At 46.6% G+C, this 243,793-nt stretch overlaps 8 protein-coding genes across 15 annotated transcripts; 2 read left to right on the top strand and 6 right to left on the bottom strand.

Annotated features, from left to right (window-relative positions):
• Positions 1–227: 227 nt before the first annotated feature.
• LSG1 (large 60S subunit nuclear export GTPase 1) lies at positions 228–11,198 on the bottom strand. The gene is made up of 14 exons (XM_018912963.3): positions 11,103–11,198; positions 10,902–11,019; positions 10,538–10,658; positions 9,884–9,970; positions 8,939–9,025; positions 6,824–6,884; positions 5,950–6,126; positions 5,382–5,795; positions 4,971–5,072; positions 3,968–4,111; positions 3,557–3,680; positions 2,880–2,959; positions 2,082–2,255; positions 228–770 (listed from the first exon to the last, which is right to left on the bottom strand). Exons 1-14 carry the CDS (start codon positions 11,181–11,183, stop codon positions 591–593), a joined length of 1,950 nt encoding a protein of 649 aa, XP_018768508.3. The 5' UTR covers positions 11,184–11,198; the 3' UTR covers positions 228–590.
• Positions 11,199–18,802: 7,604 nt separating this feature from the next.
• On the top strand, positions 18,803–20,884 carry FAM43A (family with sequence similarity 43 member A). Its single transcript, XM_009089156.4, has one exon. The coding sequence runs from the start codon at positions 18,867–18,869 to the stop codon at positions 19,953–19,955; it is 1,089 nt and encodes a 362-aa protein (XP_009087404.2). The 5' UTR covers positions 18,803–18,866; the 3' UTR covers positions 19,956–20,884.
• Positions 20,885–70,592: 49,708 nt separating this feature from the next.
• Positions 70,593–102,995, bottom strand: XXYLT1 (xyloside xylosyltransferase 1). Its single transcript, XM_018912966.2, has 4 exons — positions 102,585–102,995; positions 96,851–96,998; positions 83,723–83,855; positions 70,593–71,741 (listed from the first exon to the last, which is right to left on the bottom strand). The coding sequence occupies exons 1-4, from the start codon at positions 102,978–102,980 to the stop codon at positions 71,345–71,347; spliced, it is 1,074 nt and encodes a 357-aa protein (XP_018768511.2). The 5' UTR covers positions 102,981–102,995; the 3' UTR covers positions 70,593–71,344.
• Positions 102,996–106,683: 3,688 nt separating this feature from the next.
• Positions 106,684–166,849, bottom strand: ACAP2 (ArfGAP with coiled-coil, ankyrin repeat and PH domains 2). 4 transcript variants are annotated; one of them, XM_050977797.1, is made up of 24 exons: positions 166,696–166,849; positions 149,860–149,917; positions 147,265–147,384; positions 146,587–146,640; positions 143,045–143,103; positions 142,377–142,560; positions 140,150–140,194; positions 138,994–139,089; positions 134,761–134,835; positions 128,079–128,191; positions 124,567–124,587; positions 121,435–121,486; positions 120,072–120,172; positions 118,737–118,842; positions 118,103–118,311; positions 117,816–117,885; positions 116,500–116,594; positions 115,024–115,208; positions 114,107–114,199; positions 112,703–112,887; positions 112,267–112,376; positions 111,785–111,895; positions 111,499–111,560; positions 106,684–107,571 (listed from the first exon to the last, which is right to left on the bottom strand). In XM_050977797.1, exons 1-24 carry the CDS (start codon positions 166,746–166,748, stop codon positions 107,468–107,470), a joined length of 2,361 nt encoding a protein of 786 aa, XP_050833754.1. In that variant the 5' UTR covers positions 166,749–166,849; the 3' UTR covers positions 106,684–107,467. The 4 variants fall into 4 exon arrangements, with proteins under 4 accessions (XP_050833754.1, XP_050833752.1, XP_030082784.1 ...); XM_050977795.1 differs by having other exon boundaries at positions 112,703–112,890; XM_030226924.2 differs by lacking the exon at positions 124,567–124,587 and having other exon boundaries at positions 112,703–112,890.
• Positions 166,850–170,970: 4,121 nt separating this feature from the next.
• Positions 170,971–183,732, bottom strand: PPP1R2 (protein phosphatase 1 regulatory inhibitor subunit 2). 3 transcript variants are annotated; one of them, XR_003944719.2, is made up of 8 exons: positions 183,547–183,732; positions 178,868–178,975; positions 178,368–178,445; positions 177,960–178,063; positions 176,633–176,812; positions 175,227–175,434; positions 173,698–173,748; positions 170,971–172,417 (listed from the first exon to the last, which is right to left on the bottom strand). XR_003944719.2 is itself a non-coding variant. In XM_030227069.2 (7 exons), exons 1-6 carry the CDS (start codon positions 183,690–183,692, stop codon positions 173,744–173,746), a joined length of 621 nt encoding a protein of 206 aa, XP_030082929.1. In that variant the 5' UTR covers positions 183,693–183,732; the 3' UTR covers positions 170,971–172,417; positions 173,698–173,743. The 3 variants fall into 3 exon arrangements, 2 of the variants coding, with proteins under 2 accessions (XP_030082929.1, XP_030082928.1); XM_030227069.2 differs by lacking the exon at positions 175,227–175,434; XM_030227068.2 differs by lacking the exons at positions 173,698–173,748; positions 175,227–175,434.
• A 1,875-nt stretch (positions 183,733–185,607) lies between these two features.
• APOD (apolipoprotein D) lies at positions 185,608–191,469 on the bottom strand. Its single transcript, XM_009089161.4, has 5 exons — positions 191,320–191,469; positions 190,236–190,389; positions 189,857–189,978; positions 187,979–188,067; positions 185,608–186,792 (listed from the first exon to the last, which is right to left on the bottom strand). The coding sequence occupies exons 2-5, from the start codon at positions 190,356–190,358 to the stop codon at positions 186,557–186,559; spliced, it is 570 nt and encodes a 189-aa protein (XP_009087409.1). The 5' UTR covers positions 190,359–190,389; positions 191,320–191,469; the 3' UTR covers positions 185,608–186,556.
• A 10,164-nt stretch (positions 191,470–201,633) lies between these two features.
• Positions 201,634–218,676, bottom strand: LOC103815640 (D-beta-hydroxybutyrate dehydrogenase, mitochondrial-like). 2 transcript variants are annotated; one of them, XM_030227000.2, is made up of 5 exons: positions 218,456–218,675; positions 214,484–214,594; positions 208,966–209,107; positions 205,327–205,479; positions 201,634–203,792 (listed from the first exon to the last, which is right to left on the bottom strand). In XM_030227000.2, the coding sequence occupies exons 1-5, from the start codon at positions 218,555–218,557 to the stop codon at positions 203,311–203,313; spliced, it is 990 nt and encodes a 329-aa protein (XP_030082860.1). In that variant the 5' UTR covers positions 218,558–218,675; the 3' UTR covers positions 201,634–203,310. The 2 variants fall into 2 exon arrangements, with proteins under 2 accessions (XP_030082860.1, XP_030082861.1); XM_030227001.2 differs by lacking the exon at positions 205,327–205,479 and having other exon boundaries at positions 218,456–218,676.
• BDH1 (3-hydroxybutyrate dehydrogenase 1) lies at positions 218,534–231,928 on the top strand. 2 transcript variants are annotated; one of them, XM_050977954.1, is made up of 8 exons: positions 218,534–218,682; positions 219,882–220,013; positions 223,081–223,153; positions 224,550–224,660; positions 226,965–227,106; positions 228,601–228,753; positions 230,105–230,599; positions 230,883–231,928. In XM_050977954.1, exons 2-7 carry the CDS (start codon positions 219,931–219,933, stop codon positions 230,572–230,574), a joined length of 1,032 nt encoding a protein of 343 aa, XP_050833911.1. In that variant the 5' UTR covers positions 218,534–218,682; positions 219,882–219,930; the 3' UTR covers positions 230,575–230,599; positions 230,883–231,928. The 2 variants fall into 2 exon arrangements, with proteins under 2 accessions (XP_050833911.1, XP_030082859.1); XM_030226999.2 differs by having other exon boundaries at positions 230,105–231,928.
• Positions 231,929–243,793: the final 11,865 nt, after the last annotated feature.

Below are 243,793 nucleotides of genomic sequence, written 5' to 3' on the forward strand. Positions count from 1 at the left end.
CTTGCACGGTGTGCTGTGCTCTGCTCAAGATGGAAATAGGGAGTGGTTACAGATTCTACAGAATAGGACTGAGAATAGCACAGAAGGAATACGGCAATAAAGATCATTCTGCCTCATTTGTCAACACACTAAAGCATTTTGTCAAATCAACAAACAAGCCTTAAAGACCAGGAAAAAAAAAAATAGCGATAGTGTCTCAAAATGTAACAAACATCACTCATTGAAACTGAACTGTTTAAAGATTTTACTCAGTTTTACCAGGGCTTGCTTTGATTCCAACAGCTATAAAATACATCCTTTATGGAAGGAAAAAACATTCCTGCACAGCTCCATCTGCTCCCATTGAAAGGATGTTTCATCAGCAGTCAAATGTCTGGGCTGGCTTCCAGATAACACCAACAGCCAGGTCTCTTTTGTTCTCAGAAGGGATGAACTGAAGCCACCAGAGCTCACTCTCATCCCCTGCCAGGCCAATCCACTGCAGAGAGCTCCCAGGTGAGCTAGTGATGCCCACTTATCTGTTTCTCCCCCTCAATTAAGGCCTGTGAGTGCAGTCCCTGCCCTGAAAAGGCAAGATACTGTTGCCACAGCTAGGCCTCCAGATGCTTCGTGATCCTGCGGATTTTCTCCTTCTTGTTCCTGTTTCCGTGTTTTTTCCAGGGCTTTCCTACCACGTTGGCAGGGTTGGGTGCAGCCGCAGGCACGAGGCCGCTCCCAGGCCGGTAGCCCATGGCAGCCCGGACCCCTTTCATCAGGGCACGAACGTTCTCCTGGAAAAGCAGACACAACAGCCAGTGACCAAGGAGAAGATCCTCAACCACTGCAGTATGTCAGTAAAACCAGACACAGGCAAGCTCAAACCCAGCAGGGCTTGCCCAGCCCCTGCTCCAGAGCTGCAGGAAGGTCACGGCAGGCAGCCAAAGCCTGCCAGCAGCTCCAGCTCTGCCAAGCTGTGCTCGGTCCCCAGCGTCTGCCACTGACGTGACACCGTGCCCCAGCCAGCACCAGCTCCAGCACCAGGATGGATCCTCACAGCCTCTGCTCTGTGCACCACAAATTGTCTTCACAAATAAATCTGGCGCCCAGGAAAGCCACAGACCAAAATAAGTTGCTCAAGTCTGGAGCGTGGGCAGCACTGACAGGGCTCACAGCTTGTGCCAGCACTTTGGGCAGACAGAGCAACAGTCTGGTAATCCCAAAAATTCTTTTCAGGTCACAGTTTTCTGAAATAGCTCACTTTTTTTTTTTTTTGGAGAAGAGCCTGAGTTCTTGTTTTCAAAATGCATGATTATCTTAGCTGTGCTAAATAAATGGTGTTCACATTCAGCTAACCACACAGAGTGGAACATGCTATCTATGACCCATCCTGTTCACTGTTAAAAACCTGTTCTAATCCTTGTCAGGTATGCAGATCAGGTCAATTATGGATTTCATATTTCACTAGAAGTCATTAATACACTTTCTCAGTAGTGTAGAGGCAAAACAGATGCCTGTAGGATCTAACAAGACTCATACAGGTTAAGAAAAATTCCCATTTTCCACTTAATTTTGAGATTTCTTGACTGGATTTTAAATCAGTTTCTATTCTTTTCATCTGATTTCAGGTTCTGAATCAAAACCTCAAAATAATACTAAATCAATTCTCTTAAAAAAGCTTATCACATACTCTAAATACATCGGCTCAGGAAAGGAAAGTCACTTTGAAGGACCTGTTACTTCAAAACCATGTTCTGGGTCAGTTGACAACTCATTCCTCCTTGTCTTTCTTCCCAGTAACCCTCCTGTTTGCTCAAGATTGATGTCTGATTCCTAATGACAAGGGTCACCCTGCTGACCTCTGAAAAATCATCTGTGCACACCACAGTAGCAATCTTCCTGTCACCTAGGACATTCCCAGTGATTTAGGAGATAATAAAAAGAACAGAGCTCTCAGGTAGAAATTACTTACATGCAGATCCCACAGCATTAAACACCATTAACTCAACCCAGCACACCTCCATCCTCAAAGGTAGTTTTCCCCCAGCAACTACAGATGAGTGCTACAGCAAAAATTCCTAGAACAAATCTTTTCCAGAATTTACCTGATGGAAAAAATTTTTGTCCACCACATTTTCAATTTGTTTTGCTTTGGTATTTTTCTCAGGCTTCACCTGTCCAGTGGCCAGCACAGCTGTACTGTCAGGGCACCTTTGATGTTGGTGCTGAAAATCATTTGGGTCAATACCAGGAGGTGGGTGGCAATATAACAGCTTCCCCTGTGAAAGCAATGGGATTCAGTTATTACAAAAGAAACTCAGAGAGGAAAGAAAACAACTCCAAACCTAAAAAGGGCCTGAAGTTTAGGGGTTCATTCTGGCAGACTATCAGTACACTTTATTTCTTCTCCCAGGCAACAACTGGCTTGACTCCTAACTTACTGTTCCACCTCTACATCAAAGCACCATTTGCAGCGGCTGTGCCCAGCTGCAAACAACACAGAGCAAAACTCTCAGGAGCACCAGAGGATCCTATTAAGAAATTATCAACAATAAGTTGCCGAGAGGTGCTAAAGAAGCATGCAGTATTAAAAAACTAACAGCAACAGTCCTTAGTGCCAAATATTGGTCCAGTGGGTTCATTTCTTGAGTATCTGCTAGCTACTTTGGAGATATGATTATTTATTTAGCTGGCACCATATTTTTAAGCAATCACTTTTCTAAGATTAGGCAGCTTGAGAAATTCAATTTATTATTTTAAAACACAAAAGCAGCTCAATTTCAAGAGTATTTTGATACATGGTGATTTTATCCGGAGAAGCAGAACTGAGTTTATTGTACTCCAGTGCAACCTTTAATTCACCTCTGAGAAGAGAAAAAAACCCAGATGAAGGAAGCACTTACATTGACATAATCTTTTAACACATATCGAGCTGATCTCGGCTGGTCTGGCTGTCCATGAGATGTCATAAAGCCTCTCATATCTGGAAGAGAAATCCAAAGTATATTCTCTGTAAGTACAAGAAAATATTAATATATGTTCTCCTCTGCTGCCTAGCCACCCATTTGTATTCTTTCTCAAAAATATTCCCTTAGAAAGAGGCTTTTCTTGGGGAAAGCAGAGAAAAAAAAAGGAAGAACTTTGGTGACTGTAAAGGTACTGCAGAAGCATCCTGACCTGAAAAAATTGTAAGAGCTGACATCTTCCTACTAGCAGAAAACAGCTAGGGTTTTATTTTTGTTTTAAAGGCAGAGAATGATAATTCACTGCATTCTTCAAAGTCTAATTCAGACACAGATGGTAGGACGTATCTGAGAGGGTCAGAGCACCACACTATAGACTGGCAGGGCATCTCACCAATATCTTCCACAATATCACCACATCTGTCAGATGAGACTGGCAAAGCACCACTCCAACTCCCAGAGGAAATAAGTCATAAACAAAGAGCATTCCTGAGAGGAGGGCAAGTCCAATGCACAACAAACCCAAGCTGGGCCCAACTTTACAATGTTCTCCTAAGGCCATGTTCAGGACCATGCAGACAGTGGAGGTGACAGGTTTTAAAAGGATCATCACTCACATCCATATGCTGTTAGCAGCTCTTCAGCTGTTGGCTTTCGATCTGGGTCCTCATCTTCCCTCGGCCTTATGATATTTATTCCATAGGTTGCTTCCAAAATGTTGCGTGGGATATGCTGGCAAACATAAGCTAGTGAAGGAAACCACTTCACAGTTACAGAAGTAATTCTGCCCCTGTCACACAAAAGAATGACTTTTGGATTTTATTGCAAACCAGAAAAATAACACCAGTCTGACAACACGACTAAGTTGACATGAGATAGGAAAAGACCAACACAGCAGGAGTGTGTTATCCAGTATGTCCCACCTCCCTCAAAGTATGAGCACATGTGCTGCTAGCTGGAACATGCTACTTGGCATACTCCAGATCCAACCCTTGCATGCAGTCTCACAAGCCCCATGCAAAGGATATTAGAGAAACAGGTGGAACATGGTCCCTCATCTGATCTATAGGCAGAATTCCAGAACAAATCATTTCTGCCTTGGTAGAGACGAAAGATGGCATCACCAGACCGGGGCAATCACAAAGGCACAGGCCAGGCTCCACATACAGGGTCTACATGATAAATAACCCATTAGTTCACTAAGGCAACTCAGTGTCCACAGAGGAAAAAGGAACAAAAAAAAAAAAAAAAACCCAACACAATTACAACAACAAACAAACAAACAAAAAATCCAAATGCATAGATGAAACATGGATGCAAATGACAATAAGCAGAAATTCTACTAACACAGACACCTGCCCTGCTGGTTCCAGCCAATGAATTAAGCATATCAGATGCAGAATACAGCAACATTTTTTTAAGTTCCTAAATAAGGTGTCCAGATGGGGGCAGCAAGATCTTCAGCTCTCCAGTCTGATGGGAGAGGAGAAAGCACTCCAGAAACCTTTAAGTGTGTTGGACCTTCTGAAACAGCTAGGAGTTCAAAAAGTACAAATCCCAAAATGGTCCCACACTATAGCACTAGAGTTGCTACCTCAAAATCAAAGCTTGATCAGTTTGAAAATATCAACAAAACAACATTTATTCACAGCAATAATGTTGACAAGGAGAGCCTGAAGACTTGACCTTAAGCTACTTGGAGGAACACTCATGTTAAAAAGCTTCTCTTGTCATAACTGGTGCTGGAAAAAAAGGGACAAGGTAACTAAATAAAATCAGGAGATGGAAAACATGCTCCATTGCACAGCAGCTCTCACGAGTGACTCAAAATCGAGCACAAGTTTAGAAGCAAGAATTAAAGTTCTAAATTAAACACATCAAGACCACCCCTCTCCAACCTACTCTGCTGCCACAGTTCAGGGTGGCAGAGCTCTCAGTGAGTGCATGTGGTTGCAACTAGGTCATAATGAAGCTCTCTTCCACTGGGAAAAAGGAAATGATAAAAAGACTGATGTTATTTGTTAGCAATACCTGGAAGTGTTTTGTACGGCCTGGTGTAGCAGACACAGACACCTTCTTATTTCCAAGGATTGTGTTGATGGTTGAACTTTTGCCAACATTAGGGTAACCCACCTAGAAGACAAAGAAGTGAAATGTTATTAGGCAGGGTGATGCCAAAAGACTGACAAAGCTCTGACACAAAAGTTCTTTAACAAAATGTTCAAAAAAACCCCAAACCAACAAACTAAGGCAAGCAGGGGTGCACACTGAGCTTTAGGAGCTTCAGTATTAATCTTTGCACAAAACCCACAGTGGTTTGTGCTTGCCAGTTTTTATACCCTTATAGGAAGCCAGACGACAGGATGAATTTATCCCATGGAGGGCACATGGAATTAGAATTTAGATTAAGTAAGTTCCCTTTAAGCACAAAGTCCAACTTACCAGCCCAACATTTACTTCTCCATCCTTCACCCTTGGTCCATTGTGCATAGTTTTGAATATCTCCAGCAGCTCATTTCTCTGCACCAGATGGCTGAAGTTCCTGACGTTCCTGTTCTGTTCCTGCACTGCAGCACCATCAGTCCTGCTTTCCATCCTCTCTGGACCAAGAGCATTTATGTTGTCACCAGCTTCATCTTCAGAACAGGTTTGCCAGTCCTCCTCTTCATCATCTTCACAGTCTTCATATTCATCACTGCTGTTATCATCACTCTCCAGGACCTGGTTTGCACTTTGCCAAATGCTGCCTGTGGATGCTCCTTCTGCACTTCCTTGTGCTGTGCTGTCGTCTTCCTGACTGGAGCCTTCATCCTCAGAACCACTTAGGTGCTCCGCTCCCCCCTCAGAGCCCAGTTCCTGTGGGAACAGCACTTCAGAGGTGAAATGCAAAGACAACCCCAAGCCCTGATGCTGGCTCAGTGAGCTGTCATCAGCCAGATCCCAACTCAGCGCTTAGCTATTACCAGCTGCAGCCACCACACACCCAGTTTGAACTGGTCACCTGCAGTACCTTTGCTTCTCCGCCCAGCCGTTCACACTCTGCCAAAGCTGACCAGAACACCACCTTGACACCCTCATTCTCAAAGAACTGTGCCCAAGCAGCACGTTGCTCCTCACTCAGCAAATCGGATTTGTTGATCAAGATCATGTTCTCCTTGTCATTGCTGACTTCCTTAACGTAACTTTCCTAAAGAAAACAAGAGAAGGATCAGTTTCTACTCTGGTTTTGACTCCTTCCACCCCAAGACAACACAAGAGCAGCAAGACAAATTACTCCATGCAGCTCCACACGAGTGTAGCCAAGCTTATCATCTCTAGGTGGGTGGAAGTGCTGTTTCGCAGACAGCTACAAGAACAATTTGGAGCATGCAACTACCACAGTACAGCTTGTTGCTGGCCATGCGTGCAAACACCTTGTCTGCTTAGAGCTGTGACAAGAGATTAATCAGCACTCTGAAGCAGGAGCTCCTAAGATAACTATTTGAGCAATTTCATGTCTCCCTGATGCAGTGTTCTATAGCCCATCATTAAAAACTTGTCTCTTCAATAACTTTTGATCCTATGTAATCTCACCCACTTCTATTCCACTATGCTTTTACATAAGACAATTCCTTTATGTGAGGACACTTGTAATGGGGACTAAGGAATAAAATAGTATCTCCAATGTAACATCTGCAGAAGAGCCTCTAAATCCACAACATTCTGGGTGAAATACAAAAAGAAAAAAATTAATTTAATGCCAGAATACTTGCATCAATTAATCAGATATCCACTCGGGCACAACAGCAAAACAGCTTCAAGGTAGCTGAATGCATTGAGCAAAAAAATATATCACATAAAAAGATGTAAAATGAAGACAACATTCAAGAAAGTGGTTTACTTACCAGGTCTTGACATCTAAACAGAAGGGGGTTTCTGGCATCTACTATCTGGACTACAATATCACTGCAAAAGTAAAGGGAAGCCCATAAAGTACTCCTCTTCTTGTGTTGCCCCAAAGAAAGCAGTAAGACACAGCAATTATTCATTTTTAGGTTTTCCTTGGAATTTTAATATGTTTCAACTGTATTATCCTACTAAATATCTACTGAACAACAGAGCATCTCAGCAGTCACCTGCCCAACAGAGCCATGCTTGTGCTACAAGCCAGTACTGCCATACAGTGTCTCCTCCTCACTTGGTTCATTCTCCTGCACAACTGAACAGCCAGCAAGGAAGAAGAAAACATGCCAGTTTTGCCAACCCATCTACCCTTCAGAAATGCTCAGCAGGCAAGAACCACAATAGTGGTACTCCATCTTTTAGAATGGTACTAAAAACTGTGGTAACACAACTTTGTTTCTGTCTATTCTCATCCTCAGCTGTTGCAGGGTGGTTACAGAGGGAAAGAAGAGGTGGTTTTCCTACACAGCGAGATATTTTGGGACATTGTTGTCCCTCTTGCATGAAACAAGAGGTACAAAGCCTCCCATAAACAACATGCAAATTCTAAGTATTTGATATTGGGTATTTTCAAAAGTTCCTCGGTGCTTTTTGTCAGAAAAAGCATAAAAAAATGAAAAAATAGCCTTAGATTTCAGTAAATTATGTTGCTCCCTCATGCAAGCAAGACCTTGCAACATGCTTCTAGGAAACACCTTCCAAACCCAGAGACCAGGTTGCCACCACATGCACGAGCAGGACTCATTAGTTCCACAAAGCAATTAAATGCAATGGCTTCAGACCCCAAAGGCAGTCATGTTTCCTTTGTCAAAAGGAGGGGAAAATTTAACTACAACCTCTTCCACTAGAACATCTCCAGGCAAGTAATTTAAAATACTGCCAGGTATTATCACATGCTAATTCTATTTGTTTGACAGGGACTTCTGTTAAGTCAGGACAACTTCAGAACACCACAGGTCAAATGGAAGAATTTCAAGCTTCACTAGGCAGTTTGTTATGTGTTAAAAAAAAAAAAAATCAAAAACCTCCCCGCAAAGTGAATAATTTAATAAGCTCCATGGGTACAAAGAGGACTGCACAGTTACAGACATTCAAAGATCAATATGAGGGAAAGCTGACACCATCATACTGGGATGGGATGCAGAGAAGTTACTGAACCACACTGCTGGGAACTAGATTGAAGCAAATACATGGAAAAGGCTGATAACAGATCATATTTTCTAGAAAGGTTAGAGGACTGAGTAGCTTTTCCATTCACTTCTGAGACAGCATCCTCACTCTACATGAAATAAAAAGCTTCAACAGAAGCAGAAAACCTCAAAGGTTTTGAGGTGACATATTCCAGTCACCTTGTACACTCACACTGCACATCATGATGTGGATGCTCTTGACTAGCACTCTTACAGCCAAGAGCCCAGCAACACTCAGAACAAAGCCCCTTCTGTGAAAGGAGCAGCTCACCATGACCTCACTGGTGAAGTATTTTTCAATTTTAGGAAAGTGAAATGAGATGATCTTAAACCTAATTACTAGTGAAATTAAATGCCCCAGTTAGATTAATGTAGCAGATACCACTCTTATTGTATTACAGCTCAGCAGAGCAAACAAAGCTACTCCTGTGGTATGACAGGCTGTTGTCTTCTGTGCACTGCTGCAACTTCTCTGCGTGGCAAAGAGACAAGGACCAAGAGGTTCCTTCTTTCCCAACATTACTAAGTCCTTGCCTCCTGCTCCTGAACACCAGCTGCTGCAGTTTGGTTGGGAAGGAGGGGAAGGGGTTAATCTTGGCAAGAGACCTCAAAGGCACTTTCTCAAAGGAGGCCTCCAACACAGAGTTACTGTGGAAGGCCAAGAGTCTCACAGTGAACCTCTGCACATCACACTGTGGAGAGCTAGCAGGCACCACAAAAACAAAATCACTGCAGTGCTGATAATAAAACATTACTAATTTAAAAATTTTTCCTGTGCTGAGACATGTGAAGCTTGTGTCAAAAGCTGCAATTCATGGAAATACATTCAATATCACTTTTTAAAAAGTGGATAGCAAAATACTTTACCTTCTTTCAATGACTCTCCAAAGCTGACGCCAAAATTCCAAGTTTCTTTCAAATGGAGTTAGAATTAACTTTTTCTCTTCCTCGAGGCTAAGGCAAAACAGAAAAAACAACATCACATTTGGTCCATGGTAGGCTGTAAGCTCACTACCAGCTCTTCCCTAGACCCAGAAGGCTTTAGTTTTGCAGATAGTAATCAAACCAAACTCATATAGAGGTACTATTTCTGAAGTTTTTTCAAACAGATCAAGCCCTCAGGTACACTGCTGTCAGAGGCAGTGGTTTAATGGTGATACAATGGCTTCTGATCTTGTCAATGCAGAAGTGGTAAAAGATGGAAAGAGCAAGAACTCATCAAGAATCTGCCTGTGAAATTTGAGAGCCATGATAACAAATGAGAGAAGTTATCCTAAGTGCCACTAGTTTTTTCTTAATTGAGTACCACTTGGGAAAAAACCTGAAATTTGGGGATGGTACCTGAAATACCTCTATACAACCTTTAACTTGGTGTTATCACCACCTGAACAACTTTACTCAGGGGTAAGCACGGGTTTGCAGGGTGTGAGCAGATACCAGCCAAGTCTTCAAGCCAGCAGATGCAGCACCAGACCAGCACAGGCTGCTGAATGCAGCAGGCTGGCAGCATGGCCTTCTATTCAGAGCTCTTAGAAGACACATCCAGTAACCCTCTACTTCACAGCTGAATGAAGAACATCACATGCCATCCTGAATTCATTTAAAAGAACATGCACACACAAGACAGTTTTGCAGAGCTGACCACAAAGACATGGTGGACTGTGGCTGGGATGTCCAGCCTCCCAGGACAAGTACAGGGAGCTACTGAGTAGGCGTTAGTTTTATTGGTCCAAAAAGGATAAGTACAACCCACTGCTTCCTGTGTCACTATATGCCACCAGCTACTTACCCAGCCACAAGCAGCATACTCACAGGGCAAGCTGTCGCCTCCACTCAAGAAAGCTCTCTCTCTCTGCTTGCTTCAAGTCCTCTGCACTGGTTGTCCTATCCCAGTGTGGCCTATAACAAGCATATTTTGGAGTGAGTGGTCAGAAATAGCCAGTCCAGCTACATTACTTCAGTAAATAGAACATAAAAACCACACATTCAGCTATGCTGAAGCAATGGTTCAGATGTACAAGCTGCTTTCAGCAGCTTGAAGTACACCTTCTTTCCTTGTTCCGTTCAAACTCCATTAGCAGAGAGCAGGTACACCAGATACCACAAAGCTATTTTCTTGAGCTAAGTTTTTAGGGTCATTAAGATGGGGGTTAATCTCTCTGTTCACCGTTCCCAGAACTCTGAAAAGGCTTACACTAGGCAGCCTGGATGCACCTGCCTCAGCAGTGCCAAGCTTTGGGCAGGAAACCCACACCATCAGGCCAGAGAGGCTGGCACTGGCAGCACTCACATGGCAGACTGGCACCTGTACTGTGGGTTACAGCCCACTCATATAGGTTAGTTAGTGGCTTCTCCAAAAGGAGGGTATTGCCACCTGAGGGCTGTCCTCAGGTTTGCAGCCACGGAAGGATCAGCCCCGGAGCCCCAGTCAGCCAAGGGGCATCCAGGCAGCCCTGCAGAACTCACCTCCGTGGGATGCGCAGGAACTCCTGATTCTCCTGCTGCAGCTGCCGAACACGTTGGGCCTCCTGTGCTGTGAGCAGGCCCGTGCAGCTCTGGGCAGACACGATCTGAGCATTCAGACGCTCTGAAAGGAGAGAGTCATCCAAAGCCACCTGTCCCCAGCGCTGCTACCCCTGCCACCCCACCCTGGCCCTGCTGACCCCAGCCCTGGCTCAGGGCCTCACAGCCTGCCTCAGTTCCCGCCGGCCAGACCCACTGCCAGCTCCCATTCGCACTCACTCACCCCAGAACCGGCGTCGCCCCGCCCCGGGATCCCCTCCTCAGCCCCCGGCCCAGCCGCAGCCCCGGGCCCGTCCCAGCTGCTCACCGGCCACGAAGCGGGTGCCGGCCAGCTCGGCCGTGGCCAGGAACTCCTCCAGCGGGTTCTGCTCGGGCGCCGACCGCAGCTCCGGGCCGCGCTCGGCGACCACCTCGCTGGCGTGAAGCTACCGGGACAGGACACCACCGTCAGCCCGGGCCGCCCGGGCCGCCCCGACCTCCCTCCCGCCTCCCCGGCCCCCTGGTTTACCCATGAGGAGGCGCCGCGGCGCTCCAGCCCGCGCTGCCGCTGCAGGGAGCGCCCGAGGCCATCACTCCGCTTCTTGCCCATGTGCCACCGCCGCCCCGCCGACGGAAGGGGCGGGCGGACCGCCGCGTTCTACCGCCCGCTCCCACCGCCCCTTCCGCCGCCCGCCCCTTCCGCCGCCTCTGCCGCGCCCTCCCCGCCGCGCCCCGGCGTCTGCCACCAGGCGGTGCCACCGCACCGGCACCGGCACCGGCCCTCGCCGGCCAGCCAGGGCGATAGGACACAGCCTGAACCTGCACAAGGGGAGGTTTTGGTTGGACATTAGGAAGAATTTCTTAAATGGTGATTAAGCGTTGGAGTGGATGCGCAGGGAGCTGGTGGAGCCACCGTCCCTGGAGGTGTTTAAGAATGTGGTACTTAGTGCTATGGTCTAGTTGATAGGGTGTTGGTCTCGATATCAGAGGTCTTTTCCAACCCAATTGGTTCTCTGATCATCCATCCATCGGCAGCAGCCGTTGTGACTGGTCTAGGTCAAGATGGGAGAGCAGGTTAAATTAATAAACAACTTGACCTGTACTTGCTCACTGAACTGATTTATGAAGCATTTCTCCTTTATGGTTGTTGGGTTAAGGCCAGAAGATTTTCACTACAACTCTGTAATGTGTATCAGTTGTAACTGGGGAATAACCTGTGTAATCCCTGGAAAACAGAAGCAGACAAAGTTTAACTTCAGGAGTTTGCCACCAACAGCCTGGCAACATGCACAACCCCCTGGGCAGGAGCGGTCTTTTCTCTCTTTATTCTTTTTTCTTTTCTCTTGCTCCATGATAAACGCCCATTAGGAAGAAACAGCGTTTCTTTTCTACTTCTTTTCAAAGCCAGTAACTGCATGGCATAAATTTCCCAAGGACGTCTGATCCTTTGCCATGCTTATCCCAGGCTCTGCCGCCACCACCAGCCTGGTCTGGCCCCTCCTTTGCTTCCTAAAGGCAAATAAAAGAGATGAAAGGAGACTCAGCAGTCGCCTTTTTATTTAGGTGAGGTGCTTCAATGGAAGGGTGGTGGGCTGCAGACAGCAGGCAGACATTTAGTAAAATAATTTCTAATCAAGTAATCTTTAATAAAACCATCTCAGGTCTTTATGTGAGCACTGAAGCAGTAATATAAGTGCTCATTATTGTCTTTCTTTTGTACTTCAGTTAAAAGTTACCTTCCCTCCACAATGCTTAATCACCAGCCAGCCTGGCTGATCCCCACGCCTCAGGTCTGGCAGCACTTCTAACCCCAGAGCTGAGGCACGTGCAGTGCCATTCCCAGGCTGCCCAACCGCAGACAAAATGCTCTAATAATCCCATCGGCACAGCCCTGGCAGCACAGCCTCAGCACCACCAGGATCTGGAGACTGTCAGTGCAGAGTGCAGAGCTCAATGGATCTCCGTGGGACACTTGCAGCTGTGTTCATGGCATGAACTGGAAACAGACACTCAAGGACAGGCAGAAGTGCTGGTGCAGTGGGAAAAGGAGGCTTGCTCCACCACCTGCAACCCATCCTGGGGCAGGGAGGTTTGAGGATAACCTGAAGAACAAAGATCTCTGCATTTAGATTGGGATGTTTTTCCCACACATTGCCCTTCCCCCCACCTTTCCCGATTTCTAGACTGAAGTGCTTCAGGGGACAGTTAACTGCAGGTATTTTCTACTGCCTTTGTGGGACCTACTTAAGCAATGCCCAAATTGCCCTCATTGTTGCAACAGATACATTTCTGGGCCCTTCATAAACACCAAGGAATTATTTCTGTCTGGTGATGCCAGCAGCAGTACAAAGATTGCTTTGAGCAGAGCAGTGCTGAAAGGAGAAACAGACTGGGCCATCCAAGTGACAAAAACATCAGAGCTAGAGTAGTAATTGCATATTTCTAATTGCCATGTTTCTCATCCCTCTCCCATTGCTCTGCTGTGTCTACCTGAACAAGACAGGCTGCTGCTGGTCTCACCTGAACACGACAGCCTGCTGCTCCTAGAAGACATTTATGCATAGATTAATCACACACAGTGAAAAGGGAAACTGAGGTACAGATGCTGTCACAAGAGCTGCACAGAGGCAGCTTGGCATCAGAGTGTGAGCACAGCCAGGCAAGGAGAGCTTGGAGGAGAGGGGCACGCTGCTGTGAAGTGTGATAAAGCTGTTGATTTGCAGCCCGTTCCCATATAATGGAGTAGCTACCACTGCATGCAAAATGAACACAATTCTTGCTGTTGGGTTTTGTTTGTACAGCTCATCTCTTTAACAGAGATGGGCTGGACTGAGATGTTGTCCTGGGAGAGACAGCACCTCTGTGCATCACAAAACTTCTCACCACTCCTTTGAAAAGCACTGAGTGCCCAGCACTGTTGGCTCTTTGGAAACTGGCCACAGCTTTGGGAATTCTCACAAAACCATTGCATAGACAAAGTAAAATTTCCTGTCCTTCCAGCACATTGTAATCATTGTCTTGGGCTTCTCTCCCAACTTCTTCTGCCTTGGAGCCAAACCACTGCTCCAGTTTTTGATGCATATCCTGAGAATTATTTAGCAGCAGCAGCTCTTTTTAAAAAGCCTGTGATAACAGTGCATTTTTGCCTAAAGGAAACATCGTTCTTTCTGGACAATTTTTCCTCCATGTTCCTTTAAGGCAGCACTGGGAGATCTCAGGACTGTGTTTCTAAAATATTCATGTGATAGCTATTCATTATTCATGTAGGTTCACAATGCTCAATTCAGCGGTACTGCCAGCCTCAGCCTGACAAGCAGACCCATTAAGAAACCCTCCCCACAGCAGCTCTGAAAGAACACCAAGACAATTTTGCTCTGTGCACGACTGCAGCTGCTTGAGCCCCCTTCTTTCCAGCTGTACTCAGAAATGGACAGGCACTGTAGAAGAGTGGGAGCTTGTTCCACAAGCTTCCCATCTCTTGGTGAAGGTCTTGCTCCTCTTTAGAAAGAGCAGCATGCTGAAGAAACTCAGAAGCAGGGCTGCCTGGCCAAGGCTGAGACCTGAGAAGGCACCAACCCTACTGAGGCCCTCATGTGAGTTTTTTAGACTCCGTTTCTTCCACCAGCCCTATGAAGATAAAATCACCTCCTTGCCTGGCAGGGTGGGGGCAAGTTAATTAGAGAGAACTGTCTGCCTCTTTGAAGGCACAAAGCACCAGATGGGAAATCGATGGGATTTCTCCAGCTCCCATTGTGTCAGCTCTGCCTGGGAAGTCTCACCACGCTGCCCACTGCTGCCCCTCACCATGGACCCATGGTGGCAGCCCCCAGGATGGAGCACTGAGCAGGGGATGCTGTCCCAACACCACCTCTGTGCCCCTGGACTGGCAGCACGGTATGAAGACGGATGTCCAGCACCAGCCCAGCCAGCAAGCCGCCCCCAAGGGTGCCATGACACCCAAGGGAGGGCTGTGCTCCGTTGGACACCGGCTGCCCTGCTAATTATAGCAGGCGGTGCAGGAAGCGCTGGGCCGCCTGTGCAGGAAGCGGGGTGTGCCGCTCTGGGTGCCTGAAAAACAACCGCGGCAGAGGTGTGCCCGCACCACCACGGCCCTGCCAAGCAGCAGAGCCCCTGCTCCAGGGGTACGGCCAGTCTTCAGCACCCAGAGCAGCAGTGGCATCACCCTTGGTGTCCCAAGGGGATCCAGGCCTGCCTATGCATAGATCTCCCACAGCATTCACATGGCCCCAGCATCACCTGTGTTCCCAGCCCTGAGCCCCTGTGCCCTGCCAGGGCACACCCGCTCCAGGATGGGGTGCTGCTCCCCTTCAGAGAGGCTGCAGGGCAGCAGGGTTGGCATGAGACTTCCATTAAAGGCTCTTAAGGGCCATTCTCCCTGAGCAGGCCATGCTGTCCCCTGCTTTGCCAACTTGTCCCCACTGTTCCCGCTCCTGGCGACAGGCAGCCATCTGTACTTGCTGCTGGCTAGGCCTGGCTGACGCTGGTAAGACTGGGGGCCATGGCACCCTGTCTGCCACCACTGATGGCCTGTGAGGCTCAGGAGCCACTCAGTCTTTCCGCTTCATGGAAAAACCTGTCAGTTCAGCATTTCCTTTGTCCCGGTTTGGAACAAAGAGTCAAAACTTTGACATGTTGCATAGTTATAGAGATTCTGAAATACTTTGTTTTGGAACATACTGAAATGTTGGTTTGCAGTGTTTCACTTTGACTGTGTCACTTCAGCTGCGGTGACACAAGAAGTTCTATTGCTACCTGGAGGGAGGAAACCTGACATGTTTTCATACACTGACAAAATCAGTACATTCCCATGAATTATTTTGATCTTGTCATATCAACTTTCCCCAGCACCTTTTCCCACCACTCTCCCCAATGAGAGATCTGCATCAGCTCCAATTCCAGCTGCTGGGCACAAAAGCCATCCCTGAAGTGGGGCTGTTCCCTGCAGGGTTTCACCCTCTCCCATCAGACAGACCCTTGCATCTCTCCACACTGCACAGGGCAACCAGCATGGGCAGCCTGGCAGCTCCCTCCAACAGAGGTATTGGACAGCTGCCTGCCTGTCTGCACCTCAGAAACACCGTGCACCCCAGAACCTGGGGGCTCATGGTGGGGTGTGACTATGGGCTCCAGTGCAGACTGCAGTGGCCAGGGCAGGAGAGGGATGGAGTGTGGCAAGCAGTGGGGTCTGCCGAGGGCCAAGTGCAGCACTCACTGTGCTGCCGGCTCTGCGCCACAGGGCAGAGATGGTATCTTACAGATTTTCCCACGCCTTGCTCTGGATTTCCATGCATGCACGAAGGCAGGTGATGCTCGGTAGCTGCTGGAATATTGCATAAATAGAGAGCAGGCTGCTGCACTCCCCTCGGGCTGCAGCGCCATGCAGATAAGCCCCCAGCATGCAAGTCCTACACATCATGGGTGCTGCTGGCCTTGCAGGCCAGGAGGGAGCCTCATGCTCCCTGGGAAGCAGGCAGCATGCTTTGGCCACACAGGGCAGGCTCCCCTCTCATTGTGCCTCAGCTTCTCCTCCCAGCAATGAAATACAGACATCCAACACCACAGGAACAGCCTCAAGCATGGAGCAGGTGTCCCAAACTTAACTGGGCTGCTCCCTGCTGCCAGACTTCACCAAAAGGCTGTGGCACAGAACTCAGAGGATTTTGTGTAGGAATTGCTGTCACAGACCACCATGATTCGTAACTTGCTCTTCAGGTGCTGAAGCATGTGGCAATCATCCAGAAGTGAAGCAGTTACCACATAGCAGGAAAGATATGGTCCTGAATTAACTGGGCCCATTAATGAAGCAAAAAAAGCTACAATGGTCTGGCACACAGACTGGCGAGCAAGCATGGCAAGGAACTGAGCTGAGACAGATTCCATTCTTGAGGACTGTGACCACAAGACACCTTCCTTGCTGCTGCACTTCAAGGGGTACAGAGGCAGGTGTTCAGGGGTGCTGCTGCTCCCCAGCCACCATCTGGAACCCCCAGCGGGTCTCTGAGATGCCAATAATGAAACCTCTAGAACCTGAGAATGCAATGCAGAAATGGCAATGCTGCTGCCTTGGGACTGGAGAGGCCATGAGGAGGGCAAAGGAGTCAGATCTCCTCCTCACCTTACACACCACTGAGGTTTGCAGATAAATATGCCCAAGGGCTGCTGGAGAGCCATGGGGCTCAGAAGCCTGCATGAGCCATGCTGTGAAAATGTGAAGTCTACGTTCCTGAACACAGATCACTTTAATCAGGATGGCAGAGCCCAGCATGACTGCAAACAGCTCAGTGGGCATCATTATCAGAAGTTTCTGTGTACCAGCACCAGCCCCCCCAGCTCTAACCTCCCTCCAGAGGCAGCACTACAGGAAGGTATGTGGGTCTCCTTGCTTGCTCGATCCCACCTGGAGCAAACACCTGCCTGCTGAGCCACGAGCCAAAGGCTCAGAACAGGTTCCTCTGCCCAGAGCTGGAGGCAGGCAGGTTTTGGCAAAGCAACTCCCTCGTATGGAGAGACTGCCATGCCCACACATCTCGGAGGAGCAGACGGGGCTGCTCTCAGCACTGCAGCTCATAGGCACTGCTCAGGCAGTGGCAGCCACTGAGCACGGGGCAGGTGTTGGTCCAAGGAGCTGTGGTTCAGCAGGACACCTTGAGGGAGGAGGCAGATCTTTGGACACTTCAGGAGTACCACACCACACTTGGGTGTCAGATGTCACCTCAAGCCATTGGATTTATTTTATATGCACAGCAGCATCTTCTGTTTTCACCTTTCAAGACAAAGAAGACAAAAGAAAAGTACATTGAATGCTACTTGGAGATCAATCAGCTGAACAAATTAGTCTTTCCCTGCCATGCAGTGGGATGGTCCTGCAGGCTGGCAGGAGCTGTCTGCCATAGGCTGCAGCATAGCACACAGCCCCTCCTGTCCCCCCCACCAACAGCACCATGGGGCTCCCAGCGGGTGCCTGACACCCAGCCTGCATCAGGGCTCAGAGCAGAGAACCCGCAGCTGCTGCTGGGCACTGCAGTCAGGGCAGACCTCAGCCCCTCACCTGCCCTCTATGAGGGGGATTTTGGAAATATAAGCAATTAATAGTTTTTGATGCTAGTCACTGTGGTTACTTGCAATTCCCAAATAATCTGCTAGATGGCATTATGTAATAATAGTAATAATAGTAGTAATAATAACAATATAACATACCGGTTTAATTGATCCAAACTCTAGAAATTATTTGTGTAATAATTTTTGCAGGTGTTTACATATTTTACTGCAGGAGTACGTACTGCCCCCCTTTTGTTGAGCATTTATCCAAACCCTGATGAAGTACCATTATCTGCAATGCTGGAATTTCTATTCTTTTTGGCAAGAATCTGACACATGATACAAGAAGCTATAGTAACAACACAGAGACCAACTTTCTCATTATGTCTGTGAGTGTACCCCAACAAGAAATTACAAGACAGCTTCTTGTTCTTCAGGTGCTGAATACAAATAGAGAGCAAAGGATTATTCATACATAATAACTAGTATTTGCTGCAGGCCCTTCAGGTCTCAGAGCCGGACTAACCAAACCGAAGGAAAGATCATGTTGCAAGAGCGTGACTTGCCCATGGCACACCCTGGCCGTGCAGGCAGCTGAGGCTGGGGTTCTCCAGGCCGTAGAATCTCCCAGAGCCTGGGGTCCGGCAGTGGCCTTGGGACTTTTATCAGTTTAAGGGGATTTGGGCAGACGATCCCCCGCGGTGCCCTCTCCATTCGGCCCGCCCGTGCTGACGAGAGCTGCCGGAGAGCGCTGTGGCACCCACCCTCCGCACGTGGCCGTGGCGAGCGCGGTGGGGCGGGACGGGGGTCCCCGCTCTTCCCCGCGGCGGCACCAGCGGGCATCCCCCGCTGGAGGCCGCGCTCCGCTGCGAGCGGGTAGGGGATAGGGGCCGGCCGGCCGGGCTGGCACCGCCCCGTGCCCGCCCCGCGGCGCGGCGGGGCTGGAGCCGGGGCCGGGGCGCCGCGGCGGGCGGCGCAGAGCGGCGGCGGCGGGCGGGCGGCGAGCAGCGAGCCGCCGGCTCGGCGGGCCCGGGCAGCGGGCGCTCCGCCCTCGGTGCGCGGGGCCTCCCCTCTCCGCGCCCGCGGAGCGCGGCGCCCGCCTATATCTACGGCCGCGGCGGCCCGGCGCCCGCAAGGATGTGAGGCGGGCGGGCAGCCCAGCCGCCGCCGCCGTGGCATGCCCCCCCGCGCCCGGAGCCGTCGGCGCGGCGCCTAGCCGCGGCTCCGCGGGGCCATGCTGCCCTGGAAGCGGAGCAAGGTGGAGCTGGCGGCGGGCGAGGCACGGCGGCAGAGCAAGCCCAAGGGGTACGCGGTGAGCGTGCACTACTCGGCCCTCACCTCACTGGCCCGCGCCTGCCCCGAGAGCGCCCTGCACCGCGTGGGCAGCATGTTCCGCTCCAAGCGGCGGAAATTTCGCGTTACCAGCGAAGACCCCACGTATACTGTGCTCTACCTGGGCAACGCCACCACCATCCAGTCTAAAGGTGAGGGCTGCACCGACCTGGCCGTCTGCAAGATTTGGAGCAAGAGCGAGGCGGGCCGGCAGGGCACCAAGATGAAGCTGACCATCAGCGCGCAGGGCATCCGCATGGCCCACGCCGAGGACAAGGGGCTGCGCCGGCCCGGCCACCTCTACCTACTGCACCGGGTCACCTACTGCGTGGCCGACCCGCGCTTGCCCCGTGTTTTCGCCTGGATCTACCGGCACGAGCTGAAGCACAAGGCGGTGATGCTGCGCTGCCACGCCGTGCTGGTCTCCAAGCCCGAGAAGGCGAAGGCCATGGCCCTGTTGCTCTACCAGACTTCGGCCACAGCCCTGGCCGAGTTCCGCCGGCTGAAGAAGCGGGACGACGCGCGGCACCAGCAGCAGCAGCTGGTGGGCGAGCAGAGCATCCCGCTGGTGCCGCTGCGCAAGCTCCTCAACGGGCAGTGCTGCTACAAGCCGCCGGTAGAGCGGAGCCGCAGCGCGCCCAAGCTGGGCTCCATCACGGAGGACCTACTGGGCGAGGAGCAGGAAGAGAGGGCCATGCACTGCGACTGCGAAGACATCCTGGAAGGGCTGGGCGAGCCCGAGGGCGAGCTGCTGCGCCCCAGCACCGGCCGCGGCGAGAGCCCAGAGCTGGGCCAGCTCCTCCGCGACCTGGGCGAGCTCAGCCTGGGCAACGATCTGCGCTCGCTGCGCGCCGACCTGCGCGTCCGCCGCCTGCTTTCTGGGGAAAGCACGGGGAGCGAGTCCTCCCTGGAGAGCGGCGGCACGGACGGGGCCGCCCCGCCGGGCAGCGACGCCGAGCAGCCGCCCCCCGGCGACCCCGAGACCGGCTGAGCACTCGAGCCCATACGGGCGTGCGCGGTGCCGCCGGGGCGCACCGGGTTCACCCCGGGAATGCACGGCCCTGCCGGGGCGCACCGAGTTCCTTCTGACCCCTCCGGGAGTTCCCGGTCCCTGCCGGGAGTGCACGGCCCCAGCGGGGCGCACCGGGTTCCCTTCGGGAGTGCGCGGTCCCTTCCGGGCGTGAGCGGCTCCACAGGGGCGCACCGGGTTCCCTCCGGGAATGAGCGGCTCCGCCGGGGCGCTCCGGGTTCCTTCCGGCCTCTCCTGGAATGCACGGTCCCTTCCGGGCGTGCACGGCCCTACCGGGGCGCACCGAACCCCTCCGGCCCCACCGAGGCCCCTCGGGGAATTCGCGGTCCCCTCGGTTCCCCGCGGTGCCCCCGCGTCCCGCAGAGCATCCCGGGGAGCGGCCGCCCCTCCCGTGCCGGTGGCCGCCGGAGCCGGACCCCAACTCGCTGCGGCCCGAGGAGGGGAGGCGGCCGCGGGCTGTTTACCTCCGGCTCAGCCCTTGAAGATCTGCCAAATTCCTGGAATAGCTTTCCCCGGGGAGGGCGGCGGGAGGGAGGTGTTGCGCCTTGTTTACAGTCAGAAATCTCATATCCGAGAGGCCCCCCCGCCGTTTTCTCCATTAAAGTCACTCCATCGTGCTGTCGTGTCCAAGAGGTTTGCACTGTTGTGAAGTTGGGGTTTTTTTTTATTATTGTTTAAGTTAGACCTCTTTTTTTTTTGGGCCCCGGTCCTGTCCCCGGTCTCAATGCTCTAGATCTTTTGCTGTGCAAAAGAAGACTACTTGTGGCTGTTCACCTGTACATAGGGAAATGTATGCAAATACATTTTGTTATTTTTAAGAACACCACCGTTGCGATCTCCTCTGTTTGCACATATGTGAAGAAAATAAAGATGATGGTAACTTAAATGGGGTCACTGTGGCAATTTGGCCTCTGTGTGTGGATTCCTTTAAGAAGCTGGGTGGGGAGAGATCCCTTGGGAGGTGTTGTAGGTGTAGGAGAGCGCTGCACAAAAAAGCTGTTACAAGGATAAAACGTGATTCCCAAGCTCGCTGAAAATGTTACACTGCAGGGAAACACACTGTGCAGGGCACTTAAGGACTCATAAAAGACAAAGGGATGAGGTTTCCTCTCGACAGCCTCAAACGATGGGCAGGAAAGTGCGAGAAAGCTCTCGAGCTCTCGTCAGGGTGCTCTGGTTTGGATCCTAGTCTGGAGAAACCCAACTGTGGGGCCCTGGCACTGGAGATGCTGCACAGCATTAATGCCATCTGCATCCAGGTGCTGCAGCTGGTCCCTCACTGCTCACAGTGCCAGCCTGAGACAATTTTTAACCTCACTCAGGGTAAGCAGTGAAGTTGATTAGCCATGGGACTGCCATGGTATTTTTAGCTGTAAATCTGTTTGTAAGTGGCAGGCTCCCAGGGCAGGAGAGATGTTCCGGTTTCATTTGTCCCCAAGTGGAGGTATCAATTAAGAGATAATTAATCTGGCATTTCTGATGTCTAAATGTTTTCCACTGTGCCTGTGCTGCAATCGCTGGAGTCGCAGGAATGTCAATGAAAAGCCCAACCAGCTGCCAGGGCCAGGCCACACTCCCTGCCTCAGAACTTGTAAATACCTCATTAAAACCTATTGCAAAATCTGCCACCACAGCAGCGAGACCATTGTCTCAGTATGAGTTAGTCAGATGAGCAGTGCTGTGCCTTTCATGGGAGGGGGTAATGGGGAGAGGGGGGAATCCCCTCAGAGTGGGCACCTTCTTGCCCAGGCACCTTCTTGCCTTATGATGGGCAGTGAGATGCAGCAGGTGGTCACTGCTGGATTTGAGCAGGCTCAGGCCGGCACTGCAGAGGCACACCTTGCTAAAGAAATATTGTATCTTGCTGCTTTTTCTCAGCTAAAGCTTCTTTCTCCTTTCCTAGGGAGGGAAGGGGCACGAAGAGGAAATGAAACACCATGGAGAGCTTATTCCAAAGTGTTCATTCCAAGATGGGGCTTGCCAGAAGTGCCCTGGGCTGAGGTGAGCGCCCCAGGTCTATGCCCAGAGTTCTTTGTCACTGCTCTCTCCCGGGGCAGAGGGAGCAGGCAGTGCTTGGAGCAGGGACCAGTACAGCACCTGGGGAGCAGAGAGGACAGAGAGGGAGTCATGGGGGTTAGTTAACTAACCCGGGGTGTTGAATGACTGGTGGTGTTTGCTTTATATCCTCAGTGTGTGCTTAAAGGTGGTTAATGGCCTGAGCTCAGTCAATGCCTTTCCTCTCTCCAGAAGAGCCATCATGTCTGCAGCAGTGAGAAAAGGTTTTTATCGCATGCCAGAGCTAAAAGCACAATTCCCTGAGCAGCAGTAGCAGCAGCCAGGGCCTGAAGCATTTCCCCTTGAAGCCATTAGCAGGGCTACTGTGCAGTTTCCTTAGAGGCCTGCATAGATCGTTAGCTGTAGAGTCCAAATCCCTTTGTGCCTGGGATATTTTGGTACTAGAACCATAGAAAAAATTGTCATATGTATGTCTGCAGTGCTGGTGTGAGGTTATTTATGTGTGCTTAGCTGCCCTGCCCTCCCCACAGCAGCATGCCTGAGCTTGCAAGTGAGAGCAAGTGCATGTGAGGAGAAAAAGGTAATTTTATTTTCCGCACAGCAAATTTGAAGGAACATCCTCCTAGAAAAAGGAGAGGAGAGAGCTAGACCTTCTCTCCAATAGATTTGAGTAAAAAGCTGATCTGCTGCTGTTTTTTCCTTTTAAACAAGTAGCTGCTTGCAAAACTGAAAAGCCTACTGCTGACTGATGCGCTGGTTTGGGGAGGTGCAGCAGGGCTTTGGGAAAGGCCTGTTTCCATATGCAGAGGGTAAATTGTTCTATGGTCTGCTGGCTGACACGGCTGATGCCAGCCCCTGTGCCAGGACTGCTGCCCACTGACAGTGTCCCAGTGCTCGGGCTGTCAGCAGAGACACATTCCCTGTTGATTGGGCTCCATCCATCAGCACTAGGTCAGCCTTATATCTGGGCATGGTGAATCAGGCCCTGATGCTGCAGGGGTGGGAGGGCTGTGCAAGGAGCAGCACAGACTCTGAAACTGCTCCCCAGGAGCCCCATCCCACCTCTGCTTTCCCAGGGACAGGCAGGCAAAGGGAGAGCAAAGGCAGCCTGATAGCTCTGCCAGTAGGTTTGAACTCTGAGGGAAGAAGTCAAATGTGGGAACAAGTGTTTGCGGAATTTCATGCATTGCTATCTGCTCCTGGTGCAAATCACCTCCCTGCCCAGGCTCAGTGGGCTAGTCAAGGAGGTTTCCAGCACAGAAAGGTTGAACGCTGAGCTTCACACATCTCTGACCTAGCAGGCAGCGTGTGATGAATTGGCCAGAAAATACCCATAACAAACAGCACTAGGAAAGGCAATGATCCTGCTCTGAGCCTGACATGTGGAGCGATGCTTTGGCAAGTCAGCTTAGGTGCTGCACCAGGTGCCTGAGGTTCCCCAAGTCTGTTATGGCTAAATAGAGCATGTTATTATTCCAGCAACAATGATTGTCCCCAGAATATGAAGAGATTAAGGGGAAAAGAGCCCTTTTTGCTAATACTATTTATTGATTGTGTATTTGCTGGTGTACTACAGATTTTCTCCTGAAAATGAGGCTGAGCGGGGACATACAAATGTGTTGGCAGGATCCCATATACAACTTCTTGTTTTTCTCTGCCCTTAGCATGCCCTTGTCCCATCTTTAGATCTTCCTCATCCACAACAGGAAAAAATATCATGTGCAACCAGAAAAATTAGCCAGTAGTCAAGTGGAATGAGCCAAGACATGAAATGACTTTTAGCCCAGACTGTAGTACTGATTTAGATCCAGAATTATTTGCAGTTTAGTTTGGAGATGTGCCTTGCATGGGGCACATCTAGTTTTCCTGAACAGGGGGGACGATGTGGGAACTGTTGGCTGAGGGGCTGCTTTGGACTCCTGGATATGAAATCTTGTTGAATGGCACCAGGTCTGTGGTGAAAGCCTCTTCCTTTTGGGGACTACAGGCAGTACTCAATATCAAATACAACCCTGGGACAGTTGCAAGTCACCTTCAGCACACACACTGTGACTCTCAGAGAAGCAGGAAGGCGTCAGGATTTCCTCCTTGGCGGTGTGTTGGAGAAGAGCAGCTGACCTGTCCTACTGCTCTTAGTCATTCGCAAGGCATCACAACTGTCCCATTGCCCAGTTACTGGTCATCACACCAAACCCTCTATTATTCTGTGGGGGAAAGCTCCCCAGTTTCAGCCTGCGTGGAAGGCACAGGGCAGACAACCTACTGTCAAACTGTCCTAGGGGTTGTGCATGACAGCACTGCACAGCCCCTGGTTTTCTTGGGTGAGGGTGTGCAGGGTCCCACTGATGATGAAAACAACTGGTGTGCTGCAAGGAGGGTGCAGTGCCAGCCAGCTGTGCCTCACCTCCTGCTTCTCCTGGAGCTGGAAAGAAAAAAAACCTTCATTTTCAAGGTCAGCAGCAGCCCCAGCTCCCGCAGAGCTCATGTGCTGTGAAGGCGTCTCCCCCTCCTCACCCCAGCCGCTGGTAGCAGCAGGGGCTGTTTTCCTCAGCAACTGGAAGGAGATGATGTGCAAGGACAGGAATGTGAGGGCAGGCAGCCAGGGCAGTGCAGGGACAGCGTGGGGTCCCAGAGGCCAGGCCAGGTCGGTTCATCCGCGGGGCTCAAAGAGCCCCATGGAGGAACTGAGCTGACCTGGCCTCTGAGGTTCTGCTTCTCTCCATATCTCCATCTCCCACCCCAGACAAGGTGACACCTCCAGCTTGCTGCCTGGTGCCTTGTAGGGGCCTGAATCTTGGTTAATGCCTGGCAAGGTGCATGTGCTGGAGGGGGGGAACAGAACTGTCCGCTGCTACAGCCCAGCAGGAAACCAAAGCCATGCATTCAGAAAACCATGATATTCCCTCTTGCCAGTGGGGGCTCTGCCTGGTGGGAGGGCTGAGCGCTATGAAAACACTCAGAGAAACAGTTATATAATGAAGGACAAGGTCCCAATCCAGCTCTTGGCTTGACAAAGTGGCTCTGCAAGCAGCTGAGCTCCAGGCTGCAGCTGCCCAGCACCCTCCAAGATCCAGCCCTGGTCACTGCAGTCTGTGCTGCTGCTGAGGGGTGGAGGTAGGAGAAAGGCTGCAGAATGCTTTTTCCCAAGCTGGGAAATGTTCTGCATGCTTAGACTTGGTAAGCCAGAGCACAGCTCCCATCTGTGGGCTTAAATCAAGCTCCTTTGATGGTAGGAACTGGGCAAGGTCTGGGACAGGATAGCCCAGGACTGATGAAGGTCAGGGTCTGCTAGCTGCAGGCATCTTGGCTTTCATGCCGCTGCCCAGATATCTTGGACCCAGTGGTGGCACATCGTGGTATACATCATCTGACCCTATGCCCCAAAATAGGGGCATATGTCCTCAAACACATGTTCTCTGCTCTGTGGGAAGGACCCTGGAGAACTGGTCACAGTAAAGAGCTTTGCCTCCTCCCTTACTCTCCTGCTCCTCAAAGGAGGGCAGCTGGGCAGCCTGCCTCCTGCAGCTAGTCCTGCTGCCACCCCACAAAGAGGGGTGACATGCTTGGTGTCACATGCTGCTGTGGCCCAGGCAAGCAGTGGGGACACAAGGAAAAGGCTCTGGGATGGGATTCAGCACTCCTCCCGCAGCACCGTGAAGCTGCACGAGGTCTGCTCGGATGCATGAACAAGCTGAACCATGACATTAATTAGAGCTGACAGTGTTCCTGGAGGGAGTGGAGAGCAGCAGCACCAAAGCTGCTGCTGGCTCTGTGTGCAGAGCCAGGCTCTGCACCAGGCTGACCTGACTGTGCCATGGTCCTTGAATCTTGCCACACTGGGGTCTGTGCTCACTTCAACTCCAAAGATCAGTGGGAGGTACACCCTCAGCCCCAAGGGAGAGGAGAAGCAGTGCCTGAATCCAGCCCTGCTGAGCATCTGCCCAGCATTGCTCTGCTCCTTCCAACCAGCCCTAACTGCAGCTGAGCACTGCCTTTCCCAGTCCTGCACACATCCCTCTGGCTCTCCCCTTTTATTGTGGGTCTTTGCCCCCAAAGTGCTCTGCCCTCAGCACCACTGTTTCTTACAAGATCTTTTTCCATCCCAATTCCCTGCTGAGTAACAACTGCCACTTGCTGCTGTTTCACAAATGTCATTGAGGATTGCCTGCACTGGAACACAGTACAGGCAACCCACAGCAGTAAGGGTTCCTCCTCCACTGGGCAGGGAACAGTTAAGGGAATTAGGATAAAAAGTTGATATAAATAATTTGGTAGCTCCTCTAGGAAGATTGCAATTTAGCTTAATTATCATAATTACATTTTCAATCTCCCTGCTAATACTTATGAAACAATAGAGTCAAGTGTGAATGCAGCTGCCTGCATTTCCTACCAGTAACTTCTCCTTCTGCTGCTTAAAACAAGTCCATGGGGACACTGAACAAGGCAGCAGGGATGGCAGGTAGGAATATGGTATTTCCCAGCACCTTGTTTTGGGCATAGGGAAGGCTCATTCCCCTCTGCCTGCCACAGGGATTTTAACTTCAGCTCCAGGATTATGATTGTCTGAAACTAGCTCACTTTGGTGTAAAAACATCATCTCTTCTGCTGGAAGTGGAGGAAAATAGTCTGGAAATATTTCTTTCTGAGCAGGGAGACCCATACTTTCTCTGCCCAATCTGTGGTTGATAACCCCCCGAGGCAGCTCCATCTGTGCTTGTGGTGGCCCAGGAGATGAGACCAGTGCAAGCAGAGAGCCAGGCCTAGGCAGCTGCTGGCAGGAATGTTCATTTACAGCAGCTCATCAAAGTTGAGTGTTAGTGATGACTTCTGAACATGGCCAAGACCATGTCTGCCCTGCAGCCTGCTCCTGCCTTTTCTCACCTGGGAAGAAATGGATGCCTATCTCAGCAGCAGAGGCAGGACCTGGGGTCTGTGCCCTGCCAACTGCCTTATCTGGGGGTCCCAGGAGAGCCTGACCAGAAGGTGTCTTGCCAGTGCCCCAGCAGCAACAGGCACCATGGCCAGAAGGCAAATGAGCAAAGGGATGCAGCCACAGAGAGCTGAGTAAGTGCTGCCTCCGTCGTGCACAGACATCTGAGGAGCACCCAGGGCCACGGGAAATGCTTCCCCATCCCTGCATCTGCCTTCATTTGAGATGTAGCACACAATACACAGCCCTTGGCTCCGCAGCAGCAAGTCCATCCCACGTCCCAGTGTCCCCCCAGGCATCCCCAATACCTCCACACATCCAGTTCTGATCAGAGCAGGACTGAGGCAGCTGTATGAGTTCAGGCTCCCTCAGGGCAATCTGCCACTATCCTTGTCATCGTTTGGTGACACTGTGTCCTGTCCTGCCATAGTGTTCCGGCAAGTTGTGGGTTGGGAACAGAGCCGCTTATCTTTAGTGCTGCTCTGATCTAATTTTACTTTCTTAAGCAATCTCCAGGCTTTAGAGAGTGTTTTGTAATGCAAAGGCTCTGCATGGCAAGGAGGGGAGTCCCTAATACAGCAGTTATCCCACATGTACTGGTACAGCAGTTACCCCCACACCAGTACAGCAGTTACCCCCACACCAGTACAGCAGTTATCCCCACACCAGTACAGCAGTTACCCCCACACCAGTACAGCAGTTACCCCCACACCAGTACAGCAGTTATACCCACACCAGTACAGCAGTTACCCCCACACCAGTACAGCAGTTATCCCCACACCAGTACAGCAGTTATCCCCACACCAGTACAGCAGTTACCCCCACACCAGTACAGCAGTTATCCCCACACCAGTACAGCAGTTACCCCCGCACCAGTACTGCAGTTATTCCCCATGCATGACTTTGTTCTAAAACCCTCTGGCTGCAGGGCTCAGCAAATTTCCAGCAGAGCATACAGCATGGTACAGCTGTGCAGGAGACCTCAGATCCACCAGGGTCTGCTGGAGCTGGAAGTCACTGTGAGATCTGCCTTCTCTCTGTTTGGACTCCCAGTGCAATCCCATAAAGACCTCTTGGTTACTGCTGCTTTGAGTTAAGCTGTACCCCTGCCTCTGCACAGGTCTCAGTGTTGTTACCAAAGAGAGACCCACCAAGGAAATCACACCCTCCAGGCTGCCACCAGAGAGACAGAGGAGCAAGGACCATTACAGGCAAAGGATATTGCAAAGGCCTGGTGTGCAGCAATAGTAAGACCAAGAGTCCTTACTGCATCTCTAGGCTAACCTAGAGGTGAGGTTCATCAGCCAGGCCATTGATTTTCATTATTTCTGCTCCCCAGTCTGGGCTTCCAGGACTTGGGATGTGACCTGAACTCAGGTGCACTCCATGGCCATGCAGCCCCCTGTGAAAGCAGTTTCATGTACACTTGCACTCACGCTGCCCCATGGCACCTCTGTAAGTAAAGCTCTGCAGAAGGCTATTTCAGGACCCAACATGACTCTCCCTGATGTCAGGACCAATTAGTTATATCCTTCAAAGGAAAAAAAGTCTACTAAAGCCAGCTCTGGTGGGACAATGACATTAAGATGTTCCAGGTGCTCATCTGGATTCCCCAAGCAAACCAGGAGCTAAACATAGCCTTGGGAAAGTGACAGGAGGGGGTGGCTGCTGTCCTCTGCACTGAGGTCTCCTAGGGCAGTCATCTCCTGCGCGGGCCATCTCTTCTCTTTAGTGCCCTGACCTGCCCTTGCTCTGGCCCTGTGCAGAGCATAGCTCCTAGCTGAGATCAGTCTGAGCTCATCTTGGTGGGCTTGGTTCATGCTTTATCCCACTCAACCAGGCCATTAAATCTCACAGTCATTTTCCAAGGAGGAAATTTTTTCCTCTTCATTTGGAGGAAAAAGAGGAAAAAATAATTAGTCAAAATAGTGAGAGACAGAGAATTGTAGGCATTTCATATTCTCATTGTCCTCCCCCACAATGGTATTATCCTTCTCTAAATAGATGCTGAGCTGAAGACATAACAACACCCTACTTCCCCCAAATAGCTCGAGTGAAACAAATGCAGGAAGTTTGAAGGGGTTGGAGCTGTGGCCAGACAGGAGCCTGGGCACCCCCATGGGTTCCCTGGGGCCAAGGGGGCTTCACAGGACTGGCAGCTGAGCTGCAGTGAGCCAAGACCCAGGCTCTTGCCCTCATGAAGAGGGGCTGCTGCCCTTGCACTGCAAAAGAGGTATGGGAGGTTTGGGAGGTCCTGGCCCTCAGTCCCCATGTCTGGTCCTGGTGCTGTCCCTTTCCCTAAGAAAACACCAGCAGGACAGCTCTGAAGCATAGCAAAGGCAGCAGGAGAGACACAGACTCCACAGCCCATCACGTCTCGCTCCTAAAAGCTGGTGGTGGTGGGCTAGCCTGTCTGCCCCTGGCACAGCACAGCCCTGGGAGCACCTGCCAGCCAGAACAGCCCCAGTGCCAGCACCTCCATGGTGTGATGGGAAGGAAACCGGTGTCCCTGGCTGGGTGCAGCCGAGTTGTGCCGCTGGCACCGGTGCCTGCTGCGGTGTGGGGAGCCCTGCTGCTCCCACTATGCCATGCATGGGGTGATGGGGACACTACAGTCCTGAGCAGCTGCCACAGTAAGGTGCTTCATATGGGGGCTTGAGGTTCCCCTGTCACGCTGTGTGCTGTGGGGACAGCACTCCCTGCCCTCTTCCCAAAGCCGAGGTGACATTCTCTCTCCCTGGCAAGTGCCAAGCCTCACCAAGTACCTGGGGCTGCCTTGGGGCCCCAGCAGGAGCTGTTTTATCAGGACTGGGGGTATGACATGCGAAGGCAAAGCCCCTGGCAAGAGCTGCACTGGTTTATCCCTGGGGAAGAGGCAGCCCCTTCAGACAGCGCCTGCCTGCAATCCCTGCAAGCCTTGAGCAGGTTCAGCTCTAGAGCAAGGCTCAGTCACTACTGCGACTGAAGATGTTGGACTGAAGTCACAGTACTTCAGCAACTTTTCACAATTGTCTTTAATGGCAGAACCATCAGTAAGGCACTCGAGGTGCAGTTAAGACCTTCCCTCCCTGAGGAATGCTGTTGACTGAAACCAAAGCACAGAGGCAAGGAAATTGCTCGATGAAATAGTTTGGTAATTGTGAAAAAGAAGAACTTGTTTTCTTTGTCTTGCAACAGCAAATTGCACAACATGACCTGCAGTGGCTTCAGCTCAGCAGGTTTTCAGGAGGAGGTTGTGGGGTGATTTAAAGTCCACACTGTGAGGAGGGAAATGATTCCAAGACTGCTATGGATGGTATGGTATCCATAGGCAATGTGGCAGTGGCTGATTGAGGTGGCAGTGATTGTGTTTGGTTTCCTATTCTGGTGGCCTACCTGGGCATGGGTGAGGTCTCCTCTCCTGTTTGGTGGCCAGCTCAGAGAGGACCTGGCTCAGCCTCAGGGCTTGCCTGTGTTCTCAAGGTAAAGTGAGCTAAGGCCCACTGATGCATTGAGCAAGAGGAGCTTTTATGAGCTCATTTTGCTCGGTTGTTTTAAGAACCATTATGGTGATGATGACTTTTAGCCCTGTAACATAAAAATACTCTTTGTCAAGGTGAAGAGATGCTCTGCAAGTCAACCCAAGATAGAAGGAGAAGAAAAGTCACTAGGAGAGGTCAGTTATGATTAATTACTTATCCTGCTGTCATCCCTATGTACCCCAGGCCCAGACATGAGCTGGATGTGCTAGGTGCAGGACAAAAAAATAGAAGACAAAAATAGGTAGTGCTGAGAGGAATCAGCAGCAGATACCAGAAACAGCCCAGGCCGGAAGAGTAAACCCAATCTGAGGTCCCTATAGGTCCCTCTCCTTCCTCTCTTCAGATTCTTTCCCTCCCCAGGTGCTGCTGCCTCATCCTGGCTTTGTCATTCAGATGCAAACTGCAAACGGGATGCTCCAGCATGAGTCAATGGCCTGATACCTTACATTTAATTCAATTCACAGAAGTCTACCAGGTGCTAAGAGGAAAACAAAAAAAATAATCCCACAAAAATCTTCCATCTCTGTTTTGTCCCAGTTTTAAATGGTACAATCTGTGCTTTGTTCTTAGCTATTGTTGCAAAATTGAACCACTTTCAGCCTCTCACCTTACTGAACTGCAGGCTGCCTCCATGCAGAGCTGCTGAGTGCAGCATGGAATGAAAGCCCTTGCTTGGCCTAGAAACCTGGAATGTGTGAACCTCGTTAAAATGCACATGGGGAGCTGGGTTTTGAAGTGGAGTGAAGCCAAAAGCAGTGAGCTCCCAAAGGATGCTGTGTGGCTGTTCCCAAGATGAGGAGCACACCTCCAGCTGAGAGACACGCTGTACCTGCGAGTCCTGTAATGCCTCCCCATAACAGCCCTGGCCTAGAAATAACTCGGCACTAGAAGATGCTCTCAAGAGACTGATGAATGTTGCTGACTCTCTGCAGCATCCCAGCGGCTGCCTCCTGCCTGGTCAAGCCTTCCCTTGGCTCACCAGCACCAGGCCCTTCCTTGAGGACCTGCAGCACCCTTGTTTGACAAGCACTGCGTTTTGCTCAGCTGGGATGGAGTTAAAACATCTTTGGTTCTGTAAACATTGCAGGCATGTTAGCCTCCCCTGAGGCTCTGCCAGCCTGAGCAAATCCAGCATGCAGAGCTGCCAGGATAGTTTCCCTTACTTTTTGGAGACGTGACCCTGGGAAGACAATGAGCTCTGTCACCTCTTCCAGCTGGGAGAATGCCAGTGCTCAGCAGTGCCAGCTGGCGACTCCCTGGTATCACCATGTCCTCCTCAGCCATGGGCTGCACACTCCCCTGGACTCTGAGGGGCCAGGGATGCTGCAACAATGAGACCTGAGGCCACTCCAGCCCTCTAGATACCCTGGGACTGTGGCCACTCTGAGCTGGCTGTAGGGAGCTGCCCCCCAAGTCATCCCAGAACCTCCTTCATCCAGTGGCAGGTAGCTCCTGGAGAAGCCCTGGCCTCAGCCAGGAGAATATGGGACAGCAAAGGTAACTGCAATCTGCCCAGTTCTTCCGCCATGCAGCCAGATCCATGCTCTTGGCCGCTGTGCAGGATCTCTGTGCAAAGCTGAACAGCTGCTGCACTTCATTTCCCAAGTGGCCACTGAACAAAGTGAGCCCTTGCCCATTTGAGCAGCGCTCAGCAGCAATTCTGCACAGCCCAGAGACCTGCAGTGCTGGAGGGTCAAAGTTCAGAAAGCCATTCCCCTGTCCATCCATCCATCCATCCATCCATCCATCCATCCATCCATCCATCCATCCATCCATCCATCCTCTTTCTCTGCAGAGAAGGCAGGGATGCTCCTCCTCTCAGCAGGTAATGTAGGGAGGATAATTCACTTATGAAGTAATTTAGTGTAATTCTTAGTTATTAATACTGTGCTTTATATTTTTTTTAGGTTCTGTGTAATTGCTCTGCTGCTCTGACTCATGCTGTTCCAGGGAGTAAGAGCTGTGCACTGTATTAGCACTGCATGCAAGATGCATGAGCTCCTTAGCTCCTGCCTAGCCTGGCTGAGGGGATCCTCTCCCCTTCTTACCACACCAGACCCTGACCTGCCCCTGCAGTGCAGCAGGGACAGCTTGATATCTGTAACCTGCTCCAGCTCATGGCCCTGGGCTCCTGCAGCAGCACTGATTTCTCTGCAGTCACCCTAAAGGAGAAGCAAAAAGCTCCCTGGTATGTTTTATCTGTGTCTGTCTTAAGCACTGAAGAAAGGTGTTATTGGAGCTCAGCAGAAGGGTAATTTTTTTTCTTTTTACATGGTTGAAATGAGAGTTATATGTGCAAAGCCATAAACTGTATCTGATGCCCATCTGGTCTTGTTCACCCACAGTACCTTTCAAATAGTGTCCCAGATCAGCACCCTGGAGGCCTGATTTGCACCCAGAGGTCTCCAGAGGCCCCAGGCCTTCCCCCTCCCTGGTTTGCTGTCCACAAGGCCCATTGCATTGCTCCCAGAGGCTGTGTGTGAGCAGCCTGGTTTCTGACCCAGACTCCAGCTCCATGGCAGGGCTCCCAGCCTTAGCCCCCCATTCCAAGAGTTCATTGAGTGGCCTCAATCCAACCTCTCCCTCAAGGACAGGGCACGTTGCTCAGTCACAGCTCTCATATCCTCCCTACAGGTGATGTATCCCCTACTGTGGGGCCTGGGGGTGTGTTAGTTACACAGTAGCTCTCATCATGTGACATCTGCAGTGAGGAAAACGTTTCCACAGAGTCCAGCACAGCACGTTTGGCACACTGCTATAGGGCTGCCTCAGTTTCCCTTCTAGGTGGCTAAGCCAAGAGCTAGCAGCCACATTGCTCTGTGCTCCCTCCAGGGCAGTGCAGCAATGATCCTGCCCTCATTCACGTTCCCTTTGGCTCCTGGATTCCATCACCCTGTCTGTGGGTCAGGGAACCGTGACCCACACCAGCCACCCTTTGCAGAGCCAGCAGGATGTGCAGGGGTGTGTGGGGAGGCGTCTGACAGTGAGGCCAATGCCACTCTGCATTGGCACCCTCTGCCAGCCCTCTCCTTGGCAGGGCCTGGAGGCAAGGGATGCTCTGCCTGGGGCTGGCATGTGTGGCAGCTGGATATGTTCTAGGTAGCTGTCCAGAGGGTCTGCTGGGCAGCCAGGTTCCATGAGTTATTTATAAGCTCTGGGAGGGAAGCAGTGATAAATAATACATTGGCACTCTCACATTCTGCGTGCATGTGTCTACAGATAAATATTTCATTCTCAAGGAATACACACAGATGCCTGTTGATAAATAAAAATTGGAAAATGTTCTATTGGATGGTGTTAAATATGACTCTCCCCTTGCATCTGAAGAACACAGTGTACCTGGTGTACAGCACGAAGATGCTAATTTCCCTCAGCAGAGGCTGCCTAAAATGTATCACTGCAGCACACTGGGCACGGTGCCTAGTGTAGCACACACACCCCAGAAACATACAGCCCTGGCTTTTCCTTCCACACCATTATTTTAACATCACTTTTATAACAACACTATTCAAGCAGCTTTTCTAATTATACCTTGCACCGACTGGGCTCGGGACTCTGCAGTCAGCCTTCTAAATATTAGCAGAGAGACCCAGAAGGCAGCACATTTCTTCTTGTAAGTGTCATTGGAATTTGCAGTGTGCTCAGGCATGACTGGCAGTGCCAAGTTTGTTACTGCTGTTTAATTAGGCAGGTGGCTTCTCCCATTGGAAAAACATGAGATATTGAGTAGGATGTGAGAAAACCCATGGGTCCTACCAGCCCTGCCAGGAGCCAGGAGCTGCCTTGCATTGCTTCCTACAGCTCTTGGGGACACAGGGCATTCCTGGGCTTGAAGGCAGCTGGAGGGAGATGCAACCCTCTCTCCAGAGTACTTGCTCTCAGTGCTTGCTGCTTGGAAAGCCCAGAGCCCACGACTCAGCTTTGGCCTCTGCCAGCCCAGCACCAAGAACAGGTGAAGGAGTTGTTTTTTCCCTAAATATGTTTTCTAGAGCAGGTCACTACTGGCTGTCTCTGAATGAATGCAGTGCTGACGTGGATTTAGCAGGGTCATTGTTCAACTTGGCTTTCATAGAGAAGGTTGTGGGCTGCAGATGCACTGGCAGAAGCCTCTGGCACAGCCTGGGCAAGCAGCACACTACGTGCCTAGGCGGCTTCTTCACCAGGAATGCCGATGCAACATACTGGAATATTTGGAATTTTTCCAATGGCTGGAGTTGGCTGCACTGACTTGTGATTTTTTATGAGTAACCCTGTTTTGTGCTGTGCCATGCTGGCTCTGGTCCCAGCAGTCTGCAGGAAGCTCCCCGCATCCATGATACTATGCTTTGTGCCACCACCCAGAGCAACAACGAGGGATTTTCCACCTGGAAATCCCAGGGACTGGGCCAGGCTGCAGCAGCAGAGCTTGGCAGGGAGACTTTGATCATCAGCCAGGGCTTGTTCCCATCAGCGGTCCCAAGCAGGGATGCAGCACATCAAAGGGCAAGGAGGAATAGCTCCTGCTGAGCACAGCAAGGCTCCGTGCCACCAGAGACTGCCCCGGGCCCCTGGGAAAGGCAAGGCACACGGAGCCACTGCCCCAGGGAGGGGAGGCTCGGAGGAGCTGCAAGGCAGATCCAGGCTCAAGTAGAAAAAATAGGGAAGATGGTCCAAGGAAGGAAACAGCAAGGAGGCAGTGGTGGTAAAGCCAGTCAGGAGGCTGGGGGTGTGCTTCCAAACTTGTGTTTTCTAGAGTCATGAGGCACCAAGTCACCGGGGTTTGTCTTTAGCAACCCTTCTCATCCCCATCCTGATCCTCATCCTCAGCTGAGCTCCATCACTAACAAAGGTGTCCATCCAGCTGACAATGAAATTGTAGCCACGTTTCCCTCTCAGCATTCCCTGATGGGCATTTTATCCTGAGCTCCCCCAGGAAACTGCTCTGCCAGCCAGAGGAGTTAGAATACATGGAACTCCATATCGAGCAGGGAAGCCCTGAAAGGAGCAGCACTATTCCAAGAGGTGCTGCAACTCAGGTTTTGGAAACTGGACTGCCAAGGGGACACAACTGGCAGTGCACTGGGGGATGCACAAAGTGCCCCAAACCTGCAAAGAACCTGTGGATGTGGTGGTGCAGGATTGCACCTTGCAAAACACGACTTGGCAGGCGGTGGGGAGAAGTCCTTTGATGTCGTGTCAGCCAGGAATTTCAGCCCTGTCAACTCCTCCTTGAGGGAGATCTGCATCCTTGGGAGGAGGCTTTCAGACAGGAGGGCACCAATTGATACTAACAGGGGCTGTACTACCTGTTCTCTCTGAGCATGGACTGCCATTCCGGCTCATGCTGTACCTTTTTCCCCTGACACCTTCTCCCACTTGCCATGTGGCATCACTGCCAGCTGCCAGGAGAGGTTCCTTTTGTCCATCCTCCTCTTTGGCAAAGATTTTTTGTGTGGTAGCATCTTTTGCTTTTCCCCCACCTGGTACTTGCATGAAGCATGCAGAGAGATCATTTGTTAAGCCTAGGAAGTCTGAAGCCACAGTACATGTAACTAATGGAGGAAGTGTGGGAATTTTATTTCTAGTCTGATCTAATCCCTATGCTGCAGGTCTCCACTTCTTCCAGCTCCATTAGGAAATTCCCATGCTGAGTAATATGGCGATGAATTGACTCAGAAGGAAGATACATTGCACCCAAGCCTCATCTCACCCTACTTTATTATTGGCTTATCACACTGAGTAAACTGGAGTAATAGTGCAGAAAATGGCTCCATCCACATTATGCCCATCACACATGAGGATTTCCTGCTCTGAGTAAGTTGCTGTCACCAGTGGCCAGACCCACCTCTGGCAGCAGTTTCCTGGGAACACCAGGCAGTGTAAGTGTGCTATGGGGCCAGGGGCTTTACCCCCTGGGACAGCAGGGCAGGGCCTCACAGTGGGACAGAGCAGGACATGGGGGGCAGTCCCACTGCTGGGCTGCCCCAAGGCTGAGTTCAAGGTGGGAAGTCCACCTGCAAATCTGGACCAGAGGTACCCATGGCCAGGCAGACCATGTGGGTGCTCTCCTCTTTACTGCTGGTTTGGGGAGTGACGCCTTCGCAGTGGTGGAGCAGGGGCAAAACCAGCATCTCCCCAGGAATATGTGCCTCCTCTGACTAGTGTCTGCAGGCAGGGCAGGCTCTGACCAGTGCCCAAGCCTGGGGCTTTGCTCCCCACAGGACACTGACCCCACATCCTCTTCCTGCTGGTCCTGGCAGGGGAATGCTGGGATGGCAGGGACAGGCACAAGCAGGTCACAAGGACAAGTGACTGAAATGTCCTACATAACAGTGAGTGGGAGAAAATCCTCCACCCCAAAGACTCTTGAACTGCCTGTGACAACCAGAAAGGGAATAAAAATAGTGCCTATTGTTGTGTGCAGGCAGCAGGCTGCAGCAGGGTTGTGTAATGGTACCAGCCAGCATGGGCTGCCTCTCCCAGAGATAGCAGGGCTATGTGGGTCAGCTGGGCACAGCTCAAAATGGGGCCAGGTGCCAGTGGTCCCTGGTGGACAGGAAGGATGACCCAGCCACTCTTCTAATGCCCAGCTGTACACCCTCAAGATCTAGTCTGGGGCTGGTGCCAACAGCTGGCACAATTCTCTGCTGTGTTCCCCCAGCCTGCCCTTCCCTGGAGCAGACAAGGTCCTGCACCTCTCCTCTAGCCCTACCCCACATGCCAGCTCTCCTCTGGGTGCTATCCACTTTCCCAGCCTCCTCCTGCGTCAAAGATCCCAAAACCAGCCAGGAGGAGCCTCACCACTGCCCAGTGGAGGAGACACTCCCCACGGTGTCCAGCCCACACAAGGGATACATTTCCCTCCTAATCCTGGTCTGCAAAATTGTGAGATTAAGAAGGAGAAGAGCTTCCCAGCAGCCAGCATGGCATCAGCAGGAGCCAGGCCAGCCTCGCAGCTGTGCCAGGGCAGTCCTCACCCTGTGCACTGACAGATTCTGCAGCTGCTGTGCTTTGCTGATTGGCTCACAAATTGCTTTCCAACACCACAGTCCTGTTAAGTGTTTTAGCAAAGTCAAGATTTTGCGTTTTTATGGATTAAACACAGGTCTGTTGACACCAGCAGGAGCTGGTACCTGGCCAGAGGTGTGGCTGCAGGGTAAGTGGGTCAGGGAAGTGGCTTTCACAGACATCAGCCGGAGCTCGGAGCTGCCTGCCTGCTAGAGATCATGTCTGGCACTCTGCTGGCACTCCGAAATCACTTGCAGATGTGGCTCAGCACAGGCAAGTGCTAACTGCTAAGGTGTTAGTGGGGTTTGATGTACCAGTGTGTCTTAACCTGATCAGAACCCCCTGGCTGTCAGTGGGCTTGGGTGGGAGTCTGACAGGGTCCAGGAAAGGGAGCAGAGCAGGTGGGTGTGACAGTCTGATCCACTAAGTGCCAGTCTGACCTGCACTGGGGACTCAGGAGGGATGAGCACACACACCTGCAAGGCAAGGGCAGGTGGTCTCCCCAAGTCCCTGCAACCTGACACTGCATCTGAACCCTCTGCTCTCCTTAGTGGCAGCAGAAAGCAAAGGGGACAGGTGATAAAGGCAGAGACACCAGACATTCAGCCCAGCAGTAACCCCCACCTCATTGCTTCATGACACAACTTTTCATTCAGCCCTGGACACAACTTTTCTTATGAAGTGCCAGAGCAAGATGTTCTCATCTTGCTGTAAATCTTCCCTGTACTCACCAGCACTTGAAGTTTGTCCCTACTAAATCCCTGTGTGGCTCTCTCCCTCCATCTGGGGAACATGCAAATACTTTTGGAGTTGATAAGTTCTTTCTATGTCAACTTTCAGGTTTATTTATGCAGCAAAATATCGCTTCATTATACTGTAAATGAGGAATCCCTGGAAGAAGTCAAAGCAAGCAGGGAGGTTTGTTTGCACCCGTTTCATGTCAGGGATGAAAGGATCAGCTGGCAGTGCCAGCAGAACAGATTCTCATTAGGTGCAGCACTCCCCACGGCAGACACCAGTGTACTGTCCAGCCAGCTTGGCAGCTGTTGGGCTCTATTCAACCCTGCACCCAGCAGCCACCCGGCCCATTGCCCAACACCTAATGCTCACAGCCCCACACTTGGTCTTCTCATCCTGCTCCTGTGTCTCTATGGCCACTAAAGCAGCAAAGCCCTCTGAGCAGGTCACTGGTGCCCAGGAATTCAAGGGGCTGAGGGTTGTTGGTGCCTGTGCATATAGCAGGGCAAAAGAGTGGGCAGCATAACGGAGAAGGACAGTAGTGCAGCAGTGCCAGTGAAAGACCTGGCATGGGAGATCATGGTGCATGCCAAGCAGTCACCACAAACAGCAGATCACTACCTGTTCCCAGGGGAAGAGATGGGGATCATGGCTACCACTCCAGTGTGAGAGTGCCCAGGTCCCCTCTGGGTACCCCTAGAGTGTGTGGGGCATGGGGACAACATCCCCTCCTCAAAGGCTCTGCAGCCACAGGTACACCCTGCAGGTGTGGCAGCTGGTGTTGGTAAAGCAGGTTGGCCAGTAAAAGCAGGTTGCTAGCTGCAGCTGGGAAAGCAGGATGCTGTCCTGGGCAGGGAGGCAGGGCTGTGCCTGCAGCCTCAGACACCCATGGAACACTGAGGAAAGAGGACCTTTGCCCACCCTCTTTGTGAGCAGAGAGATGGGGCAGGATCCATGAGAGGCTGTGCTGTAGAGGGCTGGATATTTGCAGCTCAAGAGGAAAGTCTCTGGCATGGCTTAATCCAGCTGAAGCAACTGTGCTTAGATAGAGTCACTAGGTGCAAATGACACCTAGCACAGAATATCTTAGCACAGTTGCTTCAGCTGGATTATGAGGGAGTTTAGTTGGATGAATATTTCTAGATCAATTGCAGATTTGCTTGACAACACTGGCAGCCCAAATGGGTTTGAACTATCATTTATATGAGGAGCAGAGAGCTCAGTGCCTGGTGACAGTGCTCTTGGCCCAGCTCTCAGGGGGTGCCCTGTTCACATCCCCAGACAAAATGGGCTGATTTTCCCCAGAATCCGACTATCCCTGCTAGGGCGCCCACATAAGAAAGGTTCCTACCTAGGCAGCACCAAATATTTAGCTGAAAAGGGTTTTGGGACACATGTGTTCCCCTGCCCTAAAGGGGTTCACTCTTTGCTAATCCCTGGCACGAGTTTGACCTACTCTAAGTGCCTCCCTATAGGAAGATGCTGACATTGCAGAAATAGTCAACCTATTTTTAAAGGTTAGGAATGCTCCTAGCAAATTCTCCCCTGAGTTTTCTTCCCCCCAGCTTTTTCTCACCCTCTGCCTCTCCCTTGAGATAGCAATCAATGATACCGCAGGTTTAATTAATGTTTTTGACTTCCAGCACAGGGATGTGACTTCTCCTCTGTGCTTTTGCCAGGAGTGGTCTTATCCCGCCAAACAGGCAGGTAATCTGGGCAGGCAAGACTGGCTTCATACCTGCAGCTCTAACAAGGTTGTGCCTTTGGGATTTGTGGTAGTGCTGGCAAGGCGCAGAGCCCCAGTGCTTGCACCATGCATCTAGCTGTTGCTAGAAAAGCCATGAGCTGAGGCAGAGTAATGCCAGGACCTACACAGGGAGGGAAGAGAAGGCACAAGGGAAGCCAGGCTGGGTTTCTGCCCAAAAGGATGCCCTGGTGCAGGGAGGACAGCAGCCAGGATGCTGGCATGGTCACAGTCACAGTCACAGAACCAGTGCATTTAACTAAATAATCCTTGTTTTAAAGCAAAAGAAGCATCACCACTGGCCTTGCAAACCTCAAGCCCTGGCAACGACTTCTCCCCACAGCAAGGAGGGACAAGCTGTTCCACAGGACCCCAGCCCATCACTGCTTCAGCCCCTCAGTCCCCACTGCCAGTCTCTGCCATGATGCAGCACTGGCGTCAGCATGGGAACATCCAGAGAGTGCTGAGAGCAGCTGGCACATTGCTGCTGTCCAGGGCTGTTCTGGGGCCCTTCTAGTTTTGTCCGAGATACTCAGACTATATAAAATTAGATTTAGCCTTAGTGCTAAAAAAGAAGTGCTAATACCATTCAGCTGAGGGCTAAAGATGGGGCCACATCTATTAATAACCCTGTCATTTTCACTCTGGAGTGGCATTTCAAGCCAGCCTGCTCCAGCACAGCTGAAGATTCTGTTACTCGAGAGCCACCTTTAGCCGTGGCTCTGTTTCATGCAGAGTGGCAAGAACACTCCCTGCAGGTGCTCACTTCTCATTACTGGGATGCTTTTTCTCCCGGGGTGTTTAGTCAGTGCTGAGCAGCAGAGATATGCCATTAGAGCTGAGGCAATCTCTGCTGGTCAGTGTGGTCTGGAAGATGGTCAGGCAGCCCTGGGAGCAAGGCAGCAGTAAAGGCAGGAGGAACAGGGAGCTCAGGGCATGGGCTGCACTCAGCAGGCACAGGTTGGTCTGGCAGTAACAGAGACTTTCGGTCCCCAGGGATGTCAGTGTCAAGCTGGGAAGGCAATCTGTGCCAGCAACAGCTGGGAAAGGGAAGGAGGCCTGGACAATTCCCAGTGTCATGGGTCTCCTGTTGTCATGCAATGCATGTTGCAGATAGGGAAGGGAAAGTTCACTGCCACTGCTCCCCTCCCAGTGGCACCCGCCCTGTCTCAGTGGAGCAGGGAGATATGGGATAAGAGGAGGTGATGATCCTGTTTTTCCCGGTCCTGCCTGCATTCTCATGTTATTGTACTTCTGAGAGCCCCAGAAAAAAAACAAACTCCTGTGGTCCATGTGAGGGTTAAGTCTATTAATCAGCTATTAAACTAAAGTTTTGAGTTAAAAGCTTGCCAGAAAGGTGCCAACTGCATGCAAAGCAGGAGTTACCCAGTTCACATTTGGCTGAGCAGGAGTACAAAACATACCCCTTGCAGTGAAACAAAAAAGCCACGAGTGGATAACATACCCCGCAAGCAGAGCTTTGCCTCTTCCCAGGCATAAATCATCCATGAGTGGGCTGTGATGTTCTCTGTTGTGCCTGTTATCTGCTGTGTGAAGCTCCCTGCAAACATTCCCAGCTCTGCAGGCAGCTTGAGTGCTGCTTCTGGGATGAGCAGGCTGCACCCTGACTTGCTTATTTTACTGTCAACATCCCCAGGGTCCCTGGGCTACCACGGCCTCATGAAGCAGGACATCAGTATCCACCAGGCTGCCTCCATGCTGAGCCAAGGACAATTTTGCTTGTTCTGCCTCAAAGCATGTCCTAGGAACATAACAAACACCTTCTGCCTCCACAACAGCTACACCTCTTCCCCACAGACCCTCCACTGCTGCAATGCCCATAAAACCCCCAGTGGATTGCCCTCAGCTGCTTCCTGCCCCCTAAACCTGCTGGGCGGGGGGCTGCTAGTGCCCTGGGCAGTCTGTGCATGGTAAGTGAGTGCTGGGCACCTGCTGCAGCCCTGCCAGGTACAGAGACCCCCACAGTGCCTGCTCCTGCTGCTTCTGGGGCCCCAAAAAGAGGCATCCAAGCAGCCATGCCTGGAAGGGGAGATGACCAGACAGGCACCCATGGTTGCACAGCCCCTAGGTTCCTTAGGAAACCAGCACAACAGCAGCCCTACTTCTGCCTGAACAGGTGAAAGCAGGGATGGAGCTAGCGGGAGGAGACAAAGAGCAGTGCCAGAGACAGTCACTTGGTCCCCCAAGGAAGGACAGTCCTACTGTGGCAGCAAAGCCAAGCTCTGCAGGCTGGCAGTGGCCAGGCTTGGTCCTTGTGGATGCACCCAGGGAATGGCTGTCCTGCACTGCAACCCCTGCCTGCAAGAAAGGGGCTGGCTGCTTTTCCCAAAAGCAGCCATAAATGTTCTATTGTGCCAACAGCTCTGCTGCTCATTTACCCATCCCTGGTGCTGCTGGTGGCTACACTGAAGCACTGAGCACAGATGTGCTGTCCCCCAGCCAGCTTCACACTTCTGATGAGTAAAGAGCAGGAGGGATGGCAGGTTTCTCCATGCCACGTGTGCCTGGGCTGCTGGGAACCGTCAGCCTGACTGGGAGACTGCAGGTGGGGCTGCAGTGTGGCCAGGAGAATTTGTTAATTGCATGCTGTCAGATGCTATAGTTTGTATGAAGCTTAGGACAGAGACCTGCTCTAGGTCTCTAGACCTCTCAGGCACCTCTGCCTGGGCCATCAATGCACACCAACCTCGAGCTTGCTGCTGCTTGAGCAGGGAACCCAGCTTGGCTCTGCATGTTTCCTGTTGCTCACTGAACTATTTCTCTGGCAGCAGGGATGCTGCACTGGCAGGGGCACAGCCAGAGCTGTTGACAGCCAACAATCAGGTATGCTGGGGGCTGTGCAGTCTCCAGGCCCGAATGCATCAGGCCAATGCAAAACTTCAGGAGCATCCTTGACCCTTGCTTCTGTTGCTCCCTGCTCTTCCTGAGGACCTTCATGGACCCCAAAGGCAAGCTGATGGGCAGCTCCATCCACCCCCTTGCTCTCCAGCCACCAGAGAGTGGCTCTGGCTGGCTCCAGCCTCCCCATTCAGTCTGGCAGGGGGGCAGCAGAGCCATGCCACCAAGCACAAATCCCATTAAACGCTCCACAGCGCTGAGCTGCAGCTCCAAGCTCTGAGCCTCCCAAAGGACATAAGGCTGCTTAGGACACCCTAAGCTCTTCATGCAGATGAGTACTTGAGGCCATCAAAGAGGTCTTAAAAGCTTAAGGCAGGTAAATGTTTAAACTGCTCTAAGCCCTCAGTGTCACAGCCGGGCCAGAGGGAAGTCCCCAGCTAAAAGCCATCTCTGCATAGTCACCCTCTGCCACAGCACAGCAGCACTCAAAGGCCACCAAGCTCTCCCTTCCTCAGCTGCATTGCTCTCCCAAGTCCATCCTTCTGTCCCTGCCATCCTCCCCAAGCCACATCTTCACAGCAAAGGCTCAGGCTGCCATGTCTCTCCCACCATATTTATTTCCTGTCTAGACAGTGGTAGTTTGAATATGCAGCCCTCCAAATCCCAGCTGTGCATACTACTACCTCTCATCAGGAGAGTAATGAAATGAATGCTTTTTCGTGGGCAGTTACATACTTAATTCAAGCTTCTACCCCTGATAAGCCCGAATGAAATTGCATGGAGTATAGCAGGTGCCTCAGGAGTGTTTTCATAAATAAATCTGGAGGTTTTAGTGGGATCTTTAATACACGCTAAATAGGAGTCTGTCACAAACTTGCAGAGACACAGCAGAATATGTTTTATCCACAACAGCAGATCAATGCACACAGATTTTCCTCAAGTGCTTTCTTGGTGTCACTAATGACTTGTTCCTTCTGGTTGCAAAGAACTGTATTTGCACTAACGGGATACCACAAATTACTTCACTTGCTTCCAAGAGGCTGAAGCTGCCCTTAAGCTTAATACTGCGAGTTATTGCAGGTATCTGCCTCTTTCCTCCGAGGTATCATGAGAAAAGCCTTGCTGCTTGTCTCCTTCCCAGGTCTTGTGTTCCTACTTGTTTATTGTCAGTGTGGGAACAAACTCAGCTTTTCAGTTTGAACTGTGCATTTGCCCTAGAGAGGACCCTGGATGTGGAATGCTCACCAGCTGAGCTTCCATCCTGCACCTGCAGCCATTTCCCTCCCCAGGCTCTGTTAACTCAGGAAGTGCCACCAATGTAGCATTTCTAAACATACTCCCTCACAGCAGGAACACTGTGCCCCTTCTCAGAGCTGCCTGCCTTGGAGCAGGACTTGCTTTCAAACTACGTCTTCATGTTTAGGAATGTTTATTGTGCTTTGTTAATCATTGTACTTGATGGTCCTAGAGGTCTTTTCCATCCTAAATTATTTTATTCCTACATCATCAAGCTTAAGTTTGCTATTAACTGTGCTGGGATAGACACTATCTGCAGCACACATGCATTGCAAAATCAAAGCAAATCAATGTTTTATTTTAACACAAGAAACATCACATCCAGCCAAGAGGTCTGATGTGATACTTTTCAGCAAGCTCCCCAGCCCAAGCCACTTTCCCACCTTCCCATCTTCATCCCATCTAGTGCACAGCACTGCTGCTTCTCCTGTGGCCAATCTGGTCCCAGTCTAAAATGACCCCATAAAGGACACTTTGTGACCTTCCCAGCTTTTGCAAGAAGATGACACAAGGACCAGTTGTAACCAGTGCTACAATAAGCACCATTCCCTCTACACTTCAGTCATCCCCAGCCCTGCGCTGTGCGAGGGAGGGATGGATGGATGGATGGATGGATGGATGGATGGATGGATGGATGGATGGATGGATGGATGGATGGATGGATGGATGGATGGATGGATGGATAGCATGTGATGGATCACCACTTTTAGCCCTTTGACAGGCATGGGAATCTACTGTTGGATCTTTCATAGGTTTTATCTCTATGCAGAGCCATAAAGAAAGTGAAAAATGGAGCCAAGCACTTTGATGTGAATCAACACAGAGAGTTCCCAGTGTTCAGGCACCTCAGACTCCACAGATCACCAGAGGATGTTTTCTTCTCCCAGCTAAGGGCAGAGACCTCTGAGAAAACCCTGCTCCAGCCCCAGGAGCCTGGCATGTGTGAAAATATATTTGGAGGGAGGGGACAATTTCCATATGAAAGAAGGAATTGACTTGAGAAGAAATAGGGAGACTGCAGCATGACACTAACATGAAAAGCACACTCATGAATATGGACTGGGTAGGAGAGCCCAAAACACTCATTTCCACATTTGCAAATGCAGATTTATTTTTCATGCAGAACAAATGCTAAAGGGGCTCCAGGTCCTTACAGCAGAAACATGCAGCAGCATGCTTGGGATGCTCCTGAGCTGCTGCACCAAGCTCAGACCCTGTGCATGGGGACACACATGCAGGTCTCATCCTAAAAAGCACTGCATATGCCAGATCCCACTGTTGGGATAGGAATGAGGGATCTTCAACACACTGCTTGCAACACCACCTATTCCTCCTCTTCCCCTGCGTAAAACTTTGCTCCCTAACTCGCAGTCAGAGTCTGGGAGACCCCAGACCCCCAGCACAGCAAATAGTGGGATATTTATTTCATTAAGGCTGAGGTTCCCTTTCTGTTGAAGGATTCTCACATGTACTTCTCAGTTTTTTTAAAAAAAATTCAAGCCCGGTCCAGCAAATTAAATCTTTTACCATGGTGTTAGTTTTCATATCATTTCCAAACCTAAAAAAGCAATTTATTAAGATGCTATAACCATACCATTACATCATGAGACAGGAAAACAGTGAGAGAACGTCAAAAAAAAAAAAAAAAAAAAAAAAAAAAAAAAAAAAAAAAAAAAAAGAAGCTTACTCAGCTCTTAATGTAGCCCAAGTGATCATTCAGGCATCCTTGGAATGAGAATTTTGAATTAAGGGTGATGATAGCCTTAAATAATAACCTCCATACTGTCTACAAGGCTTTTATTCTATTAACTCCAGCATCTCAAGCAGGATGATAAATTCACTCACTAATGGTCAAATAGCACTTTTTCTTATTGCTTGTATTTTATTTTTTTTTTTTTTGGCAGATACCATATCTGCAATCCAGCCTGTGCCGGTGCTGACAGCACTTGCAAGAAGCCTTTCTATTCAACTGATTTTTAATGACTGAGCAGCTTTGCTGCTGGGGAAGTTTTGGTCTCTGGGATGAAAATAAATGGGACATGCCTTTATTTCTAACTACTCTGTGCTTTGCCAGTTCTTTTTTTTTACACAGAAATATCACCCGAGTCCCCAGGACATGAAGGAACACATTCACAACCCCAGCCCTCTGGTCTCTGCTGCCTGGTTCAGCTTCACTTCTCTCTCTAGGTTCACACACCTTCATATTTTTTAGAAGTTCAAGATTCTCCAAACTATCATTTATATTCCACATTTGGTCTGTTACTAAGTTTGTGTCAGAATTGGTGCAAGAGTGACAAGAACCCTGCCACTGCCGTGGGAATGCAGTGATTCAAACAAAGCCTTGCCTAAATACTATGTCTTGTCTATGGACAAGGCAAGCAGCAGCAAATAACTTTTTTGATTTATACTCAGGACACAGGTACAATAAACAATTCAGTAAATAACATGAAATGCCAGCTGGGTATGGCTGAGGCTCTCAGGGAATTTTCCTCTTCAGAAAAGCTGACTATTCAACAATTTGACATTTAATGTATCCTAAATTTCTTAAACTGGACTCATAACTGGAAAATGCAATGGTGGCTGTCACCTCTGCAGTGATGAAGGGGAAAATCCAAGTTGATTCCCCTGGCCCCTTCCCCTGCCTGGTATTTTTCCATGGCCTGGTTACCCTTTGGACACATCCCAAGTTCCTTCCTGTGGTGGTCTCTGAAATTCATTTAAATCAGGAAATTACTCTGCCTGTTTTTCTCCACAGACTACATGTGTACAGGCTGACAAATCACAGCAGGATGGATGTCAACCATGATTTAACCCTTCATATCCATGGCCAGGCCCTTCTGAAGGCTGCCTTTCCTGTCAGTTCAGTGTGCCACAGCTTCTGGAAAGGATCATTTTATTTACCCTTGACTGGATCCTCCTTGACTACAGTTCATCATCCTCAGGAGTGCTCACAGCCCCTGGTATTCAGGTGTTTGATGTAGGTGCAGCTTGGCTGCACAGTGCTGGCACTTGGCTGCCATCGGCACTGCAGGTGTGCAGGAACTGTTGGGATCCACGGCAGCGAGACCAGCACCCCTGGTGCCACAGACTGGGCATGAGGGAAGGAGCCACAAGGCTGTGCAGAGGCTGTTCCTCAAAGAGATCAGAGGTTTGCACTTGTTGCTACAGGATGGGACATGGCAGGGGCTGTTCTGTAGCCAAGCTTGGGGCAGCTGAGCAGGTCCCATCTCCCCCAGAGACACTTGTGAACCACAAGTGTCTTCAGTGATTAACATCAGCTCCTGACAGCTCCATCAGCCTTTCTGGGGAGGACCAGAGACTTTTCCAAGTCTGGAGCACTCCTGGCACAAATGTCTCTGCAATGACCTGGCAGAGGTGCCACCTGAGCTCTTGCAGTGAGCACTGGCAGGCGTGGAGGCCAGGCCTGCTTAACAAGGTCTCTTCTGCTTTTTTAAAGGACTTTCCCAATCCCCATGTGGGAACAGATCACAGCCACAGTGGGGCATGGCAGCTGCGGCAGATAGCCAGGCACAGATTTGAGGTTGACTGTAGCCTTTAAATTCATATTGGGAGTGATTTGGGGACCCCAGATCCTCATGCAGTGATGATTCATCTGGCAAGGTCATGTACATGGGAAACCTCCTAACGTGGAAGCATTATTCCAAGCAGGGCAAATAGATGGTGCCCAGTCTGATCACGAGCAAACTGCCCAGGCTGGTGCATCCTGCCTGGCACAGCTTTCTGCAGAGGATCAGGGTCAGGAGGAGGGAACTTAGAGAGATGGGCTACACCAAGGACAAGCCAGGCAAGATTCCCCTATCCTCCAGCTCAAACAGCCAAGTAGAGCCTGCTGCTAGAAGACAAGAAGTAGGAAAAGATGATTAATAGAGGCTTGGGAACAAAGTTGACTTGATTTCTTTTGAAATGGAGAGCAGTTCCTCAGACAGCAGCTGGCATGAGCCTGCATAGCTTCCAGTGGGAAGGGAGATAAACGCCTGCCTGGACACAGTCCAACCCAGTGTGAAAGGACACATTAAGGAAGCAAACAAACCTGCTGCTCTCAGTTCCAAGGCACTGAGATGGGCTTGTAAAATAGCTTGGGCAGGGGCCACCCCAGAGCATGCTGCCCTCTGCCATCACACCAGGAGGCAGTGCCAGGCAGTGTGGCAGGGTCACAGCCACTTATATACCCATCCCTGTGTGAGCAGAGCAGGGGCCAGCAGGAGACAAACCCTTCCATCAAAGGCAGCTGGACCAGGAGATGTGGGGAGCTGGTTTACAGCCCCTGGAAAAAGTTCCAGAAGTTGGCCAGAATGGATATCAGAGCTGCAGGTTGTTTCAAAGCCTACATTGCACTCACCCTATAAATCAAACAGGAAGATGCAGCAAACTCATCACAGTGACATAAAATGGATTTCTCACTGGTGTTATGCCAATGCCATGGAGCTTTGCTTCATCTCACTCATTTCCAGGGGTTTTAATTAAAAGCTTTTTCCCTGCACTGTTTGTGATGTGGGTAAACAAAGCACCAACTCCTGGCCAGAGTGACAGGGAAAGGAAGAATGAGCATCTGTGCTGCACAGCACCTTCTGCTAAATGGGGAACAGATTGGGGTAAGTACTCCAAACCCATGCGAGGGTAGGGCTCCAGTCCCCCTCATCCAGGAGGATTAAAAAAGACCTGCTGGTGTCCACTGAACTGTTCCAGCTTGTAGCTGTGGTAGGTAGTCCAGCCACAAACCTCGTAAGTGAAGGGAATTATTCTTTTAATTAGAAACAAGCCCCAGCTTTTGAGTAGCCTGCAATACCTAAAGGGCTGATGGTAAGGAAAATGTTTTATTTCCAGGGAGATGGCTCACTTATGATGGCTGTAAAACACATTAATGAGAGGATAAGGGTTCTAGAGCTGTTATAAAATCCACTGGTTCATTTCTTGCTTTAGTGCTGCTTACGATTCAATTTTCACACAGGATCATTTGTTTAGCAGACGTTAATGCAGCAAAGGTGAGTTAACTGCATCCAGCTCTCACTCACTCCCAAGGCACAGTCACATGCTCCCAAAAACCTGTCTGCATGACTTCTCTGCCAGGATGGGGCCAGCACACAGCCTCTCCCCACCACAAGCACTGGTGCACATGGTCCCAGTTCCCTGGGTCAGAGCAGGCAGCTGTCCCTCTCCAGCCTACCTCCACCCAGGGGTGCTCAGATGCCTGCCTGGGGCAGTTCTGCAGAGTCCCAGCATCATTCTCTGGGCTTTGCTCCTCATCTTCACAGTGCACAGAGTACCCTGCAAAAGCCAGCCCATGAAGATAGGTCCCTTCTTGGCAGCTACTTTCTTGTACAGGGCAGCCTGGACTATTTTATCACAGCAAATGGGAGTGGGAAGAATGGGAAGCTACCCATCCTGATGCTAATCCCTCTTCCATTGGGACAATTAAAAAATACATCCATTCCCATAGGAACACCACTCAGCTTTGCAACATTGAACAGAGAGTCTCTTAAACCAGACAGCCTCTCCTGTAGCTGGTTCTGTATAGTTTAATTAAATTCTACTGACAACTTCACCCCCCCAGCTTTAACAGGAAGGCAGAAAAACCCCACTGCAAAAGCTCCAGCAAAGTCACACCAGAGCAGAGACATGACCCCCAGTGGGGAGGAGACATCTGTGGCAGAGGGACTACTGGCAATGCCAGTCCTGGGCACCTTCTGTCACTGCTGCCCCCACGATGCTGAGCTGTGAGTGCAGCCTGTGCTGGCTGCTGCCTGCACTGAATTGCACTGCACTGTCTCCATTTATTTGATTTGTATCGCCTGAAGGAAAATGCTTTTGCTGTCTTCATGCACTCTAAGCATTTGGCTTCAAAACAAAAGCTCTGGGGACCTGTCATCACATGCTTTCCTTCCCATAAAGAAAAGGCAAGTTCCAGTCTTTTTGAGCTGAATTGCAGAAAAGTGCTCAAGCCCACCACTGCTGCTCCGCCTTGCTCAGGGATGACCTTGCAAAGGTTATTTTTGAAAGCTGCTGCTTCTTCCTGCTGCAGTCTGACATTGGAACTGTCACATCCTGCCTTCCTGCTTTACCTGGAGGACTTCAACAGCCTTTGAAGGAGTCAGAAAAGTAGCAGCATGGCTCAGGTTCTTCCCCCTGAGCAAATGCTCTCAATACTTGATCCTACATACCCACATGCATGAATGCCCACCGCTCTTCCACTGGCATCACATGGATGCCCATGTGCATGGCACAGCCCTGGGCCTCTGTGGGATGGGAACAGGTCATGATTGTTGGGTTTTTCCCCTCTGCATCCGGTGAGCTCTGGAAGGATTTCCTCCTCTCCAGACATGCAGAGGCCATGGGGGAGGCATGTGATGGTGTGTGTGCTTGTGTGCTGTGCTCAGTGCTGCTCCTCCTGCCCCATACACACATGCATGGCCCAGACCTCAGCTCCCAGGGACAGTGGTATGGATGTTAATGGTCTGGGTGAGTCCAAAATGAAAGCCCAGATCAGAGTTGTTGGGAAAGAATTTCTCTGCTTTTGGGAATAAGGAGAGGAAATTCAGTTCCCTGATTTCTCCCTGCACAGATACTGGTTCCTTTCTCACCTTAGACCCTTTTGTGCAGTACCCTTTCTGTAGTCCATTACACAGACACACAGACCATGGGGGATGTCACTGCTGGCAGGGATACCAGACAGCAGCAATGTGCTCTGGGCTCCACTTTCTTCCAGACATCTTCACACAGCTTCCTGGCATTTCTAGAACTACCCAGGCACCCACCCACAGGAGCACAGCTTCCCTGACAGCCCACCACCAGCCAGGCAGCTCATTCCTTACTCAAAGAGAAAGAAAAAGAAAGAATTTAATTATTTAATTTGCAATTTACTCTGCTCCCTCAGATCAAGACATTCAGTACAGCATGGCCAAAAAATCCCAACCATTGTTTTGCTCTAAAATATTTTGCTTGCTTCAACAACACTGGTACTGCAGTAGCAGATCTCACTCCTCCTGTCTCTCACTTTATCTTTGCCTCTCCTCCCTCCGCCTCCTGTTTTTCCCATCTGTGTTCGGAGCAGAGGAAGCGGAGATGAAAGACAGGCTGCTGACTCTTCCTGCGGGCTCTGGATTGCCCAAACCAATCGACTTTTTTCAGTCTCTGCCTTTCCCTGCCCACTTCTGACAAGCTCTGCAAAGATCACAATGTATTTACTCTTCTCCCAGCACAGTGAGGAAGATGAAGCATGAGTGCTCAGTGTGCTGGTACAGAAATTACAAACAAAGGCTCTGCAAACACAGTGGTCAGAGGATTCAGAAAGCTCTGACCTGACCCAGCACAGGGCCCTGGTTAAACGATTTGCTGAGAGCAGCCAAGAGGCTGTGCAAGCATCAAGCAATGTGCTGCTGGCTGCACAAACTACCTGCTTATTCCCTTTGAAAGGGTTTACACACACACACCATGCCTCTGAAGGAATAAAAAATGGCTCTTGAAAGCTCCTACTGATTCTGCAGTGAACTGTGACATTAAGGATGTGGAGGGAGGTGACCCAACCAGCTCACGGTTCATTCAGCAGCAGCTCGTGGGTGTTGCTCACTAGAGAGTGGAGCCGTCTCTGGCAGCTCCCTGCCCTACTTCTCTTTCAGAAATACATAATTGTGACATTGTGTTACATAATTTATCATGTTACATCGAGATTGGGGCCGTCCTTGTGCAGCTTATTCTTCTGGGTATTTGAGCTGCCAGGAAGGAGAGACAAAAAGTGCAACCCCACAAACAGCCACTACTTTAGAAAAAGCTTTTAGAGTTTGGAACAGTCTGAGACACCCCCATCCTTGAGCACACAGTCAAAAGGAGTTGTACAGGCAGAGTTTGGTCTGACCTGTGAGATGGCATCTCCCTGGCACACTGCTCTAACTTCAGGGTCTTTGAAAGGACCCCAGTACATCAACAGAGCTCTCCCCAGACAGCCTGCTCCTTTTCCAGGACTTCCTTCCATGCTGACCAAAGGCCCAATAAAAAGGCAGTTGTGAATGGGTGAAATCCCCCCCCACCACTGCCAACCTCACTGGCAGCACCTGCAAGGTGGGCTGTAGAGCCAAGCCAGCCAGTGTTTGCTGCACAAGCAGCCTCCCAGAGCAGGGTTACACACTCAGAGCCACAGCTAGGCTAAACTGGCCAGAAAACATCTGTGCAGAGCAGCAGGAACTGTGGTGCAAGGGCTCATCTCCCTGAAGGTGCTAATGCAAGCAGAGGCTCCAGGTGCCAGCATCCCCATAGTGGCTCCACACCTCCCACAGGACAAGCTTCTTGTGTGCTGTGTTTCCTCCTCCTCCTCTCACCAAAAGAATTAGGTTCAGCCTGTCCTAGGGACAGGCACTGCCTGCAGCCCTGTCTTTGCACTCCCAGTGCAGCCTGAGCTGCAGCTCCCTGTCCTGGGCATGAGGGATTTCACTGGTGTCCAACACTCCACCCTGGCAGCTGCCTCTCTCATCCCACCAGTGGCAGGATGGGCAGCTCCAGCCTTCATCCTCCCCATGCCAGAGTGGCAGGTGGGTGTCACCTGCTCAGGTGATGAGTTTTGTGGGCATAGCAACAATTCCTGCACCAACCAGCCAGCTGTTTAACCTGGAAATGAGTCTATGAACCCCAGGAATTATGACACTGCCCCATCTCTGGGGCCTCCAGCCTTCACCAAAGCAAAGCACATCCAGCTACAGGACCATCAAGAAGGGGATGCTGACCATGCCTGGGCCAGAGCATAGGTGCTGTGGACAGTCACTGCTCATGATACTTCTCCCAGTGCCACAGTGGTGGGCCTGTGTGGCCCTCCTCCCAATAGCCCAACAGCCAAGGCACAGTTAAGCACCTCATTGTCAAGAGAAAGAGGTTTGGAAAACAGAGCTGTTGTCCTTCTTTTCTGGAGAAGACCACAGCTTGTCCTGCCTGTCAGGCTGGGTTGATGCCTTGCAATCCACTTTCCTCAAGGGTTTTTAATGCCATCTGACACGAGTTAAAAACACTGCATACAAACAGATGCTCTGACCAAGTCTGAAGGGCAAAAGAGAATTAGAGATACCATTTGGCTATTACAAGCAGCTCCAAGGGGATCAGCTCTTGGTGTTGCATAATTTAATACTTTAACCAATTAACTAAATGACTAGAAAAGTCTTTCCTGGTAAGACAAGCAGATGACACAAGCTGGTGGTGCCATAAACAGCAAGAAGCACATGCTGCAAGTGCCAGTGATCTGAGTCACCCAGGGAACAAATACACCTTGAAACTGTGAGCACAAGGGCAGGCTGGGACCTGAGGGCACAAGTGTTGTGAACGATGAAACTCTGAACAGGGAAGCAATGGCTGAGGACGTGACCTAAGGACCACAGCTGATGGAAGCAACCAGGCTGCCCTGCAGTGATGAGGCCATTGACAAATCACTGTTCTGTGCTAGACACAGCACCCAGAGAAAAATAAAGGTTAGAAAAGATCTTTGGGGTACTCTGGTCCAACCTTTTGCTTGCATCAAGACTGTTGCAAACACTGGATCAATACATTTGAGTTTTGGAGATCTCCAAGAACAGAGACATTGCCCAGCACCCTCTCCCCCGGTGACCCCTCCAGTGACCTGGCCCAAGTCCACACCAAGCTCCTGGCACAAAAAAAAATGGGGGAGAGCTGTCTGACCAATAAAACAAGGCTTGAGAGTGAAGGGTATGAAGGATCAGATGTTCCAGGTATAGTTGGTGTACACAGACATGTCAGAGGAAGAAATGCATGTTCCATCACTGTTTGAAGCACCTCATGGCTAAAATGTAACACCTTACAAAAGTCACTTTAACAGCATTAGCAGTTTTTCTACAGTGAGATAGATCAGACACTGACAAACTTACTGCAAACCGGAGGAACCAACTGTTGCTGCAGGTCTCAAGCAGAAGGAAAAGCCACCCCTCCAGCATGAGCAGAGGGGTGTTTGTATCTGCGTACAACCGCCTAAACACCTGCAACCACCTAAACAGCCTCACCAGAAGCATCTGGGTGCATGAAGTCAGTGCAATGGATGGCCAATAACAAAAACCAGTGAGGGCAAAGTTCAGGTGTGCTGTGCCATGGGATTGGGCTGGGTGCCAGGAGAGTTGTCAGCCTTATGCAGCTGTCCTTCCAAGGTGGCAGCTGATGTGCAGCTGTGAGGAGTCCCTGTACCAGCTGAATCAGCCTTCCATACCTCTGTTAAGTCTTTTTGTGCTGCTCATACATACCTGTCATTGCATCTTCCCAGGGTGTGGGTGCAGGGCAGGGAGTGGGGAGCAGCTCCCTGTGCTCTGGGATGTTGTCCTTCCCGTGGCCATCTTCCTATTTCCTTCTCTCTTCTTGTGACTGAGCCAACACCTGTGCAATCCCAGAGTGACAACAGCAAACCAGGCACACGAGCTCTCACACAGGGCCTGCATCCCTGTGCAAATGTCCCAGGGCTGGGATAGCTGGGAACCCTTTTTGCTGTGGGGCAGCAAGGTGGGAGATAAGTGATGCTGGATCCACAGCTTGGGGACTCCCACACAATTTGGCCCCCGCACTGTGGATGTGCACCCCTTGGGTTGTAGCAAGCTCTGCTTCTGCATGCAGCTCTGCTCAGGAAGTGGAAAGAGGTATTAGGGATGCAGAGCAACCCATGCATTTGTTGGGGTGAGGGTGGCCAAGCAGGGCAGGTGTGAGGGGCTGCTGCAGGGTCACAGCCCAGGGATGCTTACATATAGCACAGCTGGAGACCTCATCATTCCCAGAAACCTAAAATAGCTGCCACCCAGCTCTTGGGTGATCCACAGGCAGAACTATGTCCCAGCCATGCAGTGACCTCCTTCAAACAGTGTACAATTTAAAAGCAAGTTTGTAATTTGATAATTTGTAGAGAGGAAATTAATTGCTAGCTGTATGTTGCCTGCCTGCTGTGATGACTGGGACACCTGCTGGCTCGGGAGCCCTTGGAAGCGTAATTACTGGGGAGGGATCCTCAGAATTGCAGCACAGTAATGGGAGATGCTGCTCACCTGACAACCTGAGCCTTGGCCATGCACACGTGTGCATCCAGCAGTGTTAGAGATATTCAGGATACAGCATCTATTCCCTGCAGCAGGGGCAGGACCTTCCTAGATGCCAAATGTGAGAGAGTCCCCTGTTCTGCCACAGCCCTTGTGGGCAATCACCAATCTGCTCCAGCTGTGCTCCTTTTAGGGAAAGTGGGAGTTGCACACGCCTTCAAAAGCAGGTTTCTTTGTGGAAACCTGTTCCACGTGTTCTAGTGGAACCAAACATGTTTTCTGCATAAGAGCCATCAGCAGAGCCAATGTCTTGCCAGGGAGGGGTGCATGGAGGGACCCCATCCCTGCAGAGCACAGCAGTGAGGAGCCACTTGCCTCATGGGGCTGCTCCTTTGGAGCACAGCCTTGCAGGGTGCCCACATTTCCACTCCCAGGAGAGCCCCCACCCTGTGCTTTGGGTGTTGGCTTTTGTGCTGTAAATCATGTGTGGGGGTAGCACAAAAGGCTTATCTGCCCCTCCTGAGATGAAAGGCAGTCACTGCACCCATCCTGCAGGAACCCGCCCAGACACCCACCTCTACCTCTGCTCTGCCTTGTGTAATGGCTGGAGAGCCCAAGGGGAGCAGCACCTGCTGGTCCATGCCCACACAGAGCAGGACAGCACCACAGCCCACTGGAGCAGCCAGAGGGGTGGAAATCTGGAAATCATTGCCCAGAACAGGGTGTGAAAATAGACACCCCAGAGCAGAGGCCAAGAACTGCACCAGCATGTGTTAGCCTAGCCCCCAAAACTGTGGCTAGAACAAGATACCAGTCTGCACATCTCATGGTAAAGGCAGTTGCAAAAATAAAGATCAGAATAAAAGGCATAAGTGTGACAAGCTGCATGAACATCACAAGACTGTTGAAGGAAGCAGTGAGCACAAGGAGAAATCTCTGCCCATACCAGAAAGGCAGAGGGTGACAAATCATGTAGGCAGCAACCCAGAAAAGGAGAGGTATTTGATAAATATTTCTCTTCAGCATTTGGGAGGCAAAAGCCAAACAATACAGCATGCTATAAAATAAAATATAATAAAACACTTTCCATCCTACGAGGGCTTCAGGAAGATGTTAAACAATAGCTACCGGGGTTAGATGTTTAAATCGGCAGGTCTGACACATCGGTGAACATATAAAGGAGATGGGAAAGGAGCACCTAATTAGCTCCTGTTGGTCCCTGGGACTTCCCCCGGGGTCCCAGCGCTGGCATGCTGCCCGTACCTCCATGGAGTAAACAGGATGTCCCAGGCCGCTCCGGCTGACATCAGTCCGGTGCCGAGAGCCGGAATGGCCCTGACCGGATTTGGTTGATAAAGGCTCGAAACGGGGAATTATCATTAGTGTCAATTAGCACCATTTTATGAAAAAGAGGTCTTGGCATATCTCTGTTCTTGCGATTGTCCCTATCAGTCAGGCTGGTGACGGCGCTGATGTAAACGGCTTGCGTAAGGCTTTTGGCAGCTCCAGCTGCTGGGAGCGAACGCGGAGTTTCTGCGCTGGAAAGCCGGGCTCTGCGGAGCGTCCCAGCCTCGCTGCAAACACCGCCCCGCCCTCAGCCAGGTGTTTCCGGGGGCCTCCAGTGGGGATTAATTCTCAGCCCTCCAGTATTTAACACCTCCTCGGTTTCCTAGCCAAGGTGGGAGCTGCCCGGGCTCTGGTAAAGCTATCCTGCCACAGGTACCAGGAGCGGGTTTGCTCTTCTCACCAGGGTGAGGAGGTGCGTCCTGGGTGGCTGGGGGGACAATTTCCCCCTAAAAAAAAAGGTGCCTCTGGTAGGGAAGGGACTGAACAGAGCTGTCCCAGAGAAATCTGAAGCCTCCTTGGGAGGCAAGCCCAGTGTGGGGACAACATCTCAGGAAGTAGGGAAACTGGAAAAAGCCCAAAGAAGAAGCTACGGATCAATGAAGGAATCAGAAGACAGACTTTTAATGGAGAGAAATTCCTGGAACACCATCAGTGTGGGCCAGAAAAAGAGGTTAAAGGGCTGACTTGATCCCAGCTTATTAAAGCTCTTTTTGATGTGATTAAATGTTTGGCAGTGCCTCTCTTTGGCAGACAAGAATGAGAGAAGGCTGTGGTTAGAAATAAGGCATGGATTCAGTGTGCGAGCACCTTCTGAAACACCCTGACAAAGCCTGGGTGAGTTCCCTATCCCTGGCAATGCTGTGACCAATGTGTGGGTAGGCTCAGTGTGACACAGCCCTGCAGCTTCACTATGGACAAAATCTGTGCTGACAGAGCAGCCCCCTGCCATGAGCCTTGTCCTTGTGCCAGCCCTGCTTGGTGGGATGCACCAGGGCTGCAGGCAGAGGGAGAAGCTGCTGATGAGCTTTCCTAACTATTGATATAACAACAGTTTCAGGCAGAGATCTGGATTTACAGCTGGCCTCTCCCTGCCTGGCTAAGCCCTGTCCTTCATCATTTACCTGGAGCAACAAATTATGCTCTCCATGGGCTTGTCACTTACTGGCTTTTGATGGACACCTCTCCTAGGCAATTCCAGTGAAGGTGACTGGCTGCTCCATTTTAGAAGATATTTGCTGCTGACAAGAAGCAGTGAAGAAAGCTTGGCTGATTGATATACTGTCTTTTTTGACACACATGCTAGAAATAGAGGAGTGGATAAAAAGGTGATGATAAGCAGTGTGATAACAGACCCACAAGGGAAATGAACATATACTTCAAACAGGAGACAGCAGAGCACAGCCCAAGCAACAATTAAAGATGGATTCTGCAATCTGTCCTTGTGTGGAGGCCACTGGCTTCCCTGTAATTTGGAGTGTCATTGGAGTAATTACTCAGAGCTCACCCTAAGGAGCATGGTGGAGCATAATTTTGGGTTGTTTCTCTCACTGGTGATGTGACAGCTCCTTGTAAATCACTCTGAAGTACCTGGGTGTGATGCTGAAGGAACTGGGCATAAGCTGTGCTGGCCCCTGTGTCCAGTCTATGAGAACAGAGCAAGAGTCCTTCAGCAGCAGAGGTAGTACTCAGAAATTAATTGCTGGGCAATTATTTAATTCATACTCCTCCTTCCCTCCTCAGTCCTCCCAATAAGCATTGCTTGGCAGGCTGGGCTGCCTGTAATCCCTTCACATTCAGAGCTGCATCTAATCCCTTCCAGCAGGCAGCTGCCTTTCCTGTTTTCTCCCCATCCCAGCCTCAGCACACCCCTCCTAAACAGCCCGCTGCCAGTGGCTGTCTCTTCCCTGGTGGCTCAGTGCAGCTGCAAACCATCCCTCAGTGGTGCAGTAATGATCGCTCACTTCAGTGAAGGTGTCACAAGCATGCCATGGTATGGTTATCATGGCAATCCCAGACACTGATCCATGGGCTGCTGCTGGCACTGACCACTCCCCAGACAAGCTCCATGGCTGCAGCAACTCTGTAGCATCCCCTACATTCCTGTCCCACCAAGACTGGGCACAGGAGCTGGCGAACCTCCCTGGCATCCCACCAGTGAGCCAGCTGGGGCTGAGGCACCTCCCAGCTGTGAGCCACAGGCAGACAGGCAAAGCAAAGAGGATGAAGCCACACACCCACCCAGGGAACACAGGACGTTTATTTGCCACCTTGGGAATATCAGCTGAGCAATGGGTTTTGCAGAGGACACTGAGCAGTGTGTGGCTACAAGGTGCCCACACCATGAAGCCAGTGGGACAGCAAAGCAGGGGCAGATGGACCTGTCCTGTCTCTCCATGTCCATTTCCAGCAAAGCCAAGAGCAGCACTGACAGGCATGAAGGTGTGGGGGAGCAGGAGGGTGCTGTATTTTGAAAGTCAAAGGGCAGAAGGCTTTGTGCTTCATGAGCAACAGGGCACAGACTGGCCCACAGCCCAGTTTCTGTGGCTCCTATTTCCAATGGAGGAGCTCAGCAGCACTGGAAATCAGACCGTGGCATTAGGCAAGACTGGCCATGGCTGCTTATTGCTTCTCAGAAGCCATGTAGTAATCCTGCTCCCTGCTCCCCAGAGTGTAACCTGGGAGAAGCAGGTGTGCTGCAGACCAGAGGGCCTCCTTCTCTAGTGCCATTGCTCTCAGGGAGCTTGGGACATCACACCCCAGCAGGCAGGGAGCCCACTCTGCAAGGTGCCCCCTTGGCTGGAGCTCCTGGTGCTTCCCAGCACCGGATCAAGAGCATAGTCATTTTTCCTGGCTGTGGCAGGGCTCTGCCAGGAGGTGTTGATTAGCTTGGCAGGTTGCTAATTGCCAGGAAGGGCCCAGCACAGAGGTCAGGGTGGCTGTTCTCTGGGAAGAGGGAGGTCGGGACACATTGGTTAAGTGCGTGGATGCTCAGAGAGAAGCGGCTGCACCAGTGCCAGAGCTGGAAAAGCCCTGCTGCTGATGCATGGCTCTCTTTTAAACTCCACTGGCTTTGAAAAAACACAGCCAAATGTCCATCTGTGTCTCACCTTGAATCAGCATCTCACATGCTGGAAGAAAACAAAGTCCACAATATCCAAAAAAGCTCCTCCAAGGTGCACTAAGACAGCTGGGCAACAACTGCGTGGTAAGCTTCTCCTTGCTCTGTGCTTAGTAACCAGCACCTCCCTCCTCAGTTTTAATGTCTTTTTAATTATTTTTACCCAAATCACCTGCAGCTCTGTTCTGAGGCTCCTGCCTCAGCTTATCGCAGCAAAACATGGAGCAAACATCCATGCTTCTGGTCTGCAGCACAGCCCCCTGTGCCTGTGTGCCAGGAAAAGCACCTTCTCATCCTCCTGTGGGACACTGCCCAGGATTCAGAGGCTGGAGAGGGTGGCATGAAGAACCACACATACTCACACACCCATGTACAAACTCACACTCAAATGCACTTGCCCTCCCTCAGATACTGGTTCCCCTCAGCCAAATGTTCCATCACCCAGACAAAAGGGACACCCGACATTTCTGGCCAGGTATTGAATGAAGCCAGTCTGTGAGATGGTGAGGGTGTTTAAAAGCTTTTGTTTATGATGTCTGCTAAAGATAAGCCTCCAAGAAAGATGAAAGATGCCCTTTGGAAGCAAGAGTAAGGCAGGTAGGAGTGCTAGCCTTAAATTACTGTGAAAGGTGACACTACCTTTTAACATTCAATGTGCAAAAAGCCTGTGTCCCACCACATCTTGAAAGAGGCCTCTTGGATTATGAGCATGACCAATAATGACTGGAGGTAATTCCTGCCTGCTCCTGGCAAGTGCATAAGCTGACAGCAGAAATTGTCTTCCACACTATTGCTTTTCCCTTGGAGGCAGAGGTTCACAATGTGTGAATATAAATCCATTCAGAAAGCCCAACTGATGTTCTAACATGGAATGAACAGTGGAGAAGAGGAGCCCTGACTACAGCAAGGTCTGGGAGCAAGGAATGGCCAAAGTTTAGGGCTTTCACCTGGGCAGGCAGAATAAAACATCACTTCTTGATCTATTTTACATTTTGGTTTATACTCACAGACTCTCGATGCAAAGCCTTCTGTGCAGCACACATGGTATATGTTTCTTCAGGGATGAAACTGTTTACTGGACTTATTACAATCAGCAGCAGGTTTTGGGTTTCCTCTCAGGTTCTCAAGGCTTTAAAGACAACACTGTTGATAGGTATTTCACCTGGCATCAGTCTGAAAGAAGAAAAATATCTGAGGCCTCCAAGATTAACTGTCCTTTCTGTGAGAAACATTTATCACTGTTCATTCTGCTCTCCTCTATCTTTATTTCTATCAAATGCCTGTGACCAAAGATCTTTGCCCTATCTGAAAGCATTTCTTCCCCATCAAACACAAATCATGAAACGCTCTCTCACACATACAAATTTCATGTTGCTAGAAAATTCCAGTTTAGATCAGCCAGGGAAGCACTTTTGCTGTCTCACTTTACTCTGTGGAACATGATGTGCTGTTGGCCTAGAGGGGAGGATGTGGGGGCCCTTAATAAGGGGTGATGCTTCCTTCCATTCTCATCCACAGAACCTTGAGAAGCCCAGCTCCAGGAGAAGGGGTCTCCAGTCCTGAGGACCTCCCCAGCATGTTCTCATCCTGGTTTGCAGCATTCCCCAGGCCAGGAGGGCATCAGGCCAGGAGAGCATCATGGACCTTCCCAGGTGTTGTTCCTGGGAACCAGGAGCCCACCCACTCCCTTTGCTAACAGCTCAGAGAGGTCCCACAGGCTTGGCACTGGCACCAGAAGACTGGGAATGAGTTAAGAGTCCTGAGATCAAATTTTCTCCTAAACCAGTAAAACACACTCTGGTTGTTTGCAAGGGGTATGGGACAGCTGTGACCCACAACTCTATCCTGCAGTGGGACATTGCAGAGGGGCAGGAAGCAACCCCACAGCCTTCCCCACTCTATTCCAGCCACAGGCAAAAGAATGAAAATGTGGGTGACCCCTCTGCTATAATGTGCTTTGTTTGATCAAGGAACTGCAGAGGAACTGCAGGAGAGCCATCCCAAACAGCACCAGGGACCTTGCACTGTGTGGGAGTTGGGCTGGGAAGCCCAAACCTTGCAGACAAGCCCAGCACAAACCCTGCTGGCAGTTTTCCTGCTATACTGAACAGGGAAATACAATGGCAGTGATCCATGTTTATCCATAACTATGGAAAAAACATTTTTCTGTCTCCACCAAAACCCCCTCCTCCAGCCCTCCCCCTAAACTGTCGCAGGGGTTTATCCAGGGGCTGGAAGGTAACAGGAAACCTGGTTTTGTATCAGTGCTGGGTATGGCTGTGAGCTTCCTGAAGGTTGTAGGAGACACCAGAGATGAGCAGCAGACAGAAGCTATGTGCTTTGGATACAACACCTTGGATCTTCTTTCATCCAGAAAATAAACTATTAAATATTTGCTTGCAAGGGGCATTTTCCTTGCCATTGATACTTCCAGCTGTAGAAATAACAACTTATTTCCAATGCTTGCTTGTTACAGCAGTTTACAAGGAAAAAAAAACATTGCCTGAATATTTCCAAGGCAGCAATTAACAATATTTGGTAATATAAAAAGTAAACTACAAGTAAATAGTTTGAACTTCAGCAATATTTGCAGCTGATAATGATAATGTTGAACTGGTAAGATGCTATCCTAATGACACAGTTACAGGAAATGAGGAGGAATATTTGCTTCCAGCTAATTGCTGAGCCCATATACCATGTAACACCACAAAGCACATTCTGAATAAATCATCATTTGATCTGGAAGGTTATGCAACAAAACTTTTCAATTGCCTTTTCTCATCATCAAAAGAATTTTGGGATTACAGGGGAGAATTCATTTTTTCAGCTCTAGGAGCATGGAGAAGCAGAGGTGTGCCCTGACAAGGCAGGTATCTATGTGCTTTGCCACCTGCAACGACCTGGGCATGGTTCCCAGCTCAGACATTTCCTCGTGTGGAAGGGCAGGGATGGTGGGACTGGGCAGAGAAGCTGCCAGCTCTGGAATCCCACTGGTGCTGCTGCCCAGCCCCTGCTAGGCACACTCCAGAGGCTGGGCAGGGGGAAGCAAAGCAGCCTTTGGCATCACCCCTAGCCCAGACACCCATTCACCCACCGGAGCTCCATGCAGCTCCAAAGACAACGAGGCAGGTGCAGATCCTGTGCCCCTGCCCCAGGGGGGCTCACGGGGCTGTGGGGCAGCAGTTCCTCCCTTCAGCACCCACTGCAGCCACCCCACTGCTGCTAAGCCCCGTGTGTGCCACCTTGGCATTGGGTCACTCCTGTTCTCTGCGAGCTCCTCATTTGCCCATTTATCTTTTCCAGCACAATCCATCATTTCAGCATAACTGCTATCTCACCTGGCTTTGCAGCTCTGTTTGTACCATCCAAAGCAGGTGTCCAGGGCAAAGGCTCCCCTCTCCTGGGGCCAGCACCTGCATCCTCTCCTGCCAAGCTGAGCCTCTTGGCTCTATACATGACTCAGCTTTCCCCACAATGCACCATATGCATTTTTTTACAAGGATGATTAAAAATATCACAGTTTGTTCTTCCTTATGCAAAAGACTGTGACATCTAAGGGAGAAATTAGAAGAAAGCAGGCAAACTTGGCTCTTAACTAAAACTGGACAGCAGCAGATCACAGCACTCTGCCAGGGGCCTCCTTCACAGCATCATGCTGCTCCCAGGGAGCTTCTGCAAGTGAAATTAATGGGCTCAGCTGCTCTCCCCACTTCTGGAATTTGGAGAAATTAGCATGCACCTTTTACTGTGTTTTACAGTCTGAGCCCAGATGGTGTGTAGGAGGAACGCTGAGAGCTCAGTGCGTGCCCATGTGATGGGCAGTATGCTCTGGACAGCCTGGTGGCAGTGATGGGACCCCAGGGTGTCACTGACATCCCAGCGCCCTCTCACACCTGACAACTGCAGAGGGTGTCTGCAGTGTGGGCTCCATGGAATAAATGCCTTCCCTGGGCCTGTGTGCATCAGCCACAAGCACCCCCTCCTTCAGCCCAGCCCTGCTGCTGGCCACAGCACTGATTTAGCTCTGGTCAGGTCCACCCTGCTCTGGCAGTACCAGAAGGTTGCTATTCTACAAGCAACTATAAAGGGCTCGAGCACTAGGACAGTATCATTTGTGGTTTTTCTGACAATGGTTCCACAAAAAGCAAAGTTATTTTGAGAAGGGTAAATGCAGCCTAGACCATTATATTTAATTCATGTCCGCCCATAGCCCTCCTGCTCTGCTGAGCACAGTGGCACTTCAAACTCTATGTCCTGCCCTAGATGTGACTTTGGGGACAGGGTAACTTCGCTTTCTAGTGTTGCTGTTCCTTCAGGAGGGATTCTGGTGGCAGGAGGTCTTCCCCACACATGCCCTGCCACCCTCCCATGCCACTTTGGGCACCCATGTGCACCCTGCCTGGTGCAGCCTCAGGCATGTCCCCTGCATCCTGCACCACATCCTGCCCAGCCTGCACAGGATGCTCTGGGCTCCTGCTGAGCTGCCCACACCAGCAGAGCAGGGTCAGCATCGCTGCCCTGTGAGGGATATGGAAGTGAAACCAGGAAAAAGACCCACATCACCTCTGGATACCTGGCACCAGGTCAGCCTCCCATACCCTCTAGTCTGGGACTTTTGGGTTTGGGAGCTGAAAGGATAGCCAGAAAATCTTGAAACACTTCCAGGCCCCATGTTGGACAGTGTTTTCTTAGCCTTTGCTTCTTTTTTGCTCCTAGAATCAGGACAATGTGGGGAGAGGGAGGCTTGGCTGAGCACAGGCTGCAGAAACTCTTGGGCAGGAGGAGATGCAGAACTGCAAACACCAGTAACTTCATACTGGACACCAGAGAGTCATTTTTCAGGATTTGTACATGATGCTACCAGCCCAAATCCACCTGACACATTTATTCATTAAGAACCTGGTACTGTGTTTTTATGACAAAGGTATGACTGCCTTGGCACTCGCTAGTCATCCCAGCATTATTTAAAGTCTTCACTTATTATGATTATTTGATAATGCAGCCTTTTACACACAGCTCTTCAGGGAAGGAGAGGATGAAACACTGTGCATTTTATATCCTCTTTGTTATTTGCTGGTAAAACTTCACCAGAGCAATGACTGATGAAAGAAATTTAGTGGCATCTGCTGAAAAATATTTGAGGTTTAAAAGTAAATGACTCATGATAGGATATTTCATTACATTTGCTTTAATAATGCTGACTTCTTCTATTTCCTATTTTTGCAACATTGGCTTCTTTAAAATGTGAAACACTGAGGTGTGTCAGCACAGGCAGGTTTGCTGGCCTCCAGTTTCTCTTCTACCACATGGAATTTTCTTCTAGATCTGCTCCTGAATCTTTTCCAGGTGAAATCTTTTTGACCTGGGAAATTTACTATCTGGTGAATCTTATGCTAGTTTTCCCATCCTTTTGCCTAATTTGGGAATCAGGCTGCTAACTTGGGGTTGCCAGCCTTCTCTGTTGACACTGGCACAGTGTTGGCATCCTCCTTGCCTTCTGCACAGGCGTTACAGTGAATTCCCATTATGTAACTGGAACACACTCCAGCCCTGCTGGACTCCAGGCACTGCTGTTTCCCTTATGCACAGTGCAGTGGTTTACAATGCCATGACATCTTTATGTCTACTCCAATTACTGAACACAAATTGCTGCTGGACACCTTTGCTTTTCTGTAGCACTAACAGTTGCCCAAACTGCTGAGCACAGATCCTGCAGAGTTGCAAGTTTTCTTTTGTTCCCAGGAGAGGGTGTGAACGCTACTGGATCCTCCTCAGCTGCATCACCCTTGTCCATAACCTGAAGGCTGCTTTAATCCCTGGGTGATTCCCCAGGGCTGATTCACAGCATCTGTCCCAGCTCCAGGGGGCTGATGGAGCACAGACCAGGGGTGGTTCAAGGCCAGAGCTGTGGCTCAGTAGGTGCAGGATGCAGTAGGCAGAGCACAGCCTGGCATTTTGGCCATGCAGCCCACCTGCCTGCTCTGCACCAGTGGTTCTCCTGCCCTGTGCCTACAGAACAGCTGCTCAAGTGGGTGCTCCTGGTGATCCCACGGGGGCATGGCTTGGCATGAGCAGCAGGGAGGGAGATCCCATCCTGGTCTCCCTCCCAGGTGGGTGCTTGGCTTCAGCAAGGAGGGGAACTGGGGGACGTGCTGCCTCCCAGATCATTTTCCTGCTTTCCTCAGCTCTTCTCTGTACCCTTGGTTATGCCCTTCTACATCTGCACTACCCAGCATCTACCAGTGATGAATTTTGTTCCCATTTTATTACCTACTGCTCCATATCAGCCACATTTTCTGCAGTTCTTCACATAGGCTCTACATTTCCCTCTCCTGAGCAGCTCAGCATCAGTGGCAGGTTCTGCCATGTCTCCATTATACTCTTTTTTCCAGATAATGGTTTTTATTGCAGGACCATAGGACCTGTCAGGTTAGCTGAGCATCCTTTACCTGGCCAGCTCTCCATGCCCCCATCCCAGAGCTGAGGGGCCCAATCTCACACGCCATTCCTTTTTTTCCCTTACTCCTGCTGGTGTTTTTAAGAATTCTGTATAAAACTCCCCTCTCCCTTGAGCTCAGCTGATTATGCTGGAAGGAGATGTCTTTGCTGTGTTCCCAAGGTAGCCAGAGAAGTCCTTCAGCACAGAAAAGAAATGAGTTTGAAAGGAAAAAGCATGTAGGGAAAAAAAATACACCTTTTTTTCCCTGACGCATTGCCTAGAGCCCCATGTGCCACAGGGCATCCACAAGTGATTTATTCCCTAAACTGATCCTGTCCTTAGGACCTGAAAGTGTCTGTTTATCCTGACCAGCTCCGAGGAGAGTATATGTTGTGACAAAGGCCACAAACATTTCAGCAGCTGCAAAATGCACTAAGAGCGAGAGGTCTGTAGGTGATAAATGGAGACTGTTCATGCAGTGCCTTCTGAGAACAGGGCTCTGCTGGCAGCCTGTGGCTTGCACAGCTTCAGGATTGTCCCCAGCAGGATCACAAATTGCTGCTAAACGATGGCTGACCAGGAGCAGGAGGAGAAGCTGGCACTGGAGCTGTGCTTGTGAAGACTGATACTGGGACAAGTGCCCTGCCAGGGCTGCATGGTGCCAAATCCATCAGGAATGAGCCAGGATAAAGAGCTCAAAGGTGCCCATCTGTTCTAAGGGGAGTTGGAACCCCAGGGCATGGTTTTCTACCTGCCACAATGGCAACATCTGTCCCACAAAAAAACACATCTGGCTCTCAGGAACACCCCACAAACGGCTGAGTGATCCCTCTTTGGTGGGCAATGCCAAAGCCTCCTGCAGGTCCAGACCTGCGGCTCACTCTGGCAGCTCCAGGCTCTGCTTTGTTACAGCTTTTTCTTCAGGTAGGCAAACTGTCTAAATTAACACTGAGACTTTCGGTACAATACAGCTAATGCCCATGAAATACCTCAGGAAGGTTATTTGCTCCAAGTGCTTCCCTTGTTAGCAGCTGATTAGTGAATAAATAATCTCCAGAGGAGAACTGGACAAAGCAAACCCTGCTGGCAATGAAAAGGCTACAGGACTGGGCAGCAATTTCTTTGCAATGAGCAATTAAATCTGCAGAGGCTCGTGAAGGTCAGAGATAAAACTACTGAAAACCTGGCTGAAATATCTACAGGTGCTGGGGAATGTGTCCCTCCATGGCTCTGCAAAGCTTTTGAGGAAATGCTCACAAAACATTGCAGTAAGCTAATAAAATCTGAATTAAAAGGAAAAGCAGGCAGTTGCTGACCCGTGTCCCAGGCTTACTGCTCTTTTTTTTGCCTTTTTCTGCATCCCTCAGGACAGATTTCATGCTGCCCATGGCTCTGTTGAAGGCAGAGGGGTGGTTCTGGCGCCTGCCTGCTCTGCTGCTGCCAGGCATTTCTCAGCAAAGGCAAAATAATAGGTTGGCCTTTTATTTTTTTGGTTTGTAAAGTCAGGAACTCCATCTTAGTGGTGCAGCCCGTTGTTAGGCTTTGTGTTATTCTTGGCACACTGACCGAAGTGCGCTCAGTTTGAATAGCAGAGCTGAAAAGTAAATACTGTATCCTCTGGGATCCGTGGGGAGGGAGGGTGGGGATATTCCTTAATGGAGCACCCAGCGCCTGTTTGGGTTAGGCTCACAGTAATTGCTCCCTAGGTGAGTTTATACTAACAATTGATTACTTCAAATGGGAAAGAAGTACAAATGAGTAAGAGAATAAACAATGATGGTGTTACGAAACACAGGAGAGGAGAGCAAAAATCTCATGCAGCTCCAGGACAGGGCTGGAAGCAAAGCTAGGCAGAAAATCATGAATACTGTTTTCTGTACATGCAATTTCTTATGAATGCTGAATGACATAGAAACTGAATTTTCCCCTAAAGCTTAAGCTAAAGAGATTTTTTCCAAAGCCCAATCTTCTACAAAGGAGACCTGTTTGCTCTCCCATCTCCTTCTCCACCATGGAAAAACATGGAGCTCTTGACATGAGCAGCACTTTGCTGTGAGCCAGCAGGTGAGAAGCCGAGGAGCAGGAATCTGTGATGGAGGAGCTCTGGGTTGAGTAACCTGAGGATAAAGCCTACCATGTCCTTGCAGAGACCCTGGCTGGTCCCACTGCAGCCCTCTCATGGGTTCCAACACATTGTGCCCCATCCCTTGCCACCAGCCTGTGCAGGTGGGACTGGTCTCCCACCCCCCACAGCTGTGTCCCCCCAGTGCTGTGTGTCACAGCAGCATGCCTGCACTTACCACTCACCAAGAGTGAGTCTTTAGCCCGCTGTAACTGCAGAGGGGCTCCAGCCAACCCATGCGCAGGCTTTAGAGACTGCAGATGCCCTTTGCTAGGCAGGGGAGCAGCGCTGGCCCAAGGACACGGTGCCAGCCCTCTGGAGGTGAGGAGCTGCCAGTCAGTCCCAGTGCTGCTGCTGCTGCAGGGTCACCACAGCAAATCCCCAGTGCCTGGGGCAAACTGGTGCTGTTTGATGGTTTCTGGGCATCTTTCACCATTATTGTACTGGCAGCTGCTAAGTGCTGGCTGTTCTGGCCTTGGGCCAGCATCACAGGGTATGCTCGGGTCTGAATTCGTGTGCCTGGAGCAACACCTGGCTGAGGATGGGCTGCAGCAGGAGGGTGCAAAAGGGCCAATAAGGGTTGGGAAGGAGAGTCCCCATTCTTCCAGGAACTGAAGGAAATGCAGCCGACCCGGCACTTAGCGCAGGAACGGCCTGTGGGGGTGAGGGCTCCTGGGTAGGTGGTGCCCTCAGGGACGAACAGCAAGCTCTGCTGCTGCCCCAGAGCACAGCCGGGGGCAGCACCCTTCCAAAGGCTGCACGAGTCAGCCCCAGGCCGCCACGGCCTCTCTGAGCTGAGCTCATTAGTGCTTGCAGTCAGCAGGGCATGAAGGGGAGATAATTACACAGGGAGTGCGGCTCGGCTACGTGCGGGCTCTATAAATAGCGCGGTGCGGCCCTCGCTGCCCGCCGCGCTCCCTCAGGGCCCCGGGACCGCGCGGCTCTGGATGGGCCGGCGGCGCCGCGTGGGGTGCTGGGCCGCGGGGCTTTCTGTGCTGCCTGGGGAAAAACAATAAAGCTCAATTAAATGTTTCATTTAACTGCGCTTTTGCTAGCTGAAAAAAAAAACTGCAGTGAGTTTCCCAGGGGACTCTGATTCTGAACCAAAAAAAAAGAATTGATTTTTGGAAAAATACCTAAGCAAAAGGTTTCAGCCTGGGGCGATAGTGGCCACGTGTAGGTGTTCCCCCACATAGACTGGGACTCCACAGAGAGGGAGAAGTGCTTCTAACCCTACAGAGAGCATCCCCTGGCTGCAGGTAGAGAGCACAATGCCTGGCCCAGCTGCAGGGATGGCTGTGGGGCAGGGAGGGAACATGGCCCCACACAACCCTATCTCCCAAGGTGTCACCCTGCAGCACCCATCGTGGTCCTTTTGGGCCAGCCCCGACACCCACAGCCACCCCAGAGCTGCTCAGTCCCCAGTAAAAGCCATGTTTGCTCATCACCCCACTCCTCCCCAGTGCTAGTGACACAAGCGGCCTGGCCTGTATTTCTGGCATGGCCATTTCCAAACTGATGGCAAGGTTCTGCCCTGGCATGTGAAACCCCATGTGTCACTGGTGCCACCAGTGTGCCCTGACCAGTAAACACCAGTAACACTACTCATCCTTCTGAGTGCATCATCACAGTGCATCAGCTGCCCCAAATCCTGCCCCGCTGCAGTCTCCAGCTAGGCTGGCTGCCTTGCCTTGCACAGTGAGGCTGGATCACCTTGTTTTTTGGTGAAAATGTGACTCTAACACAGCAAGGTACTGCATCTTTCCCTCAACTTTAATCACATCTTTGCTGCTCCTTCCCTGGGGATGAGAAAATATTTGAAGACAAGGTTTTGTGCTATTTGGAAATGGATTGGTTCAGCACATCAGAGAGGGCAGGGTTAAGGATGCAGCCCATACCACAGCCTGCTGTCTCTGCACATCAGTTCAAGGGAGGAGAGCCTCTCCCCCAGTAAGTTCATTCATGGGTACAGGGGAAGGAGCCCAGGACACTCCTGCCACATATATGCTGTGTTCTGTTATTAGGCTTAGCCACAATCAGCTCCTCATGCCTTTCTCTTTGCATGTGCACATCACACAGACGCACACAGGGGTGTGAAACAAGCTGGGCTGGAGGTGGTTAGTGAGCCATGCACGCCCCTGACACAGACCTGTGCAGCCAGCCAGGCTCACTGAGGCAGCATTTATTCAAGGAACAGCGTGCTCAGCCTGAAGCTCCCTCATTCATAGCACAGGCAGCTCCCAGCTCCCTCCAAACCAACCCTGGCTATGGTGGTGATGATCTTTAAAAATCCAGCTTGTTTATTTGCATCACTCCCATGGGACAGATGTGGGATAAGCTATGTGGGGCACCACACACTGCCCAGCAGATACTCATCAGCTACTTTTTAAACATGATAAGTGCAGGAAATCTCCTGTTGAACAGGACTTCAGTTGTGCCACAGAAAAACAGCCGAGCGTGTCTGATATCTGCAGCTTTATTTTTGTATGAAAGGTTAAAGGCAAAGCTAGAAAAATGCACCTATTGCTACACACTCACTGAACACTTCTAGGACAACATAGGGCAGTAAAGCTTTTATTGCTCAGAAGAACCAACAGAAGGCTTTAAAGCTTATCTAGCACACAATTTTTGTTTGTAAGTAACCCAACTTAAAGCAGCTTTTCAGTCTTTAAAGCCCTCTCGCTTTTCTGGAATGCTTCAGAAGGAAGATGACCTGAGGACAGTGTCTGCTCTCCAGAGGGACCAGACCAATTCTCTGCATGAGGTGCAGAAATGGGCCACCAAGGAATGACAAATGTAACCCAACTGCCTGCTGGGGACTCCTGCTGACCATCAGACAAGGCAAAGCTGCACAGCACCCAGGGAGCTGGACCCTGCCTAGTGCAAAAGCAGTGGTCTCTGATGGCCTCTAGGCTGTTCCCGTGCCCCAGCAGCTGAGGCACAGATGGGCACCATGGACTTGGCCAAGCAGAGCCAGGAGCTGAGCCCTGGATACAGTGGCTGTGGAGGTCCTGTTTCAATAACTGAACTGCCCTTCCTCTTGGACAGTAAGGCTACAGGCAGTGGGATATTGAATGCTCTTGGGATCCCTAGATTCCCCTGAATTATGCTGGATCAGAGCTGGTCACCCTTCCTGAGAGGCTGTTAGTGCAGCCACTATGGCTTTGCAGGCCCTGCTGCAGTCAGAGCTGCCCTTGGGGGCAGTGGGTGCCTTAGTCTTCAGGGATCGCAGTGTTGCAGTTGCCATGGTAAATTTTGACCTCCCCCTCACACTGGAAGTACTGGTCAAACACATCGCTGTATCCATGGTCCCTCCACCACGTGCAAAGCTGCCGGTTCCACGTGCAGTCAAGCACATGGAAAAGCTCTGGATGCTCCATCCCCACCATAGTGAAAAAATCCTGGTCCCCAAGGTGGCCCTTGAAGTGGTACTTCTCTGTCAGCTTCTGCACCATGGTGGGCTCCAGCAGCTGATTGTAGAGCTTGGATTGCCTCATGGCTTCCAGATTCAGGAGCAGAACACCACTGTTGAAGCCTGGCAGCCCATCAGGAGGGGGCTCCCCCACTTTGGTTTGGGGGTTCTCACGGCGATACTGCCAGAAGGTGTGCCTGGAAAGAGAGGAAGAACAGGCACAGGGATGTCAGGGAGGGCAGTCTGAAGAGCAGCCACCTCAGGTCTGGATCACAGCACAGGATCGACTACCTACCCAAGGGATCTCATCATGCTTGTCTTCTGTCTGGAGACACCCAGCCTCTCAGAACAGTCAGTGCTTCACAGGCTGCCTTTCTCTCCATCCCCCTGCACAGGATATTGCCCAGACTTCAAACCACGCTGCTTACCATCTCCCAAAGCCTCTTTTGTTTCTACCAGGATCATTCTAGAGAGACAAGTGGACACAGGATCGTGTGACTGCTCACACGGCTGTGCAGAGAGACAAAACCACATCCCCAGCGCCTTGGGTGAACCACCAGAAGTGTCCTAATTTCAATTACCTAAGCAAGCAGCCCAGAAATTTCTTTGGCTCCTTCCTCAGTCCTGTGTCAGAGAATATACTTCACTATACATACACTGGCTACTTGCAGACATTGAGTTAATCCCATGCTATTCCCCATGTAGCTGGATCTGCCCTCCAAAATTGTTCCCATTCAGTCTGAAAGTCTTCTCCCCTCAAACAGCATCCTCTGCTGCAAAGCTGAGCACCTGAGAGCAGTCTCAGCCTGTTGTATCAGAGGAGGGCAGGAGGGACCCATGACCCCCACCACTGTCTCACAGCCCAGGGCTGCCAGCACTGCTCTCTCCTTCAGCTCTCACACTTAACGTAAAGTTACAGAAGGGGTTTTTTACACCTTGCTGTGAAGATGTCCAGGAGAAACACTGTTAGAAAGAATAAGGCAAGTCTGCCACTGGTTCCTCTTCAAACCTGTCAGACACCACCCAAGTCTCCATGCAGCTCAAGGCAACAAGAACTTGGTAGATTTAATACCCGAATGTTTAAAGTAGTCCCATGCTTGGAAGCTGAAGCTGGACTCCCTCAGATGTAAAAAGATGCAGGGACATTTGCCCCTGGGACAGCTACAGAGGCGATGCTCTCTACTGCAAACATTTAATTTTTTTTTCTAAGAATCAAGAGCTCCCACAGGCTCTTGCTACAGGTTGTACAGGGAACAGACTATCAAATCCATCCTTCTGGCCCATGCTCTGGGTCCCCAGCACAGCGAGACTGGCCAAGGTGACAGCCAGGATTACACAGCAGAATTATTCCAGCAGAAATGGGATCTATTTTTTTTTTCTCAGCAAAAACATGGATCTGTTAATGATGTCAACTGTGACTATCTTCTTTATTTCCTGATCTGGAGAACCACAAGCATCATGCAAAACTTTCCATTAAAGCACGGATATTTCCCATTTCATTAAGGGTCTTTACACCACTCCCTTCCACCTGATTCAGAAGGGAAAGGGTTTTTCCCAGCACCAGTTTTCCATGGAAGGAGGGTTCAGTCTTGAAGCAGTCGTATCCATGCTTCCTAGGGAAGGGGAGTGGAGGACAGGCTGCCTTATCAGAGCTCTTGGGCAGCAGTGCTCATTGGATCTAAAAGGTGGCGAAAGGATAAAGGGCTCTGCCTCTGCAAAGGGCAGTTGAGTCTTGAGGACAGGCAAAGACAACTCATGGATGGGTTGCTCCTTGGAAAAGGGAGGCAAAACATTCTCCATGCAGCATTAGAGGGAAGCTCAACCTGTAAAGGCAAGCCCCAGCCATGTACCAATCAGCCCTCTGAAGTGCTCAGATCCTGGGAGTGGCTCAAATCCACCTCTGCTTCTCCCTGGCAGTGCCAAGAAAGCCATCCCCCTGCCCAGGACGTTATGCTGGAAGCTGATAGGAGGGAGAGGGTAAACAGTGCCACAGAGGGGAGCACATTTCCAGCTCCACAGCAGTGAAGCTGATTCCTTTCACGTTCTAACCTCCAAACACATGCTGCCCAAGCTAAGGGACAAGATTACAGCCACTGCAAGCAGCCAGGATAAGAAAATTGCAAGCACCCAGCCCCTCGGCATTGCCAGGCCATGGTGGGGCTAAAGCAAGTCTGTATAACATGACTCAGTTTTTCAGCAGTGCTGTGTCCCAGATGACTTGTGGATGGCTGATAATGTGCCCCTTTCTACAGGAAGAGGAGACAGCCTGACAAGCAGCAATTGTTCAGCCCTTCCTCCCAGTGCTGGCTGTGACAGGGCGGTCCTCCCCTGGCTGTGTGTGGGGTGTGGGGCTGGCAGGGAGGGCAGGGCCATCTGCAGGGAGTGATGCTGAGGTGAGATCCAGAATGTGATGAGCTGCAGGTGGCTCCCCAGTGCCCATGGTGTGGAATCCTGCTCACAGTTGAGCCCCACAGCCTTGCCCCTGCTGAGCTGAGGCCAACCAAGGGAAAGGTATCCTGGCAGGACCACTGGCAGCAGCTGTTTAGACAGGATTTTTCTTGGCTTTTGTCTTTCAAGTGGGTTTTGGTTCTGTCCTGTAGGGGCCAGGACAGAGAAGAGCATGGCTGAAAGGCACCTCCACCCAGTTAGAAGTGGAAGGAGTGACGAGTATGAGAGCATTGTTCTCTTCAGAGGACATGGGGCTGGCAAAGCACAACAACCAGCCAAACAGCTGACAGCCTGCACTCACTCCACTCTGTCCTGCCTCACATCACCCCTTGGCAACCACCTCAAATTTTGGCAAAACATAAGGGGAAAACTCCAGGGGCTGGATTAGCTTGCTGCCAGGATGTGCCCTTGAGATAATCATCAAGGAACTGAACCCCAGCTGAATGCAACGGAAATGTCTCCCTGACCCAAGCCCTGCAGTGACCTGGATCTCCCTAGGAACAGGCAGCTCAGGCAGGGCGGTGTGCCCTCCTCTCTGTGCCCCCAGGAGCAAAGGCCTGGGCAGGAAGGCAGCCCGGAGATGCTGGCACCACCAGGATGCACTGGAGCAGGAAGCTGTTAACCAGGAGAAAGGGAGGAGAAAGGAAGAGGAGGCATTTGGGGCTTTTGTTAACTGCTCTAACCCATCTAGATAGGAGGAGACAGAGGTGACCTGTGGCCCCAGACCCCGTGCCATGGTGCAGGGGAGCCGTGCAGGGCCTGCCGCGAGCGCCTGCCTGCAGCCCCAACAGGCTTTGCTTTGAGGAGCTGTTTATAAACAGAGCCGGCGTGTGCTAGGAAACATCTGGAGAAGAGCATTTCCAAGCATTCAAACGCCAGGCCCAGGCAGCCCAGATAAAAAACGCTGCTTCCAGCAGGACTTCCCTTGCTGGCCCAGCACAGGGCGCTGTGGCCGTGCCTCCCCTGCCTCGCAGCCCGGCAGTCACAGCTCACAAAGCTGCCATCACACCCTTCCAAACGCCTCGCTGGGGACAGCTGCCAGGCCAGGAGGGACCACTCCAACACCAGCTGTACTCTGTAGGGCCTTCTCCACAGCAAGGGGAAAACAAGTGGGGGAAATTTGTTCAAATCTGTGAACTTCCACTCATTTACTTCAGCTCTGGGTTATGGGACAACCTCACAGGATAAGCTGGAAACCTCTGGTAAAGCAGTTGGGTGCCCGAGCTGGCAGGAAAGGCAAGATGCAGGGGTTACTGCCAGCTGGGAGACCAGCAGCAAGCTCAAAGCACTTGCCCCACAAGCAGCAGACTGGGCTTGTGTGTCTATACCCATCTGATGTTCAAGAGGCTGCAACCCTGCCACACCAGCTGTGCAGCTGCCACTGGGCTTACTGCTGAGGATGTGGACCTACCCCATGAATCCACATCTCCAGGAATGCCTCCCCCCACAGGCATCTGGGGAATCAAGGAACCAAGTCAAAATGACATGAAGTGAAAAGAGATGCCAGGCCAGACCCATGGTGTCTGTGGTTAGAGGATGCTCCTGGAAGGTTGCAGGGTGCAGCCAGTGTGCACTGCATAAGCCTACTCAGCTGCATGGCCTCTCCCTCACCAAAGGGGAAACAAAGCCAACAGTCATGGAATAAAGCCACAAAAATAGGGAATCTGCAAGAGTCTGGATGCAGTAAACATCCCAGAAACTGTAAGCTCACTGATTTGCTCCTACCTATCACCAAGTGCTGCCAGAGTTTGGGCAGCTGTCTGGGAGAGCAGGATGGGCAGCAGCAGCAGGCCAGTACCTTGAGGATGCCTTTTGTTAGCAAGCCTCTCTCACAGGGGTCAGGGGACCTTGAGCCCCATCCAGCCAGGCATGAGGCTTCTGGAGCAGAAGGGAAGTACGGGCTGCCAGTCATCCCTCTCCGACAGCCACTCCAACAGCAGCCCTGCCAGCCCAAACACCAACTAAAACAAGCACATGCTCTCATACCTCCAAATACGTTGTTCAGTTCCTGAGCCAGAACACAGATGGCTGCCAGCGTTATCCCCAGCTGCAGGCACTTGCCCAGCTGGCAAACACTACTGCTCCTGTGCAATAAGCAGTGAGGCACAAGTGCACCTTGCTCCCTGCTCTGTGTGCTGCCAGGACTCCCCCAGGGTGGCAGGAGGACACAACACCTGGCTGTGGTCCCACCAAGCAATCCCTGGCTGAGCTGCTCACCTGGTGGTGCCTGGGACCTGCGGGGCCCCACAAAGCTGCTCAAAGAGGCAGATGGGAAGGGAGCCCCAATGTGAAGTATGCAGTGTCCCGATGGGGACAGGGCATGTGCTTGAAATGGGAGAGAGCAAAGGGGAGACCCTGATAGCAGCTTCTGTCCTGCCTGGAGGAGAGGGTGTGGGCAGTGGGGAGGGGAGAGTGATGGGAATGATGGCATGGTCCATTCAGGGGGTGATGGTGGCTTTCCCCCTTCATCCTTAGCACAAAGTAAGAACACAGCCAAGAAAATTCCCTGCGCCCTTCTCCTCTTGCTTAATCCTCACTGTGGAAGGCAGCTGTCAGATCCTTACCATCACTGTGCTCAACTGAGATTAACCCACAGGAAAAGGCCAGCTCCCCTTCCTCCCTCTCCTCCCACCTCCAGATGACATTGCTGCAATGAAGGTGGGCCCTTCCAAGTTTCTGCCACAGAAAGGGAGGCAACCATCCAGGGTAGCATCCAACTCAGCTCCCTCCTCCTGCCCTGGCAGCCAGACCTCGGCCTGGTGAGCTCAGCAGCTTCGCAACAAAGCAGCCCTTGTTTCTAATTGTTTATTTTCCATGTGCAATTGCTAAATCCCTTAAGGAGCCAGGGCAGCAGGTTCAGTACCAGCCCACACCACAGCACCTGAGCTGAGGCTGAACAGTTTGTGCAATCCAGGAAATCCCAGCTCCACACTTCTCAGGAGCACCATGTACCCAGTGATGTGCAGTGGCGCCACCAACACAGCAATACCCCTTGCCCTGCAGGGGAAAATGTCAGCCTGGGGCAAAACAATGATAATTTCCATCCCAGGACAAAGGGCAGGACGTGTTGGTGCGCACACCAGGACCACCTTACCCTTCTCTGATGGGTTCAGGGTAAAGGTTCAGCTCAGGCAAGACCTCCAGCCACCCCATGGAAAATAATGATGAAGCAACAAACTGAGCTCTTCAATGACGACATCAGTAATTCCTTAATAAAATTCTCACGTAATGCACAAATTATGTCTGTACAGTGCTGGTCTCTACCACAGCCCAGCTAACATGCCAAACTTTTAAAAGGCCTGTATTTAGAGCAGCAAATTGATTCTCGCTGATTACATTTCTGCGTGGACTTAGTCCAAAAGTGGGAACTCTTAAACAGATGACAAATGGCAACTTGTGAACACAGCTTGTGAACAAAACCTTTCTTTGGGACAGATTTTCAAGGGTGGCCCTCCTCACCATCAAACATTTGTACACCCCTTGCCAGTGCTAAAATCATTCTCCAAATACAGGTGGGACCATAAATCCCTCTCTGGGTCAGAGCGGTTTCCTTCCATCTACAGAACAAAAGGCACCGGTGGCAGTGCAGAGCAACGACCTGTGTGTGTGAGACCATCCTCTATCAGCACCAGTACAGGAAGGGGGGGCAACCCATCCACAGGGACACTGTAGAACACTGTGGCCCTAATTACTGCTAAAACAGCAGATTTCTATTAACAACTGTGAATAAATTCTGCTCTGGCAGTGTTCTCATGCATGCCTTGGAAGCACAGGCTGACTGCTCTGGGACACCCTTGCCTGTCAATGGAACTCTCAGGAACAGGGGATATGCTCTCCCTTCACAGAAGCTCACCTGCTGCTTAATATTATTATTATTTGTGATAATCAATGCACAGTTGTGGTTGTCAGATCTCATCCAATTTATTCATTGCTTTTAAATGACATTTCAAGTTGCATTGTAATGGGAATAAATTGGACAGGTCCCATATATTAATGACATTCACAGCTGTAAACAACACAACTCTTTACCTTGTTGGATAATTTTTTAAATCAGAGGTAAAGCTGCATTCCTCAAATTAATTCTGCTTCCAGTTCCTTGCAGGTTCTGTTTGTTCTGTAATTTTGGCTGCTTCTTGGCAGCCACTGCCAAACCAATTCCTAGAACAGTTTTCCCCATGCGTCGAACAGCAGCACTTGCTACAAATCAAGTCAAAGTCTTGAAATGGTTTAAAATCCAAAGTGCACATGGTTTGGGCTTGCAAGACTGTGGCAGGCAGCATTGAGATCACAACAGCAGAAATGGCAGGCACAAATTCTCCTGCCTTTACTCCTGAGGGGCCTGGGGAACAGAACCTTTGGTGGAAGCCAGCTCCCTGCTTCCTCAGGGCAAAAGCCCTTGGAAAAGAGTAAAGTCTCCAAGTCAGGGCCACCTGCCTGCATGAAAAGTTCACAAAACCAGGAAAACTCAGACAGGAGGACCTGCCTGCTGGAGATAGTTATCTCCAGTTCTGGAAAGCTCCATTGCAGGCAGCAGCCCACCTGCAGTGTTACATCTTACAACCACCAATGCTGCCTCAGCCAGGGAAAATCCAGCTGCTCCTTGCTCGCAGCTGTCAGCCGTACTTTGCGGTTTTTTTTAGATCCCAAGAGAAGGTACAGAACGTACCGTCTCAGCCCAGAGTCTCTGACAGCCTGGCCTGGCTATGGATTTAGCATTAGCCTGCTCACAGTCCAGGATAACTCCTTTCCTCTTCCAAACATCTGACAAAGTGACTTAGCACTGGTGCCGCTGAGCTCCCACAAACACCCAGCCCTGCAAGCGCCGCAGCTCCATGGCCAGAGCTGCACGGTCCTGCTTCCACCCACTAATGGGCTTCTCTGGCTTATTTCAGCAGCTCTCAAACAAACAAAACCCATGTCACTGAGCACACAGCACACTTACAGCAGCTCCCACATGATCACAAGCAGAAACAAAGCCTTTCCTTTCTGCAAAATAATGTCCTGTTTGAGTTCTTCCCAGGTTTTAGGCAGAGGCAAAGGCAAATGGCCTTGCAGCCACACAGGGACCCAAGTGTCGGCCCTTTGTAGTCTGTAGCTGCCCCTTTGATGTAGATATCCTTTCCTACTGGACAAACTTATAATTTCCAACACTGTGGATTCCCAAGATGCCTCAAGCTTTAATTAGCTTCTTGACATAGGGCACAGCAGTAAAGATTTCAGCAAATAGCAGAAGTGGAAACAGCAGCCACCCTTCCAGCCCCAGCTGTGTGCATTCCTGGACCTGTGAAGCTCTGGGACTTCTCCTGAGGCCCATCTTCACAGCAGGTATCTTCCTCCTACCTGGATGGGGTAAAAGCACCTATCTGAGGACCTGTGGGTTAAGTCCTCCCTGTTGCCAGCAGACCATTCCTTCCCAAGGAGACCTCCAAGGGGAGCATGATAGGGGCAGTGCTGAGGGCTCCAGGTGGTGCTGGCACACTGTGGGCACCCAGAGCCCACTGCCACTGGCAGTGCTAGCAGCAGCAGTGCTTAGGCAGAGAAGAGGCTGGGATGGCTGTGGGAATGGGAGCAGGGAGCATGGCGTGGCAGATGGGGTCAGGCTGAGGCTGCCGAGGGCAGCTGTGCAATCAATACCACTGCTCTGCTTCCCTTCACGTGCTACCAGTGTGACCAGACCGGTCTAGAACCAGGAAACACACTAAGAATGGGGTTTAAGCTCTGCCTTCAGTAATCTGAGAGCTTTCAGGACATTTTGGGGAGTGCCACAGTATTTCCTCACCCTGTTCCTTTCAACCACAGGGCTGCTTTGAAATGAGAAATCCTATCCTTTTGGCACCTGACAGTGCTGAGTTCATGTGTCTGGGAACAGGTGCTGAGCCAAACCAGGCTGGCAGGGAGGAACAGGTAGGTCTGGGCTGCACTGGTGTGAGGATGCCATTGTCATGCCTTGATGGAGACCCTGCTATGCCCCAAGTGCAGCCCCAGAGTTCACACCTGGCCAGCAGGCTAAGGGGCAGCAGGCCATGCTTCCCATGGCACAGCTACACTGCTGGGAGGATGGCTGAGCTGCTCTGCAGGGTCAGGCACGTACCCACTCACCCCCAGGGACAGTGCCCTGCTGCCCATCTGTTTGTTCCCATGCAGGCTGCATCTGCAATGCTTCTCTGCAGGTTTCTTAGCAGGGCTCAAGAGCACCAGAGAACCTGGACTTCTCAATTTGACCAAGATCTGGCATAGAACGCTCAGTGCAACCTAAATATTTATACAGACTATTATCACTCACTCTATGTAGCTTGGTGAGCAGGATTGGCCAGCACAGCTGAGCAGCTGAAATGCTGCAGGGGACAACAGGACTTTTAATTAAGGTTATGACTCTGAAGAAGCACCTCCTTGCATGGAAAGCCTTTTGGATGATGCAAACTTCAGATGCAGAGTCTAATCTTTACATCAAAATCACTCCCACTGAAGCCAGAGCTCCTGATCTTGGCCACAGTGTGAACCCTCTGCAGGCAGACACATAAGCAGGCATAAGCCAGCCTGGGAAGAGACTTCTCAGGCCAGTATCTAGGAGGCTACTGCACAGTACCAGTGTCCTCAACAACCGTCTCAAGGTGGCACCTTCTTGTGGGATGAAGTTTTGCCTGCTACCCTATCCACACAGGTGTTTACTGTAGCCCATGTCCCACACTGGATCCAAAAGCCACAGGAAGGACAACATGCCTGACACATGGACAGGGTGCCTCTTTTCTCTGCTGCGGCTGGAGAGATGGAAACCTGACGTGACGCAGGTGGCCTTGGACCTCAGATCCCTTCCTGCACATTACATGGGCTCCTGCCACCTCCCCCTCTGCATCCAGGACTCCCTGCCAGACACTGCAGAGCAATCCATGTCCAGCTTCAGCAGGAGCTACTGCTCTCCACAGGCCACTCCAATTCACCCTGAGTGGCCCCAAAGGACAGACCAACACCAGACTGTGCAACAGTTAAATCCCAGCACTGGCCTAGCGGGAGGGCCGGGAGATCCTGTTGCTCAGAGAAATGTGTTTGTCCAAGACAAACAGTGGCCGGGCATTGTTTCAGCATGAGTCAAGTGAGTGGAAACACTCCCGTGCCATCCTGTTTTGCTGTCTGGAGGTTTCCCCTACCTTCAGGATATGCAGACAGGCTCCGGGATGTTTCCGATTCGCTGTTCTCTTACTCCTCCGTTTCCTGGAATGTCTGTCTGTACCCAGCACTGCTCATTGCACCAGTGCAGCAGCCTGAGCCTCCTGCAGTCCCAACCTGTGCCTACAAAGTGCAGCCCACAGCCAGGCAGCCAACAGGTAGCTGATGGAAACAGATGGTGGATTGATCTCCATCCATCTTTCCCATTGCTACACAGCAGGAAAGATGGCACCCAGACCCTTTCTGGCCACTGGCTTACCCTGCCCCAGGGAACCAAGTCCACAGCTCCACGAGCACGCTCAGGACAGCTCTGCTAATTTGCCCCAGGTCCTCTGATGCTTTGGGGCAATGCTAGTGCTGCAGAGAGCTGTGTGAAATGGTGAGGAAAATGTGAGTGGTAACACAGAGACCCCACAATCACCCTGTAATCCTCCTCCCTCCCCACAACCCTTTTTCCAGCTGATGCTTCAAGTCAGCACACAAGGCAAACATGGCTGGAGCTGACACCTGTTGTTTCACACCTACAACATGTTTTTTATCTTTCTAAAAATATAAAAATAGTAAAGAATTTTTTCTTTTTACAAAGACATCCATGCTTTGTCAGCTCATGTTTGTGTCTGGAAACCCTTTTAGCAGTGAGGTGCGAGCCACACAGGGTGCAGGGCTTGGCAGGAGGGCAGGCTGGAGTTTGCACAGCTCGCCCCACAACGGGTGATCTGGCGACAAGAAGGATCAAGAACTTGTTTTCACATGAAGATCAAAACAACACAAGAAGAAAAGCACAACATAGCCCAAAGTGACCCAGAATGTCAAAACTGCAACAACAGAAAGTTCAGCCCAAAAATGCAGCCTGTGAGGGCTATTATTGCTTGGCATGTTTGTCCCCACTGCGGGTGGCAGGAGGGGGAGAACACAGCTATGGCTTGGGTCAGGTATTCAGTGCTCAGCCCCATGATCCCCTGCCTTGTCCCCTGCTATGCTGAAAGGCTCTCCAGCAGAGCACCCCAAACCTTAATTCATTCCCCTCCAGGCACACCCAGTCCCACAAACCACATTCAGGCAGCAGATCACCATCCCCACTCCCTAGTTATGCATTGAAATAATGCAAAACCCTGCAGAGACAAAAACAAAGTGATTCCACCCTGCACTAATTGCAGGCAAACGAGTGCTTGATTTACCCATTCCAGCACCACTAACGACAGGGATCTGCCCTGCTGGGCCGACTGAGGCCACAGCCTCACAGCCACTCTTGGCTGGGGCTCTTCCCTCCATCCCCCTTAAAGCTCTAACAATTGCATACAATAAACTGGATTTACCATTCTGGGCACCAAAATCCTGCCAGGATACCAAAGCAGATACAGGAGCCCTCTACTCTCCATGCATGGTGTCACCCTATAGAGACAAGACCTCAGCATCTGTGTTCCTCTAGTCCCAGCTCTTCCTGCCAAGAGTACAAATCAGGAGAGAGGCAACACTTATGCCACACACACAGAGATGTCTTTCTCCCAGCTCAGAAATAGTGGTGACTTCTGTAGTTCGAGTGATCACATTCTGTCATATGGTTTAGGCTTCCAGGAAGCAATTGGTGGTGACTAACAACCACCATTCCCCTGCTGATGAACTTCTGTCTCTACCCTCTTCCCATCTGGATGCACATGCAGCAAGAAAGGCTGGTCCAGATCTTTGCAGCTCAGCCTTTGCCCAAGAGTGCTGCTGGTCATGTCGTAAGAGGCTCAGTAGGAAAGTAGGCTTCCACCAGGGAAGGAAAAGACATACAGACCTCTTAAGCTTTTTTATCCTTCTCCAAGAACTTTTCCATTAGGATTAGCAAATCTAGCCAAGCCATCTCAGATGCTCAAACTCAGCTCTGCTGAGATCCATTAAGGCATCCTGGGATAATTACCTGATCTACCCTGGATTAAAAGAAAACCTGAAGTCCATCCTTAGAACGATGGCTTAACAAAACAAATTTCTCTAAGCACCTGGAAATATCCATGTCCCTGAATCCCACCAGTGGTGGGATTTGCATTATTTCCTATGAGTGGGAAGGACTGGGCCACCCCTTTGTGAGCAGTTTCCAGCACAGGTGGCAGTGGCTGGTGTACCAAGGGTCTGAAGAGCAAGAGACCACGGGGCCACCCTCATGCTTGCAAGCCCAGGTTAGCAAGAGTTGCCCATTCAGCTTTCCCTGGGGGAAGCAGAAAGTGCACTCCAGGGACCCAGAACCTCATTGTTGCCCAGACTCAATCCCTACTCTCTGCAATACTCTCAGCCAAAACTTCAGAGCGCCAACACACAAACAATTACAGCACCTCAGGCGGCATGGCTGGGCAAACACGCCTCTAGATGTACTAGAGTCCAGACGTGGATTTTGGCACTGCTGATCAAGAATTTGCCTTTGGAAGTCTTGTGATGTTGTGTGAGAACAAGCAAACAAACCACAGCAACACTATATGGTTTGCTCATACCAATTTACAAGTTTCAGATTAAGTCCCCTTGCAGGGATTAACGCAGCTACCAACCACCTGCTGCCCACTCCCTGCTCCCCACAGGGAGGGAGCTGTACCTGTACACTGGCTGCATTTCTCTGGCAATCCCAATGACTGCTCCCTCTGGGAAGTTGTCAAATTCATCAAACAGGTCTCGGATGTTGGTCTTGTACTTCAGGTCCAAGTCTACCTGGATGATCCGTGTTATTTCTGAAACACAAGGAGGAAAAGTCAGCAATATAAGACAAAAATGTAACTCGTGATTACCACCAGCTGCTGGAGGAGCTGAACCCAATGAGGATTGGTGCAGTCTACTCCATGGGCAACTCAGAGTAAACACAATCCAGCTGCAACCTCTGCATGAAGCAAACCAACTTCAACCATCATGAAGCATTAACCACTGTGCGTTTACTTCAGAAATAATTTCTGGTGACCTGCTGCTTCCATCCACTCCCTCCTTCTTTCCAGAGGACTGCTTTTCCATAGAACTGACAAAAGCAAGAGGTAGCTTCCACCCAGCCTCTCCCCCTTTCTGGAAGTGCCTGCTAAATTTCACGTTTACTTTCAGCTGCCAACTCCATGAGTGTTTCCCACCTCCAGCCCAGAGAGCATCCATCCCTGGCCCAACATACCAAAGCAATTCCCATCATGGATAGCATCAGTGTGCCATATGACACCTCCAGTATCACCTGCACAAACCCATTATCTCCCAGCAGCTTGCTATGGGCTACCCTGAGGAAGAGATTACAGAGATTACAGCCCTCTGCCTGCACAGAACTGCTGGTGATCTGCAGCAGCCTGGAAGACTATTACTGCTGGTGGTACCCTCTCAGAGGCAAGTGGGGTTCTAAAGACATGGAAGCATCTTCCACTTGCAGTGAGACACCAAGAGCAAGGAAAGGCTGGAGGACATCATTCCCAAGGCTGGGCCTGAGGTACTTAACAGGCTCAGGCCCCTGCCCAAATTTGTGCCAGTCTCCTCTGCAGCACGAGAATGACTGAAAGATGGAGATGCTCCTTGGGAGAGTGTGCAGGAGATGTGCCTTGACAAGACTGCTTGTCCCAGGTAGATCTGGGATCTCCCAGCAATAAGCAAAGCCATGGTAGTCTTCTGGCCAGGCCAGCTCAGCCCTTCTCAGGGACTGTCAGTGGAGCCATCCCCAGGGCATTATGTAATGCCCCCTCCATTTTTATGTTATAAAAACCAAGAGCAAATTGGCCAGGTTGCTTAGCACTCAGCAGTAATTGGATTGTAAGGCTGTGTCAATGTGTTTTGGTCCCACTCATCATGCACAGGTGCCCTTATAGCTCCCTGAAGGCAAGACCTGCCTGTCACCGCCACTTCCAGAGCAATTAGCAAACCAAGCCTTCATTCTTCCTCCTGCCCAGTACCTGCAGGCAGGAGGGCAAGCCCTGCCTGCCCTTACCTTCTGCTGCCTGCATCTGCTGTGCCTATGGGCAGGGCTTCCCATCAGACTGGTGTTGCTGGGGCAGTGCCACCCTGGTTCCTCATCCCCTCACCCTGTCGTGCTTGGGAGAGGCTGCTGGCTACTCCTGGCTGCTGAGAGCAGGAGGCAATGGTTCTGTGTTCAGCCCCCAAAGCCACCCAGAGGCACTGAGAGCAGCCAGGCACCAGCAGTTATCCCCCAGCACAGGAGTGCAGCTTTGCATTTTTAAGTGTGTTCATTGCTTGGTGTTTGTGTTTCAAGCAGATGCTGGGCTGTACAGCAGCTCTGAATTTTTTGCAGATCTTGCACTAATCTGGGACTCTTGGCAATTGGTCATACCTACCACATTGTCCTCATTTAAGAGCAAAAAGGCCCCGTGAGGTTAAGCACGAAATATACTGCTTACTCTGCGAAGAACCCAAGCAGAAACATAAATCAAGGAGAAACAGTATCTAAGCTACAACCTGGGCTGTATCTCAATTTATTTTTTTAACATCCATCATGCTCTATCTGCTAAAGGGAAAGGCCATGCTCCCTTCAGCTGTCAGTACGGCAATCCTCAGGCCTACCTAGTATTTACCATCACCATAATCCTCTGTTTGCAGAGATTTAAACCCCAGGCACAGTAAATCACCACAGGCTAAAGCAGGTCTTGACCTGAAAGCAATTTCCCCCAGCCTTCTGAACTGCCTCAAAAATGGCCAGTGCAACTCAAGCATATCAATCAGCAGAACAGTGGATTTCTGCAGTGAGGAACAAGACAAGTATCCCACGTGCACCCAACCTCTCCAGTGGCTCAAACTACAGTGGGGCAAACCCCCAAAGCCAAAACATTACCACACTTGACAATACCCAGGCTGGTCACAAAACTCTAGGACAAGAAGACCTTGCACTTACAAGCTCAGCTCCAGAGAAATGTGGGGAGCCTGATCCCTACAAGGCTGAGGCTGGGAAGAGGGCATGGGATTCCCAGGGGCATCCCAGCACCACTCACCCTGGTGCACAGCAGCCTCATCAGCTTTCAATTAAATCAACTGTGAGCCACGTCATCCGATTGTTCTCTAAAATTACAGCTGAACACCAACTGCAGTTAATCACAGCAGAGAATGAAAGCTGAGCTTGGAGGAAGCTCCAATCCCAACCCTGCCTGCCCCAGCACCTCAGTGGATGTAAGGCTCTGGAGGGTCCCTGTAGTCCAGCCAGCTGTCCCCAGAAGCCTCAGCTGATCAGGGAGCTGAGCTGAGCACAGCTGCAGTACCAGGCAGGGATGCCAGTGCCACAAGAGCCCAGCACGGAGACACACAGTTTATTTACACACACACCCTGGGTTCTCCATCCTGCTCCTCGTTAGAGGCTTCCCATGTTTGGCTCACCCCAGCACACTGGTCCATGCTGTGCCCTGTGCTTCCCCCAGGACATACTCACTAAGAAATTACACCCAGAAAGCACCAAGTACTTTTTTTGCTTTAATTTTTTGAAATTTAATATTTTTTTTTTTAATGCAAGCATGAACTGCAACACTGAGATGTGAGTGAGCACGGGTGACATTAAGCATCACTTTGCTAGATGCAGCTTGCATGCACAGATTAATGGCTGAGATGATTTCTCTGCCTGGGATTGGAGAGGGGCCAGGCTCAGTGTTTCTGATGTGTCATGCTCTTTCAGCCTTCGACCAAGCGCTTTGTCCTGGCTGCCACGTGGGGGTGGAGGAATCGGTGCTCTCTAAGGCACAAGCTGCTCAGAGGGATCCAGCTGGAAATGTGGGAAAAGGCTGAGTGTTCGGCTCAGCAGAGTTTTCTAACTTTGCCATACTGAGTAGAAGCCTCCACTCTGTTCTTCTCCAGCTCTTCTAGCCATGGCATGGAGATTGGAGCTGTGCAATTCAGAGATGGTCTCCATTAGCAGTGACAGCTTTATAGGACAGGTTGGCCCCATTTAAAGCTCGTAATCTTTTACTGCAGCCTTGTATCTGCAGCTACAGCAGGGCTGTGCTCCAGGCTTGGCTCAAAACTCCCCAGCCCTGCCCAGAGGTAAATGGCCAGGTTCAGAGATGCCTCATCCCACAACCTCATTCAGTGAGGGGGCAGAGGCAGGCAGAGGTCATGTGCCCTGTGCCCTGCTGCACCACATTTTCTGCCAGGACCCAGTGGGGCTACAACAGCACACAGATAGGCACCCCTTCAGTGTGCTGAGGGGCACAGCAGGTTGTCTGGATGCTGGGAAATGCACCTAGGAGTCCCTGTGGTAGCAGGCAGTTTCTGCAGCAAGTCCAGCAGCCCTTCCCAGGAAGCATGGACCCCAAAAACTGCCCCAGGGCACAGCAGGGATAGAGGAGGTATGCAGTGGGCCAGGTCACCCCACCACTGGAATGACACTTAGGAGCAAATTTGGTCTAGATGAGCAATCTGATTTACCAAGTGACACACCTGTCCACGGCATGGGGGCTGGATACAGATGAACTTCAGGGTTCCTTCCAACCCAAACCATTGTAAGACTCTATGAATTTGCTCTTCCCAGAAATGTCAGGCAGGATCATGAATGGCAGCAGGGGGCACAGGGAGGAGGTGAGCTGCTTTGGTGGACCTAGCCAGAGCTCTGGGGATGTCATGCAGCTTCATGCCAATGAGGAGAGACTCCTCCAACACAGAATCATGAAATTATTTAGACTGGAAAAGACCTTTAAGATCATCTAGCCCAACTGCTAACCTGGCACATATCAGATGGGAGCACCTTGACCTCCTCTGCATCACAGCAGTGACTTTTGGGACCAGAGGTGCTTCAAGAGGTCAGATCAACAAGGGCATTGCTGGCATTGATGCCCCAGCTGTGTGACCCAGGCACACCACTTTGCCTTTTCCTACAGAGGCAGCACCTGCCAGTCCTGCAACACAGGGAGGCAGGACCCCACTCCATCCTTCAGGAGGCAGCGCAGGGTGGTGGCTGGGTGATGGCCTCTACAGGGCTGGGATAGGGAGCTGCTGGAGGCAGAGCAGCTCAGTGAACCTTCTGCAGGGCCAGCAGCAGCTGCAGCCATGGGTGACACAGTGCAGCCAAGTGATGGGAGTATCCCCTGCTGGCTGCAGCTCTGGGTGTTGCAGGGCTGCAGTGGGCTGTGGGGAAGGGCTGTGGGGGGGGGCTGTTCATTTTGCCACTTGACTTGGACCACCAGAAAGAAGAGAGCCAAGCAACCAAAGCTCTCTGAGTTGGAGTCAGAAGAGCTGGGGATCTCTGGTCTGCTGGTCTACAAATGTTGAGCATACCTGGACAGCTGCCCCTCCACCTCTCTGAATCGCTTTGAGCAATGTTATTTTAGTCAGGTTTTTAGCTGTGCCCATTATGACAGGACAAGATCCCAAGAAAAGAAGGAGCTGTGAAGGACCAGCAGTAACTTTTAGATGGCTGCCTTGGGCCATCAACCTCCTGGAGCAGGGCAGCAGCCACCAGCTCCAGCGGGCAGCGTGCCTGCAGGAGCAACACGTGGATTGACAAAGTTGCCTGTGCTGGCTGTGAAATCAGAATCCTCCGCACTCACTGCCTCAGAGAGATGTGTGGCCAAGAAAAACTCCACTCCCACAACCAGCACCATGGCCAAGCATGGATGCAGAGTGGGTGACAGGCTCCAGAGATCCCTGTGTAACACAGAGAGTACTGCCCAGCAGCAGCAGCCAGCTGTCCCCAAAAGCCTCAGCTGCAGCAGGGCACGAGAACAGCTGCAGTGCCCGGCAGGGATGCCAGCACCTCAACAAGGCCTGTGTGGAGGCACACAGTTTATTTACACAAACATGCTGGGTTCTCCATCCTGCCCTTCATTAGAGGCTCCCCGGGTTTGGCTCACCCCCTGCACTGGCAGCTGCCCCTGGCCGCTCTCCCTGCTGCTGTCAGCAGGGTTGTGAGCAGCTTCCTCTCTGGCTGTGTGCTCCCCTGGCCAGGCCTTGTTTTCTCCATACACAGCCTCCCCTCTGCGCCCAGCATTAATCACTGCTGCCTGCCCAGCTGACCTCGGCAGCACCAGAGAGCCTCGCCCAGAGGAAGCAGCTAAGGCAGGGGCAAACGTGCACGTGTGCAAGCATGATGCTCCTTGGAGCTTGCTGCCACTAGGCTGGCAGCTGGGAGGGCTGCAGTCCCCCTTTCCAGGACATGGTGCTGCTCCAGAGCCCACCCTCCCCAAGAGAAGATGATGCTACAAAGCCCTGCACCAGCACAGCTTGCCAAGGTGCAGAGCAGCTTACCTTCCAGCTGTGTGCTTCAACACCGGTCCTCCCGTCTGCCATGCAGCCAAGGGTCCCCTCCACTCCTTGGGACAGCCCAGCAGCCTCCTCCCCATCAAACAGCCTCCCTCCCTGCACACAGAGCTCCAGGGAAGTGCAGGGGGTGATGTGCCCCAGCAGCCCGGCTGCTAACCAGCTTTCTGCAGCACTGATTAGGCACCAGCAGAGCAGAGCAGTGGCTGCAGCACAGCAGCTAATCAGCCTATCACCTAATTAAAAAATTAGGCTGTCTGCCAGAGATAGATGACAAATCATTGCTACCACCCATGCAGGGCAGGCAGCTGGGTGAGCTCAGGGGTCTGGAGCAGCAGCAATGTTCCCAGGTATTGACAGCAGCATCACTTTGATCGCCTTGCTCCACACCCCACAGCCATCTCCTGAGGGAAGGGGACGAGTCAGCAGGAGATGGATGTGTTTTGTTCCAGGAAATTAGTTTTTCCTGTGCATCCAAGTGTCCCCTTGTAATCCATCAAAGTCTGAGGGACTAATATTTAGCAGTACTCAACACCTTGGCTCTTACCTGGACTCAAAGGCAGCAACATCGCTAAGCATGCAATAGGTTTCAGGATAAAGGTAGAAATGATGTTTGCCTTGTATTTAATATTTGTTACTGCTGGGGGAGGAGTGTGAAAACACTTTTTGGAGCTGGAGGAAGAGCAGCAGGAAACCTTTTAATCGACAAAATAAGGTTTGATTCCAGGTTGCTATAAATTACAAAAGAGTGGATGGAAAGCTGTAAAATAACGAGCAGGTGAGATGGAAAGGGAAACCAAAAAGAGATACAGGAAAATAAAATTTCTGGGCTCAGATCCCAGTTAACTGCACACACTGGGGAAAGGGCTGCAGGCAGATTTTGTTCTTGTTTCTTCCTGCTAAACTCTAATGAGCTATGGCAGAGCAGGGGAGAGACAGTGGGGGAAAGCAGCCCTGGCATCAACACTGGGTGACCCCCAGCAGCTTTCCAACCTTTGGGAAGGGGGCAGCTGGTCTGGCTGGGGAGAGAGAAGGGCAGCACCCACCACATCACCGGGTGATGAGACCCTGCTGCTCCATGGGAGCGGGGGGAGCAGCCAGCGCTGGCCTGACAGATCTAGGACATCCAAAAATAATCAATGGTGACACTGCAGCAAGGGGCAGGCAGTGGAAATTATGAGAAGTGACAGTACCCCCAGGGGCTGCGGGCCACGTTGGCCCCAGAGGCAGCAGTGCCACAGGGAAGGGGTCTGTGCTGTGATGCAGCACTCAGGAGTCTTCCAGGCACTTGCTGAGCAGCAGCCACATCCCCCTCAACACAGCAGCCCTTCCTGGCACCTCCTCCACAACAGGGCTGGGGCCAAGGAGCTCTCCTGCCAGGACAGGCATATCCCACAGGCATAATCCCACAGATGGGATTAGCAGCTCACCTCAGCAAATGTGGACCCCTCTACAAAGCCACAGATTCCAGTGTTTACCTGGGGTGGGCTTATTCAGAGGTCTGTTGATGCCTGCTCCTGAAAAGCATCATGAAAACAGCTCTCTTAGCACAACAGACTCACCCCAGCAAGAAACAATGGCTGGCACAGCTACCCCTATTGCTCACAAAATGATCACTCCAGCGTCTTCCCTTCCCATCACAGGACCTGACATAAGTGCTTGCAGCTCAGAGAGAGGCTGGAAGGGAATCTGGCTGTTTTTCACATGCTTGTGGCACAAAGCAGGGAGGGAGGGAGGTTATGAGAGCACATCAGAAACTATTAACACTCCCTCCATCTCGGTAAAGATAGAAACATTTTTGCCAGAAAGCAAACCCTTCAGCTACTACAGCATCCCTTGGGAACTGGGGTTTGGGAGCACATGGCTGAGGGGCCAATTCCCGTGACTCTGCCACAGACCCCAGTTCTCTTCGCCTTTTCCCAACATCTCCCCGCTGGTAGCACACAATCAAGCCTGAAGCATGTGGGCCATGGACACTCTCCTCCCAGCCCTCTCCCAACAGCTGCATCTCTGCATTCCCTGATGTGGTGGGGCTCAGCAATGATGGCAGTGCTCAGCCAGCAGGAAAGGATCAGAAGTGACGCACTTTCAAAACGCTCACTTATTACAACTATTACAGTGATTTGCTGAGTTCTGTGGGCAGCTGCCCTGTGCACCAGGAATTGCTCTGCAGCTGACAGGAGGAAGAAGGGGGAGTGATGCCTCCCAATCTCCCTCTGCCAGGCTTTACTCCAGAGACCTCTGATGCCCTGTGTGACACAGGATGTGTGCAGTGCAGCTCTGCACGTGGGTGCTGTTGAGGGGACACACCACACGTGGGCACCTGGCACCCTACAGGCAAACAGAGACCAACCTGGGCAACCCCATGCTGTGGATTGAAACAGGGCAGAGGCAACGTTGAGTCCCCGTGCACACATCCCTACAAAAGCAATCAACAATGTGTTCAGGATGCCACCTGTGGAACAGCATTCCTTTCCAGAAGGACACTAGCAGAAGACAGTCACTGGTTGAGGCATTATTCCAGTACACAGACTGCTTTCCTGGTACCTCTGTGCTTAACCCTTCCCCCAGCTCCCAGGCCCTCCACCTCCACAGCCAGAGGCAGGAGTGTTCCAGGTGCCCGGCCTCAGCACAGGCAAAGTGCCCTGAGAAAGCACAGCACAGCTCATTGCCTGCTCCAACATGTCTCCTGGCTGGCCTTTGCCTTCCCTCCAGCACTGCTTGGTGGGAAAGGCATAAGCTGATGTTCACAGAGGCCTCTGTCTCCAGGCTGGTAATCCCAGAGCAGACAAAGCTGATATCAGTTTCGTGGGAGACCAAGCCGGAGCCAGCAGCTGGATCCTGCTGCAAGAAGCACAAGCCCCAAGCGACTGGGGCTTGGTCATTGTCAGGCTGCTTGGACAAACATTGCTATAATCTGGTCTCTGCTTAACAATCAGTACAGCTGTTGATAGTGGGCTGGAGAAATTGCCCTGTTCAGAGTCTGAAGCCAGGGAGACCACTGGACTTCCCATGGATCCTGATGTGTCACAGGTGCTGTCTGGATGCTCGCTATGAAGCCAAAGGCACAGCTCCCTCCTGGCAGTCCCTTCCCCAGACACAGTGCTGCTTATTCACCCACAGCAGCCACCCCTGCTTCCCCCAGCACCCACAGCTGTGTTCTCCTGACACTCTCCTGCACAGCTGGCAGCTCCAGGACACACCGGGGCTTGCTGTTCAACACACAGCAGCTGGCTGTGATTCCCTCGTCCATGAGGCAGCCCAGCACCTACAGCATCCTGCAGAAAGGAGCTCTACAGATCACCACACTCTGTTTTAAACATCCTTTTCATCAGCTTTGATATACCCCAGTTCCTGTACTTCTGTCTTGTATGGCTTGTGGTTTTATGGATGGACCACACCATAACTCCCTCGGCCAGCCCCCTCCAAGACTGGAGGGTCCCAGTCAGCCAGGCTTGTCCCACACAGAAGCCACTGCCCTCTCTAAACCTCTTTAATTTTTTACCAACAGACCATGTTGATATGCCATAAATTTTGGCAATACATAACAATTAGTTTCACTCAGTTTTCCTTCCTCATAGCTCCACATCCTTATTTAGTCCCACAGAGACTTACCCACTTCTCCCACTGCTGCTTAGCCCCCCTACAAGACCCCTGTGAACAGCCTTACCACCAACAGAACAAGCTCCTGAGTTTTCAGGCAGCAAGTACCCATTCTGCATCTTCCAGGTGCACCTGGAAGATGCAGAATGCTGCATGAGGGCTAACCTCACACCCTGCAGAGCCCAGGGGCCCTCTGCAGTCTATGCTCGTGTTCCCACCCTTTATCACAGTTTCTGCCTTCAGGCTGGGCTGGACAGTGAGAGAGAAACCTTGAGAACTCCCCTGCATGCTGCCAGGGGGGAGGAGATCACCACGCCCAGAGATGCTGCTACTCCCCATGGAGAGCCAGCTGTTTGCAGCAGCCAGGAAACTCTGCTACCTCCAATTTGTCAAATACTATCTTCAGTCAAGTTCTGCTAAATACCCTCACTCCATGTGAAGCACAGTACAGTCAGCCAGGTTTCTGAACCTCCCCTGAACTAATGGGACTCTGCTCCTCTGTCTAAATTGGCAGAGATAAGCCACAAAGCTGCTTCTGTGTCATGTCTCATTTTCCCTCTGCTCCTTATTCTCCCACAGGGCCATCCTGCTGCAGCACCATCAGTAACACCAATGGAGTTGAACACCAAATGGCAGTTTTCAAAGCTCTACCCAAGCTGCTGGATGCTATTGGCTCTCCCTTGGCCCACCAGCTCCTTAGGAAGAACACTTGTTAAACATTTTTTTCCTGAAAACTACCTTGGGCCAAGAATGGGTGTCAAAAATTCCCTGGGGAGCTCCCAGTTTTCCCAGGCTGTCCTTCTGTCACTTCAACTCCCCCTCCTCTCACCTGGGGCTCCAGGAGTCTGTCCCCAGACCTTGCCTGCCAGACAGACCTGCCCAGACATTACTACTTCATGTACCCACAGAAAGGTGATAAAAAGCTTGCTGGGCTGCCTGATTTCCACAACTAAAATGGCAAGTGATAGAGGGACCAAAGCCAGTCAGGAAGGAAGATGTCCCCTCTGGATGGGCATACTGAAAAGGAAAGTTAAGAGGTCTGGATCCTTGGTCTCCCTCCTCCTCTTTGCACTGCTCTGCGAGTCTCAAGACCATTTCATGCTGGCACTGTCCTCATCCTGGCTGCTCCTTCTAAGCCTGAACCTGCTTGTCCTCTCTATGTAACTTTCCCCTCACTTCCCCATTGCAGAACCATTCTGATGGACCAAGCACCGCTCCAGCTCCCCGGGCTTGGCCACACCACATTAAACTGGGATTTATGAGCCTCGAGCACAGACAAGAGTTATGCAGTCTGCACTTCTGCGGGCTGCATACCAACTCCCCAGCTGGTTTAAATCAGATTAACTCCACTGATGTAAGACATTTAAGGCAAGAGTGTTCCATGATTTACACCAGCTAAGAAGCTGTTATATTATAACTTGGCAGCTGCAGGTTTTAGATGTGAAGTTTTTTGGGCAAAGATCCTAAGCAACAGTTAATGACAGAGCAGCTGAGTGGCAAACCCCATTTAACCTCAGTGCAATGTGCATGCAGCCAGCACATGTCCCACAGAAGTCCCTAAAAAAATAAAAATAACCTGGTGCTCAGTTTTCAATGCCACCGGTCTGCAAAGTCAATGCCCTATTACAATCCATAGATTCCAAACAAATAACTAAATCATGATACTGTGGAAATGCCTCTCTTCAAAAAATGATATACTTGGTAAACTAAAGTCAGGCAATTTTAGTACAAAGCTCGCTTGCTACTGAAAAAAACCCTATAGACTGATTAATGCAAATGCAAATCAACACACCAGAGAGTTTAATATTCAGATCAGGGCCTTCATTTCTGCTAGAGGATGCTCAAGCTTCCAATCAAATCTTGATTCCACAAAAAAGTAGCACTAATGCTATGGAGCCAGATGTGCTTGGAGAGGTGCACAAAAAGACACACCACTCAGGGCAGAACACAGCATTCAAGGCAGAAGAAATGACAAAGAAATACATCAGGAAAAATGGTAATACTGCCTGAAAAAGAGGGTTTGGTCCTTTCTCCTCCAACTTAGCAAAGTGGCTTCTTCAGACCAGCAGATAGTGCTTGTCAGAGTCAGGAGGGCAGCAAGAGCCCAGTGCCATTCCCACATCACCTGCAAGCCTGCCAGTGGCAGCAGAGCTGCAGCCTTTCCTGGTGCCTCTCATTCCATGCTGGCTGCACAGGGAGGACGGCGGTGAGCCCCGCCAGCCCCATAAATCACCAGGCACCCAGCACAGCAAACCTGACCTCCCTTGCAAAGGAAATATAAATCAGCTTTACTAGCAGCTTCTGAAACAAAAACTAAACTCACGAAACTGTAAAAATGCCTCTTTAAACATCCTGTGCCCCGAATAGACCATTGAAAGCCTTGTCAGGCTGAGGGAGAGCAAACAAGCTTTCCAAGAGATGAGGGCTGATGAACTGAGAAAAGGCATTTCAGACTGAGCAGCTTCTTGCTGGCAGGCAGCACAACGGGGATATCTTTAGCACACACCAAAGACAGAGTAGAGAATCACGAGGAGTGAATTAGCCAGCATTAATACCATCATTTGTATGCAGTGTACTTCAAAGTGTTCGCAGTGCAGACAGCACCAGACACACACAAAATTACCCAAGTCTGGGGCAAAGCCATGTAGAGCACATTTGCCAGAGCCCACAGTAGGTAATGATCAGAGAGCTTGGATGGGACCCTCAGGGCCACCACTGCCCCACTGTTTAATGAGCTAGTGTGGGAAGGCCATGCCACAAGGACAGGGGCAAGTCCACAAAGGACAGAGGAAGTCTCATGAAGCAGAGCAGAGGTAGGAGCTCCTAAGTAGAGCCAAACTGGGACAGGACTCAGCAGGGCCACAGGGGAGGTGTATCTGCTCACATCTCAGCAACAGTGCACCTGAGATCCATGGTAGGAAGTCTGGAGGGAGTATTAGAGCTGGGCAGAGGCTCCAGATGCCAAGGAAGCTGCTGGTGCCAGCAGTGCTAGCCCTGGGAACATGCACACATATGGGAACAGGCCACCATTGCGTGACATCCACAAGCAGCTTTGAGAGGCTGGTCACCTCCTCCTGGGGCAGGTGTATGGCCAGGCAGGGTTCTGGGGCTCCTTGCCACCACTGCCACCTGCAGCCTGCCATGCCCAGGGAGGACATGTGACCAGCCCAGGAAGGGATGTGGCTATCACAGGTGCATCAGGCCAGCCAGGCAGCTGGCAGGGAGAGCCCAGGGACAAGCAGGGCTGCAGGAGCTCCAGTGAAGGGGTTTAGAGCCCAAGTACACAAAACCCTACTTGTGCAACCAAAGACTAGGCAGCATGCTGGTTCCATGAGAGGCAACTGCACACAGCCAGGGAGGAAAACGGCATCAGCTGAGCCAAGCCCCTTCTGCCAGCTGCCTTGTTTTCCTGAAGTTCTCCTTGTTTCTGCACTTGATAACAGCAGAGGCACAATAAGGAAACTTAAGTGATCAGTGGCTGCTAATCAGCAAAGCTTTCCAAAAGCTCCCTAAAGCCAAGAGGAAAGACTCAACAACTACTCCCTGCAGATACTCTAGAGTGCACAGCTACACCACAGACACGCAGTACCTATTTCTGCTGGCACCACAAGGGGAAGGGGGCTGTAAACACACACAGAACAGGCCTGCTTGCTCCTGTCTCACCTCTCCTATCATCTCAGGACATAAAGGGAGGGCCAGCTGCCATGTGACAAGGAGAACCTCCTGTCAGTCATGCCAGCAGAGACCTGGATGAGATCTTGGACTGGTAAGTCCATCACTCTGCAGAAAGAAGCAGAACCCTTGGAGTCCATCCCAAAAGTTTATTAACTTTGTATTTCAAATAGCACCAGATATCTCTGTGCAGAAGAGAAAGAGAGCCTGTGGTGCTGGAGGCAGCACAGCAGAGACCTACCTTTGGGCATGATGCGATGCATTGCAACTGACAGGAAGAAGATGGAGTCGCTGTAGTAGGTCCCTGATCCAGCACTGAAGTGTTTCTGCATGGCCTCAACGATGGGAAACAGCTTTTCTGTCAGCTCATTCACATCATGGACGATTACCTGGCAGAGACACCAGAAACACCACTCAGCCACTGCTCCTGGGGACAGGCCCAGCTCCAGCAGCCTCTGCCCAGCCCCCACCAGCACAGGGCGAGGGGGAGGTTGGTAAAGCACAAACAGTGCTGCTGGCACTGCAGCTGCACAAAGGGGCCTGCCTGCCCTGGCCCCTGCACATCCTCTTGATGTGCAAGAACTGGCTAAGTGCAGGGAAAGGAGAAGGACTTTCACAGCCATTTTGTAACTGTAAAGTGGGCAGAGACTTGAATCCCCTCACACAACCAAGTGTGTTCCATGTTTTGGACTGTTTCTCTGGTCTGTTCCCAGTGCCTGATGCAAGCATATATCTGGTCTCCCATATGGAGTCCATCAGAAGAGGCAACAGCTTGCTCCACGCTCTGGTGTGCTGCTGTTTAGAGCCAAGCCAGACCACATCACTTACCCTGAGGACCAAGGCTTGCTCCCTCCTATAGAAGCAGGCTGTGACAGGGCCAGGGACAGCCCAGATTTGTTGCTCCTCAGCCTGGCATGGAGGCAAGCTCTGCAGCACATCCCGTCGGGGCTGCAGGGGAAAAGGGAGGACAGGCCGCAGCACGCTGATGAAAATCCAAACATCAGGAGCTACAGCAGAGCGGAGCAACTTCTGTAGATGGATCTCAGCCTGTCTGTGCTGGAGTTTTGCTGGTGCTCAGCCAGTCCTGCTCTGCATCCCTCAGCCCTGCGGGAGTTCATGTACCAGCATGGGCCCTGGCACGCATGTGCCAGCTGTGGCTATGTCCCAGAAAAAGGAGCAACCCCAAATGCACCTTGCCAGCTACTGCATTTTACAAGCTTATCATTTATTTTGGTCAAAGTCCAACAGACAGGAACTTTCATGCAGCTCGTTATACCCACAGAAGGATATAGGTCACTGAATCACACAAGATAATGAGAAGGATTTTCAGGATAATTAAGAGAGATGAGGGATATGACCCTGGTGCAGATAAGGGGGAGTGCAGGAACTTGAGTGTGGAGACTTGGGGGTCGTGTTGCCTTCTTTGGGTCAGGGAAAGCAGGAAAAGCCCTGATGAAACTAAAGTCCAGCGAGGACATGGCATTGTAGCAGTACTTGAATTTTGTATAGAGGAACCTATCGCCCTTATTTGAGGGATACCAAGAAACTTCCACAAGCTGGCCCTGTCTTCAGCAGGGAACACAAACAATTTTGTAGGTTGCTTTCAAACTAAACTATTTCAACAGGTTGACAGTTTCACTTCTTTTCCCTACTAAAACTTCATCTGCTTAAGAACATGGGGCCCTGAACTATATACTTAAAACATGCAGGATAGAGCAATTGCTTTTTAATTTTTTTTAAATTAAAAGAAAACCTAAAACCTAAACCAAGCCAAATGCTTCGGAGAAGAATGCAGCCCTGGAGCCTGCGCTGGGTGCAATGACCATCCTCTCCATGGGGTGCACAGAGGGCTGCACTGGTGCTCAGCTGGTGCAGAGATTGAGGCAGTGAGCAGTTTGGAGCTTCTCCTTCCACAGCTTTTTGCAAAACACATTGTTCAGACCAATGCGCTCTCACGGCAGCGTGGAGCTCGCTGGAAGCAGAGTTGTGCTCGTGGCACCACGGTACTGAACATGCTGAGGTGAATGGCCTGTCCTGGCACTGGCCAGGATGGCTGAGCCCATGGCAGAGCAGTGCTGGAGGACAGGCACAGCTGAGGTCCCATGGCCCCGTCCTGGGGAGGGCACCCTAAACACCCTGGCCCTCGCCATCAGCCGGGTGCCACAGGAGCCCCTGCGCAGGCTCCGTGGCCAGCACGCCCTTGGCGGGGCGGCCCCGCTGCTGCTGTCCCGGCTGCTGGGCTCGGAGCCAAGGCCTGCAGCAGAACAGCAGGAAAAACACAGAACAATGCGTTCCAGGAAAGTGCATTGGGAGAGCTCATCGGCAGCCACACCTGGCTTTGGGTAGCACAGCACAGTCCCCAAGACACTGCAGGGGAGGAAACTCTGTTACCATTAGGCAGCACCTCACCCCGGCCCTGCTGAGCTACATGGTCGGTTGTGCCATCATAGTGACAGCGGCCAAAGGTGAACAAACAAGCAAACCACCACTACTCTCCAGGTGCAAAGGCACTGACAGCCTCTTCAGGAAACTGAGCACCACCAGCATGGGGATGTGTGATGCTCTGCTCCAAGCCCAGCTTGGCATGAGCAGCTTTGGGGTCTGGCTGGGCTGGAGAAGCATGGAAGAGAAATACAGCACCTGTAACCACCCTTCTGCATCCAGCAAAGGCAGCCTGAGGTGCACAGTACATAATAAAGAGGGAAAAACACCAAACCAATTCCAGTCAACTCTTAAGTGAGTACACTGCCAAGCTCCAGTGGACAAAACTTATAGGAGAAATACTCCTGAAACTCCAGACACAGCATCATCTGCCTTTCTACTCCTGCCAAAGAAAACAGGAAAAACATGTCTTTTACCCACTCTTTTGTACTTCTGCAAAGCAAACTCCTGAGCAGCTGAATTTTGCACCTGCAGCCACAGGACAAGCAGCCTCTCTGGGACTGTGAAGGCTTCTTCCCTCCTCATTGCTGACTTTAGCACAGCTTGCTGATCTGCTGCTAATTTTGTACTTTGTTATTTATTTGTGTAACAGCTCTTAGTAAATCCCTGCAGCTAAATCCGACCACGTTTGCTGAGGACATTAAGAAAAGTTCTAGGGGTTTCCTGTGCAAGCACAGTTTTATAAACACATGTCCCACACTGATGAAAGACCCTTTCTAGTGATTAACTAAGAAAAAACAACCTGCATTTCTTTTTCCTTTAACTTTCCCTCCTTCCCACGTCTATTATCGTTGCAAGTCTCCATAAGTAGATGGCAGCCCAGTTACATCCACCCCAGCAGCATCCTTCATGGGGCTCATCTGAACAGGAAACCAGGATAGCAGAAAGCCGAACGCGTAGTTCGTGTTGTTATGGCAGGGAAATGGAATCAGAGATAAAAATCGCACGAGGAGTTGCAGCACACAGCCTGGTGTGGCAGGAAACGGGGCGAACTGCAGCTCTGTGTAAGCACAGTGACGGCCGAGCTGGGCCAGGCTCGCTGCCGGGCACCTCCCGCTGGCCGGGGGTCGGGAGAGGCTACAGAGATCCCCCTGCCACCCGTGTGCGGGACTCGCGCTGTGCCTCTGCTGTCACAAGGCCCCGCACGGGCAGGACGGCCGCGGGCCGGGCCCTCCCTCCGCCTCCCGGCCGCACACGCGGAGCACGAGCTCCCTCTGCCGCCGCCCGGCCGCGCTCCCGGTGCACATCTGGGCCACATCTGCACGGCCACGGGAGCGGTGGCGCCACGCAGCGACGGCCCACGCCCCAAGAGCCCTGCCCTGCCGGGAGGGTCAAGCGCCTAAGCTGTTCCCACACACCCACTGCCTGCACCCCACAGCCCCTCTGCCCTCACTCTGCACAATGGCCCCGGGCTCCAGCCGGCTGCCTCCATCTCTAGGAGACTTTGAAAGTTACTGAATCTGCTCAGAGAGAGAGAAAAGCTGCCCACAACCTTCCCCAAAGGCTATGATCCATGTCTGACTCTGGGCTTCACTCTAACAGAGAAGCCAACTGATCCCAGCTTTGCTAGGATAGGAGGGCAAGGGCAGCTCCAAAAGCTGGGCCTGAATCACTTCCTCGTGAAGAAAAGGTAAAGTTCAGGGTCTTTTATCAGTCCAGCCTTAGTGGCTCCAGCTGCCCCCTGAGCACTTTATCAAGCTTATATCTGGGCCTGTGCTAGGAAAAGAGCATAAGAACCAGGAGAGTGTTCTGCACACACCAGAGGAGAAGCAGGAAATGAGAAGTCTCAGGATAGAGATGGGTTACTGCTGGAGCTAGCTGGATCAATCATCTTCAACATTTTAGCAGAAGCACCAGAAGTCCAAGCTAGGCATAAGTTTCCCACTGGTAAAGAAGAGGAAGGGGGTAGGCTACAACAAGAATAAAGAGGCACTGTCACCTGCTGGCGTTCCAGAAACTGGCACAGAATTAGGACAAGGCTGCATGCTTGAGAAGCAGAATAGCCTCTGCTCTGTACCTAAAAGCACAGAAATTGACTGGTCCAAAACACACTGGCAACCATAGGCTAGCCAGTGAAACCAGGGTATATCAGGCTCTGCCAGGAAAGAGAGAAGCAGCTGTCCCACTGAGGAGATCTCAGAGACACCTCACCTGAGGCCTCCAGATCATGCTGCCTGCCTACAGCCAGAAGACCAGTTCTGGTGCCAGACATACTCACCGAGCCATGAGCCAGGCTGCACTGTGACTCCACAGGCATCTACAGACAAGGGCCCAATCCACAACAGACAAATCACTTCGTGCCTCCAACTCCAGCTGCTCTGGAGAAATGAGGCTGGCAAGGGTGCCTGTTGAGAAGTTTGTTTCCCAGAGGGGGAGATGGCAGTAAGGCAGCCACCCACACAAAGGGGTGGGTGACTGCAAGGGATGTGCACCAGAGTGGCTTGGGGGTCCTCCCACTCCAGGAGACATAATACCACAAACCTGGGTTGGGCACCACATCAGCACTGCACCATCATGGGGCAGTCAGCCCATCCTGCTGTGGAGTGGAAGAATCCTCCTGAGGGAGCTGTACACACCCTCCAGACAGCCAAGTGCTGCTGCACAGTGTGGGTCTCCCATCATGGGTGCATGACTTGACTGAGGGCCAGCACTAGGAAAGGACTTGTTTAAAGAAAACCAGTAGTGAATTATTGACCAGGAAATTGTCTGCATGAAAAATGTTAAGGTTACACTTCTAGTTTCATCTAAGCAGAATTCAGCTGATATGAAATACAGGACTTATGAGCAATAAAAGTTACAGCAGGACTAGAGGACACTTCCAAGCAATGCTCTGCAGCAGCACCTCAGGACAGGAGAGTCAGGTTACCTGGAATCTCTGAACTAAACAGTCCTCCAGTGTTCAGACACCCATTTAATGAAAAGGAAAGCCTGACCTTGCATAATTTACACTGGCTGTGGATTTGGGAGAAAGAACCATTTCCCTGGCAGAAGGAACATTTGCACGTGGATGCACTCCAGCCCCTGCAGGCTCTCCATTCCTGCTCTCAAGAGCCACTAGAAGCAGGCCAACCTTCTCTCCTGATCGGGAACCCATCGAGATATAAGCACACGTGGTCCTTGTGCCGAAATGCTGAAAAGCAGGACCAACAGGGCCTGCAGGAGAGCAGCACTGCTTAGAGCAACTGCTCCTCTCGAGCAGAGGTGGAGTGCCGGAGGCGCTCCCAGGCCACGCTGCTGCCCATTCCCAGCTGAGAATCACCGGGCTGCACCAGGACACCTCCCCGCAGGCAGCAGCGGTGGGGACACAGAACAAGCCCCTCAAGACTCCCGAGACCGGGGAGCAGCGGGAGCAGCTCCAGCAGAGTGTGAGATGGAACCGCTCTGCTAGGAGCCGGCACATGGGCGGCGGGCTGAGGGAGCTCCTTCCCGCTGGCCCGCTGTTCCCAGAGTGCCACGGGAAGACCCCGCAGGACGCCCCGGCAGACCCCGCTCGCTCCCCGCGGGCTCGACCCGCCCCTCGGCCCCCCGCGCACCTGGTGGCGGAAGGCGGCGCCGCGCAGCAGGTCCCGCAGCAGCCCGAGGCCGATGTCGCGGCTGGCGCCCTCGGTGACGAGGTGGAGGTGCAGCACATCGGCAGGGCCCAGGCGGCCGTGCCGCAGCAGCGAGCGCAGCGCTGCCTGCGCCTTCTCGCGGAGCGCGGGGTTGCGCTCCGCCTTGGTGAACATGAACAGGAGGTGCAGCCCGCGGGACCCCGGGCCGGCCGGGGCGGGTGGCGTGGCGCGCAGGCGGCGGGTGGCACTGGAGAAGGTCTCGCCGCCGCCGCCCAGGTAGTAGAAGGCACAGACGGCCAGGGCCGCGGCCGCCGCCAGGGCCGCGGGCTGCGGGCAGCGCGGGCAGCCCCGGCGCGCCGAGCCCCGCAGCGCCGCCATGGCGGGGCGGCACCGCCCCCGGGCCGGCCCCGGCAGCGGGGCGGGGACAGCCGGGCCGGCCCTGGACAATGACACACTACACACGCTACAGTCAAGTTTTAGATACAAAGTCTACAGCCGTACATAACGCGTAGGAGGGCGGAGTATACAGTCTGTACAATTACAGCTTAAGGGGTGAAAGGGTTTTTTTACATTTCACTGCTGGAATGCTTAAAAAACACCGAGTACAGAGGAACGCGCGGAGGAAAAAAAAAAAAAGTTCATTACTTCCGAGAAAGTAACGTCTCTGCTTGAGGAAACGATGATTTCATGGCGATTTCTGTCAAAACATGGAAACTTAGGCTCCTAACAGAAAAGTGTGGAATTTTTCCTCCTCTGTCATCTGCTTCCATGGGAAGAGAAACAAGAAAATACTGTATGCAGAAAGATAAAGCAAGGATATGAAAGGGTATATACCAAAGTGGTACACTCATCCTTTTCCCCAGTAGTGCCTCTCCAGAGTTGTCCCTGTTTTAAAACTGTGCCTTTGTTAAGCACAGGAGCTAGGCATGTTAACTGTCAGAATGCACAAGACATGACCTCTAACTTGGGAAAAAGTGTCCATAATGAATGGGGCAAAGATTGTAGCCTGAAAAATTGATTCTCAAAATACTTTGTGTATTGAAGAATGAGAATAATCAGCTAAGTCCTTTTGACACTGTAAAAATATCACGTCCTTTGTACTTACATATTATTATTTGCAGTTTCATTAAAGGGTTGTTTCATAGTCACTGTGTTATTTGAGATTCTCAAGGTGAGCAGCAGAGGTAACATTCACAATTTAAAACAGATGGCTGCAGAGAAGCACCAAAGTCCTGTAAACATGACATCAACCCACCACTTGTTCTAGTTCTCACCTTTTTAGGTTAGTGCTACAAAGTTTATGCTCTATCCAGGAGACCTAGTAATTTGGATGACACGTGTGTACTGATGTCATAATGCAAAACAGGAGAAACTTCCTCTTGTACAGGGATTTGCTGACAGCAGTTGGAAGGTCTGGTTGCATTTTCTAAAACTATTTCAGCTCAGTATACAAACAGGTAAAATATAAAACCCCACAGAATGAAAAATGCAGTATTAATACAGGATCCTTTAGCACTGTAACATTAAAAGCCACAAATGGTACAATCCAAAATCTCCAAAATAAGTGGAAAGACTGCCACTGATATCAGTGACTTCTTGGATCAGCTCCTAATGGGCAGAGAGGCTGAAGTCCACAATGTACTAATGAGCACCTGGAACATGCATCTGTCTGATTGCAATGTGGGCTGTTTGTGAAAGCTCATAAATACCTCTGCAATCGAAATTCACCTTCACCCAAATTCATGTGAACAAATTCCAACTGTCTAATACAGGTAGTGGCATAATTCAGTATGATCATTCGGAAATTTAAGTTTATATGCACTGTACTGACTAACATAAAACATGAAATCTTATGAACAGTCAAAACAATTGATACCATTAATGAGCCACCACACACTAATTTAATCAACATGCCATGGACACACATTACACCTCTGAAATCAAGATGCATTAGAATGTAAGTTGAGTTCCAAGAGACTTTTGGAAGACATGATCTATAAATAGGAAAGATATTACACTATCCTTCAATGGGCTGTCTAATATAGAAAATTACTAAAAGTGTGAAAGATGGTTTTAATATGTGTTAGGAATCTTCTGCATTGTCCCTCACTACTATATTTCACACCTACAGAGAAACATAAACTGGAATTGAACCTTCCCATTGCCTGGTACGAAGTACAAGATGTTAACCTACAATGGAACCTTACTGTCTACTATTCCACTTAGATTCCCTTTGTAATATAAGTGGAAGTTTCCTAATATTACTGAGCAGAATATTAATATGAGTCAAAACTCGATATGGAATCCAGATCTTCAGAGCTGTGGTGATAATCACACTATTGAGGGCTGAATCCTCTGAGTCACAGAGGCTCTGGAGCACGGAGCCTGCCAGAGCCTGGTGAGCCATCAAACTTCATGGTACATTCACTTCTGCTGATAAGCAACATGTTACCATTGCCCCTGACCCGAAAAAGGCTTTAACTGAGTGCAGTTTATACTGGACATCCTATCAGACCCAAAAGGACAGGGGAACAAGGCTGAGGATCACAAGTGACACGCCTACTCCCTAATCCACTGAAACTCCAGAACTCCTGACAAGTCACACCACCTGTCAGTCAGGTGGGATTCATCCTTTATCACAGACAGACTGACACTGCTTCCCAGACAGATGAGAGTCAGGAACACAACAAATGGACATGTAGAGCTACAGGGAAGCAACTTCTCAGTCTAGAGAAATCATCTTGCAGAATTTGTCACAGAGGTTTTGTGGCCAGAGAGGAAGTCACCAGTGAAGATTTGAAATAAATCTCTCAGACCTGTTCTCCAGCAGCCTGGACTGGAAAGCAATTATGCCACTAAGCTTTAGGTAGCTTTACATTCCAGCCAATCACACTACACTGCCTGCCAGCCAGGCTGGGAAAGACAAACATTTAGAAAAAACTATGTCTAAAGTGTATATTATGCAGTCATATCTTACATTGTCCCATCGGTACACCAAGAATCTTACTTTCTCTAAGATCTACTAAAACACCCATTTGCTGGTAAATACTGCTGATTAGGAAGTATATTATCATTTCATAGGCAGCTATTTAAAAACCAACTTACTAAAAATTACTGCTTACAGGTGATTTCCTTAAGCTTCTTATTATTCAGACTAAATGTGCACTTTAAAGGGCAGAATCTGCTTTTCCTACCATAATTAGACCACATACAAAGCATGAATTTTCTTGTAAGATTATTCTGTTTGGAAATAAAATCTACCAGACAATTCTACAACACTACTAATTTTGTAGCAATAATAATATGCAGACTATTACACATTTGATGCAAAATTATAAATGTTTGAAATATCTTCTTAAAACCTAACATGCCAGAAAGTTTAACTTTACCATAGTTTACAGATTTCAATTTGTTTTACCCCAGTTTTGCTTATCTTTCCATGGAGAAAAGCCAATTCATTTCCTAAATACACTTAAACAGCAAGTTAACAATGCCACAGCTATTACGATTACTGAAAACTAACACTGATACTATGTCACCTAAAAACTCTGCTTAAGCTGTCTCCACAGGGTACACAAATAGAGGATAAAGAATTGCATCTGCTGGTTTCATGTTTAGGAGGATTATTATCTAGGTATAAATAACCTGATATATAAGGATATATCTTGTGATACCATTTATACATACACAAGGGCAGAGTGGGGCTCACTACTGCATTAAGCAAATGTCCTGCTGCCCTCACAACACAGTTGGAGACTGTGTTCATTCATTGCTTGGCAGAAATGTGCACTGAAATTCTAGTTTTTCCTGTGCTCACCTTAATTTAGACAACACAAACATACACATTATTGCAAATCATACAAGGGCTACTGCTTCCTGATAGAAGGGATTGATTGCCCTAAATTTAGAGTGGCTGCAAGACATAAGACTTTTCTACTGAGCTTAGAGCTTGTAGTGAGAACAGCAAAAAGCAGAAATAGCCTTTGTACAACTATTACACACAAACTTTGTTGGCTCAATATTTACTTTCATGTCTCAAATTTCAAGTTTTCATGTCAAAATACTACAAACAAAACCCACATCATGTCCAAAAGGATTAAGTTTATTTTTCATGAAAGGTTCCACATGCTCATTTAGAAGGATACTTGCTGCACTGAAAGTTTAATTTAAGAGGAAAAGAAAAAAAAAAGGAAAATGGACTGCTCTTAGGAATTTGGTCCCCAGGATATATCCCTTTGTGACTGACCTGCAGTCACCAGCATAAAGGCCAGCCTGGTGCTAGAGCTTCCACTGTGAAAGAGCTTGCAAAAGAGCAGGAGCTATCACATCTGTGAAGAATAGCCTACCTCTAACCAGAGTCACCGCAGGAACAAGAGAATCTGTTGATCTGCAGTCCCACAAATGGAAGGACAACTCAGTAAATCATTGCCCAAATTCCCTTCCAAACAGTCCCAGAAAATGCAACCCAGACCTTCTTGTCAGAGGCACATTCTTTATGGTGACAGGGGGACAGATGACAGTGACGGCCCTGGGTAGCAGAGCCGCTGTGAGCGCCCTGCAGCCGGAGCCCATGGCTCCAGCTGGGCTCTGCCAGCCCTGAGTGCGAGCTGCAAACGCTGGCCATGGAGCAGGGGCTGCTTTACACTCAGCTAGCAGGGACTCAGGGGCTTGAAACATCTTCAGCTGCTGAGGTATATGTACTGGAGAACATAAACCAACTCATACACTTCCCCAGCTACCACAATCTAAAGCTACATTGGAGTGGTCATTTTATCCAAACTATCTAACAAAATGCATACAATTCATTCTGTTAAAGTAAAAAAAGACTTGCACTATAAGCTTCAGGTTCTTTTCCTTCTTGACACTTAAGACTTCTGGGAATCTGACTGCTGGAAGCGGTTTAACTTCTCTGGATTATTTGATGCCATTTGAGAAAAATCACGAAAAATGTCCTGATAAATTTCATCTCCTAGGTAGAAAAGAAAAGAGAAACAGTTTTAAACATTTGCAATAGTCAACATCACCCACATCACCCACCATTGCACAAATGCCCTACTGTGCAACACTTAATTCATGTATGAATACTGCTTCTAGATGGAGTGATGCTGATGTGAACTCTGAGGGACTGGTTACTTGCATGCATGTTCTGTAGAAGCAAATTAAACAAAGCCAAACTATACCTGAAATAGTACCTCACAGGCAGCCACACAGAGGAAAGTTCAGAGTTAGAAAGGAAAAGTTAAAGCAACTTAAAAAGAAAAGAATATTTATTAGCCGTTAAAGAATAAAATCCTTGTTTTTGCAAGGAACTGCTAACCAAGATTGTCTACAGAACAAAAGAATGATGGCATAAATAAAGATTTACTTGGAAACAGATCAGAATTCTTACAGCCAAACAGAATTCTCCACGAAAGAAACAATCAGCAAACAATAATATATAAATATTAAAAAAGCAATCTTAAGTAGATAAATTATTGTTCATAAATTACTTTTGTCTATTACTTCAGCAAAAATAAAATTTCTACATTCATTTCATCTACATCTTTCATTACATTTTTCAGTTTGATATCTAAGAACAATGATACTTCCCCTAAAAATCTTTCCTTTTTTTTTTTTTTTTTTTTTTAAATCTTTACCCTTTGAGCCTAAACACAACCCCACTACTAGAACATATTCCAAAGTATGTTCTTCCCCCTCCCTGTCTACACAGGAAAACACATTCAGGACTGATTACTTCTTGAGTCATTGCCAAGTCATTCTTTTGCCACTTTAAAATGGACATTTTTTCATTCATTTTCACATTCTTTCATATTTTGGAGCATTTTGGGCCTTGAGCTCAAGTTCTGTTTTAAAACACTAACCATACCCTTTTGTCTTCAAAAGGAATTAAAACCATCAAACATTGGGTTGGGTCAGGAGCTATGTAGCCATCCAAATTTGAGAGTCTTCCCAACACAGATGGCTACACAGGACACAAGATCCCAGCACTACTGTTTCTTGCTGACAGCTTGATTAATAGCATGACGAAGAAATCAACCCAAAATCTCTCTCAACGTGTATATCGAATATGAAGATTTTTTTTTTCCCCCCTAACATGATTGTGGAAGAAAAGAATGTTTTTGTGCTTAAAAGTTTGTACTACTGGGAAAAGTTACATTGTTTTGTTTTTCAATTTTTTAATGCACATTTGCAATGTTAAAGCTATGATTCTTTTGGAGATGAGACTCCATTCTTTTAAAAACACTTTTCACAAATAATAACTGACCTTCCAGAAATATTTAACAGGCCAGTAACATAATTCTTCCCAGACTCTAAAAGATGAATACATTCAATACTGCTCTACTAGGAAAAGTCAGTTCTAGAGAAATTCCTTTTTGGTTTTCAGATTTAATTTCAAGTATGGTGTCCCTGCCCCTGGCAGGGGGGTTGGAACTAGATGATCTTTAAGGTCCCTTCCAACCCAAACCATTCAGTGATTCTGTGTTCTAGAGATGAAGCAGGCACAGGACAGGTTTTACTGTAACAGCTTGTGAGAACTTCTTGCTCTGGGAGACCAGCACAGAATGGAGCTGTAACATTCACCAAAAGAATAGCTATGAAGGGCAAAAGCAGAATTAGGCTTCTGTGATAAAAGTAATTATGCTTTTAATACAGAATTGGATTCCACTGGTGAACAAGAACTGCAGTTCAAGTTGCCACACTTGGTTCTTTCAAATTAACTTGAAAGAAGAAAAAGCTGTTTTTGAAAGATACATTGTGGCTCTGGCTTTGTCTCTATTACATAACAAAAATATTACATACAAAAATAGACTAAAATAAAGTGCCCCTTTAGTTTGTATGTTGCATTTATATGCTTAATACTGTAAACCTTATAATTTTAAAATTCTACTTTAAAATTGAATTCTGGAAGTTCTCTTTCCAAGCATGTTTTCCCTAAAGTGCAGATTATATGTACAAAAATACTGTAACACTGCTTTACCATTTCACACCAGAGTAACTCAAAAGGCACACATCATACATTCAAGAAAAGGTAGGAAGAAAAAGTAGCAATGCTAATATCAAAGAGTTAGCAAGACGTACTGTAGCACCAGGAGATGAGCACTCAAGTATTATACAGAAACAGCACTAAGGTGCATATGGCTTCTACCACCAGAAATAACTTTTTAAAGCTGGTTTTAGCTAGTTCCCATTCCAGGAATGTTGTGGAAGACCAACTGTACCTTGCAAAGCAATAAATTTGTTCACTCAGTAGCTCAAACCAGCCATATATACTTAAATTATAAATTTTGATGCTATTAGCTACATGAGCAATTGTTTATCAGCTGCATTGCTAGAGCTGAGAAGTAGGCAGTTGGCTTAACTCCGATGACAGCAAACTCATACAGTGATATTTACCCTCAGACAGCTACCAGCAAATATACAATTGTCTTGAAAATCCCTTTTTTCTTCTAGAATAATAATTTCAGAACACGGGAGTTCTAAAGTAAGGGCAGGGCAGATAATTTAACATGAATAAGGAGTGAAAAAGACCTGTATCCCTTAAAACCACAGAAAGCTGTGACACCTTGTGACAGCAGACAGGTTCTGTGCTTACACTGACACAACCCTTCTATAGCAGACAAAAACATTCAAAACACTCAAATATTGACTCCAACTTTTAAAAGAAATTGCACCAAGCACCAGAGTGAAGGGGGCAGAGCTGTGCTATCCAAAGACAGTAAGTTCTCTGGCTGGGACTCTGCTCCAGCTTGTGGCAATAATTTCAGAAGTTACTCTAATGAAAGCCTCTCCCTGATTTTTGGCAAGCTCTGCCTGTTGTGGCAAATCTACTCTTCACTGTCAATCTCACCTTACCAGCTGTAAAGTGTCAGGATCAGATTGCATCAGCTGCAGTCTCTAGATTCTACTGCTCCAATTTGGTAACATGTCCCCTGCCCAGTTCCTCAGTGGAAAACACATAAGGGCTTTATAGGACTCAACTGAGAGTACTCAGCACTCAACCTGAAAAATAAGGTTGACTTTTCACTTCTGCCAGGAACAGCAGGGTGTTTTTAGCTAACTTCATAATCAAGTGTGCCTTCATTATTGGTACTTGCATGATATGAAATTACCTTCCTATGGAAGCAAATATCACATCAGAACACGGTGTAAATTAGGTCTGAGTGCCTGAGAATAAAGTTGCACATATGCATTAAATATAATTTGTTACTTTCCCGCTGGAGTTGGCTCAAGTATCTGCCAGCTTCCATTTGTTTTTTAACCAAACAGAAAGAAACTCTGCATACAAAAATACATACTTAAGAATGACTGCTTTGTTTCTTATTAGTATCTTAATAAATAAAAATATTTTAAAATAAAATTTAAGGAAATAATACTTTCCTATTTTTGTCTGGAGGCAGTTTGAAATATTTCATGTACATTTTTTACATTGGTGTGCAAGGTTTTTTTTCTTTAAAAAAGAAAAAGGGGACCATTCCACAGGAAGGAGAATGGTGTCCTGGAATAAAATGAACTCTTCAAGTCTCTAAGCAAGCTGAGTCAGAAAGCTGCCACTGAATAATGTCAGGTAAATCCTAACATGACACAAATGTCAATGGAACAGCAATAGGAGAAAATTGTGGACAATTACCAGCGAAATAGGGTGGTCATGGCTGTAGTAACACACTGCTATAATGATGCTCTTTAAACAGTCTCCTTTTAGGTTCCCTAAGTACTCTGACAAAGTCACACCACTGAATTTCAATGAAGCTTTAGAATGTGTTGGTTTGTAAAAAACACTATTGTATGAAGCAATCTTAAATTTCCCTCAGACACTACGAATCTAATTGTAAACTGATAAATTCCTGTATACACTTCTTATACTGCATTTCAGTGTGGTTATTAGAAGAGTATTGACCTGGCTGCCCATAGAGTCCTTCTGATTCACGCATTTCTTCATTCATCCTTGCTAGACGCAACCTGCCATCCAGAAAACAAAAGAAACAATGTCATCTTTAAAGCACAAAAAGGACTACAATGCTCTCCTGAATCTCACATCAGAGAGGTCATCTACAGATACACTATTTTGATTTTTCCTTTGTTCCCCCTCTTTTTACGTACAGGAATTTCGACATTTATTTTAAACTTGTAACAGAATAGCAAAATCTAAGTTATCAAGTCAGAAAACAGAATGTACAACTTACAATGTAACAATATCTGCATTTGCAGCTTCCACTGCTATACTCAATGGATCTTTCCCATCTTCATCAGTGGCATGCTGGTTTGCTCCTCGTTTTAGGAATAAGCACACTTGTCTGTTTAGAAAAAAAAAATTGAAGAATACTTTTGACAATAAAGGAAAAAGGCTAATAAAATCATTTGGATGATTTAGATTAAATCATCAAAAGTCTCATATATATCAAAATAGTGCAATTCCTCTAGAACATGTTAGCAGAGTAGTAAGCAAACCATTTATTTAATCCACATTAGAAAACATGTGTGTTTTGCTAGTGGATTAGACTGCCAAATCAAAATACTATTTCCACTCTCACAACCAGAGCTTAAGAAAAACTTGTATCACCTGAAATAGCATTAAAATATCAGAATATCTGGGGCAATGATGAAGCTTCCCATGAACAACTATAGTAAAGGATGGGCATGTATAAATCATGGGGCAGTGAGTTACCCAGTGTGTCCTAGAACTGTGGCATGGTGCAGGGGCCCCCTTCCTTTCATGTCTCGGATGTTCACGTTGGCCCCATTCTGCAGCAAAAATTCACAAGTAACCAATGAACCCTACGGAATGAAAACAAAGAAACCGCTCAGCACCAGATCTCTAGAATCAAACCAAACCTCTTCTGCCTTCTCACCACTGAGCCACCCAGTAAAGGAAACTAAAGGGAGTTGTTTCCAACTTTAAACACTACTAGACATAGAATTCCAACAAAGCTTTAACAGGAAAAAATATTTCAGAAACAACTCTAAAAGAACACTCTAAGTATAACTTCAGCATCACATTATCATTCATTAGGGACGCAAGCAGCTCAAAAGGAACAGTGACACAGAAATATCATTATTTCCCTTGCTCTCCTCCCCCATCACCAGTGCTGTACATCACATACCCCTCGCACTGCCTGAATGAGTGGTGTGGCTTTGTTTTCTTCCACGTTGACCCAGTTTACTTCAGCTCCATGAGCCAATGCTTCTGCCATGTGAGGAAGATTTTTCTCAAAGGCAGCTTGATACAACTGCAATCCTGGACTAGGCTGCTTGGAGTCACAGAACACTGGAGACTCTTGCTTGTCTCCTTCTGAAAAAAAATAAAGAATTGCTTATCTTATTCCTCTTTTAACAAGGTACTTCTTGGAATTCTGATCAAAACATCATTTCTCTGGCAATAGGTAGCTCAGCTTTTGCAGAATGCTATGTATTGTTGCCCCATTCTGCCAGGGGAATTCACAAATGCCTTTAGCTCCAGTATTCAGGCACAGTCTCTTCAAAGAACTATTACTGCACAGAAAACATTCTCTCCACATTACTGGCACATGTGTATATACTTCAATCTACATATTCCATGTAATTTCTAAGAAATTGTTTAAGGTTTGGAGTGTGTTTAACTGTAAACTGCAAGACATGAATAAAATTCATTTTCTGCAAAGATGTAGTCATACAAATATATCTTTATCTGAAACACCTGAGTATAAGGCTATTACTGTTCTGACCTAATTTTTGTTAACAGACACCATTGTCATTTACCAATTACTTGCTGTGGCTATAATCTTTTGGACTAAAGCACAGTCTTTCTCTTCATCTCAGTAATGGTTATATGGAGTGAAGCCTGGGAGATAAAGATGTTGCTACATAGAAACTTTTGTGAGTTACAGCATCATAATTATTTCTACAACATAATAAAAAAAAATCCAAGCCACATGCTGCCTGTCTGCAAAAACATCTGTGAACTTCTGGATTTAAAATATACCTTAAAAGAGTGCTTTCATATAGAAGAATAGGTCTGCCTTATAAAGAAATGTTTTAGAAATTTTGAGAAGCCATACTCAATATATCTGTCAGAACAGCATGCTAAAATTAGCAAATAATTTCATTCATCAACTTATAGAACTTCTAAGTTGAAGGAATGATGTTTAAAGACTTGGTCGATTCCAAAAAAATAAGAAACAGAAAAATTAAGCAAGAATGCGCAAAAAACACGTAAAAGCCTACTATCTGTGACTCAAGAGGAATTCTATCTCTGTGGATTTATTTATTTATAAATGGATCATGCATTTGGGATCAGCCTCATCTGACTGGAAAAAAACATAGTTGTTTGAACCCATTTAGAAGGATTAAATGTCATTTTTGGTAGCAGGGCCAAAAGAAAGATCCCTCAGGCAAATTTTACCCTTGCCAAAGCATTTCAACCAGCATAGCAGACATGAATTGTATCACCAAGTATTAATCTTTTTTACAAAAAAAAACCTGCTGCTAAGTGATTAAATTTTCATCTTACAGTGCAAAGCCTAACACACCTGGTTCATACAAACTGTTGGCTGATATAGTAGAGGCAAGGTGTTCTCTGCTGTCATCAGTGCTCGGCTGGATCCCACTGTCACTGCTTCGGACTGTTTTGGGGGAGAAACTGCAATTACTATGCAGAGCTGAAGCTACCTGCTCCTCACAGATACCATGATAATAAAGCAAGCTCTTATACTTGGTCCTGAACATAACTTTAAAAAAATGGCTTGTTCTTGTTCAATATTCTTAATGTATCCATAGAAAAACATGAAGTCACATTTTGTAACCATAACATTTACAATAATGATAAAAAATGTCAAAGATAACTAGAAATGAAAAAAAATCAGGATAAGTAAAAAAGCTTAAATTATTTCATGAAAATATTAAGCAATGCAGCAGCCTGGAGACAACAGATTGAAGCAGGGAATGGCCACAACACACAATGGATCACTAGTGCAAACAGTGAACACGCCACAGCTGTAGTACTTACTACTACGGAGTTTTGAAGAGGTATCAAAGTAGGAGAAGAGTGAATCAAGCTCATCAGGACAGAACAGAGACTCCCGTCTCGCCTCGTCGCTACTTACAGCAACCGCTGGGACATGCAGGTTAGCAAAGCACAAAGCAGGCAGTAAGGAAGGGACAGGGCAGGAGAGAACGTTATTGGAAAAACCAAGAGGATGAAAATACCGAGGAGAGAAGGTGGTTAATATGATTCTGAGTTATAAGCATCCTCATTCCAAATCCTTCCCCGTGTAAAAAAACACATCTCTGAAGAAGTCTGTTCTTCCCTACACTCTACACTAGGCTACAACCCATTAAAAAACCAGATTCCATAGTCTCTGCACGAGGCAGAAGTCAATTAATATAAAAATATGTTACCTTAAAAAGAATATGGGCAATACAGCTAAGGAGAGAAGTGTGTAAATACCTTTTTGGGATGCTGCACCTTGTTCCCCTGCCAAAAGGGATTTTTCAGGGCCACTGTGCCTTTTGTCTTCCTGACTTGGAGGCAAAACTTTTGTTCCAGGCTCAGGCAGAGGTACTGATGCAGCTTGCTTCTCTACAAACTTTCTTTCCACATATTTTGCTCTGATGTATGCCTCCTTCTCTTGCCTGTCATATACAAAATTCCTGGAGTTAGTAAGCTAATATTTTAGTATTTTCATGTATTAAATGAATATCTATTTTGTACTAAAGTCAGTAACCAAAACTGTAGCTTGGTATTGCACATAAGACACACCTATAGCACATTGTCAGAAAGATGCAAAGCACACTGTCACTTTCTGGATTCATGATTAAATTTTGCATAAGGCTCAAAAGAAAGTAATTTTGTTAAGGTCACAAACATGTATATACTTTCAGACAGAGACTTTGGAAAGTGGTATGTGGAAGAAATAAGCATTAGTTTTTCTATGTTACCTGTATTAAACCTTTATACACATTTACATTGTTAATAACCTACTAATAAACAGATATTTAGTTTCTTACATAAATATAAATTGCAGCATTGTTACAGGAACATTAAGATTACACAAGAAAACAATAACAAGCCCTAGGTAGGCACAGCCATCAGTTCCATATCACATACTGAAGTATTTTTCCTTGTAACCTGAGGTTATCAGCTTAAAACACAACAGCAGCTGTGCCAAACTGATAAAAGGGGCTGTAATTATTGCATTGAAACTGCTGAAAAGCAGTTCCCACTAGAAGGAATATCTAGCAAATCTCCTACTTTGTTTATATTATCATCACTCTCTCCAAGTTGCCAACACTTCATAAAATGTAGTTTTCCATACTATAAAACTGCTGGGCAGCAAGCAGCACAGAACTGGAAAGGTAGTAAAAAGCAAGTTATAAGAGCCTATACAGCAGCACAAAGCATTGGGAGTCTACCCGCAAACACAGATTGGCATCAGAGAAATAGAAGACAGCAGTACAATGATTTGAAGGCTGCTTTTTCAGCAGCAGAGCTCATGTACAATGTAGGTAGGAGGATGAGAACATTCTGAGGAACAGGATAAAAAAGCCAAATGGAAGAACAAAGTCACTGTAAACAAAAGGAACAGCCACAGGCTCCTTCCAGGAGCACTCACACACCAAGTACAGCTGTCTGAGCTGGTACCCAGCAGAGAGGAAACAAAATCCACAAGTTCACAGTGATGCTCTAGACTTCTCATCAAAAGGAGGGAGTGAGATCATAAAAAAACCCCAAATGAACAGCAGAAGCAGAAGGGACCAACAGAAGGAATGCCCAATAAACAGAGACAGTGAGAAAAGGGAGAGATACAGGGAAATGAGTACTCTCCAGGAGTGTAACACAGTTAAGTGGCAGCATCTTTTACAGGGGGAGGCTAAGGGAAGCAACAATAAAAGGAAGCAACAGGCACTGCTGGTAAAATACTACCTTTGACTTCCAGATTGTGGCTTCTTTACTCCCACTTTTTCCAACTTTGCTTCATATATTCTATTTATAACGTCATTTCCCAATTCACACATAAGCTATAAAGCAAAATGAAAAAAACTCAAATATAATTGCAAAAGCTTCATCTACCCATTAATTTGTTTTTAACCTCACTCAGCCTATATTTACAACTTAGTGTTTTCACTGGTAAAAGTACACTAACAGAAATAAGCATGGGTTTCTATGATAATAAAGAAACAATCAGTGAATAGAGAGACCAAATTCTGAGTAAGGTAAGAAAAAAATCTAGTCACTCTTAAAGTGCCTGAAAAAACAACCATCAGAATGGCACCTGCAGGTCTCATTAACAAAGGTGCTTTTCCACCAGTTTTGCTGGGAGCTGTTCTTAGCCCATCAGCAAGAGACAATTCAATCAACTATATTCCACCTTACTCAAAGGATATAATCTGATACAACTACAGAAAAGGAACAGAGACAAAAGCCTCCTTATAGGAGAACTTAACTCTTTTGATTGCAATGAACAGATTTCTTGTTTCTAATACCAGGTAGAATATTTAGTTCTGATATTTACATGAACAGTACAAGAGGTACAGCTTTTTTTTTTGGAGTGGGCATGGGGGTTGGTTAGTTGTTTTCTCAGCATGAACACATTGATAAAAAATTATTTAACCACAAAGCACAGGGTCTTTTGATTGTTCAGAACAGAAAAGCAATTCCTAAGTGCCAGCACAGCTAAAAACAAATGTTTGCAGGAGTTATTCACTGGCACACATGCATCCATGCAAGAGTTCCTATTTCAGGATTTCAGTGTCACATGACTTTTTTAACCATGGATCAACTTAGAAATTTGGCACACAAAAGCAGTTGCATGAGTATTCTCCTATAGGCCAGAAGCATCTCACTGTTAAGAGCTGACATTCAAATTTTTGAGTATGATCATGCTTTAGGCTGATATATCACTTCCAAAATTTTCAGCCCACTGAAAGACATTATTGGTTTGTAAACAGATTTGCCTTTTTATATGTTGAAAGTATCAGATGAAACTTGCAACTCAGAGTGCACTTGGGAACCTGAAGGTGTTGTAAGTTGTTCTGAATTGCAAGTTTGTAGCACAAATTACTACAGAGTATAAGAAAGTATGAATTAAAATAAACCAACACACAAGTATAAACATTTTCTGCTCAAAACTGCAAGACACACTGGGTACAAACATGTTTCCTGCATTGAACTTTATGATGCAGAGGCTTTAGAACAACAATCTAAGTACCAAACAGAAGGCTGTTTCAAAAATACTGCACCTTTAGGAGTTCAGGTTCCCATGAATCCAACGTTAAAGATCTTACTTTTGAAAAGTGGACTCCCAGGCTCCTAAACAACATGGAAAAAACCATTAACCTGTAACTACATGTTATATCTTACCTCAGACAGATTTACCATTAATTTATGCAAATAAAGCAGTTACTTTAATTCTATTTACAAACAAGAGTCTCTAATTTTCTTTCAATATACCTTTGAAGAGGCAAACACCACCCTTGCTAATTAAGCCAATGCACAATTGAAATGCAGCTGTGAGGAGCTCCCCAACCTGTGTATCCCAGAGCACTCGATGCACAGTGTGATCCCCAGGTTGATACTGGCCCAGCGAGGATCTGCCAAACCACAGTCACAGCAGGCAGCATTACCAGCAATGCACTGCACTCGCTGCAGAGCACTCTCTCCTTTCAACAACTTCTCTTTTGTCTCACTCCCAGATTCTAGGCTCCCGGTAGAAGGGGATGATTTCTTTTCCTGTTTCTAAAAGAGAAAAGACACAAACAAACCCATTAAGAGACATGCTAAACTAAAGAAATAAAGTCCCACAGATACTGACTGAAATACAAGAAAAGTCTCTTCTACCAAGGCCAAGGAAAGCCACAGAATAGAAAAAAAAAAGCTTAGGTTTTTAGAAGATATATAAAACTGAATATAAGAATATCCTATGATTTTTAATCACACTACAGAGAAATCTCAAAAAAACCATACAGACCATAGTAATATTAACATGATGAAGAGAAAGACAGAACAGATATAATTCACAGCCTTCAAAATTTCATTGCATTTCTACTGGAAGACAAACAATGGATTGTTTCTTTCCTTCTCTCTCATTACAAGAGGCTTTATGCATTACAGATTTTCAGGATCTAAAGGGAGGTAGTTGTTTGGTGGATTGTTACACTCACCTCTGATTCATCCCCTTTTTCTCTATATGCTGTGGCAATACTGGTCTGAACAGCCTTAATCCACGCCTGCCGCAGCTTTTCCGAGTCAGCCTGAAGCATGCAGCTCCTGTGACAAATCACAAAGTACTCAGAGACAGTGCCCAAGCAGCTGACATCCAACAGTATGTTGCTCAGGGGCCTGTTTTTATGGAGCAAGTTTCTTGCTATCACAAGTTTAGTAGGCATCATCTAATAAACACATTTATTTTAAGATAACAAAGCAGCTGAGCCTTTGTGAGCTGCAAACTCCTTACTTCAAAATTATTTGCAGGTAATGCTAATATAGATACAGAAATGAGTCTTCCAAAAACACTGACAATTGTGGCTACAGACAATGGCTTAGCTTCCTATTCCTTTTCTTATTCCAAATTTTTCTTTTTTATGTCCTCAAATGCATTTTTTACACCTGTGACACAAGACACAGGTATCAGTCCTTGAAAACACACTTTCATTCACTGACCTCAAGAGAGTAACTTTAAAGCTCTATGACAAAGAATGAACTACTTTGCTCATCAACAGTAAAAGAAACACGTCATGAAGTATAAAACTGTTCCAACACTTATGAGTTGAAAAACCACAGGCAAGCAAGAGCAAAATGCATGTTATAGTGAACCACAACTGGGGATGCAAACATCAGGATGGACAGCAATCTACTCAAAAGAAAAATCTAAGGAGGAGTGGAAAGTGCAGATAACCTCCAAACCTAAAAGCAAGTTGACCTTGTATCAAAAACTTAAGTATGGTCACATCTCACAATCACTAATGAGGAATCCATGTCCTGCCCTTGCTGTGGCAGGATGCCAAAATTCTTAAGTACAGCCAATGCACTGCCGGAGCTGAAAATAATTTTATTTTTCATTTAGTAGTTTCATTTTTAGTAGTTTAATTTAGAGCATTCTGAAGTATAATTTAACATGACTGAGACAACAGCTTATTTAAGTGCTTCTCTCTCATTGCACCAATCAGAAATGTGGAGAAACTGAGACCTATTTTCTACATTACTAAGCAGCTGATAGTATCAGCTACTACACTAAGCAGCAGCAGAGCCCTGCACCACAAGCCATTTGTGCAAAAAGCACAAGAATGCATGTTTATTTTAGTGCCCAAAGTAAACTAAATACCAGGGACACTTCTCACAGCATCACTTACTCTCAGCCAAAATTTCAGAGAGCAGAATTTTTCAGATACTTTTCCTGTTTTGATCTATCCCAAGAGAAACATTAATCTTACATTTTAAAACAACTACATGTAATTATTTTTATTTTTAAATAAACATACTCCACTGCTTCTCCTTACTTTGTTGGAGAAACCACCTCAAAACAGAAACGTCTCTCTATGTCTTCACAGTGCTTAACTGTGCAGAGCCTCAAGTCTTCAACAACCACCGTGGGATTATCCTAAGAGACAAAAGTTAACAAGAGAGTCACAGGGAAAAAAATAATATAGTTGATAATAAGATAATAATTCAATCCTGAATTATTAATAACTGAGCTCTATTTTCCTGGTTACACTAATTTTTTCCTCCAAAAATAAAATTTGAACTCAGTGGGTTTGGAGATCTACAGTCCAATCGACTGAATAATCAACACCTTAAATTTAAACAACAGTATTCAAAGATACTCTAAGAAAGGAAATTAATCCACAATTAAATCAGAAAAGTTATATTTAAATCAGTAGTATTTTAAGTGCCTAATAAAAAAATCCCAGAAGTTGAATGCAGTGGTTTTGAAAATTTGTTGCAATTCATAAGAATTCCATTCTGAGCTATCAGCATTTTAAAGGTGCAGTTAAAAAAAGAGCAACGAGAATTCTCAAACACAGAATGCCCAACCAAACATGCTCAGACAAACTCAAATGTGTGCTTTCTTTCCAAACACAGAAATGAAGCTCCTTGATTTGATAGCATCAGATAGCAAGGAACAGCCTCTGATCCCAATCTGTTTGCAGTGATAAGGAATTAATTGCCATAAGCTCTTTCTTCTTTTTTCCCCCACCATCTCCAAACAACCTCTGTCTGTTCCCAACCTGAAGAACACCTACAGCTCCTTGGTGCAAAAACAGATTCCAGAACAGCAAACAAAGGGCCTCAAAATCTGACTGAAAAGGCTTCTATGGCTTGGGGCAGAGCTGAACTAGCTGATTTGATATAAAATGGCTGCCCTTCCCACCAGCAACAAGGCAGATACTGACTGCTGAACCACTGTGCATTTTCAACACTAAATACATGTATTTAGCAGCCCTGACTGCTTTGTAACAAGCTTTCATGCTTTTATCCCCCAGTTGCTAAATTGGGTGTTTGAACCAGTAAGTAACTGGAGGAGTAAGTCCTGAAAGAGTTAAACACAACTGCTCAGAGAACAGCATGGAATATTTGACTGCCAGCAAGTGAGCACAAGCCTTTTGGGACCAACAACTTTTAAAGCTCTAACTAGGTTACAAAACACACAGCACATAAAGCATGTGCTTACAATCAGTGCACAGGAATCTCAGAATCTATCAGTGTGGCTATTAGTCTCATTTTACAAAGGGAGAAACTAATTTAGAAGAAAACAGTAGGTTGTTGAAGATCACCCAGGATGCACATCAGCCATTCCCCCAATCAATCAGAAAAATCATCACCCAAACCCCAAATTATCCCAAGCCAGTTTTCAACTCCTACCTTAAACTTCTTCTGGTAGACAAGTTGGTTATTTTGTATTGAGAACCAGCGCCTATTCAAATGAAGAGACATCCAGAGAATACATAACTGATTTACAGTGCTTATGTGACTGAGATGTGCTAATACACAGTCTACAAAGAGACTGCATGAAAGAATTCAGGAAAGTAATACAATTTTGGCAAATATTTAATGAGAATAATGAAAAAAGGGAAAGCAGAGACGAAAACAGAAAAGAAAGCAAGGTTCAAATAATTTGAGTCATAAACAAACACATTCATGTTATGACATTAGTTAAGCTATCACACAAAACACTTTCATTTTAAAGAACATTTCCTTCTGTATTTCAGCAGCAGGTTACAATTTTAAGTATTTGTTTGATAACAAAAATTCACATAGTTTGAATTACAGAAATACTTAAACCCATGTAAACTAATCCTGAAATATTTCTGGGAGTAGAACTAACTTACTAAAGCACTAAAATACTTCAGTGTTGCTATCCCATGCAGGTTTAATATCTATCTACATTGGGCATGTCTGAAATAAAACCACTGCATATAAAGACTAAAAAAAAAAATCCAATGAAAACCATTTAAGTAAGATCTTAAATTAAGCCTCAGCTTTGAAAGAAAATCAAATAAACCACATAAATGCTTTGAAGAAGGCATCCAGTAAAATCCAAAAGATAATATAATGCCTAAAAACTCCTCTGAACTGTATCCTTTCTTGTCAAACTCACTGTTCACACAGGATACATCCCAGATAATGGAAAAGCACTCACATTTTGGAAAAAAAAACCCCTCAGATCTCTAACAATGATGTTTTATCAGACCACTGAATGAAAAAAAAAAACCAAACCCAAAATCAGTAGACATAACCATGCCTTTCTAGCTCTTCTGGGATGCAGAAAATAAAAGCAAACCAATAATCACAGTTTCATTTTCACTGACAAAAATGAAGGGAATGTACAAGACAATTCAGTGAAATTTACACCTTGTTTTGTTCAGGCTTATAATACAAATCTGTGTTTACCACAGCATCATTCCTCAATCATCTCCAATACCCCACCTTTACCACACAGCACTTTTTCCTGAACTACCAGTTAGTTTGAATGGTAACAGTACACAAAATACTGTGTTGCAACAGATCTAGTTATTCTCCACAGGCTGTTGAGCTTCAAGCTACAGTTTACTACAATTAGTAACAAGAGGGCCCCATGTATTTATTCAACCACCACAAGCCATTCCTGGAAAGAAGTGCACAAAGATGGTTAAGAAAAATTAATATATACAAAAAATGTTAGATCCCAAACAGAAAATCTAGTATTTGTTAGAAAGGTTAGTGTTTCATAGACAGATGAGATTCTACCTTTTAACAATCTTTTCAAATGTTGTGCAGATATATTTAACTTAAAAAGCAACAACAGGATCTCTTTCCATTCTTGACTTTTTAAATTTATTAACAGCAGTAGTTTTAGTCACTGATATTGAAAAGGGATCATCTTTACTATCTATTTACAGATGCAGTAAGTGTGCCCCAAATATAAGGCAGGCTTTTGCTAATATTCATATAGGAAACCTATCAAAAAGGCAGACTTGAAAAGGAAAAACTCACATCTTTTTAATGTGCTTTTTTTGAACATAACACAAAAGAGTGCAACATGAAAACCAGTGCCTAAGTGATAAAGGGAGTGGTAAAGGGAAAAACAAAGCAGCCTTGCCCCAAGACAACGAGCAATGGAGCAAATCCCTAGTAAGAGCCTTAGGAAGTGCAATTAACTTCACTAAAGCAATGCTTCACTTGTTCTACAGCTAAGTATTTAATGAGTTACTCTAGTAAACAAGCTCTAATCTCATCAGTTGGTAACAAGAGATGTTATAAATTGTAACACAAATTTGTACCATCTTTAAAACCTAGTCTGGAAGTTTTGAATGTATTTCAGTCCCTTTTTGTTCCTAGTAGAGAAATTAAATCTGTTAAAAAAAATTTCAGTCCAGCCACAAAGGGTGAAGGTTTTGGTGCTTTTCTAAAATAAACTTTTACTGAATGAGATCAACAATTTACAATTTTGGATAACTTGTAGATCACACTTAAGAAGTAGATGTCAGAGTTAATAGATTTTTTTTTTTTGTAATAAGATGAAAGTGTCAGGCTGCCCTCCAAGGTATCAGCACCACAGCAGTTTTATTCAGGCCAAAAACTTGGAGTTATTCCTCATTAACCAAATAACATCAACAAACTCTTCACTTTACTGTAGCAAACAGACTGCTGGGGGTCTACACCAGCATCAGCCAGGAACTTCTGAGGTACAATCTCTGTACTGAAGGTGCTGCCATAGGGTAACCCACATCTATCAGGTTCTAAGAAAAATTTAAAATGTTCAGGCATCATGTGTGCAATAAGTACTGATTATTACCAAAGTTTCCTTAAATGTGTTATTCTGTCAAAAGCAAGAGAGAAGCATGGTGAAGGAGAGAACCTTCTTTGGAATATTAAAGTAGTTTACACTGTCTCACTTCGTAGGGGTTAAATACAGTTGTTCCTGTTTAAAAACTCAATGTTTTCCATCATGTACACCTACACAACTCAATACTGTATTTATAAAATAGAAAACAATGAAAAATCTATAGAAAAAAAAAATCTAATTTCTGAGAACTGAGAGTAATACTGAAAAAAAAAATTTGAGTTTTACATAAAACAATGAATTGTGCTTTGTGATTCTCAGAAACCATATTTTCCTCTAGTTGCTAGCAGCACACAATTAGAACAGAAAAATTAGTAATGCACAACATTTAAAAGTACATGTCTATTCCCAATGCAGTTGATAAGAAAAAAAAATCTCATCAACTTCAATTGGAAAAAGGCAAGACATTGATCTTGTATGCTCAGAAGTTTGAGTGCAGAAACTTGGCTTTAATTCCTTTTTTAGCTAAAAACTAGCTTGATCTTTCTGAGTCTTTTAAAGGAATTGAGCAGCAGGTATACTGGCATCCCAGGCAGAATCCTTCTGTTATTTTCTTAGACTGAGTCACTTATACATCCATTGCAAGTAATCAAAATTAAATGCAGGGTTAATGAAGAGCTTTTTGCGTGCCAAGGAAACATTGGGAAGGTATAAAAGAAGCTGGTTGGTACCTGATGTGATCTGGCTTTTTCCTGTCATGTGAAAAAATGGGGTAGGATTAAAACATAAGGGAAAGGAGGAAAAGGGATGAAAATGCAAAATGAGCAAAATAAGAAAAGAACTAGCATGATCTGAAAATACAGCAGAATTAAAAAGGAAAACATCTATTGCACCCAACCTAAAACCTATTTGGAACATACTAGTGGTCTGACAAATGCTTATCTCCTTACATTTATTCTTTCTTTATGATATGGACTTATTTTTCATTTGAATTCCTGGGAACCAAAAGAGCTGTCCAGCTACTGCTCCATAATAAAGGCACCTGACTCTTGTTTTGATGCCTTAAGAAAACTGCTGTACAATAAGGTGTATCATTTACCAACAGACATACATTCTAAACACAGGTGTCCAAACCTGTTTTTCTAAGACTTAGCAGTACAAGGATATAATTTTGATTCCACTGAACTGCATTATCTGGAATACTTGTGTGCATTATGTCCTTTTAGTCACAACAAAAAGAGATTACAAAAGCTCCATCTCTTTCAAAACAGAGTGACACTGAACTGCAAACAGCTTGGGGTTTACTTTGCAGCCTGCTCAAACACTTATTTGTTTCCAGAGCCAATGTTACACAGAACTGTCCCAAGAACAGGAAACTTGATGCAAAAGCCCAAATAATTTAAGTCTTGAGACGATGAAACACAAGGTGCCAGGTGCCGCAGGAAGACATTTCATTATGCTAGCAAGACATTCGTTTGGACTGAAAACAAATTTTCATTCACCACAGCAGATTTGCCCCCCTTCAAAGGTCTGTATTATGCAGTCTTCTTTTCTTTTTCTTCCCCAGAAACCAGACTTTTCCCAGGATAATACCACTATGGGGTCCATGGATTCAGTGACCAAGACATGCACACAGAAGCATCACATTTCTCTCATATGTCAGCTAGAATCATTCTGCTGTGTCAAACCCACACAAAACCTATCATACCCTCATCTCTTACGCTTTTAATGTTGCCAAGTATCTGCTAATAGTAGCCATTAGGAAGGTTTTTGGTGCCTTTAATTCACTCTTGAAGGAGTCTTTAAAAGGTCTAGAACCAACATAAGAGCAAGTGAGACCAAGGAGGGTAAAAGAGAAGCCTCCATTTTAATACATATTACTACTGACAATGCATTTAGCAGTCAGCAAGGAAGACCAATGCTGTCACCTTTGGCTCAGAACAGCAGGAAATTCCAGTATTTCTAGGTAAATTCTTCTAGTTTTGTTTCAGCTGGTTGATCTTCCACCCACCTTCCCCAAAGATGAGGATATAATAAAGGAGCAAACTGCTAATCTGTAAGAACACTAAAAGTATCTTGTCTGTCTTGACTTTAGCTCAGAACTCCCTGAAATAAAACACATAATGCTCTAAATGTTTCCTCCTTTGATGTTTTGTAAAATTTCATACACAAAACAGTTTAATGCAATGACAAAATCCTTTCTTCTACTTTAAGTAGTGACTGGGAAAACCCTATAATCTCTAGTATATGATAAACTTCAATCACAGCTGAAACTGTAACACTACACAAGTAAAACTTTCCATCACAGGAAACTGGCAGTGACTACTTCCGTGCCTACAGTATAGCAGTCAATTACAAATGTATTCAGAAATAATAAAAATACTTCTTTATTTTTATTAAAACATAGCAAAAATGAGGGGCTAGATTCAGAAATTAAAAACTGTCTTCATTAAGGTCTTAAGTGTATATTCTTGTATGATAAAAGTAGTTTAATAGCAATTAGCAATGGCTTGTGAACATGTGGAATACAAAATTTAAATAAATGATTGATTCAATTTCAGAACTGTTATAGATAGCATCTCCAATCCTATTTTTTGTCTAAAAGCATCCAATTAGTCTATCTCAGTGAGATAAATTATCAAGAATCTAACACTAAAAAGATTACAGGTTTTGCTCTATTGAGTGCTCCTGTGATAAAGAGAAGAAAAAACTATAAGTAAAGATCAATTATGCAATAAAAGCAGGCAGCTCTGACTCATTAATGAGCTGTTTATGTTTGCCCTCTTAAATTATTCCTTGGATATACTTTTTATTATATTTGTTCAAATCTGTAACTTAATATAAAGGAATGTCATTGTGTATCTTGATTTAATTACACCTTCTCCTTATTTACTTTGTGTCCATTTAAATTACCAACACACAGATGTTAGTTTTAATCTCTAATCTCTAACCACTTTAAGGTAAGAGGCACGTACAGTATTCCTAGCAATGACAGCATGTGCAAACAGACACTCCTGTCCTGCTCCCTTCTGTCACCTCCCTTGCAGAGCAAGGCCTTCCTGCTATTCAAAAGAGGAACCCGGAGGCAGAGTCAGAGTTTCACCATCAGCAATGGCAAAAAGGACCTTTCAGCCTCTTGGGAATCCAATAAAGGACAATCTCTGCCCTGTTACTGAGATTTTTCTCAGTATGCTAACACTAACATTTTACCGCACACCAGGAAAGTGCTTTTGACACACATCTCCCAGTTTTCTCCCTTTACCATCCTTTGATGTTCAGATTTGTCTTGGAGAACTCTGAATTCTGCTTGCATGAATCTAACCCAGAAAGTACATTACAATTACAGATAAATAATCAATCAGGCCAAAGGACCAGACCAGAATCAGTCCAAAGCAAAATCCTTTGTACCTGTTTACCCATGACTTGTAAATATAGATACAGTCTTATTGACACAGGGGCCCTTGCATCAGTCTATAGATTTAATTGAAGTGATCCCAATTTCCTACAAGCTTGAGGTGTCCTGAGATGCTCAAGGAAGTACAGAATAATTAAGATTGGAAGGGGCCACCCACTCAAATGCACATTCTGTCCTTTGAAACACAGCAAATAGTTTAACAGAGGCACCACTGAAAAAATAGCAGAACATGGACAATAGAGAGCTCTTTATCACAACAAATTACATCTAAAATTCAAGAACTGTGTCCAGTTGTGCTGGAAATGCTCCAGCATATATATTGTCTTAAAAAAAACACACACCCTTGCAAATGCAAAAAAATCCTGTTCAGGAAGAAAAATATTTAAATAGTAGTAAAATATACATTGTTAATGATATATGACTAACAATATATTTTGAATTCCCAAAAGGGCAATCAAAACCACTAAGCAAAAGTCACTGCACAGGACAGGAATTTTAAAGGATAACAACTATATTGCTTATCTTTCAGGAAAAATAACTTGCATCTTTGACAGTGTTTCTCTGCTTCCAGTGGCTATAGAACTTCTATTTTACTCTGTCTTCTAACACTTTCCTAGCATATGCTTTCACAAGGGAAAGGTTTACAAACAACAAGTACAGAAAACAAGGAAAAAGGCTGTGAAGTGTCATCTCTAAATTAAGTAACAGAGTCACCCCAGTCTTCTGTCAAAACTATGGACTCAAGTTACAGAGATTATGAATCAGATGAGAATTAAGGTTAAAAAGCAGCATTTTTATTATCAGCAAATAGAGGTTCTGAATAATTACCTGTTCCAAGTCTTGAAGGCATTGCTGGCTCGCTTGAATAAATAACCTTCCATAACAATGCCATTGGCTGCATCTACATTGTATTCTAGTTTAGTATCATCACTGGAATAATCCTAGTACAAAGGAACAAGAAAAACACACTGCAGTTCAAATGAAACATCAAATATGAGCAGTACTGTTGTCAAAGAGTAAATATGTAGGAATAAGGTTTTGCTTGCAACACTTATTAGTCAAACAATGACTCTCAGCCCCTGATGGCTTTTTTAACAAAAGCAATTTTAAGCAATGAGAATGCTGAAGATTTGTACTTTACCTGCAACAAGGGGAATTTCTTGTTCAGGTATTGGTGACCTCTACAGCCAAATAGAGGGGGCAAACATTGCTGACAGAGCATCTGATGCTTCAACTGTCTGCTCAAATGGTCTCTCATATATTCCCAAGAATAGAAAAGCAGAGGAAAAGAAGCCATGAAAGTTAGGAGTCAAAACTGAGAAAGAGTTGCAGCCTGTTGCAGATATGTATAAAGTCAGTTGTGCTTGAGCATTTTCTGGAGCTCTGTCATGTCAACAGCTCAGCTGCATAGGAACTTTGAAGACAAGTAATCAAATAAAGATGATGCTATCAGTTAACTCTACAGTAAGGCAATCATGGTGCTGGCACTGATGACAAGACCTTAGCAGTAATTTTTTCTTTATGATCTTGGATAAGACTACAAAATTACAAGTAGGACAACGGAATATGCATTTCCATTAACCTAATAACAACTAAACCCAGCTAATAACAATTAATAGCAGCTTTCTGAGCTTTAGAAAGGCTGACTGCTTATCTTATTATCTCATCTTTAGCAAAGGTAAGTTAGACTAAGTAATAACACATGTGATGATCATTTGCTTTCACATCTCATTGAGAACAGCATGGGCTCTTCCCAGGGAGGTAGAGAGTTCAGATATGCAGAGAGTGGGAGGCTAACATCTACTAAAAAAATGGGTGCATGAAAAAGCACTCATGGAATGAGATCATTTTTCACAACTTTGTCCAGCGATGAAAATAATATACATGCTGTAATTTTATTTCACTGTTATTAAAATATATCCCCTTAAAGTAGACTAGCAACATATGGCTTCTTTCCCTTAACATGGGTGTAAGAGACACATTACTGAAAATTAAATTTCAGAAGAAGAAAACCAAACAAGTTAAATACTGAAAAGACAGAACATTTTGTATTATGATTTTCCTGAACCTTCAGTAGTTACTTTTCGTAAATGGCAAACATCAGCTTTGTGTGAAAAGTGTATCTGAAAGTCTCTGCTTTGTACTTTGCTTCTTAGGAATTTGTCTATACATAAAGGAAAAGAGGCAAGAAATAAATATTAAAAAAAGGAGCTTCAACAGCAACATGGTCATTATCCCCAGGTAATAGCCCAGGATGCACACAACTTTCGTGCTACACATGATGTTTACTCTTGTACATGCAGATGGTTTGGTCCAACCCAAGGTTAATTACACATGATAGTGAAATGGTTACAAATATTAAAATGGGCCCTTTAAGCTCCCCACTCAGAACAGCACAAATTCCTTAAAATTATTCACTGTTTTCATCTATTACTAATCTGAATAAATTACCTAATGTTGAAATGCTAAATCTAGATTTTTATTATTGAATTGACAGAAGATCAATGCAAGAGTTCTGAAAGAAAATGCAACTATCATATACACAGATCTGAATAAACATACTAGTCACAAAAGAAAGCTTCACCAAAAGAAAATAATTTTTAAAAATTTATTATTCAGCAATTAATAACTTTGATTTTCTGCCTGTTTTCTAGATTAGAACATACTGAACATAAAAGATTTCATGTAAGCTCTCAAAATAAAAAGAAGAAAAAACCACTATGCACAAACTTAGACATGCTGATGTCACATTCCCTACATTCCCCAAAAACTGGTAAATTACTCTAACTTACCAGCTCCCAAACATAATGAAATCTGCTAAAGATTTGCATCTTCCTGCCTCAGTGATGCCTGCAACTCCTTGTCTAGTTGAAGACAACATACATTTCCACAGTCTTTTCTGTCCAACCTACTATGTAATCACATTTTCCCCTGGGTTTGGAGAACTGCTGCAGAAAATGCAGCTGTCTTTTCCAATGACTCCAGATCTATGCTTTGAAGGTGTATATGGATCACTTACCATGCCACACTCTAAGTTAGAATTATCTAAAATACTGAGCCTTCTCATGAAATGCATTTAGTGTCATTCTTAATTACTTCCCTGTTTGAATTCCACTTTTACAGAGCAGAAAAAGACATAAAGAGTATAGAGGCAAATGTCAAATATCTCCTTAACTGAACATGGCAGACTACCAGCTGGAGGGGGGAAGGAATAAGGCTTCCATGTGCTTTAACCATAAAACTTCATTAATAAAGTTGTGACCAGGAAACACAATCAGAAAAAAAAGCCCCATTTCAATTCCATAGATAAAAGTAGAAAAAGAAACTAAATTAGCTGTGTTCTGATCTTAGTCTCTGCTATTCTACAAATAAAAAAAATAGGAGCAAACCAGTCACATTACAGTTTATTTTTATCTTGGTGCATGGAAAAGTTTAATGAATCATGAAAAATAATCTGGGGTGGAGAAAAATCCACCCATATCTTTCCAGTGTCCTGTATAAGAGAATCACATGTTAATAAACTCAGTCACTATATGTGATTCAGAATTGTGTATCCTCCCAGCAGGGACACAACTGATAAAGCCTTCATTTTAAACATAATTAAACTAATTAGGTGTCAGGACTAAAGTAGATTTCACCTAACCAGAACTAAGAAAATTTAGCTAGTATTATGTAATTTTCATTGAAGTGCTACATCACACATTTCATTCAGTTTTGAAAGAATAAACATCTATGGCTTCTATTCTGACACTGATTTTTCACGGTTGGCTGCTACTGGAAGAGAAACATGTAGAAATGGGTTATATAAGTGAAGCATACAGCATGCTTTCATGCCTTTTTTCCCCACCCTTTTTCTTTAAATGTCCATGGGGTACAGCAAACCAGCTGGCAATGGAAAAACAACTTTCATCTCCAGAAATAATACTAATCTGGTGTGTCACAGAACACTTAATATTCTTGATAGTGTTTCAGTAAATGCATTTTCATATGAACATATCAATTCATCACACATACTTGAGTCATTTCAGAGCATGTTTTCTGTTTCTGTGTATGATTTTCTTGTTCCCAAAACAAAATCCCCCATTAATTTTCAGTAGCAGAGCTTTTGATTTACTTTCAAAATTGCTATCAGGCCATGAAAGCTATTCAAACCATTTTACCAGTAAATCTTAGGAACTATATTTTAACATTTAATGTGTAACCTAAAGTATTTTTTTACTTTAGAGAATCAGCATTTTAAAAGTTTTTTAAAAAGACAGTAAATGGGAGAGCATAAGTACTAAAGAAAACAACAACCTGAAAAATTACGCCAGCATATACTAAACAGGAGACACTAATTGTGCAAGGCCCCTATTTATAAAGCTGCTCCTATTCCCTTTCCATTGGCAAGAGATGTTTGTCATGCTTAAGCTGAAAAGTCCCTTGAGGAAGGGCTTAGAACAACAGACACCACAAGTAACAAGGTTTACAGCCCAAGACAGAGTGAGAGAATGCAAGAGTGTCATTGAGCAAACAAGCCACTTGAAATACAAGCACATCTTTGGTTTTGGAGACAGGAGTTAGTCTGCACAGCTTCTCAATAGCAGCTCTGGTTTATGGCTGCTTTGTGATTGCAGTAGCAGCTGGTTTCCTATCACCTTGTTTACTCAATATGTTAATTTTCAAATCATTCTCACTCCAGCTGTTTCCTGAGCACTTCTTTGGAAGCAGATTTTTACTTTAATGGAAAAGGGATTTGAATACAACAAAAACTATTTGAAGTTCAATGCAAATATTTTTCCTATATCACCTCTCTCATTTTAGAACAAAATATTAGGTCTCACACAACACCAAAAAGCCATGAAGCTGTTTGCAGGTGACACTGATTTTTAAAATATTTCTTAATTACACGTGTTGCTACAGCAATGGGCTGCAAACTGCTCAGAAAACAAGAGTCATGTCTAATATACTGACACTGTGACACCACTCTCTTAATATTAATCTTTTCTCATAAAAATATATTACAAAAATTTCCCAGAATGATCATGAAATTTCTAGATTAATTCACAGCATGTGTTGCTCCAGTTTAATACAGAAAAAATAGTTTCTTACACTGAAAAAAACTAAAGTCAAGAAAAATGCTTCCTGCACATTTGCTGAGTAAATAGACCACAAAACTTATATATCAGCAATTAAAAAAAGTAAATCAGATTATCAGCTCTGCTAAAAAAGAAATCATACTGTATTGGTGACCAAGCCCTTCCATGACACTTTTAATAGCCTCTCCATCAATAGCCTAATTAAGTAGGACAATGATTATACAGAAAAGTGAGATGGGTTATTTAATTAGTGCAATTATTCTGCATGCATATGCACATATATGCAAACACAGGTAGTAGGTGGGTAGGTGTGTGCACGTATGCACTTACCTATACATTTCAGAAAAGGAACTGCTCTTTATCCACACAATGAAGGAAAGGCATCATTCTGAAGCATTAGATTAGAACTTCAGTATATTAAATACATATATACCTCATGGAATATTCAACACAATAAGCTTCAGAAGTTTCAGTTGTCAAAAAACATGGAAGGATTTGGCATTGGAAGATTTGGGAACATAGTGGAAAGCAACATGACAAGACATGAGAAGAGAACTTAATTAAGAGGGGAATTAAGTTGCCATCTGGGACAGGGTGACCAGATGACAAGTAGTGATAAAAAGATCCAGAGTCTAAAGCAGTTCTGAAATCCTGATGAGCTGGAAGCAAACTTGCTGTGAAGATTGGGAAAAGCAAGTAGGATGAGACAAAAACAGACAACATGATTTGAATAATGAATTAAGAATATGATTGGACAAGCTGTAAGAGGAATCTCCAATAAAGCACAATCTAGGCATTAGCAGCACAAAATGAAACAGTGACTTCACTGATAAGGACAGGAGACAACACAACTCAAGAACTTAAGAGCACAACATACAGTACATTCTGACTGCCCTGATTATATTTCAGAGACAACATTAAATTGTCAATTAAAGTAAGCAACAATAAAAGTAACATTATTGTGCTTGTCACTCCTACTAGAAATCAAGAATATTTATATTACACACAGATATGGCTTATCAAGTTTCATGCAGCTTAAAAGTTTCAGTAACAATTGAAACTCATAGAAATAGTTTACCTGTAAAGCAGCCTTAAGCAGCATTTGAAGAAAAAACAAAGACTGTAAACACCATAGGCAACAGCAGTGACCACAACTCATGGTAACTAATTATTATTTCTATGACAAATTAAAAGATAATTGCTCACAACTTACATCCTTCAGCAAGCACCACTGTTGTCTTAACAGAGATCCTCTCAACTACTCTCCATTCCTGAAACTGAGCCTTTAAGCCCAAAAAACTTAAAATTTGACCTTCAACATTAATTCTCAAGTTCCATCTTTCCCATTTTTCCCCTTTCTTCCCCTTCCTTGCCTGCAGTAATCTCCTGACTCCAAGCACAGCATGTCAGCTCTGCCCTCATCATCACATCTGCTCAATTTGACAGCAATCCTAATGCTTCCCACCAACTCCTAAAGGGATGACAGGATGCACCAATAAAAATGTTTACAGCAACCCAAGATGTTCTCTTTTCCCATGAGCATTAATGCAGCTACCCAATTTACAATCTCAGCATGTTTTAATTCCTGAATTTATTTATTTATCAGATTTAATTTCTGTTGGGTGTGATTTTTTAAAATTTATGCCACCTGAACAAATCCAGAACATATCTGAATGAGAGTAAGAAGTGTAGCATTACCTTTAAACTGGTATCTAATCCCTTTCAAAAGTGCCTGTAGCTCATTACCAGAGATCAGTGGAAATATTTTTAACTTCTAGCAGTATACCTGCAAAACCAATACTGATCTAGAGCTTCTGAAACATTAAAACAACAGAAGTCATTCCTCCAACATGAATTACCTGAATTTTTCTCAAGAAGTAAAAAGAATTATTGCACAAATCTTCCTCAAAAGGCCAATTAAAAGTTCTCAATTTCATATCTGTGCACAGTTGAACCAGTACATTAGACACTCCACAAAAGTTTACATTTGTTCTTCATATGCAACAGCAGCTGCTACACAAGCTCCAAGTGCTGCACTTGGATTTGGCACAATCCAAAGTGAAACTTATTGCTGTAGAGCTGTGCAGCACATACACCTCATGTACATACAGCATGGAAACACAAAAACCCCTGTACAACTTAATCAATGCAAGAGGTAACAGGAATTAGGAGTTCTACTGAAATGCTAGAATCTCAGCATTCAAATAAATTCTACTGTTCTATTTATGTTTCAGTAAAAACTAAGCATAATAATGTGTTCAGTAACACAAAATTAGAATTTGCAATCCAACCTGACACTTAATGACATGTCAGTCTGTCTCTCTGCACTAAAAATACCATCCCTTGTAGTTCTGATGCAGAGATGCTGGGGAGAGATGCTACAGATAAAAAAAAAAGTGTGTGCAGCCTGTCTTTTACATTCTGTCAAATACCTTTTGTTGAATAGTGGAGTGCTTTTGCTCCATATCTCTCTTCTCCTTTGCAGCATCTACAGCCAACTGATCCAGCTGTAAAGAGAAACAGAAAATTGGATCTTTAAATTATCATAAGAAATTTGGCTCAGTAGATTTCACAATGCTGACAAAAAAAAAAAAAAGAACAAACACATTATGTCTAGACATTGCAAGACGTTTATTTTATTTGCACAGTATAATTACTTCTTTGTCACAAATTGTTTACCTTGAATAACCACTGAAGCCTCGTTTAAAGCACTGCTCTGCCACCCTGAATTAACCTCTACCAAGGTGTACATTTCTTGTAAGCATTAGAAGAACTGTCTCAAAGAACAGCATGGTGCCAAGCATATGCGACTGTACCGCATTGGTGCTCAGTCTCCCAAGAGGATGACTCATGCTTTAGCTGCTCTTGCTGGCCTATGCAGCAGCACTGGCAGGAGCAGCAAAAACTAGAAGGAGCAAATGCTATGGATTTTTCCCTCCACAAAGTGGGAGAACTGTCTCAACCAGGATTTTGTGTCAATAGTTTTGATCAGCTGACCAGCAGTACTTGAGCAAGACTGCTTGAGATCTTAGGCAGAGACAACCGAATTAATTTTGGAAATAAAATTATGGCTTTGAAAATAACTGAGATTGTCACAGAGAATATTTAAGTTAGTATCCTTACAAAGTCTGTGATGATAAAAAGGATGCTAGCAAAAAATTTCCTTTTACAATTGTAATTAAAAAAAAAAAAAAAAAAAAGGGGAAATTTAAGATACCCTGTAAGAGAAAGTTTGATTGGGGTTTTCTTCTGTGGTTATTTGCTTGGTTTGGTTGCTTTTGTTTTACAGTTTTGATTCTTTTGGTTTTGTTGTTTGTTTGTTTTATCCAGGCCTTCATGTTTAAGTTAGAAATGCAGTGGAGAAGCAGATGTTGCCTGAAAGACCAGCTGGTTTGGTACTTGCAGCCTGTAACACAAGGCTGCCATTACGCAGCCGGAGCGTGGTCATGCCCAGCGGTGCAGACGCAGGGCTCAGCCAGCGGCTCCCCGTCTGTGGGACAGAGCTGCCTCTGCTGCAGGCCCACAGCCAGAACAGCAGGAGCAGCAGCACCAGCTCCCAGCTGGATCACTAACTTGGCAGAGGGCACAGTGACTAACAGATCCTCTGATCCACCCAGAGAGGATCCCCTCCACCCACTCTCAGAATCACAAGAGGCAGGCCTGCCAACTCTGGCTGTTTCCCCAGTCTTTCACTTGCCCTGCTTGACATGATATAAATAACAGAAAAGGGACAATAACAGGCCCTTACACCCTTGTGCTAGACATTCTCCAGTAATTATGGAGCCATCAGAAAGCTGAAACATCTGGACCCAATTCCATACTCCGTTACTTCTTTTAACTCTTCTCTGTCTTCTTCACTGACTCAAAAGGCCGTACCAGCACTTGCACACCTTCACAGGTATTTGTGAACAGGAACACAGTGAAGGCTGAAGTGTCCAAATGCCACATCTATGTAGCTTTAGCACTTAAAAATAACACAAGCCTCTAAAACAGACTGGGCTCAAAGATTGTTTTGCATCAAAAACCCTTGAGAAACCCTTTCTCTTGTGATAAAGATGAGAACTGGGTCAAGTGCGGTTCAAAATTTTATAGGAATCAAGTTTTTTGCTAAAACTTCAGCAATCTGCACATGGCCCCCAAGAAATTCTTCCTTCTACCCTATTAGATGAAACAGAAGGCAGTCACTCAGGGTAGGGCATTTACCTCTAATTTACCTTGAATACAAGTGTTTTACCACAGCCAAAAGAGAATTCTTAACAGCACCTCATTCCACCAGTTACTTTTTTTACTATGAAGACAGCATTGCACCATTCCTGTTTTCAAGCTCAAACCAGAGTTTCTTCCTTTTCACTCAGGTGAGCAGCACATCAATTGTCTTAGAAGAGACCAACAGCATATAACTATCAAAAGCTGTAGCAAATCACAACTAAACTATCAAAATCCTAGTCATTATAGCATTACTGGGTAATTTTCAGAAAATTAGGCTTTTCAAACCACTGCTTTTACTGGTAAATGTATTTTTAAAACCATAATGCTCTACCTGGCGTTCTGAGGAGAATTAAGTCAGACTAAAATACTTAGCTTTTTGAGTAGTCATCTCAATGAAAATTCAAATGTTTTCTTTTTAAGCTAATACTACATTTCATATGAAAAGAACCAAAAACCAGTTTCCATGCAAAAGCTCCTATTATGCTTGCACACTGTTAAAAATTACCACACAATGATCTGATTCCCAAGGAATCCTATCCTGAAGTATCCAGAAAGCAAAATTGCTTAATCCTATTCCATCACAATAAAACAGTTATTTTGAAAATACAGACAAAATTAATTCAAAACTATAACTACACTATTTAAGATCAATTTTATTACTTCAGATGCTGTTAACCCTTGTAATTAAGATCACACACAAAATTCACCTAGGAATGAAAACTCACTCACCAACAGAAGGAATCTAACAGCATTTTCACAAAAATCCAGCAAATCCCCGTTATGTCACAACATACTTTGTTAAAGGCACAAGCTTCAACCAGTACAAGCTGCAAAGCCATCAATTGTTAAAACTTTCAACGGTTATTTACAAATCTGCTTCTGTCATGAAAAATATCCATTACTTAAATGCCAAGGTCTGCTACAAAAGAACAATTGCGCAAGTTGTACAACTTTAGGGTCTTCAGTCCATCTTGCTCCAACTGCAATATATTTAAAACATTCTTAGCTATGGATTTTCTAAATTTAACTCCTTCAGTTGCTATGATACCAGCACCAAAATGAATGCTACACAGTGCTCCTTACCAGATCAAGCAAAAGCATGACCAGGCATTCAAAAATAACCTTGTGTTTTCTTGCTCCAATCACGTCAATGAAATGGAAACACTGAAGCCTGGCTGATGGCATAACCCACTATTAACTCCACAGTTTGTGTCTCCTTTCCCTATCCCCTCTTCCACTGAGTACAGGACACGTGTTACACAGCCAGACACTACAGTTCAACACTTACAGCCCAAACTAGAAGGATGTTGAAGAATAAAGTGCACAACTATGGAAGAGTAACACCTACCTGAACTGTTCAGGTGCTCCTATTATACCAAGACCTGACTCTACACATAATTAAGACCCAACTGGGGCTCAGTCTAGCAGATAAAATAACTATTCAGCCATTGGGTTGTTGGAGTTATTTTCTACAGCTCCCAATCTGCTCCACTGCACAGCTCAGAACAATTTAATCTCTTAGACATTCAATGACACATCTACTCAAGATGAATGTAAAAGCTTGCTGTCATTTATTTGCCTTTTCACCTGGACAGACACTTAAAAATTTGGTTGGCTCCTTTGTGGATCTGTTTGGGAAGTGGCAATAGAGGAGTTTGTATCAGAGCACTTGTTGCAAGGCCTCAGGTAGAGGCAAATAGAAAGTGCTCATATAACTTGCACTGAAAAGCAAGTCAAGACACTGCTCAGTCTTCTTCCTGCACCACAGACAGATCTTCATTCCAATAGTGTATGTTCCAATCTATTTGCAAAACCATTTTCAATGTTTCAGTTTTTGTCTCCTATGCACAGTTGGCAGTGGTCCATCAAAGCTTTTCATGAATCCCTCACTGTAAACCCAGAAGTATCAATTGTCTGTTCTTAAACAACAAAACTGGGTAAGAAGGATTCCATGCAGGAACTAAATTTTGCACTACTTATTAACATCATACTTTGATTTTATGGTTTAAGTTGCTAACATCAAATTTCTATTTACACACATCAAAATTTAATTATACAGACCGCATAATCTACACAGTAAATAAAGTATATGAGTAGAAGGAAAACCAGCCTAATCTACTTTTTATTATTAGATATGTTTACAAAAATGGGTCATATACAAAAGTTTTGAAATCCAAATAATCCAGTATCCTGAATATCACAATGTACCCCACAGAGCAGTACATGGCTATTTAGTATGTAAATCCTAAAGGTAGTATTCATTTTAGTAAACAGAAAACTTTCAGTTGGTAACTATTTTCATTCCTTTCATCACAGCATATTTTTTATGTTTTGCCTGTATCATACCACAGCTCCCTTTTTGTTGAATAAATCTATGAAGTACCTGATATGCAGGCATATATCAAGATTTCTTCCATTTCAGCATATAGTTATGCATTTTTAAAATAATTTGTTACCTGTGCACCAAGATCTTTCATGTAGGGTTCAAGTTCACTAAACAGATCATAGCCTTGATGGAAAAAAGCCAGATGTGCATACATAAACGATAACATCTAGAAAGAACAAAGTAAATATTTATTCTCTTAAAAGTGGTATCACATATCACATAAATGTGTCAATTCGCATAACCTACAATTTCAGGTTTAATTTCTCCTCTCATGTCCTGATAGTTTTACATCAATAAGTCACAGAACTTCCAATGTTGTAAAATAAACATGCAAAGTAAAGCAAGAACAGAACCAAGCCAAAAATTTCAGAAATCAGTTGATAGCATTAGCTCCATGAGCAAAACAAAAGAAATCTACTTAATGGCAGAAAACCGCTTCTAATTCATGTCACCTGAAATTTTTGTTATCTCTCTTTAACTGGGACATGTAAGGTACAGAGGGGCTATAGAATATTTTACTAATGATTCAAACACATAAGCTTTATAACATAGCTGAAAAGACTGTCTGGCCTTGAAAGAGAAACAAGCTGGGAAGGTGCAGAGCAGAATAGCAGGCAATTATAAACCAGCCCAAGTAAATTTCTGCTTTTTAAGGAATTAAGAAAACTATCGGAGAGTAACTTCAGACATTTGAAAGAACAGCAAACTGTTTAGTTTGCCACTCTCCATCTCAAACTTTTAACAGAGATAATGTGAAGTAGAAAAGGGAATACAATGTGAAGCAAACTGGCATGCAGGTATAGCTTTATATTAATTTAGCAGATACCATACTACTCATATTAAAATTTGCCCTGCTCTTAGAAAGAACAGAATTCATCTTAGAATAGATTATAAGTAGCACTTACTGTTTACAAAGTAATAAATCAGACCTAAACAGCAGAGTTCTCAGCAAACAAAGTGATTTTAACCATGGAACACTTACCAAAGGATCAAGACTAGTGAAAACCTACAAGTGTTCAAATCTGAACCAGAAGGATTATCAAAAATAGTTAAACATTATGCCCAGCTACAGTAAAGGCCAAACTTACAGTCACCAAACTGCCAAATGTATTGATAACATTTTGATCCATAAAATGACTACATTTTTAACATACTACTTTGTGGTCATATTTTTAATTTCAGACAGATTAAAATATTTGATATACAGAGGATAAAGTATACCTTACCGATTTTAGGATTTCTGCTCTCCTTTTAGATTGAAGAACATTGATCTAGGAGAAAAGAACAAGCAAGCAATTCCTTTTATTCTAAACTCATTTTATTTGCAATTTTCCCCAAATAATCACATCCAAGCTTAAAACATTGGAAGAAGACAGCTCAATATCAGACTTCCCAAAATACTTTTAAAAGAAGATGCACTCTAGTTCTGTCATGACATCAAGGTGATGCAATCAGAGAACACTTGCAAAGCTTGAGCTTCACGGTGATAGTTAAAATTTTCTTATACCAGTAGGGAAAATACAGGACACCACTTGCTTGCTAGAAGTAATATAATACACCTTTCAAGGAAAATTCGTTCTCATTTTCAAAAGATTGAATTCAAGACATTGCAAACAGATGAGCCAAGCCAACCCCCCAACTCCTTCCAGAAGTTGCACTGCTGCCAGGGCAGAGTGAAGAATGGGAACAGGGTTACTTTTCCCCTCCCTTTTCAGACTCACAGTATTTAAGTGTCCCAGGCAAGCAAGAACAGAATCGTTTCAATAAGTAACTTTCTGTGTATACCTGGGCTTTTAAACTAGCTGAAGTCACTGATTAAAGATGCTGTCCTAGAACTTAGGGAATTCCAATTATATAGGAAAAAATTACAAATGTTTCACATTCACCTAGTTCCCCCATCTTCTTTATCTAATCTTAAAAGGTTGCCATCCAGAACTACAGATTTTACTTTAAAAGACCTACTTAGCAGAAACAGGCATGATTTTGTAATTTAACACTTCTACGTCAGTTTAGAATCTCAGCAAAATAAACAAACTTGCTGAAGCTACAATCAAAACCAGATTCTACACTTATACTTAAGTGGTCATTATTTTGGAAAACTTTCTGCAGCAAAAATAATTGAGATTTGTTTGTATAGAATAAACCCTCAGCCTGTGAGGCAAAGAAAAATAAAAGGAAAGCAAAGGTTTTGTATTACAGTTTAGAGCAAATCTAGCTACAAGGAGACCATAGTTGTGAGACCATTTTCCCAGAAGAATCACTCAAGCAGACACAATTCCTAAAGCTGAATTGATTTTTGTCCACGTTGAGAGATGCTGAAACTGTTCCCAGTTACTCTAAATGCATCTTTATCCCAGGAACTGCTCATACTTTGAACATACAAATTCCAAGAGGCAAACAACCTGCAGTTCAAAGCACACACAACGAGGTGGCCTACTACAGTAGTGGCTGCCAGCTGCCCCCACCACTTAGTGCTAGTACAAATAATCCTGTGGGGAATAATTCACACCACTTTTTAAACATCAAAATGACCCTAGTGTTTAAAAAGCTGGAGTTCAGAGTCGACCACTGACTACCACGTCTGTGAACATGCCCAGGCTGACAGGCTCCATTTTACAACTCATAATGCAATTTATAGAGAAGTTAATTAAGCTTCAAATAACTGACTGGACTGTCACAAATCAAGATGATAATATCCTAAATAAAACCAGCTTAATTGTAAATAGTTGTTCTATTTTTGATCATAGGAGAAGCTCAGACCCATTTGGGAGCCCCCAACGTCTCACACCACCTGAGTTGCAATAATCCTGTTTTGCTGTAGTTGTGGGTAAGTATGAAGCAGATGAATTTAAGTATCAAAAGAATATTACTGAATACAAAGCAGCATGACAAAGAACACCTCTCAACACCCTATGGGAGAGCTTCACTAAAAAGGTAAAGAATAGTTAAGTTCTTGACTCCCCTTATAGCACAATGCCAAACTCTGAGGCATCTAGACAAGCTGAATACAACCCAAAGCAAACAGCTAAAATTGCAGAAATACCCAATGTCCTGTATTGGAATTATTCAGGTAATTTGCATTTCCTAGGCTAGATTACAGTTTTTACTTTGCATATATAAGAAACGGCAGCATTTTTAACTCATGGAACATTTAGGCAAGTATCAGGCAAATACTGGGTTTTTTCCAAAATTAATGTTCAACTTGAAAATTCAACTGTGTCATTGCAGCAAGGGTACTGAATACCACAGCATGAAAGCAATAGGAACACATCAATTAATTTTCCTCAGATTTTATTAAAAAATTAATTACTTGCAGATAAAGTTCTTCCTTTTTCCCTGAATCTCCACAGCTTCCAAGAAGCTCACAGAAAGAACTTCTAACATTGTAAAGGACATGTCTCCAACCATATGTATCAAATGGTTTTGAAAAGTAACTTTTATTGCTGTCCTTACCTGAAGAACGTAATCCAGAGCTATGTGTCGAAAACACTTCCGAGTTGCAGTCAAAATATTGGTTGCTTCCTCAACCTCGTGTTGCTTATTTCTCTGAACTTGGGCATTTTTCACCAGGGCATTCTCCTTTTCTTCACTCACTTTTTCAAATTGTTTCTTTGCATCTTTAAATTTCCTAATATCTCTATGGAAAAAGGAAATATAGTGACAAATTAATTCCAAAGCATGAAAGAGTTTAAAGGTACATCAGACAGACCAAGCTTGGGACTGCTATAGCTGGTGTCTTTTTCAAATTTTATATTCTTCAATACATGCTTGGGTCAAATGGAAATCCACAAATTATGACAGAAGCTTCTTGTCTTTCCAAGGGAAGGACAAAATTGAAATGTAAGTGAACACATCTAATGTCTACAGGGGAAAAGCTTTGTCCCCCAAGCTTAGACAATTACAATATGTAATTAGATCAGCAAGTCATCCTATTGCAACATTTCTGCAGCTGGATCTAAAGCCTCAGTGACTTGGGGAGATTTTTGACAAAGCCTTAAAACACACTTCTTAATTTATGGATGGCTATTTACAAGAAGGATGTTTCACTTGCCCATTCAAATCAGATTTTTTAAATTCCATTTTATGTATAATTTTCCCATTACAAGTGCAAATTAACTTACTCTTTAACGAAAGTCTGAAGCTGTGTTTTAATTGATCTTTGGATTTGGTCAAACAGAATCTGAAAGAAAACATTATTATGTAGGTCAGTAACTTGGAGGTATTCATACCTTCTGATTTCAGAAATACCAATGGTAATTATGCAGAATTAGATGAGAATTATTATTAAACCACTTTGTCTCTAAAATCAAAATATAAATCCCTTCCCAGTAGTTTTGAAATAAATAAAAGATGAGAAAGAAAATAGGGAAAATAACTCAAACCAAGCATCTTTTCCTGCTCTTTTCTTAAGACTGTGGTTATAAGGAGAGATAAGAGCTCCTGGCATCTTATTCTCTCATCCTGACATGTCTAGTTTCATAGAATATGTTTATTTATGTTAATTGTACAGTAATGTTCCTGAAGAAACAAGTTTGAATGTTAAGGAACCATTTTTTTTTCTTAGACTTTCACTATTTATCAACAATTAAAAGGCAAATTAAACCATAGAAAGAACATGCTCTTAACTTCTGGCAAAACCCCCAAAACCATCATTGAAATTAATGATGAAAATGCAGCATACATGGCTATTCAGTACCAACTCCTTTACATGAAATGTTTATAAAAAACCACCCACTGCTGGACTACTAAAAGGAATGCCTGATTCTTTTTAAGAATAAGTAATCTAAGCAATGGTTCCAAAATTAAGATTTGGGAAGGCTGGAGGCACAAAATATAATCAAATCATTAGAATTGTAAAATCTAAGATATTTGTTAAGTTTTTAAAGGCCGAAGCACAGCTGGATTTGAGACAATTTTTATGTTCTCTCATGACCCAAAAAAATTCTAACTGGAAAATGAAAACATACATTCCTCCAGCTTCACAACTGCCCTCTGAGTTTTAAGATGGAGTGGAACAGGTCAATGGCTACTGGACAAATCCTTTTGTCACTTCTTATTGCGCAGACAACAAATGTTGCCTTAATTTTCAACCCCTCTACACCTCCAATTCTGCATAATAGAAATGCAGAAGGCAGCATCACAAAAATAAAGTTGGCCCAGTTGAACAGAATCTCTCAAAAAAGGTAAAGATTGTGCAATATTAAATAATTTTCTTGAAAAAGCAAGTCAAAACCTCAAAGTTTAAGGTCAAAAAATGTTTTCTTTACAAGTTCTCAGTCTTAGATTCTTTATTAAGATTTGGAAATGGGAAGCTATGTAATGCCAAGTACTGACAGCAAAACCTTTACCAGCTCATCTCTCTTTTCTAGCAACACTGAAGGGAAACATGACTGAGTTAAAGCCACTCATTAGCAGTGGTACTGTACCTTGCACCCAGTCTCCATGCTAGGAGGTTTTCAAGACCAAAGCAACCTGCTCCAACCTCATATCTGAGCCTGATTTAGGCAGGCAGTCAAACCATCCACACTTCCCGAGGCCCCTTCCAACCAGAATTGTATCTACCAGTAACACATGGAAGAACCTGTTTGTATTCCCACTTTGGGAAACCAGAAAAGCAGACAACTAGAATAAAGAACTTCTTGACAAACTGGAAGTCAGGCTGGGACTACTCCCACTGCTGACATTTAAGCTTGCCAGTGCCTGGGGAGTGCACCAATCAAGATCAATACCAAAAGATAAAACCAGATGGAAACTCAAATGTTTAGAGGACTCCCAGAAATATGAGCCTTGCATTCTGCTTACAGTAATGAAGAGAAAAAATGTAGACATCAGTTTAAGCCAGAAAAAAGTGCCCAGACCATGATCTGATTAGATTTACAGCCTTGTCAACATACTACCTTCATACACTCCAAGTCTAAGAAAGCTGCTATTTGCCATAAGCTGTCACAGCTACTCCCCCACTGCTGAATCAGTGAAGATGCTGCATTAGTCTGGTCCCGGCCTTATCTGTAGCAAAGCCTCACAAGAGAAAACTGACAGTCATCCAGAACTCAGTGGGAGCATCTCCTACTCCTTCCATCCTTCCTTTCCTCTTTCTTCCTCTAGCTTCTCCCTCCTGCTAGCTCTGTCACCTTGGTCAGCAACAGACCTGTCACTCTGGGCCAGGAAGCCCTGTTGAACTCAGCAGATTCACAAAAAGCAACACAGGACCACAACATGTCTGGCAAAGCAATTGTGCCTCACTCCTGATGTTTGTGCATTTGGTAAAGGCCACTTTGTCCTCACTATGTCTAAGCACAGCAAGGGCATGGAGGGGAAAAAAAAAGCAGGGCAGAAGCCAGATGGGTCCCACTTAGATCTGAAAAGAAATCTTCTTTAATATGGTTTGTTCTTTGCTTTCTGCCTCCAAACTGCCCAAAGGGAAGAGTTTTACCAAACCAGTGCAAGGACCATCACGTAGAATAACAGCAGCAATAACACAGGACCTCTGTCAGAAGTGTCCAAAAGAGCAAACCATAGATAAAAGGCATGGTTAAGAGGGATTCCAGCAGCAAGACGTGTGATGAAGAGGGACAGCCTGAGTTATCTGCTCCATCTAATCTGTGGAAATTGTTGACATGAAAGTAATACTGCTCCAGTACTACTGCTTTGAACCTTGGCACTCCCTTCTCTCTCCAACCCAAGAACCACTGTTCACTTTCTCCCTTCTTTACAGTTTTCATTAGACTAGGTGCAGATATGAACACTTTATATAATGGAAAGAAAATCAATCACAATGCTATTAACCTGCTTTGCTTTGCTTCCCTTCCACTCTAAAAGCATGCATTAAAAAAAAAAAAAGCCTAATCAGACACTTTTAGATAGCTAAGTTAAAGCTAGCAAACTTCCATTCCATTCTATCTTGTCAATATTTATACTCTCAATGGTATGAAAAACCCACATTTTAAGTGTCCTGCATATTTTCAGCACTTTGGAGACACTTCAGTTTGTTTCCAGCAATTTGCTGGGAAATTAACAAAGAGCAGTTGGGCCAATGAAAGAGAAAAAAAACAGAAAAAAAACCTTCTGAATAAAAGACCAAACTCTTTAAAGGAAAAATAACAAATTAGTTTTCAACCCATGGAAAACTGAAGTTTCTGATTAAATCTGACATGCTAAAAGTTACAATTAGTCCTAAATCCTAGCATTTTCTCCTTTCTCCACACTTACCTAAATCTGCTATCCCTCCAAAAAGAAAACTATATGCAAATCATAGGTGCTTCATTTTGTTTGTTATAAAGGACAGGGGAGAAAGTAGCAATTATGGAAAAGACAATAATTATTTCAGACCAGAAAAGGTATAAGCTCATAGCCTGTAACTGTTACCATCAGTTGGATTCAAAAAGATGAAACTATCCAGTATTTACTGTCTTAGACACCAAAGCTTACAAATTCCAAATGAAAAATAAACCAAGATGGAAATCTGCAGAAAAGGGGATATTTATAAATACCTTGTAAACAAAACATTATTAAAATAGTTTTAAGTATAAAATGAGAGTTATTTAACACCACTTAAACCATTAGTTTGCAAAAACTATCAACAAGAAAGGCTTTACCATTAATCTTTTATCAAAAATAACTGAAGGTGAGCTATCAGTGCCATGTTGCTGCTAGAAATACTCACATTATGATAATTGATCATTTCCTGTAAAGTGTCAGAGAACTTCATCAAACTGGTCTGTAAAGAAAAAATAAAAGTGATTTAAGTTAAGCCCTATTAAAAACACAGCACAAAAGCATCAGTTCAGAGGTTTACAGCTTTTCAGTAAAGAACTTGGAAATTCATTTTCCTTATAGCACTATTATGAGACTAAATCACTAGGCTAGAAGGAGAACATGGCTGTAATAGCAAATAAATCTATTAAAGATACAAGCAACAAAAATATTACTTCTGTCTGCCTGTATATAAAGCACCAAAATGAAGAAAAGCAGGAAAAATTAAAATTGACTAAAGATATGGGAAACATATCTTACATAATCTAAAACATTAATTTACAGTATTTAATATTACACTAATTAATATTTTTCACATTTAATACTCTTACTCAAAAAAACAGATTAACGTGTTACAATCACTAGTGCACACACTAATCTAACACGTTTTCTGAAATTTGGCAGACCCATGTCACTGCTGAAACTAAACACACAGCTGGAAAACCCCCACTCTAAAAGAGATAGCCAAGAAAAAGGAGCAAAAAGGCAAATAATTCTAAAAACTTCAACTACTTCTCTTGCCATCTGTTATGTTGTACTATTTTAAGATTATGTTTCTCTCACTCCCCTTTCACCTCAAAGAACTTACCTCAACCAATGAATCTTTACAGGAATATTGTGCAAGGTCTCGAATTCCATTCATGAACTGTTTGTTGGCTGTACAAAATGCTTTCCCAGTGTCAATCATTGCAATACAAAGCTTCACCAGCTAAAACAGCATAAAAAAAGAGAGAAAGAGGAAGGCTCATTTTGATTTGGTTTTTATACCATCATATAAATCATGAAAACACTGAGCTTAGATAAGGCTACAAAACCAAAATTTCAAAAGTTACATTCTTAGATTCTATGAAAAGCTTTCTATTGTGTAGTACCAGCTATAAAAATACTACTCTAGGTCAATATATATGCTACTGGGAAAGCTACCACTCTATAAACTTTTAAAATTAGTTTTTACTTGATTTATTGTTAACTGACATGTTGCACATATTTCAAGAGAGAGTTTTACACGGGCAAAAAGTACAGCAACTAAAACATAACTGGTTAGAACCCAAGTAAATGATGAGGTTATTGTGGTTTCTGAGGAAAAACACCTCAAAACAAACAAACAAACAAACAAAAAACCCCCCTAAACCTACACCAGTTGTTTAATCCTGAGACACTCAAAATACAAGAACAGGAAAGCAAAAGGCCCTATACACAAAGCAGAGCTGAAGAGCCATGGTTACATCTCAGGAGGTGAAATCAATCATGTTTCCACTCACAAACAGACTAATCTCTGATAGCTTTCCATCCCTACCACTCACTGCTTCAGTTAGCACCTCAGGCCTCACGGAAGTGCAGTCTGATAAGAAGGTCCTCAGTATCTTGTGATGGATATTTCCCACTTCTTGAACCATTTATGCACTGGGCCATTAATGTAAGAAGCAGTGGTTACTGCAATTGCCATGAAGCTCTCTTGAGATAGGGCACATTAGGATTGAGTTCCCCCACCCTAAGCCAAGCTGAGAATAAAACCAGAAGATTGAACTTTCATCTCCGAAAGATTTTTCAAGGATGGTACATAAATCTTCATGAAAAGCAACACAGAAGCACTTGGTCCTATGTTGGGGCAAAGAAACCATCTTAGCATCCTTCCTGCCTCAGTTACCCAGTAATTTTTAGGTTGACTCAGACCTTAGGGAAAATGGAAAGCTAAATGTGATCTCCCACATTCTGGTGAATGTCCAAGATGCTTGAACAATGGACAGAAAAAAACCCCACTATCAACATTAACCTTTTTTCTTTACCTTTGCTTATAATAAGTTCACAAGCCTGAACTGGGCTTGCTTTCTTCCAGAGAGCACAAAACTGCAGACAATGTAGCCCAAAGTCAAAATTGTGAGACAATAAAACCAAGTTTAGTATGAACAACTAATCAGAAAAAGTTACCAACCAAGCTTGGACAAATAATTACCCTCAGGCCATAGTTGCTTCAGCTCACCCAAGAAGCTTGGCTTTCAACTTTAGTATTGTACTGCAAGACCCCGAGTAATGCCATTTAAGGAATATGAGAATTCTTTTCCCCAAAAACTTTCAGACTGGTGAAAAAGCCAAACTTACAAGTTTGAGTTTTCAGATCTTTTAAATACTTACACTGTTTGATCTACCAAAACCGATTCCACATATCTATAGTAAAAATGTATGTTATACCCAAAAGTTTCACCAAGATTCACACCAAAACAAAATTAAGGATCCTGAATTTATTTTGCAAGAGCAAGTTGCTAGATTATTAGCTACTAAAAACTAGAAATACTATTACAAGTAGTAAAGAACAAGTCTTCAGGCTTGACACCATCTTTATTTGTTTCCAGCTTTCTGCAGCCAGCTCAACAGCTCCAGGAAAAAAAGGCTGAATTCAAAAAGCAGTTAAGGAGGTGAACAAATGACATCTGCCTGCCATGTGAAAACACAGATAAAAATAATTTAAAACATTTAGCACAAATGCAAAGGCAATAAGACTTTATACAGATGAAAACCAAAAATAAGCCATCCTCAACACACTAGCAAAGAAATAACACAAGTTCCAAAGGTGACGAAACCAATAAACAGGTATTAAGGAGCTGAAAAGATGCTACATATATTTTTTCATACACATGCACAAAGTATGACACAACACAGGATGAATTTTACAGCAGTCAAGTCCTCCACACAACAGTGAAGGATATTTATATATATATATATATATATATATATATATATATATATATATATATACACACACACACCTGGCTGCTGTGCCTCAGTGACAAACAGCATGGATTTTAAACCTCCAAGCCAGAGAGTACCCAGATCCCAGATATCCCCAGTGCATGCTGGCGTGATCACCAGGCTCTTGGTGCAGCAGTGACCAAACCCTGGCTTTTATCTCAGTGAGAGCTGAAGGAGTTTGCAGCAGCTCCCCGGGCTGAGTCACAGGGGCGCAGTGAGGGCCACTCGGGAGGGAATTGCACAAGCGAAGCCTGCCTGGGGCTGCTTTGCTCCAGCCTGGCCTCCCAGGCAGCTGTGAGCTCCACCTGGATCCCTTTCCTCTGCAGAGCAGGGTGCTTGGTCGGCCACTGACACTTCCCAAATGGGAACTTTAAAATAAAACTGAAACACACTTTCTGATGTTTCTGAGACAAACATTTTTGAATTAAAAGCTTACCTTGTCAAGTTTCAGTTCCAGCTCTGTCACATCTCCTTCTACCTCTTCTAAAGCTGCCCTGCATGCATAAAAGAGGTTTTCCTTTAAAATTTTACACAAAAATACTCTGAGTCTGGGAAGAAGGGGCAGACAGGCATTCATGTAACTCATTCATTGCCATCACAGTTTTACTTAAATTTCAGCTATAAAATAGCATCGATTTTTAAAGAATCACAAGAATTACAGGAAATTTGACGGTACAAAGAAGAAAAACTACATCACTGCTAAAATACGGTCTATTGATAAAGATTTGCAATCCAATTTTATCAATCCTAATATCTGTCACACCAAAATAGGTTTCTTCTGTTCTTGTATAGACAAAAGTCTATATGTTTGAACCTAACAACAAAGGAAAGAAACTGAAACTTGGAGGAAATTTTCTTAACTCTTTTGGTGACCTCCTGGCTCAAACCTGCAAATAGGGCAGCTATTTCATTAATAACCTTGCAATGAGGTTAGAAAAAAATACAGCACTTGCCATGTGTCAACCTGCAAGGAGTTCAGATGGCATACTTGATTAGATCATTTGCCTCTGGTCTACACTGGTGAAATCTTCCAGGCCAGTCAAATTTAACTTGCCAGTAAAAGCTGCTTTTATGCAGCATTGTTAAAGCACAGCTCTTTTTTTTTTTCTTTTTTTTTTTTTCCTTTTTTTTTTTATTTTTTTTTTTTCTTTTTTTTTTTTTTTTGCTTCTAAGCTCATGTTTCTTTGGATACCTCCTTCCTTATTGCTACCTGAAAAAAACAGGAGAATGAGGATGGATGACTCTTTTGTTCAGAGTCCATCAACATTGCTGCTTCATCAGGCTATTGCCTTGAGAGCCAAATGGACTCATTTCTGGCACAGAGAGCCCCTGCTGCCATCACAGGGTGCCCATTCTTTCAGTCATTCCAGCATAACTGCTCATGGAACCACACTGTTTACCAGCAGTACCCTGCCTTGGGGAAAAAAAGGTAATAGGAAGTTTTCTGAAATGCTTTTTGGAAAATTGGATCAGACATTTCACATTTCAGTCCTACAGAAAAATCCAGCTCTTCCTGGAAAAAGTTATATAGGCAGGGAAGAATGATTTGGAGCAGGAATTTCTTAAGCCAATTTTATACCACTGAGGAGAGACTACACGCAACCACAGCTTTACTGTCTCTTGCTAATTCCATTCTAGTTCACATGAGTACAAGCCAAGAACACAAAAAAAAAAAAAAAGACTGGATCAGGCCCCAAGTTCAGGAAAAGCAGTTTTTTTTACAAGAACAGTTTTGAAAAGTACTGCCAATTGCTTGCAGATCTCGAACACTGAGCATGACATTCCCAGCTTTTGCAGATTTCACTACACATAGCTGCATTCCAATTCTTGTACCTCAATGCATTCCCACAGTTATGTCCTAGGTTTTATATCCAAGCAATCTCTGTACCTACATTTCGGCTTCTCCCTCTTCACTAGCTTCAGACCATGAAGGATTTCAGGCAACATCAATTTCTCTTTTACTTTCTTTATTTTCTTTCATAACTGATTCATTTTCACTTAAGTATCTAGTTAATCTCGTTTTGGAAAGCATTAAAGAGAATTTAAAAAACCCAAAACCCAGAGGAAGGAAAAGCATCTCAATATTTAGACTTTAATTTTGTATTCGTTTGTTTATAATCACAGTACAACAAATTTTTATTTGTTTCTTTGGCATTAACATAAAAGCATGATTAAGAAGCTTGTTTACAGAACTGCAGCAAGATCTGATAAGAGTATTATTTTTTTGTGTCTTTAACTTGCAAAGAGCTCTAGCTCCACAGGACTTAATGAGCTGAAAGTCTAAGATTCAAAATGAACAGAGATAAAGGCAGTTAGAGCAGGCAGAATGAAGACAACACATCTGTTCAGTAATTAAACCTCTATTCCAATTAAACCTCTATTCCAAAATTTAAGACAGAATAAGCTCAAATGGAAGAAGTATCAGCAGAACATTAAAAAACTGAAACAATGAAGGGTAGATCACGCAAAAAGAAGTATAAAGCAAAGCAGACAGAGGTCTGAAATGCCAGCTCTCTGAAATGCCACAGGCCCCTGAGGCACCAGGCTGGTTCTCTGGGCTATTTCCCACCACTGCCATATGATACAGGGATGGCATATCTGGGCCCTACAGCTGGATATGGATTGAACAGCTGTAGGGTTCCATCCAAACCCACTTAAATTCTGTGTTTTTTGCATAGAAATGACTACTTTACTCTTTCCATCACATAAAATCTAGCAGAAGTTATTACCATGCAAACATATTTACAGGTATTAGTCCAAAACTGGATTACAATCACAAAAACAAAGCAGAGGATGCCCTCAGACTACCAGAATACAGATATATACACCCAATTATGTACCACCTAGTTACAAAAATTGTCTTCATGTTATCATCCTGGGCTAGCAATACATGAAAAACAGCTGATCTGAGCTGTGCTATGCTAGTGCTACCCTTGTTTTTCTTAATTTATTACTTTTTAAAGCCACAGAATGCAAAGGTGCATTTCTCTGTAAAACATCTGTGTCAGGCATAAAGTTCCCAGTAAACTGTCATAATTCTGGGTAAATGTCATGTCCACAGCCAAGCCCCACTGTCCAGCTATAAACACAGGAAGTGGTGGTGAAACAGTTGAGGATCAAGTGCCAGACCTGACATGCAACAGAACTGTTGCTCCTTAGTGAAGTGGGAGCTGGGAGCAAGATTTGAGTCACAGTGATCTCAGCCAGAAGGCTCCAGAAATAGGAATAAGGATCAAATCAGGTCCAGTGTATGAGTCAAACATCTGTGGCTTCCCAAGATGTTCAAATACTGCATGGCAATGCACAAAACCAGAACAGCTGCTTCAGGGTGGAGGACAACTTTTATAAATGAGCAGTCTCCCATACTCTTCATGCTCTGTAATGAGGACTCTCAGGAATGTGTTTCTTTCCTCTGCTGTGACTTCTCTCCTCCACCACCCCCCTAAAACACAGTTCAGTTCGCTAGATACAGCTTCCTGCACAGCTGCAGTGCAGGAGGAATACAGGAGATAATGGAAGAAAACTCAAGACCTCACTTTGCAGCCTTTTAAAATGAGGATAATGCCAGCAATTACCCAGCTCAGTGTATGTAAAGAACAGCTGAACTCTGACATCCATCACAGCACTCCCTTTAGGTGACCAGTGAAAGACTTTCTTCCAGGTTAAGGTACTACAAAAATCCCAGGAACCAAAGAGAATTATGATGGATAAACTCTCCTCTAAAAAAAAAAAAGGGTCATTACACATTGCTGACCAGAACACCACACACACATGGCTATGGACATGGGTCTGTAGGGTCTGCTTGCTCTCACAGAAGAGTGGTGATCACTAGTGCTTTTAAATTTAGCTCCTCTTCAAACAAAGTCTAACTGCCATTGAAGCCACACCCTGCCTTTAGTCTTTTGCTCATTCATTATATTCTATCTTGCATTTTCAGACTGTGTTCCCGAAAATGAGGAGGCTGGAATCAATATCAGTGGTTACTCTAAATCAGATGCTGAAAACCAACAAACTAGAGAGGTCAAAGATGTTATGGGCAACTAATAATTATTAGTTCTAGAAATAATACATCACTATAAAAAATATTCAGAATGATAAAAGCTCAACAATAAAATATTTTCCAAGAGTGTGTGTTTATTTTTTCTCTTTTAATTGAGAAAAGTTTTGATTCATTTATTGAATATACTTTCAGAAGAACAGGAACATGTCACAAAATCAATTGCTATTCATTCTGGGGCTTTTGAATACATTAATATATTTGGACTCATGAAATGGAAATAATGGACTTTTACCACTGCAGTTTCAATGGAATTACTACTAAAGTCTTGTCCTCAATTCTTAGAAAGACACAGCTCTCTTACTTGCACATATTCTGTGCAGAACAGCTCCTTAATGCACAACTTACACTTCACTAGAGATGACATCCTTTCAGCCATCATCCACTACACCTTCAAGACAGATTGAAAAAGGAAAGGTACTACTGAGTGTGAAAACCTGGAAATGAGATACATAATTGCAAGATAAGAATATGAACCTGATGATTTACATGAATGTCTCCTCCTCTATGTCAGAGCCTATCAGGTGACAGATAGCAAAAAGGACAGTAGACATTAATCAGAGGATATACTATGACCTATAGTGTGACGAAAAGGCAAATTAAAATGCAGGTGTACCACAGAAGATATTACACTTGCTCAGCTGCTTGGTCTAGTTTGTCTCTACCTCCCTTTCCTCCCACAGCAGCTGCACCTTGGGATCACCCTTCGTATGCAAAGCAACTGCTCACAGGTGAGTTCAGAAACAGCCACAGACAGACTGCTGAGGGCAGCTTCAGGCCAGGGGAACACACACAGCACTGTGACTAATGGCACTGGACACTGCCACTTTTCACTGCTCACCAAGGGCCATTTGCTGGTCACCAGGCTGCAAAGATCTCAGTCCACCAGCACGGCTGCACAGGGCTGTTACTTTTCAGAGGAAGTCTTCACATTTGTCTGGGTTAAACTTAAGGAGCTTTCTACCTATGCTTTCCCCTACCTTGCTGAGGTCCTGCTGGGTGGCAGACCTACCCTCCAGCTTCTCAGGGTTCCCTCCAATCACTGTCTACTTCATTTCATATCCTTCATATATTACAAAGGTGTCCAGAGGCACGTTAACCAGCTTGCCAAGAAGGAATACTGTTGGTTCATGTGTTATGGCATCAGACAACCAGAGACTAAAAAAGAAACATGACATTATTGAGGAACAAAGAAGGCATACATGGAACAATAAGGCCTAACTTTGGATAACAGCATGGACAGATATAAGTACAGTTTTACATCTTATGAGATGTGTCATAACCATAAATATGATCTGAAGAAAGAACACTGTTGCAGCCTGTCACAGAGCCCATTGAAGTCCTGGTTTGGCACTGCAGAGTTTTTTCCCCACTGGCACAGGGCCCCTCCATACTGAGGAACAGATGATGAACTTTCCTGACACACTAAGATAAAATTTCTCATTCATGCTAGTAATCCCTTCATTATTAATTCTTTAGTCATTGCCACACAACATTTTATCAATAGCTTGAAAAAACTTCTATGTGCCCTACATGAACACTAGAGCTTTTAACCAGAAAGTTGAACCCCCACCCTGAAATCCTAGAAATTTTCTTTGAGCCTGGGGGGATTGAAATATGGAAATACATTTCCTGAACAGAAGATTATGATGTTGATGAATAAGCCAAGTTTTCAGGTACACAGCAAACACTGTCTGCATTTCAAATTTCCCCAGAGACACGGGAATCAAGTCCTCAATATTAAAATGACTATTCCTCTACTCCTCTCAAGTAGGGCTTAGAAAATAATCAAATGAAATAATGCAAGGGTATTTATTGAAGTCATGAAATTGCTAAAGCAAAGATCTGCTTGTAGGTATCACTGCACCTACAAGGTTTAGTTCCTCCTCAATAATTCATATGGTCTAATATAACAAGTAGGACAAATCCTTTAAAGATGTACACTTCACTTAATTTGTTCTTCACTGCTAGACTACACACAGCTCAAAGATAATGAATATTATAAACAAATCAGTCTTCAAAAAGGAACAAGTCCTATTGCCCTTAACATACACCGCTGGAAGCCAAACTCATTACCACTAAACTTGCACTAGCATTTAACTGTCTATATGACCCAGACTATAAGGACTTCTGTGCTACCTGCTAGACCTAAATTTTTAAACATTTCCTCTCAATACTCTTTTGGAGTAAACTGAATTCCCAGAAATGCCTAACAGTGCTATTTTCCCAATGGTTTCCCCTAATATTTTTCTCCTAAGCTTTTTCTGTCCCAGGAGAGCCTGTCAGTAAGCCTAAGTGGGAAATTAGCAACCTGTTTCCTCCACAAAGACTCTGAGAAGCAGGATTTTCCTCATCTTTCAACTTCAGCATTTTGTTAATCAGAATACAGCTGTTAACAAGATGGGGGCACAATGGTGACCATGAAAAGTTCATGGAAAATAAGTTGATTACACTGCAAGTTGGGAAGAGTGTAACATATCACAATACATGTCCTGCACAACCCTTGACTAGTGATTCCAACATACAAGATTGGGCCCAAAAGCTTTTTAGGAGGGTCTACTACCAGATAAGGAAGTAGGACTACAGTATCAAGATTTTGCAACCAAAAAAAGGGCAGCAGAAAGGAGCTCAAGGAACTGATGGTGTTGTACAGAAGCCTTGCAGCTGAAAATTTGCCAACATCACAGAGCTGCTTTAATCTTTTAAATCTCAGCAACTACCCAGGATCTTGAACACAGAAGCGGCAGATGGAATGAAGGATTTCAACATGTGAAAACTCAAGTATGTAGTAAGGTCAGGAAGTGGAAGCATAAATATAACCATCAAGCAACCAACTGCAAAAGATACAAGATAGGACATCTAACAAACACACCCTGTTAGCCTCAAGATCTGGAGTTACCAGTCAGATGCTAAGGAGTCCCGTCAACTTTGCTTATAAAAGCTGTAAGTAATAACAGTCTAAAGAGCAGTGAAAGATACCCCTTATGTACCTCACCTGCAGGAAAGATTTGGAAAGATACTCCTTATGTACCTCACCTGCAGCCAATGCAGGAAGAGTAAATATCACTACATAGCACCAGCAGGGCATTCTCAGGATCAATATGATCAGAACTGATACAGCAGCACTTAACTACCAACACAGGAAACCCCGAGTAAAGTACAGGCAACTAAAGGTCTGAGTGCTGTGCAAGTAAACAAAAAGATACCATATAATCTTAACATGAATCTTGGGTTTGCTTCCATTTCAGAAGAATTAGGTAAGATCTGTCCCTTTCTTTTTGTAACTCCCTTAGTTGCTAATTTAAACCTTACACCCTAGTTGGAGGAGCATTGCTGTGTACAAAGCAGCATAAGCTGGCCAAGTCTCTGTAACCAGAGCTCACCACGTTTCAGAAGAGCTGAGGACCATTAGCTGTCTACAATTCCAGTTTTATCAGGTGGATCTTCTTTACTGAAACCTGAGGGAAGTTTCAGATTTGCTATGAAGACTAAGTCCTCGGCAAGTATTTACTCTTTTTGTCCATTTCAGAAGTTGAATATTTCAGTACAAATGCTCTATTTGACAGTCAGAAAGAAGGCTGTAGCTTTGTTGTAATACACAAATTCTGGAATTTTTTATTTAGATATTAGGTGAATATACATATATGGATCTCACACTCAGTAACCTAAAGTGCATTTTACATGTAAATTAAGAGTTTTATTGTGTAGTTTTATTGTTCTTGCATACTGCAAAAAGCAGTTTGTTTGCCCTTTATGCCTTCACACTGAAGGAGCCAGTAAATTAATCCAATCTCAAACCAAAAGAGTGGATAAGCATTAAAGCAGGACAATAGAGAAACATAGCGTATTCATGTTTTTCTCAAATTTACTGTTCTCAAATTTGGAAAGGCCAGTTGCCTTTCCTCCTCATCCCTTTCAAATGATGATAAACTATTAAAAAAAAAAAAAGCATTTGGAACTTTATATTATAAAAACTACAAAATGCATGCAGTACACCCACAGCCCTGGAACTTTGCTGGGTACATTTAGTATCTTTTCTCCCACTACTTTTAGTCATCAAGAGATTTTAAAGACCCTGGGATTTCATTCATCTATCAAATCTAACTGCAGGTAAGCTGGTTTTCAACCAAACAGAAGCTTACCTATCCTTTAATTATTACCTGTTAAAGGTTTTTCATTTCAAATCAACTGCAAATATTTTCAAACAAAATCTTGCAAGACTGATATTTACAATTCAGTGGATATTTTGTAATAGTAGGCACATTCAATGCTTCCCCTTGTCCTTTTTCATCATTCTTTTTGGGATAAAACAAGTAGGATAGATTAAATAGGCAGACACCTTCTTCAAAATCAGACACTAGACAAAATAAATGAAGTTAAATGAGTACTTTAAAAATCTTTCTTCACAAACTGGAGATTCTTCTGAAGAATAATCCTGTAGATTCTTTTGAGGAATAACCCCACAGAGTAGGTGTGTAAATGCGTGTAGTCTTTTTAAATAGAGTCCAACTTAGCAACACACAAATTCAGCCAGAAGCTGCATCCTCAACAAAGTATCAGATTCCTCAGTTGTCTTGAACAGTTTTTATCCCTAACAGCAACCCTGTCTGGCAAAGCCAATGCAATTGTTCTATTATTGCTGTGTGCCTTATCTGATCAAACACTGGTATCTATGCACAGATACCCAAATTAGTCAGCTAAAGCATATTTGGGAATGACAGAGCAGAACATGTGATTTCCAGGGCACAGGTCACCTTATCCTGACACATATGGCTAGAACAAATCAAGAGCTGCTGGGGATCAAATCTTAATGAAGATCAATAGTTGTAAGGAGCCTAAGCCTAAGATCTGGCTTAAGAGGAGGGATGGTACACAGCAGATGAGATGCATTCTCCTTTTCCTGTTTAAGGAAGGGGCCTAGGTCATTATTTACTAAACACTTTCTATAGATAGGAACTCCAACTTACATGGTACATTAAGCCTAGGAAAGATATCAGCTACATTTCCAGTTGGCCTCTGAGTCTTTACAGTGCCTTTTGCTAGTGCTAGTAAGAACACAAGGCCCAACCCTGCTGCGCCTACATGCCATTTCTTCTTCATCCATGAATTCTTATTTGGGTTATCTTAACCCAAAAGTATAATAACAACAGCATGCTTTATAGAACCAATAGCAATGTTATAACACCACATGTTCTTTACATTGAAGTTTATCAGTCAAATGCTGAGTCTGATTACTTACACAAAGTACTCAAAACAAAACCTCCCAAACTCCACACAAACTATATCTTTTTATGCCAAAAACTACCAACATTCAGAGACCCATTAGTGCCCACTGACCAGTGGCTTGGGCAGCAAGGGAGTCACTGGAGATCTGGAATCTAGGAAGGCATCAGAGGATGGGAAAGGACTTTCGGCACAGACTCACACCAGCCACCACCTCTGTGCCGAGGACAGGGATCCCTGTCTGACTACAGGACAGGGACAGAAGAGGCTCAGTGCCTCCCTGGGTAGAGTCCACAGGAGCAGAAACCCAAGCCCCATCTCCCAGGTCATATTCCACATCTCTTTTTTGACAGACAGAAGGGATAACATTCCTGGTCAGAACTGTAAATACCACATACTTTTCCTTTGCTCCAAAGGACTGAATTCAAATTTCCATCTACAATGTCATTCTGAATATCAGGACACTAAAATCTGTTAAGTGATCTCTGGCATTACATAAGTTATACATATTTTTAATAATAACTACAAGATCACAAAAAATTGAAGACTAGAGTATTTCAAATGCACAGAAATGTGGTTTTGATATGCATGTGTTCCTACTTAACATCTGGCACACAGAAAGATGGAAATCTGCAATTGTCTTGCATAGAATATGGTTTTTTAAATTTTAGCAGACTGAAGACATTTCACTACATGTGACTACTTCAATTCTTTTGTATTATATCCAACTTAGAAACTTCAAAATCACACCATGAAAACTCTCACTAGCTCTGCTTTATGTTTATCAAGACAAAACCATAGCAGGGGTCTTCCTTTAACGACTGTTGCTGAAGGTAGATCACAAACTCATGAAATAAAAAGGTCATTTGTGCACACGCACCTACTGTCAGATTCTTGTCCAAAAGCACAATACAACTATTTCAATGCCCATTAATACTGAAATGGGATCTACAAAAATTATGCAAGGGTATTGTGCCTGAATACTGTAGTCTTAAAAAATCAAATAGATAACTTAAAACATCAAAAAGGAATCCTGATTTACAGAAAGACTCATGCCACCAGTATGCCACTTATACAAGTAAGTTTACCAGCCATCTTCTCTGTTCAAAATCTCCTCTCATTCATAAAAGGAACTTGAAGAAACTATTTTGCAACAAATTATTTTCTTAGTCTATCACTGTGTCTTGTCAATTTGAAAATGTATACATGAGATCACTCCATAAATTCGATTTCTCCTCACACAGTCAGTGCATCACAACAACTGATTTACTCTAGGTTTAGGCCTGGCTACTTCTAATATTCATAAAGTAAACATTAACAATAAAATCTTTATTCTGCCACATACACAAGGAATCCTCTTGAAAAGATTATCAGGAAGGCAAAACAATGTTTGAGTCTACCGGACTGCTTAGAATTGTCCAGTTTACGATCATAATGATAATACCTACTATTTCTCATTTTCATAACCTAATCTTTTAGTAATGTGAATGAGTGACAACAAAATCAGGATTTACATTGCCTCACACAGAAGTATGGAAAACTCCTGCATGTACTAAAATAACATTATAGTTATTTATCCACACACTAATGTGCATGTCCTCCCCATGGTCTTCCTTTGCAGACAGCAACTTCAGCCCTTACTTTTGTTACAAATCTGCCACTAGCAAAAGGCAAAGCACCTAAATCACTACCTAAACCCACAGGAATATCTAAATCTAAAACCAGCAGTATCTGTTCACAGAGATCACACATGCATTTACACAGTTTAAACTTCTACATGTGTTCTTAAAATGAATTCTGCATGTACAACTGAGAGGCAAAAAAAAAAAAAAAAAGCAACCAAACCCTGAATTACTCAGAATTTATTCTTCTATTTCCTGCCTATGTAAACATGACACTTCTGCATTTGCATCACCTTGAGATACTAAACTGATTCAGGCAGCAAGGCCTTCATCAAGATAAGGACAAAGGGTTCTTGTCTGTAAACAGTAATTTCTGTAGCCAATGGAAATTAGACGTTTTCCTTTCCTATTTTCTCCAAAAACAGGTTATAAGAACAGAGTTTGCTTTGGGAAATTTTTAGAATTATTTACTCTAGTAAAAAGTTAGTAATAATTGAAGCCATATTGTTCACTGCAAGAAGTAAGAATGGGAAAAAATGCTGACTAAATAATGTGTTATGAGTACAAGGTTGTCAAGAAGCTAAGCCTGAAAAAAGATCACAGGACACTGCAAACATTGCTGAAATCAGCACATTTGCTATTCAGAGGCCAACAGTTTCACAGATACGTACAGTGAAAAAACAGAGAGCCACCAAAAATCCATCTAGCCCAAGACACAGGTTTCTATTTTATAGTTGCCACTTTCCCAATTAATATTCTATTTACTGACCTTCTTTTTCAGAGATTTTAACATTACAATTCCTCCCCTCCCAAAAAATATAAAACTTCCATCTCCATAACTTTGGTTTTTAATGTAATTACATGAGATGTGCTTAGCCATCATAAAGGAGACACTCCAGGCTAAAGAATCAAACCTCTTCAAATCTATATTTAAAACCTGAAAGGCCATAAGGACTTGTATAATTACAGTTCCATTGCACACACATGCATAAATAAGCTGTCCTCTAATTCTGCAAGTACTCATTAAAGATCAGTTGTACAGGCTTAATTAACATCAGTTCTTCAGCAACCATCCTGCTGCTGTGCTAGAGCAATGTTATAACAACGTGCAGATTTTGTCAGTACTTCCACTATAAGCTCCCTTCTCACTGTGGGGTTTTTTTAAACATTTCCAGATAAAAATGTAAAAAGACCAAAACTGAAGAAGCTAACATTTTAAGTTCCTATTAACAATTTGAGATATAGTTAAGATTTTTTAGTTTGCTCTTGTTAATATAATTCATAATCTAACAGTAAAGAAAAAGAATCACCATTTTTTTCAGATATTTTCATATATTTCAGTGGGAGAGATTTTTCAGAGATGTACTTGAGAGTGATCTTCAATGAACCTTCTTTATTCTTGAACAATTTTCCTCATTAAAAAAATGCTCTGACATTGCACACTGTGCTCAAATACATCCCCCTTTCTCTAGGTCAATCATTTTCTTAATGTACATTTGAAAGGCATAGTTACAAATTTAAAAATAAATCCATTGAATAGAGCCTGAGTAGAACAGTATAGTCACTGCAATCTCCACAGAAGTGCAGAATTAAAAACCTAGAATCGGTTTAACTAAGTTTAACTCCACCAGACTCCCAGCAGCATGGACAGGGATGTTGTACGCATGTAACTTATCGACACCCAAGACTGTCCTCCATGTCACTTCGGCTACAAAAAGTGCACTTCTGCAGTCTCATACAGGAAATTATAAACGTTAACAACCACGTAAGTATGAAATATGCTAAATGCAAACTCAAAAGGAAATGCTTGGCAGCTTTTTCTTTTGACTTATTGTATCTTTTTTCCTATTCTTCTGCAATAGTTTCCATCCTCCCTTGCCAAGCACGTTACAAACTTGCTTTTCAGTCCCAAACACCAAGGGCAGAAAGCCCAGACCAAACATTTCTTTGGAAATTTGTTCTAAAACAGCTAGGTAAGTCTGAGCAGAACAGATTTTGTACGCAGAGTTCTTGGTCTCATTCCTTTTCACACTTGCCATGTGGCTGAGTTTACCCCCAAGAGCAGCCCCAGTGATTTCAGTGGAGCCACATCCACGCTGAGCTACAAACCCAGGCTGAACACCAGGGGTTTGTTGCCACTCGCAGCAGGTTAGAGAGCAGCACCCTTCCCACTGGAACGGAAGGGACTACTCTCCTGATGTTCCTATTTTTACATTTTTTCCAGAAGGTAATGAGCAGACCAAAGCATATGGGTTAGGCACTTTTGATAATTTCTCTGACTACTGAACACAACATACTCCAAATAAGTTAAATAAGTTACTTTCTTATATTACCCATATTTTAAGTGACAAAATGTTTACTACTATTTGGGAAACAGATGCTTAGTGACAAACCATTGGTTACACAGTGCAGAAGTAGTGAGAAAAAATACATCATAAATCTAGAAAGCCAGAAAGTGGCACAAGTGACCTCTTCAACCTGCATCCCCTGGATAAGCATGGGGTGCACCTCAGCTGGCCCCACACAGACAGAGTAGGGCCAAAGCCACAGGAGAAGAAAGCCAGCACAGAGCAGGGAACCCCAGTGACAAGTCAGCCTCACACACAGGCCTGCCCCCAGAGCAGTGCTTTAGCTCAGGCAAAATGGAAGACTCCTCAGATGAGTCCCTTACAAGGGAATACACTATAACCACAGCTATGCTGAGAAACTATCCAAAAATACTTTTGCTAAGAATGGTAATTGACAACAGTTTCATTTATATTTTGAGCTACCTCATTCACCCATCATCTGTTCTGCAGCTGGGGTCTCAGGAAATGAATAGAAATTTAAATGTAAAAAATTTTAAACTTTGGCAACCATGACAGATAAGGACAAAGAAATTATCTCAAAAACACAGAGCTTTTTAGTAAAGCATTTTTAAAGACTGGATCAGGCTGAATGTTTTTGAAGAGAGTTCTACAATTGCATAGATTACAAGCAATTGAATTTTGCTTTTTCTATTATTTGTTGTTTACCAAAATTGTTAACTGCTACTTAGAGCAGCTGTATTTCCACATCACTTAAAATTGCTTCTCCTTTCTAGTAATTTAGTTCCAATGATTCATACGGTTGCTACAGTGATACTTCATTGAGAAAAAACATTCTATAGGTAGAAGAAGAAAAAATGAAAATGAAACAGCAATGTAGAGGCCTGTTCCATTAAACTCTGAAACTTAAACTCTCATTGTTTAACGGAGAAAGAATTATTTCACAATGCCATCTGCATATTTAAAAACTACTGCAGGAATGCATGATTATGTACACAGAATTTGCCAGCACAGCTCAGTTCTTATTGTTCAAGGGCTGCTCCAAAACCCCTCCTCAGCCAACTTCTTCATTTGATGGGAAGTCATTGACACAAACTGCAAACGCATTTCCTCACCAGATCTTTGGTGTGTCCATGTTTTGGGAGAGGGGATCATGACAGCAAAGCATGTGATTTCAGCAAGACTATTTTCAAAGCAAGTTTAGAAAAAAAACATGACACATTTGCAAAAGTGTGCCTGAACTCATAGCCTTTCCCACTACCTCAAAAATCAGTTTCTAAACATCAAGTCTCCAACTACAAACTGATTTGGCATATTGTAAATTTACAATCTAGTGATACAATAAGCCATTACTGCTTCAGGTTTTGTAATTCAGAGATTTCTTTATCATCTACTGGAGAGTGAAAAAAAATTAGTATGCCTTGTTATGAAATAACTCATCATACTTCTGATGTGAACCTTTATAGCCATTATTACCTCATCACATATCAGCACCTTAACAGCTACAAACCACCATCCCTTCACAAGCACTTTAAGCAAGGAAACAGACCTTAGATGTTGTGATTTGGGGCCCAATTAAATCTCAAAGCCAAGAAATATCAATATGAACTTCACAAGAAATAGACAAGCAAGAATGAAAGCCATGCGGCGGAAGCTGCCTGTAGTAGCATGTTTTGAAAGATTTAAATAGTTCCCCATCAAAAAAGGGATTCAGTGACTCAGGAACTCTGATTCACCCCTGTCATCCGAGTTACCACCACAACCATAAGAAAGTAACCTGTGACATTTCTATTCTACATACCTCCCAACACCTTTGTTGAAGAGCTCTGACAGGTATACTGACAGGAAGGACAGAGGCTACACCCTCCTGCTCAGCAAGGTCAGGAGAAAGCTGCAGCTCAGCTTTGCTACAAGGAACACAGAGCAAGAAGCTGCTTTATGTCCACACTACCCCCTGCAAGAACACAGGACTCTGTCACAGCCTTGCTCAACATTAGTGTCTCTATCATCCCTCAATAAAACCACTGTAGTAACCTTCATTCAGAAGGCTTCTACTCTTTGGGTTGGATAGTTTATACAAACATTAAGAATAATCAAAATTATAACAGCAAACATTGATGACTAATAATGAAAGATATGGAACTTTTTCAGAAATACTACAGGAATTCTGCCTAGCAATTTTAACCATTTCCTATCAGTTAAAGGTTGGAAGGATGTTTTGATGCCATCAAGTGATTACTTGCAGAAAACCATAAGGTTTTCTGCAATTTATTCAAAGGTAGTAGTATCAGACTGGGAAAAAGACCATGAGGTACTAGAACACCCTAACAAAGAGTTTTCTCCAGATTCTTTTCCTTGAAGGAAAGGAATCAAGAGGGGCAAAAGGAGAATGCTACAAAGTGAATTCAAATGAACTAGTATGACTTACCTTGAAGAAAACAGCAGCACACTTCTGCTCACAAATTTTAGTCACAACTTCTTGTTTGCTCAAGTGTATTTAGTACTTCAGCAGGTATGAGTAACTAAAATAACGCAACTACTGGTATAGTTCTATGGTTAAATTATGCCAATCTACAACTGCATTGCCACCAAATGGGAGGGACCAACACTAAATACAGCTGTCTCAGAATGTATATATACTAGCAAGCAGGTCCAGCTCAGGACAAGGTTTTGTGAAACAGCTAAGCCAATGTAAAAGTTGCCTGCTGCCCTAAGGGAGGTGTCATTCTCCATTGCCTTCCTCTAGCTTTGTTTCTGGCAGACAAGTTTCCTCTCTCCACTCCCCTTAAGCTTTAGTAGGTTTCACACCCACTGAGACGCTGACACAACTCACTAACCTGGCAGAGAACCATCCAGTTTCCTCTGCCAGGACACCCAGCTCACTGAAGGATCCAACAACACACGTCACAGTCACCAAAAAATCCGTGGGAGAAGCAGCCAGCGACAAACTGGCAGCAGAGGCAGGAGCAAAGGAGGAAAGAACAGGAACTCCAACTTCTGCCAAGGGTAAGCCATTCAACCAACCTTCCTTCTCCAACTTCCTCTACATCCCAGATACCACAGGATTGCTAAAGCTGATACAAAGAGGAGGCGTGAACATGCCAGAGAGCAGAGGAAGAGCAGGACTATTTCCCTCAACATCCAGAGCTCACCACAGAGCCACAGGCACTTGAGATATGAGCTCGGCATGGGACAGGACAGGCACAGCACTGACACATCACGTCATGGAGCTGTTTGTGTCTCCAGCATCTAGCAGGGTAATACCAGGCACAGAAACTGGGTGAATGTAGGCACAGACCAGCCACACGTCCCAAAGGGAGGCACAACTATGTTCACTGGATACAAAGGTGTAAAATACATACATGGGGTAAAAACATAATGAAAGACTGAGGGAAATGTTGCCTGACATATGCAGAAATAACCCTACAGCAATGATAGACAACTGGTCACTCGACTGGGGAAAAACAAAGGAGTGCGTGCCTTGCTCTGACAACAGGAAGTAAGACGATACTGAGCTTGTTTGCTACTGGCACCCCAACAGTGGCCACACTGAATACGGACCAGGCAACAGACGCAGGCAGGAGACACTGGGAACTGAAGTGTGAGCACAACTCTGAAGAACCGAATTCAGACCACCAAAGAGTTCACCCTCCTGAGCCCGAGTCTCAGCTGACATTGCTTCGGCTGACCAGCATGCCCTGCACCAGCCGCCCGCCACCATTCACCCCCATCTCCTCCAAGGCGTGACCCCAGCAATGCTCCCTGCTCACTGCGCTGCCTCCGCACGAGCCCAGAGCCCGCACACTGCCCACCCAGCCCACGAACCGCACACGCTGCCCCTCGTCCTTGCACTTCCCACATGCCCCCTCCCCTTCCTCCTCAGAGCCCCCACACCACGGCAGCACCCACACAGCCCCTGCCTGCCCATCCACTCCAGGCCGGCTGCCCACGGCTCGTCAGCACCTGTCACCCCCAGCGCCCGCGCAGCCCGGCCCGCCCCGCACACACCCGGCCCCGCTTCCTGTCCCCCGCCACGATCCCGGCCCGGCCCTTCTCGGCGGCACCTGAAGCGCGGCGAGTCCTTCAGGCACTCCTCGAAGTCCACGGTCACCTTCATGGTGGCGGGGCGCGCCGCTGCCTCCGCTGCTGCGGCTGCTGGCAGTGGTGGCGCGGCGAACCCAGAGAGAGACGAGACCGGGCCAGGGCCGGCGGGCGGGGCGGGACGGGGCGGGGCGGGGAGGGGGCGGTGCTCGGGGCCGGTGCTCGGGGCCGGGGCGGTGGCCAGAGCGCCCTGTGCCCGCCCCGCCCGGGCGCGACTGACGTCCCGGCCAGCCAGCAGCGACCGCCCGCGAGAGCGGGGGACGCGCCGGCCAATCACAACGCGAGAGGGGAAGGCTCAGTAGGCAGAGCGCCCAATAAGCGTGGCCGCTCGGAAGATGCAGCCAACCGTCGGCACCGCAGCGATTGCTCCCTCCCCAGAGAGCTCAGAGTGACAGCCGGGGCCGCCAATGGGCAGGCGGCCGTTCCAAACGGCGGCTCCACGGCCGCGGCTGCCCGGATCTCTGCGGCCACAGCCCGGCCCGGCGTTCGCTGCCGTGACGCTGCCTGAGGCGGGCCGGGCCGGGCCGTGTGGCGGCGGGCCCTGCTCAGCCGGTTGTCGGTGCCTGCGTGGTGATTTTAAATTACAGCTCTTCAATAAACAGCGGGGATGCCTCCCTTGGGGCTGAGACACGCGCGGGAAGGCCCGGGCGAGCCCCTGAGCAGTTGTACCGGGTCGAGAGCGGCCGTTTCCGTCAGGCGGGCTCCGCCCCTCAGCCCTGGGCCCAGCGAGCCGCGCAGCGCCCGCGCCGGGCAGGGGGCGGCTCCGGGTCCCTGCTGAGGGTGCCACCAGCGGGAAGAGAGCTCCACCCCGGGTGCTCTCCAGTGTGATTCATTTCTAGATAGAGGAAATAACTCCTCGGGGAGACTCAAAGGAGTCTTTGAAGGAAAAACGCAAACCGCAGGTTTTCCTGTCAAGGACTATCAAGCGTGCATGCTTGGGTTTCTTACCGAACCTTTGTCCGAGAATACTTTTTCAACTAGAGCAGATCATATTTTGAAGTAGAGTGAACAGGACCATATTGCAGTCTCCAGTTTGCAGTGAAGGACAGCAGAACATTGTAGATTTCTGTTCGTTTAAGAGAATATAGAAAAAGGTCTTTAACTAGTTTGGTGCTGCCTAATGTTCCCAGATGTAAAATTGACAGACAGGAGCACCAGCCATCCCCTCTCCTCCTCAAAGGCAGCGACAGAGAAGTAGAAGTTGCTATCCAAGTTAAACTTGTCAAAGATGAAGCAGTCACACGTCACAGGCTTCATCCCGCAGTCCCAGGGACGGTGCTGAGAAGCTGACAGAAGTAGAGGATGTTCATTCTTGCCTCCTCCCGGAGTTTGAGGAGTTGCCCTACCTGCTTCCAGCGAGCCCACCTATCCCCTGCAGCTTTCACACCCTCCTCACCCCAGCATCTTAACTAAGTTTCACCTCTTGTTTTACCTCTTTTGTTTTTTCATATTCTTCCCATTGTCTCTTCCTCACTTTCTTTCAGTGGTACAATGAGAAACAGTCAACATGGAAGGAGGGGAACATAACTTTTTTCCAAGAAGCTGAATGCCTGCTGTACCCTTACTGTCCCTCAGTTAAGGTGTTCTTTCACAGAAGCAGAGGGACAGTTGTTGGTTCAGTCAGTTATGATTTAGAATGTCAGGGGTTTTTTTCCTAAGACTGTGAAATGTCAGAACCCAACTACAAGTTACACAGATGTAACAACTGCATATTTTTATGAGCTGTCTCTCACCAAAACTAGCCAAACTACCACTATTTTGATTAGGCATTCAAGTCACACCCACTCAGGAAAAGCATGTTCATATTTGTATCACTGGGGCTGCATTTATGTTGTGAAATCCACTTTTCAACTGAAGTATGCAATTGAAAAGAGGCCAGCTCAGTTTTGAGGAAGAGTTTTACTTCCTAAGAAGTAGCTGCTGTTAGTCATTTTCCATTACTCCATGCTAGTGAGTGATGATTCAGTGTTGATGATGAAGAGACAGATCAGTTGTGCTTAAATACAACACACACAAAAAAACCACCTTGAAAAATGCAACCTTTTCTGTGATACTATCTCAAGTTCATTACTTAGGTTACCAGATCTACCCTCAGGTCTAGGCAAGCCAGCAAATCTGAACTGTGTGAACAAACCAATTTACATCAAAGTTACAGTAAATGAGAGTTCATGAGGAAATTACAACATTGGTTTAAGCATTTATCTATGAACACAACTGCAAATTTTAGCTGCCTGTTTTTTCTGAAGAGCTCCAAGAAGCCGAACATTAGATTAGTATTAGTGTCATAAGGTAGTAATGAAAACAATGGTTTTATTTATGTTGTGACACTTAACACTGGTTTCAAACAAAATAATTACATTAGTGAGGTGGCATCATAATACCACAAAAAAGCATGTTACAGAAACAAAGAGTTCTGGTAAGATGTACAAGTTTCACATGAGACAGTGACCTGTGGAGAAAGTATCTGCAGTTTCCATGAATTGTACAACTTGGTGGGAAAGAAACTATGGGCAGAAAACATCAAATCTATACACATGAGTTAAGGCTCTTATTTGTAAGTGATCTTCCTAATGGAAGCATATTGAAAATGCTTTCTCTAAACAGGATACAGCTTGAGGACTTAAATCTGTGCAAGAAGATTCACAATTATGGTGCTGTGGAGCTCACTGTCCACATAAGTTAAGTGCTGTGTTTGTTTCCTCTTTCCACCACTCTGTCTTGTACACATGAACATTTACCATGTGCACCTAAAGATTAAGATGTGCAAGAAAGCTAAGTCCTCATCAAATGCAAAAAGAGAAAACACATTTCTTCTCTTGTCCCCATTCAGCAGGGAACTCTTAACTGATATTTCTCAAGCAGAGGGAAATCAGACATCCCTTTGTAAAAAAAGCTATATGGAGTTTCTGGAGCAACTGCAAAGTAAAACTTGCCCAATTTAGCTTTTAAAATGCATCAAGGTGTAAGCACAGAAAACCAAGTAAACCAGCCTTTCAGGCAGAAGCAGTGTCAGGGACATCAGGTTGCACTTCTGTTGAGGAAGACAAAGAAGCACCATGAACAGAATTTTTGCGACCACTGAGGAAAATGCAGAGAACAAAGCCTTTAAAAATCCCCAAACTAAATCAAGTTTCAAAATAACATCAGACTTGGAATTAGGTGCTTAGTGGCACAGAAAATGGGAGATCACCCAAGCAGCTCAAAATCACCTGAGTGATGAAGGGACCTACTATACATTATGTGGTTCATTTAAAACCATCTTCATGCATTTGTGTACCTCCCTCAAAGCTACATACTAATTTTATTTAGGATTTTGGAAGCCATTACAGGAAAGGTCTTTATTGGAAGTTAGCAAAGTTTGTTTGTTAAACAAAATGCTTTCTAGACCTTGTAAGGTACAAAGAAGACCTGGTGAGCATCAAATGGCCTCAGACACAAGAAAGTGGAAGGTTAAGGAGGGCAGGACATTAGCTTGGGTAAGGGCTGCTGCTGGAGTCTCCCTTAACTGAGGGTCTGAAGTACCTGTGGGTACTTAGCACAAAGGACAAGTGATATGGGCCACAGCTCAGAGCACACTGCTGTTACCTGCACACACTGCTCACCATGTCCATGCTCAGTCTGACAGCAAGATGGCTTTGCTGAGCACTGCCATGCTCTCAGCAGACTTTCAGTGTCCAGCTGGGACACGCCAGGCCAGCAGCTGCTCAGCCTGAAATACAGCTCAGTGCACACAGGCCAACACTCTGAACACTGCAAGCCCGTTTATAAAAGGTACAAACATAAAGCTTTGAAATCCTATTCTTAGGAGCCAAATTGACAGCTACAGTAAGTGACTTGACGAGTCAGAAGTATCTAAATGCTTACCCTCTGCCCATTTACTCTATGCAAGTGACTACATTTGATACAAGAAGAAATAGCACTCTGCATGTTGAAAAACTGGCATCACCTCACTGGCCAGAATCAAGAGTTCAACTCTTTCTTGTGAAAAGACCCCATTAATCTCAATTCAAGACGTTAAAAGATTAACTAACCCAAAACTGACTACCCTGTTACCTACTAAGGAGAGGAGATTGTTGGGAAAGGCACACTACAAAACACAGTTAGCACAACTCACAGGTATCTTTGGCAGTGAATCCAGTCTAATGAATCATTTCTGTAAAAATCTTGCCAAGGACAGCATCCTTATTCATTCTCAATTTCGCTGGTACTCCAGGAAAGCTCACACTTGAGAATGCATGTAACTGTAAAATAACTTTCATTCCTTTATTCAAACTTCACATATACAGTGGAGAAAAAGACATTTTAAAATAGATCCATATAATTATATGGATTTTTGCAACATATCAAATTCAGATCAAAATTAAGATATACACTGTATTTCATAACCAAGCTAAAGCTTAAGTGTGTACTTTGTGTAATAAAACTCAGGATCTACTCTGAATACTGGAACATTCACCAGTCAAATTCCACCCAGTGGGAAGTTTTTACAGCAATTTGGAGGTGCAGAATCCCTCTTTACAGCTATACAACCACACTGTAAACAAGTATTTGAATTAGGCAGTTTCCCTTCTAGCTTCCAAAAAGCCTTCATTTTACAAAAGCAGTCGCTGTAAGTTGCAATGGACACAGGAAGATTTAGACCAGTGGTTTTCAGTATGGAAGTTGCCAACCCCAAAAGAGTAGATCAACAGCAGTTATCTTTATTAAAGAACAGCCAGAGCCTAAGCTCAGCACATCTTCAGTCCTGATGTCTATTTCCTTGTGGCTTGGTGTTTTTCCTCAGGTGCTAACAGCACAAACACTGTTCATGCAACTGGAAAGAACCAAACGGTTGAAACAAGAGCCAGAAGAGTAACAGTGGATGTGATTTTAAGAGAAAAGCTGGAGGGAACTTGCATGTTCTCACAATAAGCCAGAGAGAGCTCCACAAAACAACCAGTCCTGATGGAAGAGGTTATGACAGTAAAATGCAAAGTTCAAGTTAGCCATTTCCAGTGTAAAAACACTCCCTTCACTAGATGTTAGTACTGCTTTAGTCAGAAACTAACAACCGATTGCAAACACCGCTCTTAAGAAATAACACAGCTCTTGTTCTAAAGACTAGGAAAGTGCAGGCAAGAAACGTACTGAAATCTAGATTAACAGGTCAACACTTTACAGAAAAAAAGTTGTAGGACTTGAATAATCCCTTTTTAAACTGCTTAACACATCTGATAAATAGCTTACATGTCAATCTGATATACGCTGTACCGTTTGGCTCTTGAATCCCAAAACTTTCCAGATGAGACATCACATCTAGAACACCCTCAAATAAATAGTGTAAAACCAAAAGATAGTGGGTGTTTCAAAGCAAGAGTAACTGTGTACATCACGCAAGATAATCAGCGCTTTACAGACAGGGAATGCCATTCTGGTTGAACAAATTATGAAGCAGTATTCTCCATGAAATACTAGGCACAAGAATAAATCAATTAGACAGTGTTTTCTGCCTAATGGACAAGTCTAAAATTAACATTCTTGGCAATACAACATTGTAACTGATATGCTTCTTAACATTTAAGAGCCTTAATTGCAAAAATCATGAAGCGATGTTTTTATTTGTGTCTTTGACAAGCAGTTACAGTTCTGGACAGATTTCTTCTATGCTGTGTGTTCCACTTTCCAGCTGGTCACGAGTAACATGTGCTGCATAAGAAAGATTACAAAAAATAGATAATTCTTCACATCCATTGAATATTTTCACAACACACACAAATATCCTCCTGAAACCATCTTTACTTCTCCAAAGACAGTGTTTGCCAACCCATCTTAGCAATGTATAAGCTTTTGGTTGGAGAGTGCAGAAACATCTAAAACAGTTATCTGACCCTCACGCTCTAAAGAGAGGGCCAACACCACTGTTGAGCACACCAAGCACTGCGTGGTCAGCCCCCTGGAACAGGGAGGATTTATCTCAGGTGTTTAGAACTAACACATGAGGGGCCTGAAGCACCAGCAAACACAGTACTTTCCAGGTCAAATTTCAGCTCCAGATGAGGCACTTGAAATAAAAAAGACCCAAGTTTATACATGAAGGAGCACAGTTGTATGTTTTCAGGAAGTTGTTAACTCATGCTTTTGAGCAAAAGCACTGCAATAAATCAGAGGAAACTCCTCCTCACTGCTGATCAAAGAGGACCTCATGAAAATGATAATTCTTTTTAAAAAGCCATTTAGGCTTGGGCATGAGTTAGATTTGGTAACATGCAGTTTAACAAGCAAACAGCACAGTTAACCAGCAGAGCTGATTGCTGTATGCTCCCAGCCTTCTCACTCAATTCATCTTTAAGGTGATACTTGTCCTGGTTAAGAAAACACAACATATTCTGTATCTGCCAAAGGGCACACCCAGTCAGTGACAGCTCAGCTGCTGGGTGCCATCTGAGCAGGGTTAGCAGAGCAATGCAGCTAAATGAACCAGAGAAAGAGAACAATAGTCTTACTGCTTGTCAATTGAACTGCTATAGACAACACCCTCTGGTTGATACTTTTGTGTAGCAGAAGACAGGTATGCACTGAAATCATCATGCCTAAGTTTACCTACATCAGGAATATTTCCTTCAGTGATTTTCTAAAGGGAAAATTTTTATGGAGAGAAACAAAGGTCACTTCTGCTGGCAAAGTCTATTTATGTTATTCATGGAGTCATAAATAGAAAGTAGCCAGAGAAGGTGAAATGCTGAAGCAAGCAAATGTAGAATCATAGACTCTATGGTTTGGGTTAGAAGGAACCTTATAGGACACCCAGCTCCAATCCCCCTGCCATATGCAGTCTATTACAACTTATACTTTGTTTTCCACAAAAGAGCTTGGCTGCTGGAATCCATACACATGGCTACTTGAGGCAAGAAAGGAATGATCCAGCCGTTTAAAACACTTGGTAGCCACAATGGAGACAGGAGCAAAAATACACAAAGAGTTCTCACCATCACTGACTGGGCTGGCCATCTTCATTTCAGTCAGCAAGAAATCTCAATCTGTAACCAAGAAGGGCAACTTGTATTAACAGACCTGGAGGTATCTGACAGGAGCCTCCTTACGCCTGTCCTTAGTCTTTAGCCATTTTTTGAAAGCAGAGCGTAGAGATTAGAAGTGTACTGTTAGTTTTAGTCAAATACAAACCAGACAGAATTAGAGGGTAGAAAGAAACATCAGATAAGAGAAGCACAGAATCTGTAAGGGATCTTCATGGATAGAAAAAATTCCAAGTGAGAAGAGATTCTCAAATTGGCCGAAAAACAACCCAGGAGCCAGTGGAACCCCAGAGTCACAACAGACCACTAAGGAATGCCTCTTATGTCACATCTTTACCTGCAGCAATCGTCAGTACTACTGAAGTCATGTTACTCCACTGGCATAAAAGGACACTGCATGACAGCTCTCACTCACATAGACTGACTGGTGTAATAGCTGAGTGGCAGCTTCATCAGCTCATGATCTCCACAACTTCCCAAGAACTCAAGTCAAATGGAAGAATTTATAAAAATATAGCTACAATACAACATACAGAAAATCCAGGACATTTTCATTGAAGTTAAAAGCAAGCATCAGTGCTGTTAGTCATTTTAACAATGATGCCAAAACAAGCCATTACAAAAATCAACTCCGGTATCACCCAGTACAAAAGTAAGGAAACCCTCCCTTTTCTGCTCTAGACAAAAGCTCTTTAAAATACAATTTCAAGTCAAAGAGCTCTTTGAAAGTTATCCAGGTGAATAATCTTTCTATATACTGTTCTCAGGAACATGAATAGTAATAGGATTTTGATTTCCTTCTGCAAAGGAAACAGCCTAATTTTTAAATACTCAAGTGCTTAATGTAACCAAAAGCACAGCATGACCAAAAGTACGGTGACCAAAAACCCCAAGTAGGAAGTGTTAAATCCATCTATTTGAGAAACCTTCTGTAGATCCAATTAACGTTTATTAATAAGGAGATTCTTCTGTGCCCGCAGAATACAGATGAGAGCAATAAATAATGTAATCTCAAAAAAGTTATTTCAGTAAAACTTTGACATTAACACAGCTCTGTGCTGAACACTTCTAATCTCAATGTAGGAATTTCTTAAAATGTGGGCAGTGACAGAAGACTGGTTTATTAACATTTTTGTTCATATCTCATCATCCTTTGCCCAACCCTGTCTCATAATCTCTCTGAGGGCATTCAATTCACCACCTGCTACAAAAGTGAGATCAGTACTTAACCTCAGAAGAACTGATCAAGGACAGGGATTAAAGGCTGTGATAGCTGATATAGAGATTATGAAATTACAAAACATGAAGGTTTAAGCAGAATGATGGAAAAGTGAAGAACTGACAGCTACATCAGCTTAATGGAAAGCATTTCTATATGCTAGGATGTGGAGGTGAACCAGTTAGTTAAGAGGTTGCTACACTGGCAGACAGTTACATTTATGGAATCTATTAGCCATGAGCAGTCTAAAATTGATAATTACCAGTTGTGGCTCTGAAGCTGGTTATGAGGAAGGTGGAATGGACTTCAACAATAGAGATGGAAAAATGCTGCAAAGGTCTGCCTTCTTTCCACTGGCGAATGCAGCTGGGGAGCGGAGTTGCCTCTGTTTTACAGCAGAGTGCAGAGAGATGGCAGCTTCAGGCCATGTGGAAGGCTCATACGGTTGGCTGCCGCAGCCCTCCTTTCCCCTGGAGAGTGAAGTTCTAGTAAATAGCCATTATAAGGCCTATGTTCATTTACTAGATAAAGTCAGTCCAGTAATGGGTCTTAGACACATAGAAAATGACCCTTTCAGAGCAATTGTGAAGGAATTAGTCCTCCTGTAGTAAATAATACAGGATGAAAAGGTGCAATCCACAGAACTTAAACACGCAACTTTGCAAATCTCCTTTTTATTGTGTGGGATTTAAATGAATTTTAGACGAGTTCCTAGTTCACATGGTTGTGAAAAGCAGATGTGAACCAAGTTAAACCCATGCAGCATCTTCCCAAGTCTGCAGACCATGCTAATATCTCATAGCTTTGCCAACCACAGATGAACAAGGCTTACAGACTTCACTGTCACCAGTCTCATGAGCAACAGATGCGTGGTTTGTTTATGTCAAAAATTTATTCAAAGTGCTGTTACATAAAGAGGTGGGGAGTGAACTGTAATTATTCACCAGAATACCACCACAGAAGTCTAAGACTTTTCACCCCGAGAGAAGTTTAAAGATGAAAGAGAAGGTGTCAGCCTCTACAGCTTTATGAGTTTCCTATGAAGAGACAGCCCTGAAACAGGTTCCAGCAACATCCCAGACTTTCTTCCAGTAGCTGCACTAAAAGCAAAGTTGAGAATCTTATCCCATACTATAGCAATCAGCATTTCTGCTCAAGGACAAGTCTGTATTGAAAACCTAACAGCAGTTTTACATTACAGTGTTTTTCCTCAGGAAGATAAATACAGTCCTCTCAGGGAGGAAACATTGATGGTAATCTCTCATTGCTGTCTACAGGATGGATTGGGAGCAGAACAGGAAATGACCCACAACAAAAATCCAGGCTCTAACATGTGGCCATTAAAGTGTTCAGTACAAGACAGCTCCTCATTTAAAAAGGATGCTGGCAACTTCACTACCTAAAGTCAACTACGTCGGGAAAATGGTAAGAAGCAGAAATGTTTGTTTTCTCTTATGCCACAACAAAAAAAAGCCTAGATGTTGTTTATCAACACTGAGTTTTTGTTCCCTGCTACAAATCTACCTATCAAGACAGAGTGCAACCTTACTCATGGAGTGTTACATACATACTGTACTCCTTCCAGTCATCTCACACCTGAGTATATTAATTTCCCAACAGCTCAAAGGGCCACCAGTACAGGCGCTTTTTAACTAACCAGTAGCTCACCATGTTCGGTAGTTTCTGTACTCATTGTTTCTACATCTGCAGCATCACGCATCTCTTCATCCTCATCATCTTCCTCTTCTTCACCATGTAGTTCTTTTGCAATGAGCTGCCTTGCCAATTTGATGTTTCTTCCTTCATTGTAGTGCATTTTTCTCTTCATTTCAAACTGTTTCTTTTTCTCTGTGAGCAAACAAATGGAAATAGTTGTTCCTTCCCTTAAAAAAAAATTAACATATCTTCTTCAAAGAAGAACTCCCTGAATAAAAATTATTGTCTTCAAGCAGTGGAGTGTTCTTTTCAAATTAATCTGACTTACAAAAAGGATAGTAATTGGAATCTCAGAAGCACTTTTAGAAGAACCTGTTTGCAACTAAGAGCAAGTCAACCACGAGAAGCACCTGGTAGAAGTACACAAAACTCCAAAGTTTCACAAGCCTTGTTTCTAAGTAAACTCAAGGACAAATTGAGACATACTGCTGGGATAGAAGATGAACTTTTGCAGATGTGTGGCTTGACTCCTGGCTAGCCACCAAAGGTCAGTTATGAGAGATATATTTACCACATGTAGAAAAAAATATTTTCCACTTTCCCCATGGCCTGAAGCCAGCTCTGCTCCATATATTAAACACCAGCATATCCAGCAGTAATGCATTACAATTCAAGTAAATTTTGCTTACTGCTAGCCCCAATGCTTTGGTCTTTCCCTTCATTTAGCAAGGTTTCACACTCAAAGTTAAGGCCAGGAAATTTGAGAAGCACCAGCTAGATCATACAAGCCTGAAACCTTAGAAGTATTGTTGTTTCACTGTTCCCTGAAAACGCTGTAGTCCAAGTTAACATGAAACAACATCTCTGTTAAAGATGCTATTTGCTTTGGAATAACTGTAGACGTCCTATTGCATCCATCTACCAGTTGCTTTGAGAACAACAGAAATATCATCTGTACATGTGCAAGCAATTAGCAGCATTTTATTTGTAGTTGTACTCATTGAATTACATCTACCTGAAATATGTTCAATTTAAGAACTATTTCTTCAGCCCCAAACGAGAACTTCTTATTTGAGGTGTCTTAGCAGGAATTCCCATACCTTAGGCTTGTATACAGGGAGGCAGTCAACAACAGCAAATTCCTGTTTATATGTAGATCCCAAACCAAACATTCCGACTAGAGACAAGCAGTGTATTTGTTCAAACACTATTTATCTCTATTTTCAAATCACAGCATTTTTCTGATAGTACTTCTTCTTTGCAAATATTTCTTACAGAAAACCTGAAAGTATTTGTAGGAAAAGAGTCTAAACAAAAGAAAGAAACAACTTATGCCTACCCCGTTCTTCAGGTGTTAATTCTTCATCCTCATCCTCCTCCTCACTGCTTTCTTCTTGCCTTGCTATGATCTTGGGTCCTCTACCTTCAGCTGCAGCTGCCAGTCTACATAAATCATGCAATACAAAATGCTGAAACAGCAAGTTTTCCACTATTTAAAAGACATGACATTTCAGAATACTCAATCAAACAGCTTTGTTCATTATTTTTGCCATATTTGTATGTAGTAACAACGTCAAGAGGTTTGAATTACCAGTAGCACTATCAAACACTGAAAACCACTTAATTTGACAATAGCAAAATCTCAGCTTCTAGAGAAACCAGCAACAGCTTTCCAAAAAGAAAGTCTACCCCAGGAAAGAGCAGATTATCTTCACATCTAGTCAGTTTTTATTATTACAATACTTACTTTTTACTCAACACATCTGCTCTTAAAGGCTCACATTCTGAATCACTCACTGGATCCTCATCATCTTCTCCTGTCATGCTTGGAGGGCAAACAAAAAGTAGCCTCTTTTAGTAATTTGCTCAGCTTTGTAGTTTGCTCAAGAAAACAGTCAAAACCCTACAACACTCAATCAAAAGACCTTTAATGCTTTAAAAGCTTTCCAAATCAACTTTAAATATTGATATGACATTATATTCTAGTACTGAAAAAAAAATCAATAGAAGTCACACTTATTTATTCCATTCAACAGCTAAAGCCTGCTAGAACAAACCTTCTAAACTTTGTCCTTCATACTTTGTCCTTTCAGACTGCTGTCCTTATTTAGAAGCTCCGTAGATCTGAGTATGTTGCACACACCCAGCAGGCCTACACAGTAAGACTACATCACCCACAAAGGAAATTTTGATCTAAACCCACAATTCCACCTGGCAGCACACAGACCAACACTTTAGCAAGCGTACCTGTGGTAAGGAGTACTTGGCTCATCAATTTTCATCAAGCCATAATCTTTGCCTGCAGGGTGGTATGTAGCTATGATGTTCATTTCATCCCACTTCTGGGACTTTTTACTGAAATAAGAAAAGAAAATTGAATTTTCTTATAGTCTAAAACAATTAGTTTGACTTTACCAGAGAAAGACTTTTTAAAACATCACCTGATCTCTACATACTAAGCACAAAAAATATTGTTATGACACACAGACATGTTCAAAGGATGACTATTAAATACTGCTCTGTACACACTAAAGTCATAACAAATTATCAGTGCAATTTAATTTCCCTAACAAGTCACAATAGCTAAACAAACTAAATTATCTATAAACATATTCTTATTCATATAATTCAGAGACTCCTGGTTTTGTTCAATGACTTTGTTGTGAACTGTTTGATTTTACAGTAACTTGTAAAAAGAGAATTCTTCCCCCTATTATAACCAACAAGACTTCAACAGAACCCAATACCTTTCAGTTCACCTCTGCTGAAGGAGCTGGAATGATTATTAGCAAAACTATTACATAAACAATAGCAACCAACACATCCCCTCCTGCAGTGAAATAAGTGGCATAGAACAAGCTGATTATTAATACTGCTTTTGTCATCCTAAATTGGAATAATAAGCCAAGTGATTCACTGCTATAATTAAGCTGAGGGAGTTTCACATTTTATACAGACAGGCACCAGAGATGCTACATTATCTAGAATTTTCTTAGTCAACCAGAAAATGTACCATTTTATGTATATTTGAAGAATTAAATCTCACCCACACTGACTGCTCACTAACAAAATATATAAGCCACAAGAAAAGCAATTGCCTTGTGGCCAGAGAAAGAGCCATCCCTACCATGATCTAAAAGCCACAAAAAATGTTTAATCAACACAAACCAACATGTTCCACATTTTCTCTAAAAAGGTTATTGCAAACTTCATATAAGGTGGTCTTTCCCTTAGATTAAGCCAATAAATTTAATTTCAGAATAATACAAGAATTTTCCTAATTAATATATTCTTATTGTAAATTATTAGTTAAGGAAGCAAACATTACAGGACTTTGTGGGTTTTGTGGGGGTTTTTGTTTGGTTTGGGGTGGTTGTTGTTTGGGTTTTTTGGGGGGTTGGAGGGGGCAGTTGGCTGGAAGACTTCGACTAAACTGCTCCTGATCAAACACAGACCACTCCAATAACAGATCTGAAAGATATATTCAATCTCAATAACACAAATGCTCTTAGGCAGAATAATATCTGTAAAACAAACTTGATAAAGCAAAATTCCAAGCACAAACAACATTATACATTTATATTTATGCACGATCACTGCATAATACGATGTGGAGGGAAAAACTAAAGAAAAAAAAAAACAGATGTGGGGGTCGATGCTGAATCCTACATGCCACAGGCTTACACTCCAGAAATTAATACAAACTGAATGATCTTAATCCCCTCAGCACACAGTAGTACCCTGTGCTAAGGTCTCATGTTTGAGGCTTCAGGACCATTGAATCATTTTGTGCAAACACAAGGATAGCAGCATAAGCGGACAACACGTGAGTCAGATCGAGGCTCTGGCAGGGCGGGGAGTCATGAGCTTCGTGTGATGACAAAGCAAGAGCTCCAGTCTAGGAACACCACTCATTCAAAACTGTCTGGTTAGGAGTCGAAAAATCCCCAGCTTACCCAGTTTAACACAGCCCAAAGTTCCTTACAACCAACACAAGATGCTCACTGTGTTGCACAGTGAGGGATTTTACCAGCCAGAGCACTTAGACAATGGTACATAGGGTACACAGCCGCTGTAAAGAGACACAGCTCAGCTGACAAGGAAATACAACAGATGAGAGACATTCCTTTCACATGCCTTGTGTTCATTTGCCCAGAGCACATCGAGGTTTATAGCCCAGGCTCACAACTCCACCTAATAATAATACTGGCAATCTTGGAACAATCCCTTTGGCATGCCCTGTGCTGGAAATCAGCCCACATTGAGCAAGTCAGTGAGTCATAAATAAGAGACTGAACAAGTTTTTAGTGGCTTAGTTTTTCACACTTATTTTTTTAAACTCAGATTCCAACACAAAAAGCCTTGGCTGTGGAACACCTCCCAAAGCACAACTTGAAGCTGGGGGGAAAAAAGTCATTAGTGGCAAAGAGACACACATGTCATTTCACTCCTGCTTGTAAAAAGCCCTCACAGGAGAATGACTAAGAGCTCTGAAAACCCACACCTCCCCTGTTTGTTTCCAATTTTGCATGCTTAGGCATGTCTGCACAGCACAACACTAATGACATGGCTTAGGACCGTCACAGAAAAATGCATCCTGACACCCCTTCAGACACAGAAATAGGAAATCTAATCTTCCTTATGAAAATGAGATTTGAAAAATCTCATAAGTGCTCATTTGTATGTTCTCACATCTTTAAAAATATACAATAACTTCATTTGACATCACACCAGGACAAGCAAGAAGTTGCAGCAGCAGTAACGGCCAAAGAAAACCTCTCACACCTCCCTGGCTCCAGCCATAGCAGACTCACCTTTTCCAACACAGCTGTTTGTGCACACACACACTTCCATAACTCCTCTGTAAAATATCACATCTACTCCCTCACAGGCTCTTACAGGGGTCTGAAGGCAAAAAATACTGTACCCCAGTGTGCATGCCAAGAACACATCTGCCATTAAACCACGATCTCAGCTCTTAGGATGTAGTTCCAGTGGAGTCCCAATCTCTCAAGCTTCATTCTTGCATCACATTTTCATTAAGGAGATTTTCCAAACAATGTTACCATCACTAACAGCGGCACAAGGTCAGTAATGATGCAAGTACATGAGAGCTCTGAACATCGTGCTTTAAAAGATAACAGCTGACACAATGAGCTCTTTTGTCTACAGGTATTTCTGAAGATCTTCAGACCTGAATTTCAATATTAGAAATAAGCAGAAGAATTAAGAATTTATTAACTAATCTTCAATCTCAAAGGAAAATCACAACTGTTCTACTTATCATTCTTCTAAAACCAAAATTGTTCAGCTGAAATCAGAAACAACACTGATATACTGAGACACTGCCAACCAAAAATAATACCTGCACAAAAACCAGCTTTAAATACCCTGTACTGATCTTTCCAGGAAATTTTCTGATGCAGCCTGCCAGGTTTGGCCAAATCTTTCAACTTGCAAGGCAATTTCAGAATTAATGTGACTTTATTGGCTCGTGTTGGTAAACAAGAAATAGAAGCTGGACTCTAGCCCACTAACTGCTTCCCAAGAAATTACTGTGTGCAATCACCAATACACCATACACTCATCAGGTCATACTCCAATTTCTACTCATTTTTCAAGATGGTACAAAAGAAACCGACGAAAATTAAACACAGGCTACCAACAGCCAGTTGAAATTTATGTCTGGTGTGGTACTAAACACATCAAGGTACATATTAGAACTAAAGAAAAGGAAAAGAAAAAAATCACATTTGTGTAACATATTGCTACTTACACTCACCTATTTCAAAAACAGCATCTCATTCATTCAGTTGAAATTTTTCTCTGGAAAGCAGGAGCAGCTAACAAAAGCAACACTGCAACCCAAAAGCTCTTCTTTCTTACCTTGCTGATTTTAGGCTACATTCATGACTTAACTAGCAAAGATGAAAAGAGTACTACCATAATAATAAAAAAACCGACCAGCATGACCATTTTATCAATACTTCTCCCCTTGCAATACTGGAAAAGATGCTGAAAAAAGAAAACTGTCCAAAGTGAATTTGTAAACACTGAGTTCAGGTCAAACCTTGCTCATCATAACTTGATGGGGAATCAAAGCAACGGCAGGCAGCACATGCTGGGTGCATCAGGAAAAGTGGAGGGTTCTTAACCAGCAAAGACAGGTGCTGGCCACCTGAAGAACACTTCTGGCATATCTGGACTAACTAGGCAGGTTACAATTAAACCAAGATTTTCATGTCATTCAGATAACAAACCACAAGGCTGTGCACATTCTCAAGTGTGCGATTTTTATGGATGGCTTCTGCCCAATTTAAAATACATCTTGATGATGTTTCAGCCCAGGAGAGGTCCCCTCTCCAGAGACATGCTTTTGATTACAAGAAATCAGCTGCCTGTGACAAGGCTGAGAATAAATCAAGCGCATTTCCCAAACTGTGAACTATCCTCGTAGCATCGGTGAAACCTTTTGTGAGCTGCCACACTTAGCAGGAGACATCCACTCCTCGGCAGGAGCCACGGCGACAGCTCCCGCCGGCCTCATGCGAGCAGCGCTCCCCGCCTCCGCTCAGGTGCACATCCGGCACCCCCTGCTCCCAACGGAGCTCCGGGCTCGGCAGGAGCTGCCACTGCCGGATCCCGGCATCCCCCTGCTCCCAACGGAGCTCCGGGCTCGGCAGGAGCTGCCACTGCCGGATCCCCGCCGCCGAGCGGAGCCCGGCTCCGGACCCGCCGCCGCACGGGGGGCACAGCACGGACCCCCGCCCGGCCCGCAGAGCATCCCCCGGGCACAGGGCGCAGCAGCAGCCCCGGCTGGAGACGCCGCCCGGCTGATCCCCCTCCGCGGGCCCCTCGAAGGAGCGGAACGGCCGGAGGGAGGCCCTGCGGGGACCCGCCGCTGCCCTCCACCACCGGGGCCTCACCCTTGCTCGTCCTCGTCGCAGGCCTGGCTGGGCTGTCGCGCCCCTGCCGCCGCTCCCGACGAAGCCTTGCTGCCGCTTTTCTTCAGGATGCCCTTGATGGGCCCCCGCCGCGTCGCCGAGGCGTCCGGTACCGACGGCTCCTCCATGGCAGCGCCGCCCGCCCGGTTCCGCCGCCGCCACCGCCCCGGCCGGGCCCGCCCCGCGCCAGCGCCGCCACCTCAGCCCGCGCGCCTGCGCCCCCTGGCGGCCGGCGGACCGACAGCGCCCCCTGCTGCCGTGCGCCTGCGCGACCGCGAGGGGGCGCTCTGCTCGCGCCGGGAGCGTGGACACGGGGATAGAGGGACACACGGACACGGCACGGACACAAGGACAGAGGGACACACGGACACGGCACGGACACAGGGACAGAAGGACACACGGGCACGGACACAAGGGTAGAGGGACACATGGACACGACAGGGACACGGACACAGATGCACGGACACGGGGACACAGTGACACTGGGGGACGCAGGCACAGATATACAGGGACACACGGGCACACGGACATGGAATCACGGAATCAGTCAGGTCAGAAGAGGTCACATTGCACAAGACTGTGTCCAGATTGCTCTTGAATATGTCCAGTGACAGAAACTTCACAGCCTCTCTGGGCAATCTGTTCTAGTGCTCCATTCGCTGCGCAGTAAGGTTCTTCCTCTAATTCAGGGCAAATTTCCTGTGCATCCCTTGCTGCTTATTGCCTGTCATCCTAGTGGTTGGCACTACTGAAAAAAGCCTGGTTCCATCTTCTTGGCATCTCCCCTTCAGTTCCATACCTACTTTGATGAGGACACCTGGACACAGAGGTCTGGCGTGTGCACAGGGCCAGTGTGTGCTGCTCTGGGGGTGTCTGCACATCCACGGAGCTCTTGGGACTGTGTGGGGTTGGTGCCTGTTTGGCACTCCCACCCACACTCGAGGGTTTGGCACGTGCAGGGTGTCCCACGTGTGTGCTGTTGCGCTGGGGACAGGAGCTGGCAGTGGCAGGGCAGGCTGCAGCTCTGCTGCGGTGTCCCCCAGCTCTCTGTGCTGCCATGTGGAGATGTCCCTGGCACAACGTGTTTGCCAGAGCAGCCCAGGTTTGTCACAGTGGCTGTGGTCTCCAGAGGGCCCAGGCATGGCAGGGGTTTGTCTCTGAGCGAAACATTCCCATTTCTCAGTCACCCCTGGAGATCCCAGTTCCCAGCCAGATCCAGGGGCAGTGCTTGTCCTGCCCATTGGGCTGCAGGTTCCCCCCCTAGGGCTCGGTGCATGCACAGCCACCGTGCAGTGGGCTTGCATCACACAGAATGAAGGCTACAGCAGCACCATCCGTGTGAGAAGGAAAACAGGAACCCAACGAAGCAGTGATGAAATGATTACACCCAGAATCTGACACACTTGGGAACAAGTGTGCAGTTGTTTGTATGCTGGCATGTCCATCATCTTTATAGCCTGAAAAATCGGGTGGAGTGTTTAATTCTGTGTCACAGGAACTGTGGCATTGGGATTTGAAAGTTTAAATGGATAATGACTTCAACATGGCAGTTGTTTCTGGTCCCTCCCATCCTGGCCTGCTCTGACTGGTAAAGATTAGTGACATACTGGCTTCCTGCTCAGCTCCTGTAGCTCTCCCAGGGCAAGAAAGTGCTCTGCAGCACACCAACACCACCAGGGTCCCACCAAAATAAGTGTAGAATGTTTCCTGCAGATTTACAGCATTCTACATCCATGTCATTATTTCTTCATGTCAGTAAAAGCAGCAGGAGATGGGGGTCACTGTCAGCCAAAGCCACAAAACAAATTTGCTGGCAGGACTCAGACAATGGGAGGGGTGCCCATACATCCAACCCTGGAGAGCTGGAGAGAGCTCCAGGCTCCTGTAACAAACCATTTGCCTTCAGCAGTGGTTGTCATGTTCACTGCAACCCTGCTGTGTTGGTGCTGCGGCCCCAGAGGAGGGGCATGCCCCACACACTGAGCCCCACAGCCTGCTGGCAAAAGCTGTGCAGCTGGGAGGGTACAAAAGGCCTGAAGCAGGTATTTTTATTTCATTTTTAATGAGTTGCATGAACGCTATTCAAGCAGAGTTGTCGTCGTGCCTGCTGAACACCTGCCAGGGCAGATGCAGTGCCAGCGGGCACTCGGCACTTGCAACAGCAGTGGCAGGATGTCAGGCAGAGCCTGCTGTCTCCTGGTGTTCAGGGAAAAGCCTCTGGAAGACAGAACAAGGGAGCAGCCCCATCTCTTTATGTCTGCTTACAAGTACAGTCAGAGCTGGCCCCTTGGGAGGGCAGGACCAGTTTCATTAGAGGCAAGAGAAGGACACATATAGACATTGGGGATGGAGTGATGCTGAATCTCCGGACATTTTTAGATTTAAAATACGAAGGGCAAGATCTGATTTCTGGCAAGGAGGTCAGCTGACTTAGCAGCAATGTATGCCCAACTGTCCTGCACTGGGAAACTTTCAAGACCCCAGCCTCAGTTCCCAGGCTGCAGGACTGACCCACCATGTCTGGATGTTGCTACTGCTAAGCCAGTGCCCACAATGTAGCTCAGACACTGTAGATTCCTGGCAGGCCCAGAAGCATCAAGACAAAATTTGGAAATGAACATGGGGCTGTGTGATGAACGATTTTTCCCCAGGACTAGCACTTGCACATCACAACTCATACCCTTTCCCTTCCACATACTGGAGGACTCACAGTAGCAGCAGAGTTTCAGGTCTGCGCTTCAGGGTTTCTTTCTTTCACCCATCAACACTGACTCAGCCAGTGATGCTGCAGCAGTCAGAGCAAGACAAAAAGAGGGGGAAGAGCAATACAGGGAATGGCAGCAAGGAGTACCTCTGGGCTGGCAAACTGCTGTTAGCAAAAAGGGAACTACTGTTATTAAATTTCTCAGGTACACAGAGAAATTCTAATGGATAATAAAGCAAGCAACAAAGTTTATCTCTGGTCTGGTGCTGTGTCACTGCATGCCAGGAGTTACATCTCAGCAGGGCAGTTGGCTTGGTCAGTGGGCATCATTTTATCGGTGTCGATCTTGTAGGACTGGAGTACACTCTTCAGGTTCTCCACGGTTTCTGGGTGCATGTCAGGAGCTCTTGACAGAATCCAGGCATAGTCCATGTGGAAGAGCCAGAGGATGTTAGTGCAGGAGTAAACCAGGGAGTAATTTTCATAGTCAGTGGAGATGACCCAGTAAGGGGCAGCAGGCATGACTAGGAGAGAGGAGGGCACTGTGACTGCTGTGCGTAACCAGCTCTGGACAGCTCTGCAGCACCCCAGCCACAGCTCCTGGGACTGTTCCCTCTTTGGCTGCTGCACACTTGTGGTCAGTACAGGCAGCTATAATTTATAAAAGCCTACCAGTACTCCTTGTTCTGCCCAGAAGAACTCGGGAAAGACACAAAGCCCTGACTGTGAAGGCCTTTCTGGAAAGTTAATGCTATGACCTGAACAGCTCTCCTGGGCTGATGAAAGCCAGCCCAGCCTCACCAGTGTGGGGGTGCTGGCTGCCAGGAAGGAGCTGTAGTGCTGGGAGCTGACACTGGTGATAGGAGGAGCACAAACCACCCCCCACTGGCTCGGGGAACGCTGGCTTGGGGAGCCAGCTGAGCCCAGAGCTGCTCTCTGGGGCTCACACCCAGTGAAGGTGACTGGGGCTGCACATGCTGCAGGTGAAATGGCTGCAGTGGTGCCGTAGCAGCGGAGAATTCAGTCTGGCTGTGCTCATGGAACAGTCACTGTACTGCCTTTGCAACTACCCCTCCTCCACCCATTTCTCCAAATAACCCCCCTGCAAAAGAGAGCTAGGAAACTGCCAAAGAAAAGGTGTCAGGGAGCAGAATAAAATGTCATCCAAGGGGACACTGCAGCTCGCTTTCCAGCGTTGTTGCAGACAGAAGAAAGTGCTGTGCAATGTGGCACAGCACCTCAGCAGGCCCCTGTGGAGTGTTAAGAGTGACAAGGAAAGGAACAAGCTAACAAAACCATATTATTAATGGCTGTTAAAAACCACTTGTACGTAGAGGCAGCGTGGGCAAGTAGCTGTACCATAGTGTGCAGAGAAACAAGCTTATTCTTGGCTCTTGCAGCACTGTGGGGCTGCCTCCCCCACCTCCCCACCTCCCTGTCCCCATCTGTGAAATGACCTGGGGGGATGGCAAGGCTGCTGATCTCTCTTGCTTTGAGACCAGCTGGTAAAGAGTTCTCCACCACTGAGGGAGCTGTGGCTGTAAATGGAATATCAGTGTCACCAAACCACTGCCTGCTGCTTACAAAGTCTATTTTAACCCTTTGCTGCTGTGCTGAAGTCACATGGGGAGCTTCATCCCCCCCTGGTGCCACAATGCCCAGAGCAGAGCCCTGCCATGGGTGCCAGGAGCCCTCCCAGCACACACTTACACCAGTTAAAGCGGACGCCCAGCTTGGCCGGCTGCTTTACATCCATGTGCATGAGTTCTCCTTCAGCTTCATTGATTTTGCCATTGGCACTAAGAGAATGACAAAGGGGAGAAATAAAGTCAGGAAAGTGGGAGATTTTTTTTTTTCCACTTCCACTAAATCATCCCTCCTGACACAACTACCTGTCAAGAGGTGGCTGAAATAGGTACTGGTAAATCCCAGCATCCCTGAGGATGTTTTCAGCAGCACTCAGGGCACAGCAGGTCCTGGGCCAGGTGCAGCTGGGTAGATGGCCTCTCAGGTTAAACCACCCCAGCATCCCAGGCTCCCTGTCTCCAAGTATCCCTGCCAGCAGGATGACCTTTGGCTCCAGGGTGACAATGACAGAGGGGAAGGAGAGCAAGACCGCTCTGCACTGGATGGGAGGAACCCAGCATGGGAGGATGGGAGGATTCCATCCATGATCTTGGATGTGCCAGGGAGCAGCTTAGCTCCTGGTAGTTGTGGAAGGCACGTGTTCACTTCTGTTTAATCACCTGTGCTTTTTCCAGGTCACTGCACATTCCTCTGCAGGCAAATTACCTGTGCCTGTGTGGTGAGCCAGGGTTTCTTTGGCTGCTCGTTCAGAGCACTGCCCTGCTGGCAGCAAGCCCTAAGACTTGAGCTGCCCATCTCATAACAGCATTTTTGCACAGATGCCTCAAGACCTGGATGCTGCCTATCAGGCAGGAAACTTTCACGCTTCTCTGTAAAACAGGAAGAGCCAAGGAGGCAGAAGTGAATGCTGCCAGCAGCAGAGGTCAAGGGGCTGATGCTGCAGCCATGCACACCCAAAATTTCCCTAATATTTCAGGGTCCTGAGCTGCTGCAGTAGTGACAGCCATAACTGGATGAATCTCACACAGATAAATGCAGGCACAAATGAATGTCCAGCTGTTTGCCAGGCACAGCCTGAGCAGGGGAGCTGCTGAGACAGTGCTGGGCACTCTGTGAACAGCAGGCATGCTGCTCTGTCCCAGACACAAGAGATGTGTTTCTATGCTGCTGTTTTTGTGAGCCAGAACAAAGTGCCCATGCCATGCCAGGAGCACAGGGGACAGCGCTGCGCTCGCTGCTCGCTCCCTCTCATCCATTCAGCCCCTCAGAGCAACAGCCCACAATAGCACAGGCTGGTGATGGAAACAGATTCATTAACACCTGCATCTGTCCATGTAAAAACCCAGGAGGACTCAGGAATTGCAAACTATCCTAATTCCCTAATAAAGGGAAAGTCTTTCACTTCACCACTGATTTAAACTGACAATGATTTCTGATCCCCTTGCACAGCAGTTACTACCTGTGCAAGGTAAATTCTCCAGAAACAGGCTGACAAATATTTGAGTAAAAATTATTCATGTGCTTCACCTTCCCTGCCCCTTTTCCTTGTGTCTCTTTACTCTGGAGCAGAGAGGAGCTCAAGGCACATGCACTTCTGAGCATGCAGGGGCACAAGGTGATAGCTGCCATCCCATAATCAGCCCCCATGATCCCCCCCAGAACAGGAACCAGGGCATCCAGCATTCAACCATCTCTGGGGGTGACAAGCCAGTCAGGGAGGAGATCCAGGCTATTTTCTGCTGAGGTCACCATGTACATTTGATCGATTTTCCTATCACTCACCTTGGACAACGAGACAGAGACCTGATGATCCTCAGGTCACTGGCAGGAACCAGAAACCCATATCCCTCAGAAGAGCTACTGCAGCCCCAGGCTGCCTCCCCCAGCTCCCTCAGCCCCAGCCACAGGCAATTTAGAGAATAATGAACCCCGAGGACAGCAAGAGAGCTGACAGCAGTGCTGCCACCACAGTGAGGACATGGCCCGAACACAAACACTTACAGCATCTCCTTGTTGATCACCTTGAACTTCCCGTTCTCCTTCAATGAATAATTTGCCTGGATGCAGCTTCCTTTCTCAAAAGTTGAGGGCAGCTTCTCTATCTCGTACCATTTCCCCAAATACTGGCAGAAGAAAGTTTAAAGAGATGTTTTTAACATGAGTGAGCTGAAGCAGAGCAGCCTGTTTTTGTCAGCACAGTTTTTGCCCCTCGGTGGTTGGGACTGTGGGGACCAGAGCTGCAGACCCACACTGGCAGCTGTGGCACAAGGTGTGACCAGAGCTGCCACCACCCCCTGCACCCAGGCAGTTTGCTGTCAGTCCCATGCCCACTTAGCTTATCTAGCTACACCCTATGAGATTTTTAGAAAACTTTTCACACCTTGTTGATATCGAATTCTTCTTGAACTGATGGATCTGGGCATGGTCCCACATGAAACATCTGGCCTTTCCCAATGCTGAAGAGGCTGAGCAGGACCGAGAGCCGCACTGCCGTTCCCAGCATGGCTGCACTGGGATGCAGGTGGGAAATGCACCTGGGCAGAAGGAAAACAGCTGAGCTGGGGCCTCCCTTGAGCAGAACTTGGTATGAAATGCAGCACGAGGGATAGGACATGCAGCAGGGCACCTCAGGGGCACAGCAAGGAGGAAGGAATCATTAGAAGAGTGCCAAAGAAGTCTCAAGCCCAAAACAGCCTTAAACCCTGCCTGTGCTCAGGCCGTGCCCAGCAGCTCCATGAAAAGCCAGGCAGTGCCTGGTGAGAACACTTGTACTCATCACCCACATCTGACACCTAGCAAGGTGCAGGGGTGATAAATGTCCAAGGACCCAGAGGAGTATCATTGTTTGTCCAAAGCTGAGGCAAGGAGAAATGCAGGATGTTTGCTTTAAAATGGTGGAGCACAAGGAACATATTCCAGAGCCAAAGGAGAGCTGGGGCCCTGGGACATGGATGTGAGCACTGTACTCCTGCAGTGTACACCTGCATGGCAGGAGGGACATCCCCAGGTAAGCCAGGGCTGCCTGACACTGCAACAGGATGGGAGAGCTGCCTCTGGAGGGGACTTTTTATGCCAGGATATATACAGCACTGCGAGGTGGGGAAGTTGGTACAGATTCAAATCAGCACCAAATTCAACATGAACAGACCCCCAGAAGCATCGGGCGAGGAGGGAAAGGAGAGGTTTTCCTTCAGAGCAGAAGCAGGAGCTGTGCTGCTCACACTCAAAGAGTTGCTGGAGCCAGGATGCTGCCCACATGCTTTGGGCTCTGCTTGGGGCAGGTTGGCATGCACAGACCCTGCAGCACTGGGCTGCTCTGCTTGCCTGGCTGGAAACTCCTCCACGGCAGCAGCAGTAACATTTTCCCCAAGTTCAGAAGGAAAGCCCAGTCTGTCTCCAGCTGCAGGCACAGGGCCTGCTGCAGACAGGCAGTTCCCACTTTGAATCTCCCAATTCAGACATACCTTGGTGGATGAGGCGCAGTGATGCTCCACAGAGGACCAGGGTGGCAAGGAGCAGCTCTGTGGTGAGCTCTCTGCTTCCCTTTATAAGTGTGCTGGGATCATCATTATTCAGCTCTGGCACAAGCCACTCCCTGGTCCTCGATGTGTTTAGGTTTTTTGGCAGGCAGTCAGCTGCCTTGGATCTGCAGCTGGTACGAAGCTGGAGATGGGCTGCAACTTGGCTGCTCACCCAGGCAAACAAAGGCACCCCACGTGTCTGGGTACCGCCTGCAGCTGCAGAGCTCTCTGCCTTGCAGCCACTCACTAAAGCCTCAGGCCTGGGTGCAAATGGCAGGAGAAGGAGAGAAATGCCACAGCCTTTGAGAGGGGCTGGGGACAGCTTCAGCTCCCATCCTGCACCCTCTGGTCCAGCAGCAGCCATGGCCATGCTCCAAGGGGGGGACATGCAGCCTCCTCTGCCTCCTGCTTGAGCCCTGGAGATCCTCCAGGCTGCTGCAATGTCCTTGTGCCCATCACAGTCACTTGCTGCAAGTACATGAGGAGCATGAAGCACCAGGACACATCACAGGTTTGTCTGAGGAGCTGTAAGACCTTTCAGTAGTTTTCTTCTAGACTTTTAAATCTTATTACAAGGAAAGATGCTGGTGCAATTAATTCCCTGCTGACCTGGCACTTTTTCCAACAGGTGCCCAGCAAATGCCTTTGACAGCAGAGCAGCCATCTGTGAAGGCAGCCGGTCCCAAGAGTTATACAAGAGTTGAGTAATTGACAGGAAGCTCTCTGTGTTTAATTACATTTTATCTAATCTCTGTTGAGACTTTCTCTCTCCAGATGTGTTTTTACATGCTACCCTGCATGCCTTACTCACACATGCATGCACACACACGAGCTCCTGACTGCCCAAATGCCACTCCAGGAGCCACAGACAGCTCAGTCCTGTCCCCTTCTGGGGCCGTGCAGCCGAGGAGTGCCCTGAAACAGCACAGCCAAGGTGTGTCCTAGGACCTCAACAGCCACCACAGCTGTGCATGGCTCATCCAGCACAGAGCCAGCAGCTGGAGATGAATGGTCCAGGGGGGCACATGGTCCATGGTCTGCCACAGCACCTGGCACAGGGCAGAGGAGCATGGAGGGCTCTCCCTGCCTCCATACAGCTCTCCAGTGCTTTGGCAGCCACCCATGTCCCTGATGGGGCTGCTCTGGCTGCCCGTGTCAAAGGCAGAGATGTTCAGCAGACTTTCTGCAAGCCCCACATTCACCTGCACCTCATGCAATACAAACAGGTTAGAAGTCAAGGAAATCCCTGGACAGACCCTGACCTGAATGGTGCACGTGTTGCCATGCTGCAGTGCACTGGTGAGATTCCCCACTGCACACTGCAAGCAGTGTTTCTCCTGAGCACAGCTGCCCACATCCTGCAGAGCAATCAGAGGAGAAAGTCCAGCAAAAGGGCCAACTTGGCCACAGAGGAACATTTGCTTGTGGAGGTGTGTCTGTGTGCTTATCCACACCTGCACATGGAGCATTCTCCTATGGGATGGAGCAAGGACTCCTTGGCTGTGGGGGCAGCATGTGCTGCTGGGTGGAATGGCTCTGAGGAAGCCTTTTACACTGCTGCAGCAGGAGGAGCTCCTGCTTGCCCTGGCCTACAGGTGCTGCCCAGAACCCAAGGGCTGCTCTGCAGTGCCAGCCCTGCCAGGGAGTGGGCTGGGCATTGCCATTTTGGCTCCTGGAACTGTGCAGCCAGAGTCACACCAGAGCATCGAGGTGCTCACCCAGCCATGCTCCATGGAACTCCTGCTGCAGGAGTGTGCAGGAGTGGGCCGTGGCCAGGATGCTGAGGAGTCAGGAGCCAGCAGGAGCTGACACTCCTTGAGCCCCACTGAGAGTGGAGATGACACGTGGGGTGAGCTTGGCTACAGCCATCACCGCTCTTGCAGCCAGCACCCACAACACTGGTAGAAAACCCATCTTTGCAGGAAATCCCATGCCCAGGCAAAGGCAGCACCCTCAGGAGTGCAGGAGCTGCAGTGGAGCCCTATTTCTCCACTGGCCACTGCCCCAAGGAGCACCCCAGGAGTGCCAAGGCACTGCACAGCTTGAAGCACAGATGGTGAGAGCTGACAATCGAGCTCACTGCCACTTCTGGGACAACCCCACACAAGCACTGGCTGCACCTTCCCCAGGGGCACATTTCTGGGCCCTGGCTGACCACAGAAGGAAGCACCCAGGTATCTGCTGCTCACCTCTTGGAGAGAAGCAAGTTTGGGTCCCTGCTTGAGGCCAGCTGGCCAGGACATGTTCCCTGGCCACCCCAGGACCCTCCTGTCAGCACCAGCACCACTCGCCTGCACAGACCAGAGCCTGCTCCATGTCCCACCTGTCATTAGCCCACAGCAGGAGTCTGCTCTGAGCCACTCCAGAGCAAGGGCTCGGAGAAAAGCATAACCTTATAATTGTACCTAATTGTGGGGTGGGATCCCAGTCATCTCAGTCATCTCCACCTGGTAAGCAGTTTGTACCCTGGAGCAGAGGAGGGGCCACACATCAAAGGGCAGGAAGCTGGAGCAGGGGAGGGAGGAGAGGAAGGAGGAAAGCTGTGGAGAAACCAGGGCAAGGAGGGGGGCACCAGACACGCTCGGAATGCTCCATGCAAGAATGGAACCTCCCCCCGCATTTCTGGGCAATGAGGCAGCTGCAGGGCAGGCTGCAGGGCTTGGGCACAGCGAGGTCCCACGGGGGCTGCCGGAGGATGGGGCAGCGCTGCCTGCAGGGCAGGGGGGCTGTGAGGGGGGTGGGCAGCGCTGGGTGCAGAGCACACACGGGCTGAGGTGGCATGAGCCACACGGCACGGCCAGGGTGACGGGGACAGCAGTTACAGACAGGCTGCATTGGCCGGGGTGTTCTCACACTGCCAGTCGTCCGCTTCAGAGACAAAGCTCATCTGGCTCCAGTGAGACGGTGCAACAGCACTGAGTGCTGCCAGCAAAGAAAACCCCTTGTTGGAGCAAGCTAGAAGGGCAGAGAAAGTTCAGCCAGCAGAGGGCTAGGACAGGGCAGTGCCACTCCACCTGTGACATTCTACCTGTAGCAGAGCTGGCTTAGTGCAGGAGTGAGACTGTCCTGCTGCACCCCCCAGTACCAACTCTTGGCACCTGTGAAACAGAGCAGCTTCACCAGCCAGGCCTGGTGGGGACCTGGCTCCCCAGGGAAAGGCTGTCCTACCACACTGGGTCTCCAGCTGGGATTTCACAGCCTGAGAACCAGGATAACCTGGGAGTGCTGAGGGTCCCACCATGGAGACAACACTGTTTGCATGGACAGCTCTTTCTTTTTCCTTCTGCCTTTCATGGTGCCTTCCATTTTGTTTTTTTTCCTCTTCTCTGGGAAATGGGGCTTTGTGTTGGCCAACAAGTTGCAACATGTATATAGAAAAAAAATCAACAAATAGGAGACAAGACAGGGTAAAGAAAAGCAGGTGGGAATTTTCCTCTGTTTGTAGGAGTGGCAAAAAGTGCTTTGAAATCTGTTTATGCAAAATGGTGTAAAATTTTTAATTATACTTACGACAGCAAAGGAAGTAAACAGACTCTGGATGCATGAGGTGGCTTCTGGGACATGGGAACTTGGTCCCATGCAAGAGCACAAAATGTGTTGTGATTAATTTACATACAATTAGTGAGTAGCTCTCCAGCTTGGAAGTTATGCAATTACGTATTCAAACACAAGAAACCAAAGAGAGAGAATTTAGGCAGTTAGAAAACTAAAAAGGGTATTATTTTTTAAGGGACAACCCCTACCATACAGGACCAGCAGTGTTTCTGGCTGTGCTGAGGAAGGCTCCTCAGCTTAACTGGTATTGCTGCCAAGATCCAAATCCCTGCAGAGAGAGAAGCCAGAGGGATATTTACTCTTCAGAAAGTAGAAAAAACAAAATAGAGAGAAGGAAAACAAGGTCTTTGTATACAGAAATACATTGCAGATCTGGACCAGTGACAAAGCTTTGGCCCAGTGCCATCTCACCCTGTGGATGTGCTCACCATAAAAACAGGAGTTTAAGCAGTGCCCATAATCCTGGGGGTTTGCTACATTCCAGTGCCCCACATGAAAGGGCAGCCTGATGCTGCTAAATAAAGTTTAAAAAGTTGATGCATTTGCTGCTGGGTTCTCACAGCAGACCCTGGGTACAGGCAGAGCAGGCATTCATTCCAGGTTTGTCCTCACAGAGGGGACAGAGGAGAGCACAGCCTAAGGGGGCAGAGTAGGACATCCCCAATGGATGTAGAAGCAGATCCCACGGGCATTTACCAGACTCCTGTGGGCCCTGTCTGGGAATGCCCACTCAGATTTGAGCACTGTGGGCACTGCAGGGCTCTGGCTGTGTGACTCACTCAGCACAGGATGCTGCTCCCATCCTCTGTGCCCCACTGAGCCCAGCCCAGAGAGCACCCCAGCTGACCTGCTCTGCCTCCCACTCTCAGAGGAGAGCTCCCACATTCCCCAGTGGATTCATTATGCTTTTTTTCTCAAGGAGCAACATTTAGCCTATTGAAACATACTGTAAATGATCTTAAAAATGTCATTAAGCATTTTTAGAGAGCTTTTTCTGCAAAGAGATTTTCTATTCTCATGGAGGAAGCACAGTGATTGCTTCACAGCATCACCAGCTCTGTCCAAGACATGCCCAAGAAAGGCTATTTAAAGCCCACAGCCCTATTTTCTGCAGCTAAGCCATATTTCAGCCCTTAGCCCAGGCATGCTTTAATGCAGTTATACAATTATATTTTCTATGACCTATATACAATCCACGTCTTCCTCCCGACACAGATTTATAGTGAGTGGGTAATGGCAGCCCTGCTCACGGAAAGAGAGAACAGCCTCCATTATGTTAAGGAATGCAATTAAGAAATCTCCTGCAGTCTTCCTGCAGCCAGGCAGGAAGCCCTTTGGCAGGGACGTGGGCTCTCCTGCTGCCAGAGCACTTTGGAGCCTGCTTCAACTCAGCAACTTGCATTCCTGGGCACCAGGAGTCCAGGAATCACAGATGGAGTTCAGGGGTGGCCTCAGATTCTGAGATATCCCTCATTCTTAGGCCTCAAGGCTGTTTTATACATGCACCAGGAAGATCCAAGAGCAGCACTTTGACCCTGAAGGGCTTCTTGACCAGCCAGCCCAGCATTTCCATCCCATATCTCTGAGTCGCCCAATCTCATACCACAGGTCAGAGGAGAATTTTAAGAATACCCTTTCTGAAAGAGCAAGTCTCATCCCTCCACACAGGCTGAGAGCACAAAGACACTGGCATATGTGTTTGGCTTTGCCTGTGAATAGCTGCATTGAGGCCACCGAGCCCAAGCACACACAGCTTGCATTGAAACACAGGCCTAAGTGTTTGCTAGACTGGAATTTACATTGTGCAGAAAATGAAGAACAGAAATTCAGTGGTCAGTGCTCTGACTTTGGTGCAATGCATGGCTACAGTATGAAATGGCACAGAGATGCCATTCACAGTGAGTTTCATTCAAACCTGTTGGGAGATCTTAGGAATGATTAGTTTAGACAGTATTGAAAATGCTTCTATCTGTGCTGCAGACCAGGAATACTAGTCAGGAGTGTATTCCAGTGTAAAGAGACCTGACTTGAGGACATGCATGCATTTTTCACATGCCACACCTTGCATTCCCTGACATAATTATTCTTGTTCTTGTTGTTATTACCCATGGACTCGAACAAAAGCTTCTTGCACCAGGACAGATGTACAGGAGTGTAGGAACTTCCTTGGGATGCAATAGATCAACCTGGGACTGATTTTGATTCTGTGAGTGCTCATGCACAGACAGAGCTGGAAGCCAGCTCCTGACTTGTGCCTGCAGGAGGGAAAGCTGCCTGAAGCAGGAGCTGGGCTGGCTGGGCCAAGTGCCATCCTTGCCCACAGGGAGCTGGGGGCTTCCTGCTCCTCCTAGTGCCTCTTAGTGCAGCAGGAAGGGAGCAGCCTCCCCCCACAGGTGTCCCCAAAGCCTCAGGGAACCAGGCAGCTCATGTGTGGTTCAGGGCTGTGAAAGTGGCAGTGGTATAAAAAGAAGGTCCAGATGTGCTCTTGGGCTACAGAGTCTTAGGGACTTGCTTGTTGATAAGGGTGTACAGCAAAAGAACATGTGCAGGGAGGGGATGAGGTTGTGACTTACTCTGTGGGCCAAGAGTATCTGGGAAAGATGGGGAGAGGAGCATTTCCTGTGTGTGCAAATGGTGTGGCAGCAGCTCCCAGTAAAAGCACTGGCTCCATCCCCACACCAGTGCTGGCCCTGAGAAAACTCAGTGCTGGAGTCCCTTATTGGGATGGACAGACCCCTGCACCCACTGGATGACTGTGTCCTCCACCTCTTCAAAGCCACCTCATGCCAACAGCCAAGCCACCACACTATTTGGCCTCTTTAAAGATGGCCACTGCTACCTTGAAGGCTTTTCTGACTCCCCAGGCAGATTTTTCTGCAGGCACTTCCTCATTATCAAAGTGCACCTCAGCTGTATTGGAGTACTTGATCCACATTTCTTCTCTGGAGGCTGCCAGGCTAAGTACCTGCACAAGCTTTCCCCAGGGAGGGGAGCTGTGCAGCCATACTCCAGACACCCACTGGATGTCTCCAGAGGGACACAGGGACTGACACGTCCCTCCCTGCAGTAAGTGATGGAGCCATGGGGCCTTACCAGGGTACATTCCCTCTCCCTCCTTAGTCATGCTTCCCGGAGGAATGGCTGCCTCTCATTAGAGCTGGAAAGGGAAGGTGCTTTGCTGTGCTCTGTAGGCTTCAACCTTCTGAACAGGCAGAAACCAGGAAGGAGGCACAAGGACAGCCTGCTGACTGATTGTCATAGTAACCCTGGTTAAAGTCTGACCAGGAAATGACTTCTCCTACAGCACTTGACCCCAAAAGGTGATAGGTACCACCCATACCCCAGGAGCACAATTGCCCTGGTGTGCAGTAATAGACCATGCAGAGTTTTCCCCCAAGTTGCTGTTCAAGGTCCCTGGGCAAGGTGCCTGTGGGGTGATGGTTAACCTTGGTGCCTGTTTAAGAGCAGCACAGCGGTGTTAATGCCTGCCCTGCCCCTGGCACCTTCCTCCCTGCAGCTCTAACAATTCAGAAGACTTTAAAAACCACTTGTAGCAGCCTTCATGCAGAAGACTGAAGTCACTGCATTTATTATTCTACCACAAAAAGTAATTCAGTCTGTGGGAAGGAGATAATACCTATTCTGTCATCAGTCATAGCAATAACTCCAGCATGGGCAGGGTGGTGGCAGAGGCAGTTGGGAAAGTAAGGGAGCTAGGTGCAGGTAGAGTGATTTATATAGGGCATTTAGCAAACCTGTAGCAGTGCCAGGGCCAGAAGTGCTTCATCTCAGTCCCCACTAAACCATTAAAACAGACCAGCTCTTACCTGGTTCCTCTACTGAACACTCTTTTTACAACCAAAGCAAGAATTCTTTCATTTTTCCTGTTTTGACTTTTATTGATGTCTTGGCAAACACAGTGAAGGAAGATCTCAGGTGACCAGATCTGTTCCATCTGTGTGCTGGAGCTGGGAACAACTGGGAAACACCACTGCCCTTCTCAACATCATCTGCTAGGTCCTGCACAAGAAAGAGTTTTCATACCAGGGGCCATGTTCAGGGGGACGGACAACCTCATGCCATGCTGGCTGTGGAATACCCCCCGGCCATACATATGGGGGTAAAACACAATCAGCATCTCTGTAAGGGCAGAGGAAAGCAATACTGCACACCCACACCAAGGGGGTGGGCAGGGACCCCTCTGTCACTGCTCTGTTGGCAAAAAGTGCAGTGAGACAAAGCACCCTCAGGGAACCAAATGAAGCTGCCCTGCAGCAGTGAATTAAGGCATGTTCACTGCACCATGCTGTGATAAGTGCACTGAACCCTGGCTCAGCCAGGCTCTGCGCCCAGAGCTGCCTTCAGCACTGGCAGGATGATGCTGCCAGCCATGCTGCCAAGGGCTCTGGAGAGCTCTTCCCTTCAAGACACCACAGGAGAAGGCACTGGATGCTGCAGGAGACCTGCACACACAGCTAGCTACTTTGTGCCTTCTGATAAGCTGCTGTCAGAGCTGAGGTATTATTTATCAGTATTTTGAGGTGAAAACACAAGTCTGCTCTTGCCTCAAAGAGCGGCAGGGGAGAGGATGATAGGGAAGTATCAGTAACATCCCTGTGGCCCTTCCAGTGCTGCTGAGAATGAATTAACTGTATCTGGCTCCAGGCCAGGCCCTGGAGGTGGAGCTGGCTCTCTTACAAATTCTCTATTTGTAGCATCTCTTCAATACCCAGAGCTCAGGCTGCTGGCTGTGAAACCTGCTGGTATTGGTTTGGACATTTTTCAGCATTGTGGTTAGACAAGAAGCTGTAAACTTGTTTTTCAAAACCCCAGCCAGAAGCATAGGTGCTGCTGTTGCTATTTATGCAACACCAACATGTTTAAGGGGGACCTTTAAACTAGGAAGATAAACCCATCCTGGGTTTCTGAGGTCTTCAAGTTTCCAAAAGGCTGAGCGAGCCTCCCTTGTGCGGGTGCACTGGGTGGCACTGTTGCAGAGCTGGGTGGCACTGTTGCAGAGCTGGGTCCTGCCTGGCAGAGGTCCCTGCAGAAACCTCAAAGCCTGCAAAGATTCCACACCCAGGCACTGCCCTGGCCACTGGCAGAGGGCTGAGCCAGCACCTCCCTATGCAGGGCAGGACCTCAGCAGCCCTTCTCACCTCTTCTGGCTGTTGTGAAGAGCTTTAGCACAGCTTCCTAATCTCCAATTGATATGTTTGTCCAGCTGATAGTGCTGATGGTTTTGATATTTTTTTTCCTCAAGGAAGAGGAGCCCTGGGGGAAGCAGTCTGCCTGGGGGACAGAGTGACCCCACAAGGAGACTTTTTGAAACAGGGGAGAGGTCACCAGAAGCAGAAGACCCTGACCAGGGGCAGAGGAGAGCTGTGCTGAATAATCCATCATGGTTTCAGGGCACTGCTGTGTGTGAAAGCATTGCCATCACTGGTGTCCTTTTCCCAAAAACACTTCTGGCAGCGGGCAGTTTCTCAGCTACAAGTTCAAAGCCAGATGTGCAAGAAGTGCTTCTCAAATTCTACACTTTCCCCTAACACTTATCAATTCCATCCCAAGTGTTAACTAGCAGACAATGCCAATCCACAAGTCAGTCATAGGCATCATCTGTCCAGAAACAGGAGTATCCATAATCCTGGGCTCATTAGGCAAAGGAGAGCACTCACTTTGATAACATTCTGGCATCCCTCCTGCTGTGTAACCAGACAGCACCTACAGGTGCTACTACTTGGTAGGAAAGTGACACACAGAAATATCGTGATGGTTAACATTATCTAGGAGCAATCACATCCCACTGTCCACATATTTGTCCCAATGCTGGGTCTTGCCCATCAGCATGTCAAGAGTAGTTCCCAGGAGCACCACACCGCTGACACTTGGTACAGCAGCCTCCTGGCCAGCTCCACAGCTGGAGATCTGCAGCCACATCAGAACAGCAAACCTAAGTCATCAGCCACCCTTGACAGTGGTAGAGACTTGTGAAGCCCAGAAGTTTAGATTCCCATACTCTGTGTAGCTCCTTGAAGAGGTGAACACAGGACTTCCTTCTGTTACTCACCAGCAGAACAAAAATCTGCCCTCACTGCCACATTAGTGCAACTCTATGGCATGAAATGTGTACTCTTCTCTCACCCCCAGGCACCCAGAGCTCCCCTCCCAGGCAGAAAACAGATCAGGCACTAACAGCCCTCCTGAGCACTTCTCAGGGGGCAGAGGAGGGGACTGGGGCTCACATGCTGTGAAATCCTAACCCTGGCTCAACCACGAGGTCCCTGCATGGCCTGGGACACTTCTTGGCTTGCCAGTCTCTGTTCTGTCCGTGAGAGGAGCTAATCCTTTTTACCAGGCAGCTGTAGCCCTTGGATTAGTTACATGAAGAGTGCTGAGGCAATGAATAATGCACAGCACTGCTCTAAACTGTCTCCTTCAAAGGAAACCACACAAAATACAAACACCGACAGTGTTTACAGAGAGGCCTCTCTAACTGCCTTCTGCTGAGGAAATGGGCCATGCTGCCCATTCTGCTCCAGGCAGTTCTCACTGAGCCTCCACAGTCTCACTACCTGCTGAAACATCATTAATTGTTATTATTAAACCACCTCCTTAATTACTGAACCTAATTAAATCCCAACTTCAGATTCAAAAGAGGAGGGAAAACAAATGTAGAAATGAGCACTGGAGCCAGAGACATATGCTTTAAAAATCTTAGTTTATTTTTCTCTCTGTGCAAATCAGAGCTACTTAACATTAATCACATTTCACAGTGCAGGGGGCAGAAGTGATTACTGTTTAAGCTGCAGTCCTTCTGGGTCCTGAATCCCAGGAAATCTCCATGTGCAGATGATCTGGAAAAGACACAAACTGCACAGCAGCATTTCTAGCAGTTGTTACCTGTAAGACAAGCTGCCTTGACAGCATCTCCAAGGGAAACCTGCTTTCTTCCTGAAGGCATCACAGCATTCATGGCTGCATGCAGACTCCAAGAATTTGCAGACAGTGGCATAAAAAAAGTTTAAGGCACAGTTTCCAAATCAGAGCTAGCAGAGACAGTTGAAGAAAGAGCAATCAATAAGCTCTTTTCACAGCCACCTAATCTCAAATAAGGCAAAACAGTGGAAGGAAAAGCTGGTCCCTAAGAGTAGGAGACTCAACTCCCAGCCTGGCCAGCAGTGTCTGCAGCTCACTGGCTGTTCCACCTGTGGTCACCACTAGAACACAGGGAATGGGGCATGGCAGGCAGCCATGCACTTGGAAAAAATTATTGAAATCCTGAATATGGCCAACAGAAGAGAGCCTTTGGGATACTGGGCAACATTTATCATATCAGTTATCAAGAGGTAGATTGAGAAGATGATTGTGTGACATGGAGATTTCATTGTGCAATATTATATATAGGAAATCTGTCCCTTAAATCATCCTTCCAGAGCTCACAGTCAGGCCACACTAGCTGCAAGGTGCCCCATCACTGTTCAAATGCAGAGGATAAATGAAAAAACTGATTCGGAAAAGCCAACAGCATCTCCCTCACCAGCCAGAGGGAAATGGGGACAGCTGGACAATGTCTGTATCACAGTTGAGTAGTTCAGGCATGTAAGGCAGTGGTCTGAGAAGCCAAATTTGTTTGCTACATCAGCTTAAACCCTGTCCCAGGGAGAGAGAAACAAGTGGAGAGGGGCTGCTGAGAGATGGCTCAGACCTCATCATTAGTAGGGCTTTTCACTGCCTATCATGTGCCCAGTCATTAGCCCTGGCATCTCCTGGCCACAGTGCTGGGAGGGAAGAACCCTTCTTTGCAGCTAGGTAATGAGGCTGTTTAGAGGCAGTGTTGCTGTTTCCCTGGAAAGAGCAGACAGTCACAGCACAGCAGAACTCCTTGGCAGTATCAGGAAAACAATGGAAGGCTGTGACTGACCCATTTTCAACCAAATGGAAAACTCTGCTTTTGTTTCCCATTTTAGTTTCTCCCTTCAAGCCATCTCATAGCAACAGCTTTGCTCTGCTATTAGCAGTTTGCCCTTGTAAGGAAAAGCAAGAGCCCATTAATAAGCCAAATTTATTGGCTGACCTAATTACACTAGCCAGATACTTGACACATTATATTTATCTTCCTCTGCTTCCTCCATAGTTAAAAGGAAAATGCTTTTCAAGTTTAATCAGCCCAGCAAGAAATACAAACAACAAGAATGAGGGAAAAAAAAAGAACCAAAAAAACCATGCTGTTCCAGCATTCCACAACACGACTTGAAGTCACAACTCAAAGTGGAAGCATATGCATCTCCAGAGGAGACACAGCAGCAAGGAGTGCAGAGGTGAGCCCTAGGCTGTGTGTGAGCAGGAGCCCTGGAGGGATGCCTGAAGGATGCCTGTTTACAGCGTGGCTCCGGGGATGTAAAGCCAGTCGGCAATGGCTGTGGGCAAGTGGGTCATGACCTGCAGCCTCACCCACCAGTAGGTCTCCATGGGGTTGTAGCGGTTCTTGGGGCGTGGGGACGTGAGCGCTTCAGTGATGTCATTCAAGACCAGAGACACGTCCTTCAGGCCGCTGCTCACGAAGGACTTCATGGTGGCCACGTGGCGAGCAAAGTGCTCGCTGCCGTAGTCCTGCCGCACGGTGTCGGTGGCACCGCTCCACAGAGCCTCGGCCTGCCTGTCGATGCCGGCTGCCGTCAGGATGCCGGTGGCTGCCACGAAGTTGCTGGGCTCGATGAGGATGACGCGGACGCCCCAGCGGTACATCTCCTGCCTCAGGCAGTCCGAGAACGCCGCCACCCCAAACTTGGACACGCAGTAGCAGGAGCGAGACGGACTCACCATGCGTCCCAACATGCTCGTGATATTCACCACGCGGCCTAGAGAGGAGAGATCAGGGACAGGGGATGAGCCGCAGAAGCAGCAGTCAGAACATCCCAGTAAAAGGGTACTTAGTGGGATGATGCTGATTTCTAAAATCTGAATCTTGAATACATACCTCAAGTCACACAGCTTTTCTCTCCTGCCTTAAGCAAGGATAACCCCTGTTTTCCAGGGGATGGTGCATATGCCTACCTCTGCATCAAAGAATTTACAAATCATAAAAGACATTTCCCTCCTAATTTCCAAGTAGGGAAGTACCATGATCTTCGAGACTGTTAGCTGTGTGTTCTCAGGAGTGTGCCTCACCCATGTGTCTTCCTAGAGAAGGGCTCAAGATCCCAGCCTAGAGTGTCATGAGCTGCAAAGCTCACAACTCTGTGTGCTGCCATACAAGTGTTCTGGTTATTTCTGCAAGCTTGACAGCTCGTCTGCCTAACGCACGTGTGTACTTTTAGACCCAAGCTGGATGGCAGAGAAGAAGTAGAGATTTCTCTGCACCTGCAGCATGAGCAGCACAATCCACTCACTCAGCTGGTCAGCCACAAGTCTCTACAGTGGCCATTCCTGGGATAAACAAGAGGACACTTGATGCGCTGCTGTTCAGGGGGCAGTGGAGAGCAATTGTCCTAATTCCTGCCAACAGCCCGTGACAGCCCTTGGGGCTCTGCCTCAGGGCAGTGATAGCAGTGCTCACCCCTCTGTGTCTCAGCACCATGTGCACTATGGTTTCAGATACACTTACAAACAAGCCCTTGATAATTCCACCAGCTATTTTTACAGAGAGAATTTTCACAGCCATGGAGCACAATATCCTTCTGCAGCTCAAAATTTCAGCTGAGAAACAAGTGGGCAGCTCTACTGTCTCATTCCAGACCTAAGTGTAACTTGGAGGGATTGTGAGATCCACCTGCTGACCTGATGGGTAAGATACTTTGTGTATGTGAGATAGAGCTTGTTTAGTGGTTAATTGCTGTCTGGGAATGGCATCTGAGCAATCTTCTTAATATAGCCCCCTTTTGTCCTCCCAGAACACACACCTATACCATCATTCCCACACATGCTAAATAAAGAAGCTCTTCAGAGTTCTGCTCATACATATCTTTTTTCAATATAAAACAAAGAGTTTTGATAATACCATTGTCTTGTAAGATATCTGAAATGGCTGTCATTAAATCTCATTTATTCTGTCACTACCTGAAGTCACCTGCGAATGGAATCACATGAAGGGAGAAGATGCAGTTATCCAAACATGGCCACTTTGTGGACTCTGGATTATCTTGTCTGTGTGATATATGTCAACACTGCACAAAAGTCTCTGATATTTAAGAGATGGATGTTTAAGATAGCACCTGCTGTGTAGGTGCCTGGCCTGTCCCAAGATTAGCTTGTACTACCAAATGCTGACATGGCATCCTCAGAAACCCTTCTTGGACTGCACAGGCATTCCCCCAAGTACAGCCTGCATTTCTAGCTACATCTCTTTGCTGTGCTACAAAAGCTCTGAGCCTTACCCCACTGCCCAGCATGTACCTTTAGCTCTGCGAATGAGGGGCAGGAAAGCTTTTGTCACCCTCACAGTGCCCCATAGGTTGACCTCTGCCACCTTCTTGTAGATGTCTAAACTTGCAAATTCCACCTCTCCGAAGGTTGAGATGCCAGCATTGTTCACTAGGCCCCACAGACCTGCCAACAAACACATGATTAAAGAGTGGGACAAGGAAGAGTGTCACAGAGAAAACACTTTCCTTGTTGTTCACAGTAACCTAAAACCTTAAGAAAGAACTGAGTACTTTCGTAGAAATAAGTTGTAGAGAAAAATCCAGCAAGGAGATGAAATATGGTCTTCTTATACCAGGGGCTTGTTTGGAACATCAAGGAAAGTGACAGGGCCACACAAGTATTGCCTCTTGATTATCTCCTGTACAGTCAAATGCTCTTCTGGGGCATTATAAGGCTGCATCTGGCTCTCTTTTAAGCCTCCTCTTGATCCCAGGTTTGCCTCCACTCAGTGACTTTATAATGAATTTTGCAATTTGTAAGGGGCTGGACTTTCTCCCACAATTAGGAGGGGAAAAAAAGGAAAGAAAACAGGTATTTTTGATTTCTTAATCCCCTTCACAACTCTGGCTTGCTGTTTGGAGGGTGTGTGGTATCGATCTGTACATTCATGGCCTGGTTAAGAGCTGCTGTGGGAAACCAAGTATTTGGTATCCCTCAACCCTAACTTTATCAGGAGTTAGCACACTTACAACCAACCCTTACAACTACTGGAATTTAAAAATTAAGGTCTTTTGCACATGCAGTCCTATCAAAATTAAATTGACTGCGGTTCCCAAGAGCTTCTGTGATGAACTCTTTACATGCCAGGATTTAGCGGGTCAGCAAGGACTCCCAGTGGGAAACGTCTGTAGGGCTGAATCCATACTGTCCATAATTTCTGTAGGGAGAATCCATACTACCTAGATTTATTGAAGCATGGGACTATGCAGCCATAAACTGCATGAGGAACAAACAGAGGAGCTGGAACAAGCCAACAGAGTTGCTCCTCATTAGATATCCTGCCATACACCATGGTCATTTTTCACTGTCTTGGAGTCAGGGCTGGACTCTCGGGGCTGCATTAGACTCAGTTGAAGTTGGGGCCCCTTTCCACTCCAGGACCTTCCTCTTACTAAGAACTAACACAGGGCTAAGAAGGAGTCTTCAGGTCCAGGGAGCTCCAACATTGCTATCAAAAGCACAAATGTCATGCCACTCTGTTGATAAAAGTTATCAAGCTCTCTCTCAGAAATTTTTGGGCTATTTGCCCTGCTTCTGCTCCAAAGCTCCTCTATTTTGATGCATGTAAGTCTTTTAACTTTCACCCTGTATTGACTCAGTCAGATAGTAACCATGTATTTTACCAAACATAGTCCTATAAACAAATTGCAATACTCTGCCAATGTGCAATGGAATTTATCCTCCTGTTGCACTTAAAAACATCAACATGGCCTTGGCAGACTGACTCTGTGCTCTCACACAGGCCCCAGTAACCCTGCCCCGTTCCCAGCTAAGGTTGTTCTCCCTGAAGGCTGTTTCCAGCTGTGTACAGCTGTGTACTGAAGCTCCCAGGTTTAGTGAGTCAAGAAGACTGAAATTCACACTGATCTGCATTTAGCACAGCATCTCAGCCTGAATGCGGTCCCTTTGTAATTTCAGAGTAATTTCACTGCTAACAAAACAACATTCTGAGAAAATTTGGCAGGAATTTACCAAAAACATAAACTGTCTGTCACAAACTGACCTCTGCATAGCATTCCTTACAAATTCCTGTAAATTTCTGTACAACAATTTCCCATTTCCTGGGTTGTGATGTTAGTTCTCATTAACGTCCCTGAATCATTATTTACCAGTGCTTGTTGTTGGAATTCCACTGCTACAGATCAGGACATGTTACAAACAGAACAAAGTGCTGAGGGGAGCCCAGTCACCGGGCTGTTTGCTGGACAGCAGTGTATTTATTGAGCAGAGCCTTATCACTATTACGTTTCTAGAGTCAACAATACAGTGGGAACTGTATGAGACCAAAAACAAATAGGCACTCCTATCAAAAGAGTTCAGCTTTATGTGCACAGCACAGGGAGAAGAGGTATAAAGAAATGTACAGCCCAAAAACTCTTCTGCACTAGCTCCTCTGGGGCCATATTCAGTGTGCAACCACATCTCTGTGCAAGGCACCTCAGACTCATTAGTCTTTATGTTCCAGCACCTATTTATTGAGCACTATTTATTGGGAAGCCTCAAACCTCAGTCACACCAATGGGCCTAAAAAGAAGCCTTTGTTTCTTTGCACATGGTGCTGAGGCAAACAGCTACAAGAGGAACCAGTCCAACCTGCTGATCAGGGATACAAGACTTCTCTGTCCCTGCTACACACGCAATTTTGCAAACACTACTGCATTTATAGAAGCAATAGAGCTGCTCCCTTCCAAGTTTTCTCTCAGTGGGAAAAGGCTTTCTGCTACCACTGCTGTTGCTGGGCTCTTCAGGAAAAGCTTAAGAAGCTGTGAAAAGCATGACGAGGGCTGGCTGATTGTGTAGGAAGAAAAATCATGCAGAGAGAACATGTGTGGGATTAGAGCTGGTACATTACTCAGTTACATTTCATATGCTTGTTTCAGGAAAGGTGTGCTCATGAAGATTAGAGCTGTTGTCATTTACTAGCTTCATACTTGCTGTGAACAAACCAGGGCCATGGCAGACTCATCCAAGCTTCCAGATGAGCAACCACCTTCAAGTCACAACCCTGAAGTCCTGAAGCCACAGATGTCAAACTTCAGTTTACCTTCAGCCTGTCTACAGCTGCTGGCCAGCTTGCTACTGGCACAGAGGCTGCAGAAAAGCCTATGCAAGGCAAGAAGTCTCACCTCATCACACGGGAACAAGTCAGGTGTTGTCACATCAGGCTCTGACTGTAAACTCACATCCCACTGCCAATGCACTTCTAAGAAAGAAAGATGGGACTCTTATCTCCCTTGACATGCTTCTGGGATCCATGAGTTGGACTCATGCTTAAGGTGATATGTGGATTAAGGTCATCTCTGCCAAGCCTACCCTGGATTCCACAACAACCTCTGGGATGTTGCATGGCAAACTGAAAACATGGATTGATCTGACTGAAGATTAATCCAGGTTAGGGGGCAGTTCAAATCTGTGCTCCAGCTCAGCACTCAGTTGTACCCACACAGCAGAGGGGACAGCAGCAGTAAGCAGCCAGGGCCCTCATCTCTTCATTAGTAGGGTCACTTGCAAGGTCTGCATGAGCTAAGAGCATGTGTGGCAGGAGTGCTAGGATGGGATCAAGCTCTGGCTATTCTGTGCCCTTTGCAGACATTCAAGGACAAAGACACAGATACTTGTGGGCTTGCTGCCACTCATGGCTTTTTATGGGATGTAGAGTTAAAGCCTAATCCTCCAGCCAGTCTTGGTCTCTTTCCATGTGGCTGCCACATCAATAGCAAGACAATTGTCCTCACTGACCCGGGTACAGCACAGCCTGACTGCCAGTCACATACCATCACAGGCTTCAGGCTTGTTAACCCTCTTTTGGTGGTGCACAGAGAGAAAGACCTGGTAAATGCATGGTCTGCTCTGCAGAAAGGATTCTGTGAGCAAAAGATCCCTACATACCTTCCTCTGGCTCCTTCAGGGTCCTCTTCACAAAATCCACAGCCTGAGCCACCTCCTGGTCACTGCACACATCCATCTGTAGCACTTTCATCCGGTCAGACTTCATGTTCCTCAGCTCCCTGGCTCCATCTCCATTCTCATCCTGTTCAGCAGAACAGAAAGGCGTCTCACTAAGATGGACCAAGAACAGCAACGCAGCTTGGTGCCAGGTATATTCACATGGACAGGAAATAGAAGCTGACACTGCACACACAGGTGTAAACCTGGTGCACAAATATGCACAAACCAGTGTGCCATCCTCCTGAACCACTTCCAGAACTGCATCAGTGACATGGTGCCCTGAAGCTCCACAAAGCCCACCCTGCTCTTGGCTCCTCATGATGGGTTTCACACCCCTAACATGCTGAAATATTGTGCCAGCTGGGGAGAACCATGGGTGACTCTCCACTGCCTCGGCCTCTGTGTTCTACAGGTAACATAACTTGTACAGGAATTGGAGTCAGATGTTCAGGAATACCTGCTCAGTGAAGATATGCTACACAGCAGCACAATTACAGACATGAGGCATGAAAGAAGATTCTGGCTAAGGAAGAAAGAACTTTTTATTTTTTCACTCTATAGGCAATAAGAACTTCATGGCTCTGCTTTCCTTTCCACCCTTTTCCTTTCTTTCCTTCCCATCCCACTGCTATCATTAGAGATTCTGTTACTACTGTGGGGGTTTTTTTGTTTAGTCAAATGTAAACACAGTTAAAATTCAAAATTTTACCTGCTCACTTCCAGGCAAGATTGCTGCTTAAGCCTTAGAGCCTTGATCAGGTAGTAAATAACAAATAAAAGTGAAAAGAGCACAGATTAGCTACACAGTTCCACAGCAGGCTTGAGATTTAATTCACAAAACTATTCCCTGAATCACAAGCTCTGCCTCATTAGGGAGGAAGAAGTTATGAATTGGTGAGTCACCATGCCTGGCTGCCACTCTTCCTTTATCACTTGATACCAACTCCCACAGCACAAGGGCAAACAAGGTGAGCAACCCACCCACAGTCACCTGCTCAGCAGCCTCTGCAGCCAGGCAGATATAAAAAACTTGTAACTGCTTCGTTTTTTATAAATATCTCAGGCTATCTAATTCATATAGTATACAACATCTCATCTCCACCTTCAGTCCAGTGAACAATGACACATAATGAAGGAAAAGAGCTGAAATGTCCATCACAAATGTGAGCAAAACAGGGCTGTTCTCTTAAAAATCAATATATGGTTACACTGGCATTATGACAATAGTAGGAATGAGTTCTTGGCCTCACAGCTGCATGTCATTTCACAACTGACTGTTCTTTCCCAGTACAACAAGAACAGCAAACAAAGTTTGAAGCTTTTCTAATGCACATCAAACATGGTGACGGGCTGTGTTGGCCCTCTTATCTAGCCACGGAAACAATCTCAAAGTGGTGTTACAAGTAGTCAACAACATGTTCAATCTACTACAGATTGACCAAAATACAATATTGCCTTTGAAACAGATGAGGGTGGTATGATGCCTCACTGTATTTCTGGAAGATGCTCCTTCATCTCACCAAGTTTTATAAAGCAAATTTCCACTATTTAACAGTGTATAAAGTGGAGCAAATTCAGCTTGCAGAGAGAGAGATTTATTGTACCTATATAAAAAGCAATAATATCTGCATGCAAGTGCCAGTTATCATTTGAGCACTGAAAAGACCTTTCCCTGATTTTTTCTCAAATCTTGCATAATACTTATAAAACAAAGAAGAAATATTTCCACTGCTTTTTGAGAAACAAAGTCATAGGCTGGCAACTTAAAAATCCAGTAAAAAATGTTTGTATTATTCATATGGAAATTAATTTTCCCCTATCACCAATGCAACTCTATCTGCAAAGTCACCTTCCCAGCTACAATTTACTCATTATTGACAAAACATATTGATTTTGGAAGACTGACTTCAACATGCAATATTAGTTGGGACCACTTTTCATAGTTGCACACACCACCTTGGCCACTATTAAACTGTGAAACAAAGAGCTCAATTATTTCGTCCAGAACACCTCTTCACAAATGGAGCAGCTACAGATTTTTATGGACGCAAGTGAACATAATCTTATGTTCTGTGGTCTTTAGGGGCTTTAAGTACATTCCTTGTTAGGTACCACATGGTACTTCCTCCTTGTTTTTTAAATGGTAGATTTGTTGGCTGGGATAACACATGGAGCAGTTCCCATGGAGGCAGCCAGACTGTCCGACCAGAGATGATCTTCATGATCTTCACCAGCAGGAGTCACACAGCAGCACAAATCAAGTGAGACACTGGCAGCAATGGCCCAACTGCTCCTGTGAAGCCTCTCTCCCCTTCCCTGTGCTGTCTGATTTTTGTCCCCTCAAAGAGTCTCCCAGCTTCCCCTTCCCGGTTCCCTAAGAGTTGAAAGCCATCATGTTCCAGCCCAGCTTGCTGCCCAAGTTCTCTCTATAGGCCTTCAATGGGACTATGTGGTTTCCTCCCAGATATCTCCTATCTCCTGGTTATCCTGCCTTGGCAGCCCTGCAGGCTCTGCCTGCCCACCCCACCCTGTGCCTAGCAGGGGCTGCTCCTGGCTGAGAAGCCCAGCAGCTCCACAAACCCTCTCTACCCAGCGGAGGCAACTTGTTCCAGCTTTTGGCTGCCTCCCCTTCCCTTCTTTGCTCCTCTCCTCTGTTCTGGTTTGGAGGATCTCAGTGCAGCGGTGCTGAGGTGAGGCAGATCACTCAGGTGTTCATTAGTGGAGAGCCCCTCTGTTACAGACACAGCCATGGCTTTTTCCCAGGGAAGCTCCTGGGATTCAGGATTAGGTCTGGGCAAAGCACTGGGGCACCCTCAGTGAGATGTCAGGGAGAAGCAGGAAGCCATGAACAATGCTGAGCTCCCATGGATGCAGCCATCTCGTCCCGTGTGCACCAGTTCCTTCCCACGCTGCTGCCAATCCACGCGCTGCCTTCCTGCGTTTCCTGACCAGAACACCTCGTGCTTGTCATCACTGCATTCCATGTAATTGATTTCAGACTCTGACCTGGCAGAATCATTTTCAACCCTGTTCCCCAAAAGGCCTATAATCTTCTCTGCATGGTTCTGTGCATATTTTTTTCTGAGTGCAAACTCTCTTCTGGGGGGTACTTCCAAGGATATGGTCCTGGGACTAAACAGCAGTCACTTAGAGGATGAGTTTGCTCATGAGACTATCATGAGGGATTGTAACAAACTGTGACCAAACCCTTACTCAGGATGCATTTATTCCTTCCTCTTTAGCCTCTCTGCTGCTTAGCCAAAATGAGATTGGATTGACACAGCACAGTTTGTTCCAAGTAAACTTATACAGGCAGGGTGCATCACACTATGATGCAGTCATCTGAAAAACTGACAGGGCAGTGTGTGGCAAATGCATCGAGTGCACTGAAGGTGAGCTGCCTGGCTGGCAGTTCCAAAGCTCTATCTCCTTTGGGAAGAGAACCACAATATCTGTCCTCTTCCAGACTTCTGGAAATCCCCTGGCCTCCAGGTGCTCTTGAAAATATCACTTATGGGACAGAAATCACAATGGCTCATCCTCTAAATGCCCTTAAGTACATTTCATCAGGCCTGGTGAACTTGAGCATATTAATTTATACAAACATCCCTAGTTCTTTACCTTTTTTCGCCTACAGTCCTCATGATAACTGCTGGCAGTAGGCACACAAAAAAAATTATTCTTTTTTTCAATAAGATCAAGGAAAATAAAACAATTATTATATCAACTTTTCCTGTAATTTCTACTTTTAAGGTTATTTAATATTCTATTTCTGTGTGTTTTTTCCCTCTTAATGCTAATATATTAACAGAAACTTTCTCAGTGGACTTACTTGCCCTTGCTTAATGTAATCCCTTTCCCATTTGATCCTTTCCAGTTCTATCCCTGCCTGTGTGCAATATTCTTTTTATTCCTGTAACTTGTCTGATCATTAAGAAGCTTCTGAAGGACCTCACAGTCTGTTACGCTGTATTTAATACAAGGGCTGTCTGTGGTGGTGCAGTACATCAGGGATCCTGTAATTCTCTGTATAAAAGCATGTAAGTGGTGATGGACTAACTAGGTGTGAACTAAGAACCTGGCATCTGCTTCATGACAACTGTCCCCACACCTGCTCTGACACTGCTGGGAACCTACAGCAGCTCACAAGCAATTAAGCAAGCAAGCAAAAAGGCCTCACTTCAGGAGCATTTAATTTCTTTATGGAGTTTCCAATGGAGCCTGTCCCTCTCTGCTCCACACTAGCATGTGCCTTCCAAACAGCCCCCTCAGCCACCCTATTTTCCCTTTCCTTTGCGTTCCCTACATCTGCTGTTATGCAGAGTCCTGACTTGCCATCAGCACTGAGACAAGCATCCCAAAGCAGCAAATGACATGATTACTGAAGGAATTACAGAGGCTCCTTATGGAAATTTCCAAACAGTGGCAATAATCCAGCAGGACTCTCTTGCTCTCAAGTTACACAATATGTCAGCTGATAATAACTTTCCCTTCTGGTGTGGTGGAAGAACGTAATGTCTGCCATAATCACGCAGGCAGAGAAGGCCACCCTTGTTTGTTCTCAATTTCCACAGTACTCAAAAATCTGTAGTCATCATGCCCTGAGCACCTGTGCTGATGCGGTCATCTTCAAATGGAGAAATGAGTGACTGTTAACTGATTTTGAACAACTCAGGTCAGAAATCACACAAATTTTGACTATCAATACAGCAAAAATGCATAGCAAAGGTAAAATCTCAGCTGATATGGAAGTGGAGCCAGCCCAGTTTATAAAAAGGGTTTCACAACACTAAGTTGTAAGTCCTTTGCACGAGCAGGGACTGGAATGAGGAGTCTGCAACCACTTTGGATTTAGTCTGTCTAAACTTATCTCTTACAAGTGATGCCACCTGCTAAACACATGTGACAGGAAGTCAGACCTAAAGATGTCAGAAATGTATAGTAAATTTTTTTATTCAGCCATCCATAAACTGAACAGCTTGTACAGAAACTGCAGAAGCACAGTTGCAAGACATTTTGGAAACAGAGCCTTAATAATGCAGAAGAGGCAGCTTGGAGATGAGTTTGGGGAGTCTGTCCACAAAAACTGACATTGTGAAAGACAGCAACAGGGATGCCATGGAAGGCAGAAAGCCACAGTGCCAAAGCAATCTTGGCCTATCAGATTTATGGTGTTGTGGTATTTCTGAGAGGCTTCCAGCAGTTAACAGGGTCACAGTGTACAAGCTACTGTACAGACATGCAGTTGACAGATGAGCCCTACCCTAAAGAGCTCACAATTACAGGAATGAGGTACAAGATACAACAAGCAGATGAAGCAATGGAAAATGTAATGATCCCTGCCCACTGCACCTCCTAAGGTCTTGAACCAGGGTAAAGGGAGGCTGTAAATTAAGATGATTTCATTTGAGAAGCATTTTTCTCTAATCAGAAAAATTTTGATCATTTCACCACTCACCATGAGCAAGCATCCAGCAAAAATAGTAAATCCCTTTGCATGAAGGCATTTTGCCAAGGCATGTCCAAAACCTTTGTCACAGCCTGTTATTAGCACCGCCTTCCCTTCAGCCTGTGTGAGGAAAAACAGTCACAGGATACCATCAGATAATACAATGCAGGCTCCACCACCACCCTGCCCCACAGCACAGGAGCCACTTGCAGTCCTGCAGCCAGGGCAGGTACAATTCCAGATGCAAGTAACAGTGGCACCTGTGTACACAAACACAGCCACCTCCCAACTACTGTGAAATCAAATTTATTCAGTTGCTGGTCTGTAACAATTTGTGTTGCCTTGATACCTGAGCTGGAACAGTAACTATTCCTTTCAAGTATCAGTGGCCAAAGCAGAACAGAAACATTTCAAAATAAGTTCATGGTCTACCAGTTCATAGTAAGAAAAAGCAGCATAGAGAACATCCAAATGGCAGGATGTCAGTGGCTTGAACAGACTGCTGTCTGTTCCCCATGTACTCCCACTCTATGCGGCACTTTCCATGCTGTATTTTAGCATGCAGGAATGTGACTGCAGGTTAGAGCTTCCTCCTGAAACTCTGCAGTCTTAAAAAGAACAACTTATCAAATCCTACAGTTCTCTCCTACATTATCATTTGACTGACAGGTAAATTGAGAAAGAAGATTTGATATTCCATCTGGTATGACACAACAGGGTTGGGATAGATATGAAAGCAGAATCCCAAATCCTGAAGAGAAGCTATAGCAAAACACTGCCCATTCAACTTCTGTCTTTGCTTGAAAGCCATCTCCTCACCACAGCTGGGAAGCAATGCGAACTAACACTTAACCCAGCTAGAAGGCTGCCAGCTGCTGTGCTGCACAATGCTCCAAACTGAAACTATATCCATGAGGCAATAACATGATACAGCAATAAAAATGCAGAGGATGCAATAAGGAAGTGAAGTCAGTTAGATCTCTCTGGAGATAGCAGCAGCTAATATTGCCTGTTACTGTATTCACAGTGGCTGGAATACAAACACACTTATGTATGAATTGCACTGGCTGGTCCAGACACATTTTCAGAGAGAAATGGGTCAATCACCAGTGCTCCCTCATCTCTTGCTTTGCTGACATGTGGTGTAGTGAAGCAGCAATAAGGGATGATTGTAGGGTGAGAGTGATCAGAGCATTGCTGCACAAACTCAGGGTGAGCCTCAGCAGAGAACAATAAGCAAATAAGCTACACCCTGTCCTATAACTCATGTTGAAGTAACTGCTCTCAAAGGGGAGTTAAGATCTGAAGCTGAAACAAGAACTGATCAAAAGTCTATCCTGCATTTATAATACAAACACCCACAGTAACATTAAACTATAACCTATACTCAGACAAAGAGCATCCAGGTACAGACTTGCTCTATTAAAGCTCTAAAGATAGCTACAGATAAAGGACAAAACATGAGTGAGAATTAAATATACAGTGCTCAGCCTGAATTTTAATTTAGAGTGACACAACTCCAAGAGAGATGAAAATCAAACATTAACCCAGATCACAGAAGTTGTCAAGGTCACCTCCTGCAATAACTCAGCAAGTTGGCCTGTGAAAAAAACAGAAAAGATTTGACATTTTTTTTCTCTTTCTCTCACTTCCCTAGAGCTTTTGCCTCTGAATCTTGAAGGCAGAGGACTTCCCAAAAGAGCAGGAAGTGTGCAGGAAATAGGCAGCTGTAATCACTTCCAGAACATAGGTCAGGCAAGCAAAGAAGATACCCAATCCTCAACCATCATTAGCTCCTTAAAAAAAATCCCGAAACAAACAACCAAAATGTAGACAGAAATAAGGTTTAAAAATCCTCTCATCTGCCTTTAAAAGTAAGGAAAGTGAGGGACAACTTACAGTATGAAAAGGATCTTGTGATTGTTATTTGCTATAACCCTAATTGCTGGCAATAAAACATGTGACTACAGCATCATGGCTCATAACAGACAGAGGCCCCAGCAGCACCAAGGAGCATGCAAAACCCCAAGGGGTGTACTGGATCTCACATCTGTACCTGTGCCTGTTTGTGCCATGCCTGATGGACAGAGAGCTCCCAGGGATGACAGCAGGGATCAACCCCATCCCCAGCCAAAGGGACCCTATGCCAGAAACACTTCTGAACACAGAAAAGCCCAATCACCCTTATCTTTTGAAAGTCCTAAGATAAGGCTTAATGGGCCTGTTCCTGAAGTTTGATAAGGCCAATCTGCAGCTTAATTTGACTCAATGCTGGGACAGGCAGAGAGGACCAGCTATCAGCACAGTGACCTTAATGAGCATTCTGAGGAACTTAGGTGCCTTCCTCACCTGAGGTCATACAGGACTGCCTGGAAACACTGCATGGCAGACAGCACTGCAGTGCTGGCAGGGTGCCTGGGACACCGTGCCTGGGGTCTGCTAAGAGCACTTCTTGTACCAGAGGTGCTGCTGTGGCATGTGGGCACAGTAACACTGTCTATGCTTGCTGTGTGATCCACAACACTATTCCTCACAGTTCAGGCAGGCCTAGCAGAGCAGCCTCATTTTAACCCGCAGTCAGCTCAGATGTACACAGCATTTCCTATTGGGACACGGCCAGTTTATTAAATAGTATAATTTATTTTACTAATGTAGGTGATCTATCAGAATTATACATTTACTGCAGAACAGACTGAAGAAATTGCAGCTACTTTTTCTGCCTGTCTCTCTAGAAAATGGGGGAATGTGGCATGCTTACCTAGACTTCATCTTTTTCTAATGTGCCACTTGTTTGGTTTTTTTTTAATCCTGCTCCCATTTGTGGCTCCCCTGACCAGTTCCTGATGTTATCAAACAGATTGATCTTAGGATAAGTGCAGCTACAAAGTAAACTTGGCTTGTTCCTTTTTCCAGGGTTGGGAAAGTTGAGGTTTTCAATCCCAGGAAAAAGAACTGAAAATATTCACTAAAGGAAATGTATTTTCTCAAGTGGAACAGGGATGGGGAAAGTAAGACAAGCAGGGTGGATGGAGGAGTGAAGTGGGAGGCAGCAGTCAGACTACGGCTGTTATCTGGCTAATCCAGGGGGAAAGATTGAGCTGGAGATCCTGAAGCAAAAACGCTGGCTCAGAGAGCAAGTCATATCCTGGGCATCAAAGCAGCACGGACGGCAGGTCAAAGGAGGTGATGCTCTCTCTCCACTCTGGTGAGACTCCACCTGCAGTGCTGCATCCAGCTTCAGTCTCCCAGCACAGGAAGGGCATGAACCTGTTGGAGTGTGTCCAGAGGAGGCCACCAAGATGGTCAGAGGGATGGAGCACCTCTCCTATGAGACAAGGCTGAGAGAATTTAGATTGTTCAGCCTAGAAATGAAAAGGCTTTGGGGTGACCTAATTGTGGCCTTCTACTGTCTGAGGGGAGACCATTTACAGGAGATTAAATTGAGAGTAGGTTTAGATATTAGGAAAAAAATCTTAACTGTGAGGATGCCGAGGCCCTGGCACAAGCTGCCCAGAGAAGCTGTGGATGCCACATCCCTGGAAGTGTTCGAGGCCAAAGCAAACAGGGCTCTGAGCAACCTAGTATAGTGGAAGGTGCCCCTGCACATGAGATGGGGTTGGAACTGGATGATCTTTAAGGTCCCTTCCAACCGAAGCCATTCTATGATTATATGGACATGTTCCCCCTCCAAGTGAAGCACTGCGGGGGGGATGGGGGAGAGGCAGCCGCCACACCGCGGGGTCCGAGGACAGCGCCCGCCGCGGCCGGGCCTCATCACCCGGGCCCTGCCCAGCTCAGCGCTTCGCCCCCCTCACAGCGTCGGTCCGGCTCCACCAGCCCAGCCCGGCTCAGTCAGCGCGGCACCGGCCTCGACACCTGCAGCGCCTCTGCCCGGCCCGGCCCGCCGCCATTTTGGGCCTCAGGGGCGCCTCCGGCGGGCTCTGCCCCGGGCGAGCCCCGGCCCCTCACTGCGGTACTCACGGGCAGGGCGCGGCGGGCCCGCCGCGGCAGGAGGAGGAGGAGGTGGAGGAGCAGCACCCCCGCGGCGCCCAACGCCAGCAGCAACCCCGCGCCGCTCCGCATGGCCGCAGCCTATCGCCGCCGCCGCTCCGGCCCTGCCCCCGGCCCGCCTCCCGCCGCGCCCGGCACCGCGGCCCCGGCCCAGCCTCATTCAAACGGCAGCAGCGCCCGGCACCCGCCGGCTCCAGGTAACGCGCGGGTGGCCGCGGGGCGGGCCGGGGTGGGTCGCGGCGGCCCCGCGGAGCTCTGGCAGCCCGCTCGCACGGTGACCTTGCCCGCGGGGGGCGCGGGCATCTCCTCTGCGCGGCCTCTTCCGCAGCCGCCGCAAGCCTGGCCAGCCGCGCCCCCAGGTGCCTCGGCTGGGCCGTGAGCGCGTTTGGGGCCGCGGCAGCCGCGTCCCGGAGTGGGGCCGGGCCGGGCCGGGCCGGGCTGGCGGGACCTGCAGCGGACCTGCAGCGAACCTCCGGCCTGGCCCTCTCCCTGCAAACCTCACCAAAACCCGCGGGGACACCAGCCGTGCTCCCGAATTGGATCAAACCACCGGGATTTCTGAGGATTAGCCGAGGCAGCAAACCTCCTGAGCCCTGTCCGCCCCCTCCCTCCCCATCTCGCTGCCCACCGCTGCTCTTTCTGCGGTAATTTCACTGGTTTTCAGCCCGGGCCTGCTTTCCAGCAGGCCCCGAAGCTGCCGCGGTGGCGGCCCTGCCTTCGGCAGAGATGCAAACCACCCCTAACAATTAGATACCGTTTCTCAGCTGCAATAAAAGGGACTGGGAGATGTTTTTTGTGCCTTGGGTTAGTTTTTTCCAATACAAATATGATTGAAGTTTACTTTCCATACCAAATTCTCGTTCTTGAGATGTTTTCACTCGGTGTTGAGTTTATTGGTGGTTCCCTGTGCTTAGTCCAGCATCACCAGCTACTTAATTACCAAAAAATGTATTTTTAACTGTGCGGCTGTACTACCTATAATGCCAAGGAATGTTTTGGAAACATGTCACATAGCATGTGACGGTCATAACATCACCTGTGACTTGAAGTTATATTATTGTTTGAAGTTATTTCATATAGCCCATTTGAAACAATATATACCATATGAGTACCTTAATTTTTACCCGTTTCAGAAAAAACAGTTAAAGATGCATTAAAGAAGAGAAATTGACATTTTCTTTAAATGTCTCCTGCCTTGGTAGTTTACTTATAATGCTTTTCCTTACTTAAAAGCATATTGAGTAGCTGAAGGTTGAGCTATTTATCTCTGTGTGAGGGACTGCAAGGGGAGAAGATGAGCTCCTTTGGACTGTATTTTCCTGTTGAAATACATGGAGTCAGCATGTCTTACAAAATAAATGAGCAACTAAAACAGAGGTGCTATCTTGTGTTGCAGAGCTAAGGAAGAATAATTTTGCTTTTGGTAAAGTGTGCTAGTTGAAAACATGTTGGCCACCAAGCTGTCCCGCCCTCTCTTGAACTTCTCTGTGAAAGCCCTGAATTTCAAGGACCCAGGGAATGGCTTCAGGTAAGTAACTTGGTGGAAAAGAAGAAAGAGTGACATCTTGAGTAAAGCACACGTCAAAGACTCACTTGATTTCAGTGGGACAGTTTATTTACAGAGTCACAAGGTGGTTGAGGTTGGAAGTGGCTTCTGAAGGTCATGTGGTCCAACCACCCTGCTAAAGCAGGGCCTCTCTGAGCTGGTTGCCCGGAGCTGTGTCCAGGTGGATTTTTAATATCTCCAAGATATTAAAAAGATATCCAAGAATGGATACTCTAGAACCTGCCTGGACAACCTGTGCCAGGGCTCAGTCATTGAGCTGAGCACAGCAGAGATAGACTAATATGCAAGGAGGGGTTGGCAACATGTTGGATTTTTTTTTTAACATTGCAGTGAAAAAGTTAAAAAGAACATTAATTCAGTATCCATCAAGAGGTTTTTTTGGAATATCAGCAAGTAGGCCTTGCTTCAGTGCACGAACCTGTCATATTTCTGTGACTTCCTGTGATTTAAGAGGCAGCGAATCCCATGAACTGAGCAAGTTGAGAGGGAGGGTTTTTCTGAGAAATGGAGGTGGGCTGAGTAATTAAGCTGATTCTTTTCTGCAAATGAACAGAAAATTGTCCATCTAATTCTAATTTCTAGCTCTGAAAAAACCCAACCTTTATATTGCTGTATGATTGGGACCTCTTACTCCAAATTCAGAGCAAGTTGAGTGTTTTCCCTGGCTTTGTTTTATAGCAGGGTTCCCAAACAGCAGTGTATGTACCACTAATTGTACATAGGCCATGTAGAAGGGGCTCATGGCCTGTTAAACAAGAACTGCCACCTCCAGTGTTGCTGCTGATAGTGGTGTCCAGCATCATCATGGTCAAGGGTGGCTCTGGTAACAGAGTGTTGGAGATAGCTAGGCTGTTAAGAGATTTTCTGTGCAAACAGACATAGGTCTTTTATCTCCTCTTTGCTCCACACACACCAGAGTTCACCTGCAGGAATCTGCTGTGGCCTTAAAAATACAAATTAATGTTTTATTAACTTGAGGAAAGAATTTTCAGCATATTCTTGGGTTTTTTTTTTCTTCTGTCTCCTGTTTTGCTTGCTGTGTATTTGTGCTTTGTGTGTCTTGTACTCAGGGCAAACCTGTGTAACATTTGCAAATCCCCACAACTTGCTAAACCTGCAATGAAAATCCAGCTGTTCATTGAAAGGCAGTGCTGCCACTATACCAGTGTCTTAGTGCATTGAAGCAGCATTTTTGTACTTGACTCTTCAAGTTGACGACTCCTTTTTTTTTTGGTGGAACTGAACAAAAGGCAGTGCATGATTACAAGCACAAATTCAATTTGAGGACCATCTGTGCATTCTAAAGTCTCTGTTGTGGTCTCTAGAATTCAATGATGCAGATTGACAAAAATGGCTTATGGTATATTAGTGTACCATGTGGGGGCTCACATCACTTCCTGGCTGTTCCTGCTGATGAATTTCCTGCTCAGCAACAGCCAGCATCTGTTCTTCTTTTGCCATCGCCTTCAGGTCAAGATAGGCAGAATGTCAAGTAGGTATTCTCTACAGATTATTGTGAATTGAGTGCAACAAATCAGTGCTCTGCAGTGAAATAACAGGACCAAACATGACACTGAAAAATAAAAACCAAGTTCATTCAACTGTAAGAAATGCTATGAACATTTCTGGGCACTTTGAGACACACCAGGAATCTTAATGTTGAGGTAAAAGTTTCAATCCAGGATTGCAGGTCAGTGATGTTAACACACACTGCCTGGGGACTGACTTTGCATCAATTAAGTTGGCTGTAGCTATTTCAAGAGCTGGTTTGGCTTGTGACACTCTAAGTTAGAAAAACAGCTAAACTGTTTCAGGAGGGTGAATGAACACCATTGCCTGAATGTGTCATCTCCTTTCCCATCTGGTTCAAAGCTTCTGCCTTCACAGATCCCTTGATTTGCTGAGATATGGCTCAGAGGCCAGAGCATCTGCAAGCTGCTGTGCAGTGTAGCGCAGGTCACTCTGTGAGAGCCTGTGATGTCTGAGCCTGAAAAAATTGTGAATGATTATGCAAATATGCTTAGAAACCAAAAATTAGCCTGGAAGAAAAGCTCTGGGAAGGATAGATGCTGTTGGAGGAGCCAGAGGGTAGATGAAGTACAGCAAGTCCAAGGGAAGGACGAAAGCTCCCAGAGGGCAATGTCAGTGCCCAAAGCAAAAATGAAAAAGCTAATAAAGTCCAGAGAGGACTGACAAGGACAGAGCTTGGGGTCACTCTGATTTGTTGTTCAGGCCCAGTTTTGATGAATGATGGCAAGACTTAAGACAGAGTGATGATACTGGGTAACATAGCTTTTCTAAATGAAATCTCATTTCCTGGAAGGCATTGATGCTTTGTTCTGGTCTGTCTCTGTGAATATGTTTTGTCTTCTGGGAGTCACACATACTATGCGGAGGAGCTTCAGATCTGCATGGCAGGTATTGATCAAAGACAGTGTGTCTTAGCTTAAGCAGTTGCAAAAAGGGGCTGTAAAATCTAAGTGTATTTAATGGGTAGACACTGCAGGGGAAGAAGTGTCATCTGGGATGAAATAAGGATGGAGCTGTGTGTGAAAGGAGTGAGACAAATCCAAGCAAATTCAGCCTCAGGCTGGGTGTCAGAGACAAAGCCACAGCAGAATTCCTTCATCAGACAAATTAATAATTTCCCATACCCCAACTTTGTGCTCATCTTAAGTGAGGGTGTTGTTGCTTTTGAAAATGCAAACACTGCACTGCCCATTTTGCGGGTGAAAGCAGCTCTGTGCCTCCAGACCAGGAGCTATTTTAGAATCCTTTGTAATACCCAGACAGCTTCTGCAGCTGGAAATAGCATCAAGGTCTTTGGAGAAACAAATGTGTCATACTGTAGGAAACACACAGGCTCAGACTAAGGAGAAGTATAGACTAGATTCTATCTTCCCAAATGACAATCTACATCATGTATCTAGGCAGCACTACATTCCTTTTCATGTGTATGTTGCTGCAGCAGGGTATGGATAAGATATTCCACATCTGACTGTTCTGTTGGTTTGGGTTTTTTTAACAGGCCTGTGCAGAGATTTTCCTTCCCTCTCTTATCCCCATGTGGCAGCCGCTCTTATGCAAATGAAGTTGATCAGGTGAGTGTGACTGGCTTCCAGGAACTAGTTCTGCTGAGCAGGGGTTTTAAAATCCCTGAAACCTGGTGACCAAACTCATCTTTCCAATTTGCCAGAAAGACTCCAAGCTGGACCTCTCGAGCATACTCCACATTCTTTCCTAGCACCGAGCTTCCACTGATGTAGCACGGCATGTGCTGCTAAGCATGGAAATAAACAATCATACTAGTGGGCTTTTTCTATTTTTGGAACTCACTCAGCAGATTAAATGTTCCACCTTAAAGACATGTAAATAAATCAGTGTGTCCTCGCCACTTCAGCTAGAGAGTGGCCTTTTATAGCAGCCCTCTCCTTGAAGATACTGCCTTGCCAGGAGCAGTGCCAGGCAAAAGGGAGGAGGGTGTTTTGTCATCTTGTCTGGCTTGCTAGAGCACGCTCAACTTGCTCCATAACTCTGGAATACAGTTTCAGAGGAACTCAGATGTGATCCTTGCATCACTGCTGGGCTTCTAGTGTGAGAAGTCTTTGCTGCTTCCCCCCGATCAGTCCTTGAGTATGCTGGGGAAAGCCAAATTTATAGCTTGTTAAAAGAGATGAGTCGGAGAGAATTGCAGGCAATTATTATGTAATCACACCTACAGCAGCACCTTGGATGTGCAATTGTTGCTGTTGGGCTGTCTGATGCACCATTTTAGCTTGTTATTTAACTGCTTGTTATTTAACTGCTGCCTGTCTTTGTGTTAGAAAAAGCAATTTGGAGAGGGAATTTAAACTGTAAGTTTGAAAAATAGGAAGACCGAAAAAGCCCAGCCGAAAAAGCCCATCACTCACAAAAAAAAATGATGACCTACTGGTCCTAATTTCATATACTAACCCCACTTGAATCTTCTTAGTTCTTAGAACCCAGCCCTAGAGGGCTTAGATGCTAGAGAGAGAAAGATAAGTGAGCAGTCAGTAAGACTAAATTATATCCTTTCTTCAGTCAAACTGTCTTCTTCATGCCCTATGGGCTACATGCACACAAGAGTGGACTCTTGTCTGCTTTGAACATATAGGAGCAGTTCCTGATGAAGGGAAAATGTCTTGGGAACTGTCCGGTATATTTTCAGTTTTCAAGATGGATGTGAACTGCCAGAGCATGGTGGTTTGCTTGGTCTGTTTGCCTTGGAAGCCTGTTGCCAGAGGTGCTGAACTCCTCCATGTTGGGAGGGCAGTGATCCTGCCTCACTGGAGTGAACTCAGTGTGAAAATGTCATTTCTTGTGTTCAGGCAGCACTGGGTGGCAGGAGGCAGTGAGTGTAAAGAACATCCCTGGAACACACTGCTCCTGGCCAAGGATGTGACTTATTCTGTGTGGTGCAAATCACTGATATCAATTACTCAATTCCAGTGTATTTTGTTCTGGTTTGTTTTGCAGATTGGCAGCAGAGCTGTGCTTATAACAGGCTGTGACTCAGGATTTGGATTTGCTTTGGCTAAGCACTTGCATGACAAAGGTTTCATTATTTATGCTGGCTGCCTGCAAAAGGTAGGGAAAACAAAAACTGTTCTTCACCTGTGACATGGGCAGTGACACATAGCAACTCCATTCTTCCCTCTCCACTCTGCACAGCTTTCTGCCAAGGAGAGGGAGGGTGGTTGGTACACCAAAGGGAAAGACACAGGTGATTGAATTTCACAGAGCAGAACCAGGACTGAATGGTATCTGGAGAGGTTCTGATTTAAGTCACAACATGGTGGTCTGTTCCATGTCTGAAGAACTGGAATCCCAAATCTAATTTTATAGGCTTAATCATAAGCAAAGTTTGGTGTCAGGCTGTGGTCTGGACCTTTGGCCCTGCTCTCAGACTGTATATATTTATGCAGGGCTTATTTTGATTAATTTTGAAATACACCAAACCACCAGTGATTTTATAGCATGTGTTCTGAGCATATTTTCTATATTCATGAGCACAGCCATGCCATGGTGTGTATTGGGGTTCTGAAATAGTTGGGTGGGTGATGGAGTTCCACTAGTGCAAATGAGAGAGGAATCAGGCCACAAACAGCTTGGTGACACAGCCTTGATGTGCTCTGAAGGAGATCTTGGTGTGGCAAAGCATTGATGGTCATGGAGATCAGGAGAGAGTTTTAGTCTCTCTCTCCTTGTGAAGCACTGCACTTTTTTTAGTTGCACGGCCATTTCCTAACAGAAACAGACTTACTCCTCAGGATATCCTGGGGTGGGTCAGTTAGTTTGATCTAATCTTTTAGCTCCCTCATCACTATAAACATATCTTGAATAGTGATACTATTTAAAGAGGATTTGCCAGGTATTCTTTAATGTTATCCGACTTTCTACTATTATTTTTTTGCATTATTGCTAAGTTTTGCTTAGATTAGTAGCTTGTTTCTACTGCATTTTTTCAAAATAGGTGTCTGTCTCGATAGCTCTGTCTTGTGTCCCAGTGTTGGGTCAAAGATTTATTTGTTAACCTGGGCTCCCTCTACAGGCCTCACAGCAGAACAGGACACCTGGTACAAACTGCTGCCTTTTGAAAGGGCTCAAGACAGAGGGTAGATAAGTACTTTTTTGACAGATAATTAGCTTCTACTTAGCTTTTGTAACGGAAGAGCAGCATTAGAGACTATAAGAACACTGCAAACTTAAAAAACACTGTTTAGAGTAATAGCCTGCCTCTGTGGTTTTGAAGTCAAAAACTTCAGAGTTGCAAAGTTACTTATGTGTTTCATTTCTTCTGTCTGAGCTGCTAAAAAGCCACAATTTCAGTGGACATACCTAACAGTTACTGAAACCTCCCTTCTATTTTTGTTGTCTTCAGTACTTTTTCTACTGACTGCATGTTCATGGAAAATCTTGGCCTCTGACAATTTCAGCATAAGCTGACATGCAGCAGCATGCCAGAAGTCTTTTAGACTTTGATCAGTATTTACTTCCTCACAGAAAAATCAGCAGAAAGCTTTGCAGTATCCCTCTGTAATTAAATATTGCTTCTTTAGCTGAACTCACACACCATGTTCCAAAATCTGTGTGGCCATGCCAAGAATGGTAACAGCAGTTGTCATCAGAAAACACTGGCAAATGCCAAAGCTCTTTAGTTAGCTGAGTGGCCTCACATGTGTCTTCAGGCTATTATACTTTCTGTAAAAGAAAAACAACTCCAGGAGACAGAGCTAATTTTTCACTGTACTACAGGCTTCTCTAGCAAAATCATAAGCAGAATTCTGATCAGAGTATAATTATTGCTGGTGATGATTTTAGCAGCAGAAAAAGCTTGATGTTTTTAGATGCTAGATGAAACTAGATAAAAAATGAACATAATCTTTGGCTTGGATATATTTGACCTAGCCCTGACATAGAGGAAATTACTCTGAAACTTTAGTGTCACTTCCATGGGTTTGTTTTTCACAGCACACCTGCACATCAGGAGCAGACTGCTGCTTGGGGAGCCACGGTGTCCTCAGGGAATGCACAGTTCTTAGGAATGCCATGTCCTTGCTGTAGATCAAGAGTGCAGGAACTTATACTGAGCAGGGGGTGCTTGCTGGGTGCCTTGCTGCAGCAGATCCACTTCTGACTGCTTACTTGGTGGTTAAAGCAGTTTGTACCAACTGACTTGGTACAGGATTCATGGTCAGATGGAGATGCTTGAGGAATGGTGTTCTGCAGGACCAGTCCTGTCTGCTCCCCTTCTTCCTAGGGCTGCAGGACTGTCCTGAATATTCTGTGACTGCCCTGTGCTCTCTTTTGCTTGATTTGATACTTGGTAGGCGTTTGATATTCTGCACAGCTCTTTAGCCAGATTGAAACCAGCACTTTCTTCCCCTCTAGGACAAGGGAGAGGGTGGCTCCAAGGAGCTGGATGCCATGAAGAGTGACCGAATGAGAACTGTCCAGCTCAACGTCTGTGACAGCAAAGAAATGGACCGGGCAGTGGAGCATGTGCAGAGCAGCCTCGAGGACCCAGAGAAAGGTGGGTGTGTGCAATGGGCTCTGAGGCAGCAGAGAGACAGGAGCTTCCTTGGCTGGGCTCTGAGAGCATTGTCAGGGCATATTTCAAAAGCTGAGCATGTGATTGAAGGACACAAATCTTTGAGGAGCAGCAGGGCAGAGCAAATGGCCTGTTTGAATATTGTACCATGTCAGAAAGGAGCTTCCCACTTCATACAGCATCTATGAAGAAAACTGCTTTGTTCTCCACTAGCTCCTGTAGGGACCTTGGCAAAAACCAGAGTGGTGTTCAAGGCTCTGGGATTAGTTCTTTGTTCCTGTGAACTGAAGTTTATTGTGACTCTCTTTCTGTCATAAAACCTGCCCTGTGCCCAAAGATTGGGAATTACAGATGGAAACGTGTCCCCTACTCTTTCAAAAGGCAAAGGAAATTGAGAGGTTTTCCAAAGAATTTCCCATGAAGCCAGCTGGGTATCATTAATGCTATTGTAGATACTACCATTTAGAGTTCAGGGAATAGCTGTACTGACTTTCTTAGCCTGCCTACTTCATTCTACTGAGGTGAGCAGCAAATTCTGCTCCAGTACTGTGAAAATTGCCTTTGCTCATACATTTCTGAAACCTTTCCACCCTCTGAAGTACATTTTCCTCCTAAAGGATATCCACATTCAACAGAAGATTGTTATAAGCAGAACAATCAGTAATGTTTTGGTTTGGATTTTGCAAACCAATTTCTTTTGATTTCTTTGTATTTAACTTTTACACATAGATCTTCTATATAAATTAAGTTTTCTAGCTCTGTATTCTCAAGCACAGGCCAGGATGAAGTTGCCTTTCCGGGGTAACACAGATCTGGACACAGTCAGTCAACAGTTAAAAGTGAGTTTTTCTAAATGACAGGCAGAAGCCTTTCTCAGACTTTTCTCAGCATGTTTCCTGTACAATTAGAATATTATATGAAATTTGTTCATTGTATTCAAAATTCCATTTTAATCTTTTATTGCCAAATGAGTAGGTAGCTTCAGTTATTTCCATTTTGGCTGCAGCAGAATGAAAGGGAGAGGCCATGGCATGCATGCTCACCCATGCCTACATCCTCCTTCCCAGCGCTGCAGACACTCTAGTTCTTATGGTGACAGAAGGGATTTTACTTTGAAAGAATTACTCTTTTGCTTCTTACAAGGTCATTCCTGTTCTTATTATTTGCATTATATATTTTCCTTCTTTTTAAAAATTATGATGGATAAAAAAAGAGTGGCAAGGAGAACAGCTTAGACAAAGCTGAAGTTCTCTGCTGGCTCAGAACTTCTGGGAAGCCTCATTCACAGTACTTTGTGGCTGCAGTGTTGGGTGGCACAGGCAGATCTCCATGGTGGTTCTATTTTCTCAGGAGACTGAAGTGTGCTCTGGACTCTCTTCTGTCTGGTCTTCACCATCATAAGTCATAATGAAAAGCTCTGTTGTGTGGTTTCATAACCTATTAGCACAACTAATGGTGCTTGATTTTGTCTTGTAGGGCTCTGGGGGCTGGTTAACAATGCTGGGATCTCCACATTTGGAGAAGTTGAATTCACTAGCATGGACACGTACATGGAGGTAGCTGAAGTGAACCTGTGGGGGACTGTGCGAACCACCAAGGCTTTCCTCCCGCTCATCCGGAGGTCTAAGGGTGAGTGGCAGAGCTCCTGACTGGCTCTCCTTGTAGCAGGTCCCCCATCCTGCCACATCTTGTTGTGTTAGAGGCCAGAAGGTCTGTGGCACTTCTCTCTGCACCATTGACACCTTCCTGCCCTCAGAGATACAGTGTGGTCCCCAGCAGACACACGGATTGCCTCACCTCTCTGAGTTACACAGCAAGGCAGCAGGCCTGAAAACCAGTTCTTTCTCTTTCCATATGTGCTGCCTTCTCCTGCAACATCCCACACAAGATCTAATCCATTATGTCTTCTTTTACCTGTTCAGAAATTGCAGCTCACAATAAATTACAGTGCCAGGAGCATTCCTCCCTGCTATATAAAGATCAGCTGTGGCAGGGTGGGCAGAAAGCTGTGCAAAAGCAGTGCAAAAAGCTTCTTGCAGGGAAGTTGTTATTTTGCATTGTTACTCTGGGAGCCTGTGATTTAGGAAAAGAGGGGGTTGTACAGCAAAGCATGCAGACCTGGAGCTTGCATGGGTCTCAGCATAAAGAGGCAAAAGCTTTCCTGTGCTAGACCCTACTGCCTGACTAAATGAGAGTATTTTTCACTCTTGAGGCATCCACAAGCATTAACAATATTGCCCTGTGCTGCAGACCTGGGCTGGATGTGGCCTAGGCAGCCCTTCTTCCGCCATGGAAGGTTATCCACTTCTGAGGTCAAAGTTTCTCTTTCTAACACAACTTAGCAGTGAGCCCTGGTAGTAAGTGCAGAGAACTCCAACCTTTGCCTAGACTGCAGCATCCACAGCCTCTCACCAGCATTTTCCCCAGCCCAAATGGTTGCTTCTGTAAGGGAGAAAGGCCTCCGTTCCTGGAGCCATAACCAAGTTGTCATATGGAAGAGTGCAGTGGACTTCAGCTGCTCTGCCCATTGGTGGTACAGGAACAATTTATTCCATTTTGAGAAGCAGACACTCTGAGCCACCACTGGCCTTTGATTTGCAAATAAAAAAGCTCAGCTTTGGTGCCAGAGCCTTTCCTTGTTCCTGCTTTTACTTGTCTGAGCTCAGTCCAAATTGCTGCTGAGCAATCCTGTTTCCCCCCATGCAGGCTTTGTCCAGCCTCTCCTGTGTTCCCCAGAGCACTGAGCTTTGTGTGGCAGCATGTGCCTGTTCCCTTGGGTAGAATGAGCCAAGGAGCACAAACCTGAAGGCCATTGCCTAGGACCGCACTGCTCAGGCAGAGCCATGAGTGAGTCTGCCAGGCAGCGGGCAGTGGGCAGGTGGGTGGGTGCACGTTGAGGAATGTGTTGGGTGGTGTGTACCAGGTACCTGCTCCAGGCCAGGTACCGTAGCTGAGCTGTGCTCTGCCCGGCACTGCCTAGGTCGTGTGGTGAACATCAGCAGCATGATGGGGCGGATGGGCAGCCCCGCCCGCTCACCCTACTGCATCACCAAGTTTGGTGTGGAAGCCTTCTCCGACTGCCTGCGCTACGAGATGCAGCCCCAGGGCGTCATGGTCAGCATCGTGGAGCCCGGCAACTTCATCGCGGGCACCAACCTGTACAGCCCCGAGCGCATCAAAGCCATCGCCGACAAGATGTGGGACGAGCTCCCCGAGATCGTGCGCAAGGACTACGGCAGGAAGTACTTCGATGAGCAGGTCAGCAAGATGGAGTCGTACTGCAACAGCGGCTCCAGGGACACGTCGCCAGTCATCGAGAGCGTGGCGCACGCGCTCACCTCCACAACCCCCTACACCCGCTACCACCCCATGGATTACTACTGGTGGCTGCGCATGCAGATCATGACCCACATGCCCGCTGCCATCGCAGACCGGCTCTACGTCTACTGAGGTCTCACGCTCATAAGCTATCCAGGTGGGAAATTTGTTTTAAAGAGAGCTTTGTACACACTTCCCATTAGTCCTTTTTAAATTTTTCTAACCTCATTTCAGAGTACTGTATTTTAGCTCTAAAGGGTTCATTTAAATATCTGACGTAACCTAAAAGGCAGTAATTTGCAAGGGATGTTTCATAGGCAGGAATATGTTATGTTTGTGCAGGGACAATGATTTTATTGCTATTTATTTCATGTAATCCTTTCTTTTTTCACCTCAAATATGAAGCTGTAATCATTATTTAAACTGCAATTGCTCTCAAGCTTTTTCAGAATAATTTCTGCTGATGGCCAAACACAATCTTCACAGTTCCTGCCTAGGATGCAGCCTCCACACCATAGAACAGAATCCCTCCATGCTCTAATGGCAAACCACTGCTTCCTCATGACAAAGAACGTCCAACTGACTTTTCCAGGCCTGGTCACAGCAGCCCAAGGCAAAGCAGAGACTTCTTTAACTTGGGGATCAGAACTCAAAATGCTCAAGGTGCTGAAACTGAGCAACTGACCCCATCCCTTTCTCTCTTAGAATTATACTGATGAAACCCTAGAGAAAAGGAACCAGTCTGCTTTTCTCGATTGCTTTCTTGCAAAGGAGTCCAACGTCCCAGGGACTCAGCCTTGCAGACTTTCACCACAGGAGTTCCTTACTCATATGAGCATTCCCATAACTGTGAGCAGCTTTACGCACAGGACTGCAGGTGTCAGGATTGGCCTGCAGTGACATTTCCCTTCTCTTCACAGTATCTGAACATGAACTCCAGAGTGAGCTTGGAGAGGAGTTTCCTTGAGCTCCATTGTGGAGCAGATGGAGCAGAGAGGGTTACAGGCACATGAGTGAATGCCCTTCTCTGCAGGGACCTCAGTTACAGCCAAGTATTTGTACAGCAGCTTGCACAGAAGGGCCTTAACCCTGACCAGGCCTCCAGTACTGCAGCACAGGTGATAACAATCATAACTTCCATTGAAGGAGTCACTGAGCTGAAATACATGCCACATGACATAGATTATCAGACCATCCATAACAATAATGTTAACTTTAGGAGCAGTCTCATTTCCATTATGGTTGTTTACATATCTGAGAAACATTTGTTTTGTACTTTAAGAAAAGAAAAGGAAAAAAAAAAAGAGCCTTTCATGAGGAATTTAGAAAGAGGAAATTTTTTTAAGCTTGAAAGTCAAAAGTAAAAAGTAATTAATGACCATTGTTAGTGAAGTTGAAAAGAAAAGATTTCATGTACTCTAGTAACATACTGTGACATGATCAAACTCCTTTGGCTTAATAAATGTACACATGAATGGTAACAAAATTCAGAGGCTCCCTCTCTTTATTTTTGAAATAAATAAGGTGAAGGCTCTCATGCTGTAGTGGTGAGGTTCATGCCTTTACACACACGTCGTTCAGAGGCTCATTTGCAGTCTTGAGCCCTTCATGGCTGTACTGGATATTGCAAGACTTGTGTAGGAGTACCAGCTGTGTCCTGCATCTTGTGACAGAGATGCCTGGACTCTGTGTATTCACAGCTCTTAAACCTGCATTTGGAGTGGACTCTTGCAGATTACAAAGGATTATTATGGATTATTCCTAAGGGATCAGGGAAGGAAACTGAGCTCTGAAGAGGGGAGGTTAGTAGCAGTGATTCAGCAGGGTAGCACACACCAGGTCACTAACAGATCTCAAATAAATTCCAGAGAGAGACTGGACGGACTGGAGAGAGACTCAGACATTGCACCACTTCGCCTTCTCCCCCCTTTCACTCTCAGATTAAGTTTTAAAGCTGCAAAACTTATTTCTGGGGTAAAGAGACCAATGGGGATACAATTCAGCATCATAGTCACCCCAGGAGAGGAGGAAACTTTGAGTGCAGAGCCAAGTTATCTCAGTTTAGCTCTGAGAGCCCAGGAGCAAACGTAGCAGATGTTCAACATCACGGTGTTCATTCCCAGCCAGAAGGATAAAGCTGAGCAGGGATAACTGCACTCACATGTACATGGCATTTCTTCTGGAGGTTCCTGAACTCTCCCATGGGGTGGCCTCAGGGAGCTCTGGAGCTGTGCCACTGCACAAGGGCTGAAGGAGATGTGACAGTCGCGCTGCCCTGCAGTGCAAGTCACAGGGAGCTGTGTGGTTTTGTGCGATGGGGGGGGCAATGGCTGGGGTGCTTCTGTGCATCCAAAGCTGTTCCAACATTTCTGTGTGAGTTTTCCTGACTCTGGGAGAGGTTGGCAGTGGATTTGTGGTCAGGAGGGCAGCAAGCTGGCTGGGTTTCCTGCTGGGATCTTGGCAATCCCCTGATTTCAGGGTTTGCCCTGAGAAGCTCATTAAAAGCTAATCCCCTCTGGGTTTGCATGACTGTCCTTTTGACTCAGAGCACTCGAGGTCTGCCTGCACCGTGCCACTGCAGCTCCTGGAATGGCCTCAGCCCAGGTTTATTTGAAAACTGAAAAGGACAAAAGCGGACTTGGCCAGGCACCTGGTCCTCTGTACTCTCAAGGCTGCCTCAGTGACAGTTTCTGCTCCCTCAGGAGGAGCTGGGGAGCCTGGCAGGGTCAGTTTGTAGGCATGCACACACCTGAGCTCCAGTCTGGTCCCAGCTGGCTGGAGAAAGGGCTCTCTCTTCCCAGATTTCCTGTGAAGCGAAAACCCTTGGTGATGATGCAACAGATCTCACTGTGCAGTATCCCTTGGGCAACCTGGAGTTAAAAATAGCTTTGTCTTGGGTGGTGGGAAGTAGCAGGGATGGAGTAATTTCAACTACAGCTGTTACATCTTGTTCTGAGCCTTAATGTGGAAATCATTAAGTCCTACCCACTTCAGAAGTCCTACCCACTTTTTGCTCCTGGTGATGAGGGTACTGAGTACCAGCATTTAGTGACTCCTTACTGCCACCTTATCAGGACAGAGTCCCAGTTAAACAGGAGATCATTTCACAGCCAGAAATTCACGCACCTTAAGGAAGCCTGCTCCCAGGCCCATGCCTCAGCTCCCACATCCTGGCAGAGCTCTGACCCAGGCTCCCTCCTGGGTCTCAGCCCTGTGGGTGTGACTGAGACTTACCTTGGAGTGGCAGTTTGGAAACAGGACTGTTCTGGAAACAGAAAAGAGGAAAGGATCACTCATGTTCAGGCACTGCTAAACAGCAGAGCACAGGATGTCTTCCCCCAGTTGAATTAAATATACCAATTATATAGGTCCTTAACTAAGCATAAAAGTGGCTCAGTTGCTGAGCTACAAAGTCCTGTCTGTTCTGAGGTTGAACTGAGGCCAAGGGGGTCTTGCTTCAGGGTGTGTGTGCAGCTGCTGGGACTTCAAGGCTGTGGCTCTGAAAAGAAAGTATCTCTCCAGAAAACAAGAAGGGAATCATAAGCATAACTCACACATCTGATGTCCCTTCCCTGGGAAGGTACCACTCAGGATCCCTGCACTGGTTTCTCTCCCCTCTTTCCCAACAGTGATGTAGGGCTTGCTGTGCAGCCTCGGGGTGCTGTGGACTTAAACTGGCACTTCCCTGTACGAGAGCAAGTGGTGGCCTGGTCCCACCAAAGCTGTAAGCAAGAGTAAGCAAGGAGCTCTTCCTCACTGAGCAGGAGTACAAGAAACGGAATGCCAAGGCCAGGAGCAGCCTGTGCACCTGTCACATGGATGGCCACCGTTTGCTTATCACCTGCCATCACCTGAGCATCACAACCCTCTCTGGGAGTGGGTGAGAGGGGTGCTACGAGTATGGCCCAATGCTGGCAGTCAGAGGGGGCAGCACATCTCCTCTCTGTCAGCTGCAGGGACAGACTGCCCAGAGCAGGCCCAGCACTGCCCCTGCCAGCTGGGAGATGGCAAACATGGCATGACAGCTTGGCCTGTGTTTCTGGGGACCTCCACCCCCACCATGCAGAGAGGGACATGCAGTGGCACAGATGCCATCCTGCAGGTCTCCTGCAACCATTGAAGGACAGTGGAGATGGTTGCCTACCATTTTCTACCTTCCAAAGAGTCTCAGGACCTCAGGGCAGCCTGAAAACCACAAATCAGGCTGTTCTGCTTCCATAGCCAGCAGGCAGCTCCCTGTGGTCTGTGGGGAGCTGTATAAAGTGTATGTTGTTATCTTAAAATAATTTTTGCTAACAGTGTTTTGTTTGTGGTTATTTGAAGATGCCTTTTTGTCAGCATCTGTCCCTGATCACATATGAGTGTTTGTGACTTTCTGGAGCTCTGCCACCATAATGAACTAGAAGAGGGAGTGAACCTGGCTACAGCCTCCTCCAGTCATTCTCTCCTTCCCTTCCCTAGAACAAGGTTGTGCAATTACTTGTGTGATGTGAGACGCCTTCAGCAGAAAAGCTTGGGAGACCTGTGTCACCACCCACACGAGTCCTGGGGAAACAGAGCTCTCCCAAAGTGAGGGTGCTCTGGTTTCTCAGCCATGCAGCTAGTGTGTCAGCCCACCCACAGACCACTTGGGATTTGTGGCGCCAAAGAGCTGTGCCCTGGGAATTGCAGCCTCCCTGCAGCCACCCCAGACAGGTGCAGACCTTGCCATGGACTTTGGCCATCCTCCCTTTGCTTGTCTGACAGGCTTCAATGTGCTGATCCCTGGGGTGTTTGCTCCCCTCACTGCTTATCTCTCCATCACCAAATGGGGCACTGAAGAGAGGCCTTGTCTTTCCCAACAATTTAGTCCCATGACTTTAGTCTTTTATGTCCAAGGAGGACATAGAAAACTAAAATCCTCCTCCTGATCTTGTGCTGGCATTCATCCTTGAGCTTTATTTTCCAGCCAGAGTTGCAAGCTAGGAAGCAACTGCAGCCTGCTCGCCTCCTCTCTGAGTACCCACACACCAAACCCCCAGAAAGCTCCTTGCTGGAGCTGGGGGTGAAAGTGTAAATGTTCCCATCCTTGTTTCTTCCCTGCTGTGAATGTCAGAGCAGCAGCCTAAAAATGCAGTAATATCTGGAGCAATCACTGTGGTGGTATTTCTGACTTTGCAGGATGAACCATAAATCTTGTGAGATAACATGTTGCCACAGAGACTTGCAGCCAGTTTTTCAGGCCTTAGGAGTCTTAATGCTGCCGGCACAACCAGGCCAGCCCACCCAGAGCTGGGCATTACTAGCACAGAAAGCAGCAGCTTTCTGTCGTATCCATGAAAACAGGGTGAGTATTTGGTGCTTCCCCTATCTGAGATCTTGGAGGTGTTGTGGGAAACTTTGCCAGGATCCAACCTACCATACAGTGGAACTGGGGTATTTGTTGTCATGAGACTGCAAGTGTGACTGGTCTGAAGGAGACACCAGATTGGTTAAGCAAAACTTTGCGTTATTCTTGATATCTCACCTCTGAATCTGTACTGAGTTTAAAACCAGAGAAAGATCTTACTCCCTGATGGGCCATCAGGACCTTGCCGGTGCCAGCTGGAGTTCCCCACCCTGACCATGGCTCAGGATCCCATTTCAGCCCTGCCTATGGCTGTGCATTCTATCTGGAGTGGGGATGGAGGATGCTGGTCTTCAGCCCCACTGGGCTGGTTCATCCCTGCAATGCCTGCCTGACCCCTCTCCCCAGTGGACAGAGCCCATGATCCTGCTTAGGGCGAGAGCAGCCCTCTGGGACAAGGGCTGATCTGCTCTGATGGGGATGCTCCTGGCAGGCTGGCACTGCTCAACCCAGCCTGCTGTGCTTGGCAATGGTCCTGGTGGCACCGGGAGGTCAGCACCTCCCTCTTTGTCCTGCCTCTGCCTCTTGACCCTCCTGCTGCTTCTCTCTGTGGAGAGGTCCCTGCTGTCCCCCTGTAGCCTGTGGATGTGGGAGTAGTGGATGTGCCTCTGGCTGGTGCTGGCACACAGCAGAGGGTGCTGGATCAGTAGGAGCAGAGGGAGCTGCTTTCCTCTGACTGGCAGTGCTTTCCCTGAAGCTCCTCTGGATGCCACCCTTGCCTCTCCGAGCCTGCTCTGTGGGGATCAGCTGTGCTTGGCAGAAATCTTTGCAGAGGAGGGAATCACCTTCCACCCCATGGAGACAGGGATTTGCATTCCCTTTGCTGATGTTTTGGGACAGCCATACCTCTCTGTGTTGTTATCAGGAATTTCCTGTAGCACTGAGTCCCTCAGCAAGGAGCTCACCTGCTTGGAGCAGCCCTTCCCACAAGGAACACTGCTCGAAATCTGGGTTCTGCACAGGAGAGAGGGGGACAAAGCCTAGCACAACCCGGCCCAGCCCTGCTTGGATTGATACTGCCTGGACAGCATTCCTAGGGATGCAACCCTTCCTCCTCACCCTTCGAATCCTTCTGAACTCTTTCCTTGTTTCTTAGCTCCTGGGAGATCCCTTGAGCTAATTCTCAGCAAGATCAATGCACTTCCAGCTGTGCTGTAGGCACTAATGAGTGAGTGGCTTTGCAGGGTGAGTTGGGGTGGAAGGGCAGCAAGAGCTCCCCAGCTTTCAAGAGGTTGGTAGATTTTATTTTCTGCTGTTATTTCTAAAAGCAGATTTCCTGTGCAGACTTGGTGCTGTCAGATGTGGGGGGGGGGGGGGTGTCCTGTGGGGCAGCAGGGGATGCTGCAGGACGAGATGGGCACACAGGGATATGGCAGGGGTGCCAGTGGGGGACAGTTAAGGAGGTTACAGGGATCCTGCCATAGGATGGGTGTGTGTCCTGCTCTGGCTGTCACTGGAGGGTCTGGGGAGTGGTGGTTGGGAGGACAGGCTGTCCCCAAGATGCTGGCCCTGAACTGAACCCCCAGAGTCCTTCCAGCCACCTTCCATCAGTGCTGTGGTCCAGCTGGGTGTCCTGAACGCTGGGTGGAGGTGAACAATCTTCCCCAGGCCCTGAAAATTCCCTCTCATTCCTGGCAAATGAGAACAAGGGGCGACACATCTGCCAGAGAGGATTCAGTGCTGGCACAAAGCACACACAGAGCTGAGCCGTGCACTGGCGCTGCTGGCCAGGCACAGGCTGGTACCACAGCACGGGGCTGAGCCCCAGGCACCACCCTGAAAGGCCCTTTGTGGCCCTGGCTGCTGCACCCAGACCCTGGGCCACAATCCCCACTCCCAACCTCTCACTCATGGCTGCATCCCACACACAGATGCCTTTGTGACTTTGTGATTTTGTGACCCGCTGCAGTTGTGCTCTGGTTTGCACCACAATGGAAACCCAGGCCAAAATCCATCAGAAATTCCTCTAAGTGGAGTGTGAAGCAGGAGCAATATGAATTTTTAGGGGTTTCCTCAGATGTGGCCACTCTCAAGCTGTGCTAAGCAGAAGGGCTCATGTGGCAGTGTCTGGGCTGTGATGCCCTCCAAAGACATGCATCCCATCCAAATGCCACATGTCCCACATGGCACTGAGGGTCACCAGCTCTGTTCCCAGCAAAGGCCCATGCCAGAGCTTCTCACATGGCCCCAAAGTCTGTGTGCAGGAGCTGACCTGGCTCTGGGTGCCCTCTCACACACAGCTCCGCTCAGCAGCCCTGGGGGGCTTTGCTTTGCTGCTCTGTCCCTCCCTGGAATGGGGAGTTGCTGCTGATGCTGCTCCTTGGGAGCAAATAGGGCTGTAGGTGGCCCTAGGCTGGGCTCAGGGGTGAGGCCTGACATGGACATGGGGTCACACCAGGGAGACAGGAGTGTGCAAATGTCCTGGTGTCTGAGGATAACATCAGGCATTTTTCTTTCCTGTCCAAAGAAATGTTGGGGCCCTGGAGAACTGCATCTTCTGACTGCTGCTACCCCTCTTGTGTAATTCGTTAGGAAAAACATCCAGGCCTGCTAACTCCATCCCAGAAAAAATGGAAAAAATGCACCAGAAGTCCCAGCCCAGCTGATAGCCAGATCTCTGAGGAGGCAGGACACATGATACAGCCTGGCATCTCCATCTGGGATGCCCACCAGGCTGAGCTCCTGCTCCTGGAAAGCACCACTCTGGCACTGCCTCCCTCCCAGCCATGCAGATGGGACTGCCAGGCTTGCTGAGATATTTTAAAAGTGCTTTTTGACAGGATTCACTGTGGTTTGACACAGCAGAGAGAAAGGGAATCCACCTGGAATTGCCCAGTGCCCCATGGATGTCTGTTAGACTGCAGTGAGTATAAAAGCAGATGAAATTGTTTTAGGGCTTGGCTGAAGCATTCTTTAGGCTCCACTCTCAGCAGTGCTTTGAGCTGAGCTGGCAGCTTTGATCCCTCGAGCAGTCGGGAGCACATGGGAGCTTCTGGGGCACTGCCGTGGTGAGCAGGGGCAGGCAGGGATTGTGCTTTGGCAATGCTGCTGTTAGCTCAGTCACAACTGTTTTGGAGGATTTCTGACAGCACACAGGCAGAGCTGGATTTTAGCCAGCTGGTGGGGATGTGTCTTCAGCTGTAACTGGACTGGTACACATTGCAGCCCCACAGCAGAATTTTTCAAACATCACATTCCTTAAAAGACATTATTTTGGAGGAAGTTTGAGTGCCATCAGTGGCAGCACCTACTGAAGTGTCTGCAGCTGTCCCTGAGCATGCAGAGGGAAATGCAGGCGTGGCTGCTTGGAGATGCTCCTCCCAGCCTGGAGGTCTTTGCAGTCGGGAGCCAGCTGTGGGTCCCCCAGCAGGGGCTGTGACCCCCAGACAGGCAGATCTGTCACCCTCCTGGCCGTTCAGGATCAGCCCTTTTGCAGCCTGATCACAGGCCTGGCTGGAAATGCAGCCCCATGGTTTTGGTGTGAGTCACAGAGAGTTTGGTAGCTTTTCCCTCCCTGCAGCTCCCGGGATCAGCTGGCAGCATCAGCTCCTGGCCCCAGGGAGCAGATCTGCAGCCCTTCACTTGTGACAGAGGTTGGTGTGAGTGCTGAGCAGGCTCAGGGGAAGCAGCTAAAGGTGCCAAGGATTATTCTGGAGCTCTTTCATCTTTTTTGGGATATGTGACCCCAGAGATGGGTGATGGGGAGGCTGGGCTTCCCAGAGATCCTTAGTGAAGGGGGACCTGCTCCTGTGGGCCTGGACTTGGTGCCTGCCATGCTCCCTTTCCTACCCCTGAGGCAAGCAGAGCTTCTTGTCTTTCCTGGGAGCACAGAGACCTGCTCCACTTGCTCCTCTCTGCCAGCAGGAGTTCCTGATGTGCCTGGTTTGCAAGAAGGGGTGAGTTTTTAATGAAACTGAGTGTTACAGCTGGGGGACACAGACAAGTGACAGATAAGAGAACCTTTCCCTTTCCCTTATAGATGGGAACAGCAGCAGCATTTTTGGTGCACAGTGTTGCTCCAGAGGTCACATAACATCTGGGAGGTGAGGGGAAGCCTGGCTGGGCTGCAGTCAAGGAACACTTCAGGGAGGGAATTTCTTATCAATGTGACATAAACTGACTGCTGCCTTTTATTTGATGTGCTGCACGGGGAGGGCACAGAGCTGCTCCAAGGTGGGGACCCACAGCTCAGCTGCTGGGAACAGGCACTGCCACCAGACATGTCCTCTGCTCCCCAGTCTCCTAAACCATGACAGGCACATGTTTGAGCACCATGTGTCTCAGGGCTGTGATGGATCCAGCTGCTTCCAGAGGCAGCTGCTCCAGACAGGCTCTCACCTGGAGGTTGCTCAGGTGTGGCTGTGTCTGAGCCCTGCAGTGTTTGCAGAACCTTCCAGCTCTGCAGCAGGCAGTGACTGTGCAGGACTGAGACATCCCTCATCCTCTGATTTGTAGCCCTCCTTGTCTTCCCTCTGCCCCTCACCCTGCTGTGAGCCTCCTCCCTGGGCTGCAGCTCAGGCATCTTGGGCTCTCCTGAGCTCCCTGCTCAGATTCCTGCCACCTTCACCAAGGCTTCTGCACCATCCAAGGCTGTTCCCAACCTTCAGAAATGCTGATAATGCCCCACTTAGTACTCAAAGGCTTTCAGAGCCTTGCAGCAGCTGTAAATTTTGGGAGCTGTCTTTTGTGTAGAACAAATGTTACTTTGTTTGTACTAGAAATAGGTTGGAAGAACTGTCAATGAACAGCTTTGGAAACACATCCCAAAACAATATGAAGGATCTCAGGGTGCATATCCACAATGAGCAGCACCAATGTCCTGCCTGAGAACCCACTGGCACCATGGTTTAAAACAGCTTCAGCATCAGTTCATAACATCTACAAAAGCCTCTGGTTTAACAGCAGCCCTGTCATTTGTGCTCACTTATCAGTCTGTCTGCAATATCTCTAATCAATTATACCATTATTTATTGGTATAAAATTGGCTACCCAGAGCAACTGAAGGCTGCCCAGGGTCAGGAGGAACATGAACACCATTTTCTAACTCGCTCTCTGAGGCTCCCCACGGTGAAGGCTGTCGGTACTATTTGCAGACATCACTGTGCAAGGGGAAGACAATTACTGCAGGAGAACCACTTCTCCTGGGCTGAGTGATTCAGCAGCCTGTGTGGGTGCCATTAATCCCCATGGGAGCGGGGGCAGGTGGCCTCACAAACTATGCTATTCCTGATGGAGCATTGCAGTAATGCTGGCAATGCCATAGAGAAGGTTCCTCCAGCTCTGGGAGAACCTTTTCCCCTCAGAAACTACTCAGAGAGGGTTCAGGACTGCTCATGGCACATTAGCTGGACCATGCTGTGGGCTTTTCCAGTGGCACCTGCCATCCTGCAGTGGGGATCCTTTCTTCCCTGGCAGAGTCTTTGCCACTGAGCTTTTCACTGCAGCAGCAGCTGTGCTGTGCAGAGTGAGGTGAAAAGCTCATCATATTCACTCACCTTATAGGTGTTCAGGGAGCTCCTAGACCCTCTGTGGTTCCCCACAGGAGTGAACACAGGTAACCTTCCTGGGTGAAGCACCTTGAGCCCTGCCCTCATGGCAGCACAGTCTGTGTTGCAGCCCCTGGGCCAGCTCCTGGGCCCTGCTGGGGGAACAGCTGGGCCATTGGGGATGCTCCTCTGTGCCCTTGCACCCTGGGTGTCCTGGTTTTGGCAGCTGGGTCCTGCACCCTTCTGCACCAGCTAGTCTGACACCCACAGCACTTGGCACGAGCCATGGAATAGTCAGTTTGTAATGGAAATATTGCCTGCAGAACCCTCTCTGCTCCTCAGCAACACCTGGAATCCCTGTGCCTTATGGTTTGTATGAAAACATAGGTGATATCTAGGCACAAAAAGCATGATTAAAGATAAGATGATACACAGAGGAACCTACACAGAGGTGCAAGCTGAAGACATTCTCCTTCCCAGCAAATGCTTGTACATGGGACTGCCTTTGCAGAGGGGAGGCTTGTAGGAAAAAAAACCAAAAGTTTTTCCCCAAGCTTAAAAAGCCTGATAAAAATCTGTGTTCGTGTAATTTATTGCCAGAAAATATTTGTCTGACAATTATAATCACTGCTAATATCTCCAATGTTTCTTAAAGCTTAATTGCCTGATCTTTTTTGTTTTGTTAGCAGTGGGATAATTCTTGCCTCAACAAATAATTATCCCATAGCAGCTTATAGCCCCTGTGTGCAGAGCTCTGTGTGCTCAGGAAAGGCCATTTGCTGACTCTCCTGTGAGCCTCCCCAAGGCATGGCACGCACTGCAGAGCTGTGCTGGGGGTGGTGATGGACGCGAGGAAACCTGGGGAGGAGCTGCTGTGGGACCGGGAGACAAGCAGCAATACCGGAGAGACACAAACATGAAGAGTTAAGGCAGCGTGAATTCTTCTGCACAGAAAGTGCACTCAGAAAGTGATAAAGTGTCCATGGGCTGGTTTTTAGGGGTTCCCTGGCAGGGTGTTCTTAGGGCCGGCAGGGAGAGGAGGTGCTACTGCCGCTCAGCACAGGGCAGAGAGGGCTGCACCCTCCCTGGGGGGACCAGGTGCTCACACAATCCCTGCCGCAGCTCGATCTCGGGGCTCCCTTGACAACCGCAAAGCCATAGGAAGGAGGATTTGCCCTCTAATTGCCTCTTGTTCCAAAAGGCAGCATGCTGTAAGATTCATTACCTCAGACTAGTTTTAGCCCTCCTGTAAAATACATTTTGTGTCTAATCTCGGTAACGCCTCGTCTCCGCCGCCAGCCCGGCCGCGCGTTTCACCGCCGCTGAGTAACGAGAGAAGCATCGCTGCGGCGGCGAGAGCCGCCCTGCTTGGCAGGCACATATGGTGCCCTGTTCCTGGAGACGTTTCCAGGCTGTTTTGAGCTTTCTTGAAGTCCCCAGCACTCGTTTTACAAAGCAACCCGGGGCAGGTGAGATGCCGCCCCTCAGGCTCTGCGGAGAACGATGACGAGCTGAGCCTGGGGGCCAGTCCGGGCCCCACGGCCCGGAGGCGCACACGGGGCTTGCATCCCTTCAGGTCTGTCCTCCAAAACGGGCTGTGAGAGCTGTGCCGCACCGGGACACGGCTCATTTCTCCCTGTGGGCCCTTACAGCCCGTTTAAACCTGTTTGAATTGGTCTGCGGAGCCGAGCATCCCTCAGGCTCGGGCGCTCTGCTTGACCCCGGGTACAGGGAACCAAACCATCTCCCTTTCTTCTCCGAGGGAAGGCAGAAGAAACGTCGCTGCTTAGGGAGAACCTTTGCTGAGCAAGGAAAGAAAATCTCATGCCCTGCATGGGTTTAGCAAGGAGGAAGCCAACCCCCGAGGGGCTGCAGAAGCAGCAGAGCCTGCGTGCCCTCTGCCCAGCTGCTGCGCCCTCTGCTCAGCTGCTGCTCCCTCCGCCCTGCCTCGGCTCTGCCGCCGCCCTCAGAGCCCCCTGCTGCCTCCCGGGCCCTCCTCGCCTGCCCCGAGATGATCCCAGCCACAGATTCCTCTTTGGTTCCCGGTTTGGTGTAGAGGAGGAGGTTCTAGAGTCCGCCTTTCGCTCCCGTCCCCGTTCCAGAATGAGTCACCAGGATGACGGGGCTGAGCAACAGGCGGGAGGCGAACTCGCCTTGTGACGGTGATTCAGCCCCTGCGGGGTGGTGGCAGCGTGAGCAGAGCTATTGTTTCTCCCCACCAGCTGATGACAAAAGTGCTCTTGCCCCTCTCGTTGTAGAGGAAGAGATATGAACAAAGTGATGTGTAAAACAGTGATGAGTGATGTCCCTTCTCCCGGGAACAGCCTCTGGTTCTCAGCCTGCGCTACACGCAGGGCGCCTTGCCGTGCCAGCAGCCAGCCCCTCTCCTATCAGAGTCGCTGTCGCTGCACTGCCTGTCCCAGGAGCGGCTCAAGGCACACACGGGCTGGGGCTGGCCCGTGCTCAGAAGGGACAGGGC

The sequence above is a fragment of the Serinus canaria genome, chromosome 9, assembly GCF_022539315.1.
Source record: "Serinus canaria isolate serCan28SL12 chromosome 9, serCan2020, whole genome shotgun sequence".
Classification (NCBI taxonomy): Eukaryota; Metazoa; Chordata; class Aves; order Passeriformes; family Fringillidae; genus Serinus; species Serinus canaria.

What these genes read in the sequence shown, in the direction of transcription:
- LSG1 (XM_018912963.3), bottom strand. Translation starts at nt 11,183, where the DNA reads ATGGGCAAGAAGCGGAGTGATGGCCTCGGGCGCTCCCTGCAGCGGCAG. An exon ending in TGTTTAGATGTCAAGACCTG is followed by an intron (nt 6,127 to 6,823) that starts GTAAGTAAACCA and finishes TGTTTTCTTTAG; the next exon opens with GAAAGTTACGTTAAGGAAGT. An exon ending in TGTTAAAAGATTATGTCAAT is followed by an intron (nt 2,256 to 2,879) that starts GTAAGTGCTTCC and finishes TTGCTTTCACAG; the next exon opens with GGGAAGCTGTTATATTGCCA.
- FAM43A (XM_009089156.4), top strand. Translation starts at nt 18,867, where the DNA reads ATGCTGCCCTGGAAGCGGAGCAAGGTGGAGCTGGCGGCGGGCGAGGCA.
- XXYLT1 (XM_018912966.2), bottom strand. Translation starts at nt 102,980, where the DNA reads ATGGCGGCGCTGCGGGGCTCGGCGCGCCGGGGCTGCCCGCGCTGCCCG. An exon ending in GCATCGCATCATGCCCAAAG is followed by an intron (nt 83,856 to 96,850) that starts GTAGGTCTCTGC and finishes CTTGTGTTTCAG; the next exon opens with AAATAACACGGATCATCCAG. An exon ending in GAAATGCAGCCAGTGTACAG is followed by an intron (nt 71,742 to 83,722) that starts GTACAGCTCCCT and finishes CTCTCTTTCCAG; the next exon opens with GCACACCTTCTGGCAGTATC.
- ACAP2 (XM_050977795.1), bottom strand. Translation starts at nt 166,748, where the DNA reads ATGAAGGTGACCGTGGACTTCGAGGAGTGCCTGAAGGACTCGCCGCGC. An exon ending in AAGGACTCGCCGCGCTTCAG is followed by an intron (nt 149,918 to 166,695) that starts GTGCCGCCGAGA and finishes TTATGCATGCAG; the next exon opens with GGCAGCTTTAGAAGAGGTAG. An exon ending in CCACAATCTGGAAGTCAAAG is followed by an intron (nt 115,209 to 116,499) that starts GTAGTATTTTAC and finishes TGTATATGACAG; the next exon opens with GCAAGAGAAGGAGGCATACA.
- PPP1R2 (XM_030227068.2), bottom strand. Translation starts at nt 183,692, where the DNA reads ATGGAGGAGCCGTCGGTACCGGACGCCTCGGCGACGCGGCGGGGGCCC. An exon ending in TGCGACGAGGACGAGCAAGG is followed by an intron (nt 178,976 to 183,546) that starts GTGAGGCCCCGG and finishes TTCTTATTTCAG; the next exon opens with TAAAAAGTCCCAGAAGTGGG. An exon ending in GCAGATGTGTTGAGTAAAAA is followed by an intron (nt 178,064 to 178,367) that starts GTAAGTATTGTA and finishes TGATTTATGTAG; the next exon opens with ACTGGCAGCTGCAGCTGAAG.
- APOD (XM_009089161.4), bottom strand. Translation starts at nt 190,358, where the DNA reads ATGCTGGGAACGGCAGTGCGGCTCTCGGTCCTGCTCAGCCTCTTCAGC. An exon ending in GTGATCAACAAGGAGATGCT is followed by an intron (nt 188,068 to 189,856) that starts GTAAGTGTTTGT and finishes TCATTCTCTTAG; the next exon opens with TGCCAATGGCAAAATCAATG. An exon ending in GGGCGTCCGCTTTAACTGGT is followed by an intron (nt 186,793 to 187,978) that starts GTAAGTGTGTGC and finishes CCTCTCTCCTAG; the next exon opens with TCATGCCTGCTGCCCCTTAC.
- LOC103815640 (XM_030227000.2), bottom strand. Translation starts at nt 218,557, where the DNA reads ATGCGGAGCGGCGCGGGGTTGCTGCTGGCGTTGGGCGCCGCGGGGGTG. An exon ending in GGGCCCGCCGCGCCCTGCCC is followed by an intron (nt 214,595 to 218,455) that starts GTGAGTACCGCA and finishes TTCCTCACACAG; the next exon opens with GCTGAAGGGAAGGCGGTGCT. An exon ending in TTGCTGGATGCTTGCTCATG is followed by an intron (nt 209,108 to 214,483) that starts GTGAGTGGTGAA and finishes TCTGCTGAACAG; the next exon opens with GATGAGAATGGAGATGGAGC.
- BDH1 (XM_030226999.2), top strand. Translation starts at nt 219,931, where the DNA reads ATGTTGGCCACCAAGCTGTCCCGCCCTCTCTTGAACTTCTCTGTGAAA. An exon ending in ATGCTGGCTGCCTGCAAAAG is followed by an intron (nt 224,661 to 226,964) that starts GTAGGGAAAACA and finishes CTTCCCCTCTAG; the next exon opens with GACAAGGGAGAGGGTGGCTC. An exon ending in CCTCGAGGACCCAGAGAAAG is followed by an intron (nt 227,107 to 228,600) that starts GTGGGTGTGTGC and finishes TTTGTCTTGTAG; the next exon opens with GGCTCTGGGGGCTGGTTAAC.